This window comes from Cervus canadensis, chromosome 6 (genome assembly GCF_019320065.1).
Source record: "Cervus canadensis isolate Bull #8, Minnesota chromosome 6, ASM1932006v1, whole genome shotgun sequence".
NCBI classification, from domain to species: domain Eukaryota; kingdom Metazoa; phylum Chordata; class Mammalia; order Artiodactyla; family Cervidae; genus Cervus; species Cervus canadensis.
The window spans coordinates 54,200,053-54,488,410 of record NC_057391.1 but is presented as its reverse complement, the minus strand read 5'-3'; the positions used below and the strand labels follow the sequence as shown (position 1 = coordinate 54,488,410).

At 39.8% G+C, this 288,358-nt stretch overlaps 6 protein-coding genes across 10 annotated transcripts in view; 4 read left to right on the top strand and 2 right to left on the bottom strand.

Annotated features, from left to right (window-relative positions):
* TMOD2 (tropomodulin 2) overlaps nt 1-35,999 on the top strand; it is a 51,262-nt gene extending 15,263 nt beyond the window's left edge. For both annotated transcript variants that reach the window (XM_043471975.1, XM_043471976.1), the window contains 9 exons: nt 134-328; nt 1,786-1,942; nt 7,686-7,808; nt 10,215-10,301; nt 16,472-16,602; nt 18,586-18,693; nt 25,507-25,650; nt 31,904-32,048; nt 34,311-35,999. In XM_043471975.1, coding sequence (XP_043327910.1) covers nt 203-328; nt 1,786-1,942; nt 7,686-7,808; nt 10,215-10,301; nt 16,472-16,602; nt 18,586-18,693; nt 25,507-25,650; nt 31,904-32,048; nt 34,311-34,345 — 1,056 coding nt within the window. In that variant the 5' untranslated portion in view covers nt 134-202 and the 3' untranslated portion in view covers nt 34,346-35,999. The remainder of the gene's footprint in view (nt 1-133; nt 329-1,785; nt 1,943-7,685; nt 7,809-10,214; nt 10,302-16,471; nt 16,603-18,585; nt 18,694-25,506; nt 25,651-31,903; nt 32,049-34,310) is intronic.
* Nucleotides 36,000-49,351: 13,352 nt separating this feature from the next.
* On the top strand, nt 49,352-138,283 carry TMOD3 (tropomodulin 3). 2 transcript variants are annotated; one of them, XM_043471971.1, is made up of 10 exons: nt 49,352-49,506; nt 89,763-89,959; nt 95,086-95,242; nt 117,932-118,054; nt 119,256-119,345; nt 121,572-121,702; nt 123,456-123,563; nt 126,269-126,412; nt 127,972-128,116; nt 133,270-138,283. In XM_043471971.1, the coding sequence occupies exons 2-10, from the start codon at nt 89,834-89,836 to the stop codon at nt 133,302-133,304; spliced, it is 1,059 nt and encodes a 352-aa protein (XP_043327906.1). In that variant the 5' UTR covers nt 49,352-49,506; nt 89,763-89,833; the 3' UTR covers nt 133,305-138,283. The 2 variants fall into 2 exon arrangements, with proteins under 2 accessions (XP_043327906.1, XP_043327907.1); XM_043471972.1 differs by lacking the exon at nt 49,352-49,506 and having other exon boundaries at nt 89,761-89,959; nt 95,086-95,241; nt 117,930-118,054.
* On the top strand, nt 82,361-83,446 carry LOC122443598 (small ubiquitin-related modifier 1). The gene has a single exon (XM_043471974.1). The coding sequence runs from the start codon at nt 82,374-82,376 to the stop codon at nt 82,677-82,679; it is 306 nt and encodes a 101-aa protein (XP_043327909.1). The 5' UTR covers nt 82,361-82,373; the 3' UTR covers nt 82,680-83,446.
* Nucleotides 138,284-138,503: 220 nt separating the features above from the next.
* On the bottom strand, nt 138,504-149,417 carry LOC122443597 (RNA polymerase-associated protein LEO1-like). The gene is made up of 10 exons (XM_043471973.1): nt 148,276-149,417; nt 147,524-147,669; nt 146,686-146,770; nt 145,126-145,220; nt 143,979-144,113; nt 143,725-143,811; nt 143,367-143,502; nt 142,422-142,575; nt 141,765-141,862; nt 138,504-140,763 (listed from the first exon to the last, which is right to left on the bottom strand). Coding segments are annotated over exons 1-7 (633 nt in total). The 5' UTR covers nt 148,360-149,417; the 3' UTR covers nt 138,504-140,763; nt 141,765-141,862; nt 142,422-142,575; nt 143,367-143,501.
* A 2,853-nt stretch (nt 149,418-152,270) lies between these two features.
* Nucleotides 152,271-184,742, bottom strand: LEO1 (LEO1 homolog, Paf1/RNA polymerase II complex component). Its single transcript, XM_043471970.1, has 12 exons — nt 184,600-184,742; nt 175,711-176,472; nt 173,677-173,781; nt 171,003-171,097; nt 169,864-170,009; nt 169,028-169,112; nt 165,231-165,325; nt 164,333-164,467; nt 163,009-163,144; nt 161,639-161,825; nt 158,810-158,907; nt 152,271-152,511 (listed from the first exon to the last, which is right to left on the bottom strand). Exons 1-12 carry the CDS (start codon nt 184,655-184,657, stop codon nt 152,407-152,409), a joined length of 2,007 nt encoding a protein of 668 aa, XP_043327905.1. The 5' UTR covers nt 184,658-184,742; the 3' UTR covers nt 152,271-152,406.
* A 35,800-nt stretch (nt 184,743-220,542) lies between these two features.
* MAPK6 (mitogen-activated protein kinase 6) lies at nt 220,543-252,450 on the top strand. 3 transcript variants are annotated; one of them, XM_043471967.1, is made up of 6 exons: nt 220,543-220,706; nt 239,590-240,777; nt 242,179-242,323; nt 244,871-245,035; nt 248,882-249,083; nt 250,089-252,450. In XM_043471967.1, the coding sequence occupies exons 2-6, from the start codon at nt 240,223-240,225 to the stop codon at nt 251,188-251,190; spliced, it is 2,169 nt and encodes a 722-aa protein (XP_043327902.1). In that variant the 5' UTR covers nt 220,543-220,706; nt 239,590-240,222; the 3' UTR covers nt 251,191-252,450. The 3 variants fall into 3 exon arrangements, with proteins under 3 accessions (XP_043327902.1, XP_043327903.1, XP_043327904.1); XM_043471968.1 differs by lacking the exon at nt 220,543-220,706 and adding an exon at nt 221,219-221,373; XM_043471969.1 differs by lacking the exon at nt 220,543-220,706 and adding an exon at nt 222,791-222,928.
* Nucleotides 252,451-288,358: the final 35,908 nt, after the last annotated feature.

The window sequence follows — 288,358 nt, the reverse complement described above, 5'->3', positions numbered from 1 at the left end:
AAGATAATATTACTTATTTTGTTGACTATTTCATCCAGTGGAAAGACTCCATGGGCAGATAGCATAGCTCTGTCTCCTGCTAATAAGTCCTATTTATCAAAAGGAGGTAACAGTCTTTCTTTCTTCTTATTAGTATTCTGAAGTCTCAGGAAGCTGGCACAGTTAAATGTTCATGGCCCATGAGAAAGTCATATAAGAAACCATGGCACTCCCTTTTCAAAAAGAGCTGGAGAAATACAAGAACATTGATGAAGATGAGCTTCTTGGCAAACTCTCAGAAGAGGAACTGAAACAGTTGGAAAATGTTCTTGATGACCTAGATCCCGAGGTTAGTGACCTGGAACTGAAGCAGGTGGTTAGTGATAAGGTGGGATGAATGATATAGCACGTCCTTAAACAATAATATAGGAATCCCTGAGCTCCAAATGCAGATTCTGTGTTCTTCCCTAATTGGTTCTGAGCTACTTACTTTTTTATAAACCATGGAGAACCTCAGTAGCCACATATTTGATATGGCAATTACATTTCTCAAAAACCAGTTTAATATAAATGTCAGAAAATATTTTCCATTGACTCCAAGAAGGACTAGACTGACTTATGGAAAAAGAAAGGAAAAAGAAAGAGGAAACAAACATGACCAAGTTTCTTCTGAGTCATGTATTCTGCTGGGCCCAGAAGTCCTTGATTTAAATTATATTATCCCCATTTCATAAATAAGGGCACAGACCAAGAAAAGTAATTTACGTAAGATCCCATAGTGGTAATCTGGTAAATGTTAGAGATGGTATTTAAACCAAATCTTTAACCCCAAAAGCAGATATTTTTAATATCTCATTTCTTTAACATATATAAACAAGTTAAAATCTTGGTGATCTCACTATAATGGATAGATTAGAATAACTGTAACGGTATTATCAAATAAATTTAAATGGAGCATCTCATGTTTTTATGAGCTCTTAAAAAGGTAAATAGCTTGTTATAATGTTTGTTTAGCAAGCACTTTCTTCAGCCCTGCTATATTGTCACAAACTTAGAGGCAGAGACATGTAAAATAGTGATTTTACTATAAATAAAAACATCCACTAAAATTTTTATATGATATTCTATGATGCCAGATAATTTGGATATTGTTTTTACTTAAAAAAATGCAAGTATCTTTTTTTACTTTTTAAACTTAAAAGAAATACCTCTACGTTTAATCAAGCAGATATCAATAGCTATCATAATAATCACTTACCAGCTTGGATGTTTCCCAGGAGAGATTAGAAATGAGTGTGGGGACTTCCCTGGTGGTCCAGTGGTTAAGAATCCACCTTCCAATGCAAGGGAGATGAGTTCGATCCCTGGATGGGAAACTTAAGATCCCACATGACTCAGAAGAACTAAGCCCTAGTGCCACACCTAGAGAAGCCCACGAGACAATGAAGACCCAACACAGCCAAAAAAAAGCTTTTTAAAATAAAAAAAAGCACTGGGAGCACTGCTGGACGGACCTAAGTGGAATCTATAAGGAAAGAGGCTGTAAAGAGTGGCTGGCCTTTTGCTACCTAGAGGGCAGCTGCAGCAGTCTGAGGCTGTTTCAGCCACCGGAGTTCTGCCTGAGCTCTTTGGAAACACCCCCGTCAACACAGAATGTTAGAGTGAATAGGGCCTCAAGGATATGCCAGAGCTCCAGCCCTCATCTCTGCCAGGTGTGCTCTGCCCAAGCTCCCCCTGCACGGCAGGGGTCAGGAAGGGAAACCACATCAGACACCCCCTTTCCTGCTCATTCCTCTGTCTCATCAGAGTGCACTGCTGCCAGCTGGATTTCGACAGAAAGACCAGACGCAGAAAGCAGCCACGGGCCCGTTTGACCGCGAGCACCTCCTTATGTACCTGGAGAAGGAGGCTTTGGAGCAGAAAGACAGGGAAGACTTTGTGCCCTTCACCGGAGAAAAGAAAGGTAAGGACCTCAGGTGGAGTCTGATAACATAAGTACCCCATGTATTGCTGTGGCGGGTCAGGTGAGGGAACTGGCCTGAGAGTGGGAACTAAGCCTGAACTGGATTCAGTAGGGTTAGAAAGCATCGTGGCTGGTGGACATATGTGTGTGTACACATGTCCAGACCACAGACCGTACACCACCAAGGGTGAGCCCTCCATGTCTCTACAAATGACCCAATTTTGTTCCTTTTTGTGGCTGAGTAATATTCCATTGTATATAGTCCACATCTTCTTTATCTATTCATCTGCTAATGGATATTTAGGTGGAGTGAAGTAAGTCAGAAATAGAAAAACAAGTATCATATATTAATAGATATATAGAAAACTGGTACAAATGAACCTGTTTGCAGGGCAGGAATAGAGACAGACATAGAAAATGGACTTGTGGGCATGGACCGGGAGGGAGGTGGGATGAATTGGGATGTTGGGATTGACTATGTGCACTGCCATGCGTAAAGAGGTAGCCAGTGGGAACCTGCCGCATAGTAGAGGGAGCTTAGCTCGGTGCTCTGTGGTGACTTAGGTGAGTAGGATGAGGGGCAGGTTGGAGGAAGGGCAAAGAGGAAGAAGACATATATATGTACACGCATAGCTAATTCACTTTGTTGTACAATGTTGTAAAGCGACTATACCCCAATTTTTTAAAAAAGAGTGAACACTAATATAAACTGTAGATTTTGGGTGACAATGATGTCAGTGTAGGTTCAGCAGTTGTAACAAGTATACACTGTAATGTGGGCTGTCATTAGAGGGGAGGTTGTGAATTAGGGACAGGCCAGACATGGGAACTGTCTGTACTTCCCAATGCTAGCTGCTCCAAAAAATAAAGTCTACTAATTAAAAAAAAAAAAAGAACCATGGCAGAAGATGTAGGCTACAAATAGAGAACAGACTACTGGTTACCAGAAGGGAAAGCAAGGAAAGGAAGGGTGAGAGAGAGGTATGGGATTAAGAAACACAAACTGCTGTGTATAAAGTAAGTAACAAGGATGTATTGTACAGCACAGGAAAATATAAACATTCTTTTGTGATAACTTTAAATATAATTAAATTATGAAATATTGAATCACTCTGTTGTATACCTAAAACTGATATAGTATTGTAAATTGATTATACTTCAATAAAATTTAAAAAAAATACAGACTAATGTGCAGAGAAATTAAAGATCTGAACAGCAAGAACAACAGAAGAAGCTGCCAGTTCAAAAGAAAGAATATTGTCATATAAAAGTGTGAATCTGGCTTCTGAAACCCACACAGGTAACCATAATTTATTTAAAAAAAAAAAAAAGTCTGCTTAGCCAAGAAAAGTAATAACCTGCTTGAGTGAGCGGGCAGAAAAAGGAACCCGTAGGCTAATTAACTGAATGGGCTGTGCTGTGCTAAATTGCTCCAGTTGTGTCCGACTCTTTGCAGCCCTGTAGACAGTAGCCCTGTCTATAGGGTCTGTAGGCCTGTCTGTATGGACAGGCTCCTCTGTCCATAGAACTCTCCAAGCAAGGATACTGGAGTGGGCTGCCATGTCCTCCTCCAGAGGAATCTTCCCCACCCAGGGATCGAACCCGCATTCCTTAAGTCTCCTGCATTGGCAGGTGAGTTCTTTACCACTAGCACCACCAGGGAAGCCCAAAATGAACTGAATACTTAGAGTGTAATGGCATTCAAATTTGTTTCATTAAAAAAAAAAAAAATTAAGCCCCAAAGAAGCAGCATTGGAAGTGTAAAGTAGCATCAAGCACTGGCGTGTTCCTTTTAACTGAGGACTGTCCCAGTCGCAGGTGTCTCCCCCAGGTCTGCCTCTGTTGTGTTAGATGCTTCCACTAGAGGCCAGTGCAGTTAATCATCAGTTCATCTAGCATCTACCAGCCACCTCCTGCCTTCAGAGCCCTGTGCCAAGTGCTGGGACCACAGGGCAGACCCTGCCCTGCCCTCAGGGAGCGTGTGGTCTAGTGAGAAACATTCTGATAGACCTGGAAGAGGCCTGAGGGGTAAGAGGATGTTCCTTCAGCAGGGAGTGAGCTCTGAACTAAGACAGGAAAATCCTCCTTCCTAGCTCCCCATCCTGAGCTCCCCTTTGGAGGAAAAGTGGCTACCAATCCCCTATCCAGGTTCCTCAGCTGTAAACAGTGACTTGGCCCCCAAAATACGGCTGGAATCACTGATAACGTCGTGGCATCCATTTTCTTTTTAAAACACAGATCTGACCATGTCATTCCCTGCTTAATGTCTCAAACCTTTGCCATGGTGCTCAGAGTCATAGAGAGCTCACCTGGCCCACCTCGCTGACTGTATCTCTCTTCCCCTCACTAAGCTCAGCTCCACTGTCCTCACTCCGTTCCCCAAACCTGCCAAATTCTTTTCCCATCCCGAGGTCGTCTTCTCTCTGACCTGCCTCCCCATTTTTTACCTCCTGAGAGTCCCAGCTTAAATGTCAGGGCCTTCAGCTTTTCCTGACCTCTCTGTCTAAAACACACTCCTTCTATCACAACATCCATCTATTGCTCTCATAGCACTGTGACAGCATTCATCCCATTGTTTACTTACTTCCAGTTTTGTGTGTTTGTCACATGAATCTGAGACCCACAGTGGGACTGTGTCTCTCTTGCATCCTGGCACAGAAAATGGCATGGGGCAGGCACTGGACAACACTGATTAGAATGAATGCCATCTCTGAGCTTCTGTGCTGTGGCCACGGGGGCGGGAGTACCAGTTCCTTGGCTGCTGCCTTCCCTATGCAGCATCGTGGCTGCTCTGAACCATCTGGTCAAAGCCAGTGCTTTGACCACTGGCTCGTGAACCACTGATGATGTCATTAAGAAAGTAAGGTTGGGCAGTGACAAATTGGGCTAATAACCAAGGTTTGCAGTAGAAACATGGAACTGTTTCTATGGCAGCCTGGTTGTGATTAGACTAATTGTGAAGGAAAAAATAAATTGTAATGTCAACTCTTCAATAAAAGCCAATTAACTTGCAGTATTAGGGTAGTGAGAGAATAACAAGAGGAAAGCTGTCGTCTTCTGTTCTTGGAGCAGAGGTCTTAGAAGCAGCTATGGTGAATTAGCTCCTGATCCAGATTAATCTGCAGATGGTTCTTAGGGGGTTGGGCGTCCAGCAGCAGTCAGAGTAATAAATAGGGGTCCAGAGGGGGTAGACAGCTGCACAGGGGAGCTTAGGAGAAGCCACATGATTGGGTTAAAGGAGCAGAGAGCAAAGTTTTCCAGAAAGAGTGGAAGGATCAGAGTGAGGTGTGCACAGGGCCCCAGGAAGACCACCAGTGACCCAGGAGCAGTGGGAGACTGTCGTGAGTGTTCCAGGAGAAGAGCCAGCCAGCCTCAGTGCAGAATGCCGGATACCCTGGGCCCTCAACTTCCTGGGCTACATTATTCATTTAGAACTTGTCTTCCAGTTGGACCCCAGGAATGGATGTGCAGGAGTAGTTATCCTGAATACTGATAGTTGGGCCACCTGCACACCTAGTGTTCAGAGTAATCCTGAACGGTACCAGGAATTAGGAACTCATAAATCCTGTTTTGATTCTGGATCCAAGATCATGACATCAGAAAGAAAATGCTTCAGGCTGCAGACACTATGTAAGAGTCTGGGAAGAGCCTCAGTGTCCGAGATGTTATTAATTGATTGAGTGATTGATTTTGTTTGTTTGTTTCCTCTTCTGTTCTCTGGTCATTCTCCAATTTTGTGTCCCAGTGAGTTTCTCTTTTTTCCTGGGAAACATGGCAGCTTATGTGATGGTCAGTGGTAGAGCCCTTGTGGCCAGGGTATTCCAGAGTGACCACAGCAGTGGTACATCTTTGGAGTCCCCAGCTCCGCCTGGCACCTGTTTATGTATCCTGCCATTTGAAGGTCTGGTAAACCAGCAGGAAGTATGCAGCCCTGTAACCAGGGCAGTCTCCTGGAGAGTTTTCATGAGGGAGTCCCTGATGTGGGTTTTGACCCTTTCCTTTCCCATGAGGAGCTCAGAGGTGGGCCCCTGCCACCATTGGCAATCCATGTTGTCTCAGATTAATAACAATTAATAACAAGGAGATGTGGAAAGAGCTTGGGTCCCAGTTGGCTGAAACTGGAGCCAGCTGTCTGTTCTAAGGTGAAGAAAAGGCAAAGCAATAGTGGGGTGAGTCTTTGGAAAACTCCAACAATCAAAATGGAGAAGGCCAATTTCAAAGATCATGCCTAGAGACTTCCCGGGTGGTCCAGTAGCTAAGATTCCATGCTTCCAATGCAGGGGGTACAGGTTTGATCCCTGATCAAGGAACTAAGAACTCACATGCTATATGGCAAAAAAAAAAAAAAAAATGCCAAGGGGTGGAGCAACTCCAACCAAGAGAGAAACCAAGAGTCAAAGTCAGAAGGAATTGAAAAAGAGTGTGAGTAGTCCTGGAGTATCAGATGGTGGCTCTGCAGTAGCCTGGATTTATCTCTATGAGCCATCACACATGTGGGATATGGATGTATTGGCCTGCCTGGAAATTAGGAGCAGGTCACTTGTCATCCTCCCAGCTCTCTGATCATCAGTCTAGAGGTTTGGGCTGGGCAGGCAATGGGGTGCTATAGATTTCAGTATATTCAGAAGTGAATAGGAGACAAAGTAAGTGGAATCATACTGACTGGATAAAGTGGAAGATGGTTGCAGAGAATCATACGTGGGAAGCACAGAGCCTTGCTGATCAGAACTCTGCATCTCTAAATATGACAACTCTGATTTTTCCTTTTAAGTCAGGCTGACTTTGATGTGCTCTAGAAAGACAGTGTGTCCCCAGGTCACTATATCAAGCAACCCCTAGATATAGCATCCTGGTTGCCTACAATTGCAGTTGGTAGAAGGAGAGCTCAATGAGGGAGATTACCAGTTTGTTCCCCAGGAACCCCTAGGGCTGTTTGGATGTATCTGCCTGCCATATGCAGGATCCAAGGCAAGAACACAAAGAGAAGTCCATGTCCCATTTTTATAAATATTAAATGCTAACAAACTGTTAAAATATGTGCTATCTTCCTATCTAGGCCAATATTCTTAGACTTCCAAGAGTTCCACAGAGGGTTATGGGTCCATCTTGCACTGCCAAGGCCTCAAGCACCATGGCTGACACTCCAGCCTACCTATCCAAGCTTCATCCATACTCACTCACAGACAGCCTCCCTTTGGCCTGGGGTACACACCCCAGCAGTGTGACCTGCCTTCAGAAAGATGGACATGAGGAAGGACTCATGCAGGCGGGTTCAGGGCTGTTTGGCAGGGAATCTCAGGGGCAGATGCCTGGGGAATAGTCTAGCAGGTGGCCTGTATTCTGTCCCTGTGGCCCTTCCATCAGCGGGGTGCAGGCAGTGGGGAGGGGCATGCAGCCAGAAGAGAGCAGAGTTGGGCCCTCTAGAGCGCAGGGCCCACAGCAGGGCCCTTCTTGCCCAGGGCTCAGGGCAGAGCTACCGTGATAGGGATCAGAAGCTACTGTCTCCCTCTCCACCTCCTCAGGTCTCTGTTGCAGAATGCAGGATTCCTCCTCTGCCTCCCTTCCCTCTAATAGTGGATTAGTGACATTAGCATCATCTCAGAAAGTAAGGAATCCTGATTAGACCTGCATTGGTTTAATGCTTCAGCTCTTAATGACCAGAGCGGCACATTCTCTGGTTAGTTCACTTCCCCTATAACAAGGCAGCACTACACAATGTTTTTGGTTTTCTTCTGATTTAAAGGGAGAGTCTTTATCCCCAAAGAAAAGCCCATAGAAACTCGTAAAGAAGAAAAGGTGACCCTGGACCCAGAACTGGAAGAAGCTTTGGCCAGCGCCTCCGACACTGAACTCTATGATCTTGCAGGTTAGTCCTCAGCTCTGGGAAGCTTTCCTGTCCAGCTCTGTGACCTCCAGACATGCACTGACCCCCTGGAAGCAGCCTCTGAGCACCTGTGTCACTGTTGATTGTTACTGTGATACCAGGTTGACTTCAACCAATAGGCAGCTGAGAGGCTGGATGCAGGTCACCTAAGCTCTCTGAGCAAACATTTCACCATATCTCAGCTATAAAATGTAAAATCATATTTCAGTTGTAAAGTACCCACAGTAATGCCTATCCTACAAAATCCAAGAGTTACTGTGAGAAATCAAAGAGAAGAAATATGAGGAGTGTTGAGAATTTAAACAATAAAATAACAGCCCTTATGCCTTCAAAAGAGCTTCACATTTGGCATTTTATCATCACAAAATTTCCATTTCCATCACAAAATTTCTTGTTCTTTCCCACAGTCACTGTTTTTGATTCCCACTTAGAGTTCTGTTAACCTAACCATGGAGCAGAACCCATTTTACTGTTATATTTCCCCAGTAAAGTAGATCCATATTCAGTCCAGTCTGCTCATTTTTTCTAGTTTTCTTAACAATAGCAACCGTATAATAATAATTATTATTATATGTGAATTGTGAATTGGTTATACATACAGATAGAAAAAACTCAGGGAAGGGATAGTTAGGGAATTTGGGATCAAATGTACACATTGCTATCTTTAGAATGGATAATCAACAAGGACCTACTGTGTAGCACAGGGAACTCAGTGTTATGTGGCAGTCTGAATGGGAGAGGAGTTTGAGGGGAGAATGGATATATGTATATGTGTGGCTAAGTCACTCTGCTGTGCATTGCACCTGAAACTATCACAACATTGTTAATTGGCTATACTCCAATATAAAGTAAAAAATAAACAAGGAAAAACCTCCAAAGTACAAAATAATATGTTATGAATTATATAAGCTCCCTCCCGTTTCTTGTATTTCCTTTGAAAAAGATTCCATGCATATATCAGCATATTTGTATACTAATTGGATGGAAATTTGCATTATTAGGGTCATTAGGTCCCCACAGGATAGAGGTGTTTTGAAAAACAGTCCACAGCTTTGGCAAGAATTTTCACATTGTTATTCCATTGGAAGACATGAGTAATAATAATCTCCTTCCTCCCAGGAGAACCAACTCTGCCTTATTCTAAAATTAAAACTTGACAAAGGGAGTGAAGTTATAATCATAAGTTGCTTAGTGAATATGGGGCCAAAGCAAGATATGCTTGTTGAATGGTCTCAGTGTCCTGTGTTTATTCTCCCTAGACAATGCCAAAAACACAGTGACAAATTCTTATTTACTTAACAAGAATTTGTAAAGCACTTAGAACAGAGTGTCACACATAGGAAGTCACTTAACCCTTGTGATAGGTAAAGTGTCATGATTATCCCTGTTTTACAGATGGGGAAATTGAGGCTCAGTGGCGTTTAACAACTTCTCAAGCCATACAGATAGTACGTGACAGAGTCAGGATTTAAGCTCAGGCTGACTGCTCCTGACTGCCACTCTCAACCCCCATACCCTCTGGCTCTGAACATTTACCCCTTGTTGGCTATACGGGCTGTCCTTCTAGAGTATAGTTTACAGCAGATGAGGAGCTCAGAGGTGGGCCCCTGCCGCCATTGGCAAATTATTCTGGGATCCTTCCCCAGTAGGCCTCCTGGAATTTCTCACCTGGAGTTTCATTAAGGAAGGGAAAGCCGGGTGGGCAGTGGCAGTTAGTGCCTGCTCCGTGTTGTTATGGCCAGTGCTGTCTCCTGCGTACTATACTGCCCTCTGGTGCAACTTCTGTGTAGTACAGGAGACTCAAAATCAGCCTGCTTACCCGACCTTTTATTGCTGACATCTCTTATTTCCCACCCTGGGATGCTCTAGAAGGGAAAAGAACCACTCTTTTCAGTACTGAGAGATGAAAGCAATGGGGAGGCTTACACTGAAAGAGGACCATGATCCTTCAGCCCTTTGTCTCCAGAAAAACTACATACTATAGTCTATATAATGTTAGAGCTTAAAATATCATTAGACTCAGTCCCACGTTCAAATTTTACAGATGAGAAAACATAAGGGATGAATCTACTTAACTAGGAGATCTAAGCAGATTTTCAATTTGGAGACAACTAGACCATTGTCCCTCAGATCCTACACAATTCCACATATATAGATGTAGAAAGATGTGAGGAATGCTAGTGATCTTAGGAGGAGGGATTTAAACAAACAAAAAAAAAGCTTATTTAATACTATACATGTGTCACACACTTTGCAAGGCAAGTGAGGTCAAGAGACTTATCTTTATGGTATGAAGAATTGTTCTGCAAAGGGAAAATTAATAATGTGGACATCTTAACAAGCTTTCTCAAACTTAAGTTTTATTCACAGGTTATTTTTGCTTTTCAGCTGTTCTTGGAGTACACAATTTGCTCAACAATCCCAAGTTTGATGAAGAAACGACCAACACGAAAGGCGGCAAAGGGCCTGTGAGAAGTAAGTTGACGTGAAATCTGTGGTTTTATGAAACCTGGGAGCCTCCGGGTGTTGCTGGTAGGAGAAAGGCTTGTTGACTGGGCCGCTGGGAAGTCTGGAATTCTTTTAGGCTTTGAAGGTGGATTTTGTCAGTTCACCTAGGATCACTGGGCTGTGAGCAATCAGATCAGAACAGAGTGGCCAGCACTGGGAGCTCTGTCTGGTAGTGTGACTAGTACCGATCAGTGTGTGCTGCCCAGAACACACTCCTGGTGAAAGTGAAAGTCACTCAGTCCTGTCCGGCTCTTTGCAACCCCATGGACTATACAGTCCCTGGAATTCTCAAGGCCAGAATACTGGAGTGGGTAGCCTGTCCCTTCTCCAGGGGATCTTCCCAACCCAGGGTTCGAACCCAGGTCTTCCATGTTGCAGGCAGATTCTTTACCAGCTGAGCCACAAGGGAAGCCCAAGAATACTGGAGTGGGTAGCCTATCCCTTCAGCAGTGGATCTTCCCAACCCAGGAATCGAACCAGGGTCTCCTGCATTGCAGGCGAATTCTCTCCTGATAGGTTCAGTCAAAGGAGGAAATGACAGATAAAAAAGTTTGCTTAGTCAGCACAGAAAGGAGAGTTTTATGTCATAACGACGCTTTAATTAGCTACAGTATCTTAGCTAAATTTTACTTCTCTATTCGAGAAGCATCTTTTTGTCTTAATTATGGATGTTTGTGATTGTTTCTGTTGTTTAGTCACCAAGTCGCGTCTGACTCTTTGAGACTCCATGGACTGCAGCATGCCAGGCTTCCCTGTCTTCCAGAGTTTGCTCAAACTCATGTCCATTGAGTCGGCAATGCCATCCAATCATTTCATTCTCTGTTGCCCTCTTTTCTTCTTGCCCTCAATCTTTCCCTGCATCAGGTTCTTTTCCAATGAGTCAGCTCTTCGTATCAAGTGGTCAAAGTATTGGAGCTTCAGCTTCAGCATCAGTCCTTCCAAAGAATATTCAGGGTTGATTTTCTGTAGTATTTTAGATAAATTTCCTTCTCTATTTGAGTGCCTTTTTGTCTCAATAATGGATGTTTGTCCTACATCCATTTGAATTTGAGTACCTACTTCCCCCAGAGAGCATGAAAGACACACTGGTGTGGATTTGCCACAGAACATTCCCGACCACTCTCTTCTTTGTCACCATTTTCTAGAGAAGTGTATCCTTCATTAGCCTCTCTCACTTACTCATTCATCAGTCATTTACTAAATATTTACTGTGTCAGGAACATTCTAGGCTTAGGTACAAAGGTAAAAAAGATGGTGCCTGACCAAAGGAACTTATCTATGTGTGGGAAGGACAGATCAATAACCAAATAATTTCAATATAGTGTGATCCAGCTGTTATGAAAACTCACAGAAGATCACAGCTTTTCTTAATAAAATTACATTTTATTCTCTCTGATGGTGACTTTGGCAATGCTTTCTAGTGTCAGCAATGTATATATCAACCACCATTTATACTGGGTAATTTACCCAGACAGTGAGCAACATTCCTTTTGTTTTCCTTCTGGTTTCTTATGCATACAAATGAAAAATACTCATCCTTTTAATCTCAGTACCAAAATGTAAGATTCTGACAACACGTTTGTTATGAAAAAAAAAGTTTGGTGCATAGCCTACTGGGCTTTTATACATACACATACACACATATCATTAACTTTTTAAAATACTATTTTTAGAGTAGTTTTGTGTTCACTGCAAAATTGAGAGAAAGGTACAGAGATATTCTGTTCCATACCCACAGCCTCTCCGCTTAGCTATATTTGCACAGAGGGGTGCGTTTGTTACAATTAATGAACCTACACTGACACATCATTGTCACTCTGAGCCCAAAGTTTACAACAGGGCTCACTCCTGGGTTTGTACATTCTGTGGGCTTGCACAAATGTATAATGACATGTTTCCACCACTACAGTTTCAGGCAGAGTGGATTCACTGTCCGCAACTTCTCTGTGCTCTGTCTGTTCATCTCTCCTTCCCCACTAACCTCTGGCAACCGCTGATCTTTTAACTGTATCCATCATTATGTCTTTTCCAGAATGTCATATAGTTGGAATCATACAGTATGTAGCCTATTCAGACTGGTTTCTTTCACTTAGTAATATGCATTTAAGGTTCCTCTGTGTCTTTTCAAGATTTGATAGAGCTTTTCATTTTTTTATTGAGAGTAACATTTGATGTACAATATTTTATAAGTTATAGGTATACAGCATAGTGATTCACAGTTTTTAAAGGTTATACTCCATTAATAGTTATTATATATTATTATGGAGTTGGCTATATTCCCTATGTTATATAATATATCCTTATAGTTTATTTTATTCATAAGAATTGGTACTTCTTAATTCTCTATTAAGAGAATTCTTAATTCTCTGTCTTGCTCCTCCCTCTTTTCCTCTCCCCACTGGTAACCACCAGTTTGTTCCCTGTATCTGTGAGTTTATTTCCTTTTTGCTATGTTCACTATTTGTTTTTTTAAGATTCACATATAAGTGACATCTTAAAGTAGTTGTCGTTCTCTGTCTGACTTATTTCACTTAGCATACTACCTTCCAAGTTAACCCATGTTGTTGTAAATGGTAAAATTTCATTCTTTATCATGGTTGAGTAGTAGCCCATATTTGTTTGTATGGGTGTATGGGTGTATATTATCCATTCATCTGTTGATATATGTTTAGGCTGCTTCCATATCTTGGCAATTGTAAAAAATACTTCTGTGAACATGGGGATGCATGTGACTTTTCAAATTAGTGTTTTTGCTTATTTTAGACATATGCCCAGGAGTGGAACTGCTAAATCATGTGGCAGTGATAGATCATTTCTTTTTAACACTGAATAATGTTCCATTATTTGGGTATACCACAGTTTATCAGATCACCTACTGAAGGACATCTTAGTTGCTTCCAAATTTTGGAAATTAAGAATAAAGCTGCTACAAATATCCATGTTCAGATTTTGGACATAAATTTTAAATTCCTTTGGGTAAACATCAAGGAGCATAAGTGCTGAATCTTATGGTAAGATGTCTGGTTTTGAATTCCATGAGCAATGAATGAGAATTTCTGTTGCTCCACATCCTCACCAACAGTTGGTTTTGTCAGTGTTCCAGATTTTGGTCATTCTAATAGGTGTGTAGTGGTGTGTCACTATTTTAATTTGCATTTCCCTGATAACATATGATGTGGAGCATCTTTTCATATGCTTATTTTTCATTTGTATATCTTCTTTGGTGAGATATCTCTTAACTTTTTTGGCTTATTTTTAAAATCATGTCATTTCCTTATCATTGAGTTTTAAGAGTTCTTTGTATATATTGGATAAGTGCTTTATCATATGTGTCTTTTTTCTGATTTTTTTAACGAATCAAAGATTTTGAAAATTATATAATGCTTTACAAATTGCAAAAGTTTCACACAGTTCAGTTCAGTCACTCAGTCATGTCCAACTCTTTGCAAGCCCATGCCAGGCTTTCCTGTCCATCACCAACTCCCAGAGTTTACTCAAACTCATGTCCATTGAGTTAGTGATGCCATCCAACCATCTCATCCTCTGTCGTCCCCTTCTCCTTCTGTCTTCAATCTTTCCCAGCATCAGGGTCTTTCCCAATGAGTAACTTCTTTGCATCAGGTGGTTAAAGTATTGGAACTTCAGCTTCAGCATCAGTCCTTCCAATGAATATTCAGGATTGATTTCTTTTAGGATTGACTGGTTTGATCTCCTTGCAGCCCAAGGGACTCTCAAGAGTCTTCTCCAACACCACAGTTCAAAAGCATCAATTCTTCGGCTTCTTTATAGTCCAACTCTCACATCCATACACGACTACTGGAAAAACCATAGCTTTGACTAGATGGACCTTTGTTGGCAAAATAATGTCTCTGCTTTTTAGTATGCTGTCTAGGTTGGTCATAGCTTTTCTTCCGAAGAGCAAGCATCTTTTAATTTCATGGCTTCAGTCACCATCTGCAGTGATTTTGGAGCCCAAAAAATAAAGTCTGTCACTGTTTCCATTGTTCCCTCATCTATTTCCCATGAAGTGATGGAACCAGATGCCATGATCTTAGTTTTCTGAATGTTGTGCTTTAAGCCAGCTTTTCCACTTTCCTCTTTCACTTTCATCAAGAGGCTCTTTAGTTCCTCTTCGCTTTCTGCCATAAGGGTGGTATCATCTGCATATCTGAGGTTATTGATGTTTCTGCTGGCAATCTTGATTCCAGCTTGTGCTTCATCCAGCCGGCATTCCACATGATGTACTCTGCATATAAGTTAAATAAACAGGGAGACAATATACAGCCTTGATGTACTTACACACATGATTTCAAATAATCTCATAACAACCCTTTTTTTCACTATACCCATATATTGTCTCTCCCTCCTCCTTCTCCCCACTGGTAACCACTAGTTTTTTCTCTATATCTGTGAGTCTATCAGATGTGTCTTTTGCAAATATTTTCTCCCAGTCTGTGCTTTATCTCCCCATTGCTCTTGAGAGTATTTTCTGTAGAGTATAAAAGTTTAATTTTAATGCAGGTCAGTTTATCAATTCTTCCTTTTAAGGATTATGCCTTTAGGACTGTATCTAAAACTTCATCTTCAAACCCAAGGTCATCTAGATTTTATCCTCTGTTATCTCCTAGGAGTTCTATAGTTTTGCATTTAAATTTAGGTCTGTGATCTGTTTTGAGTTAATTTTTGTGAAGAGTGTAAGGTCTGTGTGTGCGTACTAAGTCACTTCAGTCGTGTTCAACTCATTGCAACCTTATGGAAGGTAGCCTGCCAAGCTTCTCTGTTCATGCAATTCTCCAGCAAGAATACTGGAGTGGGTTGCCATGCCCTCCTCCAGGGGATCTTCCCAACCCATGGATTGAACCAGCTCTTACATCTGCATTGGCAGGTGGGTTCTTTACCACTAGCACCACCTGGGAAGCCCATAAGGTCTGTATCTAGATTCTTTTATTTTTTCTTTCATGTAGATGTCCAGTTGTTCCAGCACCATTTGTTGAAAAGACTACTTTTTTCTCCACTATATTACCTTTGCTGCTTTGTCAAAGATCAACTGATTGTATTTATGTGGGTCTGTTTGTGGACTCTGTATTCTGTTCCACTGATCTATTTGTATATTTTTACCAATATCACTATCTTCCTTCCTATAGCTTTAAGTCTTCTTGAAGTTGAATTGCTGGATTTGTTTTTCTCTTTAAATATTGTTTTGGCTATTCTGTGTATTTTTCCTCTTTATATAAACTTTATAATCATTTTTTAATATCTGCAAAATAAATTTCTGAGATTTTGATTGGGATTGCATTGCATTTGGGAAGAACTGACATCTTGACAACACTGAATATTTCTGTACGTGGAATATCTCTCCTTCCTAACAATATATGAAGATGCCTTTTCCTCCACATTGTTGCTGACTCTGAATATTATCTTTTTACATTTTTTGGCAAATCAAATGGTATCTCATTTTTAAATTTCTCAGAATTTAATTACTTTTCATATTTTTTTGGTTGACTGATAGAGAATCCTCTGATCACTAGCTGTTCATTTTCCACTGGGTTATCTTACTGCCTTGTAGAAGCTCTGTGTATATTGAGATATGAACTCTTTGTGTATTACATACATTGCAAACATTTTCTGTTAACTGCTTTTGAGAATTCTTCCACTTCTTCTTTTCTATTCCTTTCTCTTCCTATACAATCCTCAAAATTAAAGCTCCAAGATGGAAATCAGAGGATGGGCCAGAGGAGAATTGGGTTTGGGAAATAAAGGAACTCATTTTTGTGCATCTTAGTTTCTTTGGTTTGGTTATTATAGTTTGAAAGAGGTCCATATGGAGCAGCTATAACTACCTGTGGATATTCTTTTAGGAGTTTGAGTTTGCTGTAGAGCCTCCTGCACTTTTGGCTCCATGGAGCATCAACCACTGAGACTCCTCATTGCAGCTGAAAACACCAACCTGGGAGGCTGTAACTCAGAGCCACACCATTCCTCTGCTTGCTGAGTTGAGAATAAGCTTGCTGTCACTGATATTAGAATATTATTGGAATCACCCCATATGAAAAGAAGGTCATTTGGGGGGAAGTTGTCTCTGATTTTTATGGGAGAGACCTTACATTTTATTTTTTAAATTAAAACTTGTGTCTTAGATGTGGTCAAAGGTGAAAAAGTCAAGCCAGTATTTGAGGAACCACCAAATCCCACAAATGTGGAAGTAAGTCTACAGCAGATGAAAGCCAATGATCCCAGCTTGCAAGAAGTCAACCTCAACAATATTAAGGTATTTCAAATGATTGTTGTCAGTCACTTGACTTATCGTTCAGTCAGAAAACTTACTGGAGATGACTGCCTGCCTTTACACATGTTCTAAATCCTTTATAGTCAATGATTTCGAGGCAAAATATCCTATTCAGAAGGAGTGGATTTATTTGCTCAATGCTATGTGGCATCCTGGATGGGAAGGGAGTTTGGGGGAGAATAAATACATGTGTATGTATTGCTAAGTACCTTTGCTGTCCACCTAAAACTATCACAACATTGTTAACTGGCTATTCTCTAATATATAAAATAAAAAGTTAAAAAATAATAATAAAATAAAATTTTAAAATAAATTAAAGAAGTAGGTTTAAAAAAAAGAGTCATTTCTAGAATTCTTTTAAAAGAATTACAGTACTTGTGTTAAACAAGTGTTATTAGTTATCTACTACTGAGTAACAAATTACCCCGAAACTTAGAGGCTTAAAACAACAAACAGTTTATTATTTCACATAATTTCTGAGTGTCAGGAATCTGAGAGTGACTTGGCCGGGTAGTTGTGGCTCAGGGTCTCAGATGAGGCTGTGGTAAAGCTGTCAGCCAGACCTGCAGTCATCTCAAGGCTTGACCAGGGCTTGGGGCTCCATTTGCAAGATGGCGCACTCATGTGACTGTTGGCAGGAGGCCTCAGTTTCCTCAGCACATGGACCTCTCAATAGGGCCGCCAATATATCTTCACGTCATGACAACTTGCTTCCCCCAGAGCAAATGACCCAAGAGAAAAAGAGAGCCACAATGTCTTTTATGGCCTAGTCTCTGAAGTCACTTCTGCTTTGACAATGTCTTAGCACTCTCAAAGGGAGGAGAAATTGTGTGTGTGAGAGAGAGAAAGAATGAGAGAAAGAGAAAACACTACCTGACACCTTTTTTGTTCCTTCTTATTAGGCCAATTTCCAGCATTTAATAGTATCAACTGATTTTTATTGAGTACTAGCTATGTGCCATATACTTTGCTAAATACTTGAAATTCATTATCTCATTTAATCCTTAATGGGACTTTAAAAGATTCAGCTGTCCACAGTCACAGAGCTGGCCTGTAGTGTTCCATGAACTCATGTTAGCCTCTAGCTGTGCCCCGTATTGTCTGCCTCTCCGGTGCTCAGTACTGTGCTAAGTGCTATGGAAGGGGGAGTAAGGTTCATTCAGTCTCGATTCTGAAGAACTCAAACTAGGAGAAAAACACTAAGCAGATAATTATAACGTGATGTGGTAAGCCCCCAAATTCTGTGGAATTGCAGGTAAGGGAAATTGATCCTGCCTAGGAGATCCAATAAACAGAGGAGGTGATATTTCCGCTGGGTCTTGAAAAATGAGTAGGAATTAGAGCTAGTTTAATTCTAGTCTGGCTAAAATATAGAGAATGAAAGAGAAAAAGAGGGAAGGGTGGTGTGTGCATAATTCGGAGGGTAAACAGAAGTGATGCGAGTGTCACATTGTGTTAGATTCCCTTATTGGACACTAAGTGGGGCTATTGGCTCTGGATAGGTTAGTTGCTAGAGATGGCTGATGAATGTCTTTCAGAGAGGATAAAATCAAAGGTTCATCTAAGTCACCAAAATACGAACCTTCAAATTGTGAACTTTCAAAGATGCAAGCATACGTGCCAGCCCCTGTATACCAGCTGTTGTACTGTACTATTGTACTTTTCAAGGTACTATACTGTAATATTAAAAATGTTTGTTTTTTGTGTTTCTTTTTTATACATGTATTATTTGTGTGAAAAGTATTATACACCTGTTACAGTACAGTATCATCTAGCTGATTTTGTGTTAGTTGGGTACCTAGGCTAACTTTGTTGGAGTTATGTACACATTGGACCTAGGAATGTGCTCTCAGAACGAAACTCATGCATAGGTCGGGGACCTGCTGTATGTAAAAGCTGTGGGTCCTGAGCTTAGGGTGAAGGTGCTATAGAAGGATTCATCAACAATCTGTGTCTTTCTCATAGAACATTCCAATTCCAACCCTGAAGGAATTTGCAAAGGCTCTGGAGACCAACACTCACGTGAAAAAGTTCAGTCTGGCCGCAACCCGCAGCAATGACCCTGTGGCAATTGTGAGTAAAATCCTTAGAAATATAGCCCTCAGATATTTAATTCAGTAGAAGCTATTTTTAATTTGTTTTATCAATTAACAATGTTCAGATCTGGTCAATTTATTTTCTGTATAATTAATAAACAAAATTAGTTATAATGAGACGGTAAAACAAGAACCCACAAGTCAGGCACTTTGAATTCACTAGAATTTTGTTAACACTACACTTTTAGGAGAAAGATATAAGATTAGATTAGGCATCTAGCTAAATAAATATTTAGATTTTGTTTTATTCTTAGTATAAATTTTCTGAAACATTTGCACCTGCAGTAGCATTCCATCACAATAAATGGATATGAGACCCCTCCCCCATGAGAGCCTATAGGAACTCAGCACATAGAAAAAAATGTTAACATATTTTTCATTTTAATCTTTTAAGTGGATTCATATGTCTCAAAAATATTTTAAACAACCAAATCTTAAAACATTTTTTGTTTGATATTGTTAACTAGATGAAAGAAGAAAAAGGTCTATTCCTCCTATGCACCTTAGTTGATTCGAGTAAATAAGGAAACCCCTGAGCCCAAGTAAATACTACTACCATTGCCATCATCAGTGTTATTCCTCCTATTAGTAGCTCACATTTCTTGAGCAGCTCTGACCCCTGTCCTTTGCTAGGTCATCTCACTGAATCCTCAGTACACACAATGAGGTGTGTACTATTATTAGTTCCCACTCTAACAAATGAGCAGTGTGAGGCTCAGAAAGGTTAAGTAACTTTTCCAAAGTAACCCAGTCAGCAGAGGACAGAGCCAGGATTCACCACCAGGCCCTGGTTGCACAATCAAAATGCCTAACCACCCAGCTATGCTATATTTAAATACATTACCTCACTGTTGTATGTTTGCTAAATTGTGCCAGTTGTCAGAAGCCTGAGCATTAGGCCACATCAATGGTTCTACAGGATCTGATGCTCAGCACTTGAAAAATAAAAGTTTCTTGACTTGATGATGTGCTTTAAAGTAACATGTCTTTTGGAAGATTTAAAAGAACATTAAAAAGGGACAGCAAGAAAGTAATGCTACCCACCACAGTGCTGGTGTTGAGTAGATGTTGAAAAACAAGTATTGAAAAATACTTGTTAAATGAATAAATGGATGTGCCCTCTAACCTCTGAGCAATAGGTAGTATTTCCATGATGACGACAGCAAATGTGAAGTAAGCACTCATGTAAGAGAGGGGCTAAGCTACAGAACTGATGTTTTCACCAGCAGTTATTACATGTCTAAATTTGTAGGTTGAAAGCAGTTTTTAATTTGAAGCCTATCATTGAAATAGAAAAAGAACATAACTAGATTATTGGTGAGGTAAAGTTAGCAATTTAGAGGTTCTTATCTGTGTATGATTTTGTGTATAATCTCTGCCCTTTACTAGATTTGTTTTCAGTTAAGCAAAAATATTCACAGTGCATTTTGTATGTAAATAACTAAAGGGATAAATAAATAAATGATTTGTAATTTCTGTTTAATATAATATCTACAGTAAAATGGCAGGGATGCAACTAGTTTATAGTTTACTGTCAGCACTACTAGTAAATAATCTAACTTCTACTCTACAGCAAATAGATAACCTGCTGAATGGACTAATATAATATATATATCCATTACACAGCCCAATATGTTAATAATATACACTAACACACATTATATCTATAATGTATTTATATTATATATTATTATATAAAACATAATATAGCCCCCAATGTGTTAATAATATATTAAGGTATATATTGTTATATCAAATATAATAATCTGCTTGATATAGTTTTCTGTCCAACAACTAGGTATTGAATGTATGCCTTGTGACAAGTGCACCATACAACTGCAAGGAATAACTGTTATCCTTTAGAGTGAAAAGAAAAGCCTCTTCCAGCCTTATGCCTGGATGGCTTCACATGGTCCAGCCCTCACCTGGCTGACCCCAGATGGTTCCCCTTTCAGCTATGCTATCGTCAGAAAAGAACTTTTCTATAGGTTGAAGATTGATTGATTATCCCACAGGCAGCAGAGATATTCAGACTATGTTTGTGGGTGAACAACTCACTGTTGAGAATTACAGATCAGCATTAAAGCAAGAGCTTGGAGACTCTTTTCTATGTAAGGTTCACAAATAGACTCTACAAAATACTTGTGGGATTATAGTGAATATAGACAAGCTATGTGGATGTGAGATGACATTATTCCTGTTTTACAGATGTGGCAACTGAGGCTCAGAGTATGAGTACCTTAACTAAGATTACCCAGCTTGTGACCAAGCCAGGAAGCAAATTTAAGTGATCTGTAATCAAATTCAGTTTACCATGCTCCAAGTACTTCCATATAATCACCCCTATAGCAGGGAGTGTTAATGAAACTTGCCACACTAATAAATGCCAATATAGAGAAAAGGCCCAAATATGTTTTTTAAAAATGCTGTTATTAATAGGAATGCCACATAAAAATCAGAAGTTTAGGACAGCACTATCAAATAAAAATAAAATGAGAACTACACATGGACCTTTAAATTTTCCAGTAACCACATCAAAAAAAATGGGTGGAATTAAATTTAAGGATATATTTTATTTAAACCACCATATCCAAAATGCCATCATTTCAAAATGTATATGTAATGAGGTCTTTTGCAGTATTTTTCCATACTACATCTTTGAAATCCAATGCATGTTTTATATTTATAGCACATCTCAGTTCATAAGAGGCACTTTTCAAGGCCTCCATAGCCACGTGAGTCCTGTGGCTACCCCTGCGAGGATACAGGTTTGGACAGTGCAGGAAACAGCAATTTCCACATAACGCTGTGAAGTACAGAAAGCAAAACCTTCTCTTTAAAAATGTATTTCTACACTATTTATATAACCTTTAAGAAATCTAGTCTTGGTTTCACTAACGTTATTATCCCCAGCACATGTAATAGATGCTCAAATATTTGCTGAACTGCAGTGAACCTGGGCCTGGAGCCCAGGGTTGTGTTTGGCTGGGTCTCTCTTCCCTGTTTTGTTCGGTATAAGAAAAGTGTTTTCTCCAGTTTAAAAGAAATTGGCAAGATCGTGGCTACTTGCCAGTAGGTCCTGCAAGTTTTTTATAAAGGCCTAATTGCTCTGACATTTTGTTATTCTAATAGCAGAAGTAAATCCCAAAGCTTGGAGAATCCATAAGGAAAGGCCTGATGCATTCCCTTTTGGGGCTCTAATTAAAATGTGTACATTTAATTCTAATTAAAGACCTAGCACTGAATAAATACACTTTAATTTACATGGTGTACAATAACATCAGTGCAAACTCTTGAGCTTTCCTTGTAGTTCAAGCAAGTGCTTGACTAATACACAGAATTGTTCTTCTAGTCCAGTGGTTCTCAACTCAGGGTGATTCTGCCCTCCAGGGAACATTTAGCAGTGTCTCCAGATATTTTTTGGTTGTCATGACTGGGAGGGTACTGTTGACATTTTGTGGGTCTCAGAGGCTGCTAAACCTCCCACAAGACGCAGGATACCTCCCACAACAAAGAATTCTCCAGCCTCAGATGTCGATGGTCTTGAGGTTGGAAAACCTGTTCTTGTCTCAAGTTGAATTCCTTCTCCTCTTCCTTCTTTTTGTCCTTTCTGCCATTAAAACAAAAGAGTTCAGAAGTTCCTTGTTCTACTCCCAAGAGCAATCACTGTTAGCAGCTTGTTTTTCATTCCTTTCGTTGTTGTCTATATGATTTCAATTAAAGTGATTTTGAATCCTGGCTGAACACTAGTCACTGAAGAGCTTTTCAAAAATGCAGTCATAAATCAACTATACTTCAATACTAAAAAAAAAACAAACAAAGCAGCTGTCCAGGCCACAGCCTGAGATTCTGATTTAATTCATCTGGGGTGGGGCCCAAGCATTGGTGTATTTTTTAAAGCATCCAGGTCTTTCTAGTGTGCAACCAGGTAGAAATGCACTAATACATATGCATTTTTTTTTATTTATTTTTATTAGTCGGAGGCTAACCACCCTACAACATTGCAGTGGCCCTTGTCATACATTGACACGAATTAGCCATGGGTTTACATGTATTCCCCATCCCGATCCCCCCTCCCACCTCCCTCTCCACCCGATCCCTCTGGGTCTTCCCAGTGCACCAGGCCCGAGCACTTGTCTCATGCATCCAACCTGGGCTGGTGATCTGCCTCACCCTAGATAATATACATGTTTCGATGCTGTTCTCTCGAAACATCCCAACCTCGCCTTCTCCCACAGAGTCCAAAAGTCTGTTCTGTACATCTGTGTCTCTTTTTCTGTTTTGCATATAGGGTTATCATTACCATCTTTCTAAATTCCATATAACATATGCACTTTTATTTTTGATGTATTATCTCAGATAGTTTTTGATTCTCCATTAGAAAAGATTGGGCAACTCTGTACTCTCTCTTCTTTCTACTTCATCTTCCTTTTCTAGCTCTAAATTGTAGTTATTCTACTATTTCACACATTTGAGCTTTATACATTTTATCTCATTATATTCAGTTAGGTGTATAGATTGACACCAAAAAAATTAGAATTTATCACCAGCATTTACAATTATCTGGCTGTATAAATATATTAAAGCCTCAGTTCTATTGGCTATAAAGTCTAGCGACTAATGGCAGTCTGATTATTGCTTCTCTGTGAGTAGATTACAGTGTTTTTTCTTTCTCTATTTTCTTTCTTTCTTTTTTGGAAGTGGGGCAAGGTGGAGACAGTTGGTAACATTTAGAAATTTTACATATTTCTGTTCTCTGAATATTCTGTGTTCCCTGCATAGCATGCTGGCCTGTTTTGTGAACTCAACTTTTCTCTCCTGATGTTGGTTTTCCTATTAGGTCTAGCAGTCACTGTTTGCCTGTTCATAGTTCCAAATAGAGAACAAAATTGATTTGTGTAAACCGGGACTATTTCCTCTGCAGTTATGTAGATCTGGTTCGCCAAAAGATCTATCCCTTAAAAGGGAAGCCCCTTTATATTTCTCCATTTGTTACCATCTGGCAGGCCACACATTTTATTTAGTCATTATTGCCTCTGCCTCTGCTGCTGAACCATAAGCTCCCTAAACAGGGGTTTTTGTTTTCCCTACAGCTAGCACGAAGCAGAAGCCTGACACATAATCTTTGCTAAGTGAATGAGTGAATAAATGAATGAATGAGCGAGTGCTTTTGTCAGCAGGCAGATGAGTTGATGAGCAGCCTTCTCTGTAGTGTGCGTATGAGAATCTAGCAGGCAACCGGAGAGTCCTCGGCAACTGCTTAAGTTGGGAGGGCTTCCCTCTGGGAGGGACACGGTTCAGCGTATTTCCGTCCTGGGCGTTGCCGCCTCTCCTGTCCCGTCTCCCACTCTGTATCTGGTGGAAGACCTGGGAGTGCCTCTGTTTCTGCACTGCTTCACTCTCGGGACCTGGCACCCTCACCAAGCCTCTTCCTGGGAGATTTCTCACTGATGGCTGTGCAGGCAGTTGCCCCTTTTCAGGGAAGCCTCAGGAATAGCTGTTGTGCTCTCCGCCTGCTCTCACTGATCCACCTGTTCCTAAGGCAGCTTTGTAGTGAGACGCCCTAACTGGGGCTTCCCAGGTGGCAATAGTGGCAAAGAAGGCATTTGCCAGTGCAGGAGACTTAAGAGGCGTGGGTTCGATCCCTGAATCGGGAAGATCCCCTGGAGGTGGGCACGGCAGCTCTCTCCAGTATTCTTGCCTGGAGAATTCCATGGACAGAGGCATTTGGAGGGCTACAGTCCATAGGGTTGCAAGGAGTCAGACACGACTGAGACTACGTAGCACACATGCACACCGCTGCGACTCACCTCGGGCATCTCAGGCGATTGTGTGGTTGTTTCTCCACCAATCTTTCTGTTTTCTGTATTTTAGCAACTCTTCAGGATAATGGCCCTCTGTTTTTGTTTTCTTGCATTGGAGGAGTTCCAGCCACTTAAAAAGTATACCTTTTCTTTATGACAGCGGGAAACTGTGGGGATGAAGGGAACACACAGGTGCATGTGTGCCATCCACTGTCCATCTGGGCGTCGCCAGTGGTTCTGCCACTCTGGGTAGTGATTTTGTTCCAAAAGTTATCTTTGAAAAATCCTGATTTACAGATGACCTGAAATAATACAACTAAATTAGTAGTGCCCAAATGCTAGTCAATGATAAAAATCTTTATCCATTCATAGTAAAAGGAGAAAAATGAAATAATTCTGAGATTAATCCTTTCTACATTTTTTCCCTAATGTTAAAATGCCTTTTCTCAAAAAAATTGACAATGATAACAGATGGTTGTAGGTTTTTTAATGTCCTTACTTAATAAAACAAAGTTGTTAATTCTATGTCAGTGTCTTTTTAGGGGGGCTTCCTTAGTGACTCAGTGGTAAAGAACCCACCTGCCAATGCAGGAGACTCACGTTCGATCCCTGGGTTGGGAAGCTCCCCTGGAGAAGGAAATCTCAACCCAGTCCAGTATTCTTGCCTGGAAAATCCCATGGACAGAGGAACCTGGAGGGCTATAGTGTATGGGGTCGAAAATAGTTAGACACAACTTAGCAACTAAACAACAACAATCTTTGTTTTTTTTTAATTTTGCAAGTATGTGGAATTTATTAGTCTGAGCTGCTGAACTGAACTATTTTTATTGCATTTTTAAATTATTATCTTTGTTACTTGAAGGTGAAGGTATGATTTAACTAAGGTTTTCTTTAAGTACTGTAAAAAAATATTTAATGTGGTGGTGAGAAGTTTGGTAAATAAATCTTTAGAAACCCTAATGGTTATTTCTTTTTCACATCATAAGGCCTTTGCAGATATGCTAAAAGTAAACAAGACCTTGAAAAGTCTAAACATAGAATCCAATTTCATCACTGGTGCTGGGATCCTGGCCCTTGTAGAGGCACTAAAGGAAAATGACACCTTGATCGAGATCAAGATCGACAACCAGGTGAGCTAACTCACAGGGTACGTGTGAAAGGGAGGAGTACCATGATGGAGGGAGTTAAGAGACAAAGTTCTGTGAAAAAGTTTAATTTGGTATTCTGGCTTCCTGGTAATTAGGACAGCTTCTGGCCTGTGGAGGGTGGGTGGGAGAACATTTTAATAATTAAACAATGTCTAGTGGGGCAAGCTCCAGTGTTCTTGCCTGGAGAATCCCAGGGACGGAGGAGCCTGGTGGGCTGCTGTCTATGGGGTCAGACACGACCGAAGTGACTTAGCAGCAGCAGCAACAGTGGGGCAGCCTGAGACAGGACAAGCCAGCCCTCCCTCAGCCCTGGGCTGGTCAGGCACCAGAGGAAAAAGAGAGGAGACCAGCAGAGGTGTTGACAGCAGCTTTGTTCGGCCTTCATCATCCTTGCCTGTTAGTAGGAACCTTGGCGCAGTCCTTCCCCAGTCTTGCTGTTGCCTCTTACTGGGACTTTGGAAAAAAAGCAGAGTGGCCACACCCAGAAACAGCCTCCCTGCCCTGGGTTGGAGGCTATCAGAGCCAGGCAGCAATCCCAGGCTCCTACTGTCTGGTGCTGACCATAGAGCCTATTTAAAGGAGTTGGGATTCTAGAAGACTGTCTGGTTTAGAGTGACAGGCCACACCCACAGTGTGATCACAATCTCAGCTCTGCTGCAGCACTTCTTGGGGTCCCAGCAGTCAAAGCAAGCTGCTTTCCCCTGGAGACACCCCCTCCTGTACACTGAAGACCTCTTTTCCCAGCCTCAGCCTACAGAGTCTCTGGAGTTGCTCTACTGGCTTCACCTGGCTCCTGCCTGCAAGCAACAACTCTCCATTCTCAGCCCTGTCCCTTTGGCTGCAGAGACGTGTCTGCCATGGGATTCAGGAAATCTGAGAGGTCTAGACACAGTATAGTTGAAATAAAGAACCCTGGAATGGACCAGAAAGAGCAAACAAGGAGACCAGTGCTGCAAGCATCCCCTCTGTGGGGTGATGGGAAGGGCAGTGGCGGGAGTGTCCCATGCAAGTCTGGGAAAATCCCTGGTTTAGACCCCACCCAAAACTATCACCTGAGCCTGGAAAGCCACAGCAGACCCATGAATAGCTCTCCTTTCCTTTATTTGGCTCTAGGACACGTGTGCTGTTTCAGTGCCGTATGAGTACATCCCAAGTTTTCTTGAAACATACTTGTACTAAAAATTATTCATTGTCCAGTTGAAATTTAAATTTAATTTGAATTAATTAGAGGTAGGTTAATCTATTCCTAGACTCCTCCTGAGGCTTGTTGCCAGGGGAGCAGGGGAGCCCCACCAGGAGACAGGCACCCTTTCTGTCTCACCCTCCCCAGAGGGCTGCATCGTCAAAACAGCTTTCCTGTGCAGAGATGTGGAGTGAGTCCTCAGGAATGTGCACATGTGGCCATACACGCTCAGGAAGCTCACTCCTTGTATCCTGATATGTGTCCAGCTGCTAGGCAATTAAGAGGGAAGCATGGAGTGGAGAGTAGGAAAACAAGCTAGAGGGAAATAGGAAGGGAGTAAAAAAGAGTGATGGTTCAGGGATGTATATCAAATAGACTAGTATCAGGAAGAAGTTAAGAGGACTGGGGGTAAATGTTTCCAGGAGAGCTAAGACAGAAGTGGATACCTTGTTCCAAAGTAGGTTTAACTTTCTGTGTTGGTTTAGGCCATTGTGAAACCCCTCATCTGAGATAATGTCCCAGATACTCTGTTTCTAGTTCCTCTTAAGATATTTAATACTACTTAGTTAGGGTTGCCAGATAAAATATAGTTAAATTGGAATTTCAGGTAAACAATGAAGAGTTTTTAATGCAAGTGTGTCCCATGAAATATTTGGGATGTACTCATACTGAAAAATTGTTATTTTATGAAATTGAAATTTAACCACGTGTCCTGTGTTTTTATTTGCTAAATCTAGAAACTTTATACCTAGTACATGAGCTGAAATCCTGAAAATTTAGAATAGAGTATCTTTTAAGAATGCATGTGGGGGCTTCCCTGGTGGCTCAGTGGTAAAGAATCCGCCTGACGATGCAGGAGACACGGGTTCGATCCCTAGTCCAAGAAGAGCCCGCTTGCCATGGTAAAACTAAGCCCGTGTGCCACAGCTACTGACCCTGTGCTCTGGAGCCCGCGAGCCACAACTACGAGGCCATGTGCCACAGCTACTGAAGCCTGCATACTCTAGAGCCTGTGCTCCACAAGAGAAGCCTCTGCAATGAGAAGCCCGCACACCACAATTAGAGAGTAGCCCCTCTCTACTCACCACAGCTAGAGAAAAGCCCACATCAACAAAGACCCAGCACAGCCAAGAATAAATAAATAAATAAAAGTTTGGCTTTTTTAATGCGTGTGAAGAAGACCCTGAAATACAATGTCTAGACTTACACTGAAGCATCAACCTCCTTCCCCTCCTTAGCTCAGAAGGGATTTGTGTCCTTTTTCAACTTTCCTTCCCTAATTTGCCTCTGAAATGGCTTCTCTTCACTTGTGACAGGAGGATTAAGTTCTAGAGCAACTGGAAAAATTATTTGCTTTATTCCGAGAAGGAGGAAATTCAGAGTCAAAACCTGTCTTCCATCCAAATTTTGTTTGTTGACTCATAGACTGTTAGAAGCAGACCTCAGTTTCCTTAGCTGTATAATGAAGAGTCTGAAATAAAATAATCTCTAAGACAGTGTCTCAGCAGGAGCAGCAGCTGAGACCAATTTAGCACCATTGCAGCAGGCAGCTGCACCAAAGCCAAGGCCTGCAGAGAATCCTGCACTGGGGTGGCTGCCGTGGCTAGGCTCCAGGTAAACAAGCTGTGATCGAATCAGGTGCCGCTGTGAGAAGAACAATCAGTGATGCGTATTAGTGAAACAGATGGGTAGCTGCTGAATAAATCTGAGGAGAGAAAAGTGGTCACTTCAAAAAAGGTGATCTGAAGAACCATATGCTTAAATTTTGTTTCTTTTTCTTTGTATTTAGTGACTTAAAAAAAGAGAAGTATATCCAAATTATAAGAAATTTTGGTGCCCATTTATTGCCCTAGGTTTATATAACACAAAACATCTCAAAAGAGAAAAAAAAAAAAAAAAGACTCAGGCTAAGAAAGATATTCTATGCTGTATTACTTCCTCCCCTTCTTTTATATGCCCTCTTCCCAATATAATTGTCTTCAGATCTTATGTCCTTTATATCCACCATCGAATGCCCAGCCTGTGTGTTACCCAAATCTAGGACTCCAGATGCCTAAGCTTTGTGAAAGGAAATAGAGGGACTTTATGTCACCCACCTCGGTCAGCTATCTCCACCCTTAGAGAGCACCTGTGGCGCACCCCAGGGACATGAGTCGTAACTACGGCAGCCCTGACCTTTGCTCAGGTCTCAACTCCTAGTCCAGTCCTGCTTTTCCAAAGTGTGGGTTTCCCTGGTGGCTCAGATGGTAAATAATCCACCTGTATAATGTGGGAGACCTGGGTCTTCGATCCCTGGGTTGGGAAGATCCCCGGAGGAGGGCATGGCCACCGGCTCCAGTATTCTTACCCAGAGAATCCCATGGACAGAGGAGCCTGGTGGGCTACAGTTCATGGGGCCGTGTCATGAGCTAAAGTTGCTCATGAAGCGTTGAGGTCAGTATCTCTAACATTTTTGCTGCCTCTCCCTACCATAACCTTACATTGCTGATTGCTGAGCACACTAATCTCTATGCTGTGGATATCTAAAATTGTTATTGTCTGACTGGAAATATCACATTTTGTTCTTTTCTTGAGGAAAGACTCGTTTGACAGGTTACTGGATGAAAAGAAAGAAGAGGAACAGAGTTAAGCCTTAGAACTTGCCTAGGACACAAAAATTCCTTCACTAACTTTTCTTCCTCATGTACTCACTACTTAAATTTTCCAAATTTAAAAGGTATATATATTAAAATACGTATTTCAATATATTTATTATATTTAAAAGGTATTATAATAATATATAATTTAATATATTTAACTGATATGTAATTTAATATACTTAATCAAAATTGCATGAGTCAGGCACAGACATAGACTTGGCAGAACTACAGGGTCCAGGAACACAGCCTAGTACACCTGAGAATTTTGCAGCAACGTAGCATTTATACTCAGTGGGGGAACAAATTAAGTAAAAGATGGTGGGACTACTCACTAGCATTTAAAAAAAATTTTTTATTGGAGTATAGTTGATTTACAACATGACTCTCCAGCATTTTGGAACAAAATGACATTGGGGCTATATCTTAATTTTTCTGCTAAAATTCATTCCAGGTAAAATGAAGATTTAAATATTAAAATATATGAAATCATAAAACAAATGAAAGAAACCAAAAGTGGAGAGGTTTCCTCAGCAGGACATAGAATCCAAGAAGCACAAATTTGACCATATGAAAATGAAATATGATCTTGTACCGTAATCAAAAGGAAAGTCAAAAGACAAACTGAGCAAAATTTTTTCATCATTTTTGACAAAAAGCTAATTTCCTAATGTATAAATTTTAAAAACAGGAACCACAAGCTGGTAGAAAAACATACAAATGACAGGTTGGTAGTTTCCAAAGAAATACAAATGCATAAGAAAATTAATTGTTCTTAGTCATAATTTGAGAAGTGCAAATTAAAGCAATTAAATATAACTGAAATACATTTTTACCCCTTGGATTGAAAAAGATGAAAAAGATTCATAATATCCCATGTTGGCTATAGTAGGGAAAACTAACTTTCTGACCCTATTAGCAGGAGTACAAATTGTCATAACCTTTGAGGGTAAGTCAATCATTTATCAAAATTCGAAAAATGCTTCCTCTTGGAGCCAACTATCAAGTACCCTACAGGCACACTGGCAGAAATGCCCCAGGACATATTGATACTTTGTGTGGGTGGGAAGTTCACCACAGCCTTGTTTGAAATTGTGGGAATAGAATGCAGTGTAACAGTCAGTAGGATGTAGCTAAATCAAATATTATCACTAACTACAGTGGAATGCTATGCAGTTGTTCACAAGGATGAAGGAAACATATATTTACCTATGTGAAATGATGTTCTTAATGTTAAATGAAAAATAAAAACCCTAGAATAATATGCTGAAAGTGAAAGTCGCTCAGTCGAGTTGGATTCTTTGTGGGTCACCTGCCAGGTTCTTCTGTCCGTGGAATTCTCTAGGCCAGAATACTGGAGTGGGTAGCTATTCCTTTCTCCAGGGGATCTTCCCAACCCAGGGACTGAACCCAGGTCTCCACATTGAAGACGGATTCTTTACCATCTGAGCCACCAGGGAAACTCAGAATAATATTCTAGTGTAATCCATTTATGTGAAGAAAACATAGACATTACATGTGATTACATGTACATGAATGCACAGAAAATGTTTCAAAGACTACATGCCAAACTGACTTTCTTCATGGGAAATGGGAGTCTGAAAGAAGGGAGCTTTTTATTTTATATACTTTTTTGTCTTTTCTTTGTAATTTTTAAAAAAAATCAATGAGTAGAGGATGGAAAAAATGTAGTATGTTCCTTAAATTTATCTGTGGATTCCTATATTTACATGCCTCCATTTTTAACCCTACTTTTAAAATTATTGTTCTATTTCTCAAAAAACAAGAAAAAAAGCAAAAATACTCTTTCCACCACTTAAAAAAACAGGGAATTTTCTATAGCCCAATAACCTATGTAGTGTTTGATAATTCACCTGGCCATGGTTCAAACCACATTAATAAAACCTCTTGAGGATCTCCTAGTGAGACTCTGTTCTGAGAGAATGACTGCCCTTCTAGTTGATGATTTTCAGGTATCTTTGGATATGGATCCCAGAATAGAAGATTTTGCAACTGGATTGATTGCTATAAGACTGTGTCACTATAAAAAAAAAAAAAATCCTTTGTTTAAACAACAGATACTGGGGTAAAGTGGAAACACCACGTGTTAGTTTTGCTTTAATTTTATGTATGGAATTGTCATTTCCTTCGTAAATAATTTGCCTAGTCTTTTCAGTTTAACATGCCAGCAGATTCAGCTGCCTCTTGGATTTTGCTTTTTTTTTTTTTTGGATTTTGCTTTTAAACAAGGAACAGGTGTATGAGAGAAAATATCTCAAGTGACTTTGTTTCAAATTGAGACTTTTGCCTTTTTGTCCAACAAATAGCTGTACATCTTTCCATGCATAGTTAATGTGAGTAACTGTTTCCTCTTCTTTCTTGGCCATCCTCTGTTTGTGTCCACATCTGCAATCAGAGACAGCAGTTGGGAACAGCCGTGGAGATGGAAATTGCCCAGATGCTGGAGGAGAATTCCAGGATCCTCAAGTTTGGATATCAGTTTACCAAGCAAGGACCACGAACAAGAGTGGCAGCTGCCATCACAAAGAATAATGACCTGGGTAATGCGGGCATAATATGTGCTGTTAGTAATTACAAGAGCAGGACGACCATTCATTTCTCCACTTCAGATATAACATCTCACAGATAACCATTCCACTGGCCTTTGGTGTCAGCCCTTCATCAGAAGTATATTATTACATGGTCATAGGAATCCACATCATCTTTACAGTGTTTAAGTGTTATCGTGGCATTCTTTCAAGAGGAAGCTTTTTCCCCAAGCAGCCTTTGATTTTTGCTTGGTTTCCTTTGTGTGTTTAATTCTTCTTTACTTACTTCTTATGCGTAATCACCCTCTGTTTTTAATCTACACCGGAAAGTGGACACAGTGACATGGAAATTCCCAGTTCACTTATGTTTGACTCCTAACTGTGCTTTTGTACTTGGGTTTAAGTATGGTTATGTCTGATACCTTGGTGATTTACATGTGAAATGACCTAAGAGAGCTATGTTTTTTAATGGTTAAACTCAGAAGTAGCTTTTTCAGTTAGTCCCTCTTTAATCTTTCCTGCTACCCACTCTTTTGTGACTTAGGTTAGAATGAAGTGGGGCATGTCCTGGTCAACTACAGTGAAGAAGAATGGCACCATTTGGGAGGGCTTGATCTGGGGACATCCTAGCCACCTGAAACAGTGTGGAAAAAGACCATCCAGGTACCAACAGTCCACTTGGCAAGTAGCCTGCCTATAACAGGCTTCAGTCCTCAATAGAGGTACGGGGATAGAATGCCAGACCTTAGAGAAACTGGACAAGGTGTCCCACCAAGTACATTGCTGACCTCGGGGCGGGTGCAGATGGTAGACAAAATGGAAGCTAAAGGTTAGAACTGTAAGAAGGCAGCTGAATGTTAGTGTGCAGTTCCCTGCCCACACGTGCTTACCCACAACCCTGAAGCCCAGCCAAGGTGCAGTGAATGGCACCCAGAGGCTGGCCGGGCATATGGCAGTGCGAAGGGTGAGGCGCAGTGGGCAGCAAACGGGAATGATTAGAGCTGCAGTCAGAAGATACCTGGGAAAACATGTAGGTCCTCATCTGAACAAAGAAAAATAGGCAAAACTGGAGGTTTGGAGTAAATGGAGAGGCGATCCTGAGCCCGAGAGCAGCAGTCATGGGAATAGCTTTTGCCAGATTTTCTGCATCTGAGGCAGGAGCAGTCTGGGTTATGTAAAGTGAGGAGATGAGATAGGGCCACAGGCCAGGGCACTTTTTTTTTTTTTTGCCAAATCCAGAAAGATTAGAGCAGTCCTCTTCCTGTCCACCAGAGGAGCCTGCAGGTAGGGATGTGAAAGGGGGAAGAAGGTTGTAGAAGTTGGGAAAGGCAGTCAGGCTAGCTCCTTTGATACTAAGTTCCAGATTATAGGGGGCTTCCCAGGTGGCTCAGTGGGTAAAGAATCTGCCTGTGACTCAGGAGATGTGGGTTGGATCCCTAGATTGAAAAGATCCCCTGGAGGAAGGCATGGCAATCCACTCCAATATTCTTGCCTGGAGAATCCTATGGACGGAGGAGACTGGAGGAACCTGGCGGGCTACAGTCCATGGAGTCGCAAAGAGGCTGAAGCGACTTGAGCACTCACGCACTCACACCGAATTAAATGAACCTTAATCTCTGAGTTTGCTAGACACCTGAATAATACCTTCCTTCTTGTTGTTGTTTAGTCGCTCAGTTGTATCCGACTCTTTGCGACCCCACGGACTGTAGCCTGCCAGGCTCCTCTGTCCATGGAATTCTCCAGGCAAGAATATTGGAGTGGGTGGCCATTCCCTTCTTCAGCACACTTTCCTTGGAGGTTGCTATTTTGAAGTTTCCCTTTAAAACAGGTTTAGAAACTTTCAACTTCTGTTTGCAGCTCTTCGTGGTCTTCAGTTCAAAATCAGAATTGTAAATATATCGTCCTAGGGAATTAGTTTTAGCCAGTTGGTGACTGAGTTACACAGAAGCTAAGAAGATGTGCTGTGAATAAGTAAACATGAGATGTTCACTGTCTCATGGGTTTGTTCCAGACTTTTACTCCGTTGAAATTGGAAAGCTCTAAGATTCAAGTTCCCAACTATCAGACATAGCTTTATTTAAATGTAAATCCACAAAGCACTGGGCTCTTCTATCATTTCCGTGTGTTGCCATGGATAATTATTGAAACTTTTGATAACTGTCTCAAGCGTGTGGGATTGCTATTCTGTGTGATTATTGTTGTTTGTCTGAAATTTAAGGAATATTCCCTCTCCTTCATTTTGTCTTTTCAAACCTTTTTCTGTTTCTCATCTAGTTCGTAAAAAGCGAGTTGAAGGTGACCGAAGGTAAACTTCCACAAAAAGAGGTGAAGTTTCCCCACGGCAGCACTTTAAAAACAGAAGTTCTTCTCCTTCTTCATTGGGACCATTTTATCAAAGGTTGTTCATTTCCATTAACCAAGCAACTAGTAATTTAATTGTTATTCTTTTTTAGTACTACATATTTGTCTTGGATTTTTTAACATATGCAACATATGTTTTATTTGCCCCTGGACATCTCTGGCGACTTGCACTAATGGATTTATGCAGATCTTAGTCAGTGACAGCAATCAAAAATGATTTAACCATTTTCATACTGGGTTGTCTTGCTTTCTTATGTGAACTTTTTTTTTAACCATTGAAGGGAACTTAATATATGAATGTGTTTGTAACTGTGATTAAGATAGAGGCCTACCTCTGTTTACATGCATAGCTTTGAGTTAGGCTAAATACATCAGAAGTGTTCCTCTGACCACATAAGATAAGTTAGTATTGCCAATCTTTCACTGAGTGAGAAAATGTGACCAGGTTAGCACAAATTCTCCCTTAGTTCCAGAAAAGTCACTAAATGCAAATGCCCTGCTGGTTGAAGATCAGTGGTGTCATCCTCGTAAAAAGAAGACAGCGTTATGATACATAAACACAGCTTTAGCAAATAAGTATGAAATATTTATTCACCCACAAATATAGCTTTAAGCCAGACTCACGGGTAGCAAAATGAATTAGCTACTTTTACTGATTATTCCACATACATTCAATCTTTAACATCACTCTATGGATAACATTTTACAAAACTGTTTTAAAGTTTTCCAGCCATGATGGGAAATTTTTAAATTTTAGTCAGAGGAAAGCTTTTCAAATAGTACATTCCTAAATAAAACAGTAATAATCGCACCTTAAGGTTATCTACTACACACGATTACATTATTTTGGCAGATTTTAGAAGCATTTATTGCTTTGTCTTTAGGGCAACAAGATCACAGGATGAAATATAAATGTTTGTGTAGATTTTGTCCACATGGCAAGATCCATCCAGATATTTGCAAACATCAGGGAAAAAATGTGAATTATTATTTATCCAGAGTTTGTTATCTCAAGGACAAAGCCTGTGAAAGTACAACTGAGATGACTGCCTGATAGATGTTTCATCCAGCAGCCAATAGTGTGATGTTAAGCTAAGGAAATATGTGACTGCAGCCTTTGGCACCCGCTCTTTGATAACTGTCAGTGCCTGAGGCTAGAATTAATGGCCCTCTGATACTGCCTTAGGCTCCTCTCCCTCCTCTTCCCCCTCCTTTCCTTCCAATTCATTCTCTTTTTTCTCTGTAATTCTGAGCCTTGTAAAGGTGATGTCCTTTGTCTTGATGACACCTGGGGCTAAAGGAGTTGCTGAGTCAGGCAGAACATGGGCCCAATGAAGAATTCACTAAGTAATTGAGTGTTCCTGAGTTGCTTGATAGCAATAAAACAAATAAATGGGAAAACAACTCATACATTATTCTAGTTAGTTTATAAAACACACAGAAACTGGAGAGAAAGTCCTTTCAGTAGCCACAAAATTCTGTTGGGTTTTTCCATAATATCTTTTCTACCAACTTTTTTGACCTTTGAACAAACTTTTTGACCAACCCAATAAAATTAGATATTTACTTGTAAGTGCCCACATCTCTAGCTCTAAAATCTTTTGAAAAAAGAAAACAAAAGAAGAAGAAAACAAAATAAAATCTTTTAAGATGTAAGAATATTTTATTATACTTTTTGAGGGAATAATGAGCAGAACATATTGAATTTTGGAAATCACAAAGATTCTTTAGTTTTCTGCTAGATTTCCCTATGTATTAAAAAAAAGTAGTTACTACTATTTGATTTTTTTATTTCCCTTTTATTCATTTTGGTGTGGTATGTTGGAGCCAACTCATACAGGTTTCACCATTATTAAATTATCAAGAATCTTGCAAACTGGTTTTGCTAAGCACAACCATTATTAAAAATTAAATGGCATGCACTTACAATTAAATAATTATATCAAAAAAACAAAAGTAATACTCAAAAATGCATTTTGCCATTTTCGTACGCTTGAGATTATTTGCACCGTGTTTTTGGCACAAATTTTTTTGGCAGAACTACTATATCGTGGTATGCTATTATACATCTCTCCCCAACTCACTAGTTCTTCCCAACTAAGAAGTTCCATACTTCTTGTTGGTAGTTTGAAATTGATCATAGCATGGAAATTGATAAATGTTATAAATCAAGACTTTCCCCTATCTCACCTATACCAGGTTGCTGGTTCATGCATCTACCATCACCATAGCACTGGGTAAAATGTATACAGTTTTTCTTCTTTTTCTTTTTTTTTTTGGTATACATGTTTTGTTTACCGTGTTGCCAAAGGGAAGAACACTTCTGTTTCTTAGTTGTCTTTCTCCTCTCCCTTTAGATTTGTTGCAAATATATTCAAGTGCAGAGTCCCTGACATGCCCCACTAAGTAAGGCTTTTTCCTTTCTGTTCTCATTTACTCTTTTTCTTGCCTTCTCCCCTAAGAAATCTTGGATCCTACAGAGTGTTCCCTGCAGCCCCAAGATACTGTGGACCCGGGGCTAAAGCAGTTCTTGGCAAACCCTGGCAGGAAGAAGGAAAAAGGCCAGGACTTGATAGTGACTGTGCTGCAGTTGTTGATAGTATTAAAGGAAACTAATGGGATATTGTCAAAATTTAGCACTGTTTTTAGCTTATAAAATAGGTCAAATGTATATAGAATCTATTGAATCAAATATTTATTATTAATCAACTTATCATTACCTGTGTTTTTGAAGTAGCTTTAAAGGTGGCATTTCCATGAGTATTCACGTAACTATTAGAAGATAAATTTGGAGGGCCTACATATCATTTTGGAGAAGGAAATGGCAACCCACTCCAGTATTCTTGCCTGGAGAATCACATGGACAGGGGAGCCTGGTGGGCTGCTGTCCATGGGGTTGCACAGAGTCAGACATGACTGAAGCAACTTAGCATATATCATTTAATTAACCTAGGATTTCATTTCCCTGTCTCCACAGTGTATGTAAGTAGAAGTTCCTTCGTGATCCTGAGCATGGTTAATCCCTTACCATCCATCATGGTGGGGCATAATGTATATACAATATCTTTACACATAGGCATTTTGTCAAATATTATGTCAATATATTTGGCAGCATCTGGACAATTGATTGAAGGGAGGTCATCTTTCCCCAGACCACCTCCTTTCCCCTGTTAGACTTGTACAGGCCCATCCTAAGTGTAAAATCTTTCACCTGGACTTGCAGGCTCCTGTCACCAACACCCATTCCAGCATATGTGGAAGATAACTTTTAGGAGATACATTCTGGAAGTCTAGAGCGATCGTGTCATTAGTCCAGCACAACATCTCCCCATCTGCCGGAAGTATGTGATGAAAGCTGCTTTATCCTCGTCAGCACGATTAAATCCCTGCCTTTCATCTTAGTAGGGCATAATGTAAATAAATGTCATGTGAGTGTGTGTGTGTTGCCAAATATCTACCTGGGTATTTGGCTGCATCTGGACCACTGATTGAAGGGAGATACTCTCTCCCCAGCCCCATTTCCCTTGTTCTTTTTAGAGCTGCTTTAGGCGTAGGTTAAATGTGAAATCCCTCCCTAGAAATTGGTGGTCACCAACCACCAAATTTCACAGCACTATGGAAGATAACTTTTAGGGAAGCCTGGAAATCATTTCATTGTCCCAGCACCAAATCTCTCCATATGCCTAAAGTGTATGAGTGAAAGTGCTTTCATCTCCATCAATGTGCTTAGGCCCGTTCCTTCCATCTTTGTAGGATATATTGTATATAGATACTTTGTACATTAAAGATTGCCAAATACTATAAAGGCGGTATTTGGCCAAAGCTGGACTCCTGATTGAAGGGAGATGCAGTCTCCCAGTCCCTCTCCCCTCTCCTCTCTCAGAGCTGATGCGGGCCTAGGTTAGGTAGAGAACCACTAACCTGGAGGGGCTCGTGCAGCTCACCCATCTTAAAGCACTCAGTTCATCTTACAATACAAGCCCATCTCCATTTAAAAACTCACAAAGCATCCCAATGCCTATACTCCTCAAAACAATTTCCCTAAGGGAAGCCTGGCACATCAAATCAAAGAACGGCTGCTTCCCTTCCAGACAGAAATGTGGCCCCTGGCAGGGCACCAGCATTAAGGAAACCAGTGTGTTCTGAATAACTGCCATGAGAACATTTCAGTCAAACCTGAAACCGGTTTAAGCATCAACATGCTGTAAATGTAAGATAGCCCTTTAAAAGTTCCAAGAGTTTGAGGATATTTTCCTTTTTTGTGGTCATGATATACTTAGCCCTCTTCTAGGCATTGTGAAGGAGACAGGAAGTGTAAGATTATTATAATTTGACCTGTGCTTCTGGGTTTTGGGGTAGAGTGCCCTTTTGGAAAGTGGATACCATTTTTTAGCTCAAGTATTGATTGCACATGCAAAAACTAGCAGGGAGCTGTGAACACTGGGTTCTGTGCTGTGTTACCTATCCCCAGGAGAACTGTTTCTGGAGTTGGGTTTGAAGTCTTGATTCTGTAGCTTCCTTCTTCTCTTCCATTAATGAAGCATGATAGCTATATTCATTGTAATGAACAGAGAACTAAGAAATATTTTAGCTTTGCATAACAGTAACAGTTTCCCCTTATTTAAAATATCCCTGTCACTCACTGTGCCATCCTCAATACTCAAGGATGGAGACACACGCAAAGGAAAGGTGTGAGAATGCTTGGGAGCATCAGGCATGCCCTCTGGATGAAAATCACATGATCAGGACCTGGTAACAAGCTGGAGAGAGAAAAGTAACCAAAACTTCAAGGATGTAGTCACTGTTCTTGCTCCCAACTCTAGGTCAGATCAAATTTTGTTTTGTGGTTCAGGAGTTTAGTAGTGTGGAGGGGCTAGGTGCTGTGGAGAAGGAAGATGGAAATTAATGTTTTTCATTTGCTTAAGGGTAGAAGTAAGCTCTGCTCAGCTTACCTCTTTCTCCTCTGCCCATAACAGCTATGATTAAACATTCAGAAGATGGATGGAGGAGTGGCAAGGTTTGAATTTATAACCTGCCTGTTCTAGGAAGGTTGTACACATATCAGAGGTTATCCCAGTTCTGTGATGCATCGTTGATTTGGAGGAGGGTGAAGGAGACTAGACTTTTCTCTGACATCTTCCATGGTAGTCATTCTGAGCACATTGGCTCTGCTAGTTGGTATGGTGGCAGGGCACCATACTAACAGATTTGGAGACTGACTCCTAATCCCATCACCAACACTTAGCAGGTATATGATCATGGGCAATTCATTCAATTGCCTGACAATTATAGACTATATAGGGGGAAGAGCACTGGATTTGGAGTCAAGACACTTGGACACTTGGCTCCATACTTTCTTAGCTGGGAGACTATGGGCCAAGCCACTCAGTCTCTCAAACCTAAGGTTCTTCAGTTATACTATAATGGGAATAATCTTCACTAACTACCTCACAGAGTTGTGGTGAGAATATAATCAGCTATTGGGATGAAAACACTATACTGGAAAGGGCTATACAAAAGTGGGAGATCATTTTTTTATTATCTATTCACTACTGTTTTCCACTGCCTCTTGAATCTGTTTTCTTTTCTTCGAAGCAACAATTACATCTTTCATGTCTTTTTGAATATGGGGAATTGAAGCATGGGTATGATGTCGGGGACTGGAGTTATTTTACTTTCAACATAGAGGTAGAAGTGGTTGATAGGTGCTGTGGGTGTTAGACATACCAGTGAAGTGGTGGGGGGCGGCATTTTCCTGGGGCACTTTGACAGCACCCTGGGATGTTGTCAGGACCCTTGCAGAGAGCTTAAGGCTGGACGCAGGGGGGAATGAACAGTAATTAAGAATTGAGGGGAGGGTCTGAGCACTGCTGCTGTCCAGTCAGCTCTGTCACTACTCAGGGGGTGGGTTTGGCTAAGGCTTGAGGTGTGATTGGAGGCCTAGGAAAGAAGACTGTTCATTAGGGCCCCAGCAGCTGTGTAACAGGCTTGAGCCCTGATAACAAAGGGGAGGAAGTATCACTTGTGAGGTCACCTCTCCCAGGCATCAGCTGCTTTGTTATCACCAGCAACCTTAGCCCTGATCAGTATTATTTTCTGCTAAGAAAGATATTGAAACACAGCCTCAAGGAACTTTCATAAGCACTGGGAGGCAGGGACTGTCTCATGAATCTTTGCATCTTCAGTAGCATCTAGTAAGGTGCCTTGTACATAATAGGTGCTTAATAAATGTTGCTTGAATTGAAATGTCCTCCAGCCCCGCAAGAATCATGCTCCATTTGCCACCATGGGATACTTTTGGAAAATAATACTGATTTCAACGTCAGCTCTGTCTGGCTTCCCTAACGGCTCAGGCGGTAAAGAAACTGCCTGCAAAGCAGGAGACCAGGGTTTGATCCCTGGGGCGGGAAGATCCCCTGAGAAGGGAATGGCTGCCCATTCCATTATTCTTGCCTGGAGAATTCCATGGACAGAGGAGCCTGGTGGGCTATAGTCCATGGGGTCACAAAGAGTGAGACAACTGAGCAACTCACACTCTCACTTTTTTCACTATGTGTGACTTTGGGCAGGTCTTTGATCTAATCTTCATTTCCTTTTTAAAATGAGTGAGTGGATTAGATGCTCTCCACGGTCCCTTCCAGCTCCCAGATGCTACAATCCTGTGATTCTGAGTGTTTCCGTCACCTGTGAATGTGGGTGCTCTACGCCTTCCCTGTTGCTCCTTCCCTCCCCCAGGCTTTGTTCAGAGGAAGGGGTCTGAACATTCCACAGAGCTATTTGTTCCTCTTCAGCGGATTTTACTGTCTTCAGAATCGTTCTAGAGGAGCAGCTTTTTCAAAAAGGACATTTTAAAATATATTTTCTCCTCAAAATTAGTAGAGAAAGAAAGAAGGAAATGTAAAAAAAAAAAAAAAAGAAAGAAAGAAGGAAATGTAAAGAAACTGAGCACAGTAAACATGGCATGTTTTTCATAGATTTTTATTTAAAGACGGAGAGAGTCTGAGCACATGTTGACTGGATAATAGAAGCCAATCGCACAGGACACTGTGTGCCTGAGAGAAGCTTGTCCAGGATTAAAACTTTCCCGTGATGATCTAAATGTGGATAAGTAAGAATTGGCCATATGATGAGATGGATAGAAGGTGTATTTTTTAAGGACATTTTGTTTTAGTACCAAATTTTGCCAATGACAATCTTTAGTTAAGAAAGAAATTCTTCGGAACTAAAATTCTCATCCCTGCCGCTTTGCTTTTTAAAAATCCCCATTATATTCATGGAATAATACTTATATTTTAATTAAAACTTTATCTTAATTCTGTTTCATCTATTTAAGGAAAACAAGAGAATTTTTCATTGCATTTAAAAATGTAAAATACTTGCATGCCACCAGTGTGTAATACTTTACCAGTTCAGATGCTTGTAATGTGTGACTTTATGTGTCCCTGTATTATTTTGAAGAGAACAAAGGAAATAATACTTTGTAAGCTGTTTAAACTTACAATGGCAATATTTATTTGGCTAAGCGGTTATTGGAAAATGCACATAATTTCGTTTTTCACTTTGAAACTTTCCAATCAAAGGTAGATATTGATTATATTCATTAGGGAATTGAAGACTAATTTGCCTTTAAATGTGAAATTGAACATTTTGTGGGAAATGTGTGAAAAAGCAAAATGTATGAAGTGTGAAATACTTTTCCCATGATAATTAAAAAGGATCCCAGGTGGCATAAATAGATGCAGTGTTTGACTCTTTGGAATTTGCCAGCCTGATCTAACGCTAAGGTAAATGTACACTATTTTAATTAATCAATATCTTTCTGCTTTTAAAGATAATAATGTATTCATTTGTGTCTGGAATGAAATTTCCAAGTGAAAATGTACAGAACACTAGGAATTAATAAACTTTTCTTTTTAAAAATGAAAGCAAGGACTGATTTAATCTGGATAATTTTAAGACATCTGGCCTTTTTAAAATAAATGGTTGACACTGTGTTCTCATATTAGAAAACTACATTTGCTAGAAGGGACCTTAGAGTGTCCCTATTATGAAGAAGATAAGAAGTAGACAGACAACCAGAAGTAGCCAGAGGAGAAAGGAGACCTTATTATCAAAATGAAAATACACACACACACAACATTCAGCTAAACAGTTCACATTTGTTACAATAAATGGGAACAAGAACACAGGTAACTCAAAGAGGTTAAGTGTTTTACCTTGAGTTTTTTATATTAACTTTGGAATTGCTTTCTTTGTAAAGTATGCTGGAATTCAAAACAGGGAACACTAAAAATAATAAAGTTACATTGTAAAGGCTTGTCCTGGAAAAACAGGAAAACCTATTCTTTCTGCTGCCCTGTTGAACTGTGCTCAAACTCTTTGTCGCTTGGACTGAGGACAAAGTCCAAGAAGAAGCACAGAAGGCCTATGTCGAGTTTCTGTATTTGCTGTCTCACACCTTTTCATGGTCAAGGAGGTATAGTATTTATTTGAAGGATTCTCTTTCAGTCTATGAGGCTGTAATGAATAGGCGTTATAGGTGTGCACTTTGGGATCAGAATCTGACTTCTGTTAGTTGTGTGAGTTTCTGCAAATAACCCAGCCTCAGTTTCTTCACTTCTAAAATAGGAATCACAACCTGGCTTCCCATTAGGGCTATCATGAGGATGCACATGTAAAGATTTAGAGCAGTCCCTGGCATATAGAAGGCACTTAGATATTAGAAAAATTCTAACCTAAATAAGTATCCATGGATATTAACAACAACAAAGTTCTTCATTTTATGCTGACAGTGTTAGGAATTTAAGGACTGAATCTTACTAGTTTTTGTGTTTTCATCATCCATCCCCTTTCTGTCAGATAGGCCCTCCCCCATCATTCCATGAATCAAATATGAGTAAGATAGAGCTGACTCAGGAGTTATTCCTGACCCACCCCCTCATTTAGCTTTTTGTGACTCCCCTGACCTTTCACCTTGCTTGCATTTGCCCTGCTTTCTAGGTGCCCTCCTTTGGATTTGGCAGTTTGGCCTCAGGAGTGACTACTTGATTTTGGGTCAGTTGTATGTTATGCTTGATTTTGTTATGGACCACCTTCTCTTGGTTTGATCACACAACCTTTCTCTGGGGCTGTAGGAAGTGGTGCCCCACACCCTCTCTGCCCTGCTTCCAACTAACTTCTCAGTCCTACCAGTCAGGGAACATAATCAGATGCCCACAGTGTCCTGCAAGTGTCCCACATATCACAGGGCCTTCATAGCAACTAGGTGAATGTGTGCTTTAGTGAGGCGGGCTACACTTTGGGCCCAACCAACCTAAGAAATGAGATGCTGTAGGAAAATCAATGCATGACTCAAAGGGTGTGGTGGTGGAGGTGGAAGCTGGGCAGAGATGGGAGAGTTCTCCAAATTGTAGACCACTGAACTTACCGGTCCTAAGCAACATTTTAGAAAAGTGTATTATCCACTTTAGTGGTTTATAAGCACTTAGAATTGAAGCAGTGATCTCTAAGAGGCAGCATAGGTTCACATAGAAGAAATGGTAGGAAGTCATGAGAATACCGTCCAAAGAACATACAGTGTTTAGATTTCATTGAGACATTTGAGAAAGTCTCACATATCCTTGAAAAATATGGGCTGCACAACAATTCATCGAAGTAATTAAATGGCTGGTTTAAACAGTCTTTTTAATTCATGATCATAAGTAAAGGCTGATGAATGGAAGAATTTCAACCAGAAGGGCTTAGCCACTCTACAGCTATTTCCTTGGTGAGTTTTATTTAGCAATTCATCCACAATTTGGATGTGATACTCATAGACTATAGATTGAATCTTTAGCTCATGGACTCCAGGATAGACAAGGAATACTTTGACAGGTTCAAAACTATCTGGACAGGCCAAAGTCTATGCCTGTATCTAAGCAGATAAAGTTGAATAGAAACAACAGTACAGTTTTCTACTCTTAATCCAAAAACCAACTACAAAAGATAGAATGGAAAAAATGTGACTTAATTACCATCTGTGTGGATAAAAACTTCAGTGTTGACTAAAATCTTAACTGTGAGCAAGAAGTAGAATGTGCCTGCCTAAAAGTTAACTCTAGCTTAAGTGACTAGACATGGAGTCCTGATATTTGGCCAAGAATCTGCTATTTGTCCTGGGCTTTGGGCCTCAGCTTTTAGAATGCCTACTTCACTATTATTTCCATCATCCTTGAACTTTGTCATGATTTGTGTTTATATGTTTTTAAAGGTTATTCTTATATCTAATCAGTCAACAGTGTCACTGATAAGAACAAAGTATGTCATTTAGATTTGCTATTTTATGAATGTTCATTTTTAGATACAAGCAGGTATTCTAGATTTAATTTAGTGAAAAATCTCTTATTTGTTGCAATTCTATCAATTGCAATATTGTTGCAATATTAAATAATATTGCAGATTGGCTAAGCAAAATCTGTGGTAATTCCTTCATTTTGTGTTCAACATCAATTAAAAAGAGATCAACTCAAAAATTACTAAGAACTTTCAAGCAGTTAAGTAGAGAAATAGGTTGACAGGTACTACAAATATGGACTGCATTAGCTAGATACCTTAGGAATAACAGTATATCTTTTTTATTTTTAAATAAATTTTTATAGAATTTATAAAATAAATTTGTTTTTAAAACTTTAATAAAAAAAAAACTTTAATAATACAAGGAAGGATAAGAAGAGATTATATCATAACTCTATTCTTTGTGGAAATCTTTGGTGTACCTAGAATATATAATTTAAAACCAGAATTTAATTCTTACTTAGTTACATTTAGAACATGGCTCTTGTTCATCCACTCACCTCAGCTGAAATATGACTCTCCAGTGACTGTAGGAGAGTCTTACAGCTCACAGAGCTTGGAAATTATTATTCCTATGCTATGGTAAGCTTTACTATTTAAGCACTAATACTTTAAATAATATTAAAACAGTAAGTTAGATTTTGGCATCAGTTTTTAGGTTTATTTGTGTATCCTAGAAATTTGTTTTTTGATAGTGACATCTGTGAGCAGCTTTGGCTTTGGCTGAAAATTTGAATTAGCCCTTTGTCATCTGGCTGAAAGGTGGGTATATTTAGTGCACCTCCAGTGGAGGCACAATAGGATATGAGAATGTGAGGAATGGCAAAATCAATTCCAGCTGATGGCATTAGGGGAAGTTTGAGTGAGAAACAGGCATTTGAAATGGACAGTGAAACATGAGGAAGCTTCTAACAAGCAGACACGGGGGTGCGAAGGAAGGATATTTCAAGCTAAAGGCGTTTGCTTAAATCCTTCCTTTAAAATCATACACCCCAGCTATGGTGTCCATCTTCTCTGATTCCTACCTCCCACTGCTTTAACCAACTCCAAGCTCCCAGGAATGAAATCTTTACCATTTTTTTTTTACAACTTGATGTCTTCAGCTTAAGTTTTCTCTGCTGGCCTATAAAATACATTTAAAAAAAAAAGGTATATCAAGGAAACTACTTCCTAAAGGAAACTTTTGATAACAAGAAAATTGCTGCTGGCATTAATTTGCAAATGATAATTCAGTGCAACAGGTATTATGAGTTACTCTGGCTGGAAATTTAAAGATAACACTAATTAGGCTTGTAATACATTAAGTAAAGTTACTGTGTCACTTTATCAATCACTTTCACTCTCGCTAAACCCTGAAAACAGGAAGTGTACTCTGTTCCTTTCTCAAATATTTTACCTAACAGCCTCAGATTTGTTCTCTTCTGTATGTTAAACTTAATGAAAGTTACTTCAATTACTTGAAGTGGTGTTAAATGCATGGGAGAGGAGTGCCATACCACTTCTATTTCAGAGGCTCGCCTTTCATGGAATGGGCATTGCAGTAGTCAGCTTTGCTAGGTCAGTCTATAGTAACAAACAAACCTAACTCTCAGTTTACTTCTTGCTCGCGTTACGTGTCAACACCTGCTTTTGGCCAAAGCTCTGATTCCATGTGACCTATTCTAAAATCCAGGCAGAAGGACAAGACTCGATCTGGGACATGCCATTCTCCTGGTAGAAGGAAAGAGTAAGCACACGGGTGGAAATAGCACTCTTAAAGCCTCCACCCAAAAATGTCTTATCGTCACATCCACTCATTTTACTAGCCAAAGCAAATTCATGTTTATAAGTTTTGCAATGATGATATGACAACATTTGTGTGAAGAAAGATGGAAAAGAAACCTGAAAATATTTACAGGGACCCACTCCAAATCATATAACAGTGGGTAAAGCAGTCTTTATAGGAGAGCAAATAATTGGGAACAATATTGAAATCTGCCATTTAGTCAGATTAACCTTTTAGTTAGATTACCCTTTCTGCTTAATTATGTAAATATAATTTTCAGGTTTTGCCTTTTTTCCCCCTCTTCCACAAGGGTGCTTTTCTAACTGTAAGCTAGTAATGGCAACTCATAAAGCATAGTCCTTTAAAAAGAGAGCTCTGTCTCCATTTCAGGATGAGTTTCACTGGATCTTGCCTGTGGAGCCAAATCCTCTCACAGCTGGTGTTTATGGCTGCATCAGAACCTTGACTGGTCTTGACCATGAACCCTGTGGTCCTGTGTCCCACTCATGTGCAGGAGGAGGAGGGAAGGTTATTTATTTCACGTATTTATTGAATACCTACTACATGTCAGGCATTGTTGCAGATGCTAGGGAGAGAGGGGTAAATGATGTGAACTCCTGGAGCTTACATTAGTTTATCAAGCAAGATGTTAGGTAGCAACAGGGTGCTAAGAAGACAAAGTAAAATGGAGAAAGGGTAAGATGATCAGAGAAGACATTTCAGAGATGACATTTGAACAGAACCTTCATGAAAATGAGGGTATGAGCCAGGAGTATTTGGGAGGAATGCATTCTCCAGGATAGTGGAAAGAACTTGAAGTGACTGGAGCGGAGAGAGAGAGGGTGTGTGTGGTAGGAAATAAAATAATCACGTAAGGACTGGTGAAGGTGGTAACTTTGGATTGTATTGGAAATATTTTGGGAAGCCCTAAGTGGTTTGGAGCAGGGGGTGACATGATCTGATTTGTTTTAAAAAGACCCATTCTGGCACTTGTATAGAGAATTAGATTATAGTTAGAGAGAGAAAGCAGTGAGGAAGATCTGGGTTTTGTTTTGCTTTTACAGTTTTATCCAATACTCAAACGTTATTCTTAATACCTCTGACCCCATTTGTGATATTTAATGTATGTGGGTTTAGGAGATTCATATTTGTCAGCCTTGTCGTTATAATATGATAACACTTGTCTGAAGAAAGGAAAAGAATCCATCACCAAATCACTTTATTTTCAAAAGATGAAGACATTTGTTAGGGACAAGTTAAAGAGCTAAAAAAGAGAATATATTTAGTGTATGCCTAACACCCCATATTGGAAGGTCAGGGAGGAAATGTGTCATATTTAAATCTGTCAGATACTGAATTAAAAGCCCTCTCTGCCTAAACAGTAAAGCAGAAGGAGCTGTGTTACTGCAAAGTCCTTAAAATAAACCATACCTGGGTAACTCTGCTTCTTTGCTATTTCAGACACTCCGGTTTGTCACTTTCCCCTGAGATGTAGCATGAACTCTAAAGAGATTTTCTGGTTAGCCACAATACCTATATATTAACTTATAATGAAATATAGAACTATCAAATGAATCCCGATGTTCAGCTCATCCATTAAAAGCACCATCTTCCTGGACTGTATTAGAAAATTGTTTAATGTGCCTTAGATGTGGTCACTGCAAGGAGATCCAGCCAGTCCATCCTAAAGGAGATCAGCCCTGGGTGTTCACTGGAAGGACTGATGTTGAAGCTGAAACTCCAATACTTTGGCCACTTGATTCAAAGAGCTGACTCATTTGAAAAGATCCCGATGCTGGGAAAGACTTGAAGGCAGGAGGAGAAGGGGATGACAGAGGATGAGATGGTTGGATGGCATCGGCATCACCGACTCAATGGACATGAGTTTGAGTAAACTCCGGGAGTTGGTGATGGACAGGGAGGCCTGGAGTGCTGCAGTCCATGGGGTCGCAAAGAGTCGGACACGACTGAGCGACCGAACTGAACTGATACTGGGTGTAGCTGGAATGTATCTCAAGCAGGCACTTCAGTCCTCTATCTGGATGATTTTTTTTTTTTTTTTAAGAAGGCGTATCAAAGTGGAGCTTGCTCCCAGGAATGGTTTATTCCTGAAGGGCAGACCGGGAAAATTACCGGCGACTGATTAATGAATGCAAGGTCTTGGCTGTTTCCTCTCCTCAGAGCACAGGAAAAAAGGCAGCCATTTCACAGGCCAGCGTAGAGCTGTCTTCTAAAGTATTCCTGCTCTTTTCCTATTCGCCTCCAGAGTGTCCACCTGCCCCAGCTCCCCGCTAAGCAGCTCTTCTATTTTTTGTCCCACTTATATCAGTTCAGTTCCGCTGCCTGTGTACAGCTTGTAGCTAAAATGCGAGGTTGGGATGGGGCTGAAACTGATCTCTGCAACATCATCCCTGCCTAAGGAACTCACTAGGGTCACAATGCCCTTGAGGTGACATCTCCTTATTTATGTCTCTCTCGTGCCTTGTCCTTTCCTTTTCTATCAGTTTTTCACGAAAAATTTAGAGGACTCAAAGTCATGTCCTCACATTAGCAACCAAGCATACATGTCCTGCCGTGAGTCCCTCTTGACTCAAAGTCAAAGTAAAAAAAGGAAATATATACTAAGGAGCCTTTAACTTCTGTTTATAGCTCCCAAAGGGTCCAAGGTAGATAATTCCACGAGCAGAGGACTTTTCCTCGGACTGCTCTTAAGTCTTTGGATTCGCAGCCTCTTTCAACGTCCACCAAAGAGAAAATACGAAGGTTTCGCCGAGTCGCGCCCTCCTCGCTGGGACTACAACTCCCAGGATGCCTCCTCGACCTGGGAGTGCGCACGCGCGTCTGGGGGCGGAGTGGGAACCAGCGCCGCCGAGTCGGGGGAACGCCGGCGGGTGGATCCGACCACTCCCTGGGAGGCGGACGCAGGAGGACGGGCGGGTACTGGAAACCGAGCGGCAGGCAGTCCTCGCAGGTTTGTGAAGGAGGTCGGTGGCCGCAGAGGACGCCAGTCAGGTAAGCCCAGCCCGGTGCTTTCCAGGAAGTCCGTCTGCGGACGCGGGCTGGGAGTCGCACCGGCCATGGTGGCTGAGGCGGGAGAGGTTACTGCTTTCCAGCCGCTCGGCTTGAGATCTCCTTCCCTACCAATCCCACTCGGGGAGCGAGGGGACGCTGGGGGCTGCTTCAGAGCTGACGGGCCGGGGTAGCAGCCGTGGGACGTGCCGGGGCGTCGCCCGCGGTGGAGGCGCGCGAACCCCGAGTTGCTGATGAATCACTCGGGGGCCCGGCCTCGCGGGGTTCGGGACCGGTCCCTTCCCCTCCGGGCTGGAGCTCGCGCGGGCCGCTGTCGTGAGAACTTGAGGTGCCTGCCCCTTCCCCTTCGCCGGGGTGTAGCTCGGGGGACTAGCGTCTAAAGGTTTTTTTCACCAAGACTCCTTCAAAGATTTCTGCTTGGTGAAAGTTGGAAAGAAAAAAAAAAAAGCAGGTCACACCCTTTCCTTTTTGATTGAAATCTGGCTTGTCTTGCGTTCCCCGTTTTGATCTATTTGCTCTTAGAATAAGTTCCTGGCTCCCATGCAGCACAGCTGGATCCGGCTGTGAAGTTTGTATGTTGGTTTGTTTTGAGGACGTGACTGGGTCGTTATATTTTTGCTTACAGAAATTGGGGTGTTACCTCTGCAAGCCTGCATTCAGATTACAAACAAATGAGAACATAGAGGTTTTTTTTGTTTGTTTTGGTTTGGGTTTTTTTTTTATGTTTAGTTAAGAATCGCATTTCCAACTTGCCCTTGGCTTCTCTTAAAACCAAAAGTCATCTGGTGTTGAACATTGCAGTAAAACGTAATCCCAGGAGGTCATACTTGAACAGGAAATAAGCCTGTGGAGATTTAAGCTAGTTATGTGCGGTCTCCCTTGGTTTGTAACATTTTCATGCACCTCGTGTTTCTTTTTTCTGAGAATTCCTTCAGATTAATTTTCAGATTAAATTGATTAATTGGCCTGTCCAAAAATATATTAGGCTTAGAAAAATAATTTTCCTCAACTTCATTTACCTTTGCTAGTCTCTCCTTCCTAGTCCCAGGCACCTTTTAAAATGTTTATTTATTTGGTTGTTCTGGATCTTCATTGCCTCAGGCAGGCTTCTCTAGTTGTGGCAACACGGGGGTGGGGGTATTCTTCCTTGGGTGCCAGGACTTCTCATTTCCATGACACAGGTTAAAAAAGGCCAAGCGACTTTAGTAGTTGGAGCACACAGACTCAGTATTTGTGGCTCTCAGGCTTAGTTGCACACCGCCTGTGGAATCTTACCCTATCAGGGATCAAACCCATGTCCCCTACCTTGGGAGACAGACTCTCATTCACTGTATCACCAGGAAAGTCCTTTGGCACTTTTTTTTTTTTTTAACCCTCTCATTTCTTTAAGAGCCAGAGTTATTTTATTAGAATACTTAGAATCACTTAACACATTTCTAAGGAAGGAAGAAAAAGGGAAGATGTCAGATGCAGTATATTTTGGCTTGTTTAGCTTGCTTGCTTTCAAAGCTCTCAGGATTTCTAGTTTGCTCATCTTTAAACTGAGGTTGTTCGGCCTGATGACCCCAAGATTATCAGCCCTAAATACCTGACTTTAAAAATTCATTTTATTCATTCAGGAAACATTGGCCACACCTGTCATTCCACGCCCTTGTACTAGGCAACAAAATATTTTTGAAGGAACAAAAATGGTTCTTTAGGATGTCACTAACCTAATGCTCAATTTGTGTGTGTGTTGTTATGACTGATTCCAAAGTTTTGTGGTATATCTTCCAGGTCAAATTACTCTGCAATAAATAACTTTACCTAAAGTTAAGTACTTATAGGTCAAATCCAGCTACAGTGCTCAGGTTCCTCTAATCAGATTTTTCAACTTTCAGCTGCTGGTTTATTTAAATGAAACACAGATTCATCACAACCGAAAGGACTTGAATGGGGTAGAGTGGTGCTTCTCACCATAAATTACCCAGTGTCTGGTAGATTTGAAGTGGGGCCTTTGTATCTTCTGGTCAAATAGGGATTATTGTAGCTGCATTGGGAGATGACACTTTGAATATGAAGGGCTGAGAGATGTTTCAGGGTGTTTATAATGACAGTTTAAAGACCAGTGCTGGTAGCTGTGATATGAGATGCATAGCAATGGCGTTTTCCAGTTCTCTTTCATTATTAAAAAAATAATAATCCTTCTCACTAACAAAAATAATTGCCTTCACAAGTTTTCTCCCTTTCTTTTTTCTCTTTTGCTCCTTCCCTTCTCCTTTCTCTTTGTCGTTTTCTGTTTTTTTCATCTCTTCCTCTTTCACCCTCACATGTTTTCACTCGCATTAAGTCAGTAATTCACTGATTCAACATGTGTTTTGCCCCCGCCTGTACAAGACCCTGCCGTAGGCTCCTGGTGAATACAGACATGGAAGACATTTTTTTTTTTTTTTTGTCTGAGAGTCTGCTGCCTCTGAGATTAGGCATGTGTACTTGTTTATAGTTCAGAGCACTGTAAGCTTGTCTGTAGGGAATAAAAACATGCTGTAGGAGTTCAGAGGGAGAGATCTTCAACAGTCATGGGAGCAGGTACCAAATGAGGTCATCTTTTTCCCACTAAGTGATCATCTGCATTCCCCTAGGCTATACTCTCTATACTGTTTGAGTGTATTTATGATATATCTACATAGAATAGAGTGCAACTTCATAAGTTTATTTATTTGGAACCTGGAGTGAGGTGGCTTTATGCAAATCAGATCTGAGCAGTGTCCTATGGAGGCTAAGAGGTGGTGAAGGTGAAAACAGACCTGGATAGAGGCACGGAGGAGGACTCAGTGATAACAGTAGAAAAGGTCTCTGAGTTTTAGGTGTCTGTGTGATGTACACTGCTGTTGTTATTTAGGATATGTTATCTTTTAAAGATCAAATTACCTGGCAAATTATTCTTCATGCTTTTCAGTTGCCCTTAAATTTAAACATACATGACTCTGTCTTGATTGAAGTAGTTGAGAGCCTTATTCTTTGGGTTGTAATGGTCACCAAAGTACTATCTTCCGTCCTTGCTGACGTCCAGTTTAGCTGCCTTTTCCTTTCTCAGTTTTATTTCAGACCCTCTAAAATGACAACTATAAAATCATATTAGAAAACAAAAATTTACTGAACTTCTCACAGTCCATTAGGTATGTATTGAAATTTGTGAATAGTCAAAAGTTGATTTGACGTTAATGAAACCTGAACATGAACACATATACTTTTGATCTGTATACCTATAGGCATCTGTAATCCATTAGGTGGTTTACAATAACAAAGGAATAGAGAGTTGAATAGCAAGTAATTGAACATGTGTGTGGTATTCTAAAATTTCATTTGAAACAAAATCATTAACTGCTATCATGAAGCTGAGCACTACATTGTATTTTTTTTCCCCCACTGAGGTATAATTCACATTCGGTTGTAAGGCACACATCTTCAATGTCCAGTTCAAGGAGTTCTGTCCACTTTATACACTGTAACTTCTACTAACGAGATGAAACATATTCTTACCACCATAGAAAGTACCCACATGCCCCTTTACACCGTTCCCTTTACACAGCCTCCAAAGGCCACCACTTTCCTACTCCCTGCTTCTGACATCATAGCTTTGTTTTGCCTAGCCTTGGACTTGACATAAATGGAGTCACACAGTAGGATCTTTTTTTTTTTTTTGCTTTTTTTTGCATCCACTTCTTTTCTGTAATGTAATGTTTCTGAGATTTGTCAGTGTTGTGTGTATCAGTGGTATGTTGTATCAGTGGTTTTCTCTTTTACTGATGGATAGTATTCCGTTGTATGAATATACCCCAATTTGTGTATCTCATTTCCTCTTGATGGATATTTGGGCTATTTCTAGATTTGAGTTGTTAGGAATAAAGTTGTTTTTTTATGAGTCCTGTGTGGATAAGTGTTTTATTTCTCTTTATAAGTACCTACGAGTGGATTTACTGAGTCATAGGGTAAGATGTATGTTTAATTTTTTTTTAAAAGTTGCCAAGCAGGTCTCCAAAGTGGTTTTATTTGAGTTCTAGTTGCCAAATTTTAATTTTAAATGTTGCCAAATTTTAGTGCCATCAGCCGTTTTTGTTTTAGTCGCAGTAAAGGATTTAAAATGGTACCTCATTATGGTTTTAATTTGCTTTTTTTTTATGATTAAGGATGTTGCGTGCTTTGCATGCTCAGTGGGTCTGATTCTTTGCCACCCCCTGGACTTCGCCCACCAGGCTCCTCCATCCATGGGATTTCCCAGGCAAGAATACTGGAGTGGGTTGCCGTTTCCTCCTCCAGGGGATCTTCCTGACCCAGAGATCGAACCCGGGTTTCTCGCATTGCAGGCAGACGCTTTACCCTCTGAGCCACCAGGGAAGCCCCAAGGCTGCTTAGTATTGTATTAATATAGAAAGCATTCAGTGGGATCAAGGAATAGTCCTGAGGCCTGCCATCTTTTCAGGGTGAGGAAAGCCAATTTAGTCTTTATAAAGTTAGAGGATCTTCATGTACACATAATTGGTTTTGATACTCTTACCAGCAAGTTCCCCTGTTTAAGTTACATGGTTGGTCTGTTAATTTCTATACTCCCTTCTGTGGAAGCAAGCAGGAAGACACCTGCCTTTGTTCAGCGCATGCACACACACACATACACATAAGGCTTTCCTGTTGACTCAGATGGTAAAGAATCTGCCTGCAATGCAGGAGACCCAGGTTCAATCCCTCGATCAGGAAGATCCCCTGGAGAAAGGAATGGCAACCCACTCCATTATTCTTGCCTGGAAATTCCCATGGATAGAGGAGCCTAGTGGGCTACAGTCCACGGGGTCGCTAAGAGTCAGACACAACTGAGTGACTGACACATATATATACACATACACACATATATATAAAACTCATGCATTTTAGTTTTCATCTTTCTGCTACACTACTTCAGTCCAATCCTTTTTGACACACAGTTCCTGAATTTGTCTTGAAACAATTTCTAAGTTTGGTTCTTTTTTCTTGGTTATCAGATTATCAGATTTTATTGACTGATAACACAGTACAGTAACATTTTTAAAAGAATATCACTGTAACCATATTACTCTAATATAACTATTTTGTTTTTTCTCATTTCCTTCCAGGCTTTGTTCATCCACATACATATTTTTGTATGGTTGAAATCATAGTGTACATGTCCTTTTATGTGGTAACCAGTGGACACCGTGTTCTGTATGTGGGTCACCCTTGTTAGTAAAGACAAATAAAGCTGGAGATGGAGATGAGACCACTAGGGGACTTAGCAGTGGGAAATCTTGAAACTAAAGTTTGATTGAAATTGAAGTAGAAGACAATTGAAATTTTCAAATATAGGGTTACCCTTCCATGGAAATGCAGGACAACTTTGGTTTCCTTATTCTCTTTCTTTTTAATGTATAACAGCTTTATTGAAATATAATTCACGTATACAGTTCACCTGATGCAAAGAGCCGACTTACTGGAAAAGAACCTGAAAATAGGAAAGATTGAAGGCAGACGGAGAAGGGGATGACAGAGAATGAGATGGTTGGATGGCATCACTAATTCAATGGACATGAATTTGGGCAAACTCCGGGAGATAGTGAAGGACAGGGAAGCCTGGTGTGCTGCAGTCCATGAGGTCGAAAAGAGTTGGACACAACTGAACAACCACAGCATACAGTTCACTCATTTAAAGTGTAAAAGACAGTGGATTTCAGTATATTCATAGAGTTGAGTAACCATCACCACAATTCATTTTAGAACATTCTCATCACATCAAAAAAGTAACCCCTTGCCCATTAGTAGTCACTACCCACTTCCTCCCAACCCCCCCAGCCATAGGTAACTGTTGTACTTTCTGCCTGTTCTTAACATTTCATATAAATGGTATTATACAATACATCGTCTTTTGTGATGGACCTCTTTTGCCCTTATTGTCTTTTTTTTCTTCTTTTTGCTTGTTTTCTATTTTTTATTTCACCCTTTTAATAATTCACTTTGAGAATTATATCACAAGCTAGGTTCCTCCACAGACATGCTCCCTTTTTGACCTGTAGAAAGGGACACTCCCTCCGGTATGTGTGGTCAAACACTTACACCTACTCTCTGAGGGAGGAACACAAACACACCAAGACAAACTTAAAATCTTAAGTTAATTGATACATGGAGATTACTCTTTAACAGTTTCATATCTGGGCACATCTAAGCACTAATATCACTGCAAACACGCACATGTGAACATACTCCTGAAGCGCAAGTGAGAAAATGGGTGAAAATATGGTAAGCTGGGAGGAAATGAGGCATGAGTGAGCAAGAGTGAATGAGAACTAATGGCAAGTTGAGTTTATTTCAGGTATATTCTCTTGGTGTTAAAACACTTCCTAAAACTTTTAATCTGTTAAATCAGCAATTTTCTGATGTTTGTATTATTTAATATGTACCAATATATAGACTTGTAGGTAAGATTGTGGTAGTTAGCTTAGATTTGATATAACACCAGGATTTATTTTTGTTCATGGTGGGTGATTATTAAGCCAAGTTAGTATTCTTAAAGAACTGTTCTTTCCCACCTGCCCCCCACCCCCCTGCCTTTGTCATAATGGCCTCTGAGCTACTTTGCTTGGCTTGAAGGTGGGATTGGAGGGGTGGTTGGGATGGGGAAGTGGGGAGGTAGGGAAGAAAGATTATTATGATTAGGAAAAATCAGTAAAGGATTATTTAAAAGTCAACCCCCTCCATTTTTTTGTCCCAAAGAACTACAGTATCTTAGAGAAGATCATAGAGCCATACACAGAAATGCACCTTGGCAGATTTACACATTTTTATCTCTGCCAAGCCCTCTGCAGCTATACCTGCTTTTGCTTTGCCACTTTTGAGCCCCTGTTAGTCCTCCTTGTCAAAGAGTCTCACTTCCTATTCTCCTCTAAGACATCATTTGCTCTCCACCAGAGTACAGTTCTCGTCACTGCATTCAGCTTCTTAGTTAGCCTTCCCATCTGCCATTTCCTCTTGTCTGTCTTTTCCCACTGCCAAACAGGAGTCCTGGCTTATAACTCCTTTTGAGTCAGATACTAGGGGAGCCTCTTCAAAGAAATGTTTGAACCAGTCCCTGAAAGAACGGATTTCAACATGAGCAGAAGGTGAAAGGACATTTCAGGTGTAATGCGCAGTGTTATCTGAGGGCTGGAGGCTGGAGCAGGGAACCATGTTTACTTCGTTGCTGTAATACAGAGTATGTGAGGATTACGCCTTCCCCTTTAAGTTTTTTCCTCTCCTTTCCCTGGCTCCCTTCTCATCCTCCTCCCATCCCTTTTTAACATGTACTTTGATCTTCTAGCTTCAAATATAGCTCCTCCTTGCTATCTGGCTAGGAGATCCTTCCCTGATCACCCACAGTGATCTCTGAACTTCCGTAGCACTAATTGCTGGTACCATTCTTTTGTCAGTTATTTATATATTGCCTTGATTTAAAAAACAAAACACACACACACAAAAGCCTGATGTGCGTGTTTCATTTTCCCAAAATAGAGTTTATTAATCAGGGTTCTTAGGTCACAGAACACTACCCGCTTAAGCTAGCTTACTCGAAGGTATGGCAGAAGGGCTGGGAGTTGTAGTGGGTGTTACCCAGTTAAGGCACCTGAGCTCCTTGCACCCGACTACAGCTGGAACCCAGAGCAGGCACTTGGAAAGCCCCTGTCCTTCCTCCCTCTGAACAGTTTTCATGGGCTCTCTTCAGCTTCTTTCTGTGCCTCCACTCCATTCCAGAACAGTGATTTGGATTTTTAAAAATATTTTCTGTCTTTGTAACTGAGTTTCTTGGTGCCCTCTTAAAGCTTACACCTGTGGCAAATGTCCCAGCCCTGCCCCATCCTCTCCTGACTTTCTCTGTTTTCCTTTGGCTTTTGCTTCCCCCTCAGCTTCAGCTTAATTTGTGACTTTGGCTTGCTATGAGGCTGCCTCCAGACTAGACTGGATGATATATGATCTCTCAACTTGGGTTTTGTTTCTCAGCTTTTCAGTTTCCTGAAGATGGATTTGGTCTGTCTTTCTTAGCCTGGGGGTACTCGGTGTACTGAACATCTGTGAGGAAAGAGGCGTTGTTACGGCTGTGTGCTTCGTAAGGCCTGGGTTAAGGGTGGTCTCAGACAAGGGGGTTTAGGGTTGGTCGTCCCCAGCCATGCTTACTTTGGTACCAGAGGTCATTGTGTTTTTGTATCTACACTGCATCTGGCAGATTGACAGCTAAAAAGTAGGTGTATCTCTTTAGTATCAGTTTATTGCTATGACTTCTGGCCTGGAAAATCCCATGGATGGAGGAACCTGGTAGGCTACAGTCCATGGGGCTGCAAAGAGTCAGACACGACTGAGCAACTTCACTTTCCACTTTCTGGCCATTAGAATTAACTTTGGGGCATAACAGGCAAATCAGAGCAATATTTTTAATATTAAAAATAAATTACCAAAGTTTGTTTTATCATCTCTTGAAAGATTTCTCATTTTAGAGCAGATTAACTATTTTTAAAACATTTTTGAAGTGTATTTCCTAGTTCAGAAGGAATAGAGGAGTAGAATATTGATAATAATTAAATAAAAAGCACTAATAACTTTTTACTGACTGTGCCCCCAGTCCTGTTAGGACTGGTAAAATCAGGTACTCCCATCATTGATCTCAAATCTTACTGAGTCCCGTTCCCTTCTAATTTTGTTATACACTTAGTTTCTGCTATGCTGCAAGCTCTGTACTGAGCTGATAATATAAAAAAAAGTGCCTGCCCTTAAAAGACTCTTGGCTTATGAAGAGAATAGATATTAAGCAACTGATTATGAGATGAATGTTGATAGAAGTGTAGGCAGAGTGGTGACTTACCATCTCTCTTGTACTGCTTTCTTTGTACATTTGTCATCTCTCACTTTTTTATAATCTTTGTTTAGTCTTCATTGCTCTCACCCAGAATTTTCAATTAATTACTTGGATTGTATGGATCTCAGTATGATATCTCATTTACTTAGCATGAACTAATGAAGGTATTCCTTTAAAATGAACTTTGAAGATAATGACTTTATTAGCCAAAATTTATCGAACATTTGCTCTGTGTCAGGAACTGTTTTGATTTCTATGTATTCATTTGATAAATTAATATATCAGCTGCCTGAGATAGGTACTATTATTATTCTCATTTTACAGATGAGAAAACAGAGACAAAAGGTCGCTCACTAGCTTGCCTAAGTTTGCAAAGTGTAAGAAGACTAAAGACTGTAAGAAGACTAAGATCTTTTTAAAAATCTATTTTAAATGTCATTTTTAGTAAAATGCATTAGAAAGCTCTTCCTGTTCTTAAATTCTTTTAAGATGATTTGGAGGATATAGAATTCAGAGTTCATTGTGTTCAGCTGAACATGCATACACTTGTGCATCAGATATTATTCTGTGCTACTGATATGCCTTCTGAGGATGTTGGCACTTTTGGGGTAGTTATATTAAATTGTCCCACACTTTTGTGTTTTTTTATGATTTTTCCTTCTCTTTGCCTCCAGCTGTGGCTTCTTGTTGCCAATTACTGCCATTTCAGCAACTTGCTTCTGTTATTTATGTGGTGTGTAGTAACATAAAAGTAAAAACATGGTAGAAAGTATTTTATAGAGGCAGCATGATAGAGTGTAAAAAACATGGATTTTAGGGTCACGTTCAAATCTCACATCCATTGTTGAGAAGGAAGTTATGTATCCTCGGGCAGGCTTTTTATCGTGAGCCTCAGTTTCATCATCTATGAAATGGGGATAGCAATATTTTAAATATTTTGCTATGAGGAGATGTATTTGCTAAAGTAGCTGACACATAACAGGTATGCAAATAAAAATCATTCCTTTATTTTTTTCTTCATTATGTTGGAGTATGACATATGGCCTCTTTGTTAATCTGAGAACTCAGATTAATGAAAGAAATTTGTTTCTAGGATGTAAGAAAGATATAGACAGTCTTATTCTCACACTTAAAAATTTTAGTTTATAGTTGGCATCATAAGTGTCCATTTGAATATTATCCTAAACTCCTGTTTTGGGTCTTATACTAAGCTCTTAGTAACCTCCTCCCCTTGTCTGCATTAGATTAAGTTGCCTTTACTTCTTTCTGTGTGGCTTTCTTGATTTCCTTTGTTTGCTGTTAAAGGAAAAATGTTCCTTAGCCCTTTCTAAAAGAACGTATGCCAAGGCAGACATTATGACCTTGGGGATAGTAAACCAAGCTTCTTGACCAATAGCAATGATTTCTAAGATTTCCTTTCTTTCATCACTTCTGCTTTTTTCCAACCATCACCAGTCTTAAATATTAGTTTTTCTTTCCACCCCACCGCTTCCATTTCTCCTTTTTCCGAAACTATCCCCACTAGCTGAACAGTTCTATTTCATTAGTTTTATATGGTTTGGTTTTTATTGTGTGTATATGTATTTCTCAAAGACTATATTTTGATAATTTTTATTATTTACTGGAAGATCTACTATCATAATATGATGACAGTTTTCAGCTTTTGCACCAGAGGTTTTGTGCCTCCTGTCTTGAAATTCCAATAAAAACCTGTGGTACCCTTTCCTTACGGGACTGTTAGATGCTTCACCACATGCAAGTACTCCAGCTCAAGTCACCCCAAAGTTTTTTAAACAGTTTTGCTGAAGCATAATTTATGTATCATAAAATTTATCCGCTTTAAGTGTACAATTCAGTAACAGCAAATAACTTTCTCTTTCAAAAATTATTGAGTGCTGTCTTTAGTCTAAAGGAGGATAGTCATCTTGGCCTTCTCCCTTTTTGTTCCTGAGATCACTTGTGGTGGGCTGTGTGATCTTGCTTCTGGTTGCCAAGTGGTTACTTACACGTCTCCATCTGTGGTCATTGCTTCAGTTATTCACTTGGGATACCATAGTATCTCATTAACAGTGACATTCTCTATACTTGGGACACAAATTCGAAGTGTTGGGAGAGTGCTGTTTTCTTGAAGAATGGCTCCTTTTTGGCATTAAGAGAGGGAACTCATTCTTTCCTGATAGGTATTCTTCACCTGATAAGAATTACACCCTAATTCCTACCCCTTGAGACATCAAGACATGTTATGTAAATTGTAGGCATGTGCCTCTCCAAACATAACTACTTCTCCATGTTAGTCTGAAAATTAATGACTATGGCAAAGCTTGGTGTGTCCCTGGTCGCCTGAAATTGATTAGGGTAAAATGACTGGTATCCCTAGAAGTCACACATGTGCTATTTCTCCAACGTTATGTATGAAATACTTCACCATGTAGGAGTAAGGCACAGTCTAAGGGGAGCATGCATTCATAGCAGGCAGGGCGCCAGACACCTGAATTAATGAAAGTGCTGGGGCTAAATGGTGTGGTGCATCTTGAGCATCGTTAAAGTGTTAACCTTCAGAGTGAAAAAGAGGCCAAGTAGGCTGGGAGGAGCTAGGAAAGGCTTTGAGGAAGATGGACTTGAGCTAATCTTTGAAGGGTATGCAAATTTGGATAGGAAGGAGAAGTGAAATTTGGCACTGGGGCAGGGAGGATTGTTGAGAAGTGCAGTCCATTTGGGGCAACAAATGAGGCACAGATGTAAAGGTGAACTTTAGGATATTTGTGTGACCTTGAGCCAGCTTGATTAGAGCTGAAAATTCCTAATAATCCTTAGTTAAAAAGTAGGAAGGTGGAGTTTTAGCAAAATCATCCAAGAAACGTCAAAATACAAACCGTTAACAAATAAAAATGAATTCTAAGCAAACAAATGTAATGTAGAAGCAGTTTCAGGAAGCGTAGTTGGGTGACTGGAGCAGGAAAGCAGAAGCTTAGTCAGGCAAGGAATTCATTTGTCCCTAGGAAAGAGGGCTTGGTAAAGCATTGTTTTCACTTCCTCTCTTTATGAGACTCCAGAAATTTTCCTAGGTACTGGAACCATTCCTGGGAAGAGGCAGAGTCCAGAAACAGAAGTCTTTAAAGGCCTGCACAGAACTTTGGAAAAGCTAAAGTGATTTTTCTTGATGTTTCCTTAGAGAAACACACCCCAAAACCGGCCCCTTCCCAGTTTGAGTTTTAATTATATAGGGCCGTTGGTCCCAAGCTTCTGGAGCTTTGGAGAATTGATAATTATATATCTCTTTAAATGATTTTTACTATTGGTCTCATAAATTGTTAGGGTTTCCCCTTAATGTTCTGAAATTCTTTTAATAGTAAAAAGCAGCGACCAACAAAGGTCCGTCTAGTCAAGGCTATGGTTTTTCCAGTGGTCATGTATGGACGTGAGAGTTGGACTGTGAAGAAAACTGAACACCAAAGAATTGATGCTTTTGAACTGTGGTGTTGGAGAAGACTCTTGAGAGTCCCTTGGACTGCAAGGAGATCCAACCAGGCCATCCTAAAGGAGATTGGAAGGACTGATGCTGAAGCTGAAACTCCAGTACTTTGGCCACCTCATGCGAAGAGTTGACTCATTGGCAAAGACCCTGATGCTGGGAGGGATTGGGGGCAGGAGGAGAAGGGGATGACAGAGGATGAGATGGTTAGATGGCATCACCGACTCGATGGACATGAGTTTGAGTAAACTCCAGGAGTTGGTGATGGACAGGGAGACCTGGCGTGCTGCGATTCATGGGGTCGCAAAGAGTCGGACACGACTGAGCGACTGAACTGAACTGAGTGAAACTTTTTGTTATGGCATGCATAAACTCAGAGGCAATATTTGTCGCTGTTTTTCATGCACAACTGCAAAATATAATGAATGATTTTTTTGTTATTTAAATTTAAAATTAAATGTGCGTGATAGAGAACTCAAAAGGGACTGCTGGAGATCTAGTGCACACTCTCCCTATTTCTTTATTTCTCTAATTTGTCTCTGGTTCTTATGAGCCCTTCCAGAGTTGGTCCCAAGGCCCTTATTTTTAAAACTTGAGTGATCCTAGACTTTTAGAAAGACCATAGGGATCATTTGTTTACCATTAGTATTTTTTGTGGTAATAGAGAAAAGTGCCACATTTGAGGAATGGACATGGATGAATTAATGGCGTTGAATGACTCCTCTGAAATTTCTTAGACAATCACCTTCTGAAACTAAAGCATTTATGAAGCTTGTTTCCCAGACGCCTCTTTCCTAGATTCTAAATCTGTTTTCCCAGTCTATTTTCCTTGTTCTAAAGTCTTTTCCCTAATATCTTCTAGTACTGTTCTATTTTTGAGTGTCTTGGTTTTAAAATTTACTTGAAATAGAGACAGAAGTTACTTGTAAATTTACTTTAAAAAGAAAAAATGAAATAACAAGGCAGAAGTGCATGTGCAGCTTTGTACTTCAGCATTTTTAATATGTTAATAAAATTTGTATTTAATTCTGATTAAAATTCTTTTGCATTCATTCTTATAATTTATGATGTATTGGGAATTCACGTTTTCATAGAAACATTTCTAATTTTATTATGGGAAAATAGGAAATGATCTGTAGAAATTTGCTTTATTTGGCAACTTTCCAAGAAAGCATTTATTAATGTGGTCATTCTACTTTAACTTCTTCTCTAGTGCATAACAACATAAGCCCATGTTTGACTTCTTTATTTACTTTTTCATTGTTTAATCTGTTCTTGTTTTCCAAGTCACTTTCCTAAAGTGTTTCACTTTATGGTTTTTGAGCTTACCTAGCATGATTCAGTGCTCATATTTTCCCTTTCTACTTATACATTGTTCATCTTGACAGCGATATGGGCAAGTTACTATTTTTTCCCCCAAGTTTGGGTTAATGTTTCTTTAAGATCTCAGACATTGGAGCTAGAAGAGACCTGAGGACATTGGAGTCGGGAATGAAGTGAATAGGCTTCATCCTTTGCCACTTCTCATCTGTTGGTAGTGGCTGCCTAAAGATTGAGGCAGAGTTTACGCTGACTGGGAGAAGGCCGTTTGATTTGCTTTGTCTGGTCCTGGAGTCGTCTTTTGTCAGAACTAAGACATATCTTGGTTATTCCTCATCTAGCCTGCAAAACCGAGAAGGGAAGTAACCTGCTCAAAGTCACAGAGCCCTTAAGTCCATGGTTCTACTGACCCCCAGTGTTTGGACCTAAATGGTAGGCTTTTTTCGCCCCAAGAATTTTGGATTTCTTTCTGTATTTTTTGGTTTGTGTTTGCTTTTTCTCCTTGAGGGATAACTGAATTCTATTAAGTATTGGGTTGGCCAGAAAGTTCGCTTATTTTTTTCCATACCATGGCTCTAGTTGTGCTCAGTTGTCTTTAACTTCATTCAAGACAGTTTCGTTAGATTGTATTGTGACCGCTGTTATATCAGTGTGGCATTTAAAAAAACAAAATAGGTCAGTTTTTATGTAGCCATTTTAATACTGAAGATGGAAGGAAAAAAGCAGCATTTTCAGCATATTATGCTATATTATTTCAAGAAAGGTAAAAACACAATTGAAATGCAAAAAAAGATTCGTGCAGCGTATGGAGAAAGTACTGTGATTGAACATGTCAAAAATGGTTTGCGAAGTTTCATGGTGGAAATTTCTCACTGAACAGTGCTCCAGTCAGGTAGACCATTGACGTTGATAGTGATCAAATAGAACAGTCAGCGTTATACCATGTGGGAGATAGCCAACATACTCAAATCATCCAAATCAAGCATTGAGAATCATTTGCACCAGCTTGGTTATGTTTATCGGTGGTTATGCTAATGGTTTTCACATAAGTTAAGTGAAAAACCTTGATTGTATTTCTGCATGTGATTCTCTAAAACATAATGAGAATGTTCTGTTTTTAAAACAAATTGTGATGGCGATGAAAACTGGATACTGTACAATAATATGGAACAGACAGATCGTGGGGAAGTGCAGTGAACCATCACCAACCACACCAACGGCTGGTCTTCATCTAAAGAAGTTGATACTGTGTACATGGTGGAATTGGAAGGGAGTCCTCTATTATGAGCTCCTTCTGAAAAACCAAACAATTCATTCCAACAGGTACTGCTCCCAGTTAGACCGACTGAAAGCAGCACTCTATGGGAAGTGTCCAGAATTAGTCAACAGAAAACCCCAAATCTTCTGTCAAGATGACGCAAGATTGCATGTTTCTTTGATGACTAGGCAAACACTGTTACAGCTTGGCTGGGAAGTTCTGATTCATTTGTTCTATTCACCAGACATTGTACCTTCAGATTCCATTTATTTTTTTTCTTTACCATGTTCTCTAAATGGAAAAAATTTCAATTCTCTGGAAGACTGTAAAAAGTACCTGGAACGGTTCTTTGCTCAAAAAGATAAAATGTTTTGGAAAGATGGAATTATGAAGTTGCTTGAAAAATGACAGAAGGTAGTAAAACAAAATGGTGAATATATTGTTCAATGAGGTTCTTGGTGAAAATGAAAAATGTATCTTTTATTTTTACTTAAAAACCCAAGGAACTTTTTTGCTAACCCAGTACTTCAATTTGTCATAGTCTGTTGTATCTTTAGGAAAGACTCAGAAGTTTTCATCAGGCAGTTGAGAAATAAAATTTTCCTCATTCTAGGAAAGAAAGGGGACTTGAGTTATAGTCTAGCTAAAACTGAGAACTTTCTTTTCACTTATTTTTGAGACAGAAAAGTTTTCCTATTAAACTTTTAAAACTTGCTATCTTATCCTCATTACAATCCAACCAGACCTACCCTCCAAAAAAGGCAGGGGAAAGTAGAATTTTATTAGAAAGAATGAATTTTATTAGAGATTGTTGGTTCAAAACAAAGTCTGGTCTGGAAGGATTAAAACACTAGCAGATTTATCACCTGTACTAGTTGACATTTTGGGCAAGATTGTGCATTATTTTGTAATTACAGATACAAGTATCACAGTACACAGCACAAGTAATAATAGTAGCTATATTCTGTGTGTATGTTATGGGTATGGGCTTATTTTGATGGTTTAGATTAGTTCTAATAATTCCTTGGAGCATTTGTCCCATGTTTTACCAAAACCTTCACTTTTTTAAGTCTCACAAATGCTGGGACAGCTTTCACACCAAGTATTTTGATGCCTTATTAAAAATGTTAATCAGCAGGTCTGCAAGTATTGCTAGCAACACTTATGTATATCTTCATGTAGTCACATTTTGTTGAGAATAGTGGATTTCTCCCAGGATAGTTTGCTCATTTGGAAGTATATTTTTCTATAGAAACACATTTTCAGTTGAACAGTAAATGATGCACTTCTTAATCCTTTTCTGTGGCACAATTATTGATTCATTACATAGCATTGCTGTAGGATAGGGTTGTACATACACGTGAATGTTAAAAGGGAGTGGAGAAGGAGAAGTGAAGAGACATCACAGTGATGGGTTCATTCTAATGTACTACCTGGGCTGTACTCTTATGATGGAAGGTGGCAAGAGAGGGTCTGAGGGAGAATCAGATTTACTTTCACTGTGTGCCCCACTTGCTGGTCACCTCATTGGCATATTGAGAGAGCTCAGCAGTGTATCTGAAGAAAACTTTACAGTGTTCGGTTTGAGTCTGCATTTATCATTAAATCTACAGTTGAATATTATGGTCTCTGTGCCCTATTTTTGCCATGTATTTGATTCTTATGATCTTTAGATTTCAGTTTGACAAATGTTATATATTAACACATATACATGGAATCTAGAAAAATGGTACAGATGAACCTATTTGCAGGGCAGGAATGGAGACTCAGAGGTGAAGAAAAGACATGTGGACACAGCAGGGGAAGGAGAGGGTAGGGCAGATTGGGAGTTAGCATTGACATATATACACTACCACGTGTAAAATAGCTAGCTAGTGGGAAGATGCTATATAGCACAGGGAGCTCAACTCGGTGCTCTATGATGACCTAGCAAGGTGGGATGTGGGGTGGGGCGGGAGAGAGGCTCAAGAGGGAGGAGATATATATACATATCGCTGATTCACTTTGCTGTACAGCAAAAAACTGACACTACATTGTAAAGCAATTATACTCCAATAATACAATTTTTTAAAAATCCAGTTTGATATACAAGCAGCTCATGCAGCTCAATATCATGAAAATAAATGACCCAATCAAAAAATGGGCCAAAGAACTAAATAGACATTTCTCCAAAGAAGACATACAGATAGCTAACAAACACATGAAAAGATGCTCAACATCACTCATCAGAGAAATGCAAATCAAAACCACAGTGAGGTACCATCTCACACCAGTCAGAATGGCTGCTGTCAAAAAGTCTACAAACAATAAATGCTGGAGAGGGTGTGGAGAAAAGGGAACCCTCTTACACTGTTGATGGGAATGTAAACTAGTACAGCCACTATGGAGAACAGTGTGGAGATTCCTTAAAAAACTGGAAATAGAACTGCCATATGACCCAGCAGTCCTACTGCTGGGCATACAAACCAAGGAAACCAGAATTGAAAGAAACATGTGTACCCCAATGTTCATTGCAGCACTGTTTACAATAGCTAGGACGTGGAAGCAACCTAGATGTCCATCAGCAGATGAGTGGATAAGAAAGCTTTGGCACATATATAGAATGGAATATTACTCAATTATTAAGAAGAACGCATTTGAATCAGTTCTAGTGAGGTGGATGAAACTGGAGCCTAGTACACAGAGTGAAGTAATAAGTCAGAAAGAGAAACACCAATATAGTATATTAACGCATATATATGTAATTTAGAAAGATGGTAATGAAGACCCTGTATGTGAGATAGCAAAAGAGACACAGAGGTAAAGAACAAACTTTTGGACTGTGTGGGAGAAGGCGAGGGTGGGATGATTTGAGAATAGTATTCAAACATGTATATTACCATACATGAAATAGGTGACCAGTCCAAGTTCGATGCATGAAACAGGCCACTCAAAGCTGGTGCACTGGGACAACCCAGAGGGATGGGATGGGAAGGGAGGTGGGAGGGGGGTTCGGGATGGGGGACACATGTACACCCATGACTGATTCATGTCAATATATGGCAAAACCACCACAATACTGTAAAGTAATTAGCCTCCAATTAAAATAAATAAATTAAGTTTTTAAAATTCCAGTTTGAGAAACATAAAATGGGGAGAGAGAATAGCAGTCTGTTTATGGAATTATCTGAAATTCTTTTCCTTTCATTCTCATGGTCCTTTTCCTCTCCCTATATCCTACCCCGTTATGTCCAGTGTCTCCCTTTGGCCGGACAGCACATTAAATGTAATTGGCACTTAATAAATGCATACAAATACATTTACTGATTTGAAGATGGGGAAATTGGTAAGGCTGAAAAGGAGTTTTTCAGAATGAAGGAAAAAATCTGGTCTGAAGCCCAGGAAATTCAAAAGGGTAAGACTGAGGAAAGATGTTGCTGTTCACCTTTTGCTCACTGCATAAAACTCAATTTGATCTCAGCATGATTTCTTTTAGATCTAGTCTTGTTTATTTTAGGATTTTATATCTAGTTCATTGCTTACTAACTCAGTGTATTAAGAAAATTCTTGCAAGAGGAAGAATGAGTCATAGCAATACTTCCCTTGGGAGAGAGAGAAAACTCTTAGTCTCTCCATTGTATACTTGGAGTGGATGCAGCATTTTGATTGATGGCTGAGCACTGATAAGCTTTTCCTGCAAGTCACCTCACATTTGGTTTTGTCCACAATGTGACTGGTAGAAGGATCTTTTAGGTTAACCAACAGAGATAAGAGCTCTGTAACCTTAATACCCTGAGAGACTTGTTTATGATGTCATTTCTATTTTAAGGTTTTTTTTTTTTGAGTTTGCAGTAACTTTTAGAAAAGCTTACACATTTCCTCCTTTACCCAGTCTATTAAACAAACCAAAAAGAAGACTGAAAACATTTGGTACTTAAAAACTGGGTTTGCTAAGGGTGTGGTTGATGTGGCATTCATCCAAATAGAGTGGGTTCCTCTCTGACCTTGCCCTGAATCTCTGATGCTGCAACTACAGCAAGAATAAATAGAGAGGAGGTGGGCTCCAACTGGGAGCTGGCTTGGCTACTTTGAACCAGAAAAGGAAGTGGGGGTGCTCCCATGGGAGCCACAAGGTCTCTCAGCAGAGTCTTGTTGAAAGATTGTTTTTGAAGTGGTGTGAATAACCTATGAAATATTTCTCCTAAAAGTCACAGAAATGACCTGGTTGCTTTTGCCCTTAAGGTCACACTGGGTAACCTGCTTCCAGTTAAATCTCTTTTTTGTTCTGGCCCTAACAAGTTTTTCTGGACTGCCCTCAGTCTCCAGACTTTAATATTCTTTCCTTGTGCTTTTGGGGTGGGTCTACAGATCTCATTTTTTAAAAAAAAAAAGAAATCAAGATAACATCAGTTACAATGGCAAGAAAGACAGAGCTGCTTAACTAATCTCATACTTAGTGAAGGTTGGTAAGTTTCCATGGAACTTTTACACAGAATAATCAACTACCATTTTCTCAAACTTCTGTGTGCTGAGCAACTTCCTCACTCAGATGTACCCACATCTGGGTCAACTGTAGCATCCTACGAATGCCACAAAAATTATTATTTAACACCCTGCCTTTTATGCTTCATGGTATGGAAGAGGCAGTGAACAGAACAGAAAGATTTAACATCCAATTATTTCCTTTAAAAAATGTCTTATTTACTACAAAAGTAATATATATTATATACACCTAAAATAAAATGGTTTCTCTTTTTGGAAGGTAAATATGGTGTGCATAGTATTTTGGACACAGTGGTGTCCAAAGTACATTTTTTGGTTATACTGTGTTATCTAGAATCATAAGCTCATAAAAAGGAAATGACCTATAAGACTTTTAAACTCTTGTGGTTGAGGAATCTGCTGCACAGTATTCCTGACAGATATTCCTGCGCTTTAGCAAATGCCAGGAATAGAGGACTTTCTTTACTCCAGCCTTCTCCATCAAAGGGAATGTTCCTCAAACCAGCAGAGTTGAAACTCAGGGCTGACACTAAATAGGACAACATTTAGATGCTTTAAATGTTAGAGATAGCTTATTTTAAAATTGTTTCCAGGTTATTTCTGAAGCCAGGCCCAAACAAGAAAGAAAAAGGAATGTTGATTTGAATTTCTTTAACCAAAACATATTGAATCAGATACTTAACAAGTTTTGGATGTTGAACCATATTCAGTTCAAAAGACTAATAGATATGTATCCAGAGAGAATATTTTGATCCTAAGTACTGTTATCTAATATGTATCAACATTGAAATACTTTTATTGGTTAAAAAGAAATGTGTAGTCATTAAATTTTCTTTAGCGTAAAAGGATAAGACTACCAGCCAATAGTCGATACCTGAAACAAAAAGACAGACTTGAATTTAATACCTACTGTAATTAGAGAGAGAGCTGTGCTAGCTAAACACAGTGTCTCTGAGCAGAGACGACCAATTTCTTATATATGGTCTTTGTAAAGAGTGGAATTATGGGACTGGCAATTGCTACACCATTGTGGTATGAGTATTCTAAACTGGTTGACTCAGTTTGCATTCTTTTAGCAATTTATGCATATCAGTTGCTCCACATCCTTGCCAATATTTGATATTGTCATTTTTAACAGTACTTGGTATTGTCATTCTTTTTTGCTTTAGCTATGCTTGGAGGTATTTGTATTTTTATTTTTAAAAAGGCAAATTTTGAAGGAAAAAAAGCTAAAAATACAGAGTTAGCTCAATAAAGTGTTAATTTTCAGCATAATTTATTTGCTTCTTAGTAAATAAGCCTTGATTTATTTCTTAAACAACTTCTTAACTTATATTTGATCTAGGAAGAAACATCCTAAACAAAGCTACTGTCATTTAAAGGTAAGAGGTTAGTGTTTCAGTAATCCTGAATGACTCCAGGTTGGCTTAAGTTGATTTTCATAAGTTTACCATTAGTCTTAAGATTAGATATGTTTGCTGTTTTTTAGTTTTGGCCTGTGCCGTGAGGTATTCTCTGATGATGTAGCACTAAACAAAGCAGAGTCCTTGATGGAATATAGTTTAGGTTTTAGTGACAAGATATAGATAATACATAGCATGTTAGGTAATAATATAGAGAGAAATATAGGGTAAGAAAGTAGAGAATGCCTAATACAGTAGTGGAGGAGCCTGTGGGAGTTGTTATTTTATATGTAGTAGACAGAGAACTCCTCTCAAATCAGTTGATTTTTAAGCAGAGATTTTTTTTCTTAATATATTTATTTTATTGAAGTATAGTTGACTTACAGTGTTTCAGGTACACAGCAAGGTGATTCAGTTATACATATACACATATATTATTTTTCAGATTATTTTCCATTATAGGTTATTACAAGATATTGACGATAGTTCCCTGTGCAATACAGTAAACTTTTGTTGCTTGTTAAGCAGAGATCTTAAAGAAGTGAAACAACAGGTCATTTAGCCGTTTTAAGGAAGATTTTTCCAGGTAGAAGGAACATCAAGTGGAAAAGCCCTCAGACAGGAGTACGCCTGGTTTGTTGGAGGAAGAACAAGAAGATAAATGTTGCTGAAGTGCTGTGAACAAAGTGAAGAATGGTTGGAGCTGTGTTGGGGGAGCTGGGACGTTGTACAGCCATGTGGACCATTGGAAAGCCATTTGGTTTTTATTCTCATTGAGATAAGATGACATTAGAAGATGTGAGCAGCAGAGTTAATGGGATCCGGCCAATTCACAAAAGAACCTATGCCCAAATGTTCATAGATACTTTATTTGTAATAGTCAAGAACTGTCTTTCAACATCTGTATAGTTAAACTGCAGAAAATACATACCATGGAATATAACTTTTAAAGTGAACTATTGATACAGAGTATCTTGGATGAATCTTTAGGAATTTATGCTTAATGATAAAAGCCAGATCCCTAAGGTTGCATATTGTGTGATTCTATGTATATAACCTTTTTTTAAATGACTTAATTTTAGAAATAGAGGGCATTTCTTAATTTTAGAAATGGAGGGCATCAAATGTTGTTTGATAGGGTTAGAGAAGGAGATGGGTGTGGTTATAAAAGGACAACATGGGGAATCTTTGTGATGTTGAAGCTATTCAGTATCTTGACTGTAGTGGTGGGCACACAAACCTAAAAGATAATAAAATTGTATGGAACATACCATACACATATACACAAATATGAGTATAAGTAAAACTGGGAAACCAGACTAAGATCAGTGGACTATGTCAATGTAAGTATGTTCATTGTGATGTACTATAGTTTTGCAAAATGTTCAGTTCTGTTCAGTTGCTCAGTCATGTCCGACTCTGCGACCCCATGAACCGCAGCACGCCAGGCCTCCCTGTCCATCACCAACTCTTGGAGTTTACTCAAACCCATGTCCATTGAGTCTGTGATGCCATCCAACCATCTCATCCTCTGTCCTCCCCTTCTCCTCCTGCCTTCAGTCTTTCCCAGCATCAGGGTCTTTTCAAATGAGTCAGCTCTTCACATCAGGTGGCCAAAGTATTGGAGTTTCAGCTTCAACATCAGTCCTTCCAATGAACACCCAGGACTGATCTCCTTTAGGATGGACTGGTTGGATCTCCTTGCAGTCCAAGGGACTCTCAAGAGTCTTCTCCAACACCACAGTTCAAAAGCATCAATTCTTCAGTGCTCAGCTTTCTTTATAGTCCAACTCTCACATCCATACATGACCACTGGAAAAACCACATCCTTGACTAGATGGACCTTTGTTGACAAAGTAATGTCTCTGCTTTTTAATATGCTGTCTAGGTTGGTCATAACTTTCCTTCCAAGGAATAAGCATCTTTTGATTTCATGGCTGCAATCACCATCTGCAGTGATTTTGGAGCCCAGAAAAATAAAGTCAGCCACTGTTTCCATTATTTCCCCATCTGTTTGCCATGAAGTGATGAGACCATATACCATGATCTTAGTTTCCTGAATGTTGAGTTTTAAGCCAGCTCTTTCACTCTCCTCTTTCACTTTCATCAAGAGGCTCTTTAGTTCTTTTTCACTTTCTGCCATAAGGATAGTGTCATCTGCATATCTGAGGTTATTGATATTTTCCCCAGGAATCTTGATTCCATCTCGTGCTTCCTCCAGCCCAACGTTTCCCATGATGTACTCTACATATAAGTTAAATGTTACTGTCAGAGAAAACTGGACAACATGTTCAAGGGATCCCTCTGTGTCACTTCTTGCAACAGCATGTGAATCTATAAATATCTCAATAAAAACTTCAATTAAAAAGAATAAGGTACCTCTGGTACCTTTGCTGAAAATAGACTACAGGCTATATGGGCCTACAGGAGCCCCAGTTAGGAGGGGATTGCAATAGCCCAGAAAACAGATGATGATGACTTTGACCAAAGTGGAAGCAGTGGAGATGGTAAGTCCACGATGTTTTAAAGATAGAGCCAAATGTTTGATGGATCAGATGCAGAGTGTGAGAGAAGTCCAAGTTAACTCCAAGATTTGTGGACTGAGCAACTAAAAGAATGGAGTTGCTGTTTATTAAATGGTAAAAACATGGTGGGAGTAGTAGGTCTGGGGGGAAAAAATTAGAATCTGTTTGTATATTTGTGTTTGAGATATCTGTAAACCATCCAAGTAGAAATGTTACATAGGTAGAAATTTTTAAGTGTGGAGATTGGGAGAGAAGTCCAAATTGAAATTATAAATCCAGGAGTTGAAATGAAAAGAAAAAAAATTCAGGAGCTGTCAGTATATGAAGTCACCTGGGGAGTAAGTATAGAAGAGAGGCTATCCAAGGAATTTAAGTCCTAGGGATGCTTCCTTGTTTAAAGGTAGGGAAGACGAGGAGGAACTAGCAAAGGAGAATGAGATACGAGGAGACCAAGAGAAAATAATGGCTCCATAGCCAAGTGAGAAAAGTGTCTTGGGATGAAAAACGTGATGTCTTATCAGATGCTGCTTCTAGAATTGACAGTTTGATTTGGCACCATGCAGGTCATTGCTGACAAGATCAATTTGGGTGGAGTAAGTGCTAGGAATGAACACCAGATTGAAGAAGGTAGAATAAGAGGGAGGGAACTTGGGGTACCAAAACCAAATAGTTCTTTTGAGGAATTTTGCTATAAAGAGTCAAGAAATAGTTGAGAGGGAGATGTGAAGTGTCTGGAGGGGGATATAAAGTCAAAGGAATGCTTGTTTTTAATTGGGAAGATATGTTCCTATCTGTGTGCTGATGGGCAAGATCCTGTCGAGAAAGGGCCAACTTATTGGAGTAATAACGTATATATGGGCATGAATGGGATCTTGTCACGGACTATGGGATTGGCCTTAAATAAGTCTGAACAGCTTATGAAAACAAGAAGGAAAATAGACTTACGGGTACACATTCAGGTCAGTTGGTAGACATAGCAGTGGGAACTTACATATCCTTTTATGATTGCTTCGATATTCTTAGTGAAATATTAAGATGGAATCTTCATTTGAGAGTGATAGGTAAGAAATATTAAAGGTTTGAGGGAAAATAAGAAGGTAAAGAAAATAAGAAGTAAAATAGTCATATTAGATTGTGAGAGAGTGACTGGACCAGGGAAATACAATGGGATTACCCACTAGTTTGATGTTAGTGGGGTGATAAATATTAAATATGGCTAGTCAGTTTGTGTGTTTTTTTCATGCTTTATCTTCCAGTCTGGTACAGCTGAGGGGTAGGAAGAGCTTTTTAACCAGGACTGGGGTTTTGCTAAAAGAGTTCCTGAGAGAGAGAGAAGATCAAAGAAATTGAGTTATGGAGGGATATAATTATTGGTAATAATTAGCCTTAGGTTACAGCCATGGGGCTGTAGAGCTAATACAGGGCAGAGGACCAGACCCTCAGAACAAAGTCAAGGAACTCAGAGACTGGGTGTTGGAAGTGTCAGGTGTGTGGATCATGAAATCACAGTGATTGCTATGTGGCAAATTCATGATCACCTCTTCCTCAGCAGTTTCACAATAATTGCCAAAAATATTGGAGAGAAAATAAGTTAGGAACAGTAGTTATGTAGTATTTTTTTTTTTTAAATCATGGCAGATATTTGCTTGTTTCACTTTTTAGACTGAGCTCTTTGCAAAAGATGATGCCAAAAATGGTATTAACAAAGTCATGCCCTTTTGCAGGGGAGGGCGGGTATGGAGGAGCCATGCCGCACAGCTCGCAGGATCTCATTTTCTGGACCAGGGATTGAACCTGGGCCACAGCAGGGAAAGCCTGGGATCCTAATCACTAGGCCACCAAGCCATAGCCAGCAGTTTTATTTAGTAATTTTTAATTGGTTTATTTTGGTTAGTTAGTTGGTTATTATTATTAGTTTGTTGAAAATTTATTAAAACAATTTACATAACAAGTAGTGCTGGGAAAACTGGTCAACCACTTGTAAAAGAATGAAACTAGAACACTTTCTAACACCATACACAAAAATAAACTCAAAATGGATTAAAGATCTAAATGTCAGACCAGAAACTATAAAACTCCTAGAGGAGAACCTAGGCAAAACACTCTCCGACATAAATCACAGCAAGATCCTCTATGACCCACCTCCCAGAATATTGGAAATAAAAGCAAAACTAAACAAATGGGACCTAATGAAACTTAAAAGGTTTTGCACTACAAAGGAAACTATAAGTAAGGTGAAAAGACAGCCCTCAGATTGGGAGAAAATAATAGCAAATGAAGAAACAGACAAAGGATTAATCTCAAAAATATACAAGCAACTCCTGCAGCTCAATTCCAGAAAAATAAATGACCCAATCAAAAAATGGGCAAAGAACTAAACAGACATTTCTCCAAAGAAGACATACAGATGGCTAACAAACACATGAAAAGATGCTCAACATCACTCATTATTAGAGAAATGCAAATCAAAACCACAATGAGGTACCATTACACACCAGTCAGGATGGCTGCTATCCAAAAGTCTACAAGCAATAAATGCTGGAGAGGGTGTGGAGAAAAGGGAACCCTCTTACACTGTTGGTGGGAATGCCAACTAGTACAGCCGCTATGGAGAACAGTGTGGAGATTTCTTAAAAAACTGGAAATAGAACTGCCATATGACCCAGCAATCCCACTTCTGGGCATACACACTGAGGAAACCAGATCTGAAAGAGACACGTGCACCCCAATGTTCATCGCAGCACTGTTCATAATAGCCAGGACATGGAAGCAACCTAGATGCCCATCAGCAGATGAGTGGATAAGGAAGCTGTGGTACATATACACAATGGAATATTACTCAGCCATTAAAAAGAATACATTTGAATCAGTTCTAATGAGATGGATGAAACTGGAGCCCATTATACAGAGTGAAGTAAGCCAGAAAGATAAAGACCAATACAGTATACTAACGCATATATATGGAATTTAGAAAGATGGTAACGATAACCCTATATGCACAACAGAAAAAGAGACACAGATGTACAGAACAGATTTTTGGACTCTGTGGGAGAAGGCGAGGGTGGGATGTTTCGAGAGAACAGCATCGAAACATGTATATTATCTAGGGTAAAAGAGATCACCAGCCCAGGTGGGATGCATGAGACAAGTGCTCGGGCCTAGTGCACTGGGAAGACCCAGAGGAATCGGGTGGAGAGGGAGGTGGGAGGGGGGATCGGGATGGGGAACACATGTAAATCCATGGCTGATTCATGTCAATGTATGGCAAAAACCACTATAATATTGTAAAGTAATTAGCCTCCAACTAATAAATGAAAAAAAAAAAAAACTTGACATTTAAAAAACAAAGATCGTAGCATCTGGTCCCATCACTTCATGGCAAATAGATGGAGTAAAAATCAAAGCAGTGACAGATTTTCTTTCTTGGGCTCCAAAATCACTGCAGACAGTGACTCAGCCGTGAAATTAAATGTGCCTGCTCCTTGGAAGAACAGCAGTTTAAAAGGCAGAGATAACACTTTGCTGACAGAGGTTCATACAGTCAAAACTATGGTTTTTACAGTAGTCATGTATGGATGTGAGAGTTGGACCATAAAGAAAGCTGAGTGCCAAAGAATTGATGCTTTTGAGTTATGGTGCTAGAGAAGACTCTTGAGAGTCTCTTGGACTACAGAGAGATCAAACCAATTGATCTCAGTCCTGAATATTCATTGGAAGGACTGAGGTTGAACCTCCAACACTTTGGCCACCTGATGGGAAGAGCCAACTCACTGGAAAAGACCCAGATGCTGGGAATGATTGAAGGCAAAAGGAGAAAAGGGCAGCGGAGGATGAGATGGTTAGATAGTATTACCAACTCAATGGACATGAATTTGAACAAACTCCGGGAGATAGTGAAGGGCAGGGAAGCCTGGTGTGCTGCAGCCCATGGGGTTGCAAAGAGTTCGACACGACATAGTGACTGAATGACAACAAAGAGGATACTTAAATAGCCTCAGATTATCTCCCCATAGGGCCTTATTAATTTCAAGATAAAAAAACAATTACTTTATAGAAAAGAAAGCTAGAAGTCACCACCTTAACCAAGTGATAAAAGCTGAAAACATGAGTAATGGGACAAACTGATATCAGGTGTTCCTGATATGTGGTTTATATGTATATGTAAAACAAAAGCTCAACAATAGTTGGAGCAATTATTCAAAGCATTTACACCAACAAAATATTTGGGTGGGGATTTACTTTTGCTTCTGGTTTTAAGTAAATTCTGATTTTACCCGAAAAAAAAAACCCCAAAAAACAATTTACAATGTGGAGCTCAAAACAAACCATTATGAAGCTATTAACCAAAAACCTTTTTTTTTTTTCCAGACCTAGAAATATAGGTAGCATAGGCCCATGGTCAGCCCCTCAGGAAAAATAGGTATAGAACAACAAAAAATTTATTAAATACAAACTGAAATTAGCACAGGGGTCAGCCCTTCAGGCATCTCTTGTCCTTATCTCCTTACAGCCAGTCTGTGAACAAGTTCTTTTAACTTTGCTTCTGAAATACATGTTTTTTTCTACTTCTGTCTTCACAGCTATAAATTCAAGCAAAGCCATCACTCCTTTTCACCTAGATTACTACTGTTAGAAGAGTCCTAGGTTGAGAAATTTTTGCAAGAGACTTTTAGATCTTGGCTGAAAAGTCACCTTTCAGAACAGCCATCAGAACCACTTAAAGTAACTTTCCTGACTCTTACGTCACCTATAGCATTGTCCTAGGTTTTTCTTATCATATGTGTTATTATTACCTTGGGTCTTCTATTCATTGTTTCTTTCTTTCTGACGCCTTTAAACTAAACTGGAGCAGGGAACTTGGCTGTTTTGTATACTACTCCTGCCTATTGCCTGGAACAAGTCAATATCTGGTGCAGGAGATGTTCAAAAATATTTGTTGAATGAACAGTAAGTATATTGGAAAGCAAATAATCACCTGGGAATCTTGAGACAGAAAAAAAAGTTTCTAATCTGGTGGGCCAGGTTAGTTCAGTACCAGTGGGTCCTAGGAGAAGCCAGTGAGGAAAAGACACACAGTCTTAAGCCCAGCACATCTGAAGAGTGAGGCTTGGTAGTCTGCAAGGAGGAAATTCATTTCTTTACTCAAAAGAAAATCAACTCTTCATCAGGGCATGTGTTTCATTTCAGAGGTCTGGTGACTGATAGTCAGATGTTTTTTCTTTTAACTGGGGAAGATTAGACAACAGAGAATTCTGAATGGTTTGATACTAAAGGAAGAAAAGATGACTAATGTAGAGGCTGTAAAGAATTAGCAGAAGTGTGGAAAGATTGATTGTTGTTCATTAGCTAAGCCGTGTCCAACTCTTTGCGACCCCACGAGTTGCAGTATGCTAGGCTCCTCTGTCTTCCACTATCTCCTGGAATTTGCTCAGATTCATGTCCATTGAGTCAGTAATGCTATCTCACCATCTCATTCTCTGTTGCCTCCTTCTCCTTCTGCCTTCAATCTTCCCCAGCATCAGGGTCTTTTCCAATGAGTCAGCTCTTCTCATCAAGTCACCAAAGTATTGGAACGTCAGCTTCAGCTTTAGTCCTTCCAATTAATATTCAGGGTTGATATCCTTAGGAAATGAAATTGACTGGTTTGATCTCCATGCAGTCCAAGGGACTCTGAAGAGTCTTCTCCAGCACCACAGTTCAAAAAGCATCAATTCTACTCAGCCTTCTTTATGGTCCATTTCTCATATCCGTACATGACTAATGGAAAAACCGTAGCTTTAACTATAGTGGACCTTTGTTGGCTAAGTGATGTCTTTGCTTTTTAACACTGTCTAGGTTTATCGTAGCTTTCCTGCCAAGAAGCAGTTGTCTTTTAATTTCATGACTGCAGTCACCGTCCACAGTGTTTTTGGAGCCCAATAAAATAAAATCTGTCACTGCTTCCACATATTTCCATGAAGTGATGGGACTGGATGCCATGTTCTTAGTTTTTTAAATATTGAGTTTCAAGCCAGCTTTTTCACTTTCCTCTTCCACCCTCATCAAGAGGCTCTTTACTTTCTGCCATTAGCATGGTATCATCTGCGTAGTCTGAGGTGGTTGATATTTCTCCCGGCAATCTTGATTGCAGCTTGTGATTCATCCAGCCTGGCATTTCACGTGATGTACTCTACATATAAGTTAAACAAGCAGGGTGACAATATACAGCCTTGTTGTACTCCTTTCCCAATTTGGGAACAAGGAGATTGTAGATATCTGGGACAGGTAGTTGTTAGTTGTTGTTCAGTCACTAAACTGTGTCTGACTCTTTGGGATCCCATGGACTGCAGTACGCCAGGTTTCCCTGTCTTTTACTATCTCCCAGAGTTTGCTCAAGCTCATGTCCATTGATTTGGTGGTGCCATCCAACCATCTCATTCTCTGTCGCCCCCTTCTCCTGCCTTCAATCTTTCCCAGCATCAAAGTCTTTTCCAATATGTTGACTCATCAGGTAACTAAACAAAATGATCACATGGATCACAGCCTTGTGTAACTCAGTGAAGCTATGAACCATGCCGTGCAGGGCCACCTCCTAAGACAGATGGGTCATGGGAGAGTTCTGACAGCATGTGGTCCATTGGAGAAGGGAACCACAAACTAGTTCAGTATTCCTGCCTCGAGAACCCCATGAACAGTACGGAAAGGGGCAGGTAGAGGGACTTAAAAAAGGAAAGGGGAAGTGATACGTGATCCAGTTAAATCAAAATTGTCTTACCTATGAATAACCAAGTATTGTGCCTCTTGATGGCATCCCAGTAAGAAATGAGCTCTGGGAGAGAATCTCTTCTGCGAGGGACTCACAGTGTCCAGCAAGACAGACAGACAATGACTGAATACACTGTCATTGTTGCTTTGACTTGAGATAGAGGGTGTCTTTATAAGTAGTTGACCAGCCAACCCTGGAATAGAATTTCATGTGGTGGTCCTCAGCTTTGTTTTTGCAGAGACCTGATTTCAATCCATCAGTTGGTGCCTGATTTCTTAAAAAATGGCCCATACTAACCATGCTCATGAAAGATTGGTACTTCAGTGAAAACATCATTTAATATTAATTTACAGTGAGGAAAGCTATGTGAATAGCCAAGTTTTAATTAGATTACTTGGTGAGCACGGAGAAGAAAAAGGGGAACTGAGTAAATGTTGAATGACATTACACATTGGCCATCTGAGCTGCTTCGTACAAGGCATAGAACTGCAATGGGAACTAGCCAATCATATCTGCTGACCAGGATACCGAGCTTCCCTTGTGCTGAATGAACACAGCCAAATCTTGCTTAATGAACCCCATTTTCTTATATCTGCATGGCAACCCCTTCTTTCTGTGGTTATGTTACTACCATTCTAGAATCATCTGTTCTGCTTTTTTTGGGAAACATTCTCTTTTCATCCTCATATGTTGATCTTATCAGTTGAAGATACTGATCTTTCCTGGGGGTGGGAATGGAGAGCAGAGAAAATGTCCAGGATGATTTGTATGACGTTTACTTAGGCCTTAAAGAATATGTAAGGATTTGAGGACATAGGAAGATGAGAAAGAGTGCATTCATTGTGGAGAGAGGGAAATAAGCAAAGGCATAGAGACCTAAAACTTTAGGGTCTGTTTGGCATATAGGCTATGTGATGGTCAGCAGCCAGAGATGATGTTGGAAAGCTAGCTGGGATCCATTTGTAAACTTCATATCTCATATTGAGGAGTTTGGATTTTATCTGGTAGGTCAGGAGTTGGCAAATGTTTTCTTTGAAGGACCAGATGGTAAATACTTCAGGTTTGACACACCATATGGGTCTCTGTTGCATTTACTCAACTTTGCCATTGTAGCACAAGAGCAACCACAGACAATACATATGAGAGTGACTGTGAGTATGTTCCAATAAAACGTTATTTACAAAAATAGGCAGCAGGCCAAATGACACTGTACTTTACCTTATCCCATTGAAGATACTGTGAGACTTAGAAATTTGAACCAGAGCACATGACCACATGTGTGCATTAAAGAGAGAAAAGATAAGAGGCTGAACCCAGAGCCTGCCCTATTGGAATAGTGATGAAATGAGGGTTAACTCCTCATATATTGAAAGAATGTAACTCTGAATCATGTAATTCCAGGTGTGGGGGTTTTTTTTTGTCTTTTTTTTTTTTTACTGGAAGAATTTTTTGATTGTTTTTTAATTGAAGGATAATTAATTTACAGAATTTTGTTGGTTTCTGCTAAACATCAACATGAATCAGCCATAGGTATACATATATCCCCTCCCTCTTGAACCTCCTTTCTGTGGAGGGATCCCCTCCCCATCCCACCTCTCTAGGTTGTTACAGAGCCCCTGTTTGAGTTCTCTGAGTCACATAGCAAATTCCCATTGGCTATCTATTTTACTTAGATAGCCTCTCCTTCCTCCCCTCCCCCCACCACATCCACAGGTCTGTTCTCTATGTCAGTGTCTCCATTAGGTCAGTTCAGTCACTCAGTCTCGTCCAACTCTTTGCAACCCCATGAACCGCAGCACGCCAGGCCTCCCTGTCCATCACCAACTCCCGGAGTTTACTCAAACTCATGTCCATCGAGTCGGTGATGCCATCCAACCATCTCATCCTCTGTCCTCCCCTTCTCCTTCTGCCCTCAATCTTTCCCAGCATCAGTGTCTTGTCCAGTGAGTCAGTTCTTCACATCAGGTGGCCAGAGTATTGAAGTTTCAGCTCTAGCATCAGTCCTTCCAATGAATATTCAGGACTGATCTCCTTTAGGATGGACTGGTTGGATCTCCCTGCAGTCCAAGGGACTCTCAAGAGTCTTCTCCAACACCACATTCAAAAGCATCAGTTCTTCGGCGCTCAGCTTTATTTATAGTCAAACTCTCACATCCATACATAGCTACAGGAAAAACCATAGCTTTGAGTAGACGGACCTTTGTTGGCAAAGTAATGTCTCTGCATTTTAATATGCTCTCTAGGATGGTCATAACTTTCTTCCAAGGAGCAAGCATCTTTTAATTTCATGGCTGCAGTCACCATCTGCAGTGATTTTGGAGCCCAGTAAAGTCAGCCACTGTTTCCATTGTTTCCCCATCTATTTGCCATGAAGTGATGGGACCAGATGCCATGATCTTAGTTTTCTGAATGTTGAGCTTTAAGCCAACTTTTTCACTGTCCTCTTTCACTTTCATCAAGAGGCTCTTTAGTTCTTCTTTGCTTTCTGCTCTAAGTGTGTGGTGTTATCTGCATATCTGAGGTTATTGATATTTCTCCCAGCAATCTTGATTCCAGCTTGTATTTCTCATGATGTACTCTGAATATAAGTTAAATAAGCAGGGTGACAGTATACAGTCTTGACATACTCCTTTCCCAATTTGGAACCAATCTGTTGTTCCATGTCCAGTTCTAACTGTTGCTTCTTGACCTGCATACAGATTTCTCAGGAGTCAGGTCAGGTGGTCTGGTTTTCCCATCTCTTTAAGAATTTTACACAAGGGGGAAGCCACCGTCACCATGTCTGACCAGGAAGCAAAACCTTCAACCGAGGACTTGGGGGATAAGAAGGAAGGAGAATATATTAAACTCAAAGTCATTGGACAGGATAGCAGTGAGATTCACTTCAAAGTGAAAATGACGACACATCTCAAGAAACTCAAAGAATCATACTGTCAAAGACAGGGAGTTCCTATGAATTCACTCAGGTTTCTCTTTGAAGGTCAGAGAATTGCTGATAATCACACTCCAAAAGAACTGGGAATGGAGGAAGAAGATGTGATTGAAGTTTATCAGGAACAAACAGGGGGTCATTCAACGGTTTAGATATTCTTTTTATTTTTTTTTCTTTCCCCTTAATCCTTTTTTATTTTTAAAAATAGTTCTTTTGTAATGTGGTGTTCAAAACAGAATTGAAAACTGGCACCCCATCTCTTTAAAACATCTGGTAATTTGAATTCTAGTGCCCATTATTCATTATTGTTTCTTTTCATTGTGCTGATTTGGTGAGCAAACCTCAGCCCCCTTCATATCACTCTCTCCTTTTTAAAAATTACATGTGTGCATAGAGAGCCCGCCTTTTCCAGGACTGTGCATTTGCAGGCTTGTGATAAATAAGATCAACTAGTACAAGTGTTCCTAATGACTTTCCAATTGGCCCTGAAGTTCTAGCATGTGATTGCTTCACTCCTGGACTATGACTTTCAGTGGGAGATGGAAGTTTTTTGGAAAACAGAACTGTGGAAAAATGACCTTTCCTTAACTTGAAGCTACTTTTAAAATCTGAGGGTCTGGACCAAAAGAAGAGGAATATCCAGTTGGAGTCAAAATGACAGAGAATAATGACTAACTCCAAAGATGGCTTCACTGAAGAGAAAGCATTTTAAGATGAAAGAAAAATCTTGTCAGAAGATCCCAGAAAAGATCTAATTTTCATTAGCAGTTAAAGTTATTCATGCAGAAGTGTATACAACAGAACACTGCTCTTTTTGACTTTATTTGTACTTTTTGGCCTGGGATATGGGTTTTAAATGGACAGTGTCTGTACCAGCTTCATTAAAATAAACAAAATATTTGTAAAAACTGTAAAAAAAGAATTTTACACAAGAACAATTAAAGCAGTTCTGCCTGGTGCTGATGCAATGATAAATATAAATGTAAATATGGCATCTGGAATCTCACAGTAGTGCTTCATTTAAAGTGATCCCAAAGATCTAGAATATAGCTATTTAAAAAATCTAAATAGAAAGCTAAAATTTAAAACATCTGTCAAATGAGATGGCTGACAATCCATCATGAAGTCATGTGTGAAAAAGGAGGATTCTAGAGACAGGTAATAACTGAAAAGAAGTCGGTTAATGATATGAAGGCTTTTGGCCCAGAATATTTCAGGAGTTTCCTTATGTTCCTTGGTATTGCTTCCACTACCTGAAATCCAGTGGAGCAGTGGCAGAGTGAAAAGGAAACCGTATCCTGGCAGCAGTTCCTCTAGACTTTGGGGACTATTTTAACAAAGTTCTTTAGCCTGTGAGTAGTACAAGATAGACTGCCAGGAGGAGAGAGATCTGGCTGTCAGAGTTTATACAATTGGCTCCCCTAGAGTAGAGCAGGACTCTCAAAGCCTGGTTCCAGACCGACTGTATCAGCACCTCCTGGCAGCTTGTTAAAAATGCAGCTTTTCAGCCCTACCCCTGAGCCTACTCAGTCAGGAAACATGGGGTGGGGCCTCAGGGTGACGTTCTAACAAGCCCTCCAGGGGGTTCTGAGTCACTCTAAAACTTGAAGACTGCTGCTTTGCTCCAAAAAATGAGTCAAGGATAGAGAACTAAAGAGTTTGATCATACCAGAATTTCAAGTTTAAACATTTTTCTACTTCTGCCTAAAAGTTTTCTTAATTGGCAAAACTAACTTTTGCTTATATACAACCTTTTTTTAAAAAAATGACTATGAGACTATTATGTTTAAAAAAATCTGTTCCTGTACTGTTGAAATTATGAAGTGTGTTTTTAGGAAATGGATTTTACATTAGGTTGGTGATTAAAAGAAGTTCCTGTAGACTCAGGGTAGATTTAAGATACTTCTCTAGGACACTGGTTGAAACCATTTAGCATTTGTTCTCCTTCCAATGTCAAAGGGCAAACAAGAGAACACATGTTATCCATGGACAGAAAGCAGAGCTAAGCACAGATTCCAGAGCTTCCCTTCCTAAGAAGTTCAAAGCTTCTCTTGCTAATGCTTGGCATATTGTCACTACACAGCTAATCCTCAGTGAAGGATGAGAAGTACAATCAAGTTAGGAATCTGAACCCTTTTGGTGAGTTTAGAGCAATGTTAGGTAGGATGAACTACCTGGAAGTTCTTGCCTCTTGGCAAAATTTCATAGTCTGAACTTAAAGGAAATGCCTTTGCATTGCTTTGAAAAGGGAAAAACAAGCCGAGGAAGTAAATTCCTTAGATAATTGAAAAACACTTTGATATGTTTCCCCCAAGAAATACCTTAATAAATTAGTAAGAGTTAAAATGGGAGAAGAAATTTGAAATGTATAACTGACAAAGCTTAGTATCCAGAATATGGTAAAGAGCATCTATCCTGTTTTTTAAAGATAACACAGTATAAAAATGGGCAGGGGTTCTTCATAGACTAAGGAACACCACTGTGTCTAAGTGACGAAGGCCAAGAACATAAAAAGATGCACAGCCTCATTATAGCTCAGCAAAATGCAAATTAAAACCACAATGAAATATCATTTCATATCTACCAGAGTGGGTAAAAATACCCCACCTCTGATAATATCAGCAGTTAGCAAGGATGAGCAACATGAATTGTCATGCACTGAATCTTCCACGAATCTAAATTGGTACAACTACTTTAAAAATAGTTTATTTTAACATTACCTAGTAAAGTTGGTAATACCATACCCTTGTCCCAGCAATTCCATTCCTAGCTTTGGACAACTTGGAGAAACTCTTGCACATGTATACCAGGAAAAGAGGCAACAAGCAGCCTATTTCACAGAAGAAAAATAGAGCCGGAAAGACTACAGGTCTTCAGATGTTCATTTATACAGTGGAATATTATATAGAAATGAAAATGAAAGAATTTCAGCTCTAAATATGAACTCAAAGCAACATTGAGTATAAAAAGCTTGTGTTGTGTGTCCTACTTGTGGACACGATGTGGGGAGGGAGAGTGAGATGAGCATCAACATATATACACTATCAGGTGTAGGATGGATAGCTAGTGAGAAGTTGCCGTGTAGCACAGGGAGCCCAGTCTTGTGCTCTGTGATGACCTGGAGGGATGGGATGTGGGGGAGGGGAGGGAGGGAATGTTTGTATTATGATGGCTGATTTGCATTGTTGTATGGCAGAAACCAACACAGCATTGTAAGAAATTTTTAAATTAAATAAATATATCAGGAAAAAGATAGGATACATAATGTACAAGTCCACATATGTATATGTACCCAAAATAGCAAAACTAAAACTGTTTAAAGATATGTACATTTGAGGTAAAACTGTAAAGAAAGTAAGAGAATGATTAATTCAAAATTCAGTACTTCTGCTGGTTACTACTTCTAGAGGAAGAGATGGGAAGGGGAACGTGAGAGTACTAGTAATGTTCTCTTTCTGAGGCTGGGTTGTATGTTTTCATGGTGTTCATTTTATTAATCTTTAAGCAATACTATTCAGTGCTTTGTGTGACAGATTTTCACTTTGGGATAAGAAGCCATCTCTTGGAGTAATCTGTTCAGTCACTTTAAGGGATGTCATGTTCCAAACCTATAGATCCTGAGTGGCATGTAACGTTGCCTTTGCCCCTAATGCCTCATTCCTATCATATTGCCCATTATGGTACCTTATTAGTAAGATTGAAATGGAGCAGGACCCTATGGATATTGTCCTTCATGTCCTCTACCTGTTTTTTTCCTGTGGAAACTATTTAGCTAAAGAATAAGTTTAATCAGAGAAGTGAGAACGTGCAGAAACAAAGGAAAACAGTCACAGGAGGCCAAATAACACTAGTTTAGTCATTAAGCAAAGTCAAGGACTTTCAGTTTCTCCTCAAGGGCTGTATGTATGTGTTAGTCACTCAGTTGTGTCTGACTCTTTACTACCCCATGGACTGTAGCCCACCAGGTTCTTCTGTCCCTGGGATTCTCCAGGCAAGAATACTGGAGTGGGTAGTCATTCCCTTCTCCAGGGATCTTCCCGACCCAGAGATTGAACCCAGGTCTCCTGCACTGCAGGCAGATTCTTTACCTTAAGCTACAGTAAATTCCAGGAACAGAGGGGCCTGGCAAGCTAGAATCCATGGGATTGCCAAGGGTCAGACATGACTGACTGACACAAATACAAGGGCTGTGGATAATGTTTTGAGCCTTGTCCTGTGAGCTGTCATAGATACTGAAACCCCACCAGGTGGAGAAGTTAATTACATGATGATCAGATTGTTAGCCATGACTTAAGTTGACACAATTCCAAGAGCTGACCTCAAGAAATGGAAACCAACCAGCCCTGGAACTAAGGGTGAACTGTAGTTAAAACATATCAAGATGATGCTGGTCAGATCACCAATGACCAATTTCAGATGCCCGTCAGAGGTGACTGTGCTGTTTCTGTGTGTAGCCCCCTCCCTTGGCCTATAAAAGCTCTAGCCCACTGATTATTGGCCGGGAGAGTGGGGGTTGGCCTTTGGACAGCCCCCCACCCCCAGCTGCTGGCATCCAAAATAAAGCAAAGTGTCCTTTTCACCAGCCTTGCCTCTTTATTGGCTTTTGAGCAGTGAGCAGCTGAACTCCACTTTTACAGGATGACCGTTTATTTTATGGCCCAAGCTGGAACACTTGAGAGTAAGGTGAGGGGATGCTCAAAATAATTAATACTTATTTCTTTAAAATATTTATTGAGCAAGATGTTGACTTTATTGTATGCTATAAACCTCATGGCAAATAGATGGGGAAACAGTTGACAGTGAGACACTTTTATTTTGGGGGGCTACAAAATCACTGCAGATGGTGACTGCAGCCATAAAGTTAAAAGATGCTTGCTCCTTGGAATAAAAGCTATGACCAACCTAGACAGAATATTAAAAAGCAGAGACATTACTTTGCCAACAAAGGTCCATCTAGTCAAAGCTATGGTTTTTCCAGTAGTCATGTATGGATGTGAGAGTTTGACTATAAAGAAAGCTGAGCGCCGAAGAATTGATGCTTTTGAACTGTGGTGTTGGAGAAGACTCTTGAGAGTCCCTTGGACTGCAAGGAGATCCAACCAGTCCATCCTAAAGGAGACCAGTCCTGAGTATTCATTGGAAGGACTGATGCTGAAGCTGAAACTTCAATACTTTGGCCACCTGATGTGAAGAACTGACTCACTGGACAAGACACTGATGCTGAGAAAGATTGAAGGCGGGAGGAGAAGGGGAGGACAGAGGATGAGATGGTTGGATGGCATCACCGACTCGATGGACATGAGTTTGAGTAAACTCTGGGAATTGGTGATGGACAGGGAATCCTGGCATGCTGCAGTCCATGGGGTCGCAGAGAGTCAGATATGACCGAGCAACTGAATTGAACTGATAAACCTCAAAAATATGTTAAACTATATTAAAGACTTTTTGAATTGATCAAACATTTAAAAATAGCGAAAGCTGATTACTGTTAGTACATATTCATGTACTTTTATCATTTTCTTACCCTTATCTGTCTCAAATACCATATCACTGATACTTTAATGAAGGAAGTAATTTTTCAAAAATTTTCTATTTTTTCCCCTGTAATTACCTGCCACCTTCTTTAAATTGCATTTTATGGTTAATATATTTGAAAGTGCTGATACCTTCTATTGAATAGTCTCCACAAACTTTATTGTTTTTAATTGAGAAGATACACTCCCTGGTTTTAAAGTTGGAAGTACAGAGGAGGTTTACCAAGCTTAGTAATGACAATAATGATAATAATTATGTGCTCAAAAAAGCGAAAAATAATCCAGGGTTGCTGCTAAACCAGATGAGGTGCCAGCAGAACAGGTGTAAGCCAGACCCATCTAGGGCTGTTATACAAAATGCCTCTAATTTAACATCTGCGTAAGTACGGCTCCATTTATTTGCTTGTTATTGGACCCAGATGTTTGCTAGCTGACAGACCCATGTAGTAAACCTTCCTTTCTTCGTAGGAGATGAAAACACATAAAAGGATCCATAAAGTGTTACTAGTTTGAGGAGGAAAATATATTAGTAAAAATATTAAGTTAGGAAAAATTGGGAGAAGGGAGTAGGAAGTGTATCCCAGCTTTGAAGTACTGGGCGTTTTACAGCCGAGAAAAGTTTAGCCACATCGCTAAGTCTCAGGATTGTTAATCACACAGAGACATTTATGAGACAAATTATCCACATGTGTGGCTAGAACTTATAGAAATACTTCATTTTTATTTCACACTTTTTGCGGTACATATTTTAAGTATTGTTTTCCTGTGGTACAGTCCTATTGTGTCTGGAAAGATGCTGCTTTTTGAGCCACTTCAGAGCTGTTCGGGAGGGATGGACATGGTCAGGAAGTGGTGAAGATCCTTTCCTATCACCAGACCCACCTGACCAATCTTTCCAGTCAGTGGATGACATATTGCAACATAGTATTGAGTGTTTTACTAGAGCATTTTCAGAATGCTATGTTTTTTTTTTTTCTTTAAAGATGCCTTTTCCTAATAAGAATGTTAGTATGTATTGTTTAGAATATATATAATATTTCACATTTAAAAAATAATCAGTACACTTTCTTCAGAATTTTATTTCAACTTGAAACCTAGGTTACTTTGCCAAATAAATGTATTATTTTCATAATGCAGCAAAATATAAATTAGAAGGAAAAAAATGCCTTATCAAAAATATTTTTTAAATTCACCTTCTCATTTTTTCCCAATGGCCACTTCTCCTGTGGAGAATATATTAATAGCCCCTCTACATTGAGTCAGAAAATAATGTTCTTCTAAGCAGTTTACAGCAAAACAAGCATACCTCAAACATACTGTGCTTAAACAAAGTACTCTGATAGCAATCATTTGAAAACCATTGATGGAAAAAATTATATTTTGATACATAAGTTCTTCCCCCCTAAAACTCAGTTATCAGGAAATCTTAAGTACTATCAAGAAGCTGTTGTAATGGATTTGAATTTTATTCGCGCCTTCACCTCTTTCTTCCTAGTTGTGGCTTTCTGTTTCAATTTGGTTGCTTTTTGTCAACAAAAGGCAAAAGGTAAAGGCATTTAATGATTCATAGAGGAGGGTAGTGCGTGATATATGGTCAAAGAATTTATGACACATGGAAATTAGATTTCATTTAACCTAGAATAGATCGAAGTAAGGTGGACATGACATAACATTTTAAATGTTTTTGTTTTCTTTCCATAGTTTTGAGAAAAAAAAATCACTTCTCACTGTACTGGATAGCAAAAATTAAGTGACTTCCTCTACTGCAAACCATGGCACTGTCGTTCCGGAAGGACTTAGAAAAATACAAGGACCTGGATGAAGACGAACTCCTTGGGAATCTATCAGAAATAGAACTGAAACAACTGGAAACTGTTCTGGATGATCTTGACCCTGAGGTAGGTGCTAGGTCATAAAGAGAAATGAAATAATTTTTCAAACCCTTTGATACTAAGTAGCTGCCTTCGAGCACTTATCTTTTTCATGACTTTTCCCTGACACTTCTCTCCCACTCCTCCTCTTTATCCAAATGAACTTTTTGCCTCCTTCTCAGTTCCCCCACTTTTGCCTTGTATCTCTAATAACATAACTAGTCTAAGCATTTTTCCAATGTTTTTATTTTCAAACATATCCCGAAATCTTCTCCCTTTTTAGAAATCTTTTCTCTCTGGGCAGGGAATAATGTTTTGGGTAAAATACAGCATATGCCAGCCTTTGTGCCTCTTCAGGGCTTCTATATCAGGATGGTTGCTGTGTAGAAAGTGTCTCTAGAAGGTTCTTCATGACCTTAAGTCTAATTCTTACCTTTCTGAAAGATGCTGAACAAACTGGATCAAAGCTTCCAGTCGTTGGTAGAATAGATCTAAGTAGACTCTGGGCAGTACTGCAATCCTTGTAAAGCAGACCTGAATATTTGTCTTGTTTTGCAAAATGGATGTTGTTTATCTTATACATCACTTAAGGCTAAGGTAGAGACCCTTGATCCTTGAATTATTAATCCCTGGTGTGTTTTGGGGGGCAGCAACAGTTGGGGGGTGAAGGTAAGTGGCAGTGAGGGGAGAACACTGGAACATTAGGGAGTTTATGGCTCCCTAATCTGAAGGTAATGACTGTTTGCTGGGCTTCTTTTCTTTACCATGTTATATTATACCAAGACATTGATTTTTAGTGCCTTTTATGGATTGTGGTAGAGTTTATTTTATGAAAGTGTTCTTGTCACTACCACACATTTATTTCCTGCTAAAATATTTTTTAATTTTTATTGAGCATTACACTCCTATTCTCAGCATTACTTCAGCACTTGGTTAATGTGTCTGTACTACAGATCAAATCCCCTCACCATAATTGTTATTGTAAAGAAGATTTTTTAGTGCACCTAAGTCTGTGGGATAACTCAGAATTACAGTGCTCTTTTGCGTGTCACAGCAGAATCTTCCCCAGGCAGTTCAACCTGTCAGACCTATTTGAATCAAACAGTAGAAACATAAGCTTTCATCTAGTCCAGAGTTTCTCAACCTTGACACTATTGACATTTGGGGCTGGGTAATTCTTTGCTGTGGGCTGTCTGATGCATTATAGGATGTTTAGCAGCATCCTAGACCTCTGCTCACTACATACTAATAGCACACCCTTCTGTTTTAAAATGTACCTGGGATTTTGTTTTAATCAGGTCTGGTAAGATGACATGTAAAAATAACTTCCTTGAAAGAAGAGTTTATTACTTACAGTTCCCAACAGCAGGAGGCACCCCAAACCACACAGGGCCGCCAGGGGAAGCAGTGGTTTGGCCAGGAGGCAGAAGGAATGAGGAGCAAGTATGGCCTAGAACTTTTATTGTGCTTTCCAAGGGAAAAAATAGGTGAGACAGAGTAAGCCAGTATGAGCAAGCTTAGGATTGGACAGTTTGAATAATTTCAGTGTCTCTGGGCTACAGGAGTGGCCTCTAGTTATCTGGTATCTGGTCCTGGGCCGATTTAGGGCAGAGCAAGTACTGGCTTTGTGTGTGAGAGGTAAAAGAGGTGGTTGGGGATATAGTTTCTGGTTTTCGTATGAAAGGCACAGATGACAGACAGAGTTGTTTGCTATCCCTAGGAACTAGTTAGCCCTGCGAGGGGCAGTCTTTCCAGGATTAGCAAGGCCCCCACAATGTCAAAGCATCATAAAATACAGAAAATTCAAAATGTGGTTAACATGCTCTCCCGCCAGTTGTGACAATCAAAAATACTTCCAGATATTGCCAGTCATCCCCTGGGGAACAAAAACACCCTTAGTTGAGAAAAATTGATGTAGCTCTTGTCCTCTGTTTCACAGATAGAAAACAAAAAGTTAGGTGACTTGCCTCAGTTTTACAATTATGGAAAGACCTGAGACTAGATCCTTCACTACCTGATTGATGCCTGGTAGAGTCTAGTGGTCTTTCTATTAAATGACAGTGAGTCCCCTTTAATTTGTGCCTTATGCTGTAGGTCTAAAAGCTGATGGCTTTTATTTTCTTATTTGGAAATCCATGGCCTGCTTCTTGTATGGAGAGACTTGAGTTCTAACTTTTGGATGTATTTTGTGAACACCCCAATCACCAGAGGTGAACACTCCCCCACCTCTGGTACTATTAGTTGAGACTAGAAGAACAGTGATGTTTATTGACAGCGTGATGCAGTGTGAAGATGATATCTCATTTTAAATATTTTGGAGGGCTATTTTACTTTCCTTATACTACATTCAGTTTACCTATTTGCCAACTTAACTGTTTTTTTGAAAAAAGACAGCCAATCAGTCTAGGCAAAAGCTGTTTTTTCAATTCTAAACTGAGAATTAATTATTACAACAGCATTTCACTGTAAGGGAGAGGCATGTAATTTTAATGAGATTTCTATCTATTTATTAATAGATAAAATAGGTTTTTATCTATTAAGTAATTATGATCTATTAACTTACTTGATTAAGGTGTACTTCTAATAAAGCTTAGCTTTTGGCCTCCAAAGTCAGATAGTGCTCATTTATTTTGTGGTCAAAGACTGTATTTAAGGAGTCAGGATTCCAGCTAATGTATCATTTAAAACCTGTATGTTTAATATGGGCTTGAATAGGCAGGTGGAACACTGCAACTCTGTTGCTACCGCCATGAAATAGCAGTATATGTATAAAGGTCCTATTAATGGTGAAGGGAAGTAGCTTGTATTAATTTGCCTTAATGAGCATTTTTATTTAAAAATGTCCTCAGGACTTTCCTAGTGAACCAGTGGTTAAGACTGCACCTTCCGATGCAGGAGGTGTGAGTTTGACCCCTCGTCCAGTAGGTAAGATTCCACATGCTTTGAGGCCAAAAGAATCAGAATATAAAACAGAAGCAGTGCTGTAACACATTCAGTAAAGACTTTAAAATGGTCAACATCAAAACAATCTTTTCTTAAAAAATATTCTCAAATCCTTATTCAGGGACTTCCCTGATGGGATAGTGGCTAGGACTCCATGCTCTCAATGCAAGGGGCACAGGTTCAATCCCTGGTCAGGAAACTAGGTCCCACATGTGGCAGCTAAATATCCCACATGCCACAACTAAAGATCCCATGTGCCACAACAAAGGTCAGAGATGCTGAGGGTTGTAAAGTCTTTATTCAGTAATTATTGGGGGTGGGAAACAACCTATATATCTCAGGTACTATGCTAGGCTTAGGGATGCAAGAGAGATCTAAACAAACGTGGTCTTTGCCCTCATGAGACAGGCTGGTAGGAGTAGGGGGAGTTAGACATTAATCAAATAATCATGCTGTATAAGAGCATATAACAGGTTAGGAAAAGCTTTCCGTGGAGGGATGAATCTGCATTCTGAAAAACAAATAACAAAAAAGGATGCGCAGAGCATCCCAGGGAAGGAAGTATATGGCAGGTAAAAGGGAGGAACAAGGGCTGATGTAGCTTGAATGGAGAGAGTGTGTGAGGTGAAGCTGGGATAACCTCTAGGGTGGGGTGAAGGTTGAAAAGTATTTGGCAACTGATCCAGGGAGACCAGTTGAGAGGCCTATGCAATATTCCATCCCAGCTTGGATCATAGTGTAGACCAGAGTAATTGTGTTAGAGATGGAGGAAAGTTAGACAGTTCTTTAGGAAGTCAAAATGGTAGGATGGTTGGTTGGGAATGGATTCCTCATGTGAAGCTCTTGCCTTGATTTCAAAGCCAGAGGGTAGAAATCTCGTGGGGGTTTTTTGTTGTTGTTGTTCTTATAGACAGTTTTGTGTTGTAGAAACATTTTGGTGCATGGTTAGGAACAAATCTCTTTTGTATTTCATCTTGAAAGATGAACTTTCTGTGTAATACATGTAACATTACATGAGGAAAACACAAAAGATGAATTTTATGAAAATTATTGTGGATTTCAGCAAATGGCCAGAGTTGAAGTGCCATACCATATTTTTAGTTATACAATGAAAATTTCTTTTTATCATTATCCATATAAGATTACCCCAATGAAAAATGATCTTATAACAGCCAGGAGATTCAACATCCTCACGGATATTGGGAGGTACTTTAGAACAGAGTTGGCCCTTTTATGTGACTTTTTGTCCGCCTCCCATTTTCAAAGCAAAGAATACTTAAGAACTGTGAGACAAGGTAATATCACCTCTTTGGTTTTTGACAAAGCAAAAGGATGACCCTCACATTGTCTAGTCACTGCTTGTTATTCTTGGGCTTAGTGAAAATACAGAGTAGGACCTAAAAGAGGCAACTTTAGTCCATTGCCTGCCCCTCTCCCCCTGCTGTCAGTTGCTCTGTGCACTCAAAAAGGCTGTACCCATGTGGAAACCTAGGGATATAACTCTTGCCATAAGAATCTCTGAGTGTCTTAGTGCATGAGTAGCCAATGACAGTGGTTGCTCCAAATACATCCTAGTGCCAATGTATACATACATACGTACACATAGAAGTTGAACACATTGCGTTTAAACACAAACAAGTAAGCGTTAATTGCCTGATATCCTATATAGATACACTGTGTATACATATTTTTCTTATGAAAAAAATCTTTATGATGAAATAGCAAACATTATGAAGGACTATGGGAGGCCTGGCGTGCTGCGATTCATGGGGTTGCAAAGAGTCGGACACGACTGAGCAACTGAACTGAACTGAACTGATGATGTATATAGTCATTTAGCATTCTTTTGCAATGGATGTTACAATATTTTCTGTATATACATGTATGTTGAGCTGTTATTAAGCATCACAAACTATTTTTTATTACTGTCCCAGGACACTTAAAAAATAAAGGGTGATTACTGCTAGTAGAATATTCTCTGAAGAAGAGGCAAATGTGCCTATTTAAATAATAGTGTAAGTTAATTCTACCTAATTTTAAAAAACTTCATTTGGAATACTTTTATGTTGCTGCCCTCGAACCCTGTAATGAAGTCTTTAATGCCTACATCTCATTTTAGTCTATAATTCTTTCTTAGATGGGTAACATCTGGATGCATACAGCATTAGTGTTCTTGCTGGTCATAATGGCTGATTCATTCTCTTTGGCAGAACGCCCTTCTGCCTGCAGGGTTCCGGCAGAAGAACCAGACATCAAAGTCTGCCACAGGGCCATTTGATCGAGAACACCTCCTTTCATATCTGGAGAAGGAAGCTTTGGAGCATAAGGACAGGGAAGACTATGTGCCCTACACTGGAGAAAAAAAAGGTCAGTACAAAACTTTGAAGCATAAAACATGATTCAGTAGCACTTGATTTTTTTCTTATAGGTAGAAGTGGAGAAAATATTTTTAAAGCTGCGTCATGGATAGACTCAAAGATATAATACTGTTGACTTTAAAAATTATTAGGTAATTTGGGCATTTCTTTTACATTCAGTAACTTGGCCCATAAGTTCCTTGTTAATGATTTGTTAGTGAGGTTTTATTGCATAGTGATTTTTAGTTCCCTAAGGAACTCTTTAGTTCTCAACTGTGGTGGTGGTGGTTTAGTCACTAAGTTGTGTTCAATTCTTGCAACCCCATGGACTAGAGTCTGCCAGGCTCCTCTGTCCCCAGGATTCTCCAGGCAAGAATTACTGGAGTGGGTTGCCAGTTCCTTCTCCAGGGGATCTTCCCGACTAAGGAATTGAACACAGGTCTCCTGTATGGTAGGCAGATTCTTAACCACCTGAGCTACAAGGGAAGCCCTGTCAACTGTAACAAATACTAAAAGTTAACTGAGGTAAAATTTTGAATGCAATACTAAATTACAAAATGCAGTGATGTCAAAGTGCCACTCAATCCTAACTCTTATGTTTAAAGTGGAATGCCATTAAAAAAATTCAGGTCATATTTTCAAAGACTCCTTTTTAAGACCCTACAGCCTTCTTTATTAATTCAATGATTCATAACCATTATAATTTTAATTATCATTGCTTCATAATTATTACTTTTGGGAAATTCTTCGAGACCAGGTCCTTCCCACTGAAGATTTTGACCTTACCTAGCCTCAGTGGAGAACGAGTACAGCTATATTTTTTAAAGCTCTCTATATAATAATATTTAACATGAAATAGGTAAAGTTTCTCAGCTTTCAATACAGGTTGGCCTGAGAAGCCAGATTCTGCTTGTTCTTCTGTTGAGAATACTGTGCATGGAACACTGGGGAATGGTTGCAGCAGTAGAGCTGATCTTCAGTTCTTCCAGGCACTGCTTGTACATCTGAATCCTTAGTAGACCAGGCAGGGAGAACGGTTAGAGCATGGTGCTTTCTCCTAGTGAGGCTTTAGCTTTTTATTCAGGAAGGAAGCCATTCTCAAGAATATAGCCACAACTCTGTCACAGGGTTACCCCTTAGCTGCAGGCAAAGGTAGAAAATTCATTTTAGCATTTTCATCTCTGTAATAGACAAAGGTTGTGAATGGCTTTTGAATCAGTATTCACAAAGTCTGCTTCAGGCCTTTTCAAAATTACCTATTATCCCCAACCCCTCTGCTCTTTTTATCAACCCTGCATCTCCCTCATCTCTAGTTGAGAATCAGTGCCTTACTTAGATACTTATATGTCAGTGTTCTACAGAGAAAGAGAACCAAAAGGGTGTGTGTGTCTGTGTGTAGAGACAGATTTATTTATTCATTTGTTCATTCATTCCTTTTTGTGAAAATTGAGATATAGTTGATGTACAAAATATGTTTCAAATATACAACACAGTGATTCACATTTTTAAAGGTGATACTTCATTTGGTTATTAAAAATATTAGCTATATTCCCTGTGCTGTACAATATATCCTTCTAGCCTGTTTATTTTATACATAATGTGTGTGTCTGTGTGTTCATTTGTGTCTGCCTCTTTGAAACCCCATGGACTGTAGCACACCAGGATCCTCTGTCTATGAAATTTTTCAGGCAAGAATACTGAAATGGGTTCCCATTTCCTACTCCAGGGAATCTTCCTGACCCAGGAATCAAACCCACGTCTCTTGAGTCTCCTGCATTGGCAGGCAGATTCTTTACCGCTGTGCCACCTGGGAAGCTCACACGTAGTAGTTTATGCCTATCAGTACCCTGTCCCTATTTTTCCCCTTCCCCTGTCTTCTCCTGCTGGTAACCACTAGTTTGTCTTCCATATCTGTGAGTTTGCTTCTTTTTTGTTACACTCACTAATGTATCCTCTATTTTTTAGATTCTACATGTAAGTGATAACATACAGTATTTGTCTTTGACTGTCTGACTTATTTCACTAAGCATAATACCATCCAAGTTCATCCCTTTTGTTTCAGATGGCAAGATTTCATTCTTTTTTTAATAGCTGAGTAGTATTCCGTTGTGCATACATACCACTTCTTTATCTGTTCATTTGTTGATGAACACTTAGGTTGCTTCCATATCTTAGCTGTTGTGTTATAAATAATGCTGCTGTGAATACTGAGTGCATGTATCTTTTTGGATTAGCATTTTTACTTTTTTCAGATATATACCCAGGAGTGGAATTGCTGGATCATATGGTAGTTCTGTTTGCAGTTTTTTGCGGAACCTCCATACTACTTTCCACAGTGGCTACCCCAGTTTACATTCTCACCAAGGGTTCCCTTTTCTCTACATCCTCACCAGCTTTTGTTATTTGTATTCTTTTTGATGATAGTCATTCTGACAAGTGTGATGTGATATCTCATTATGATTTTAATTTGCATTTCTCCGATGATTAATGATGTTGAGAGTGCCTGTTGGCCATCTGTTTGTCTTTGGAAAAATGTCTCTTTAGGCCTTTTGTCCATTTTTAATTTTTTTTTTTGATGTTTTGTTTTATGAGCTATTTATTTTTTTTGGGTAGTAACCCTTTATCAGTCGTATCATTTGCAGATATTTTTTTCCCATTCAGTAGATTGTCTTTTCGTCTAGTTGGTGATTTCCTTTGCTGTGCAAAAAGCGTTTATGTTTAATTACATCCTTTTGTTTATTTTTGCTTTTCCTTTGCCTTAGGGGACAGATCCAAAGAAGGACTGCTAGGATTTATATCAAAGAGTGTTCTGTGTATGTTTTCTTCTGGGTATTTTATGGTTTCCAGTCATACATTTAGGTCTTTAATCCATTTTGAGTTTATTTTTGTATATGGTATTGGAGAATGTTGTAATTACATTATTTTACAGGTAACTGTCTAGTTTCCCCAGCACCACTTACTGAAGAGACTATCTTTCCTCTGTTGCATATTCTTGCCTCTTTTATCACAGAAGAGTTGACCATACGTGTGTGTGTTTATTTATGGGCTCTCTATTCTTTTCATTTGATCTATGTTTCTCTTTTTGTGCCAACACCATACAGTTTTGATGCCTGTGACTTTGTAGTATAGTCTGAAGTCAAGGGAGCCTGATTCCTCCAGCTTCATTTTTCTTTCTCAAGATTGTTTTAGCTATTAGGGGGTCTTTTGTGTTTCCATATAAACTTTAAAATTACTTGGTGTAATTCTGTAAAAAAAAAGAAAAGCCTTTGATATTTTGATAGGGATTGCATTGAATCTGTAGATAGCCTTGGGGAGTATGATCATTTTAACAATATTAATTATTTGAATTCATGAACATAGTATGTCTTTCCATCTGTGTTGTCTTCAGTATCTTTCCTCATTGTCTTAAAGTTTTCTGAGTACAGGTCTTTTACCTCCTTAGGCAGGTTTGTTCCTAAGTATTTTATTCTTTGATGCAGTTGTATATAGGAGGTTGTCTCCTCAGTGAAAATAGATTTATTATAAGGAATTGGCTCATGTGATTATGGAGGCTTAGTAAGTGTAAAATCAACCAAATAGGCTGGCAGGCTGGAGACCCAGGGAAGAGTTACAGTTCTAGCCCAAAGGCAGTCTTCTGTCAAAATTCCTTCTTGCTCTCAGAGAAGATCAGCCTTTGTTCTGTTAAGGCCGTCAACTGATAGTAAGATCCACCACATTATTGCTTTCTCAAAGACCACTGGTTTCAATATTAATCTCATCCAAAAAATGCTTTCACAGAAACTTCTACAATAATGTTTGACCAAATAAAGAAGTGAAACTCTGTTTGCAGATGACATGATCCTCTACATAGAAAACCCTTAAGACTCTACCAGAAAATTACTAGAGCTAATCAATGAATATAGTAAAGTTGCAGGATATAAAATTAACACACAGAAATCCCTTACATTTCTATACACTAACAATGAGAAAACAGAAAGAGAAATTAAGGAAACAATACCATTCACCATTGCAACAAAGAGAATAAAATACTTAGGAGTATATCTACCTAAAGAAACAAAAGACCTATACATAGAAAACTATAAAACACTGATGAAAGAAATCAAAGAGGACACAAATAGATGGAGAAATATACCATGTTCATGGATTGGAAGAATCAGTATTGTGAAAATGACTATACTACCCAAAGCAATCTATAGATTCAGTGCAATCCCTATCAAGCTACCAATGGTATTCTTCACAGAACTAGAACAAATAATTTCACAATTTGTATGGAAATACAAAAAACCTCGAATAGCCAAAGCAATCTTGAGAAAGAAGAATGGAACTGGAGGAATCAACCTGCCTGACTTCAGGCTCTACTACAAAACCACAGTCATCAAGACAGTATGGTACTGGCACAAAGACAGAAATATAGATCAATGGAACAGAATAGAAAGCCCAGAGATAAATCCACGTACCTATGGACACCTTATCTTCAAAAAGGAGGCAAGGATATACAATGGAAAAAAGACAACCTCTTGAAGAAGTGGTGCTGGGAAAGCTGGTCAACCCCTTGTAAAAGAATGAAACTAGAACACTTTCTAACACCATACACAAAAATAAACTCAAAATGGATTAAAGATCTAAATGTAAGACCAGAAACTATAAAACTCCTGAGGAGAACATAGGCAAAACACTCTGCAACATAAATCACAGCAAGATCCTCTGTGACCCACCTCCCAGAATATTGGAAATAAAAGCAGAAATAAACAATGGGACCAGCTTTTGCACAACAAAGGAAGCTATAAGCAAGGTGAAAAGACAGCCCTCAGAATGGGAGAAAATAATAGCAAACAAAGCAACAGACAAAGGATTAATCTCAAAAATATACAAGCAACTCCTGCAGCTCAATTCCAGAAAAATAAATGACCCAATCAAAAAATGGGCCAAAGAACTAAACAGACATTTCTCCAAAGAAGACATACAGATGGCTAACAAACACATCAAAAGATGCTCAACATCACTCATTATCAGAGAAATGCAAATCAAAACCACAATGAGGTACCATTACACACCAGTCAGGATGGCTGCTATCCAAAAGTCTACAAGCAATAAATGCTGGAGAGGGTGTGGAGAAAAGGGAACCCTCTTACACTGTTGGTGGGAATGCAAACTAGTACAGCCACTATGGAGAACAGTGTGGAGATTTCTTAAAAAACTGGAAATAGAACTGCCATATGACCCAGCAATCCCACTTCTGGGCATACACACTGAGGAAACCAGATCTGAAAGAGACACGTGCACCCCAATGTTCATCGCAGCACTGTTTATAATAGCCAGGACATGGAAGCAACCTAGATGCCCATCAGCAGACAAATGGATAAGGAAGCTGTGGTACATACACACCATGGAATATTACTCAGCCATTAAAAATAATTCATTTGAATCAGTTCTAATGAGATGGATGAAACTGGAGCCCATTATACAGAGTGAAGTAAGCCAGAAAGATAAAGACCAATACAGTATACTAATGCATATATATGGAATTTTAAAAGATGGTAACGATAACCCTATATGCAAAACAGAAAGAGACACAGATGTACAGAACAGACTTCTGGACTCTGTGGGAGAAGGCAAGGGTGGGATGTTCTGAGAGAATAGCATTGAAACAAGTATACTATCAAGGGTGAAACAGATCACCAGCCCAGGTTGGATGCATGAGACAAGTGCTCAGGGCTGGTGCACTGGGAAGACCCAGAGGGATGGGATGGGGAGGGAGGCGGGAGGGGGGATCAGAATGGGGAACACATGTAAGTCCATGACTGATTCATGTCAATGTATGGCAAAAACCACTATAATATTGTAAGGTAATTAGCCTCCAACTAATAATAATAAATCGAAAAAAAAAATTTTTGACCAAATAGCTCAGCACCATGCTCAGCCAAATTGGCATATAAAATTAACCATCACACTGCTGTTAGTGCTGGGTATGTCATGTTCCTCTGGTGTTTGGGGGCCAGAAAAGGCATTGAAAACCAATGCCTAGTTTTGAAGTGTGGAAAATCACAAAGACAGAAAAAGCATCAATTTCTTTGCATTTGTCCAAGAAAAGACTGCTGGCTATATTTTCATATGTACAGCCATACCTATAATACTATTTAAAGCTTCAGTCCTGTTTATATAGAGGAACATAATTTTACAAGACTTCTTTTTACAATTATGTACATTTCACATGGAATCAGGGTGTATAATGAGGAAGAACAGATGTAAGAAACAAAAGGAGAGATGTGAGAAAGATATGGTGGGAAAAATATGGAATCTGAGGACAAGAAGAGAAAATAAGAGATGTGAAAGAGCTGCGTTTGTCCTCAGCTTACCCAGGAAGCTCCCCAGTACGCTCTTGTTTCATCATCTCCAGTTATCTCTAAAAAGATCTTGGAGGGTTAGAGGAGATAGGAAAGAGGGGGGAGAATTGTGGAAAATAAGAAAATATCAAAAGGGAGAAATGATAGAGTTGGGGAATACAGTGACGATAGAAAAAATATATTATATCCTTAACTATAATAGTTTTTGTTTCCTTTTATATATAATATTTTTTCTTATTTTTTACTTTGCATTTTAAATGGGTATGAAATAAATGGAACTGGCTGAATTAAAAAGTAATTTTGCATTCACAATTAGTGGTTTTCATTTTACAATACATTCAGTATTTTTACTGCCTCTTTCACCATATATGTCCATTCAGTACTATTTATAGGCAACTATGATGCAGTGATTAGCACCACATCATTTTAAAAAATAATAAACTTTTTATTGAAGTGTAACATGCTTACAGAATATGCCCAAATAAGGAGGATACAAACCAATGAACTATATAGTGAGCACACCCATGTAATCAGCAGCCAGGTCAAGACATCAGCATCTCCAGAAGGTCCCTTCATGCTTCCTCCCAGTCACTTGTCTTTCTTCTTCCCAAAGTAACCACCATAGTTCTGCTTGTTTTGACATTTGTGTAGATGGAATCATATGGCCTGCATATCTGCACTGCCTACTTCATGTCGTTTTTGAGAGGATCAAATTTGTTCATGAATATAGTGAAATCAGTGTTAAAAATCTTTTATAGTGTAATCATTGTACAGGATCATATGGTGTTGTTACCAAATAAGAGATTTCCATTCTCTGTCATGGAGGAGTGGTTCAGAACCACAAACATAAGTGTCTGTGTGTATGTTTTTAGAGATTTATTGATTTATTTTATATTTTGACTGTGGTGGATCTTCATTGCTGATGTGGGCTTTCTCTGATGGCAGCAAATGAGGGCTCCTCTCTAGTTGAGGTGAGTGGACTTCTCATTGCAGTGACTTCTTTTGTTGCAGAGCATAAGCTCTGAGGCACGTGGGCTCAGTAGTTGCAGCTTGTGGGCTCTAGAGCTTGGGCTCAGTAGTTTTGAGTGCATGGGCTTAATTGCTCCACAGTATGTGGGATCTTCCCAAACCAGGAATCGAACTGGTGTCCCATGCATTGTAAGGTGGATTCTTAACCATTGGACCATCAGGGAAACCCAGAGATAAGCTTTTGAGTTTCAACATTCTGTCTGATGGAAGAAAACGCTACCACCCACACTTGATGGAGCCAGGCCTTAAAAGCCATGTTACAGGTGTCATAGACCTAAGGAAGGACAAGTTTATCTTCATCAGTTGGTGAACTTTGGTTACAGAGGTCTGTTTTGAAATACAGCTAAAAGATGACTCTAGGCTTTTTAAAGCCACCCTGGATCTCATCCCTAAATTAGTTGGCCTTGGTTATCCGTAGTCACTACTCTGCCTTCCCTTCTTTGGGTCTCATCCCCAAGATCTTGATCACATTCAGAATAAATTATCTACATTGCATTAGCATACCTTCCAGTCAAGCTAAATGTGAATCCCCTCCTTAGCTCTGAAAATTCAGAAGTTTGTTTTTTTAAGCTGCCTCTCCAGTGACCTGTTACCTGAACACCTGGGTTGAGTCCCAGGTTTCTTAATGCCTTATTTCACAGGAGATAGACTTTCAGATGAAGGATGTCTTCCTAGACAGAAGAGGTTCTCCTGGTTCTTCCTAAAAAAATTTTGCAAACCTATTAAGAAATAAAAACATTTTACTTTTCTGCTGTGCGCAGACTAGATAAGAATCCATACAATGTGCCATTAGTCTCTAAAATAAATCATTTTTCTTACTAAGATAACTGGTCTCAGAGTTCAGTCCCCACTGGCAGAGTTAGCTTTCTGTGCCAGGGAATGTTTTAGCAATTTACTCAGTTTCTTGAGCTCCTTCCAGCTCTTTCAAAAATCTCAGAGGAATCTTTCATTGTAAGTTATTTTAAAAGATCAATCAGGTGACTCAATTCTTTTTTAAAGAAAAAAATTGGAAACTGCTAAAAGGAATAGTTATCCAACTATTTTCTCATATTCTGAGACTAGATGATGATTAATTATACTTGTTACTATTGTACTTAAAGGCACACTGTCTTTCTGGAGCTAAAATTGTACGGAACTAGTGTGATGAAAGGGAATCCCCATAAAATTAAAAATTAGACATTTCATGATTTTTCTTTCTGACCATGAACAATAACTGTGTACTCATGCCAAATTTCATCTTTCTAGATCATCTCAAAATGCCTTGAAAAGACCTACAGAGTAAGAATACTTAAAGGTTGTTATATAGAAATAAAAGTAATTTCAATTTGTGATTTATGAAATAATTGTAGTTGTACATTTTATGGAATTAAAAGCATAGGTCAAAATCTGAGAAGGAGGAGTTAATCCTAATTAGGTGAATTTTAAGGCATTATATCTTTGATGCATTTGAGGAATGTTTTGTCCTACATTAATAAATGTTCTGCTTTTAATAATTGTAGTTTTTTGACAGCAAGAAGAAGGTATTAGGCAGCTAATAAGGCACAGCTGTCAAAAGATATATTAAAGATTGTTTTTAAGTGCATTGTTTACAGTAGAATCCACAATACACATCTATTAAGGTCATCTAAATCTAACCATCTTGTGCTGATCCTGGAATGTGAAGTCAAATGGGCCTTAGGAAGCATCACTGCAAACAAAGTGAAGGTGATGGAATTCCAGTTGAGCTATTTCAAATCCTAAAAGATGATGCTGTGATAGTGCTGCACTCAATATGCTAGCAAATTTGGAAAAACTCAGCAGTGGCCACAGGACTGGAAAAAGGTAAGTTTTCATTCCAATCCCAAAGAAAGGCAATGCCAAAGAATGTTCAAACTACCACACAATTGTACGCATCTTACATGGTAGCAAAGTAATGCTCAATATTCTCCAAGCTAAGCTTCAATGGTACATGAACCGAGAGTTTCCAGATTTCAAGCTGGATTTAGGAAAGGCAGAGGACCAGAAATCAAATTGCCAATATCTGCTGAATCATCGAAAAAGCAAGCAAGTTCCAGAAAAGCATCTACTTCTGCTTTATTGACTTATGCCAAAGCCTTTGACTGTGTGGATCACAACAAACTGTAGAAAATTCTTCAAGAGATGGGAATACCAGACCACCTGACTTGCCTCCTGAGAAATCTGTATGCAGGTCAAGAAGCAACAGTTAGAACCAGACATGGAACAAAAGACTGGTTCCAAATTGGGAAAGGAATATGTCAAGGCTGTATACTGTCACCCTGCTTATTTAACTTATGCAGAGTACATCATGCAAAATGCCAAGCTGGATGAAGCACAAGCTGGAATCAAGATTCCTGGGAGAAATATCAATAACCTCAGATATGCAGATGACACCAACCTTATGGCAGAAAGCGAAGAACTAGAGAGCCTCTTCATGAAAGTGAAAGAGGAGAGTGAAAAAGTTGGCTTAAAACTCAGCATTCAGAAAACTAAGATCATGGCATCTGGTCCCACCACTTCATGGCAAATAGATGGGGAAACAGTGACAGACTTTATCTTTGGGGGCTCCAAAATCACTGCAGATGGTGACTGCAGCCATGAAATTAAAGGACGCTTAAAAAAATAAAATAAAAAAAAAAAAGACGCTTGCTCCTTGGAAGAAAAGCAACCTACACAGCATATTAAAAAGCAGAGACATTACTTTTCCAACAAAGGTCCATCTAGTCAAGGCTGTGGTTTTTCCAGTAGTCATGTATTGGTGTAAGAGTTGGACTATAAAGAAAGCTGAGCACTGAAGAATTGATGCTTTTGCACTGTGGTGTTGGAGAAGACTCTGGAGTGTCCTTTGGACTGCAAGGAGATCCAACCAGTCCATCCTAAAGGAAATCAGACCTGAATATTCATTGGAAGGACTGATGCTGAAACTCCAGTACTTTGGCCACCTGATGCGAGGAACTGACTCATTGGAAAAGACCCTAATGCTGGGAGAGATTGGAGGCAGGAGGAGAAGGGGATAACAGAGGATGAGATGGTTATATGGCATCACCAACTCAATGGACATGAGTTTGAGCAAGCTCCAGGAGTTGATGATGGACAGAGAAGTCTGATATGCTGCAGTCCATGGGATCGGACACTACTCAGCGACTGAACTGACTAACTAAAATCTAACCAGCTCAAAATAGGAATGGTGTCATGGTATCAAGTAATCTTGGTAAAGATTAATGGAAATATCTTTCTTATGAGCCTACTATGTTCAGAATGTTGAGAAACTAAATATTTAAGAACATTAGAACAGCATAATTGTAATATAATACTCCTTTTACTTGAAGATACATGTTAAAATGTTGGGAACCTTTTTACCTCTTTTTCTTGAAATGTCACAAATGACACTTGAAATGACAGTTGAAAAGTGTCGCTGAGGCATAGACCAAGGGTGAAGGACAGTATTCATCCAGCTCTTTCTCAGTCTTGAGAATGTTGGAACACATTTTGACTGGTGATTATTTCTCATCTTCTTTTTATACACATTGAGTATTCTGTCTCCAGGATAGATAAGGCTTAGAGCCTGGCCATGGATTTGACACTTAGAGGACTATTTGACACTTAGAGGTCCACTTATTTGGACCCAGTTTTCCATATTTCTTACTGACTCTCACTTTACTTTGCTTTACTAGGAGTCTTCCTCCCCACTTCTAATATCACACTTCCCCCTTGCCTAGCCTAGCCTAAGACTCCCCCCCCCCTCATTTTCTCTTATTTCATAGATTGGAGTCTATTGTACCTTCTACACTCACTCCAGTGCACCATCAAAGAATTCCTCCATTCGAGCCACTGATGCCCACAGTTTGGGTTCCTCCTCTCCTTGAAGAGCACACCTGTACTCTCAGTTGGCCCTTAGGGTGGACATCTCTTCTTTCTGGTGGTTTCCCTTCCTCACCCTTGGGTTTTCTTCTCAAGAATCTCCTATGCCCTGCTCTGCTTAACTTACCAAAGGTGAATTTAACTGATTGCCTTAAACTAAGGGTTTCTCACAAACTTCCCAGCTTCTTTATTCACAGTTACCTTAGCCTTCCAGAAAACTTACTATAGTCACTCTTTTCTGAAAGATGCTTCTCTCATCTTGCTGAGTACATGATTTCCTTGTGGAGAAAAGGCAGATCTGATTCCTTAGTTAAACCAGAAAGATCATAATTATAAACTGCCTAAATCAATCAGCAGGATTATGTAACTGGCAGTAGGCAGTTGTTTTCCACTAACTTCAGAATAAAGACTCTCTTTTTATGCTCAAATTTCGTGAGTTGTAAATGTCATTTATAGACCTCTAGAAAGTGGTCTTCTCAGCCCAGTAGACTGGGCTACTTAAATTAGTCATGCAGATGCAGGCATCCCCTTTGCAGACTGGTCACTGTATCTCTTGAATGATTTCACTCACTACTCCTTTGGAGTGAGGAGTTAGCTCGATGGACTGTTCATCGTTCATGTTTTATAGAAAACTTTCCCTGAATAAACATACCTGCTCTGAATATTCTTTTCCCTCCAATGTGTCTGTATATAATTTACATACCACAGAATTTTGATTTTTGTTGTTCCAGAATCTTGCACTGTGAGGCTCTAATATTAGGTTTTTCATTTTAATTGATTTAAGCTTGTTATATCCTCTTGAATTGCCTGTTTTGTCATTATTAAGTGACCTTCTTTATCCCTGGTAATGTTCTTGCTCTGAAATCTACTTTATCTGATATTAATATAACCAATATTGCTTTCTTTTGATTAGTTTTAGCATAGTATATCCTTTTCTATTTGTCCTGTCAGTTCTTTGTTCCTTTTCCTCTTTTTTTTGTTTCATATCTTCTGTGACTCTGCTGCTTAGTCACTTCAGCCGTGTCCGACTCTGTGCGACCCCATCCCTGGGATTCTCCAGGCAAGAACACTGGAGTGGGTTGCCATTTCCTTCTCCAATGCATAAAAGTGAAAAGTGAAAGTGAAGTCGCTCGGTCATGTCTGACTCCTCGAGACCCCATGGACTGCAGCCTACCAGACTCCTCCGTCCATGGGATTTTCCAGGCAAGAGTACTGGAGTGGGGTGCCATTGCCTTCTCCTCTACATAACCTTTAGAACATATGAAACATACGAACGTATGCAATATAGTAACTATTTTAATACCCTTACCTGCTAATTTTATCATTTGTCATTGCCAAGGCAGTTCTAATACATTGATTTTTTTTCCTCTTCCTTATGGATTGAATTCCCCTACTTTGCATGCTGGTAATTTTTATTGAATGCCAGACATTATGAATTTTAAATTTTTGACTGCAGGATATTTGACCTACAAATAGTTCTTGAGTTTCATTCTGAAACATGATTAAGTTACTTGGAAACAATTTGATCCTTTGGGGTCTTGCTTTTTAAGATTTGTTAGGTGGGACTAGAGCTGTGTTCAGCTTAAGGCTCATTGTTTCTCCACTGCTGAGGCAAGGGAGATCCTTCTGAGTTCCCTACCCAGTGCACCGAAGAAATAATGCTTTTGAACTGTGATGTTGGAGAAGACTTGAGAGTCCCTTGGACTGCAAGGAAATCCAACCAGTCCATCCTAAAGGAAATCAGTCCTGAATATTCATTGGAAGGACTCATGCTGAAGCTGAAACTCCAGTACTTTGGCCATCTGATGCGAAGAACTAACTCATTTGAAAAGACCCTGATGGGAAAGATTGAAGGCAGGAGGAGAAGGGGACGACAGAGGATGAGATGGTTGGATGGCATCACCGACTCAATGGACGTGAGTTTGAGTAAACTCCGGGAGCTGGTGATGGACAGGGAGGCCTGGCATGCTGCAGTCCATGGGGTTGCAAAGCGTCGGACATGACTGAGCAACTGAACTGAACCCAGTGCCCTGTGAATTATGAGGTTTTCCAGTCTGGTCAGTGGGAGAACATTCTATGCCCAGCCCTGCGTGAGCCTGTGCACTGTTATTTCTAATCTTTTCAGTGTTTTTTTGCCTTGGCCCAAGGTAGTTTCACCACTCACATGTGCTCATCCGTACTCTGCTGAATGTTAAAAGGCAGCCCTCTGCAGATCTCCAGAATGTGTTCTCTGCGTAAGTCTTCCCTCTCTGACGCTCTGTCCTGTGAACACTGGCTGCCCTCGTCCTTCTGGGCCTCGGCTGCATCTCCTCGGTTCAGAGTGCCCCGTGCTCTGCCTGGTTACCCCTGTGCCGCAGCCTGGGCTCTCTTCTCCGGGCGGTAACCTGGGCAGTCATGGCGCTCACTCTGTTTCTCAGCTCTCAGGAATCACTGTTCTTTTTTGCCTGATGATCAGTGTCTGCAAAACTTCCTCCTTATATTTTGCCCATTTTGGCATTCAGTCATGGGTAAATCCTGACCCTATTCCTCCATGTTGGCCAGAAACAGAAGACTCCAGAATCACATACTATAGATACATGATTTCCTCAACTAGAGTATAAGCTCCTCAAAGTAAAGAATCTCTTATTTTTCCTTATGCTGTCTTTCTGGCTCACTGTCTAGTCTATACAAGCTCACTAAGCATTTGTTGAATAAAGAGGCATTTATTGGGACTTCCCTGGTGATCCAGTGGTGGGAAATCTGCCTGCCAGTGCAGGGGACATGAGTTTGATCCCTGGTCCAGGCAGATCCCTCATGCTGCGGAGCAGCTAAACCTGTACACCACAACTACTGATCCCTCACGCCCTAGAGCGTGTACACTGCAAGAAGAGAAGCTACCACAATGAGAAGTCTGTGCACTAGACCCAGTACAGCCAGAAATTAAATAAATAAATAAAAATTTTAAAAAATGACCAAAGATCCCTGAAGAAGGGAATGGCAACCCACTCCAGTATTCTTGCCTGGGAATTCCCATGGGCAGAGGAGCCTGGCAGGCTACAGTCCATGGGGTCAACATGACTGAAGCAACTAAGCATATTCACTTTTTACATTTCCGTATTTCTTGAAGTTCTTTTTTCTACCAAGTATTTGCTACCTATGTAATTTAAAATCAAAATAAAATATTCTGCTTCTATTAAAAAAAAAATGACCAAAGAAAGAGGCATTTATTGGTGATCATATTGTAATATTGAGCAGGTGTCATGGGTGCTACTGGGTCAAAACAAAAATTCCTCTCCAGAATCTGTCCCCTGGTCCTTTGATTTGTTTGATTTCAGGTTTGTACACTTCCTGTCAAAAAGCTGTCCCCAAATCCCCTATGGACATTATAGTGGCCGAGTCCCCTTAAATCTTTTCTGGAACAGTGTAGCTTATAAACATACATGTAGTAAAATTAGCTAGGGCCTTTCTCAATAGAAATGAAACAACTAAGAGATGACTCTGTTTCTGTTTATTGTACTTTTTGTATACTGAGCAAGGATGGGACCATGACAAAGAATACTTAACATTCTGGTAGTTGTAACTTGATATCAGAGAAGAAGAGATGAGGACTTTTGAAGAACGGTCCTGGCAATAAAATTGTTAATATGGTTCGTAGTATTTTACTGATTTTTTTGGAACAATAACAAGGGTCTTGGCAAAATATTCCTTTTTTTCTTTTCTCCTCTTGGCACAAACACAGTCTGGATAAATGCCTACATTTAAGCTACTATTATATAAATTCTTATCTTGGTTTCTTCTATTTCCTTAGCTGACATTTTGTAGTTGCAAAAACCTTACTGAGCTATTTTAACATTCTTAGCAACCAAGAGTCATAGCCCTGCTTTTGTTTTATTGCATTTGGGAGTGGCGAGAGATTTTTTATGATCTTATCATTCCTTATTTTCATATTTTGCTACAATGTAAAGAACTCTAATTTCAGTTTTTAAAAAACCTAGTTTTAGACATTGCTTTGTTAAATAAGGAAATTAAAGTCGCTAGATAGAATGCTATGTACTGAAGAACAGAAGTAAAGAGCCATTTTTTTAGACATTGTATTATCTCAAATAAATTCAGATATTAAAAGTTAGAAGTCAGGGCTTTCTGACCATACTTCAAGGAGAGAAAAAGTAAAATTAGTACAGATTACTCATCCTAATCTTTTCAGGGCTGTAATCATACAGATTACCACTTTATCAACATGAGAAGTTAAAAAGGAGAACCATATAGGGAGCATTTTCAAAAATATCCATGCCTAGCCAATCTTCATTTTCTGAATTAAAGAATCATGGATATAGACACTTGGGACTTCATGGTTTTCAGTACTCCATGATTATATTTGGAAAGTGCTCTCTATCTCTCTCACATAGACATGCAAGAAATTCCCGAGAAAATAAGAATAAAGAATTAACATGGGTCTATTGTGTTTACTGTATACCAGTTGCTTTATATGTGTTAAACCATTTTATCAGAATGAGATTGAGAATCCATGATTTGAAAAAACACATCAGAAGGAAGATGATCATAATAAAATCGTATATTAATGAAGTTTGTTAACAGATGGTTTTGGATAAAAGTAGTATCAAATTTTTGCATTTCCCTACCCACTGCAAACACACACACACACACATACACACACACACACACACCCCTCTACACCCCTACATAATAAGTGTACATCGAATAAAAGCTGAGCATTTCACTCATCCTGTAAGATGTTGAGGGCACATATCACATTAATTGTTATAATGGAGATCTATTTATCAGCATCTCTTAGTAATTAAGATTTGTAACTTAAAATCTCATTTATATGAGACTAAATTAACACCCTTGTTTAGAAAGGCATTTTCTGTTAACATGGAATTAAGCAGTTTGTTAACTATGTATTTCTCAGAAAACAGCTGTTTTGACACACTGTCTGGCTGAATGTGTCTCAGAAAATTACCTGTTTTTTTTAAAATCTTTATAGTTTAGGGGGCCAAATATAAATTTACTCAAAAAAAAAAAAAGCCCTTATTTAATACATCAGCCCCTTCAGTTCAGTTCAGTCGCTCAGTCGTGTCCAACTCTTTGTGACCCCATAAACTGCAGCACGCCAGGCCTCCCTGTCCATCACCAGCTCTCTGAGTCCACCCAAACCCATGTCCATTGAGTCAGTGATGCCATCTAACCATCTCCTCCTCTGTCATCCCCTTCTCCTGCCCTCAATCTTTCCCAGCATCAGGGTCTTTTCCAATGAGTCAGTTCTTCGCATCAGGTGGCCAAAGTATTGGAGTTTCAGCTTCAACATCAGTCCGTCCAATGAACACCAAGGACTGATCTCCTTTAGGATGGACTGGTTGGATCTCCTTGCAGTCCCTTAGTGTTTTTTTAAAAAACATCTTTATTAAGATGCAACCCATATCATAAAATTTACCCATGTAAACTATACAACTCGATGGTTTTTAGTACATTCACAGAGTTGTGCCACAATCAGCACAGTCTTAAGTTGAGAACGTTTTTATTATTCCTGAATGAAACCTTAAACCATGAGCAGCCAGTCTCTACTCCTCACTGAAACGCTCCAGCCCTAGGAGACCACTCATCAACTTTTTCTCTAAATTTGCCTGTTCTGGACATTTCAAATAAATGGAATCATACAATATGTGTTTGTGACTGATTTCCTTCACTTAGCCTCATGTTTGGGTTGGGAGTTTCATCTGTGTTTTAGCATGTATCAGTGCTTCATTCCTTTTTATATGGACCAATAATATTTCATTGTGTGGAAACACATGCTTTGTTTATCCGTTCTTCAGTTGATGAACGTTTGGATTGTTTCAACTTTTTAGCTCTTACTAATAGTGCTGCTGTGAACATTTATGATTCCCAGGTGGCTCAGTGGTAAAGAATCCACCTGCCAATTCTGTGGGTTCCATCCCTGGGTCGAGAAGATCCCCTGGAAGAGGAAGTGGCAATCGACTCCAGTATTCTTGCTGAGAAAACCGTGCAGTCACAGAGTCGGACATGACCGAGCGACTGAGCACACAACCTGCTTTCCGTTTTCCTGTGTACAAGTTGCTGTTTATACCTACTAGTGAAATTGCTGGGTCATAGGGTGACTGCTTTTTTTAATAATTTGAAGAACTGCCAAATTGTTTTCTAAAGTGGCTGCACCATTTTACATTCCCACCACCAGTATTAGGGTTCTGATTTCTCTGCATCCTAGTCAACTCTTGTCTTTTTGATTATAGCCATCTTTGTAGCTATAAAGTGGTAACACTCATTGTGGTTTTGATTTGCATTATCCTAATGACTAATGATCGAAGAAGACAATGGCAACCCACTCCAGTACTCTTGCCTGGAAAATCCCATGGACAGAGGAGCCTGGTGGGCTGCAGTCCATGGGGCCTCGAAGAGTTGGGCACGACTGAGCGACTTCAGTTTCAATTTTCACTTTCATGCATTGGAGAAGGAAATGGCAACCCACTCCAGTGTTCTTACCTGGAGAATCCCAGGGATGGCAGAGCCTAGTGGGCTACCGTCTATGGGATTGCACAGAGTCAGACACGGCTGATGTGACTTAACAACAACAATAGCAATGACTAATGGTATTGAGCATTTTTTCATGTGCTCTTAGACATCTGATATCTTCTTTAGATAAATGTTTCTTCAAATCCTTTACCTATTTTTAAATTGATGTCTTTTTACTCCTGATTTTTGTCAGTCAATAAATATTTGATTTATTACTGATAAATATTCTTTGTATATTCTAGATTTTTTACCAAATATGTGATTTGAAATTGGTTTCTCTCATTCCAGAGCTTGTCTTTTCACTTTCTTGGTGGTGTCAATTGCCCCACAGAAGTTTTAGATTTTTATATAGTCCAATTTATTTTTCCTTTTGTTGCTTGTACTTTTGTCTTATATCTAAAAAATCACTAATTCAAGGTCATGGAGATTTACTCTTTTTTTTTTTTTTTTAGTGTTACGGTTTTAGCTCTGATATTTAGATCTGTAGTTCATTTTGAATTATTGTTTTTGTATGATATAAGATATAAGGGTCCAACTTTGTTCTTTTTCTATTGTCCCAACACCATTTGTTGAAAAGGCAACTCTTGCTCAATTGAATTGTCTTGATATCCTTGTATTGATAGAAATTCAGCTGACCACAAAGAGTTCTGAACTCTGTTTCATTGATGTAAATGTCTTTCCTTGTACATCAAAACGCTATCTAATTATAATAACTCTGTATTAAGTTTTTCAATTGGGAAGTGTGAATCCTTCAGCTTTGTTCTTCTTTTTCAAGATTATTTGGCTATTCTGGGTTCCTTAGATTTCCATATGAATTTTAGTGTCACATTGTCCGTTTCTGCAAATAGCTGAGATTTGTTCAAGGGATTGTTTAAGTCCAAATCAATTTGGGGAGGACCCCTTAGGTTTTGTATTCATAATACTAAACTTAAGTTCTACGTGTTTTATCCTTCCTTAGAAATATTTTCTTTTAGTTTTCTATAAGATTTTACACATACTCATTAAAGTATAATTCTTACAGTGTATCCATGTTAAACTAATCGTGAAGAAATATGAAGTGATTATTTTTTGTATTGTTAAAAGCACAGAACTGTATAAACTAAATACTGCTACAGCAAAAAATCTCTACATACAGAGGAGTTATGTAGAGGAGTATCAGAGGAGGCATCAAATTATTTCACAGCTGTGTAAATTAAGCAAAATTCTGTCACAGAATTTCCCTAAGTCCTTGGAAATTTTGTTTTGCTTTGTTGTTTTTTCTGATGAGATTCATTTTGTATTTGTAAGTATTAGCAAAGGTTTTGGGGGGGAAAATAGATATGAATAATGCCTTTATGGCCTGTAGGTAAGGATTACAAAAATAAACATTTTATAGTTTTGTAACGCTTTAGATTCCATTGGTCCCTAGAATAAGATGTGGGCAGCTTTTATGTAGTTTTGTTTACCAAGTGAATACCATAATCCAGTGGTTCTTGACATTGGCTGCTATGCATTAGAATTCCTAGAGAGCTTTTGAAAATCCAGATGTCCCATATAGCACATCAGACCAATTAAATCAGAATCTCAGTGGGTGGGGCAGGGTGTTGGGACTTGGACGTCAGAATTTATCAAAATTGTCCAGGTAAGTCATTTGAAAGTCCCAATAAGATTTTGATCAGGAAAATACAGTTATCCTAAAGCGACAATTAAGGCATGCCATCTGAATTAAATGCCACTTTGTTACATCAGCCACTGTGAAAAGTGTTATGGAATTATCAGGATGTTATGATTTGGATTTGCCTTTGCCTGTGAACTAATGATAAAAGATTATCTAATAATCACCAGAATTCCAAAATTTGATCCTAAGAAGATTAATTATGTTCTACCATATAGATAGGGGTTTGAGTTGAAATGTACATTGCTAAAGGGTTAAGTTTGATAAACCACCAGTTTATTGGAAAAATTACCGGGTTGAGAGTTTGGGAACCCGTGTTCTTGTGCTCACTCTGCTGTGTAACTTTGAACCCAGGGTATTTAGGTTATAGTTTATACAATGAGGTAATTGAGCTGGAGGCGATCACCGAATTATTTATTCAGAAAATTGAATTGCCTGTTGTGAGCAAGGCAAGAATGTGGGGATGGAACAGAACATTGCAAAGCTCAGAGAGGACAGACGAACATGCCAAATGTGTAAGTGTAGCCATAGTGAAACGTTCAGGGAACTCGGGGAGCACAGTGCTTCCTCTGGTTCAGTATTGGGACAAATGTGATAGTTTTCTGTTTAACAACCATTCCCAAATCCTTTCTTCCTTGCTGGCAGAATCCATCTCTGAAATAGACTGAAAAGGCCAGATGTTTCTTTTTTAGCTACCCTTGCAGGGGAGCATGGCCCCAGTGCTGGTCAGTGAGACCAGCGGAGGAATCTGTCAGTTTTCCTTAACAAAAGTTAGCAGTTGAGAAAATTCCCTTCCTTCCTGTCATGACCTTGCTGCATGAGGATGTGATATGTAGTGATACAAAGATCATCTTAAGACTAATGGCCTGAGAATAAAGGCCTCCATGCTGGTTATAGTCAAAGAGAAAATACAGCCTGAATTTTTTATGTCAACACTGAGCTACTAAACTAAACCTTCAGCCACCTCCCTGTGGAGTTATTAAATGAGATAAAAATACTTAGTGTTTGAACCCTTGGTGCTTTGAGCGTGATCTGTAGATCATTAGTCATCTGGGAGGCTGATTAGAAATACAGATTCTTAGTGATTGCGTCAGACCTACTGCATGAGTCTGAACTTTAATAAGATCACTAGATGGATGACGTGCACGTTAAAGCTTGCGAAGCACCAGTTTAAACCACTTTGAATTGGGTATTCTGTTATATGCAGTTGAAAGCTTCCTTACTAATATAAGTACATTATAGTTTGCTGAAAAGACTTCTGATTTAGATGTAGGAAGTTGCAAGAGACTTCTTATTCTCACTAAAACAAGCAATATAAACTACGTAATACAAGATCAAAGATCTTAAGACACATGTGGCCCATAATCAAGAAGACAGTCAATAGAAGAACCAGAGATGATCCAGATATTGGTGTTATGAGTGAGAAACTTTGTGACAGAAATACCAGATCTGGTGGACAAGGTGCACCACATGTATTAACAGATGAGGAATTTTGGCAGAAACGTGGAAACTTTTTTTTTTTTTAAATAAGAAACGGAAATACTAAAAAATAAGAAATATAATATCAGAAATTAAGATAGTTTAGATGGGCTCAGCTGAAAATACCTGACAAGCTTTGGCCAGATTCCTGGGAGCAGTGTGCATGGGAGGCTTCCTTATGAGTTTACATAAGTAAACATGTGAGTTTCCTTATGAGTTCCTTATGATTGCTGTTTACCTTGAACAAGAATTATACAACACTCACTGCCCTGATTATTAAGCCCACAAATATTTCTTTTGATAGAACACTGCATAGATTTTCCAGGCCACTTGGCCTCACATATTTTCCTGGTAATTTTCTAATAGAAAAGAAAATAATTGAACTTCTGTGAAGACACGCCTATGAAGGCCTTCCTAGATTACTTAGTTACAATTTTTACCTCTCTCAGGAAGTAAATGAGAGGCAGTCTTGGTAACTTGGTCCTACTGTGTGTAAGTATATCTTATTTGGTCAGCTTGTGCTGCAGTTAAATCATTATTATTTTCCATTCCCTTCCCATTTTCAATTTTTCATTGAACATATGGTAATAAAATATCAAATTTTCACATACCAAGTACTATGGGTTTCTAGAAGAACTATTTTCTTTTTTTTTTTTTTTTTTTCGAAGAACTATTTTCTTAAGTAACCTTGTTACTACCCTTCAAGGCTTAGAACAGTGCCAGAAGGTTTCAGGTGATCACTCAGTACATACAGAAATCTCTTTTCAATTAGAACTTAAATTTTTGGAAGTTGTTTAAAATGTTTTATTTTATTTTTGGCTGCATTGGATCTTCATTCCTGTGCAAGGGCTTCCTCTGGTTGGGGCAAGTGGGGCTACTCTTCCTTGTGGTGCACAGGCTTCTCATTGCAGTGGCTTCTCTTTTTTTTTTTTTTCCTTCATTTATTTTTATTAGTTGGAGGCTAATTACTTTACAATATTGTAGTGGTTTTTGCCATACAGTGACATGAATCAGCCATGGATTTACATGTGTTCCCCATCCCGATCCCTCCTCCCGCCTCCCTCCCCATGCCATCCCTCTGGGTCTTCCTTGTTGCAGAGCCCAGGCGCTAGGGCTCAAGGGCTTCAGTAGTTGTGGTGTACAGGCTTAGCTGCTCTGTGCCATGTGGCATCTTCCCCAACACTGAACACGTGTTCCCTGCATTGGCAGGCAGATTCTTAACCACTGCACCACCGGGGGAGTCCAAATTTTTGGAAGTTAAATTGCCTCAGCCATCCCCCAAGGGACTCTAGCAGTTCTTTGCTTAAGAATAAGAAAGTGAATTGTTTTATTTCCTTAATCTGTTTATAGATTTTTTATGATTTAGTTTTTTCTTTAAATATTTGTAGAGTAGCTCATTATTACTCCAAAAAGAGCCTATTTTACTTTCACAAATGGGAAAATTTCTCAGTTCTTTTTTTTTTTTAAATTCTGACTCATGGCCAGAATATTGCATTGGAAACATAAGTACATACTGAAGATGAAACAGAATTATTGTAGATGTTAATTTTTTTTGCTTTCCTTATTTATCTTTTAAGAGTTGTTAATAATGAATTGTATTTATTTTGGGGGGTATCACCAATTAAAAATGCTGTGATGGCTTCAGGTGAACAGCAAAGGGACTCAGCCATACATACATATGTTGTAGATGTTAATCTTGACTTTTTATTTCAGCTTCAGTTGTACATACTTCTAATAATTTCTTTTAGAACAAAATGGTAATGAGTTACTAGCAGTAATAGTGAAATTAACAAACTGCTTTGTTTTGCAGGGAAAATATTTATCCCCAAACAGAAACCTGTACAGACTTTTACAGAAGAAAAAGTATCTCTTGATCCAGAACTAGAAGAAGCTTTGACAAGTGCTTCTGATACAGAATTGTGTGACCTCGCAGGTATCTCCTAAAATAAATTAATTTGTGAGTGAGAATAAAGGGGGAAAATGCCAACACATACCTGTATTCACTATACAAATGCTGGCTTTTCCTAGCGAAGTGGTCCTGAATATGTAACCATGTATTTGGCTTTGTTTTTAACACTATAAATCTGACATATAGGATTTTGTTTCTTTAAATTCTCTTAACGATGAAATTTTAATGTTAATGGAATTTATTGATTATTGGATGTCTTTTTTCCCCGTTCTTGCCATCTTTGAAAGTCTTTGTAAAAGACTTTCATCAGCCGGTGCTCAGCTAAAAGCTGTCTCCAAGGTCAACTAGTATCCCATTTTATCAGAAGACCCGGAAATGGGTAACTGGAAATTAGATAAAATAGTCGGTCCTGAGCTATAATCCCACTTTCCTAACTTTTCTGAAATTAGATGGAACTCCAAACCTCCCTTCATTACCCGTTTCTTATCTGGACCAGTGTCTAGCCCCAGCTACCTCCACCCACACCCATTTTCCTAGATAGAAAAATATGCAAGGGAAGATCTTAGTACCAAATAACCCCAAGAATTAACCAGAGAAGGACAGTCAGGGTGTGGTACCACACCTGGAGCCAGGTATCTTATTGCCTGGGGGGCTGAGGACTAATGCATTTGTAAATAGTACATTCATCAGAATGGAATGGGCCAGTACAGTTGTAGCTTCTGCCTCATTTGTGCAAACGGGCCGCAAAAACAAAACCAAATTTATTTCTAGTCCTAAAGAGATGTGATTTTAATCTTAAATGTGAGAATTCAACTGTACTTTTTAGTAATCTGCTCTCAGCTGAAGTACAAATGTAAGTTAATATTAAGAGTCAAGGTTAAGTTGAAAAATCTTTTTTATCGCATTCTGTTTGGAGAAACTTGGTGAGAAGGGTAGATGGATAGCAGTAGATCATTTCCATTTTCTTTCTTGGCCACCAGATGGAGCTAAGCACAGGTTTACATTTAGGGTCAAGCTGGCTCCAGCTGTGTCTAAATTCAGAAGTGGGGAGAAAGTACAAGGGTATTGATAAGAAAGAGATTGTAGGGGATTTTTTTAATCATGTTGTCTCCTTTTTTGGGCTACAAAATGTGTGTTTAATTGAATGTGAAAATGTCCAGAGAATATTAAAATCATTGATAGAAATTTGGGGGTATAAAATAATGTTCTTTTTCTATATTTATAGCTATTCTTGGGATGCACAATTTGATAACGAATACACAGTTCTGCAACATAGTGGGAAGTAGTAATGGTGTCGACCAAGAACATTTTTCAAGTAAGAACTTATAACGCTTTGTGAATTCTAATCTTTTGTTAATTATGTTTTGTTTCCTCCATGTAATAACTTCAGTATTTGCATGCCAAATGTTACGTATGTGTACTGGAATCCTGAGATTCCAGTTATATGGTATTGACAATAGAAAATCATTGAAAATAGAATATTAAATATTGTATGCTTACTGTGTCAGCAGACATAATAGGAACCACTCTCACCTTACTAAATAATGCTAATGGTAAATGCTATAAAAACCAGTCAAACTTGGCTTTAATTGACATTTTGTTTTCAGTGTTCCTGATTTTCAGGAAATCTACAACAGTGCTGACAAAGAAACTATATTATAAAATCAGGTTCAGGAGAAGGCAAAGAATTCTTCAGACCCTAAACCTTTTTGTCTGACGCAATGTTAGACAGAGTAAAGCAAAGCTTTTTAAAAAAATTTATGTATAAGACATTTTAAAACTACCGAAATAATGCATATTGTGTAGTAAATTCTAAGTAAGTGTCTCTATTCACAGCCATCCTGCCTTCTACTTCCTACACCACCACCCCATCCTTAGCCATGACTATTAACTATTTGGAATGTATCCTTCCCGACTTTGTGTTATGCTTATATAAATTTACATATGTACACATGTTATAAATGATCTTTTCTTTTCTTTTACAAAAATGGGATCATACAAGAGGCATTTCTTGTTACTTAAGTTTTCAGTAATAATTCTGCTGGCTAATTTTTTTTTTTAATGCTTATCATGGACCATGTTCCTCTGTGCACAGCTCTTGAATGTAAATTGTTCTCAATTCTCACAACAGTTCTACGAACTATTATCTCTAATTTGCCTGTGAAGGAGCTGGTTTTATTTATTTATTTATTTTATATCATTTATTTCTATCAATTCTGCTTCCCATGTCCTAAGCAGGTAAGTCAAGTTCTCCAAACATGTTACCATCGTGAGTGAGATTTCTACCTTTAACAATCTAATAAATCATATTTTCATCTACGAGTATCACCCTCCAGATATGGTGACTCAGGGTCAAGATATGGAGACACACTTGCAGTTTAGCAGATGAATTTCTAGCCAATCATTATCTGAGTCTGGAAAGTCTTTTCTTTTTTTTTTCCACTTATTTTTATTTGTTGGAGGCTAATTACTTTACAGGAGCTGAAGTTTTAGAATGATGAAACTAGGTTTAATATCCCACGAACTTGGTGGTGAGGATTTTAATCTATGCTATGTAATATATCGCTTAGCAACATATCACATTTCCTAGTGAGTGCATATAGATTTACCTTATTCAAACATCTTTATAACATTCTATTTTATGAATGTTCTATAATTGGCCATTCTCCTATTTTGTTTTTTTTTTTTTTGCTCTTTATTATAGAAATGTTCAAGCACATATAATAGAAGAGGGAATAACATATCCATTATCCAGCTTCAACTGTTTTTCACATCTTGGCAGCTCTGTTTTGTCCACCTACTGCCTCCCTCCTATCCGTTCTACTTTGTTCCCTGAAATATTTTAAAGCGAATCCTGTTTGTTTGTATTACTTCACACATTTCCATATGTGTCTCTCACAAAAGCTCTTCTTGTAATGTAACCACAATGCCATTATCAAACTTAGATTCTTTCATGTTGTCTAATAACCAGTCCATGTTCAGGTTTTACATATTCTCTCAAAAATGTCATTGCACAGCTGGTTTGTTCAAATCAGGATCCAGAAGGGTCACATATTGCATTTGGTTGTCATTTTTTTTTTTCAGTTCCTCTTAATTTCTTAACAGTTGTTAATATTTTGTCATATTAGAACTTTGAGTTATGAGATTTTATCATATTATAACTTTATCTTGAACATTGCTGAAAGTAAATGGGATCACCATTTGTGTCAGCTTGTATCAGCAAATGTATTTTTGTGATAAAGGTATCTTGTAATACACCAGGAGGCAAGAGGCAGTGAAAATACTCATTTTTGAAGGTTAATACATTGCAAACAAATTAAATGTTGAATTATGTTTGGTACTTATAGTCAGTAAAATTTTATTTCAGTGCTTTGTGTGTCAGCACATAAATGATCTTTTAGAAATTTGGGGAAAGAAACTTATAAATTAGTTCTACTGAATATGTGTGTGTGTTTGTGCTATGTGTTTCCAAGTTAATATATGCTCTCACTATAATAGTGTCAATCAGTGACATGCTTGCTCTTTCCATTTGTTACTGCAGATGTGGTAAAAGGGGAAAAGATTCTTCCAGTATTTGATGAGCCCCCAAATCCAACCAATGTTGAAGAAAGTTTAAAGAGGATCAAAGAAAATGATGCTTGTCTTGTTGAAGTTAATTTGAATAATATAAAGGTAGGTGTGATAAGCAGGCAGAAAGCTGTTTTGAGTTGCTTTGACTCAGTTGGATCCAGGCTGAGAGCTGGGTAGTTTTGTTATAGGCTAATCCCTTCTACTTAATGGTAAAGTTTTTACTTTTAGTAGTATGCTAACAGAGATTTCTTCGAATTTAGAAGTTAAGGTATAACAGTATTTTCTGATTTACTTTTTAAAGGCTATCATATATTAATAGAGTCACTATATCTCTTGGGCTTCCAAAGTACTGCCCTCTTCTAAGAGCATTTTAGTCTTTCAGTTTTTGTCTTTTTAATCAGGTCCCTTGATATATAATGTAGATGCCGTGAAATTCTCCCTGTCTAGTGTGCACTTCAGTGAGTTAAAGCAAGTGCATACAATTGCACCATGACCACCACCACCACCACTGGCCGATGTAGAACATGTCACACCCCTGTGTCATCATTCCCTGCCACCAGCTCCAGCCCCTGACAACCGTGAATCTGTTTTCTTTCCATTATCGTTTTGCTTTCTCCAGCGTTTCATATAAATGGAATCATATAGTGTGTAGCTGTTGAGTCTGGTTTCTTCACTTAGCATGACACTTGTGAGAGTCATCCGTGCTGGTGCGTGTCTCCTCACTGGTTTGCTGTTTCGTGTTGCTGAGCAGTATTTCTTTGGATGTGCCGCGGTCTGTGTGTCCATTCACCAGCTGATAGGCTTAAGAGACTTAAGAGTTGCTTCCAGTTTGGGATAATTATAAGTAAAGCCACTATACACATTCACATATAGGTTTTTGTGTGAATTTATATTTTCATTTCTCTTGATTACACACCTAGAAGTGGGCTTTATGGGATCTTACTGGAATTTTTTTAAATGCAACTCTTCCGTGAAGTAAAGAAAGAAGAAATGAGTAGGGAGAGCATAGGGATAATTAATTACCAAAGAGTAAACTCAAAAGATCTCTTAGGTATTATTAGCCATTGTATAATAGCCTTGTTACAGATTCCTCATTTTAAATGTTAATTTATCTGAAGTGAAGGCAGAGAGAACATCTGGAAATTACAGGAACCTAGGGAATAAGACCTCTGTGCTCTTTCTGTGGGTGTTCCTTCCTATGAGTGGAGGCAGGACAGCCTTGGAAAAAGCTAATGTGCCTAGTTGATCACTTACTTTTTTTTTTTTTTTTAAATTTAGTTCTCTGTATCTTGGTCTCTAAATTAACAGTAATGATCTGAAAATAACCAGGCTACAGGAAGTTGAAGTCTTGATACTAAGAGGAAAAACAGATGTCTCCTCAAACTGTCTCTTTCCTCATTTCAAGTTAATCTCTCTTAACACCTTATAGCTTGTGACTGAGAACAGTATGTCATCTGCCTCAGAAATCACTATAAGTAGATTCCCACATCTTTCTCTTTGTAGAAAAATGAAACCATTTTAAATACTCATAATACAAATAATTAAAAAGAGAATAGTGAGATTTTCTTTAACCTCGTGCTAGAAAAGCAGCGATGTATGCTTTGCTCTATGCCAACAGTTTGTGCAGATGTACCGTACTAGAAAAGTCAGAGATAAAGTGGCTGAGTTGTTAGTTTTCGTTTGTAGGCCAGTGGTTATATGTACATAATTTCTGAGTACATTTTAAGCAAAAGAGAAAGTAGAGATGTCTTTGATTATTGTACTGAATTTACTGAAAACTAAAATGTAATAATGTTTCACATTTTTTCTTTTCTTTTTTTTTTTTTTTAAATGTTTCACATTTTTGTCTTTCAAGAATATCCCAATACCAACCCTAAAAGATTTTGCAAAGGCTTTGGAAACCAACACACATGTGAAATATTTCAGTCTTGCAGCCACCCGAAGCAATGACCCTGTTGCTACTGTAAGTAAGCTGTGACTAATAATATTGAAATTATGACTGTAATACCAGGGTATGTTACAAAGGTGACTAAACTGGTTTTATGAAAAGATTTGCTTTTTTTAATTCACTATACTTCAATAAAAAATAAATTTAAAAATAAATAATTTTAGTGTAGTTTAAAAAATTATGTGTTCTAAGAGCTAGTTAGTAACCATGATGTTCAGCAGTCAATAAAAGCAAGTATCAGTTTAAAAAAATTTTTTTACTCTTTTTTCAATTTCTGATTACTCACTGTTAGGCAATACATTATTTACTATCCTCTTATATTTATTTTTTCCATGTATTTCCCTTCTTTGAAAATTTTAAAACATGAATGGAGTCATTCTGTGTAAGCTGTTCTGCAACTAAAATTTTCACTTTAATATATCTTAGAGGTCTTTTCATATCAGCATATGAGGTTCTAAATCATTCTTTTAAACCTGTAGAGGGTTTCATTTATGGATCTACAGTGTTGGGTTTTTATTGATGCTTTTTATGTGTCTGTTGAAGTGATCATGTGGTTTTTGTCCTTTATTCAGTTAATATATATTACATTGCTTAATTTTTGTATGTTAAATCAATTTTGCATTTCTGGGTGAAGTCCCACTTGACCATGATATAAACCTTTTCTTCTTGATTTTGAGGGTATTAATCCATTTCATTCTCCTTCTACCTGCTTGGACATTCTTCCTCTGGTCCCTAAACTGGTTCCTTCTCATCTCCCCAGCATCTGAACCTCTAAACAGCTCAGAGCTTGGCCCCAGTCCCTGTTCATTTCTTCGTCTACACTCACTTTCCGGGTGATCTCATTCTGTTTCATTGCTATATATTATCCATATATGCCAGTGACTCCCAACATTATTATCTCCAGTTCATATCTCTCCCCTGAACTCCAAACCCATGTTCAGCTTCTCTTTAACAGCTTTACTTTACTTCTCCTTAACAGACGTCTCAGACCGAAATCCCAAACCAGACTCCTGACTTCCATCCCATACTGGCCTCTCTCACACTCTTCCCTCTCTCACTAAATGGAAACATCATTCTTTCATTTGCTCAAGTCAAGATAATAATAATGGAGTGACTTCCCTTTCTCACAACCTTAAATGTACATCCCACTCTGTCTTCAGATATTTCCTTTATATCCAGCCACTTCTCACCACCTTTACGCCCCCAACCCTGGTCCAAGCCACTGTCTTCTCTCATCTGGATTATTGCAGTGGCCTCCTAATTTGACTGCATGCTTCCACCTTACCCACCCCAGAGCCAGCTCTTTATACAGCATCACAAGTGACTCTTAAAACTTAAATGATTTCATTCCTATACTCAGAAGGCTCCAGCAGATCCCTGTCTCACTAAGTAAAAAGCAGATTCTTTCAGTGGCCTAGTAAGGCCTTAGCTGAGGAGACTCACCTCCTTTCTTGCTGTCTCTTTCATTTTACTCCAGCTGTACAGCCTCCTTGCTCCTGTCTCCCTAAAGATGCTCCACATAGTTTCACTTCATCACCTAAGTTATTTGAGTCCTTGCTCAGATGTCACCTTCCAGGGGAGGCCTTTCCTGAGTCCTGTATATAAGATAGCAAGCCAGCTTTTCCCCCAGCACTCCCCATCTACCCTACTTTGCCTTTTTTTCCTCCTCTATAGCCCTTTTTACCATTTGACATTATGTTTTGCTTTCTTATTTATTATCTGGGCCCCCCACTAAAATGTCAGTTCCATGAGACAGAGACTTGTGTGTTTCACTTCAGAGTCTATAGAGCAGTGCCTGTCAAAAATAGGCCATTGGTAACATTTTAATAAATGTGGGTATGGATGGATGGATAAGGAATTTACCTCAGGTCATATGGCCAGGTGTTGCTAATAGGAAGTGCAAGAGTGTAGATACCTGCCCCAAGTTCTTTATAGTGTGGCTGCCCCTGTTGCCTTTAACTTGACTTTAATTTTAAGTTTGATCTTATCCCATGTTCTCTGGAGTTTGGCCTTTCTTTTGACCCCTCTGTAGGGCTGTATTAATAAACTCACATTCATATTCTTCTGTTACCCCCCACCCCAGCCCTTCTCTTTCCCCTTTGCTCACTTACAGGCTTTGCTAATTAATCAATATAGCGTTTATTAAACACTGGGTCAAATGCCTAGCACTGCCATATCCTGTGGGAAGTTGTAATGCAGACAGATGGAAGACACTGTTCTCTGAGGTGGTGAATATTTAGTTGGGCCCTTCTTTTCCATGGTTCTTGTGCTCTAGCAGTTCCAGTTATTTGTGTCCTTTCGGTTCTTGCTTTAGAAATTAGTTCATAATTTCCCCTTATTTGCGCTTCACTGTAACCTAGCTGCAGCAGGACCCAAGTAATAAAACTTGTTCCAGAGAGACATTGGTGAAGTTATTCCTGCACAGACAGAGAAAGTCGGAGAAACATGGGAGAAAGAAGCAAGAAGCAGAAGCATGAATGAATAGCAGTAGAGAGTGTTACCAATAGAGAATTACACATGACAACAAATTTAAAGTTTGAGACCAAGTACATGTGAAAAGTAAATACATGTGAGATCTCTGAGATGGCCTGTCAAGCTTAAACAATCTAATAAGAAACATTAAGGCAGCTGTATTGATTTGTGTATTTCTTCAGGCTTGTTCAGTGTTTATTTACCAGGTGCTGTCAAACTAATCTCCAACTATTTTCTGTAATTTCCAGGCTTTTGCAGATATGCTAAGAGTGAACAAAAATTTGAAGAGCTTAAATATGGAATCCAACTTTATTACAGGAATTGGGATTCGAGCACTGATTGATGCTTTGAAAGAGAATGAAACCCTGATGGAGCTGAAAATCGACAACCAGGTCGGTGTTCTGCAGCAGCAGCTTTGGAGAAGCTGCAGCCCACACTCTGGGCAGGGCTTGGGGACTCAGGAGGCAGGCAGAAGGAAGGCTTTCCAGGGAGCCCTGGGAAGGCAGAGGCCTGAAAAGGGATGAGAACTTTTGGGGCATCCAGAATCTTAATGTATAGAAAGGTATACAAGCAGCTCTCCCTGGTTGGTCTGTAGAGGATTGAGATGTCTAGTGGTTTTGAACTAGAAGGATTCTTAAAGGTGACAGTCCAGCCTCAAAGTTTTCAGTTCTTAGGTAGCAAGAGCCACATAATAACCTTTTTGTGGCTATAACATATCAGTCCCAGACATGAGGTGAACAGAATAGTTCCTGAAAAACAGAACAGCTTCCGTCCAGCCACATTGGGTGCTGACCCCCTAAGATATCGCTGGATCACTCAGCGCCAGATGCACTTTTCTTTAGAGAAATAGAGAAACACATGTTAGAAATTATTCCATCCAGAGTGTAGTTAACTAAAAATAAAACAACGTATACATTTGACTGAAATACTTCAGTTTATTTTATTTGAAAAGTGACTTCAGTTATTTTTTTAAAATACGTGGTAAATGACTCCCTCAATTCTTCAGTGTAAATAAATTTTGTAGATTATGAAGACAGAATTATATCTTAAAATTTAACCAGAATGCTATTTAATCAATGTTTCTAATCTTTTATTGAGATTTAATTCACATACCATAAAATTTACTTGTTTAAAGTATACAATGGAACGGTTTTTAGTACATTCATAGAGTTATATAACCATCACCACTGCCTAACTCCAGAACACTTCCATCACCCCAAAAAGAGATTCAAACCCACTGGCAGTCAATTCCTATTCACCTCTCCCACCAGCCTCTGGCAGCCATGGATTTACTTTCTGTCTCTATGCATTTGCCTATTTTGGACAGTTCATTTGAGTGGAGTTATGTAATATGCGATCTATTGTGTCTGCCTTCTTTCACTTAGCAAAATGTTCTGGAGGTTTATTCATGTGGTAGTATGTTATCAGTATCTGTTCTTTTTTTATGGTTGAAGAATCTATTATACTTGGATAGTTTCCACTTTTTGGATTGTAGAAATATGTTTCTATGAACATTCAGGTGCAAATTCTTATGAATATGTTTTCATTTCTCATGGGTATATAGCTAGGAGTGTAATTGCTAGGTTACATGATAACCCTGCACTTAACTTTTTGAGGAATAGCTGAATTGTTTTTCATAATAGCTGCACCATTTTACATTCCTGCCAGCCTGTCTGAAGCTCCTAATTTTTCCATATATCTTGCCAATACTTATTATTGTCCATCTTTTTTATTATGATCATCCTAGTGAGTATGAAATGGTATCTCATTGTAATAATCCACATTTTTTTTATGTCTATATGATTATATACTAAACTTATTTTTTTTCTTTTATATGTTGTAAGAATTGGGAAAATATTTTTAAAGAATCATCATGAACATGAATGTCTTAGATTTGACCTATATTTTGAACTAGCTTATTAATACTATTCTTTATTTCTAATTATTCCAGAGGCAGCAGCTGGGGACAGCTGTAGAATTGGAAATGGCCAACATGCTTGAGGAAAATACCAATATCCTTAAATTTGGATATCAGTTTACTCAGCAAGGACCCCGAACCAGGGCAGCTAATGCAATAACAAAAAACAATGACTTAGGTAAGACATACTTAGCATGAAATCAAAATTCTGAACTGTAATATTAAGCTAATGTATTGGAGAAACTTTGTTTTAATAAGTTTTTACACAGGAATATTACTTGGCCTTTGTTTCTGAAATTTGCAGTTCTTTTAATACTGACTGAATTAGAGTTCAGTTAAATGAAGTTGTAGTGATTATTAGGTTAGTGGGTGAGAACCTACTTTGTAGCTTTTAGTGAAATATGAAATAGTTTTCTACAACAGATATTAAGTTACCTCTTGGAGCTATTAAAACAAAGATTTCAACATTATAGGAAAATTTTGCACTTTTGATCAAACAAGAAAGTTTCACCCTTTTAGAAATTCAGTTTCACACGGTAATATATAAAATAGTTGTAGTTTTTTAATTTTAAGTTTGGTGTTTCTTATTGAAGGGGCTTCCGTGGTAGCTCAGACCGTAAAGAATCTCCCTGCAACATGGGAGACCCGGGTTCGATCCCTAGGCTGGGAAGATCCCCTGGAGAAGGGAATGGCTACCCACTCCAGTATTCTTACCTGGAGAATTCCATAGACAGAGGAGCCTTGCAGGCTACAGCTCATGGAGTTGCAAAGAATCAGACACGACTAAGCGAGTAACACTTCTCATTGAAATATTTTTTTAAATGCATGCAGAGAATTAAAATACTTTTTTAAAATTAATTTATTTATTTTAATTGGAGGCTAATCACTTTACAGTATTGTAGTGGTTTTTGCCATACAGTCACATGAATCAGCCATGAGTGTACATGTGTCCCCATCCTGAACCCCACTCCCACTTCCCTCCCTCCCCATCCCATCCCTCAGGGCTGTCCCAGTGCACCAGCCCTGAGCGCCCTGTCTCGTGCATCGAACCTGACTGGCAATCTATTTAAAAGGAGTCACATTCCACTGTGATACAGTTCTTCTGGCTTTAGCCATATTTGAATTTGCATTTTTAAAGATTTCTGGAGCAGAAAAACCTTTAATCCAGATCACTGTGAAAAATATTAGTTCAGACTTTCTGTCCTTTGATGACTCCAGTTTCTCATAGCAGATTTTAGCCTCTTTTTTTTTTAAAAGGGAAATTTGATGTGTGTTGTTTATTTTAGATGTAGTTTGGAAAGTATGCTGATTATTTAGTATTTCTTCATTAGTTAGGTTCTGTTTTTTACACTTCAGGAATTTAATTTTGCCTTTTACAGCAGTGTTTCTCAAGTCTAACTGAACTTCACAGTTAGAAAACCTTAAGGACATATACCTTATTGGCTCTAAAAAGTTAGTTTTTTACTTACTAGGTTATACTTCATTCTAATAATCTATTTTATTTTCTAAGACTTTAAACTTTTGAAGGTCGGGGGCCATGTGTATCTTTTGAATCCACAGCTGTCTTTAAAACCACATCTGACAATAGCAGGTACTTAATAAAGATTTATTAAGTAAAAAAGAAAGTAGTAAAATTTGAATCCTGCTCAAAGTTGAATTTTCTTGTAACTAAGCAGCTTTCCTGGGACACTTTCCCAGAATGGGAGATAGCAGAGACCTCTGAAACCGCCTTAGCTCTCCCGGGATCCCACCAGCATCCCTTTGCCCCAGCCGTCTGTCTCCTGTGTCCCTCCGAGAGGAGGCCCAGCAGCCGTCTGGCAGGAGCGGCACTGTGAGAGCCCGTGGGTGTACAGCCTGCACGTGGAGGGGCGCCCGCCTCTCCAGGCTCAGCGGCTGTGCGCTTCTGCATGCATGTTGTGGCAGGTGCTTTGTCCAGATCTCCCTCAGAAAGGCAGGCCTGATATCAGAGCCAGAGAGACTTTTGGCAGGTGGAAGATGCAGGGCACAGATGAAAACAATTTCCTGAGCTGCCTTCTGTCAACACTGAGAAGTTAACGAGTTGTGCATAGGCGTGTGTAAGGGGATGAAGAGCCCATGTGGTCAGACACAAAGCTGAGGCAAATGGCTTTGTGCTGGTAGCTCTCTAGGAAACCGCCTGCCCTCCCCACGCTGTTTCATTCTGGTCCAAACCAGAGCTTCAGACATGGGTCTCAGGCATGAAATGAGAATAAGGACATTCCTGGAGTGAGGAATTGCATGGCTAGAACCTCAGCTTTGGGACTAAGCAAGTTATTTATATGCTGAAGACAGCCTGCAGATTTTGAGGATTGACTCTCATAACAGGATGCAGGATCCAGAATAAACTTTGCACAAGTACTTGCTATTTGAAGCTAACAAAATGAAAATAAAATGCTGCCAGTGGATTAAGAGGGAATACTGATAGAAAGCACTAAAGTTACATGGTCAGGAACTTAGATTTCTTTGGGATTTATGTGGAGGTATTTGAGAGCCATTATAGGCCACTCACTGAGTGCGTGATTAAAATGATGCTTCAAAAACACGATTCTTACTACTCTTCTAGAGATGGAGAAGAAATGAGATCAGTTAGGATTTATTGGCAATTGACTAATCATGAAGTATGGAGAACTTATGTGAGTGGAGTGGGTTTTGGAAAGAAATTGCTAAAGAGTTGTGAATAGGGCCAAATTTATTAGTCTTTCATCCACAGGCTGAACTGAGGAATTGCTGAGGTAACACGTGGGCACCAGTGAGGAACAGGGGTCAGGAGTGGCTCTCTGCCTATCTTCCTCTGCTGTCTTGTGCTCACAGCAACAGCAGCCTACCTTCCATCCACCCTCAGCTGGTTTTACTTTTTACCCTGCACTTTGATCTCTGCCTGTAGATCAAGATGGCAAGCCTAAAGACTGTTTTCTTACAAGCATTCTAGTATATGGTAACTGGACAGCGATACCAGAGAACAAGACTTAACAACTTGTACAGCATCTCTGGGGCATGTAATTTTCCTTCACCATGTAAATGGGGCTGTATCCTAGCTTTAGTGTCCCGATTTTGATAATGTCTCCCTCTCTCATTGTTTTCTTAGTCTCAACTTTTCATTGAAATAATCCTACCTACTCGCCATCTCTCCAGCTAAGAAGTATCACGGCTATAACAGCAAAGAGGTTATATGGTGTATGTGCAACATTCGATTGAACTCTGTCTTATGTTCCTATCTTGACACTCACTAACTACGTAATCAGTTTTCTATACTTTGTTCTATCTGTCCTATCAATCTTGTTTTTAATGTGCATTTTTAAAATAACATGGATTTTAACATCTGAAATGGTCTGCCAATAACATCCAAACACTACTGCAATTCAAAATTTTCTTGGAAATGTTCTACTTTAAAGAATGATATGATTTGCCTTTCAGATATATCCATGTGGTTCAGATATCTATATACATCAGTTAAGTTTGTATTTGCAGACTCGGTTCTCCATTTGATTTCTTCCCCTAATATTTCAGTAAACTTGTTCTTTGTTAACATGGGCTAAAATTAGAGTTGAGGTGCACATAGTTAAATTATGTATATAAATGTTCATGGGGACCTGAAACTGCAGCCCTCCTGGTTTTTATTTTCTAGCCAGCACCCAGCCAATAGCTGGACAGGCTTTTATGCACATCACTTGATTTTCCAGTATCATCTCTTAAAGGCCAGTGAACAGAAGCCAGCAGTCAGAACAACATGAGAGCAAGACCCGTAGCCTAGCCAGGAGGCCTGTGCACCTGTTGGCTTTTCATTCCTCTGTTAAAACAGCCAGTTCAGGTTGAACAAAGGCAGGTGCCTTCCTGGTTGCTTCCACAGAAGAGAGTATAGAAATTAACAGACCAACCATGTAACTTAAACAGAGGAACTTACTGGTGAGAGTATCAAAACCAATTATGTGCACATGCAGATCCTCTAACTTTATAAAGGCTAAATTGGCTTTCCTGACCCTGAAAAGATGACTGGCCTCAATGGCAACCCACTCCAGTACCCTTGCCTGGAAAATACCATGGACGGAGGAGCCTGGTAGGCTGTAGGCTGAATGCTTTCTATATTAACACAATACTAAGCAGCCTTGGGGCTTCCCTCGTGGCTCAGAGGGTAAAGCATCTGCCTGCCATGCGGGATACCTGGGTTCGATCCCTGGGTTAGGAAGATCCCCTAGAGAAGGAAATGGCAACCCACTCCGGTACTCTTGCCTGGAAAATCCCATGGATGGAGAAGCCTGGTAGGCTACACCCCATGGGGTCGCAGAGTCAGACATGACTGAGCGATTTCACTTTCAAGCAGCCTTGAACTGCACAGCCATGAGTTTCAGGTGTCACTATTCTCCTGTTACAGAGGATGAGTTGAGGCTCAGAGAGGTTGCCTTACTTGCCAAAGAGCACACTACAAAAAGCAGCAGGTTCCCACTCTGTTGCTAACTCGATAGTCAGCAATAGGAGCTGGCCCGATGCTGAGGAGCCCTGAGCTGCCGGCTCTCAGCAAATGTTCTCTGGTGGCTGACAGGTGAGAGAGAAGGTAGCAAGATCCTGACTGAAGACCTCGTCCTGCTGCCAACGAGCACGGCCTCGCAGCCGAGGGTCTCCAGCCCGTGCATAGGCTGGGCACCCTCAGACGTGCACCTTTGTTTACTCTGCTAACTGTGGGTCAACCACTTTGACCTCCCGAGTTTATGGTAGCCAGAGGTGACATCACCATATTACTAGGGTCTAAGATCTTCATTACTTTGCATTTGTTGTATTCTCAGAACCCCAAACTGGCTCATTTTGTAGGAGATAAGAGAAGGAAAATTTGGAGAGCAGTAGTAGCAAGTCACTTAACTTTTGAAACTTTCAGAAGTATTTTTGGTATGTTCTTTCACAAACTAAGGAAATAACCAGAAGGGCATGCAAATTACCTTTAATACTTTCTAATCCCATCTGCCTGTGTGTTACTTCAAAATTTAACATGGTAAGTTACCATTTTTAATGAAGGTATAAAATTTTTTAATACACGGATGAGACAGGCACAGTGAGTTGAAGGTGACTGCTGACCATTCTACTGTAGATTTCTAATATTGCCGTTGTATATGCAGAGGGGAGCTTAGCTCCTCAGTTCTCAGCAGGTAAGTGAACGTAGTAAAGGATATGAGTTTTTTATTTTAATGGCTGTGTGAACTGCAGACGGACAATCGACATTTTTTTTTGTAACTCTAACTGGATTGCACAGAAACTTGTTTGTCACAAGCAAATCAACATTGTACAAACTAACAGGGATTTCTAACATTCTTTATTTTCTCATAGTTCGCAAGAGACGAGTTGAAGGAGACCACCAGTAAGTCTGCAAACCTGTCATATTTGGAAGACATTGAAAGATCACCGAGGGTTCTTGTCATATCAGATGTAAAATTTTCCTGGGTAGAAGGGAAAAGACTGGAAATCTTTTTTTTTTTTTTTAATTACATGTATCTTTTTTTTCTAGTTTAAGGTTGTTGCCAGTTTCAAACTGTAAAATCAATAGTAGGTGATATTTTGTATACTAAAGCATTATTTCTGCTAAAATTGATTTTAATTTAGCTTAATTAAATGTTTTGTGATGAGTTGGGTTGAAAAAAAATACAGTTGTAAAAAAGTTTAGGAAGTCATTTATGTAGAATAATATGAACATTTTAAGGACCAATATTTTTTAAGTCAAAAAGGGACATTGCTGATGTCAGAACTGCTGTCGTACTCTTAGGTACAAGGCACTTCAAAGCTTTCCTCATTCCATGGCATGGAGACTTTTCCATGTTTTCTAGAACACACACACTTCTTTCTTGAAAAAAAGCAAAATGCCAACATCTTAAAACAGATTACTTAAAACTTGGTCATCTGTCTTAAGAGTCAAAGCAGGTCTCTAGGCGAGAGGAAGCGGTCTCCAGTGCCTCCCGCACACGGCACCTGTCTGGGGTGTCTCAGCACCTACAGTTTTTTTAAACAAAGTCATCAGCTTGGCTAGGTTACACACTTTGTTTAAAAAGTAGTTATGTCAAAAAATAAAAAGTAGTTATGTCTAAATTCATTACAGGCTTTCATTTTAATAATGTGGGCATTATTAAATTTTTGTGAAAGTTCACAGTTAAAAAAAAACCTGAGTAGGAAAGCTATTTTCTTCCCTGTAAAAGGCATCCAGCTCACTCTGTTATTTAGGGTAAAAGGAAAAAGAGCTGTTGTTAAACACATGAAATCAGACTTATTAAATGGTGGAGATTAAGTCTTAGGAGCATGCAGAACGGTCCTTTAAATTGATGGTTACTCTAAATTAGAAGCTGACCTGCGTATAAATTAAGAGTTTACACAGGATAGTAAGATGTTCCTATATGCAGTGCAGAGTTGTCTGGATGGTATACAATCACCCCTTACTACAGATTTTCCAACCAATAAGGAAAATGACTATTCTTGATAAATCTAATTTTTATTAACTGTTTCCTCTCATCTTGAACTTTTTGGTCCATACTGTATAAAAGTAGTTTCTCAGAACAAGATGTCTTCCTATCACTCAAAGTATTAAAGTGAGTGGTTGAACAGTGAGGTGTGGTGGGCAGGCCACTCCAGATCCAGTAGTGTGATAGTCAGTGTGGACCTGTATTCATGCCAGGTTCCAGGGCGGTCCCGGGAGCAGGAGATAGCAGAGGCCGTGCATCTACAGAGGACAGGGCACAGTTGTTCAGGCTGTGAACAATTCAGGCCTGGCTGTGTCACTTACAGGGAGATTTTTCTAAAGGGAGGAATCTCTTTCCAGAATAGGGGAGAGATGCGTTCTTAATTTTTTTTTTTTTTAAACTTCTTGAAACCAAATTATAAAAGTCTGCTCCTTTGTCTTGGGCTAGACAGTTTGTCTCGAGTTAGATGGCTCCCTGTATGCTATAGAAATAAGCCTTCTTGAAAGGTGAAAGCTTTCCTCATAAGGACTGAGTGTGAGTTTCTTTGGAATCAGTATCCAGTGTTTGAAAGGGGCCAAAGATTGACTTTGCACTGTTCCACTATTCCCTTTTGGTTATAGGGTGCTGGAGATTTTTTTTTTTCCCCAAGTTAGCAAGTCAAGCTCACTCTCACTGGCTCTTTCCCTCTCTCCTTTTTCATAAATGACTTTGGGAATGTACTTGATTTTTAGAGACTGCACAGTTCCAACAGAGCAGGGAGTTGGCCTGGAGCAGGAGTACAGAGCTGTCAGTAGACTTTTAGCAAGGCTTCCTTTTTTGCCCTGCCCTGTAACTCAATAAATTGATAAGTATGTTACCCTGTCTTCCCAAAAGTCTTTTTTTTTTTTTTAATATAGGTAGGTAGGGCCCCACCTAGAATTCTGTATTATACTTATGGGTAATATCTTTTTAGTTATTATTTATCAAAGTATGAAGAAGTTGAGTGCTTGCTTATACCATTCCAGTTCTGAGCTACAACATATATAATGGAAGAAAAGATTTGTTAATAAATAACTAAAGGTGAACATTCATCTATCCGAATACAGAAAATCTTTCACAAATTGTAACACAAGGGAGAAAACGGATGTTTACTTTGATCTTTAAAAATCTGGCACCTCTCAAAAAAAAAAAATCTAGCACCTCTTATCCTTTTAGTAACTTTGAATATTTCTATATTGTGCTAAAATTTTATAATAGAATTGTGAAGTAGTCTTGATTTTTAAACCAAAGATCTTCTAAGACATTTAAGTTTTTGTAGTGTAACCAGTATAGACTTATCTCATTATCCAAGCAAAGACTGTTCTTTGCGTTTTTAAATTGCTGTTTTTTAAAAACCTTTTAATTTCACATTTTTTTAAATTTTATATTCATATTTGTCAGAAGTTCTAATTTTTCCAGTTTGTCTACATGAAATTATTATGTATTAAAATCAATATTAATGATATTATTAAAATGGATTTTGGTGCTATATACTTGTAGCTAAAAGTAGAAGTCTAAAGAATAGGTGGAATACATTCTCTAAGGGTGCCTGTCATTTAAAAGACCAAATAAACATTTTGTGTTTAAAAAAATTAGACTGTTAGAAATTCTAAGGAGAATTACCTTGGTTGTTAAATTGCAGATTCTCATGATTTGAATGAAATAACCCACATACTTGCTTTGTGCAGTAGGTACTCCCTCAAAAAGTTAACAGGTATAGAGCTTTGTAAATTCTTTTTCCATTGACAGTATCTGATGTTTTTTCATTTAAAAAGCGGAATCCATGGTATAAAGAAAATTATAAAAGAAAACATTTTTGATGGAAAGTTCTGTCCTATTGTACTTTATTTTAACCCTTGCTGCCATTAAAATAAGATTAAACAATTCATGAGATTTCATAAAATTGTAAAATTTTGGCTCTGTGGTCCTAGAACTTCTTACTTTTTCCTTATAGAATCAGGAATCACTATTATCTCCTCGCAGAAAAAAGGATCATTGTTTTTCTGGAATCTATAGCAGTTTCCATTCTCTGTAAGTTCAGTAGTGTCTCGTTTTCCTCCATTACAATGTCACGTCACTTAAAAATTTTTTTTCTAGTTTTATTGAGATAGTTAACATATAACATATTTTAAGGTACAAAACATAATGATTTGATATATGCACATACTTACAAAATGGTTACTACAGTAAATTTAGTTAACATCTGTCACTTCACATAGTTTTTAAAAATGTTTTTTCTTGTGATGAGAACTTTTAAGTAACTTTCAAATATGTAATAATACAGTATTATTAACTGTCATCACTATGCTGACATTACATTCCTAGGACTTATTTTTCTTATAACTGGAAGTTTGTACCATTTAACCACCTTCGTCCATTTCATTCCCTCTCCACACCCCAACTCTGGCAACCCCCAGTCTGTTCGCTGTATCAATGGATTTAGTTTTTTTAGGTTCTAATACATGAGATCATATAGTATTTGTCTTCCTTTCAGATTTGTTTCACTTAACATAATGCCCTCAAGGCCACTCCACTTTCAAATAGTATTAACTGAAGACACAGCACCCACAAGACCCAAACACATTGGATGTGTCAGAGCAACTCCTATCAAGGGGTGTGAGTTCTTCAGTCTAAACATCCACAGAACCCTCTTTTCCATCACTTCTCACTGAACATTCATGTTTCTAGCTACTTCTCACTCAAAGGAACTCTTCACCAAGTTTTAAATTGAGAAAATTGTATTTACAATCAGCAAAGAATTTATATTCTTATGTCATTTTAATTTGGTCATTCTTATGTCATATTTCTTGTGTGTTATAATTTAGTTCTATATGTCTTTCCCTACAAAAACTGAACACATTGGAAATTTTTTATAATAAAACATTTACAAGTTGTTAATGCTAAACTCTAACATGCAGCCTGATCATTCAGAGAAGCCAATCTTTAAACCCTTACCAAGCATTTTAGACAGCCTTCACTGATATATAAGGACTTTTACTTAGGCTATCTGCTCTGGTAGCTAGATAATAGATTGTAACACTGTGAAACACCACCAGCCATGTTTTGTATTTAGCACTATTGTTCAAGTTCGTACACTTTTAAGATAATCAAACTCTGTTAGAGTAGACATATGTGAGTGAGGCTTAACTTCCTTTTCTACAGACTATCAGTATGTTTTAAATGTTGCAAAGCAATTAATAGGTCTAAATTTTTTTTTGTCAGATATTGTAGTTCATCAGACAGTAAGATTTAAAAACAAATTCTGAAAAAAATAAAAAATAAAAATAAAAACAAATTCTGGGTGCTTGTTGGTGGGTATGTAAAGCAGATTTTTAGAAGTTTAAATTTCACCTTAAGTCGAAAGGAAAACAATTTGATTCAGCTGTTTAAACTTTTTAGATTTGTCTGCTTAAGAATTGTAAGAAAGATAAATTGTAAAGAAAATTGTGCGTGCATACATGTGCATACACACACGCAGAGTATATGAAAACCATTGTAATTTTGAGAAAGTGCCCACTTTTTTTTTTAGTCTTTTGGATGAATTATATTTGGTTTCAGTCCAGTTTAGTCGCTCAGTCGTGTCCGACTCTTTGCGACCCCATGAAGGAGGACAGGTACGCCAGGCCTCCCTGTCCATCACCAACTCCCGGAGTTTACTCAAACTCATGTCCATCGAGTTGGTGATGCCATCCAGCCATCTCATCCTCTGTTGTCCCCTTCTCCTCCTGCCCCCAATCCCTCCCAGCATAAAGGTCTTTTCCAATGAGTATTTGGTTTCAGGTATGTTTAAAAGCTTGAAAATTACTTTTGTAACAGTGCATTCTTTGTCACATGAAATTGGGCATTTAAATACATTTTTTAATGCTAAAATATAAAAATGCTGTAAATGCTTTTTCCATTTTTATAAAAAACTATTAGAAAATATTCATATTAATAATACTGGTTCATAATAGCACAGTGACTCTTCTTTTGAAGAATATGGACTGCAGGCATTTAGAATTTACCATTTCATATTGGAACAAATAATTTCAATAAAGTCTATCAAATATACTGTAGACTTAGACTGTTTGGAAAATCCCTTTAATTCCTGTGCTCTAAAGTTCACTGCATACATACCTTTTAAGAACAAGTTTATTAATTTCCCTGAGTTATTCTGAAACTGTCAAAACTTGACCATTTATACCCATAAAGTAGTAAGTTCATATGGTTCAGTCTCATCCCCATCAGTACTCAGTCTGGTCTGTCTATAAAGTCAAATTGATTTTTTTTTTTTTAAACTGAGTTGACAAATAGAAACAGGGACCTATGATACAGTGTGTTCTGGGCCTGAGGGGAGCCAATCCTGCTATTAGAGATTATTTCTAAGGTAAACCAAAGATATCGCTTATCAGTCACCTAAATCCACCAACCAAAAGAGAAAATCAGTGAAACGTGTAATGGGTTGAGGAAACTTTTAGGGATAAATATCAAATAATTCAACTTTGAAACTTAAGGAATAAAGAAATTTCTCTTGAATCTTTAGTATTGGCTGGCTTTCCAAGAATGGCTGTTGGGCTTACGTTCACATGTGGGAAGGCTTGATGCCTGTCCCCTTTGGTGAGTCAGAGGCTTGGGTGCTTCAGTTGTCAGGTAACTTCAGCTCCTCCTCTGAGTTGCTGTGGAGACAGGAGCTGTGGCCATGGGGAGAGTGCCTTCTTGCTCAGCCAGTGGCACCTCAGTTCTTTAGGTACCAAATATTAAGCTTTCCAGCAAGTCTGCAAGGGTTGGCCTCTAGTCTCAGCCCAGCTTTAGCCCCAGTCCTGTTGCTAAAGTAGCAGAGACTCAAGGCCACCTCTATAAAGAATAGCCAATCTAACCCATAGATCTAATGTGATCCCCATCAAATTAACATATTTCATTTTTCACAGAACTAAGACAAATAATCCTAATATTTATATAGAACTATAAAAGACCCAGAATTGTCAAAGCAGTCTTGAGGGAAAAGAACAAAGCAGGAGGCATAACCCTCCCAGACTTGAGATAGTACTGCAGTAAGGCCATTCTGACCAAAACAGTGTGGTACTGACACAAAAACAGACATCCTATTATATACAGGATGGATGAACAACAAGGTCCTACTGTATGTAACACAGGGGACTATATCCTGTGACAAACTATAATGGAAAAGTATGAAAAAATATGAAAAAACATGCTTATGTGTGTATAACTGAGTCACTTTGTTATACCAAAGAAATTAGCACAACACTGTAAATCAACTATACTTCAATAAAATTGTAAAGAATAGTCAGCCTTATGACTGAACTGTGGTAGTACCTCTCAGCATTTTGAATGAGTCTCTAAATGGCTTTTCTGAAGCTGGTGCTAATTATGGCTGTGTTTACTGCACAGCTATGAAATTACACTTTAAATATATAAAAAGGAGGGAATTATAATGTACACCCAGGTTTTTTGCATGTTAAGTGGGCCATTTTTCTTTGACCTTTTCTATTTAACAATAAGACTCTAAAAAAAAAATGAACATATCTAATTTTTCACTTCTCAGAAGTAGAGGAATATAAACATTAAATCATGAAAGATTCACAGTGGTCAAGTCCAAACCCCAGCAAGTTGAGCAAACTGACTTCAGAGAAGTTAACTTGCCCAAGGTAACATCATTGGTTTGTATATTCAACAAAAAAACCTTTATGTACCTATTATGTTCAAGCTATTGCACTAGTCAAAAAGCTAGAAGTCAAATCTAGTATTTTGTTTCCCAGTACTCTTGTTTTCTCTAATTTCTGGTGACCATTTCTCTCCAGTATTTGGGATGTCTTTCTCCCAAGGTCAGTTAACACACCTGCTCAGCAGTGTGATGGCTGTGCAAATAAATTCCTGATCCTTGTCTCAAAAATGCTTTTTTTTTTAAACTTGAGAAGAAAAAGCTTTGGACAGAAGTCTTAAGTTCTAACTTAGCTTCTACATCTGTAATATGAGAAAAACAGCACCTGCCCTTTGATTTGTTCTGAGGATTAGAACTGGTAAGGCCCATACAGCACGTAACAAAGCATTGAGTCTCCATGAGCTCTCTTGCGCTGTGCCTGCTCTGACAAAAAAAACCCAAGACACAGCGCAAACTGTTACCAAAATGGTCTCACCTGGGAACAATGGATTTTCTAAAGTCACAGATTTGCTTCCAAACATTTTAAAACCACAACTAGGATTATGCAAAAGGAACTCAGTTCCTCACTTCAATTCCAAGTCATTTTATCATTGTTTTGAAGCCAGCAGTTGAAAACCATATTTATAGTGAGTACATGTTTTATGCTTCAGTCATCCTCTTCCTCTTCACCCCCTGCTTTCCTCTTTCTGGAGGGTTCATCTGAACAGACAACAAGAGGGAAGGTGTAAAATTCAATACTAATGTTTCTGGAAATTCTGTCTAAAGTAGTTCTGAGCTGATGGGGGAGCCATCAAGTTAGAACTCGACCCCCCAGCGATGACCTTGTCCACAGACACTGTCTCTACAGGTCAGGCAAGGGGAGCCCCGACTTCCAGTGGTCAGGGCCAAGGGACACATCACTATTTTGGTGTGGATTTCCCTCATTACTACTTGAAATACGTTCCTCAGCTTCCTCAGTACTTCACTTTCTCTATCTAAAATTCACTATTTTAAAGCCTGTTGATTTTTTTTTAAAGGACTGCTTGTATTTTATGTGCTTTTTTCAGTATGGTTTCCAAGTTTTAAATAGGTTTTTTTGCATGAAAAATGAGTGCTTCTCTTACATAGTAAGAGCCATTTCTGTTACTGAGATGTTTTCTCTGACCTGTAACTCAAGACCCATAGTGGAGTGTGTTATGGGTTCAGAAAACACTGGATAAATTAATATGGTACAATGGCAACAACAGAGTGATTCACTTGTGTAATTAAGACTTAAAATTTCTTGTGATCTTTAAGTGGAAAAGGAAATAAAGTAGATAATTTTAATAACATAAAAATGAAATAACCCTGCACTGTTATTATGCTCATGGTGATGGTGAGAGGCCCCTTGATCTATTTCACTGAACTTCTAGTTCTCTAGTTGGGCCCTGGTGTCTCAGCCACATGGCTTTTCTCACAGGCCTTTCTGTCCACTGGCACACCCACCCTAACACTTCCTTCAACACCCAACGAGAGGGTGACTGTTCTGGACTGCCTCCCACTGCACACAGGTGGCAGGCATTCCTCTGGGCCACGCCTAGGCTTGTTACTGCATGCATCTCGCTGAGTTGTAGGGAGATGTGTAGACACCTGTCTGTGCTCCTGGGCTGTGAGCTCCTTATTCTGGGAGTCGGCTTGTGGCTACAGGGAAACCACTTCGGATTGAATAAACTTGGTTTTACCTCATCAGTGGTGAGTTTCTTTGCTGTCAGTGATCTCTGAGCCCCATCTTCATCTGGTCCCTCATCACTCTCTGGAGAATATATTCTGGCCCCTTCCTCTGAAAGCAAATTTGGGGACTTTAGGTATGGGACTGACCTTCAAAGATGAAGACCCATTTATTCCTGAAAAAATTTTTTACTGTTGAATGTTGTTACTTCCCACTGTATATTTCCCTTTGTTGAGACGCTAACCATTTTTTTAAGTTTTCATGAAGAGATACATACAGCTTTCAAACATGCTTAAATGACTTATATTGGAGAGGTTTTTTTCCCTCAGAGAGATTGATCACTTTTAAATACCTGAAGGGCTGCACACACACATTTTTTAAAACTACAAAGTTTAACACTGGGTTCTTAATTATACAATCAGGCAAACTGCCTATTATGCATTTTTTACCATAAGGACATAAATTATTTAGTTGATTTTCTTAATTATGGGGGTGCCTTATTTTCCCAGCCAACTTTTCACGTGAGAAAGTGGTCCTAACAAAAACAAAAGAAAAGGCCTTTGTATTGTCCTCAGTGAATAACAGCAGGACAGACACTCAGTGGTCACCAGAGCATAAGTGGCCCCACGGCCCTGAGGTGATGGAAACGCGACCTCCTCACCAGACTCACCTCCGCGTTCCCCTTGGTCGTGGTTTTTGACGGCTTCACCCTCCTCGTCACTGTTGGGGTCCTGGTAGGGGGCACTTGGCCCCGCCTGGTTCTGCAGACGGATTGTCTCCTGGTGAGCAGAAGCCCTCAAACGTGCTGCTTCTTTCTGTAAAGACTTAAAAAAAGATGAATTCACTTAGTGCCTGCTTGAAACTAAAGAACATGAAAATGCCTTGCCCAGGATAACACCAGTTCCTATGTCCTCACTGTGAGTTCTCTCCATTTCACATCTCTGTTACCACACATGGTATCATCATGTTCAATTCTAAGGTGTGAAGACAACACGGGGTGAAGAGGCAGGAGGCTCCCTCACACCAACCGCCCCATCACAATTGGCATGGACACGGCCTTGGGAGCTGCAGTGTCCCCTCTGCTGCCAGGAACAGTCCAGAGGGCACGACCAGCCTGAGGAACCTCATCCATGCCCAGTGGATGCCTGAAGGAGGCAGGTTCTCTTCATCCTGAGACACACACCTGAGTTGTCAGGCTCCACCAAACTACCATGGCGCCCAGATATTCCTGCCTGGGGCCCTCAACCCAGGGCCAGTGTTGACGGAGTCAGGAATGTCCTTCTGACCTTCCAACATCACCTCCCCTCTGGCTAACACAGTCTAATGCTATGTGTCAAAGGTAACATTTGTTAAAAAAAAAACAAAACTGTCAGTTTCCCTCAGAGCTCATAGATTGGAAAGAGAACACCTGAGGGTCTGGATTGCTGTGTCTCACCACTGGCCCATTGACTATGACCATTCCTATGGTTAACCACACACTTGGAAGCTTAAGCTGGCTCCCTGATAACTACAAGAAATAAAATGACTGTGACAATAAGAAATGATGATTTAATATTCTGAAAAGCACAGCTCTTAATGCCCCAAACAATCCTAGGATAAAGCTCAGCCAACATACCTTAATCAACTCTACACGCTGGCATTCAGGATCAGGACCTGCCACTGGTAAGATTCTAATTGTCTGCATCCTTGAGCATCTACTAGCAAGTGGCAGGGTCACCTTTTTATGTGTGGCATAGTCTGTAGCATGAGGTCTGCGGGAAACAGACAAAAATGACTCACTGTTTACTAAGAACATTTGCAGGCAATCACACCAACAGCAAACAGCGGCGGACAGTAGCATCAGCACCCGCAGCCCTTTGGCGCATGCGCACACCAAGAGCATGCTCACAATCAGCCGGCTTCCCAGGAAAACGTCCCTGAAGAGAAGGGACACGCTGACCAGCAGAGTGGCACAGACAGTTTAGGCCTCTTACCAGGTGTGCTGATCAATGTGAATTAATAACTGGTCTTCTGGTTTAGACAGCAGTCTCGTGTTGGTTTCCAGACCGTGAACTGGCTCCCTGAGAGACAGGAACTTGTTGCAAAGGTGAAAAATGGCATGGGAACCAGACCAAGGGCCTTGGGGAGCTGCGCCTCAACATCACATCAGTCAGGCTCTTTGCACATCCAGCCTCTCTCACCTGTTGCTCAAACTGCCAAGCAGCAATAGGTCACTATGAATAGTTACCTGAAGGTGAGTCTGGATTTAAAGACAGCTTGTCCCTGCAGACCAGTGTCTTCCCTGATGAACAGGTGGTTGTGATTGGCCTGCATCGGGGCCTTGTAGACATCAAACACCTCGTTGCCTAAATGTAGGGACAGGCTGGAAACAGAAATAGTTCCGTTATTAGGATGGATAGTTAACAAATCCTATAGCTTCCATTCTGTCATGTTGTTTAGTCGCTAAGTTGTGTTCGACTCTTTGCAACCCCACAGGCTGTAGCCCGCCAGTCTCCTTTGTCCATGGGATTCTCCAGGCAAGAATACTGGAGTGTGTTGCTATTTCCTTCTACAGGGGATCTTCCCAACCCAGGGATCAAGCCTGCATCTCCTGCATTGGCAGGCAGGTTCTTTATCATGAGCTACCAGGGAAGTCTCCTCTAGCCTGTTAGCAATTCTTAAAATGCTGTGGAACTGCAGGATCCTGTCCCCATACTGAAGATTTAAGACAGACAAAAGATACTAGAAACAACTAACCTACCTCCTTTCAAAGTAAAAGGTGGTAAAATCCATCTTCTTTTCAACTTGAAATCTAATTGTTTTATCATTTCCCAATCTCTACAACCTCATTAGTAAAATAGAAGTCGTTTTTTCAAACATACCAATCTATAATGTCTAATGGTTACATATGGGTGCTGACATTAGGTTTTCAACTCAATAAGGTAGATACTGTGAATTTGATCACATCTTGGGTCTATGTCTAGAGTCGCCCAGCACAGCACTGTGATCTCAACCCTGCTTCAGCATCAGTCCTTCCAGTGAATATTCAGGACTGATCTCCTTTAGGATGGACTGGTTGGATCTCCTTGCTGTCCAGGGGACTCTCAAGAGTCTTCTCCAATACCACAGTTCAAAAGCATCAATTCTTGGGCATTCAGCTTTCTTTATAGTCCAACTCTCACATCCATATATGACTACTGGAAAAACCAAAGCTTTGACTAGATGGACTTTTGTTGGCAAAGTAGTGTCTCTGCTTTTTAATATGTGGTCTAAGAGGCCTAGATTTTGTTAATTCTGTAATAAAAAAAGATCCCCAAATATGGTCCTACACAGAAAACTTCATTCATCCTGGGCCTCCCTCTGGGTGTTTCCATACTCCTCAGGTCTGTGCTCACCTTCCATCCGACCACTTGACTATCCGAGCATTGCTTTCTTTAATTTTATTTCCGTCTTTATCCCGGCGTATCCTCCATCGTATAGTATTTTCTATCTGATTTAAAACACAAAGGCATACAAAACCAGTTGGTAAAGAATCTGCCTGCAGTGCAGGAAACCTGGATTCGATCCTTGGGTTGGGAAGATGCCCTGGAGGAGGGTGTGGCAACCCATTCCAGTATTCTTGCCTGGAGAATCCCATGAACAGAGGAGCCTGATGGGTTACAGTTCATGGGATCGCAAAGAGACATGATGGATCGACTAACACTTTCACATACAAAACCAGTGTTACTGACTGCATGTTCTTTTCTTCTCAAGTGATTTATAATCACATGCCAAGAATTCATAGGTGGTGAGAAAATAAGCTCACTGAAAAATAGATGATTAGGCAACATGGAAACCCTCCTACTACAGATACCTAGAGACACTGGTTAAACTCACCAGTCATTCTGTTTTAATCTTTCCTGAGTTCCACCATACGGCAGCGGAAGCAAACCCTTAGGGTCCATATGAGGTAGGAGGTTATAACTGAGATTTCTATTGCAGCCCCACTTGAAGGGTTATGAACCCAATGAAAGAAGGACTAAAGAAGGGCCCAGTAGGTAAGAAAACTCTGAGCGTTAATTAAAAAAAAAAAAGTAATTAAGTAATAAACAATAAATTAAAACCTAAGACTTTTGCTTTACTCTACCCATATGGTGAGGAACTCCAAATTACAAAAGTAGTAGAAGAATTGTTCCTGCCACTGTGTTCCTGCCACTGTGGCCTCTGGGAGACGCTCATTCCACACCCGGTTAAAGACAATGCCATTCCTATGAGAGCAATGGTAGGGTTTTGCTTTCCAGGTCTTCTCAAGGGGAACCCCCTAATGACAAGACCTCTTCTCTGTGCATAAGCTGAATTTCCATAAAGAGTTTGAGATATTTTTACCATGGGAAGCAGCTCAGATCTATCCATGATAAAATATGGAGGGGCAGTTCTGTATATCTAGCTATATTATTATTTATCCTGAAGGAAGTGAAAGTGAAGCCGCTCAGTCATGTCCAACTCTTTGCGACCCCATGGACTGTATAGTCTACCAGGCTCTTCAGTCCATGGAATTTTCCAGGCAAGAGTACTGGAGTGGGTTGCCATTTCCTTCCCCAGGGGATCTTCCCAACCCAGGGATCAAACCCAGGTCTCCCGCACTGCAGGCAGACACTTTACCGTCTGAGCCACCAGAGAAGCCCAAGCTAACAATTTTCAAGAATTCTTATCTTGACTGCTGTCAAAAAATTACAACTGCCAAAGAAAGGTTAGGAAAGGGATAATTCTACAACAATTTTTAAAAAAGGATATGTACCTTCTCTCCTAAAAATATTCTGAAAAGACATTTAATTCCTCATTCTAAACAGTTATTGATTAAAAAGTAAACATAAAGATCATTTTGTAAGTTCATTTCAAACTGTTATTCCTGTGTTTTACTTTATAAAAAGCTTTAAAAAAAAAAAAAAAAACAGGAATAAAGTGTGGAATGGTACCTTTAATTTTAACCTGGTTCTCTCTTCTTCATCAAGCATTTTCTTATTTTCAAATTCATCTTCATAATACTGAGGATCAAAAGGCCTAAAAATTGTTTTTTAATGTTGTATTAGCCATCTTTAGTATGAATATAATACTATAAAATAATAGTCTTTATAACATGTACCAATGTTAAAAAAAAATCACAGTAGACAAATAACTTCAAGTAAAACTTCAAAGAAGTATGCAAATTACTTTTTTCTTAAAATTTTATTTAAAATTTTTTTTGCCTGAAAAAAATCCAAATGTGACTAATAATTCAAAAATTTTAAACTGTTTTCTTGTTTGGGAAATAGTCCTCTAAAGTATAGGTGACACATGATCTACCTTTTCGTATTTTTTAAGAAAGGTGTCATGTTTAATTGCACAAGAGCTTGCACTTGTAAACTATCATGATACCCATCCACACTATTTTGTTTTCAAATATCATCATCTTTTCTAGATTCACAATGGCTTTTGCATTGAACTTTTGTGATTTTTCCAGCAAACTTTCTCACCTTCGTTTTCCAATTTTTCAGCTTTATGAAAATAAAAAACATCTTCATCAGCTATGATATCTGCTCATTGGTAAGAAAGTGCCAAAATGCTAAAAGAATTATTAGCAGTAAAGCTTTCTCATACCAGTAAATTCATCATTTTCTACCATAGCACACCCTAAATTTATTTTTTCAGAGTTACATGAAAAATCTCCTACCTTTGTGATTAGCCAGCACATTACTACAACAAGAATATTTACAGTCCACATACTTTTACTCAATATCTTGAAGGGAAAATAAAATTATAAGTCAGTCCTCTTACTTGGATTCTATGCTGAGAAATTTGGGTAGTTTAACAAAGTACAATTCATTTCCTAAATCAGAGTTGATATTAGGAATTTCTACTTCTATTTTGGTTTCAGAAATCGGCTCTTCCTCCCGCTGGTTCTGAGGCACTCCACATGCATCCTAAGAAAGGAATCAGAATGTGAGAGCTTGAAGTGACATCAGAAATGCTCTAGCTGTCCTTCCACAACAGGCAGAGGCAGGTTTGACAGGATGTAAATTTAGAAACCACTTCAGAGATAAAGTAGTCAGCAGCCCCTCTGGCCTCACCTCAAAATTTCATCCTCTCTCTATCCTACTCCCCAAAAACCACCGTGTAAAACAAGACCTGTCAGCCTGCATTACCAGAAAAAAATGCTGACATACCTAGTTTTCATAAGATATCTAGCAACACAAGTGTGAAATTATACAGTCCTTCAATACTAATTAAAATCAGAGAAAAATGTCAAACAATACACACTTCTCAGCAGAAGTTTGAGTAAGAAAAGGTTTTGAATCAAAGGTTTTCAAATTATGAGTCCTCACAGTCTAGCCCCTGAAGTTTGGCATCAAATTCATTCTCAGCAATTCTTTCTATGCCCTTTAATATCCAGAAATTCCCAACATAACTAAGAAAGTCACCTATTCATCAGATGTTCCAGACTCTCTCTATATGAAAGAATCAGGCCCATCAGCCTCTGAAACTTTTCTTAGCTTTGAACAATGGGCTCAGTTGAGATTTGTACTTACTGTAGCAGGCTGTCTTTGAATGGGTGGTTGATTATCCCCATCACTGTCTGAAGAAATGTCATCTATGTCTCCAAACAGATCCATTGTCCCACTATAATCTTCAATGTTGGGAAAGAATGCATAGTATTAATTTCTCTTGACTGAAGTTCTTCACATAGTTCTTGGCCCATCATTTCACTATAGTCCCAACATTCATAAATCAAATCTTTATTAAGCCATCCTGAAACTGGCTCCATGAGCCCGGGCCTCAGAAGCCTAACAAGCAAGAGTGACTACAGAGAAGGAAAATGGCAGTTAGTTGGTGGAAGTTGCTGTGATGGCCAGCTTTCAAGGTGGAGCCCAGGGATTCCTGCCTCTGGTATTCTTGCCCTTGTGCAGTCCCCTCCAACAGGCATCATGGTTGGTTTATGTGATCAACAGAATACAGCTTCACTTCTGAGGCTCAGCATATCATGGCCTTTCTGCCTCACTCTTCCTCCCTTGGGTCACTTGCTCTAGAGGAAGCCAGCTACCACGATGTGAAGACACATAAACTGCCACGGAGAGGCTCATGTGGGGAGAAACTGAGTCCCCCCGCCCAAGCGCCATGAGTGAGCCATCCTGGAAACAGATCCTTCAGCCTGAGATAACGTCCTGACTCAATGTTGGATGAGCCAACATCCTGACTAAAGCCTTGCGAGAGACCCTGGGCCAGAGCTACACCACTCCTGACCCTTAGGACTGTGAGATATATGAAATGTTTATTTTAAGCTGACCTTCTCAGGGAATGTAGTTGGGGAAGGTGAGGGGTGGTGTGCATACAAGACATGTCTACTTCGACACTCCTGTCTCCCTGTTTTTGGATTCCCTCTGCACAATGCCAGGGAAGCTTTGGTATCTCCACTTCATTAAATGTAGGCCACCACTAAGTGTTTTTAGTTAACCAACCAAGTACAGAGCCATCTCCAGAATATATAAGTGCACCCATATCAGTAAATTTGGCCCAAGGTAGTCAAGTGTTTTTCCTTCATCTCACATTCTTAGAATCCACTTTCCCACATATTCCCCAGGCTTTTGCCCATATGTATTAGCAAAACCTTGCAATTGTTTTGATGTATAAGCTATTTCTTCTTCAGCTGAAGTTTACGCTTTCTTTGCCAGTGTACAAGGGAGAGGGAAGTGGGGAGGGACATAATAGGGGTAGGGAATTAAGAGGTACAAACTACTATACATAAAATAATAGATTACAAGGATATAGTGTACAGCACATGAAACATAGCTAATATTTTATAACTTTAAATGGAGTATAATTTATAAAAATATTTTAACAACTATTTTTGTACACCTGAAACTAATAAATCAACTATATATATAAAAAAAAAAAAAACTATTAATAGTTTTCCTCGGACATAGGGAGGCAAACTTCTTCTCACAGGCAAGGGAGGATCAGAGAGACTACAAACTTTGTTTTTCACCTTCGTCTGAATCCAAACAGATATTCCCATCCTGTGACAAATCATAATGAATAAGAATATAAAAAAGAAAAAAAAAAGAATATAAAAAAGAACATATACATGTAACTGAAATACTTTGCTATACAGCAGAAATTAACATTGTAAATCAATTCTTCAATTAAAAAAAAAGCCCAACCTAAGCTTGTAAACTTTCTGTAAGTACTCCAGGGCACTCAGAAGTATGCACCCCATACCAGTCCTTATTCATCAGGACTGCCTAACAAGTGTAGCAGCCACTTGAGCCCTCAACCACAGGGGATAATCTGACTCATCATGATGCCAAGGCTTCAACATTTCCCTTTGGTGAGGAACTCAGACCTGCATTCAAACCCAAACCAACCTATGCACCTCATCTTCAAGGATTTGCTTCCTGGACTACCACTCAGGTCCAAATTGGGCCACAGAAAACATACCGGTTGCTTATACAGATACATTTTAGTATTTTTTAAAAATCGCAGTTAGGTTTAAAGCTGTTGATTTTGGTTACAAGAAATACAAAGAGAACTCCTCAGGGATGACAAAAGTAGCAAATTCAGAGAGCCACTTCCACCCCTAGAGATAAGAGAACAAAGGGAAAATGTAGAATTATTCCTAAACTTAAAAACTTATTTAAAAAAAAAAACAAACATAACAGAGACCCTTGGAGCTGAAACTCATACCTGAGGAAGAGAAGCGTCCAGCTCGTACCGATGTCTCTCAGGAGTACAATGAAGCTGGCTCTTCAAGTCTCCGTAAAACTGCAAACTGGACTGAGCAGCTGTGGAAATAAACTGCCTCAGCTGAGGTGAACAAGTCCTGGTTGGCTCCCTTCAACAGGAAGCCCCCTCAAAGTTCTATAAGCAAACAGGAAGGAGCAATCTTCTGTTTGTTATTCAGGCTCCCAGTTTTCTCCAGCGCCCCCTAACAGGGGGCAGCTGGCAAAGCCGAAATGTGCTTGCAGAGGCTTGACCCTTCACCGCCAAGCTCTGCATAGAAGGGGCAGGTTTGGAGATCAGAGACTCCAAGAGCTTAGTCATTGTCACATAAGTGTCTACTAGTAAAAAAAACAGAAACTATGTTGTCCTAAAAAGGACAGAGTCAAAAATGAAGGCTCCCAAGGGCCAGACATCAGTTTCAACTTGATAAGCCAACAGCAAAGGGGCTACAGGTTTGTGAGTTAGGAAAGTGACACCAAGGTGGGTTCGGACCTTCTTCTCTTTCAGCGTCACTTCTCTATAGCCAGGCTTCGGGGAGAGCCCCCCATAGACAGCCACCATTCCTGGATTGTATTAACAGCCCTAGTACATAATGGAAAGATTAGTCTGTGTACAAGAGCACTGGAGAAAATACAAGTATGTGTCTAATAGATTTAAAATATATCTGCTAACTCAGCCATTTCTACTATCAAAGGGAGTCAAATTTCCCTCCCTCTGAATATGGGCTCACATTAGTGATTCACTTCTAATGAACAGAATGTGGTGGATTCTGATGTGACTTTCAGTGCTAGCCATAAAAGGTACTCTCAAGAAGAGGTAAAACAGCTCTCTTGGGGTGCTCACTGTTGAAGCCTGTCACCATCTGTGAGAAAGCAGGGCCATGCCTAGGATACAACAAATGAGACACTCACTATAAGGGATGCCAAAATCTCAGTGATCAAGATAACTAATATTGCAATACATTTTAAACCACAAAAAACCCCACTGAACAAAACATCAAAATTTTAAATAGAGATGATCCATGGAGCTCTGTACTTGTATAACTCCTGTCACTTGCCTTACCCTAATCCCAGACCTGCTAGATCATCTTTATGTGAATTTTTGACATTTTGTCCATCATATTTTTGCATTAATTTTAATTTTCTAAAATGCTGTATCACAATGTTATTTAACTTGATTACTATAGTGGGCTGAATAGGGACCCTTCCAAATTCATATCCAACCAGAACCTCAGAATGTAATTTTATTTAGCAATAGGATCTTTGCTGATGTAATTATTAAGATGAGTGGACACAGGACTAGGGGTGACCCTAAACCACCAATGTGTGTCCTTAAAGGAGAGTGGGATCTGGCGACACAGAGCAGACACACAGTGAAACAACCCATGTGAAGATAGAGGTGAAATTAGAATGACACTGCTACAAGTCAAGGACACTGGAAGCCTCCAGAAGCTAAGACAATGCAGGGGAGGAGCCTTCCCTAGAGCCTTCAGAGGAAGCATGGCTCTGCTGACACCTTGATTTAGGACTTTAGGCTTCAGAACTATGAGAGGATACATTTCTATAGTTTGAAGTCTCCCAGTTTGTGGTACTTTGTTATAGCAGCCCTAGCAAATGAATACAATTATGAAAGCTTTTTGTGCCAATTTTTAAAAACTGCACTCCAGAAGAATGCCTCACTTGCTTCACTGGGCCTTGGCCAGGCTTCTTTGTAGGGTCTAGGAGGAATGTACTAAAACCTAAGATTTAGTGTAAAGCATGAACAAAATCAACCTGCTTCGGAAGAAGTCCATTTCTTGAACAGAGACTTGCTTTTTAAAATTTTTTATTACAATTAAAATTACTCAAAAGCAAATCAATTTCTTTCGATCAAAATAACTCATGTTTACATATTTATAAAACAAACTGTACAGTAAAATATATAAAGTTTTCACATTTTGTACTTCAATCATCATCTTCTTCCTCTTCATCACTGATCACGTACTTCTTGTGCTTTTTATTCGCTTTATCGTCATCTTCTGCTTTTCTTTTTCCAGAAGGCTCACCCTCCTAAACAGATAAAAATCTTTAAAGTCTAAAAGTTCATAGAGAATATTTCTAGAAAGATTTATCAAAAGTAGTTCTGAACTGAATAACCCTCGGAAAACCCAAAATAACATAACTGTTGTAATAAGAATGTTTACCAGCTGTAAAACCAGTGGTTTAGGTCATGGCAGTTTCCAAATCTACAAGTACTAGAGGTGTTCAAAATGACTCCAGAGTGTTTACAAAACTAATCCTAAAACCCAACTTCAGGACCACAAGGGTGAGCGGATAAGCAGTTGTGACCCAGTCTCACAGAGGGAAGAAGCTGTTCTACATGGAGAAGGGCTGCAGGAAAGTGGAAACGGGCTTTGCCCTGGGAAGGCTTAGCGCTCTCCCAAAGAGGTTAGCCTATGAATCACTTGTCCTGCTGAATATTTTACTTAAACTCTTTTTCTCCACTTCCTCAGACTTCACTTCTTCATTATGTAAAAAAATTTTTAAAGACTGTCAATTTAAATTAAAAAAAAAAAAAGACTGTCAATTTAAAAAAATAATTTCTTGTTTTGGATGTACTAAAAACTCATAAAGATTTTTTAAAAAAATATTTGAGGGAGTTTCTTGGTGGTCCTGTTTAGGAGTCTGCCTGGCAATGCAAGGAACGTGGGTTCGGTCCCTGGTCTGGGAATTCAGATCCCACATACGGCAGAGCAACTAAACCGGCTTGCCACAATTAGTGAGCCTGTGTGCCGCAACTACTGAGCCTGTGTGCCGCAATGAAAGATCCCACATGATGCAACGAAAAGCTGATGCAGCCAAGTATGTATTTTTTTAAATTTTTAAACAATTTTTGAAGAAATTAAAGGGCTTCATACACAAGCTTCCAAAGCTTAAAATAATGCTGCACAGTGTTCTAACAGAAACAAAAAACTCAGGAAGTTAAAACAATTGTTACAGATAGAATTCAAACAGATCAACACTGAATTAATATCAAAATGCTGATGAAAATGAAATGATACTAAATATGACACTCCACAATTACCTTAATGAGATTCTTCACCAAAAATATGACAGGGTGAACAGTTTAAGGCTGAAGCCGGGGAAGGCCAGGCCTCTTACTACCCTGTCCAAAGGACTGCTTCTGGACATAGCATCCAAGCAGGCATGGCCACTTCTTCTGATGGTCCCTATGCCTGGCCTCTGAGGAGCAAGATCGTACCCCACACTTGTCTTCTGCCTTATTATCCGAAATGCATCCCCATAGATCCGAAGTCATAGGAGAATTCAAACAGGACAGTTATAATCCACAGGAAGAGATCCAGAAGTCCCACTGCACTTACTTCCCAGCAGGTGGCAGTAAAGTTACCCTAACAGAAAGCCTGGAAGATGGATCCTGCCCAGGCTCTACTAGCCTCCTATCTACTTCCCAGCCTTGGGCAAACCCAGATACTTCTCTCCTAACCCCACACAGGCAAAAGAAGGAGGACACTGACTACCATCACTATTTTTCATTTCTTTTCAGCTGATGAATCTTATCTTAAACACTTTACACGCAAGCCTGTTTGTGGCAACCTTGCCCAAGTAAATTTCAGTGTGTATGGTCTCTTCAGCTCTAAAAATTTTTAATGGGTTTGGGTGAATAAAAGAACAGCTGGCACAGTATTTCTAAAAGGTGGGAGCACCTGTCCTGAAGGGTCATAGACAACGCCCAGCAGCTGGGGGGGAAGGAGCCAAGTCAAAGCTCTCCCAAAGGGGCCTAACCAGCACCAGTTCTAATCCTCGGTCTGGGGTAAAACGCTCTGGAATTCAGCTCTGAAAACCCTTCCAGGACTGACTGCCCTGGCAGCTACAGACAAGCACAGTGAAGTCCAGAAAAGGCATGCAGACCTACTACTCTCAGGATTTAGAAAGTTAGTGGCAGCCTTCAGGAGATCTCATTTTGAGAAATTAGGAGTGTGGGATTCTGTCTCGAACTTAGCTGGGATAAACCGCTGTGCCATGTAAATACAACACATGACAAAAATACACTGGATGAACACAAAGCTTCCTAATATAGTCATGAATGAGTTCCTGCACGCTATGTCGCTTCAGTCGTGTCCGGCTCTCTGCAACCCTATGGACTGTAGCCTGTCAGGCTCCTCTGTCCATGGGATTCTCCTGGCGAGAATACCAGAGTAGGTTGCCATGCCCTCCTCCGGGGGATCTTCCCGACCCAAGGATCGAACCCAAGCCTCTTACGTCTCCTGAATTGGCAGGTGGGTTCTTTAGCACTAGCACCACCTGGGAAGCCTCACAGTCATGAATGCGGGTCCCTAAAGACAAAGGAACAGGTAACCCACAATTATATAGGAACTGTCTTCTAACAATTTATCTTTTAGGCTGATTGTAAAACTCGCATTATAAACAGCTCTCAGAGTTTACTTAACCCAAAACATACCTCAGAATATATAGCAATTAAGGTATCTTAAAGTACAAGAAACCAACACCCAGAGAGCCAAGCCTTCCAGGGAAACAATCTGAACCTCGGCCCCGGGAAAGCCTCACACTGGAGGGGAGCGGGGGCTGCAGTTGTTCCAAGTTGCTGATGGCGCCGTAAAAACAGGGGCCTCTCACAGGAAAGGCGAAGCTGCCAAGGGGGAATGGAGGTTCCTTGAGGCAGAGCTGGGGGAGGACGGAGACACAGAGAGGAAGCAGACCGCCAGCGTCACATTCTAGGCAGTCCCCAGCAGGTCACCTATTTCACTCAAGAAAGCGGAGACCTGGACATGCCACCCTTTCTTCTCATTGTCTGCATGTTCCTTTCCATGGGGATCTTTCCCTTTTCTACAGTTTCTTCTACTACTACCAACCTTTCACTTTGGGAGTAATTTAGGTTTTCTGAAGTTGTCTCTGCTTACAAAAATCAGGAAGGATGAAAAGCTCTGTTTTTCTTTTTTGTAACTTAGACCCTATTGGGGAAGGGAAATGAGCATTCACTGTGACACCTACTTTCATAGCTGTTATTAACTAGAATACAACTTTATAAGGCAGACAGCATAAGTCCCATAGAACAGGTGAGGAAACAGACTTGGAAATGTGAGATGACTTGCTGAAGCCAATATAAGAGGTAGAGGGTAGCCCCAAGATTCAGCAATCCAGAGCCCTGTCCTTTCTCCCATATCAAGGAATGCTCCTGTGACAATGGTCATTCTCTGGTGCGGGGACTTAAGGTTTGAAAACTGGCTTTATCTCAGAGGAATACCTAGATTCAAGGCGTGTGGATGGGGTTTAGTGTGCAAATAAGGAGAGAGGCCTAGAGCACGTTCCCCTCCACTTCCCTGCCCCCCCACCCACTGTAACCCACTCCAGGACTTGAACTGGGTAGTGAGGAGGTTGGGAGGTCCAGGCAGAAGTGAAGTCTCTGTTGACAGGAAAGGAGAAATGAGGGGGACAGGAAGACTTCACAGCGCGTATTCGGCTGAGGGAGGTAGAGGGCAGCTCCTGTAACAGATAGCTAGGAGGCATTCACAAGAGATATTTTTAAGTCATGCAGTTACAGGTTTGTAATTGCCCGGCCTCAAAGGCTATCTGATGGATCACATGTAGAAATCTCATTTCTGAGAATTCTAGGAATAAACAGAAGTCCCATGGCACTTTTCAATTTTCATTCAGTTTCTGCTTGCCAATAAATAAAACAGCATCTGCTTAGATGCCAGTTGCTGTTTGCCAACAGTTCAACACACTGTAAATGCATCATTAAGACATCTCCTATCTAATTTAAAACAAATATGTTGCAAAATAATTTAACAATTTTGTCTATTTATCTTCCATAGCATACCACTTCCAAGGAAGACTGGGAAATACTAAATGTTGTGATTAACAAACAGTAACACAAGGACAAAATTCCGTTTCACATGAGAAAAGAGCTCATGCAAGTTCACAGTTCATAGAAGGCCAAAATGATCAAAGTACATTGAAATCATGATTAACAGGAACACAACAATGTTTCCACAATATGGCAGAACAGTCCTCTGAATAACCCTCTCACTGAAAATAACAATGATGAAAAACTATAAACAAACCCAAGTGATGGCAAGAAAATAAGGTATAATCACAAGCCAAAAATTAAGCAAAACCAAGAACCCACAAAGACGAGCAGAGCACTAAATCAGGCTTTCTCCTTGAAGACAGTTACCAAACTGTAGGAACACAAGCTTTGCTTTTATGCCTTGCAGGGTGCTGAGAACAGGACACTAAGGCCAAGTGCAGCAGATTAACAACAGACCCCAAAGGACTGTATCTTTACTGTTCAGGTGAACTAGAGATAAGCCCAGGCCCCTTTCTCTGAGGCAGGGGTCAGCAAATCATCCCGGTAAAGGGCCTGAGGCTAAATGTCTCGGGCTTTACAAGACATATGGTTTCTGTTGCAACTAAGCAACTCTTGTCACCACAGAAGGAAAACATCCAGAGACAATACATAAATGAATAACTATGGGTAGATTCTGAAAAAAGTTTATTTGAAAAAAAACAGGTGGCAAGCTAGATTAGTCCGCGGGATATAGTTTGCCAACCCCTGTTTCAAATGCCTGCAAGCATAATTTCCAGTCTCTAACATTTGAACTAATTAAGAGGGGATTAAGAAAAAATTTAAACATTTCTAGGAAAATTCATAACAACAAGTCAGAACCCATACTTCCAGTAAAACTAAAACGACCTGTTCCAAGAATATAATTTAAAGTAGTCCCAAGGTACCCGAAAGAAGCAAATATATATCATCTTCAGAGGAATCCATCAATATAGGCTATAAAAATGTCCACTGATCTGAGTAAATCAATCATTTAATTACAGAACACATGGAGAAATAAGTCATCATGAAACCGCTATCAGAAATAAGAAGAAGTAAAACCACATATGTAAAGACTTCAGAATTATCAGATATAAAAGACCATACTAGTAGGTTTAAAATACTTAAAGACATAAAGGAGAAACTGAAAAATACGAATTAGGAGCAGGGTTTTTTTAAATGACCAATTTGAAAAACTAAACCTTTAGAGATTGAAAACTGGAACAGTTAAAAATTGAGTAAAAGAGATCAATAATGTATTAGACAGCTAAGGAAAGAAGCAGTGAACTAGAAGAAGCTATCCAAGAATGCAAAGAGAAAAAGACATGGAAAATATGAAGGACAGCTTGAGAGTCATGGAGGATACAGTGAGAAGGAATAACATGTATCTAATCAGAGTTTCATGAAGAAAGGAAAAAGAATGGTAAGAAGTAATATCTGAAGAATTAATGGCTGAGAAATTTTCAGAACCAATGAAAGATATCAATCTATAAATTCAGAAAGTCTAACAGATCCCAATCAGAGAAATTAAAAGAAATTCAAAGTAGGATACCACAGAACAGTTCAAGAACACCAAAAATAACAATAATCTATAAAGACTTAAATAAAATAAGTAAGTCCTAGGTATGTAATGCACAGCACAGTGACTATAGTTAACAGTACTCTACTGTACAACTTAAAGTTGCTAAGAACATGGATTGTAAAAGTTCTCCTCACAAGAAAAAAACATACATAACTATTGTGGTGATGGATGTTAACTAGACTTACTGTGGTAATCACTTTGCAATATATACATATATCAATCAAATCAATATGTTGTACACCTGAAATAATATAGTTATATAAAGTTACATGTCATATATCATGTATCAAGTTACATATATCTTGAAAAAAAGACTTAAAATTTCTCAGTACCTGAACTCTCATAATTTGAAAAGGATACTGTTAAAAATATAACTTAAAATTCCTTTGAAATTTTATTATTTCAGTAACACATGGAAATTTATTTTATTGAATTACTCAATACTATTTCAAATACTAGTTCATCTACATAAAAAGAAAACAGATTTTTCTACCATAAGAATTATTTCTGTAATTTTAAAAACATACTGAAAATTTTAAAAAAAGAGCAAAAGAAAGAAGAGATACACACACTGTCTACCCACACTAAATGATTTCTATAACAGTCCTCCAGTAAAGCCTGGCTATCTCAGGGCATGTCTTCTCCCAGGCCTCTGCATCTACCTGGCGTGCCCATCCTGGCTGGTGTGCCCTGTGCTAGCATTCTTCCTTCAACACACCAAGAAGGGGTCTCCTTCTCTAAGCAGAGGTATCAGACGCTCATCTGGGCCACTCCCAGCCTGCTTCTGGATTTATCTCACTGAGCTTCAGTGGAGTGTGTAGACATATGTCTGTGCTCCTAGGCTGTGAGCTCCTCCTCATTCCAGGCATTAACCTGTGGGTACAGGGTAAACCTCTAGAATTGAATAAATTTGGTTTTACCTCATCACTGGTGAGTTTCTTCGCTTTGAGTAACCTTTGAGCCTTATCTTCTTCTGATCCCTCATCACTGTCTGATGAATAGATTCTAGCTCGTTCCTCTGAAAGCAAAGAGTAAGATTTGTGAGTGACTTTCAAAGATAATCCATTCCTGGATCTTTCTTCTGATGTATATCTTCAGTTCCTTCCACATATTGTTTACAGAGAAGCAAATAGTTAAACACTTTTAAAATTCCAGATTTCCCTGGTGGTACAGTGGATAAGAATCCACCTGCCAATGTAGGGGATACAGATCCAATCCCGAGTCCAGGAGAAATTCCACATGCCACAACTAAGCCCATGTGCCACAAGTACTGAAGCCTGCACTTCTAGAGCCCATGCTCCACAACAAGAGAAGCCACCACAATGACATCTGTGCACCACAATACAGACTAGCCCCTGCTTGCTGCAACTACAGAAAGCCTGCAAGCAATAATGAAGATCCAGCGCAGCCAAAAATAAAAACTTTTAAACTTTAAAGATAAATGTAAATTGAGATCTGTTGAAACGAAGTACTTGTCCTCTCAAATACGAGACTGATTTTAAAAAAATTTTTCTAAGGTTTGTGTGCAAGATGATTAAAGAGACAGACATCGCTATTCTTCCAAAATAGCCTGAGTCATTCTTTCATAGAAGTAACAGTTAACTCAAGCTTTGGAGATAAAACAGGAGGTGGGTTCCAAAGCCTATAAAGACCACCTATTACCAGGTAGACATTTCAAGGGAGATGGAGACGAATAAGTCTGTGCTGATGCCCCAGCTCAGGAGAAACATGGGTGAAATGAGAACAGTTGATATTAGACCAACCTCCTCACTTAATAGCCCGAAGCCCTCCCCTTCTCCCTACTCCCTGCCTACCTGACTACCGGACAGAACTTATTATTAAAACTTGCCTGTTAGGACTAATCACTGGGTAACTGAATATTATATAACTCTCTCCTAAAGACATCCTCGATTTTTTTGTGTTTTTATTTAGTTTATATGGCATGTATTTCTGCAATTAATCTTTCCTGTGGGAAATTAGCACTAACGAAAAAATAAAAGGTCTTTATACTGTAGTCCCAAAATAAATAATAGGCAGGTATGAAGGGTGTAAAAAGTCCACCAGAACAAATGCAGTTGCTGTTAAAAAAAAAAAAAAAAAAGGAGAAAGGCATCTCATGGGATAGTCAGAGAAAGGAAAATTTGGGTGTTCTTAAAATTTATCATTCTAACAGAGCAAAACCATTAACATGGTGACCCAAGGTTTTGTACAGTGATTCCCAAAGCTCTATTAAAGCTCATCTGGAGAAGACTAGGTCCTCATTTTACCGATGGGGAATGTGGTATATTCAGAGATGTGGAGTCACTCCTGAAGCTGATGAGTGGCAAGTACAATGATGATAGTATTGTGTGACATTTATTTAGTACTTGTTATATGCTGGGCACTGGATACAGTATTTAATATGCAGTATGTCAATTTTCAAAACAACCTCATGGTGTAAACACTTACTAATAAGCAGCTTTTTCGTTGATAAGGTAACAGAAAAGAGGTACTGTAACTTTCCAAAAGTCATCCAACTAGAAAGTAGCAGGGCTAAGATCAGAGCAGGCAGGATCAGGGTGTCCAGCCTGGTCTTCCACCTCGGGTTCAGTTTACTTTTCAGCACGACATCTCACTTGCTGGCTGCGGGGAAACTTCTGGAGGCAGTACTGTGGCTGAGACAGATGCCTCAGAAGTCAGGCCGCCTGAGTCTTGAACTCTGTGTGTACCAGCTGCGTCTTTGCGCAAGCCACTCAGCCTCTCAAAGTCTCAGTTTCCTCAATAAGGGTGAGACAAAAATGGATCCTGAGGCATTATACTAAGTGAAATAAGTCACACAAGGAAAGACAACTACCGTATGGTCTCACTTATGTGTGGGATGTGAAAAAAACGGAAAACAAAGAACCACGCTCATAGATACAGAAGCCAGATTAGTGGCTGCCTGAGGTGTGGTGTGGAGGGTGGGGGCGAAGGGAGTCAAAAGGTACAAAATTCCAGTTATAAGATAAATAAATCCTGGAGATATAGTGTACAGCACGGTGATTAAAGTTAATAATACTGCACTGCATATTTTAAAGTTGCTGAGAGCAGATATTAAAAGTTCCCATTACAAGAAAAAGAATTCTACAACTGTCTTTGGTGGCAGAAGTTATTAACTAACTAGACTTATTACAGCAATCATTTCACAACACATACAAATATCGAATCGTTAGACTGTAACCCTGAAACTAATGCAATTAGTTCAGTATTCAATTAATACAATTTAAAAAAAAAGAACAAGACAATAATAGTAACTGGGTCATAACATTGTTATGAGGACCAAACAGGATCCATGTTTGAGTGTCTGCCTGGAACTCAGTAGGTGCTGAATGACCGTTATAAATTACTGGTACTTATGAAAGAAAAGAATATACAATGGAGAAGTTTGAAAGAAAACACATGTATTCTCTGAAAAACTGAGCTTCCTGATTCCTAATTAGTAATTTTAAAAGTTGAGAAAAGTTCCAAGATACATAGTTGGCAGACTTTCAAACCAGAGAGCAGAAGCTCAAGAGATGCGTCTAGAAGTGACAGTACACACAGCTTCTACTCTTCTAGGCTGACCCAAGAGAATTTCACAATGACTACCTCTTGAGACCTTGAAACGTCTCACTCATTAACACCGATTCCTAAAAAATAAAATGCCCAATGACTCGGCATTCACAGTATACTGAACGCAAAGATGAATTCCAGGACCCTGAAATGACAAAATTTCATTTCTGCTCACTCACCTCGAATGCCCCCTTTGTATCGGTTTTTAATGGCAGCCAAGCTGATGGACTCCTCGCCTTCCTCCTCCTCATCGTATCGATCAGGTTCTAGATAACTAGCACTCAGTCCCCGCTGGTGCTGTTTCTCTCTCATGCGGCGCTGCTGAGACTCCCTACGAATAGAAGCCCTCAAACGTTCTTCTTCTTTCTGTAAAGAAGCAAATTAGTGAACTTTAAAAAAGATGAACTCACTTAATGCCCACTTGAAACTTCTTTACTCTAAAGAACATGTAAATGCCTTGCCCAGGATAACACCAGTTCCTATGTCCTCACGGTGAGTTCTCTCCATTCCACATCTCTGTTACCACACACAGTCATTGTCCTGTTCAATTCTAAGGTGTGAAGACAACACGGGGTGAAGAGGCAGGAGGCTCCCTCACACCAACCGCCCCATCACGGTTGCTGGGAGCTGCAGCATCCCCTCTGCTGCCAGGAACAGTCCAGAGGACACGACCAGCCTGAGGAACCTCATCCATGCCCAGTGGATGCCTGAGGGAGGCAGGTTCTCTTCACTCTGAGACACACACCTGAGTTGTCAGGCTCCACCAAACTACCATGGCACCCAGATATTCCTGCTTGGGGCCCTCAACTCAGGACACTCCCGAAAGCTAACAGCAGAATGAGGGGGTGCTGGTGGAGAGGGGCCCTGAGTCCCAAAATAGACCCTTCATTCTCTTCTATCTGCCTGGCTTCCACACCTTGAGGTTCACCAGGCAGGCCCGGCTATGAGAGGTCAGGGATGTTCTGGCATTCCCTTGATTTCTTGTTTAATTGCTTTATTACTGCATACAACTCTAATTCTGTAAAAATCACTGTCAACAGAACAGGGATTAAAACCAATCTAGCGGATTCCTTGTGCATTTCCACAGAAGTTGGGGAAGTGAAGGAGGGCTTGGGCATCTCTCAACGTGGTCCTGGAGCCTGCAGGTCCTTCAGCCCCCCTTTCTTCAGTGGAAAAGGGAGGAAACTTCTGGCCTTCTTATATTCCATCTAGACTAATTCTCAAGCATTTCCACTTATTTTTGACATGGGCGCCAAATCAGCCATGGATGACTTATTTAATCATCCTTGAAATTATCTATGAAGGTTCAGATTCTTTTAGTCAACAGGTTGCTCTCAGGACTTGGTGGGAGAGAAACCAAGCCAGGGTCTGTTTTAGGACCCTGACCACATCACCCTTATTTGCCAAATGTTTAGGAAATGGAAACCAGCTCCCTGTTCATGCCAGATGGAAGGAGGAAAGGGTAGGTCAACAAGAGATGATGAACAACATTTTGGGAAACGCTTTTCTTAATTTATCAAAATTCTGGGAAAAAGCTCAGGCAACATACCTTGATCATCTCTGTGCGCTGGCACTCAGGATCACGACCAGCCATGGGTAAGATTCTAATCTTCTGTGTCTTTGAACATCTATCTGCAAGTGACAGTGTCATCTTTCTATGTGTGGCACTGTCTGTAGAGTGAGGTCTGCAGGAAATGAACAAAAATACCTCACTGTTTAGCAAATACATCTGTAAGCCAGCCATACCAACAGCAGAGGAGGCCAGTGAGCATTTCCCATTCTCAAGAAAAAAATAGGCAGAGACACAAAACAACATACTAGATGGGGATTCTAACCTTTCTTCATTCTGCAGCTTACTAAACCATTCTAACCTCCACAAGTGAAGTAAAATATGGAAAGGTTGAGTAAAAAAGGCTTGCACAGCATGATTACCCTCTAGAAGCAGTAAACTGATGGGCTCACACGGCATTCATTAAAAAATAAAAATTAAAAGAGAAAGAAAGAAAACAAAAAAAGAAAAAACAAACAAAAACCAGAAGCATTCATTGAAAACTGAGTGCCAAGCACTGTACTCTTGTGTTTTATATATTACATGACTTCACCGTCATAGCTCCTCTATGAGATAATTATTACATTTTATATACTAGGAAACTGAGGCAAGGAAAAATTGAGACAAGTTGCACAAGGTCATGCATGTGGAAGTGAGACTTAGATACAGGTCTATTTGATTCCAAAGCCTATAATCTTGACCATTACAACTTTGAAAATGTAATTCATAACCAAGAATACTGTGCCAACTCTAAAGGTAAGCATTACCCAAGGAGGATGATCTGCTTAGAATCAAGGAAAGAAAAACATGCCTGCCTGTCCTGTCTCGACAAGGGGAATGCACTTGCCAGCTGACCCAAGTGTGCAGGACTGCTTGAAGAGGTAATGGATGCAGGGGCCTAAAGAACAGATGACCTTGGCCTTCACACCCACCAACTCACTGCCCTTCCTCTGACTGCATGCCCACTAAGAACCTCTAACTATCAGTCTCACAGGTAAATTTTACTAGAAAGAAAGACACACTGCCCAGTTAGTACTCTTAGGCCTCCTGGCAGTTATAGTAATCACTAGAATTAATACACACGTTCTGGTTTACATACCAGTCTCCTGGATCTCTGGTTAGCACGACCTGGCTCCCTGTGAAGCAGCAACTTTCAGAGCACTTGACAAAAGAGCCTCTGAACCTTCAGAGCTGAGAACCAGATCTTGGTCTTTGGGGAACTATACTGTGAGGTTATGCCAATCAGGAGTCATGCATTTTGAACAACACCTGTATTTCACTGCTTTTACTGTTTAACAAATAGTACGTTGACAAGAGTAATTACCTGAATGTGAGTTTGGTTTTAAAGACGGCTTGTCCCTGTAGACCAGTACCTTGTCTTATAAAAAGGTGGTTGTGATCGCCCTGCAGCGGAGCCTTGTAAACATCAAATACCTCATTCCCTAAGTGCAGGGACATGCTGAAAAGAAGGAACACTTCACATGTTAGTCAGAAAGCTCTCACTCTCTCCTTTTACTTCCCTTCGAATGTGAATCAATGGCTGCTTTCTCTCCTAACACAGAATTCAGAAGCAAGGGAAGAATAAAAAGGCATGATGTGAAAAAAGACTTACTAGAAGTAAAGAATGCTGTGTGTTTATGTTTAGGAAGCAAAACATGCTGTGACATTCACTCAGCCCCTACCACCTTCCCAGTGAGGGGCAGTTTTACTAAAGTGTCAACTTCTAGGGAGGAGTACGCAATGGGCAGGGGAGCTGGTCTAATTTTCCTGACTATGGTGCTATACCCAGAGGACGATTATATTTCCAGCCTACTTTTTTTTTTTTTCCATTTATTTTTATTAGTTGGAGGCTAATTACAATATTGTAGTGGGTTTTGTCATACATTGACATCAATCAGCCATGGATTTACATGTATTCCCCATCCCGATCCCCACTCCCACCTCCCTCTCTACCCGATCCCTCTGGGTCTTCCCAGTGCACCAGGCCCGAGCACTTGTCTCATGCATCCAACCTGGGTCCAGCCTACTTTTAATAAGTCTCCCACCAGCCTGTACAACCCTCAACTGCTTATTTATTTCTGAGGTTTTCTATACAATGCCAGAGACTAAATAACAGAAATCCTTTAATAAGATGTATACCCCAAATAAGGTCTTATTCCAAAACATCATCCCTCCCAGCCACATTCTGTATGTTTCCACACTCTTCAGGCATCTGTGCTCACCTCCCATCGGACCACTTGACTATTCGAGCATTGCTTTCTTTAATTTCATTTCCTTCTTCATCCCGGCGTATCCTCCACCTTATGGTATTTTCTACCTGTTTTAAAAATACAAGTGCCTTAGAACACTGTCATTTTTGCGTCTTCTCTCCTCAAGAGATATATAATCACAGAATAAGCATAGACAGATGGTGACAGAAAAAAGAACATTGAAACCCTCTTGTTTTAATCACCTAGAGACATTAGATAAAATAACAACAGGAAAGAAAATATGCCTACGTGAATTTCTACTCCCAGTGCTGGAACTACAGACAGAGCTCAGTGCCAAGGCATCTGAGCAGGTGCTAAATCTGTAGTAACCTCCAGAAGTTGTAAGACACAGGAAAAGCTAGCAGGACAAGAAATAAGGTTTGAAGCCATAATGAAATAGCAATTTAGGATTGAGACTCCTATATAAAGCAGGTTCTCTCATAGAACTAAAAACCCAATAAATGTGGGACTAAAAAACTCTGCCTACTGGCTTAGGAAGATAAGGAAACCCCCACATATAGGTAAGGAAAAAACAGTACCTTATGAAAATAAAAACCCCAAGTTTGAGCAGGTTTAGAGCCTAACTTTATCTTAACTTTATGGGGAAGGGGGAATACCGGACAGATTTGCAAAATTCAAAGGCTTCCTAAAATTAAAACCACTGTTATTGAAATTAAAAACTCAATGGGACCTCCAGGAAAATACAGCACACTAAATGCACATACTTTATCCATGCCACATCCTGGAAATGCACTAAAATGACAGCAAAGAACTGAAAAAGGTCACACTCACAAGGAGAAAGAGAATGTGAACGAAGATGGCATCAAAGAAAAGCCAGCACTTTGAAAACCGACAGGCTGAAGCCCAAGCATCCCCCTGCCTCTGCCCCTACCATCGACCCTAACTGCAGCCACTCCCACTCACGGCTAGATTTTCCAGATCGCCTCTGTTAACTGCCTCTACAACTGTGTCCTAATGACTTCTTTCCAGTTTCCCCATCCTTCTTTATTCCTCACTAAATAAACAAACTATGAAGCTGACTGATTAAGAATGCAATAGATCAGTTGGTAAAGAATTCGCCTGCAATGTAGGAGGTCCCAGTTCAATTCCTGGGTTGGGAAGATCCACTGGAGAAGGGATAGGCTACCCACTCCAGTATTCTTGGGCTTCCCTTGTGGCTCAGCTGGTAAAGAATCCACCTGCAGTGCAAGAGACCTGGGTTCGATCCCTGGGTTGGGAAGATCCCCTGGAGAAGGGGAAGGCTACCCACCCCAGTATTCTGGCCTGGACTCTATAGTTCATGGGATCACAAAGAGTCGGACACGACTGAGTGACTTTCACTTTCAATATTAAATATGATGTCATATCTGAGATTTGTTTCCAAACAGTCTGGGTAAGATGGGGTGAGGAATACAGATGAAATAAGATGTCCAACCTGACAACCACTGAAGTGAATGATGGGTACGTGAGAGTTTACTACACTGTTCTTGCTATTTCTGTTTATGTTTTAAATTTTTCTTAATAAAAGAAGCTAAACAAAATGATCTGTCATTATCCCTGCCTTCCCTCTCAAATAGAATAGGTTTGTTGCTGTTGTTCAGTTGCTAAGTTGTGTCTGACTCTTTGCAACCCCATGGACTATAGCATACCAGCCTCCTCTGTTCATGGGGTTCTCTAGGCAAGAATACTGGAGTGGGTTGCCATGCCCTTCTCCAGGGGAATCTTCCCAAACCAGGGATAGAACCCATGTCTCCTGCACTAGCAGGTAGACTCTTTACCACTGAGCCACCAGAGAAGCCCTATAAAACAGGTCGAGTGAGTGAGTGAAAATGGTTCAGTCGTGTCTGACTCTTTGCGACCCCATGGACTATACAGTCCATGGAATTCTCCAGGCCAGAATACTGGAGTGGGTAGCCATTCCCTTCTCCAGGGGAGCTTCCCAACCTAGGGATCAAACAGAGGTCTCCCATATTGCAGGCAGGCTCTTTACCAGCTGAGCCACAAGGGAAGCATAAAACAGGTTAGCCACATAGAAATATGAAAACACATGGGCCATTATTAACTGGGAAGCCACTTTGAAAAACGCTTCCTATTGTATAAGGTGATTCAAATAATAATGATGCTGTGATAGAATACTCTGCTAGGTCTTACCCTATTGGGATGAAAGACACATTAAAGTACTTCTAAAGACACAGAACCTCAGAGAGGTACATAAAATGTACCTGGTTCTTTGTTCATTAAAGAATTAATCATACCACCAACTGACTCTTTAAGAATGGTAGGCCTTGTCTCAAGAGCATCATTCAAAAATCAAGGATCCAAGGTTATTTTCCATCACCCATCAAGGTTTTAAAAAACAATAGTCTGCTATACACTGACATTTTGTAGTCTACACACTAAGGTTTCAGAGTAAAACATTTATTTTCAGACATTAATGCTGATACTAGAGTCTGGTATTACGTGACCTTAAAACATAGATACATTGACACTTGTCAATGTATCATGATAGAACATAAGGGGAAAATGTAAAAATCAGTAAAAAGTAAATAAGGAACTATCACATTAATTTATATAAATGATGAGAAATAAAAGCAACAGAGTAACTACAGAGGTACTAAAACAGTCACGAAAAATTAACAGTGCTAACCTTAAAACAATAGATATACACATGTTCCAAGGGAAACATTAAGAGATAACCTAACATGGAGACAGAGGAGGGGAAGTAAGAAAAAGAGCAAAAAAAAAAAAAAAGCCTAAGTACTATATATTAATGGTGTGACCTTGACCAAGTTAATGGTGCCTGTTTATCTCCATTTTCTCATCTGATTTACATTTCCATTAAGTGGGAGGAATAATGAAATTTCACTGAAAAGCTTTGGAAGCTCATGCCTTTTAGAGAAACCATTTTATATCAAGGTTCTTTAGGTACTTATGGATCCATTAAACTTGAAAAGATGGAATTATTCTAAAAGTTCAGCCCCTGAATTCTAAGAAGGCCGGACTCTCACTTCTTAATATTTTAATACCATGTACAATATCTACTGGAAAAAAAAAGAAAGTATTTACAGGAAATCTTCAGATTTAAGAATTTAAAATGCATAGCACCAGTTTCGGTATCATGAGTTCAACAGTTTCTTGATACTGTGCTACAACTCAGCTCTAAACCATCTACTTAAACCTACATCCTCCTTGATTAAAGGAAGATTAGAGGCCCTCCTTGAACAGAGTAACCAGACAGTACAAGGTCTCAAAGAGAAGCACTAACAGGAATTTAGCACAATAGAAATCTCTCCTAATAGTGAACAAGAACAATTAGAAAAATACAAAGACAGCCATGTGGTGAAGTGTTAGGTACCAGTAATAAATTCTTCTTTTGTATATAATTTGTTCATCCATAGATCAAAGAGCCTGAAGATAATTTCCCCTTGCAGGAAGTTGCTAGAACTTAACCCACAACAAATATGGAGGGAGCTGTTTTAAACACAAACCACAGTACAACTTATTCTGAAGAAAGTAGCTAATAATTTTTTTAAAGCACCAAAAGATGTAATATAGCAAAAAAAAGAAAAGTGATAAAAAAGTGACGCCTTTACAGAGAAAAATCTATGCTATTTTCTTTCTAAAAAATATTCTGAAAAGGTAGACAATTCATTTTTTGATGACACAGGAAACAGAGAAGATCATTTTCAAAAACTTAAGTCTCAAGTTAGTATCCCCAGGTTTTACTTTATAAAAGAAAAAAAAGAAAGGGGTAAAGCACAGAATGGTACCTTTAATTTTAACCTGGTTCGACCTTCTTCATCCAGCATTTCTTCATCTTCAAATTCATCTTCATAATACTGAGGATCAAATGGTCTACAAATTGTTTTTAAAATAAACTATTAATCATATTTTGTAAGAAATATTCCTGCTATATAAAGCAACTTTAAAAAATCATAGTAACTAAAAATCGTAATAGTCAAATATCTTCATGTTCAACTATAAGGATGTATTCAAATTACTGCACCTTCTTGAAATTTGGTATTAATACATATTGCTTGAAAAAACAATACATATTGCTTGAAATAAAGAGCAAGCAAGGCTAAATATTCAAGTACTCTTAATTCTTATTTAAGTCTCTGAACAAGTAGGCCATGTATACCCTAGCTTTCCACATTTTGCTTAGGAAAAAATTTTTAAATAGCACAAAGAGCTTGCATGTCACTTAGTGAATAATATCCATCAATGCTGTTTAACAGTCCAAACCATTAGTTTTTCTAGATCCACAATGGCTGCTATAGAGGACATCTGCAGTTTTTCTAGCAAACTTCACTACTCTCAATTTCAGTTTTTTCAGGGCTTCATTAGTCAGAAACACCCAAGACTAGTGATATCTGTTAATTCATAAGAAAGTAACAGACTGCTAAAAACAATTACAAGCATTATAAATCTCCTTTACCCACAGTCCATACTTTTTCTATCACAGGATATATTTGGTTTTTATTTTTTCAGAGATACATAACAAGTTTTCCGTTTTGTGACTAGTCAATTCATACAAAGTAAGAAAAATATCAACATTCTACATATTCCTATCCAACATTAAAAAACTATCAACTGATCCCCTTACCTGGGTTCTACGCTGAGAAAGTTGGGCAGCTTAACAAAATATAAGTCATTTCCTAAATCAGTGTTTACTTTGGGTATTTCTACTTCTATTCTGGTCTCAGGAATTGGCTCCTCCTCCTGTTGATCTTGAGGCAATCCATTTTCATCCTAGTAAAAGAGTCACAGAATTTTAGAGCTTGATGGGACTTTAGAGATGGTCCAGCTCCATTTCCACGTTTAGGCAGATAAGAAGTAAAATGAGACATGACTTCAGGGTTATTATCCATCCCTACCAACCCACCCCCCAAAACCCTCACGGATAAACAAGATTGGTTTAGAAGCATCAGAGTAAGAAAACATCTCTTTTATGATAAATCTATCTTCCACATACTCACCAACAGAAATGTGAAATTAACGGACACTTGAATATGAAATCACTTTATCAATTAAAATTAGAGAAAATTATCAACAAAACACACTTGCTGACATGAACAAGAAAAACATTCAAATAAATGTTATTCAATTCACAGGTCCATGCAGTCTAGTCTGTTAAGGTGTGGGCCCACCTCACACCGGGCAGTTCTTTCTATCTTCTTTCCCCCAGTGACAACATCTTGCAAAAACTACAGTACAATATTACAACCAGGAGACTGACCTGACCCAAGCGGATAAAGGACATTCCCATCACCACAAGGATTCACGCTGCCCTTTTACGGCCAGCATCCACTTCCCTCTTGCCCTCACCCTGCTGCTGTAATCTCCATTAATCTTGTCTCCATTTCTATAATTCTGTCATTTTAAGAATGGTTAGAGGAGTGGATTTATACAGTCTTAACCTTTTGGGACTGGCTGTTTCTCACTCAGCATAATTCCCTGGAACTTCATCCAAGTTGCTGCATATATCAGTAAATTTCATATATCAGTAAACTTCATCCAAGTTGCTGCATATATAAATCCTTTTCATTGCTGAGTAGTATTCCACAGAATGACATTTCAAGAAAGTTTTTTCTAATCCTCTTATAAGCAGGAGTTCTCTACATAAATGAGGAAGTCACACGTTCACTGTATTTCCATACTGCAATTCAGTTACTGACTTCCTCTTCCTGGCATAAAAGAGACACTTAGTTCTCTCTTCCAGTTCTCATTGGTAATTTTACTTACAACAGGCTGTCCTGGAGTGGGTGGTTTATCTTCCCCATCACTCCCTGAAGATATATCATCTGCACCTCCGAAGAGATCCATGGTTCCACTATTATCTTCAATGCAAGAGGAAAAAGGCACAGTATTTAATACCTGTAACAGTGATTCTTCAAAGCTATCACTTCAATATATTCCTAAAGTTTCTAGACCGGGCACCTGAAAACCACCCAAACACAACTCTGAGCCTCTCACTCACAGATCTAACTAGAGTGTCTGTGCAAAGGGAAGAAGGCAAAGCCAGTGAAGGGCAAAGTGCACAGGAGGCACTCCTCTTCTCCTTTATTTACTGCATCCTTGTTTTTCCACTTTCCTTTATTCCTCAGGAGCCCAAATATCCTCCTACAGTCCAGACACTCAAATTTGGGGCTTAAGCACATCACACAGGCCTATTCTCCACGTCATCCTTCCAAATTTTAAAATTACAGGTCATGTCTACCCAGGCTCCCCTCCTCTCAGGAAGAACTTCACCCAGGTACAGGCAAAACAACATCATCAACAATAATCTGTAACAAACCAAAGTGGGGTAGTAAAGGAGATGCCAGGAAGATAGGAGGGTGGTCAAAAGGTAGACTGCTTGAAAGTGAGATTATAGAAGAGTTACAATTTTGGTAATGACATGGTCTAGGGTAAAATCATAAGAGTGAGTCACTAAGACGACGTAAAGGACAGATCATTGAAAAAGAGAAGGAAACCTATTAAAATGGCCAAAATTCAGAACCCTGACAACATCAAATGCTGGCAAAAATGTGCAGTAACAGGAACTCTCATTCACTGATTCAGGTAGGAATGCAAAATGGCACACCCACTTTGGAAGACAGTCTGGCAGTTTCTTACCAAACTAAACATATTCTTAGCAGATGCCCCAGAAATTGCTGCTCCTTGGTATTTACCCAAAGGATCTACACACTTATATCCACACAAAAACCTGCACACAAATGTCTACAGCAGCTTTACTCATAATTGCTGAAATTTAGAAGCAACCAAGATGTCTTTCAGTTCGTAAATGGATAAACTGATACATCCAGACCATGGAATACAGGAATACCTTGGAGATAACTCAGGTTTGGTTCCAGACTATGCTCATATGCTCACCTGATTATTTTCTTCTTAGGTTTTATCACCATCTAACATGCTATATGTTTCATTTACTTACTGTGTTATCATTAGTCTCTCTACCCTACCCTGACCCCAACAGAATGCGGGTTCTACAGGGAGATGTGTTTGATTACTGCCACATTCCAAGTGCACAAAATAGTACTAGTACAAAGCAGATTCTCAATAAATGTGAACAAAGTAATTAATAGATGTGATTCTCACAACAACACTATAAGGGGATTAGCATCATCTCACTCTTACAAATCAGAAAGTGAAATTTCGTTAAGTAATTAATTTGACCAAAATCATACAGTTGGAAAGTAGAACCACTAAGATTCTAACTTGAGTTATCTGATTCCAAAGTCCATGTACATAACTAGGAGTTATAGACCCAAAGATCTTTAAGTAAATCCCAGAGCTTATTATTCTGTCCAGCTGTCTCCTTTTCTCTCTAGCTGACCTGCTAAATGTTTGCTTTAGTTATACTGTTACTTGTGATAATTTATATAAGCTATTTATTTTTTTTATATAAGCTATTTAACATTAATGCCTAATTATCATATAGCACAATAATGGCTGTGCAAATTATCAAAATTATGTTTACTGTAACTTTTATACTAACATCTTTATTGTATAGTAATTTGCCATTTGAAATGCAGTCACACATAGATATAAACAGGTAGATCTTGACTGTGTGTGTCTTAGTCACTCAGTCGTGTCTGACTCTTTGTGACCCAGGACTGTAGCCCTCCAGGCTTCTCTGTCCATGGAATTCTCCAAGCAAGAATACTGGAATGGATTGCCATTCCCTTCTCCAGAGGAACTTCCCAATCCAGGGATCGAACCCTGGTCTCCTGCATCACAGGCAGATTCTTTACCATTTGAGCTTCAGGGAACCCCCTCAAAGTCACTCAGTCATGTCTGACTCTTTGCAACGCCATGGACTGTAGCCACCAGGCTCTTTTGTCCATGGAATTCTCCAGGCTATTTTACTGGAGTGGGTAGCCATTCCCTTCTCCAAGGGATCTTCCCACCTCAGGGATCAAACCCAGGTCTCCCGCAATGCAGGCAGATTCTTTACCAGCTGAGCTACCAGGGAAGTCCAGGTAGATCTTGTTGCCTTACAAAAAACCTACCTTACCTATCACTGGGTTTTTATGAACTCTTCACCTAAAATAGCTTGAAGAATCAGCTTCTTCATCTACTATTAACCTATTAAGAACCTAAGAACAAGCTAACAAGCTGTCCGAGAACTGTCACTATTCAACCCGAAGAACAGAAAATGCCACCTCCTTCTCAACAGAGCCTCCGGCCCCTAACAGCAGACTCACTCAGACTACAAATGAAGCAGGTTCTTCAACTCCTTAAGTGTGAGCAGTTTCTCTTATCTGTACAACTTCCCTGGGTACACTAAATGTATGCACACTCTTTTCTGTGAGTCCTGCAGTCTGGGGTAAATGCCCAGGGTTGGGAATGTACTATAGTTAAATGCAGAGAGAGGAATGGAAATAAAGATATATAAAAGAAGTAAGTAGAGTACCTTTTGGTACCTCAGTGTCACTCTCAGCTTCTGAATCGGATGCAATTGCGTTCTTGCGTTTCATTCGTAAAACTTCGTCCTCACTATCACTGCCTCTTGCAGATTCTGTAAGAGTGGAATCAGAAGTTCTGCATAATCGCAGTCATACCATCACTTTGATTTTGTGTGTTTGAAAAGCAACACTGGAGAGAAACAAACTATGGACCACCCACACAATGGAAAACTACTCAGTAATAACTAAGAATGAACTACTGACACAAGTAATAATTTGGATGACTCTCAAATGCATTACAGTAAGTGAAAGAAAAAAGGCGCCACTACTGTCTGATTTCATTTATAAGACGACATTCTCAAAAAGACAAAACTACAGTGACAGAAGAGCAGGAGCTGTTAGGGGTCCCAGGTGGGGCAGTGTATGACTACAAAAGGGACAGTATGAGGGCGTTTTTTAGGGCTGACAGAACCATTCTGTATCATGACTGTGGTGATGGTTACAAAAATCTATACATGCATTAATGTTAAGAGGACTCCACATACACACACAAAAATCAACTTACTATGGTTAATTTTGAAATAAAATTTAAAAAAGGAACATTGGTTTTTGTAAGCAGAAAAACTTGGGAGAATGAGAAAAGCAGTTCTGAAACTTTAAATTTATATATCATTCAATACAGAAGACAAAAGAGAAGTAAATATACCGTAATGGAAGACACAAATATATTATTTCTGGATGGTACAACTGTTCACGTAATTTTAAACTTCAAAACCCAACCACTGTAGAACTAGTTAAGCAGGATGACCAGTGACAAGACTCCTACTCTTAGTTTTATGTTAGTCTGCTAGTATTTGGGAAGTAGTGCATAAGCCTTAATGATTCTGGGTATTCCCAGTACAAATAACTCTACCCAGAATTAGTTATTGAATAATTACTGTAGTCCTATAGTCTATATAGACCTATATCCATCTCTGGAAACTGTTTGACCTCCTCTCCTAAATAATGTTAAAATGTGGTCTTGAAAGCTATCCTGAGGTATGTATTCCAGGGGAAAAGACCTCCCACTCCCCATACTGCAGCTCTCTAAGAAGACAGAATCAATATATAATTATAATCAATTACTTATAAAAATGAAGCAACCCAGATATTACTACAGGAAGACTTCCAACTTAATCAAAGTGACTTTTATATAACACAAAGAAATCAGATGGTTAACTGTTTTAATATTCTATATGAAGAACGTGCTAACTTCAAGAAAACAGTGTAAGTAGTTATTATGAAAAGGGATCCAGAAGCCAAAGTTCTGCTCTATGTTTTCCTGCTGTCTTCAGGAAATAAATGTTCTGATCCAAGCACATCTCCCCAGGATGAGGCTGCATGTGTCAGGCTATCATAACTCACTGAGATCATCCAACCTGTGTTGTCATTTTCTGGATATTATGCTCCTCAGGCAACCTCCTGACTGTTACAGTTTGGTATCCAATGCAGATTTCCCCTCAAAGGATACAAGGATAGAAAAATAACTGATGCTCTTGAAACAATTTTGCAATTCAATTTTTATAACTTCCTGTGGTTAGTCTGAATAAACTCCTTGGAGCCTGATTACCTCTGGAGGATGAAATTTTGGATCTCTAATAAACTGAACTGGAAACTGGGCATTTCAATGGCACGGGGGTTTCCCCCCCCAGGCACATCTATTCTCATCTGGGGCATGCTCTTCCGGTTACCCACAGAAACGGAACTGACTCTGTTCGGTATCTAGCTACTATAGCACTATACACTTTGCTCTAAGACTTCCCTCTTTAAATTTATTTCTTCCTGATCTATCATCAACAAAATGGAAGGGGGAAAGACAGAAATAATACACGAATTAGGAAAATGTTTACAAGTAAAATGTATAGAGTTAGAAAAGGTTGAAACAGAGGAACAGAAGAGAAAAACCAGAGTACTAAAGTAATGGGACTGTAAAAAGAATCAATGAGCCACCACTGTACCTCAATGCTTCTACTAAACCACTTTGGTTCTCATAAGTGTATTACCTGATTTATGGTCCTGTTCCTCTTCATCATCTGAATGCCTGTGTTCTTCATCCGAGGGCTGTGGCCTTTCATCATCAGAATTTTGCATTTTCTCTTCATCAGATATCTGTGGCCGCTCTTCATCATCTGAGTTCTGTTTCTCATCATCATTATCAGAAGCTGCTGGCCGTTCATCATCAGAATTAGCCTTCTCCTCCTCAGACAGCTGTTGTCGCTCATCCTCTGAAAGCTGGGGCCTCTCCTCATCATCTGTGTTCTGCATTTTTTCATCATCATCAGAATTCTGCAGTTTATCTTCATCAGACCCTTGTGCCCTCTCCTCATCATCAGAATTTTGTATCTTTTCATCATCTGACTGATCGCTTTTATCTTCCCTGCCCCATTTTTCATCATCTGAGTGTGCTTTTTCAGAACCTTCTGCTTCCGAGTGATGACTCCCTCCATCTGATCTATGACCCTCATCCTCATCATCATTGTCATTTCGGGTTTCTGATCCACTGTGTTGATCTACATCTGAGGGATCGTTGTCTTCATGGTCAGAATGCTCAGAAGCTTCTGATCTATTGTCTGATCCTTCAGAGTGATTATCACTCCCACTATGATGAGAGGCTCCCTCATCCTCACTGTCATCTCCAAACAGTTCCTTATTACTTGGTTTTCCTGCATCATCTCTTTCATCTTGATCGCTTTCACTTCCAGAGGCATTACTGCCAGAAGCAACATTCTCTTGATCAGAATCCGAGCCCGATCCAGAGTCAGAATCTATGGGATCATATAAACACAGGGTGAGGTAAGCAAAAAAAAGCAGAATAAGGAACACTAAAAGTCCATCCAACATAAAAGCAAGGAAAAAACTTCTTAAAAGCTGTTAGAATCTATCTTCTCAGACTCTGGAAACTAAAAGTTGCAACAACTAGGGGAATGTTTAATGAGACCAAAAAAAAAAAAAAGCCAAATCTCAGTAAAAAAACAGAATTTTGGGAACTTCTAACATACTCTGGTCCCTACCCCACCACCCACTGCTCCCAACCCACCCCGTGGTCAACAGTGCCTTGAAGATAATACCCTGAATTTTTGGCACATGTGCCACTAACGGAGGGAGCAAACGGCACCTCATTTGCAAAGAATCATGGTTGTTAGTTCTGATCTGTCTGGTGGATCACTGAAGGGACTGGCTCAAAGGACTTGACTTTATCTCACCTAACTTGGAACTACTCAAAACATTTACAGGTAGATGTATTAGTTGTGTCTGCTTTAGACAATGAATAACAGGGCAAACAACAGACTAACTAAAAAGCTTGGTTGAAAAGGCTGAGGAATGACGTAATATGAGGAGTAAGGACTTTAAAAGTATGATAAAACTTCTAGAGGAAAACACAGGCAGCACACTCTCGCACATAAATCACAGCAAGATCTCTTTCAATCTATCTCCCAGAATAATGGAAATAAAAACAAAAATAAACAATGGGACCTATTTAAACTCAAAAGCTTTTGTACAGCAAAGGAAACAATAAGCAAAATGAAAAGACAACCCATAGATTGGGAGAAAACATTTACAAATGATATGACCAATAAGGGATTAGTCTCCAAAATTTATAAACAGCTTATGACACTTAACAGCATCAAAACAAATAACCCACTCGTAAAATGGACAGAAGACCCAAATAGACGTTTCTCCAAAGAGGACATACAGATGGCCAGCAAGCACATGAAAAGATGTGCAACATCGCTAATTATTAGAGAAATGCAAATCAAAACTACGATGAGATATCACCTCACACAGGTCAGAATGGTTATCATCAAAAAATCCGCAAACAACAAATGCTGGAGAGGGTGTGGAGAGAAGGGAAGCCTCCAACACTGTTGGTGGGAATGTAAATTGGTACAGCCACTATGGAGAACAGTATGGAGGTTCCTTATAAAACTAAAAATAGAGCTACCATATGACCCTGCAACCCCACTCCTGGGCATATGATACATGCACCCCAGTGCTCATTGCAGCACTGTTTACAATAGTCAAGACAAGGAAGCAACCTAAATGTCCATCAACAGAGGAATGGATTAAGACGTGGTACATATATACAACGGAATATTACTCGGCCATTAAAAAATAATGAAATAAGGCCATTTGCAGCAATATGGATGGACCTAGAGAGTGTCATACTGAGTGAAACAAGTCAGACAGAGAACATGGTATAACATTCCTTATGTGTAGAATCTAAAAAGGAATGATACAAATGCGCTTGCTCACAAAACAGAAAGAGACTCATAGACTTTTCTAAGTCTTATAGTTGCGGGGGGAAGAGATAGTTGGGGACTTTGGGAAGATCATGTACACGCTGCAATATTCAAAATGGATAACCAACAAAGACCTATTGTATAGCACGTGGAACTCTGCTGAACTTTATTTGGCAGCCTGGATGAGAAAGGGGTTTGGGGGAGAATGGATACATGTATATGTATGGCTGAGTCCCTTCACTGTTCTCCTGAAACAAACACAACATTGTTAATGGGCTATATCCTAATACAAAATCAAACGTTTGTTGTAGAGAAAAAAAAACCTCCCACAATAAATGAACCAACCAAACAAACAAAACCCTCCCATATATTCTTAGCAATCTGGAAAGCCATGCACTTCCCCAAGGCTGTGCACATGCTCAAGAAAGAACCAAGAGGGCCCTAAGACCTCACTTCTGGTTGACCTTCAGGCTCCATGAAAGCAAGAAATGAAAGCAAAGACAGGATGAAAACTACTTGGTGGAGTGTTGAAAGCACACCTTAACACACACAGAGAGACAACCTGTGAAGTCTGGAAGTTTTCCTGCAATTGCTGTTGTTTCTTTTTCTGCATATAAGGAAACCTCTGTCCAATCACTAGCTGACCACTAAACTAACGGAGCAGAAACTTTAGTGGTCACATACAACAAAAATTGCAGACTTTACAAAATTATTTCAAAAGAGTTAACAATAATTACAACAACAAATAGCAACAATAAATGCTGGGGGTGGGGGTGGGGAAGGGAGTGTGCTGTCCTGAGTTACTGCAGTATAATGTCAAAATGTCCAATTATCAACAAAAACTCATAATGCCTGCAAAGAAACAATGAAGTATGGCCCATACATGTGAAAGAAAGGTTATAATCTGTCCCTAAAGAAGCCCAGACAATGAAAATGATATCTTATCAAATACAGAATATCAATAAAAAGACAGATATTATTTTTCAAAAAACTGAACAGAAAATCTGGAGTTGAAAAGTATAATAACTGAAATGAAAAATTCATTAAAGAGATAAACAGCAGATATGAGTGAGAAGAAGAAAGAATCAAGAAACTTTTAAGATACATAATTGAGATTATCCAGTCTGGTGAACAAAACAAGAAAAGAATGCAGAAAATGAAGAGTCTAAAATACTTGTAAGAAAACAGCAAGTATACCAGTCTATGCATAATGTGGGTTCCAGAAGAAGAGGAAAAAGAAAAAGGGACAGAAAATACATTTGAAGACCTAACAGCCAAAAACTTCCCAAATCTGATGAAAGACATGAGCATACACATCGAAGCTGTTTAACAAATACCAAGAAGGATAAAGTTAAAGAGACAGCACCCAAGAGCATTGTTATCAAACTGCCTAAGACAAAGAAAAATCCTAAAAGCAGCAAAAAAGAAACAACTCATCCCATACAAAGAGATCATTGATAAGGATAACAGCTGATTTCTCATCAGAAACCATAAAAACCAGGAGACAATGGGATGAAATATTCAAAGTGGTGAAACAGTCAATCAAGAACTCTATATTCAGCCAAACTATTCTTCAAAAATGAAGGAATTATAAACAACAAAAGATAAAGTGGACTTCCTCAAAATGAAAAACTTTTGTGCAAGAAAGAATATTATCAAGAAAGTAAAAAAACAACCTAGCGAATGGGAGAAAATATCTGCAAACCATATATCTGACACATATGTAATGGAAAAAGTGACAGACTTTATTTTCTTAGGCTCCAAAATCACTACAGATGGTGACTGCAGCCATGGACTGAAAAGACACTTGTACCTTGGAAGAAAAGCTATGACAAATCTAGACAGCTTATTAAAAAGCAGAGACAATACTTTGCTGACAAAGGTCCATCTAGTCAAAGCTATGATTTTTCCAGTAGTCATGTACGGATGTGAAAACTGAACCATAAGAAAGCTGAGCACTGAAGAACTGATGCTTTTGAACTGTGGTGTTGGAAAAGCCTCGAGAGTCCCTTGGACTGCAAGATCAAACCAGTCCATCCTAAAGGAAATCAATCCTGAATCTTCATTGGAAGGACTGATGCTGAAGCTGAAGCTCCAATACTTTGGCCACCTGATAAGCAGAGCTGAATCATTAGAAAAGACCCTAAGGCTGGAAAAGACAGAAGACAGAAGAAGGGGACGACAGAGGATGAAATGGTTGGATGGCATCACTGACTCGATGGACATGAGTTTGAGCAAGCTCCGGGAGATGGTGAAGGACAGGGAAGCCTGGCGTGCTGCAGTCCATGGGATCGCAAAGAGTGAGACATGACTGAATGACTGAACAACAACAATCTGGAATATATAAAGAATGTTTACAACAACAACAACAAACAAACAAACAACCCATTTTAAAAATGGACACTGGACTTGAATATACATTTCTCCACAGTTACACAAACATGAAACAAGCACATGAAAAGATGCTCAACATCACGGGCCATTAGGAAATGCAAATCAAAACCACAATGAAATATCACTTGACACCAACAGTGATGGCTATATTTTAAAAAGGGGTAAAAAAAAGGTAAAATAGGTATTGGCAAAGATGTGAAGAAATAGAACCCTCAAACATTGCTGGTGCTAATGTAAAATGGTTACAAAAATGGTTTGCTGGTCCAAAAATGGTTTGGTTGCTCGTCAAAAAGTAAAACAAAGAATCATATGACTCAGCAGTTCCACCCCTATACATATATATTACACATATATATACAATTCCACCCCAAGAGAACTGAAAACAGGCACTTACACAAATACTTGTAAACAAATGTTCACAGCATCACTATTTAAATAGCCAAAGATGGAAACAACCCAATGTTCACCAGTGGCTAAATAGATAAACAAACTGGGATATATACATAGAGTGAATACCATTCAATCATTAAAAAGAAATGAAGTATTGATACATACAATAGGGATAAATTTCAAAAACATAATGGTAAGAGATAGAAATCGGACACAAAAAGCCACATGTTATATGATTCCATTTATATGAAATGTCCAGAACATAGAAAATCCATAGATGTAAAAAGCAGATTGGTGGTTGGTGGGGGCTAGTGAAAGGAGCAAATGGTAAGTAACTGCTCAATGGGTGTGGTGTTTTATTTTGAGGTGATGAAAATGTTTTAGAACTAGATAGAGGTGGTGGCTGCAGGATATTTTAAATGTACTGAGTACCACTGAATTGTTCACATAAAAATGGCATATTCAGCAACCAAACTGAAAAGAACTAAAACTGTCACTATTTGCAGATGACATATTATATATAGAAAATCCTACAGACTCCACCAGAAAACTGTTAGGACTAATAAATAAATTTATTAAAGTTGCAGAATACAAAATCAATATACAGTTGTGTTTCTATACATAAATAATAAGCTAACAAAGAAATTAAGAAAATAATCCCACTTATAACTGCAACAAAAAGAATAAAATACTTAGGAATAAATTTAACCAAAAAAGGTGAAAGACCTGTACAGTGAAAACTGTAATACACTGATGAAAGAAACTGAAGACACAAATAAATGGAAAGATCGCTCATGGATTGGAAGAATCAATATTATTAAAATATCCACACTAACCAAAGTAATCTACATTTTGAACACAATCCCTATCAAAATTCTAGTGGCATTTTTTATAGAAATAGAACAAAGAACTCTAAAATGTGTGTGAAACCACACATACACACAAACCCATACAGCCAAAGCAATCTTGAGAAAAAAAAGAATAAAGCTGGAGGCATCATGCCCTTGATTTCAAACTGTATTACAGGCACATAAATCAACGCAACAGAATAAAAAACTCAGAAATAAAGCCACACATATATGGTCAATTAGTTTACAACAAAGGAGCATGCCAAGAATACACAATGAGGAAAGAACAATAAATGGTGTTGAGAAAGCTGGATAGCAATACGTAAAAGAATGAAACTGGGCCACTATCTTATTACACCATACACAAAATTTAACTCTAAATGGATTAGACTTAAATTTCAGACCTGAAACCATAAAACTCCTAGAAGAAAACATAGGCAGTAAGCTACTTGACATTGGCCTTGGTTATCATTTTTTGGATTTGACACCAAAAGCAATGACAACTAAAGCAAAAATAAACAAGTGTGACATATCAAGCTAAAACACTTCTACACAGCAAAGGAGACCATCAACAAAATGAAAAGGTAATCTATTGAATAGGATAAAATATTCACAAATCATATATCTAAAAAAGGATTAATACCAAAAACATATAAAGAGCTCATATTAAAAAATAAAAGAGCTCATATTATATATATATATATATAAATGGACAGAAGGCCTGAATAGACATTTTTCCAAAAAAGACATACCAATAGGTACATGATAAGATGCTCAACATCACTAATCGAAAGAGAAATGAAAATCAAAACCACAGTCGGAATGACTATTATCAAAAGGATAAAAAATAACAAGTGTTGGAGAGAACGTGGAGAAAAGGAAACATTTGTACACTAATGGTCGATTGTAAACAGGTGCAGTCACTATGGAAAACAGTATGGAAATGTTTCAGAAACAGAACTACTATATGATCCAGCTAGACCAATTCTGGGTATTTATCCAAAGGACACAAAAACATTAATTTGAAAAAATATATGCCCACCTATGTTCACTGCAGCATTATCAAGATATAGAAACAACCTAAATGTGGTGCATATAAACAATATTATCCATGCCACTAAAAATATGGCATATATACAATGGAATATTATTCAACCATAAAAAAAGAAGGCAATCTTGGGAATTCCTTGGCGGTCTAGTAGTTAGGGCTCAGAGCTTTCACCGCCATGGCCCAGGTTCAATCCCTGGTTGGGGAACTAAGATCCCACAGGCCACACACGTATTGTCAGATCTCTCCATCATGACCTGACCATCCTAAGTGGCCATACATAGCATGGCTCATAGCTTCATATGTGATCATTTTGGTTAGATTTCTGTGATCCTGGTTTTCTTTCTGCAAGCTGTGGGATTATTAAATTCTTGCTTCTGTCTGCCCTCTGATGGATGAGGATAAGAGGACTGTGTAAATTTCCTGATGGGAGGGACTAGCTATGGGGAAAATAGGGTCTTGCTCTCTGGTGCAGGGCTTTGCTCAGAAAATCTTTAATCCAATTGTCTGCTGATGGGTTGGGCTGTGCTCCCTCCCTGTTAGTTGTTTGGCCTAACATCTCTCAGATGGTTAAGAATGTAGCAATGCAAGTGATGTGGGTTCAATCCCTGGGTCAGGAGGATCCCCTGGAGAAGGGAATGGCAACCCACTCCAGTATTCTTGCCTGGAGAATTCCATGGACAGAGGAGCCTGGCAGGCTACAGTTCATGGAGCCACAAACAGCTGGATACGACTGAGCGACTAACACTAACAACTGAGGTAACTCAGTCTTGGAGTCTACAGGTTCTATGTTAGGGCTACTGGAGACCTCCCAATAGGATTTGGGTCAACACCTCCCAGGGCTGCAGCTGCCAGTGCCCCTGTCCCCGCGGCCGGCCATTTCCGACCCTCACCTCTGCAGGTGACCTTCAAACACTCGCAATTGCTTCTACCTATTCAATTATTTATGTATTAAGCAATGAAGTTAACTGAGGGAGGGTGATATCTTTGCATCATTGTAACCCCTACACTTAGCAAAGTAGCTATAACATGATAGGGGATCTATAAATGATGAATGAATGAACTTCACGGGAGTGAGTGATGCGAGGGTTCACATGGCTCCGATGTCTTGAAGGGTGAATGGGATAAGGACACATACAGACGACAGGGTAATGAAAACATTAGCAAAGAAAGTGGAACAAGAGTTAGTATAAGGGCTCTATACTTCCAGACCTATCCTGACCAGAACCTTCAGGACATCCATCCTGGTACAGCCCTCACACTAGAATCCATATGGTGCTCCCCTGCACCATGAACATACATTTACTAATCCATTTCATCACCAAATCCTTCATCCCTTCTCTCCAAACACAGAGTTCATATGCTCCCCAATCTAATACCACCGACTCAAGAAATTCTAGGGTTTTTGCACAGGTTCTCGGAAGACACATTATCTCCAGTGCGTAACACCTGTATGCAGCCCTACCCCAGTAACCCTCCCAGTCTTCTCACCCAGACATTTTAAACTTTCCATCACGCCACGTTCTGGTTTCATTCAAAAGGACAATCAGAGCCCCTCTGCAAATTCGTCCAGCCCATACCCATGTTCCTGAACACGTCATTTCCATTCATTCACAATAGTCCATGTGCAAGGCAGGACAGAGCAGGACTCTAAGGTTCCTCCTCTCGCTGCGCCGGCTCACCGGCCTCCATTCCTGCCCCGCGCCCCCTTCGCTCCCCGTGCTCCTAGGCTCGGCTTGCTAGATGGACACCAGGAACCTCGAGGCACACACTCTGCATCTGTCCCTCCGTCCCCTCCCTCGGGAAAAGGCTGGCACCGCCGGGAGGGCAGGGGGCGCTGAGGCAGGCGGAGAGGAAGCGCCATCCGCCAGCGGCGCCAGAGCGTTCGCAGACCCTAAATCGGGTCGCTGTCGGGCTCCCGCCGGAGAAGGCCCGCCACGCCCGTCTCCACCGAAGCCCTGCGGACCCCACCTTTACGCTCAGGATCGCTGTCGGCGTCGCTCCCGAATAGGTCTTCCATATCCGCCATGGTAGCGCGCGTCCGCCGCAGTCTTGACCGGGAGCGGCTCCCCGACTGCGTTTACGGCACGGAACCAACGAAACGCGACAGTGTCGCAAAGATTTGCTTAAAAAGTCTCCTTTTCTACTGGAAGCTTGTTTTCGCTTGCACTTTGAACCCGCACTTGCCCACGCTCTTACGTCCAGCAACCCCGCCCTTCGTCAATATCTGTTCTTATTCGCGAGGATTCTCGGCTGGGTACATCAGGTCTGAGTGTCAGTGGAGCGGGTGGTATTTGGGGGCTCCCAGGAAGGGCCTGTGACCCTGTTAAACCTGCCTGGAGTCAGGCCTGCAGCCCTTTGTTTTATGCCGATCAGCTGTTCTCAAATTGTTGCGGACTCAAAAATGCTTTTGTTATGTGGATTATATTTACTGTAATAGTAATTAAGGCAGAAATTTTAAAAATTCGTTCTACAATAATAAACGAGTTAACATAAAATAGCATTTTAAGATTTTAAGTGACTTGTTTTCTGAAAATTGAAGAGTGGAATTATTTACAGTTTTGAAAGCGTCTTTGGTATCTGCCTCAAATGAAAACAGTTGAATTCTCATACTTGCTTCTGCATTCAATCTTGAGAAAGGTTTTGGTTGAAGCTTGTACCCAGCCGAGGAAAATCTGTCCTCATACACACATACGTGTGTGATTGGAAGAGGAAGGACCTCTCATACCCCTAAAAGGGTCATCTTCGGACCAGTCTAACCCAACTTTAGAGTAGTGTATGTCAGACATCAAAAATGTGCCATCCTAACCCGCTACACACTTTTGTATAAAATTGAAACAAATAATCACAAAACAGTACTGACTGCTAAGATGCAACCTGAGATTTCCTATTCTCTTTTATTCTGTTTAAGCTTGTTTTGTTTTATGCTGACAGGCAGTGCATCTACTAAACTGATTTCGTGATTTATTTAATGGCTTGCAGCCTGCAGCTAGAAAAACACTATTCCGATTCCATTGACTTATTTTTTCAGGAAAAAGCTTAAGCTGGGGAATGTGGCTAAACAATTGCATATTACAAAATCAAGCAGTAATAGAATTTGTTAATAGGTCAGTGCTAGATAAACCCTTTTGCTTTACAGAAGCTCAAAGAAATGAAGTGACTTGGATATGTTAAACAACTAGGCCCTTTCTAGGAATTTTGAATTTTCAGAAATGTACATCCAGTGTTAAGATAGTATCTGATTACCCCAATATGGGGGCTTTGATCTTGGACAGGCAACAGTAGATTTTTTAGTTTGGAGATTATGAGGTATATTTTTGAAGTAAATAGGAGTGCCTGACAGGGTTTAAATGGACAAGAAGTAGAACTGAGTATGTTATCCTAGAGCTATTGTTATAAAATGGATGATATAAGAGTAAGTAGATGGGATCACTTTAAAACTTTCTGGAATGCTGGAAAAACAAGTATTCCATGTGATTGTGATTCATTTTCATTTTCATTTGGAATACTATCCTTGAAAAGAGCATTGATTAAATCTCAACAAGTTGAATTACAGCAAGGCCTAGTGAATCAACCTACCCACCTTGACTAGCAGAATTAATGTGTTTATCTCATATGAATAGTGCAAAACAAATAACTTCTCGTTCCTTGATTTGTTGTTCGCTTGTTTGTTTTTGCTATACTTTGTGCTGATCATTGCTCTTCTATTCAAGTTGTCTTTCTTCAGACAGGATCTAATACATTTAATTAGATTTCAGCTTAATCAGTCACAGATAGTGCTTGCCTGAGGTTACACCCAGATCACTATCATTGATGTTTACAGTGTTCAAATAACCTTTTCATTTACTAGCAGAGCTGGACAGGTTTATCCTATTGGGTTTGTGTTTTACTAATTTAACTTTGGGTATTAAGATAGTCTCTTCTTTTGCTCTAGGGATGGAGAATTTTATGTTAGGTGAGTAACTGGATAAAACATCTCCAGGATAGCTTTATCATTTTTTTCCAGTTTTTGAGAGTTTGTCTTTTTCCCATGTTCTGCCTTCATAAGATCCTCAAAATAGTAACCAACACCCCTTAGTCAAAGAACAAAGATTAAACTAGGTTGGCTAACACAACACAAACAACATGACACAATTCATTACAAACACTTCTATAAGGTATCTATCTTTAAAATTGATGAAAACCTATGCTTGCATCAAGTTGCAAAGCAGAAATATGTGTTATAAAGTTTGTATAACATTTGAAAGACTTAGAGGAAAAACGACAGTTGGATTAAACAATACATTAACTGCGAATTCACTCCATTTATGGTAAACTGCCACCCCATGGGAGGATCATGCGGCTCATTTCTGAGTACTTTGTGGATGGAGTTAGCCTTTAGAAGGCACAGATTGATCTGAACTAAAGAGGAGAATTCCCAAAGCCTCTCCAGCAGTAAATGAACCGTGTGTGCTTGTGCTTGTGCTCAGTCATACGACCCCATGGACTGTAGCCCGCCAGCCTCCTCTGTCCGTGGAATTTTCCAGGCAAAATACTGGAGTGAATTGCCATTTCCTACTCCAGGAAATCTTCCCGACCCAGGAACCACACCCACTTCTCCTGCATTGGCAGATGGATTCTATACCACTGTGCCACCTGGGAAGCCCCGAATGAACAATGGGGCAGCTCATTTCTTGGAAAATACAGAGCATTCACTTATCATCTGTCTTTATTAGATTTCTTACTGAATTGAGTCCCTACAGTGGGTGCTGTGCAGATGTAAAAATAAGAGCGAAGATGATTTTTTCATAAATATAGAAGCTCTTTGAACTACTGTCAACTTTTAAAAAATGCACAACATGAGAGTTGCAAGTTAAGCTTTATTTGGGGCAAAATGAAGACTACAGCCCAGGAGACAGAGCCTCAGATAGCTCTGAGAAACTGCTCTGAAGAGGTAGAGGGGGAAGAACAGTATATATGTGATTTTGGTGAAGGGAGAGTACATGCAGTCAGTCAAGCACATATTTTTCCAGAAGCTTCTGCTATGCATGAAAGAGAATCACCATCATGAAGGATTTTGGTGCTTTTCTAGGTATGAAGTGATACAAGAATTGCACTCATAAATTGACTCCTGAAAATATCTTGCTATCTGAAGATATGTTTTGCCAGTTTCCCCACCCCCAGCACAGAGTGCCTCGTTTCTGCTCTCCATCCTGAGCTCCTTTCAGGGAGTGTTGAAAATCAGCAGTTGCAGCAGCACATAATTTAATTTTTGTAGAAGTAACTGGCAAGTGCCAGCTTGTTGTTCAGTTGCTGAGTCATGTCTGATTCTTTGTGACCCCACGGACTGTAGCACGCCAGGCTCCTCTGTCTTCCACATCCATATCCTGGAGGGTGCACAAATACTTGTCCATTCAGTCAGTAATGCTGTCTAACTATGTCATCCTCTGGCACCCCCTTCTCCTTTAGCCTTCGATCTTTCCAGCATTAGGGTCTTTTCCAATGAGTCGGCTCTTCCCATCAGATGGCCAAAATATTGGAGCTTCAGCTTTAGCATCAGTTCTTCCAATGACTATTCCAATTCAACTTTGAATTGATTTTTTAAAGGAAACCAATATTGATTTCCTTTATGATTGACTGATTTGTTCTCCTTGCAGTCCAAGGGACTCTCAGGAGTCTTCTCCAACACCCCAATTTGAAAGCATCAGTTCTTCAGCACTCAGTCTTATTTATGGTCCAACTGTCACATTCATACATGACTAGTGGAAAAACCATAGCTTTGACTATATGAACTTTTGTAGGCAAAGTGATGCCTCTGCTTTTTAATATCTTGTCTAGGTTTGTCAAAGCTTTCCTTCCAAGGAGTGTCTTTTAAATTCATGGCTGCAGTTACCATCTGTGGTGATTTTATGTGCTCAGTTGTTCAGTCATGTCTGACTCTGTGACCCCATGGGCCATAGCCTGTCAGGCTCATCTGTCCCCAGGATTTTCCTGGCAGGAATACTGAAGTTGGTTGCCATGCCATCCTCCAGGGGATCTTGCTGACCCAGGGATCAGATGGGTGTCTCCTGCATCTCCTGCATAGCAGGCTGATTATGTACTGCTGAGCCTCCAGGGAAGCTTTGCAGTGATTTTGGATCCCAAGAAAATAAAATCTGTCACTGTTTCCACTTTTACCTCTTCTATTTGCCATGCCGTGATGGGACTGAATGCCAGGATCTTAGTTTTTTGAATGTTGAGTTTTAAACCAGCTTTTTCACTCTCTTCTTTCACCCTTATCAAGAGGCTCTTTAGTTCCTCTTCACTTCTGCCATTAGAGTGGTATCATTTGCATATCTGAAGTTGTTGATATTTCTCCCAGCATGGGGAAACAGTGGAAACAGTGGCTGATTTTATTTTTCTGGGCTCCAGAATCACTGCAGATGGTGATTGCAGCAATGAAATTAAAAGACACTTACGCCTTGGAAGGAAAGTTATGACCAACCTAGACAGCATGTTAAAAAGCAGAGACATTACTTTGCCAACAAAGGTCTCTCCAGTCAAGGCTATGGTTTTTCCAGTAGTCATGTATGGATGTGAGAGTTGGACTATAAAGAAAGCTGAGCGCCTAAGAATTGATGCTTCTGAACTGTGGTGTTGGAGAAGACTCTTGAGAGTCCCTTGGACTGCAAGGAGATCCAACCAGTCCATCCTAAAGGAGATCAGTCCTGGGTGTTCATTGGAAGGACTGATGCTGAAGCTGAAACTCCAATACTTGGGCCACCTGATGTGAAGAGCTGACTCATTGGAAAAGACCCTGATGCTGGGAAAGATTGAGGGCAGGAGAAGAAGGGGATGACAGAGGATGAGATGGTTGGATGTCATCACTGACTAGATGGACATGGGTTTGGGTGGACTCCAGGAGTTGGTGATGGAGAGGGAGGCCTGGCGTGCTGTGGTTCATGGGGTCGCAAAGAGCCGGACACGACTGAGCGACTGAACTGAACTGAACTGAACTGAATCTTGATTCCAGCCCACCATTTTGTATGATGTACTCTGCATAGAAGTTAAATAAGTTAAATATACAGCCTTGTATTACTCCTTTCCCAATTTTGAGCCAGTCCATTGTTCCGTGCCTGATTCTAACTGTTGCTTCTTGACCCACACATATGTTTCTCAGGAGGCAGGGAAGGTGGTCTGGTATTCCCATCTCTCTAAGAATTTTCCACAGTTCATTATGATCCACACAGTCAAAGGCTTTAATGTAGTCAGTGTAGTTGACATTATTTTCAAGTGCTGAAGAATGGGGAGCCAGAAAATGATTAATATCCCTGGGAGTTTGTTGAAAAAGGTTTCTTAGTACAGTGGTCTGGATGTTTGTGTCCCCACAAAGTTCATGTTGAAATCATAGTGTTTAAGTAATGATATTAGAAGGTAGGGCCTTCAGGAGGTGATTAGGTCATTTTTAAAGGATTAGTACTCTTATTTTAAAAAGGCCCCATGGAATGGAATTCGTTAGCCCTTTCTACCATGTGAGAACACAGTGTGAAGTCTTTTGCTATGAACAATGAAGACAGCTCTCACCAGAATGCAACCATGTTGGCAATTTAACCTTGGACCTCAAAACCTCTAAAGTTGTGAGAAATAAATTTCTGTTGTTTATAAGCTACCCAGTCTGTGGTATCTTGTTATAATAATGAGAACAGATTTAAGACAGACAGGATGATTCAAGCTAGAATAAAGGAGTAATGGGAGGAAACCCAGTTATCAGGATATAAAATTGAATGGAACTTAAAATTCAATCAAACAAAACTTCAATTAGTTCATCAAATCTATTCCTTGATTTTCATGAAGTTCCAGCACACTGAGGATAAAGAGATTATTCTAAAAACTTCTAGAGAGAAAAATCAGCTGACCTTCAAAGGATCTTGGAATTAAAATAACATTAAACTGTTCAACAATTCTGAAAGTTATGAAACAATGGAGAATTGCTTGTAAAGTCCTGAAGGAAAATAATCCATTCTAGAATTTTATACTCGACAAACTATCGTTTGGTACATGGGAAGAACAGTAAGATTCAGTGGAAACCATCCTATTTATCAGCAGTCCTGAGACTGCCATGCTGTGAAGAAACCCAACTAGCCCATGAAGGGGAAATACATAGAAATGTATGGCCACCCTCAGCTTCCGTGCACCCCCTGCAGTTCCAGCTCCAGTCTGTAGGCCACCAGTGTGTAGTTGAGCCTTTCCTGCATATCTGTCTCACAGAAACCAGGAGATAATAAGTGAATGTTGTGGCATGGGGCCACAAAATATTGAAGTGGTCTGTCACACAATAATAGCAATCGCAAGAGTTACTCAAAAACTGTACAGTTGATGAATGTGGCCCACTAAAAAAGATGGACTAAACCAAGGAAGAGAAAAGCTTGAGAAGCTGGAAACTTAAGACTGCACAGAGGCAGAGATTAAAGATAGGTCTGCAGGCCTAGAGGGATGCTGGTCCAGACTGGAACAAGAGGACAGAAGGCTCTGTGATAGGACAGGATGAACAGACTGTGAAGGAAACAAAACTAATAGAATACCTGATACATTCATCCAGTAAGGATTTAAGTGCATTCTCTGTGCCAGAAACTATTCTAGACACTGGAGATACAACAGGGAACAAAATAGAACAACTGTCTGTTCTTAGAAGCTAGCATTTTGGTGGAAGATGAGACAAGAGAAGACAGAAATATACATCTCACAATACAGTTTCAGCTGTTTTCCAAAATGACAGCAAGTCCTTTGGCCAAATCTTTCTTCTCATTATCATTAATCTAACTCACTTATATAAGACAAATGTCAACTCCAAAGCACTAGTAAATAATTGTTCCCTATGCAAACGAGTTTGGACATGCAAACATAAGTTTGGAAAACATCCTGGCACACTTCCTATGAAAACTTGCACTTGTGTTGAGAAAAAAAAGACAGAAGTAAGATAATGAGTCAGTTATTTCTTCAGACTGAGCTAAGATTGTTGTTTTGAAACCTTTTCTCTTGAATCTGGGGTTAAATTTAGGGAGTAGCTTCCTTGAAGAGGTAGGATTTAGATTCTTCCTGGGAGCTTAAGGGTTACCAGGAAGCTGTGTCCTTAAAAGACCTAAGCCACAGATCAGATGAGGTCAGTGCTCTCCACACTAGAAAAGCTGGAACATCAGCTACTGGGGGAAGGAGTTAGAAGGAACAAAGAAAGGAGGATACAGAACAGAGGGTGGGGGCACCATGGGTGCAGATGTTAGTACAAGCCACAGAATAAGTCAAATGATCTGCTACAGGGATACCAAAGAAACTGAAAGTGAGGGTGAGAAACGAGAGAAAAGAAGGAAAAATATATTAATGAAACAGAGTAGAAGAAGCATCTACAAGAGAAAAGGATGAAAAAAGATTTTTAAATAATAATAAAATAGTACTAAAGTGGGGGAATATTGAAACAAAAATGAGAAAATACTCTGGCAGTATAACCAAAGAGAGGGGAAAGATTTACAGGCTCCCATGACAACCAATATTTTTACAGGTCAGAAGGAATCACTAAAACAAATTTGGCACACACAAGATACAAAAGATAACTGAACATTTCAGTTTACAGTAAAACTACATCTCTTCACTGGATTTCCTTATTCAGCTGGTTGTTTCAGCATCATGTGAGAATACAACGTAAATGCAGAGATATCATTTCACCATAGGGTGGGAACTCTGCATGCAGGCAGTTTCTGGCCCTCAGTTTATTTCATCTAATCCAGAGAAGGATTACCAGAAGATACACTGTATTTCATGCTTGCAATTGCAAAAAAAAAAAAAGAAAAACATTGCGGTGTTAAAACATTTAGCAGCAATATGGCAAAAGGCCACAAGATGGTGATGGTATACCCTGAAGAAACCCCGGGTCTTCTGCAAAATGACACACACACACCTCCATTTTCTGCAAAATGAGACACGCACACCTCCGTCTTCTGCAGAATGACATGCACACACACACCACCCACACCCACCCCCCTCATCAGTGTTTCGTTTAGCAAAAAATTGACTTGGGGAAATGGGCAGGGGGGTGTGAAGGAGAGATTTGAAAAACTAACTTTACATAGTAATCAAAACACATTAAAAATTTTAGAAATATTTTTCTACTTGTTTTCTTTATCCCAAATTTAAAAAAGCAGTACTTTTTAAGACTAGCAAACATTAAGGAAATATTTTTCAGCTGTAGGCATTCTGATTTTTATGTATCTATTGAAAAGTGATCAATTTAAATAAAGTGTTACCTTTTGGGAAAATTTAAATTTTTTCCCATATGCTTCATAAAATGAAATTTCCCTAAAGAGTCCACTGAAGATTTCATTTCATTGACTGCAATTTATTTCCTTAATCTTTAAGGAAATGACAGGTAGGGTTAATCCTATGCCTTAACTGGTGTGACTGTAGGTTAATAATGATTCATATGATATGTGGATATATTTAATTTTCCAACATGCAAACACATTTATATCTTATCTGCTACTTAACACAGAAATAAAATTTGGGTGGGGGAACAGGGTAGAATCCTGGGGCTAAAATCCCAAAGAAATATCTAAATGGAAAATAGCCTAAAGCTTATTTGAGAGCCAGAAGACTTTATTTGCAAAAACAATATTAGTCATTAGAAAAAAATTCTTTCTACTTAACATCAAGTAAATTCTTTAAAAGAATATTAAGTTCTAAAGATTGACCTGAGGCTAATAATATGTATTAAAATGTCATAAAAATGTTCTTACCTTTGACTCTCTAGTTCCATTATCAAAGAATTTTTCTTAGGAAAACAAGAGAGTCAAATGAGTACAAGGGTGCTGATTATAAGATTGTTTAAAGAAATGAGAAATGCTATAAACACCATAGTAAGAAATTGATCAAGTAAATGATCAGACACTTATAAACTGAAATACTATGCAAGCATTTAAAGTATATTCTTCAGGATATTAACATATACCAATGATGTGAGTATAAGAAACTGTTTAAAGGGCAGTTTGTTATCATCTGTCTAAATTGTAACTGGGAATATTTTTTTTGGGGGGGGGTAATATTCTTTGATTCAACCTTTCCTGTATAGAAATTTATCCCCAGAAAATGATTGAACAGATATGCAGATTGTGTTCAGTCATGTCTGACTCTTTGTGACCCAATGGACTGTAGCCCACCAGGCTCCTCTGTCCATGGGATTTCCCAGGCAAGAATACTGGAGTGGGTTGCCATTTCCTCCTCCACGGATCTTCCCCACCCAGAGTTCGAACCTGCGACTCCTGCATATTCCTTACCAGTGAGCCACCTGGGAAGAACACATGCAGATATATACGGACAAAATATTCTCTGAAACTTTGTACATGATGTCCAGAAACTGGAACCAATGAAAGCACCCATCATTGTAGACTTGTTTGAATAATGCAGGCACAGAGTAAAATGCTAAGAAGCAAGGATTAGGTTGATGAATGTATATTGAAGTACAGGGGCATAATATATTGTTGGATTGCCAAAGCCAACTACAAAAAGTGGATATTTTATACAGTGTGGAGGTGCCTCAAAAAATTTAAAATTAGACTACTATATGATCCAGCAATTCCACTTCTGGGGAAGGAAGTGAAATCACCATTTCAAAGAGATATCTGGACCCCCATATTCATTGGAACATTATTTACAATAGTCAAGGCATGGAAACAGCCTAAGTGTTCATCAGTGGATGAATGGATAAAGAAAATATGGTAAAAATACACAGTGGGATATTATCTAGCCATGAAAACAAGGGAATCCTGCTACAGACAACATGGATGAAACTTGAGGGCATTATGCAAGTGAAATCAGTCAGAGAAAGATGCACACAATTAGCTCAAAGAGCCAGTGTGAGCAGACTCCAGTACACTGTACAGAAGTCTCTATACCTCTTGGAGGTGAGATTATGAGAAGACTTTCATGTCCTACCTACATACTTCTGTGTTTGTTTCCATTTTTTTACAACTAAATTTCACCACTGTTGTAATCCACCAAAAGAATAAAAATGCCAATTGAACAAAACAAAGATTTTTAAAAGAATATTTAAATACTTGGGAGGATGCTTATGACACATTGCCAAGTAAAAATTGTATGTCTTGAAGTATCTTGTATTATCTCAGTTTCATTTATGTGCATTCCTTTGCACGGGAAAATGTCTGAGAGGAAATAGGACAAAATATACATGGTGGTTATTGCCGAGTGATGGGATTCTGGATGATTTTATTTTTGTTTTACCTTTCAATATTTTCTGAGTTTTCTACAAATGCTTTTATAATTATGTAATGCTTTCATAATCAGAAAAGACATTATTGTACATAAAATACTTAACCCTGCTGTCACTGCTTATAAAGCAATTTCTTCCCTATGGGACTGCTACTACTACAATCAGAGCATATGACTGACTTAAAATGTGGATAAATGGAATCTTTCATCTTTTTTTTCTCTCTCAAAGCTAAAAGGAGAAGTTAGTTTTTATTTATGTGGCCCTAGATCTAGAAATATATAAACATATTTCCTAACTCTTAATAGAAAAATTCCCCAATCTCTTACTTTGTCAGTTACTGCCATAGCCATTACCCTAATATTTTTGCCCAGATTTTTTTTTCCAGATTGTTTTATCAGCCATAGCTTCTCCCCTTTGTTTCCATTTCTCCCCTAAGTACAGTCTATACTGTGACTAGAACAGATGCAGGAAGTGTACATGCAAGAGATCTACATATATGTTGCCAAAAGATTACTCATCCTACAGTATGATTTTCCTTTTCATTTTGCTTGTCTTTAATGGCAGGTGGCAAACAGATATTTACACCATAATCCATTTCTGTAATAAGTATATAAGCAACTTTATATTATGTACAGAAAAAAATCTGGATGAATATATGTCAAGTTGATAGCAAAGCATTTCTCCAGGATAGTGGAATTATAGGGAAGTTTTTACATTCTGGTTTTTATATCTCTAAAATATTTTAAGCGAAGTCTAGACTATTTTCATACTGTAAAAAGAAATAACAGTGAGGATGAAATTCTTGATGAAGAATCACTGCCCAGAGGATAAAATCTTAACTCTTCCCCTTTTGTCCAAATGCCTGACTTCAAAATCTACCTATTCAATAAAACCCACCCAATTTACTCTATACCTCTCACAGACTACTCACTTTTCTGAATTTCTACAGCACTTCCTGTCTTTGGTGTTTATCTTTGCACTTTATCACATGTTGGGCCATAACATTATGTAAACTTTCTTAATTAAGGCTGGAAATACTTAAGGATGGAATTTATGTTTATCCTTTCTGTCCCCCCAGAGTTTCTAAACAATGCTAGAGGTTCAGTGAATGGTCTCCAAATGTTTCTTAAACCGTTTTGAAACCCAACATCTAAGTACTGAAAAAGATATGAAAAGTTGTTTTCTTAGGGACACCCACAGGAAAAATCTATTAGGAAAAAAAGGAAGAATAAATGGGAGTTAAAAGTATATAAATACATACATAGGCTAAAAAAAAAGTGAAGTGTTAGTCACTCAATCGTGTCCAACTCTTTGCAACCCCATGGATTATAGCCCGCTAGGCTCCTCTATCCATAGGATTCTCCAGGCAAGATTACTGGAGTGGGTAGCCCTTCCCTTCTCCAGGGAATCTTCCCCACCAGAGGCTGAACGTGGGTCTTCTGCATTGCAGGCAGATTCCTTACCATCTGAGCCACCTGAGAAGTCTAGATACATTTGAAATATAAAATACTGTATTAGTTTCCCTTGGCTGCTATAACATATTACCACACAGTTGATGGCTTAAAACAACAGAAATGTATTCTTTCACATTCCTGGAGACCAGAAGTTCATCAGCCTCACCGGGTTGAATAAAGATGTCAGCAGGGCTCTGCTCCCTCCAGAGATAGTAGAATAATCTGTTTCTTCCCTTATTTAGCTTCTAGTAGCTGTTGATACTCGGCTTGTGGCCACATCACTCCAATCTCTGTCTCTATAGTCATGTTGCCTTCTCTTCTATGTGTCAAATCTCCACTATCTTCCTATTCTAAGGATGCATGGAATTGCATTTAGGTCACAAGGACAGAAATATTATGGACCTAATATAAGCAGAAGTTATTAAGAAGAGGTGGCAAGAATACACAGAAGAACTATACAAAAAGTATCTTCATGACCCACATAGTCACGATGGTGTGATCACTCATCTAGAGCCAGACATCTTGGAATGTGAAGTCAAGTGGGCCTTCGGAAGTATCACTATGAATAAAGCTATGGAGGTGATAGAATTCCAGTTGAGCTATTTCAAATCCTAGAAGATGATGCTTTGAAAGTGCTGCACTCAATATGCCAGCAAATTTGGAATACTCAGCCGTGGCTGCAGGACTGGAAAAGGTCAGTTTTCATTCCAATCCCAAAGAAAGGCAATGCCAAAGAATGATCAAACTACCGCACAATTGCACTCATCTCACACGCTAGCAAAGTAGTACTCAAAATTCTCCAAGCCAGGCTTCAACAGTATGTGAACCATGAACTTCCACATGTTCAAGCTGAATTTAGAAAAGGCAGAGGAACCAGAGATTAAATTGACAACATCCGTTGTATTGTCAAAAAAGTGAAATAGTTCCAGAAAAACATCTACTTCTGCTTTATTGACTATGCCAGAGCCTTTGACTGTGTGGATCACAACAAACTGTGGAAAATTCTGAAAGAGATGGGAATACCAGACCACCTGACCTGCCTCCTGAGAAATCTGTATGCAGGTCAAAAAGCAACAGTTAGAACTGGACATGGAACAACAGACTGGTTCCAAATTGGGAAAGGAGTACATCAAGGCTGTATATTGTCACCCTGCTTATTTAAGTTATATGCAGAGTACATCATGAGAAATGCTGGACTGGATGAAGCACAAGCTGGAATCAAGATTGCAGGGAGAAAAATCAATAACCTCAGATATGCAGATGACACCACCCTTATGGCAAATGCGAAGAAGAACTAAAGAGCCTCTTGATGAAAGTGAAAGAGGAGAGTGAAAAAGTTGGCTTAAAGCTCAACATTCAGAAAACTAAGATCATGGCATCCAGTCCCATCACTTCATGGCTAATAGATGGTGAAACAATGGAAACAGTGACAGACTATTCTGGGGGGCTCCAAAATCACTGCAGATGGTGACTGCAGCCATGAAATTAAAAGACGCTTGCTCCTTGGAAGAAAAGCTATGACCAACCTAGACAGCATATTAAAAAGCCAAGACATTGGAGAAGGAAATGGCAACCCACTCCAGTACTCTTGCCTGGAAAATCCCATGGACCAAGGAGCCTAGTAGGCTAGAGTCCATGGGGTCGCAAAGAGTCGGACACGACTGAGCAACTTCACTTCACTTCATGGCAAAATGTCTTGTGTGAAACATGTTTTTCTTAATTTCCATGAAACAACATTCTGCAGTCTAATAAAACTTTTCTCTACTGTACATAGAAAAAAAATAAATAAAAAGCCAAGACATTACTTTGCCAACAAAGGTCTGTCTAGTCAAAGTTACAGTTTTTCCGGTAGTCATGTATGGATGTGAGAGTTGGACTGTAAAGAAAACTGAATGCTGAAGAATTGATGCCTTTGAACTGTGGTGTTGGAAAAGACTCTTAAGAGTCCCTTGGACTGCAAGGAGATCCAACCAGTCCATCCTAAAGGAAATCAGTCCTGAATATTCATTGGAAGGACTGATACTGAAGCTGAAACTCCAATACTTTGGCCACCTGATGCAAAGAACTGACTCATTTGAAAAGACATTCATGCTGGGAAAGATTGAAGGTGGGAGGAGAAGGGGACGACAGAGAATGAGATGGTTGGATGGCATCTCAATGGACATGAGATTGAATAAGTTCTGGGAGTTGGTGATGGACAGGGAGGCCTGGCGTGCTGCAGTCCATGGGGTCGCAAAGAGTTGGACAGGACTGAGCAACTGAATTGAACTGATAATCCAGAATCATCTTCCCATCTTACAATTCTGAATCACACCTGCAAAGTCTTTTTTTTCCTTTTTGCCATACAAAGTAATATCCACAGAGTCCAGGGATTAGGACATAGACATTTTTGGGGAGCCATAACAGCCTACTACAGATACCTGTCAGAAGGAATTCTGTTACTAAATGGGAAATCTCCACGGTGCCCAACTTTTCTTTCTCTACCAGTTCTTCCAGTTTCAACGCATGGCATAGAAAGAAGCTTCATGGAATTCCTGGGCGGGCCCCAGTCAGGACTCCCTGCTTCCACTGAGGGTGAGGGCTCAAGTTGAATCCCTGCAAGATCCTGCAAGCCTCGAGGCACAGCCAAAACAAACAAAAAAGATAAAATTCTTTAAACTGCTAACTCTAAAAACTTGATGCAATAGCTATCAGGCCAGTAGGGATAAATAGAGGTCCAAAAGCAGTAAAAGCCTGCAGGAGAACACTAAACGTCCTTAATTTTGGCTTCTGAACACAGCAAGTTTAGTAGTGAGAGCCCAGGGAACTGAAGTGCTCTAAGACTAATTTGGTAAAATTATTCATAGTGCATCTACAGTGTGGTATTATCACCTACAAAAGAAGGATACAAAAGACTTGGAAGACACTTCTGAGTCAGAGTTTACAACCTAATGATCGCCCTTGCAATAAACAGTTAATGGAGAAAAAACATGGCAAAGCAGCCTAGATTTCTGATAATGCCCTACTTTGGAACAGATTATGAGAATCCAGGCTGAGACCAACACAAAAGAAGCAGGTCGGTCTCCTACTGTAGTTACATAATTCCTATGGGGAGTGAGGAATTGGGGCCATCTCTCTGCAGGTGAAAATATGATTTTGTTCACTATGCAAAGTAATGCATATGTTCTAGGACAATGTCAACATTTAATAACTTCAAAAGTCAAAATGGTATGCCATTTGAGCAAGATAAAAATATAGGCTTGCATAGGCAAATATGAATTTACTTTGAGATTAGATTTTGCCTCTTGGTATACTAAGACAACCTATTGCATCAAGTTGAAAAAAGATAAATATATTCACATTCTTGTCCTTTAGATGATACAAATAAACATCTTTCTCTTCTATGAGCGAGAAAATGTAGGTCTCTCTCTTGCCAGAAAAAAAAAAAAAATACTTGGGAGTATAACTGTTTTGAAGAGTGTACTTTGCAAAAAGAAAAATTAATACAAAAGATAGAAACCTTTATTATGTGTCAATTCAGCAAATATATAGAGTCTCTGCTATGTGCAAGGCCTCCAGGGAGAAAAGAAATGGTACCTATAACCAAGGAACTAGTTTCCTGTCTCCTAGCAATGATAACGTCAGAACAGGATTTATGTCATAAGTACATACAGAGTTCTATTGAGGTTCAGAGCTGGGGATATTTGTAAAGACTTTGGTGGGAGGTAGCATGCAAAGTGTTCTTACCAGGATGTAAGGCTTTGATCTCTGGAGACTCAGTGAGAGGATAGACCAGGCAGCGGTACCAGCATGAATAAAGACACACAGAACAGCTTGGAGAAGAGTAGGGAGTAATCCATTCTTATTGGGATCTGAGGATACCTTTGAAGTATCTTGCTATGGGAAAATGTCTAGCAGAAAGTTAGAGGCAACTGAGATTCTATTTCAACTAACCTAGCAAGATTAGCAAACTTCTGATAGGAAGAGAAAAGGAAACAGAGAAAAGAAATTGGAAGTGTTGGAGCAAGATGCGCTTTTTCTCAATACGCACACTCATATCCATATTATCCTAAAAACCCTACTGAAAAGAATGGTGACAGGGGAACTTTTCAGTTGAGCAACCTGTTGTCTATTGACCTGTGTGAGCCATCCGGTTCTGATAGAGGAGGTGGTGGCCATCACAGATAAGGAATGGGCTGACAGGCAGCTTGGACTTTTTTTGGCAAAAAATAAATTTAACAGACGTGATGTCAGAAACAAATCTAGTAAAAAAACAAAAAAAAAACAAAAAACTAGATCTACCATAAAGCAAAATAGAAGTGAATCTCAGAAAAATGATTCTATTAAAAATGAACTTTAGGGAATTCCCTGGCATGGTTAGGACTCTGAAGTTTCACTGCGGGAGGCATGGGTTCAGTCCCCAGTCAGGGAATTAAAATCTCACAAGCTGTGCAGTGTGGCCAAAAAAATAAATAAATAAAAATGAATTTTAAAGAATGAATTAATGGTCTGCCACTTCTTCCTCTATCTTCCATTCTCTTCCTTTGCCTTTCTGCACAAATCAATCCAAAAGCCAATACATGGAGCCCAAGCAAGGTGGATGTCCATGGTGAGGGTGTGGAACTGTGGTGGCTGAGATGTATGAAGAGGGCATCTGGGTAAGAGGTCAGGCAGGTGCAGATGTCAAAGCCCAGGACCGGTGAGAAGAGTATCTGGTGGAAGGTGGCCTGACTGAGATGAAGAGGGTGTCTCTTCCCCTTCCCCCAAGGAGGGGATACTAGTGTAGTACCCTGAGCAGAGTGAGAATGGTGTCCTGCAGAGGGACAGCCTGTGGTTGCCAGATGTTGGAACCCAATGAAGGTAAGATCGCTATCCACATGAGGGAGGGGAGGAGAGGAGGAAAGGAGGCTGAGTATGGGTGCAGAGATCAAACTGGGTGAGGAGGCCATCCATTGAAGGAAGGCCAGCTGACACAGAGTGTCAGTCAGACCAAGGCAAGGAAGGTGACTGCAGGGCATGGTCCATCTTGGAGCACTGGAGATACAGAAGGTACATGGGCAGAGCAGCAGTCCAGTGCAGGATAGGGAGATGTCCACACGAGGTGGTGGGGAGGGTCAATCATAGGAGATTGTTTACACACAGAAAGGTTGATGAAATATGATAGTCATACTAAGGATAATGGGAGTTACATTTGTCATTGGTAGAAATGGTAATTATATATATGAATAGTGAAAAAACTAGAATGAACTAGTTGGTGTTGGATTGAAATTGGAGGTATCAGTGTGAACTCATGATTTTGAATATATACAGATATAGAAATATAGAAGTAAAATGTGGTAAACAATTGTAAATTTATATACAAAGTAAATATACACATATACACATATATATTTCATATAGTCCCTAGATCTGTCCACTGAAAGGCTTAAGAATGGTGACACCTCAAAAGCAATTAGCATGCTTAACACTGGGATCTTAGTTTCTGAATGCCATTCTCCATCAAAAGGAACCAGAGCTCCTTGGAGAAATGGCTGATTCCAGAGTTGGGGCGGGAAAAGTACAAAATAAGCTTGGACAATCATGTGCAGCAAGCAAGGGAGTGCAAAAGAATGATGGACATTTGTTAACAGGATAAAGAAGCCAACTTGAAGAGGCTTCCATTCACCAAATGTGGAACAGTCTGGGTGTTGAAATTATGACAGTAATGGATCATAGTCCCTTGAATAAAGTAGGAATTCCTTGGCCAATATGGATATAAATTTTAAAAATAATAAATAGGAAATCTGATGAATAATGGGATATCTACATAGCCTTAAACTAATTCCTGACAAAATACTTTATTACAAGGCAGATACCACCTTAATCAAGTTAGTATCACCAATGACAGGTTGAAGTCATCTGCCACCTGGTGGGATGCAGTGAGAACATGGCATCACTTCTCTGACCATTCCACCGAAGATGCATAACCTGTATTTAATCATGACAAAACCTCTCACAAACTCTGATGGAGGGACATTCTACAAAAATAAGTGGTCCATAATCTTGAAGAGTGGGCTTCCCCTGTGGCTCAGTGGTAAAGAATCCGCCTGCCAATGCAGGAGATGGAGAGGTGGGTTTGATCCCTGAGTCGGGAAGATCCCCTGGAGAAGGAAATGGCAACCCACTCCAGTATTCTTGCCTGGGAAATCCCAAGGACAGAGGAGCCTGGTGGGCTACTCCTGGCGGCATAGGAGTCCATGGAGTCAGACATGACTGAGCATGCATGACAACCAATCTTAAACAGTATCAAGGTCATGAAAATAAAGCAAAGATTAGGGAACCATTCAAGATTGAAGAAGACTGAAGAGGCAACCAAATACAATGCACAGTTTCTGGGCAGGATCCTTTTACTGTACAAGGACATTACTGGGACCACTGACAAAATTTGAATGAGGTCTGAGGATTAGATAGTAACGTATCAAAGTTAAGTTCCTGATTTTGATATTGTACTGGGGTTATCTAGATGAATATTCACTAGTAAAAAACAATGTACTAAAGTATTTGTGATGATGGGGCATTTTCACAGTTCAGACTCTGCAGGAAGAAGACTGAGTCAGAGTTTAGTGTCCAGGATGTTTATCAGGGAGTGCCTTTGGGATCAACACCTGTCGAAGGGAAGAGAAGGAAGCAGGCTTAGCTGGAAGGAAAAGCAAGCTGCATATGAGGAAAGCCCACTAGCCTGAACTAACCCCACGCGGAACTTTGGAGATGAAACAGCCCTTTAGTGTTGTCCCAAACCAGGCTGAAATGACTAAGCTTTAAAACCACGCCTTGATTACTTAATGGATGTAAAGTGAAAGTCTCTCAGTCTTGTCTGACTCTTTGCAACCTCATGGACCATACAGTGTGGGGAATTCTCCAGGCCAGAATACTGGAATGGGTAGACTATCCCTTCTCCAGGGAATCTTCCCAACCCAGGAATCATAACAGGATCTCCTGCATTGCAGGTGGATTCTTTACCAGCTCAGCCACAAGGGAAGCCCTAATTGATGTAAGTTGTCTCCAAAGGGGTGTGAGCTCTGATAAGGCAGCTCTCTGCTGCCGAAAGCCTAAAGACTATCTGCTGACAGACTAGCTGGGACAAGAAGTCCCTCTGCAAAGGGGAAATCCTGGTGGGTCATCTCCACCTTCATCACTATGGTGCTCCTGGCTCTACTTCATATGTGAGAGAAGTAGCTTCTTCAGGTTTCTGATGAGCCTATCCTGGTAGGGAAACTTCGAGGAGGAAGGACAAACAATTTGTAGGACAAACAAATGACAGCTCTCTGCTGCAGCTGGTCTTAGGGCTGACACTGAAACTTACAGCCTCCTTTCTCAACCATCCTTTCTAAATATCTCTCATTCTCAGCTAACACTTCTATTGGCCTCAGTGATGTACCTGAGAGCATAATCATTATTTACATCCCAGAGAGGTTCCTGGTCACCATATCCTTAATGCACTATGCATTTACTATTTCACCTGGGCAAGGAAAACAAGAAGCACCCAAGCAGCTTGTCTGGGTGCTGAAACATTCTTCTCTACCCTTAACTGTATAACAGACCTAAATCCTTCTGAAGATTAGGGTTAAAACCCCTATGATGGTTCCTCTACTTCCAGCCCACTCATCCCTGGATACTAGGAGCCCAAAGTGCCCAGCAGAAATTTTAGCTAGTAAGTCAAAGGGACTTCTGTTGTATCCTCTGGTGGGAAATATTCCCCTTTTAGAAATGAGGTCCTCTGACCCTGCAGAGTTCTGAATTGAAGGAACAGGAAGCACAAATTCCCCAAGGGGTCATTGGGAGTAATGATAAGCAGGTCTATTCCTACTTCCATAGTTTGCTTCTCAGACTCATGTATTCTTCATGTTGGGGACACAGAACCATATAAAGGTCTTTGATTCAATGTGTTTAATGCTTCCAGGGGATGGCTCTCACAGAGTGTTGCATTTCAGCTAATACTTCAGCTGTGCCGTCAGCATGGCCCCCCGATGCTCTGTCAGGCCAGGAGCTTCACAGTGTTTCAGTAAGCAATATGATCAGCAGACACCATTGTCATGGGTCCACTGTCACGTATTTTTTGCTGTAAATTGGGTTCCCTGCTTTGATACAAAGGTATATGAAGCTCCTGCTGGTGGATCAAACATTAAGTTCAGAGTGAGACCTGAAGGTAAGACTCAAACCTAGAATATATGTCCATTCCTGTCATAATGAAACAGTCTACCTTTCAGGGTAGAAGAGTCTCAAAGAAATCAACTTGCCACTAACTGGTTGGTTGATCTCCTTGAGGAACAGTGCCATATCAGGAGCTCAGCACTGACCTCTTTTGCTGTCAGATTGGACATTTAGCAGTGGCAATAACTAGATCAGCTCTAATAAGCGGGAACCCATACTTATGGGCCAAAATAGCCTTAATCTCTGCTACATGGCCACTTTATTCAAGTATCCATGGCGCCAGCAATGGTGTGGTCAGTGGAATCCACAGGTGGAGTTCAAAGGTGGAGTCAACTGGCTGAGTCATTTTATAGTAAAGGATTTACAATTGCCATTTTGCCTTTTCCATATGCCATGGCTTTTTAACTCCTCTATTCCTATTTTGCCATCTTTTGTGTTAAAAAATGTTTTCCAATGTAACATGTTTAATTCCCTTGTCGATATATTTATTTTCTTAGTGGTTGCCCTGGGGATTATAATTAACACCTTAATGTATAGCAAGGTTGTTCCACTTAGTACCAATTTAATTTTAATCGTATTCAAAAACTTTGCTCTGAAATAGTTCCATTCCCTACAGCAGTGTTCCCCAACATTTTTGGCACCAGGGACCAGTTTCATGGAAGACAGTTTTTCCAGGGACTGGCAGGGAGGTGTTGGTTTCAGATTGATTCAAGTGCATAGCATTTGTTGTGCACCTTATTTCTATTATTATTACATCAGCTCCATCTCAGATCATCAGGCTATTAGATCTTGGAGGTTGGGGCCCCCTGCCCTACACCCTTTTTGTTTTCTTTCACTTGTACAAACTGAGTAGTACCCTTATTGGCTACGCATCTATTTTTCAGCAAGTGACACCAAGTTTCATTAATTATCTCCATAACTCTCTGCGGGTCAAGTCCCCCTGGTTGCCACTCTGATCTTACCACTTATCATAATTGTACCCTCATGGTTTCTGACACTTGTGTGATGCCATCTGGTTCAATTATTTCCGGGTTGTATTAACTCCATTGCTAATAAGGAAGTCAGTTTTACAACAACATAGCTTACCATCAGTCCAGCCTGCAAAAGAGCCGCCACTGAACTTCATAGCCAAGCTGGTACCTTTTCACCAACACATACTTTATTGCTTTTGTAGATGGTGCATTCTCCCTGTCCTCCCATGGGACAGTCATCTAGTGAGGTTTCTGGTCTTTCATAGTATATCGATACCAGTATGCTCACTTCCCTGAGTCCCTTCCCCCCCCCCCCACCCCCGAGTCCTTTTTAAAGCACTGAGATAGCATTATACATAAAATTCACCATTTTGAAGTGTACAACTCAGTGGTTTTTAGTATGTTCACAAGGTTGGGGAACCATCACCACGATCTATTTTAGAGTAAGTTCATCACCCTAAAATGCAACCCTGTGTCAGTTAGCAGTTCACTCCTTATTCTTCCTGACAGCCCCTGGCAACCTCCTCCTTTCTGTCTCTAAGAATTTGCCTACTCTGGACATGTCCTTAAGTGGATGCATATAATATGTAGCCTTTTATGCCCTCCTTCTTTCACTCAGCTTAATGTTGTCAAGGTTCACCCATGTTGTAGCATATATCAGACTCTCATTTCTTCTTACAACTGAATAGTATTCCATTTTATGGATAGAGCAAATTTCATTTATCCAGTCATCGTTTGATGAACATTTGGGTTGTTTTCCCTTTTGGGCTATTATGAATCATGCTGCTATAAATATTTGTGTACAAATTTTTGTGTGGACATTATGTTTTCAATTCTCTTGAGAATACACGTAGAAGTGGAATTGCTGGGTCAAATGGTAATTTTATGTTTAACGTTTTTAGCAGTTGTCACACTGTTTTTCAAACTGGCTGCACCATTTTACATTCCCACCAGCAGTGTATGAGGGTTCCAATTTTCCCACCACCTCACCAACACTTCATTTTCTTATTGTTTAAATTATACTTGTATTTCTTTCTTTTTAGCTGTGCTGGTTCTTTGTTGCTGCGTGGGCTTTTCTCTGGTTTCAGCGAGCAGAAGTTATTCTCTAGTGGCAGTGTGCGGGCTTCTCATTGGGTAGGCTTTTCTTATTACGGAGCACAGGCTCTAGGGCTTGCGGGCTTCAGTAGCTGCACCTCCCAGGATCTAGAGCACAGGCTCAATAATTGTGGCACACAGGTTTAGTTGCTCTGAGGCATGCGGGATCTTCCCGGATTAGGGATCTAACCCATGTCTCCTACTATGACACGCAGATTCTTTATCACTTAGCCACCAGGGAAGCCCTCATTCTTTTTATTATAGTCATTCTATTGGTGTGAAGTGGTATCTTATTGTCATTTTGATTTACATTTCTGTAAAAATCACTGATATTGAACATATTTTCATATGCTTTTTTATCTATTTGTATATCTTTCTTGGAGAAATGTCTATTCAAATATTTGGTCTATTTTAAAATTGGGTTGTCATTAACTATTGAGTTGAATTCATATATATATATATATATATATTAGTCATCTCAGTCCTGTCGTACTCTGTGTGACCCTATGGACTGTAGCCTGCCAGGCTCCTCTATATATACATCCTGGATATTAAACTGATATCAGATATATGATTTGCAAATATTTTCTCCTATTCTGTAGGCTGTCTTTTGACTTTCTTATAGTGTTCCCTGAAGCACAAAAGATTTTAATTAAAAGAAATGATTTTAATTTTGATGATCTAAACTTTGGTTGACTCTGTTTTGTATCATGTCTAAGAAACCATTGCCTAATACAGTCACTAAAATTTATACTTTTTTCTAAGAGATTTATAGTGTTAGCTCTTACACGTAAGACTGATTCATTTTGACTTAAGTTTTGTGTATTTTGTGAGATAAGGGTCCACATTCTTTCTTTTGCATGTGGATAGCACCATTTATTAATCCACTCCAGTGCTCTTGCCTGGAGAATCCCAGGGACTGCAGAGGCTTGTGGGCTGCCATCTATGGGGTCACACAGAGTTGGACATGACTGAAGGGACTTGGCAGCAGCACCATTTATTAGAAAAAACAAAACAAAACTATTCTTTCTTCACAGAATTTTTTTTTTTTTTTTGTATTCTTGAAAATCCACTGCCCCATAAACGTGTCGGTTTATTTCTGGACTCTCAACCTTTTTTTCTTGATTTACATGTCTATCCTTATACCAGTACTACAGTACCTTTGTATAAGTTTTGAAACTGGGAATTGAATCTTTCACCTTTGTTCTTTTTCAAGAATGTTTTGGCTATTTGGGGTCCCCTACATTTCCATATGAATTTTAGGATCAGTTTGTTAAGTTCTGCAGAAGAACCAAGTGAGATTTTGACAGGGATTACATTCAACCTATGGATCAATTTGGAGCACACTATCATCTTAACAACATTATGTCTTCCGACAAATGAACATGGACTACCTTTCCATTAATTTAGGTCTTCTTTAACTTTCTTCAACAAAGTTTTGTAGTTTTCAGTGTACACATCTTGTCAAATTCACTGCAATCCATGTCAGTTAAATCTTGTTACTCCCTTGGGATATGGTTTCTTTCCTCCCTTATCAGACCTAGCATGTCCCCAGCTGAGTTATGCTGCCACTTAACCCTATGTATAGACTTTGTGGACAGGAGGGTAGAGGGGGAAGATCCTGAGGAGACACATTTTGTACTGTAGGAAGAGTCCTTGGTATTGTCTCAAGCAAGGGGAGTGGATGGCTCTTGATAGAAAAGGGTAGCTCACTTTTTCAGGCTCAGAGGATGAAAAGAAACCTGGGAATGCATGGGTCAGGGTCTCCTTCTTCCCTAACAAAAGCCCTGTCCTTGGACTAGGAGACCTAGTCTAGTTAGTAGTTTAACCTTCTTTGGAGCTTGGCCACATTGATAAGTTAGTGTAGTCTGGTCCTTATCTTTCTCTGTGCTCCCTTTGCCAGTTATTAAAGTCTCTTTGCCAAAGAGACTCTCTGGCTTCCACAGTTGGCTTTCTGCTGCCTGCTATCCACTTGCTCAGCTTTTTGTTTTCTTCTCCTAGAGCTTCAAAAGAGCTAAGCAATAACCATACAATTCCACTTTCCTTATAGTTACTTCAGTTTACTTCAGTCACTCAGTTGTGTCCGACTCTTTGCGACCCCGTGAACCACAGCACGCCAGGCCTCCCTGTCCATCACCACTCCTGGAGTCCACCCAAACCCATGTCCATCGAGTCGGTGATGCCATCCAACCATCTCATCCTCTGTCATCCCCTTCTTCTCCTGCCCTCAATCTTTCCCAGCATCAGGGTCTTTTCCAATGAGTCAGCTCTTCACATCAGGTGGCCCAAGTATTGGAGTTTCAGCTTCAGCAACAGTCCTTCCAATGAACACCCAGGACTGATCTCCTTTAGGATGGACTGGTTAGATGATCTTGCAGACCAAGGGACTCTCAAGAGTCTTCTCCAACACCACAGTTCAGAAGCTTCAATTCTTCAGCACTCAGCTTTCTTTATAGTCCAACTCTCACATCCATACATGACTACTGGAAAAACCATAGCCTTGACTGGAGAGACCTTTGTTGGCAAAGTAATGTCTCTGCTTTTTAATATGCTATCTAGGTTGGTCATAACACTCCTTCCAAAGAGTAAGCATCTTTTAATTTCATGGCTGTAATCACCATCTGCAGTGATTTTGGAGCCCAGAAAAATAAAATCAGCCACTGTTTCCACGGTTTCCCCATCTATTTGCCATAAAGTGATGGGACCAGATGCCTTGATCTTAGTTTTCTGAATGTTGAGCTTTAAGCCAATTTTTTCACTCTCCTCTTTCACTTTCATCGAGAGACTCTTTAGTTCTTCTTCACTTTCTGCCATAAGGGTGGTGTCATCTGCATATCTGAGGTTATTGACATTTCTCCCAGCAATCTTGATTCCAGCTTGTGCTTCCTCCAGCCCGGCATTTCTCATGATGTGCTCTGCATATAAGTTAAATAAGCAGGGTGACAATATACAGCCTTGATATACTCCTTTTCCTATTTGGAACCACTCTGTTGTCCATATATTGCACCAACTAATTAATACATTCTGTTTCACCAGTGTGCTATTCCATTTCACCACTGGCGGAAGTGTAAGTAACTAGACTGCTACCTTATGCCAGGGGCTATCTGTGCTCCATTCATCACCAGCGATTCGGTCCTCCTCCGAGTCAGGTGGTGAACCAACTCCAAAATCCCATCTTATCATCTGCTTTCTCAAGTCTCTCCTTGCTCCAACTGTGCCAGTTTGGGTTTTCCAGGAAGCAGACTAAGACAGGCTTTAGTGTTCAGGATGATTATGAAGAAGGGCTCTTGGGATCAATATCTATGAATTGGAAGGGAAGGAAACAAGACAGGGCAGACAGAGATACTGATCTGAGATGCAAACCGGGTAAGCTCAACTAACCCCACTGGGAGCTCTTTAGCAGAAATGGCCCATTGCAGTTGTCCTGCACAGGGCCAATATAGCCAGGCTTCTCTATCCTCCCCTTGATCACTCCTTGGATTTGGGCCACTTGGGAAAGGGGCATCTCCTTGGGCAAGGTGGCTCTTTGCAGGTGAGGCCAAACCTGAAGGAAATGATAACTGACAGATGCGTGTCAACCACAGTCCTCATGACTGGGCAAAAGATCCTTCCTTGACGGGCATCTGGTCAATGCATCTCAATGTCCACCACAGGTGTCATGCCAGCAACATACTCTCGAACTAGTCAGGTAAAACAAAGTTAATTATGGTATGTGTGCAACTTTTTTGTAAGCTTGAATACTTTCAATTCAAAACAAAAACTATGAACATGCTAACATAAATTAAATGTGACTAAGGAAACACCTAGAAAAGAGCCTTCTGTTGCCGGTACAAAGAAAGGGGAATGGTGTCGAAAGATGAAAACTCATTTAAATGAGTAAAATATGGATCACCAGAAAAGTCAGTGGGAGGTAAGACTGAAAAGGCAAGTTGAGGCTTCGTCCTTGCTGATACAACATACTTCAGAATAGGGTAATAACAGAAAGTGCCTATTTCATCACAGCTAGACCTGCCTTTAATTTCACCTCACCTCTTCTGAGTAGGTGAAATCTTCTTCAGATTATTGTCAATAGCTACTGTTTCTTATCTCTTTCTTTTGTTCCTTTCCTCTCCAAGTCCATCACGGAACTTGAAATGTTGAAGATGCAAGTCTTTGCTCTGCTTCCCATACCGGGATGAAGATTATTTTTAAAATTAATCTCTGAGTCACAGAGCGAGGAGGGAAAGAATCATTTTAATCTCTTCTTTTTCCCCTCTTCATAATCTGCTGTACAGCTAAATCATTTTAAAAAATCTGTCTTCTTCCCTCTTCCCCAAGAATCATTTGCCTTTTATTTTTCCTTTGGAAACAGTATTTATAAACCCTCAGAAGCTTCTAAAGCTGGAAGAAAATTTCCTTTGCTGAATAGACCACCAGCTAAATTAAAGGCTTCTGTCAGCTGCTTTCATGTAAGTAAATTTTTCTGATAATTCTGACTGTTGGGGCCTGTAGCGATTGTACACAGTTTCTCTTCATCCCCTTCTCACTGTGTCATCAGCTGTACCTGTCTGAACTTTCCTTTGTATCTCATGGGCTGCAGAGAAGACACTCCTGTTTTCTGTGGGAGATGCAGGCAGAGTCTTCTGGCCTTCTATCTTTGCAGCATGCTCCAGCATGCCTCATGCTTCACTATTTGATCACAGTTCTTCAAGGGATAAATAAGCATGGAAGCAGTGAAAGCTACATGCTTCAAAACTTTTTTTTTTAAACCAATTTACACACTAAACATTGAAGAAAAGCCCTACCCAGCTAAGTTACTCAAAAAATAAGGAGAAAGTTCTACCTGGGGTAAAGCAGGCACTTAAAGGAATATCTGTGAAATGAATTGAGTGAAAGAAGAGAGAGAGCTGGCTTAACTTCAGGAAAGCATGGTTTAAACAGGCAAGCTTCTGGGTGGAGATATTAATAGCACCCCTTATTTATACAGTCGTTTAGCATTTTTGGAGTGCTTTCACACACATTATCTCCTGAGATCCTTGGAACAAGCCTGCAAGGGAGTGAGACATTTTAACGATAAGATTAAATGACTTGCCTGGACTCTAACAACTAGTAAGTGGCAGAACTGGGGCCAGTATCAAGGTCTGCTGACTACTGTTGGTGCCAGAATACTGGATGGATTTTTCTGATTTCAGGGTGGAATCCTCAAGGATTACTAGGGGACTAACTTAAAAAATTTCATAGACTGTTTGAAAGTGGGCTCATACAAAAAAATTCACTAGACTGAGATGTCCTTAAGCTCTCCAGAGTAGTAAACACCAAGCAGACCAATCTAAATTGAAGTAAAGATAAATTGCACAAAGCTACGTGAGTGGACAGAAGTATGGCAAATGAATTTCATTCTGTACTGATTTTTGATAATACTTTTAGGTGGTTAGTATGAAAGACACTTGAAAGAAGATGAGCTTGGAATTATGTTTTATTTCAAGAAAGAGAACCATGAGTTATGGCTGTTTCCTAAAGTCATATAACAATAATTTCCATGTTCTTAGCCTCTTTGCTAAGAACGTGGAAAACAAAACTGAGACCACTGTTTTGTTCTACATTTGACAAAATGGTAATGAGGCTAAACCTAGTGTAAAGCATATAATTCTGCCTCAAAACCTTAAAAAAGAGCCTAGCCTATATACCAGGTCAGAGAAGAGAACAACTAAAATAATCAACGATTTCCTAAGAAGATAGTTGCTTTAAAAATAGGAGTAAATAAGTGGATATTTGGAGTATTCTTATTTACCTTTTGAAGTTAATGTCATAGGAGCAATTGTGATATTCAAAAACATTTCATTTTCAACAAACATTTTAGTGGGAGGACACTATATTCAGATACTATGCCCCAGACTAGAGTTTAGAGTGAATAAAATGTAGACGTTCACAATCATTGTCAGAGAATAACAGGCTGGATGAATCTTTAGTCCAACCCAGCATAGCTTTTCTTGTGTTCTTTATGAATTGGCATCGAGTTTACAGTGAAGTCTCTTGGGTTTGGTTGGTATGTGTTGGTTGCAGTCAACCGTGGTGAATTTGCACACAAGTTCTTCAAGCAGCAAGTCTGAAGGACTGGACTCTTCATACCATGTGGAGGATACAGTGAAGTTATTACAATTAATAACCTTTCTCATTAATGTTTAGTTGTTTATCTGGGTCTTACACACACCATCCTTCTCTAAGTTCTCAGCATTTCTTCTGAGTTAGCAAAATACAGATAATCCCTGAATGAGAGTTATGTTCCCAAACTTTGATTTCTAATTTAGTATTTGAAACTGAAAATGCATTTTTTTCCCAGAGAATGTGACAAATACTGGTTAGGTTCTCAAGCCAACTCTTAGAAGCCCATTTAGCCCACAAGCAGCTGGACTACAAGAGGATGAGAACTGTGACCTACAACATTGTTTCCATGGGAAAATGTGCTCTACAGCGGAACAAGGACTTCCTTCCGCTCCCACTTCCCACCTCCATGAGTAGAAGCCACTGTGTTTACTACAGGACATGCAGCTCCTGCCAGTGGGCAGCTGGGTGCTGCAGCAGCCTTGGAGCCTGATCCACAGGGCACAGGTATTCTCTCAGCTCTCCTGCCCTAACCCTGTCATCAGTGAACAGGATGCAAGCAGGTGTAGTGTCTTTTCCAGACCCACTTTCTCCAGAGTAAGGCTATTGGGTCTCTTTTGTGGGCTGGGGGGGTTCAAAGTTGGCTACATAATTTCTGAGGCCTCTTATTCAAAGAGTAGGAAAAAAAGAAAGGTACTAAAATACAAAGCTTTTTCCCTTTCTTTCTGGTCTCTCTTGACTTAACAGTGTTTAGTCAATAATTATAACTAATATTCTAAGTAAGGAAAAATTAAAAACAAGTTGTCAGCATAAATTTTATACTTTTTAATTGTAAGATGCAAATATAGTTTGAAATACAAATATGAGTGTTTACCTCCTATGTGAAATCACTAAAATGATCCATTTCTATGTTGTAGCTCTTATGAGCATGTGTTTTGATCTCACCAGAGCAGTGGAAAACAACTAACCATTAGCAGCAGAAAACTAACTTAACCATTATTTTTTCACTTCTTGATACACACATTCAACCAACACTGTCTACCTTTGACTTACTGAAGTATAAGAAAGGGCTGAAAAGAAAAAGAAATATTTTTGGCCTGGAAGGAAATGGCAAGCCACTCCAGTATTCTTGCCTGGATAATCCCATGGACAGAGGGGCCTGGCGAGCTACAGTCAATGAGGTTGCAGAGTCGGACACGGCTGAAGCAACTTAGCATGCATGCAGGTGGTTGACTAATAAGGGGAGGTAACACAAGAAAGGACATGATAGGGTTCCTTGATCTTTTGTGTTTCCTAGAATGCCTTCTTTCTGCGTTTGAAGCAAGTTCTGGTTCCAATGGAAACATGGCCTCTCAGAGCTGTCAGCACCCGCACTTATTCAGTTGTAAATGTATCACACCTCGTACTTCCTTGCTTTGTCTCACTGAACTCCAGTGCATTGTGAGTCCACCAGAATTCTGTCCTTATGGGGCACTGAGAAAATTATATGTGAATGGGGTGGCAAGGAACAGTGGATACGCATTGCGTCTACCTCCTGCTCACATGAATGCTCCATTGTCCCATCCAACTGCCCTACAAAACATGAGTTCAAAGATAAACTTCCTAGGGATTTCAAGATGGTGAGAGGAGAGTATTAAACCAAACACAGGGTCTTTTTGAACTTGGGTCCTGTGTAACGCCCTGGATATGGGGCAAGGGTCCCATAAGGGTCCCATCCCAAAGATGGGGAGAGAGCCTGGGGTGAGAATTCACAGGATAGAGCTTCCCAGGATGGGCAGATGGATCACTTAAGCCTCCTAAGGGTCTGGCCATTTCCTTTCAGAATACCACTCTTAGGGTACTCTTCATTGGAAACAGTGAAGGCTTCAGTCAGGTCTCAGAGATGGGTACTGGCCTCTGGGGATGACATCTTCAGGGAAGGTTGTTCCAATGGTGGTAACTGACAGCTGGCAAAATATGTCAAGTAGGAGATGGGACTGTGGCAGGTATACCCAATAAACAATATTATATACCAGTTGATAACGTGAGCACTCAGAATGACCAATGTAAACAACATCTTCAGCATGTTTACTTAGAGTTACACACAGTGATTATCTTCTTCCCCAAATGGCAGATAGCTCGACAATTTGGAGTGCAAAAAGGAGGGGAATGACCTTGTGTACTGAAAGCTGCTTTGACCCTACAATTCAAAATATTTATCACTCGGTGGATGGGCTAAGGAACAGTTTGTCAAATCTTACTTTAATTTGCATTGATCATGTGCTGGAGGCCCAGATTGTTCTCAAAAAACTGAGGATAGCCATAGATGACTCTGTGGTCTCAAGAGTTAATTTCAAAAATGTGGACTATCTCCAGAACTCAGGAGCATCTCTTCTCCTCAGGCTAACAGGGCTCTCAAGATAGGAAGAGAATGGACAGAGCGTAAACAAGAAAACCCTCAGACCAGATTTCTCTAAAGCCGAGAGTGTCACCATAGCTCTGCTCCCTCTGAAAAAGTGTGGGTGTATCTATGCTGCCACAGGAGCTACACTCTTGTATTAGTCATTTAATTCTACCATTTCTGCAAATGTATCCCACTTCCAGAAAATACTGACTGCCAAGGCAAATAAATTACAGGGAGGATCCTTTGATTATTTGTTGTTCTTGTAAAATTATCTGAATAGGTATTTCCCAGTATATTTAAGTGGTTACTTACATAACCATTATTCCAAAAGTAAGTGTACAGATTGAGATTTTGTTGCAAAGAAAGCTAGGTTTTGTCTAAAAAACATAAGTAGCTTATGGCATTGCAGCTTTTCTCCAAAATTCTATTTATCATAGCCAAGAGAATGAAATAATGTTTATGAAGTGTTTATCTGAAAGGGGTTACTTGATAAAGGCTATTACCAGGAAACTAACAATAAATAATAATAAATAAATAATAAATAAAGGAAACTAATCCTGTATTTCCCTTAAAAGCAATGGTTCAGCAGTCACTAGTTCAGCGTTCAAAGCAACCTTACAGAACATAACTACCACAAAGAACAAGAATCAGCTGGACTTGGCAATGAATTTCTTCAGTGGAAAGTTGTTTTATTTACAAAGAAAATTACATATTCTTTTAGAAACCATGTCTAGAAAAGCAATCATCTTAAATTAATAGTATAAATACTGACACATGGAAGCTTCCAATTAAAGACCTTGGGTGTTATCACTTCTCTATAGGCCCCTCCTCCCCCCACCCCGAAATTCCTTTTATAGCATCCCTGACAGGTGCCCATTGTTTTCTGATTGAATGCTTCCAGTGATGTAGAACTCACTTCACCAGGAGGTCCTGACCACGTGGCTCAATTCCAGTATCCAAAACTGTCCTTTGTTATGCTGAGCCAAAATCTTCCTCTCCATAATAGCCCTCCTGATGGTCTTATATCTGAACTCCAGTGCAATATGGAATAAATCTACTCTCTGCATAACAACCCTTTAGCAGATTGCTTTTCTGCAGGTTAAGCAGACCCAATTCCCTCATCTTTTCTTTAAATAAAAAATGGCTTCCATACTCTACCTGAATGTCTCCTTCTAAAGAATTCTGATTTGTTATGCAAGGAGTTCTTTTAATGTTGTATCTGTATTTAAACACATAAGTTCAGAAATTCTGAACTGAATAGCATAGGTCTAGTGCCCCTGTGACTTGAACACTGTTTTGCATTAACACAGTCTACATTTTGTTAGTTTTTTTTGGTGGCAGCTCACACTGTATGCATATCTCTAACTTATAGTCACACTATCAGGTCAAGTCTCCCAAATCCTGGCCCCTTTCAAATGATTTCTTGAACAAAGATACTATGCCTTGTATTTATTGCAACCAGATGTCATCTTTTTTAAAAAAATGATTTTGAGTAACTATTCTGTCATCATATTCTGATCTGAGTTCTGTATCTTCCTCAAATCTTAACTCAAAACATTGATAAAAATATTGCCCAAGTCTTGACAAAGGAGGACAAATCTGTATCGCTTTTCTTGAGACTAGAAGCCTCAAGAGTAATGTCTCTCCAGTAATTAGCACTCTGAATCAAACTTTTTCTACAATTATCTAAACCCATATTTCTCAATCTTATCCACAAAAGTGCTTTGACTTTTTTGAGATGACCAAGACTACACTACCCGATGTTTAGTAATGTAATAATCCTATCAAGAAAGGAAGTGGTATTTCTTTTGTCATTATTTACTTGAAAAGAATCTATGATGACTCTTATGAACTGTTACATTACCCCTAACATATGTTTAATGATTTACATTAGAAAATTTCCAGGAATTGGCATCAAGTTTAGTGGTCTATATTTCTAAAATCTGCCTTACCCTCCATCTTTAAAATCAAGATACTGACAGTTTATTTTCACAGGAAGATAGTAAGTGAATTGGAAAAAGATCAAACAAGTAGCCTAATGAGGGAATCTAAACTCAAACAGGAAAAATGGGACCCACCTGGGTGACTCACGACTTTCCCTTCATCAAGGCTAGTTGATTTGGCTTCAAGTATCACTTGTATTAACATCCCCTTTCTATGCCCAGTAGAAACACATTTCCTCTCTCTTCCATCCCCGCCCTCCTTCTCTCATGCTTAAAACACAATTTGAATTGGGTTTTCTGTCACTGTAACAAAAAGAATTCTGACTTATGCAGAAAGAATGGCTCCTTAAAGGACATCAGAGTATTGTCACCAGAGTAAGACAGACTGGATGCACGGCAGAAAACAATGTAGATGAATCCTTCTGCCTTCTTCCTGTTGCCAACTTCTTGTTCACCTAATCTACCCTTTCCATTCATTCCAGAATTACCATTCTTAAATACTAGTTGAATTATCTAAATTCCTCTTCTTCTGCCTTTAGCATAAATCCAAAAGTTCTGGCATCCAGTCAAGGCCTTCTCAATTGGGTACTAACTTGCCTTCATTTCCCCAGTCCTGTCAGACTTTTTTCCAAAGTGTGTCCAGCACATTCATGCTTTTGTACATTCTGCCCTCCCATCTTGAAATGTCTTTTTTCCTCATACTTTCCTGATGGAATCAAGCCCAGCTCAAATGCTCTGTCTTTGGGTTGAAAGCTTTCTGGTATCTCCAGACCTTATCACTTGTTCCTTCTAATAAGAGCAGGTACTTTGCATTTCTGCTCAGGAAGCCCTCATTTCAAGCTGCCTTATGGTGGACTTACCTGCTTCTTTCCTACATTCTTCCACTACAACGGTGGCTTTCAAACTCGTAGCAATAACACAGCTCAAAGCAATAGTAAGCAATAAGTAGCACTAAATGTAATTCACTCAGTCGTGTCTGATTCTTTGGGACCCCATGGACTATACAGTCCATGGAATTCTCCAGGCCAGAATACTGGATGGAGTGGGTAGCCCTTCCCTTCTCCAGGCGATCTTCCCAACCTAAGGATCGAACCTGGGTCTCCTGCGTTGCAGGTAGATTCTTTACCAGCTGAACCATCAGGGAAGTGCTACTGTGATCCAATTAGCATTTTTATAGATGCCCTACAATTAGTTCATCAATTCTAAGAAGTACTTCCTCTATTTTAATATCTCTGAGATTAGGATATAGCAATAGAGTATCATTATTTGGATGGTTTTTGCTTTCTTAATACTACATAAAATATTGGTGTCATATTGATGACATTTTAGATTTGTTGGAATAAGATACATAACTAAAACACAAGTTTCACAAAACAATGTTTTCACCCTTTGTTACAGGCTATGCTCTCTAGCTTTTTCTATTTCATTAAGAAAAAAATGCAGATCTTAATCCACCGAAATCCACTATGTATGGCAGTTTGAAAAACTACTGAGAACTTAAACTCTTTACAGCCACACAATAAAGAACTAAAACTGACTACATTAATAATGCTACAACCCCAACATGTGCTTAAACATGATTTTAATTTCAAGAAATTTCTGCCCAAAAAGATGAAGTTGCAAATAACTAATGCAGTTTCAAGACCTTCCTCAAAGTCCATTTAACCGAACAACAAAGAGACCTAGCCTTCATCAAGGTAAACAGCCCCTCCTCCATAAGATTACTCTTGGGTTTATCAAATAACTTGACTTTTTAAGGTTTGCTTCAAAACTCTTCCCTATGTCTACTAATCCAAAGATTTGTTGTTTGTTGTTCAGTCACTCAGTCGTGTCTGACTCTTTGCAACCCCACGGGCTGCAGCATGCCAGATTTCCCTGTCCTTCACCATCTCCAGGAGTTTGCTCAAACTCATGTCCACTGAGTTGGTGATGCCATCCAACCATCTCATCCTCTGTCATCCCTTTCTCCTCCTGCCTTCAATGTTTCCCAGCATCAGGGTCTTTTCTAATGAGTCAGTTCTTCGAATCAGGTGACCAAAGTATTGGAGTTTCAGCTTTAGCATTAGTCCTTCCAATGAATATTCAGAGTTGATTTCCTTTAGGATTAACTGGTTTGATCTCCTTGTAGTTCAAATATTATATCATAAAATGTAGTCCTATCTCAAACATGCTTTCATTGAAAGATCTGTTTTTAACCCTAATTCTCTGAAGCTATCCTATCCTTGACCTCCTTCTCTAAGATGCTACTAAAACTCTGTCAACAAATTTGGCTTTGCTTGATCAACAGGTTATTTCGGTGGTCTTTGACACATTATAAGATCCCTAAGGGAAAGCACAGTGCTTCTTATTTATTCTCAACCCTCTCCTCCTGGTGTTCAAACACTGATGGATGCGGGAGGAAAGGTGTCTTATGAATTTCAGGGGAGCTCGAGAAGGCAGAGCAGGGATGTATAGTGGTCAAAGAGAAGGAGCTCTTGTTGCAGAAAAGCGGCATTCACAAATAAGAAATCCTGTGGTTAGGACAACCCTTCCCTTTTTCTTAGTTTTATCTACTCACTGTGTCCTCTTCACACCTGCTATTCAGATGGTATTATTTTAAATATAAAAAAATATAAACCATTCAAACTCGATCCCACTCAACTTAACTTCAAGCTAGTATGTGAGCTTTGAAGTGGTGTTTGCCTCCAGCTTGAAGCTTGAGGATGTGCATAATAATGGATAAAGGGTTGCCAAACGTTTGGTTCTCACCAGGAATGGTGATTCGGTCACTGAAAAAAATATGTTGACCTGCGTCTCTAATTTAATAAATACCTACTACATTTCACATAAATACTGGAAGGCTTCCTGGATTCAATCAGCCATACTAAAATAAATAAATAATAAATAAGCTTGCTTTTTGTCCTAGTGGGCCCAAGAAGGTACCAATCTACATTTCCCACTTATCTCACTGGACACTCTCGTCCAAATTCTACGCTTCCCTCAGACTGGCTTAGTCCCAGTTCCTGCAACAAGCCAGGTGCTCCCCTCCTCCATGTCTTTGCTCATTCTGTTCCCTCCGCAGGAACAGCCACCCCCGCCCCCCACCTCCTCTGGTTTCACAGGCTCCTTATTTAGCTGAAAGGTCAGCGGTGGCAACCCCATTTAGAAGCCTGCCTTAGCACTTAACCTTTAACGCGTTTGCCTTGTTCCTTGGCTGTTGCCTTCTAGCCAATCCATCTTCGGTCCAGCTTCCCAATTCCCAGGGGATGGGGAAGTCCTGTTCCTCTAGGTCGTCCAAGTCCCATGCACGTAGTAGGTGCGCAGTAAACGCTCACAGTTTGGTCACTATGTGCTCTAACGCTGGGGCAAGTAGCAGAGCGAAGAATGGCTGTCTGTTCACCTCCTCGCCAGCTCCCTAGCCCAGCCCAGCGCATCCAACCGGAGGCGGAGGACAAGCCCGCGTGCCTCTCTTGCCGCCCCCGCGTCGCGCGGAGCCCAGTCACGGGCGTTGGAAATTCCGGCGCGTGCCGGCGCGCTGGGCCGGGCGGGGGCGGGGGAACCCGTGGAGTGAGCCTGTGACGTACAGGGGCGTGGCTCCGGAGCCCCGCCCCCTCTTCCTCGCCCTCTCTCGCGGGTCGGGGTTACATGGCGGCGACTGCGGCAAAGCGAGAGCCTCGGAGACGCCGCTGCCGCCAGCACAGCCGGAGACCTGAGCCGACACTGGCGGCTGTTCGTGGGCCCCGCACTCCCTCGATGAGTCGGAGAAGTCCGGTGGGTATATGTGTGTGCGTGTGCGGGGCGCGCCGGCGGGGCGGCTCAGGAGGGCGCCGCGGCGGGCCCGGCGGCTGAGCCGGCTCTCTCCTCCATTGTGTGTGACCCTCCGGCGGCCGTCGCTCAACAAAGGCGCTTTTGTTCGGTCTCCCGCCCGCCCTCGGCCCGCCCGCCGGCTCGCTCTCTCGGGCCTGGCCGGCGCGTCCTCACGCGGGCCGCCGGCGGCGGGCCGGGGTCCCCGCGTGGGGCCGGCAGAGCGGCCGGCGCGCCCCTCCCACCCGGCACGCCCCTCGCGGGCCGGGGTGCCGGGCCCGGCAGTGCCCGCCGGCCTCGAGCCCGGCTTGCCGGCTGCCTCCCGGTCGCCTACGTCTGGCTCCGCAGGTTCGAAACCCGGCCCGGCCGGCGGCTGACTGACGCGGGGCGGCGGCCGGGAGGGGCGGCCCGCCCCAGCAGCGTGAGGTGGCGCGGAGTCTAGCCTTCCTGGCACGCCGCCTTTCGAAATGCTCCCGCGTCTCCTCCCCCATCCCACTCCGGTGACTCGGCCTCAGCTGACTCCGGCCGGGCAAAGTCTCCCAGTGCACTCGGCACATTGCGTAGCGCGCCGCTCTCTAGACTCGGCGCGGAGCCCCGAAGTCCTCTGCCCGAGTTGAATCTGGCCGCTAAGGAGGTACAGAAAAACTCCTCCAAATCGGAATTCCTAATTTCTTCCCCCTCTGTCTGCTACAGCCTTGTCTGAGCTGCGTCCGGGACGCGCAGCGGTGGTGGTCCGTGAAAGTCCCCAGATGAAAACTTGTTTTGTCGGTTCACTGAAAAAGGGCTTCCTCGCTTCTCGGTGCATTTTTCTCTGACTTGGTGAGGTTCGTTGAAAAGTAAGGATTTTTTTAGCCGCTTTTTGTTCCTTGATAGGTAAGACTGGTTCAGGTGTTAGGTGGGAGCGCTCCGAAGCAGGATCTTATCGATTCCTTTCCTTTTTATTTCTACCTTTGCTCGCTCATTGGGAAAGGTCCACTAACGTGAGGACATTTGTGTGCTGCATTTGCAGCACAATTCGTGTTCTTTTCCTTCATCGCTAAAAATGCCCTCCAAAGTCAGTTTGAGTATTAACTTTTTTTTTTTTTTTACAGATAGAAGATGATTTATCAAGGGAAAGAAAAATTAACAGGGGACAAAATAGAGCAATAACAGCTTCAGAGTACTTTTCCGATTGTTTGAGTCGTCTAGCCTTGTTATTTTTTTAAAGCTCTGATTGGACACATCCTCTCTCTTGAACGTTGGGGAACTGAAATGGAAAGAGTAGTCTAATTAGAAGATTGAAGGGATCAAACAGGACTGGGCCTTGAAAGGAAATTGCCTCTAGAGTTTCTTCTTAGAATGTCAGATATTTATGTTTGAAATATACTTGCTAATCGGTGGCAGAGACTTCACATTTCTTGAATGGGTAGTTGTTCAGACATGTTTAGGAAGGGCTTGCTATGTGCCAAAGAGCAGAGTCCTTTCACATATATGTGCTACATCACTGAGTAAGAATTCCCTTGTGAAACTTGTAAAATTGCTTATTGGTGTCCTAAATTGAAGAATCACAGTCGTCTAGGAAATATACCAGATTTGAGCAGGACGTGTTTTAATCACCTAAGAATTACTGTTAGAAAAAGGGCTCTGGGAAATGGAGGATTATTTATAAAAACCTTTATCTATGACCATATTTTGTAATTCAGTTATTTGCAAAAGAGGATTAAAAATGTTTGCTATTTTCTGTGACTAAGAAAGAATCCAGAGAAGATTGATTTGAAGATCAGTTAATTTTGCGATAGAAAAAGTACATGTTCTAATGACAAATGTTAGTACTAAAAGTGTTACAGCATTTTGCATAAGTTCGTTTAAACATCGTGAGAATTCATAACTGAGAAAATAGTAAGGTTTGCTGACTCAGGGTACATTGCTGAAGGGGATGGGGTCTGGTAGGAGGAAGCTTCTAAGTGCTGCAAGTTTTGAGTTGGGTGATGACTCATCCTGCCCACGGACTGCTACGTGGCCTTTTTTTTTTTATACACTGTATTTTTTTTTTTTAATGATAGGCTAAAATGCTCCTGTCTACATTATAATTCTCTCTCACACAGAGGAGCTACAGATTCTCTAGAAAAGTAATGGCTTCTGAAATTGCATTTTAAAGGGATATCATATATCCTGCAGGTGGAATTTGTTAACATTTGTTGAAAAGAAAGGTAAAGTTAATTGCTAGTCAGTTGGGGCAATGAAATATTTGATCCTATGGGTTGGCCAAAAAGTACGTTTGGGTTTTCCTGTAAAATGTTAGGTGAAAAACTGGAGCGAACTTTTTGGCCAATCCCACAGCAGTTCCTTGGCTATTGATGAGAGAGGTTTCTTATGGATTTTTTACAGATAGTACTTTTATGGTATAGATAGAAATTAACCTCTTTGTTTTCATTGGTAATGTAAAAGTTAACTTTATACTATCTAGAAATTAGTTTGTGTTGTAAAAGTACAGTGGTGTTTAATCAGATACAGCTCTGAACATGAGCATTTCACTCTGGTGGAATATATATAGTGCTTTCTCCTTTTTTCTAATCTTTATTAATTTAATAGACTATAATATATAATTAATTTAAAAGTTAAAATAGATATTGTTACAGGCACTATTTTTTCATCAGTCCTTTTCTTAGATAAGCTGATTGTACAGTTCCAAATTTAGGATTTACATTGAAATTTGGTAATAAAATATTTTGACTGATTGTAGAAAGCCATTGTTTAGCAGGTTGACCTAAAATAAGATTGAGGAGAAAAAGGGATTGAGAATAACAATGTGTTAAAAGTGAGAAGAAAAACTCGCCACTCTCATATTTTTCTTTGTATGTACTATTTATCTTCTCAGTGATTTATTTGAATGGTTTTGTGGGCAGTAAAGTGTATTAATGTGAATTAAATCTTTGGAGAGATTTTGGAAGAACATTGCATGATTTATATAGGGGAACTTTAGTAAAGTTTAATTTAAACTTTAAAATATACTTCCTACTAAAGGAAATAGAAAAGTACAAGTATGAAAGTATTAAAGACTTTCAAAGCCTTTTTAGAGGTTGAACGTGTATTTCCAGTGTGTGTGTGTGTTTTAAGAATGTAGGTAATTACCTGTCATGCTTAATTCAGAATTTATAAACAAACTGGTTGTGTTAGTCTGTCTCCCTTCTATGAGGTATTGACTTATGAAATGATGATGAGCCTCCCTGTTGCTATCCAGTTCTGTGTTTGCATTGCCCACTTGAATTCTGTGTTACTTTAGGGCCCCTGTTAAAATAGAAGATGCCTCAATAGTAAATTCTTTGTAGCATTGTTGGCTTCCCACTGTCAGCTCCTTCAGCCTATTTTGTGGGCTGTTAACATTACTCTATAGTCTGCTAGAGATAAGGAGATTTTGGTTGGTTTTATTGCTAAGAATCCTGATTGAGACTTTACAAAAACAAAAATGTTATTGTAGTTACTTTTTTTTAACCCCCCTTGGGAGTTGCTTTTCTTGTGGAACTGATGCCTTTAAAGTAATAGTGGCATGGGCAGAGTCCACCAGTGTTTTTTTTCTTCTGAACTGAATATTTGGAAAGTGTAGTGTATCCCCTTTGATACTTTTTAAAAGGTTTATCTTACATAACATGTCCACCTTTTAAATCTATATCTGAAAAGGTATACAGAGATTGTAGCAAATAACATTTTCCCATTGATTTTCATTTAAATTTGATGTCTTTTTTATAGGGGAAAAAAATTCATTTCAGGAAAAAGACTGTCTCTTCAGAATGTGAGAAATCTATGTGCATTTAATTCTGTACAACCATAAAACTATAAAATGTTAGTTTTTACGGAGGGGTCATGGACATTTTATCTTTTTGACTGCTCAAGAAACTGAGGCCCAGAGTGATCTAAACTCTTGGTACAGGGTGATTTCTGGACCAGTAGTATTAGCATCATTTGGGAGTTAAATGCAGAATCCTGACCCCCATCTCAAGACTTATTTAGAAGCTACAGTTTAACTAGATTCTCAAGTGATTCAAACGTATGTTCATTTCTGGAAACACTGCTAAGTGATGCATACATAAGTTGCTCTGCTGGTTAGTGACTGATTTGGAAAACTCAGGTCTTCTGAGTTGCTCTTTCCATTGATTCTCCTAAAAAACGTCAAAAGGAAGATTGAGAATCTAATCACTGTCCAGTGGAACTTTCTGTGATGATAGAAGTATTAGTATTTTACTCTGTGCTGTCCATGAGATAATCACCAGCCACATGACAGTTGAGCATTTGACAGGTGGCTAGTGTACCCAAGGAACTGAATTTTTAATTATATGTATTTCTAATTAATTTATTCTTGGCTGCCTGAAGTTAGTGGCTACTGTATTGGACAGCACCTATTTAGATGATCTTTGCCCAGATTAAGTTTAAAATTATTTAAGCTGTAATTTAATAACTGACTAGGCTTAATTTGGGATTCCCTGATGGCTCAGACGGTCAAGAGTCTGCCTGCAATGTGGAAGACCTGGGTTCGATACCTGGGTTGGAAAGATCCCCTGGAGAAGGAAATGGCAACCCACTCCAGTATTCTTGCCTGGAAAATTCCATGGATGGATGAGCCTTGGAGGCAACAGTCCATGAGGTTGCAACAAAGTCGGACAGGACTGAGCAACTTCACTTCACTTAGGCTTAATATAATAATTTCCTCTTAATTTACAAATTGGAGTGATGGTAGGTTCCTAACTACCTACATCCCTAAAATGCCTAGGTATTAGTTTAGTCTAAATGCCTAGGTATTAATTTAGCAATGCCAATTTTCTGATATACTCCTGTGTTCAATAGTGTAGATAATCTAAGCTGCAAGAATATCTATTTCCCCATTTGTCTCAATCACTTGGATTTAAAAATATTAAAAATAACCTGTTAGGGACTTCCCTGGTGGTCTAGTGGCTGAGATTCCACACTCCCAATGCAGGGGCCTGGGTTCAATCCCTAGTCACGGATGAGATCCCACATATCCCAACTAAGAGTATGCATGCCACAACTGAAAATCCCAAAGGCTATAACCAAGACCAACTTACTTGGTTTGGCCAAGTAAGTAAATATTTAAAATAAATAACCTGTTAAGTAAATGTTCCTTAATTATCTTATGGATAGCATTGAGGGGACAGTTTTCACCTCTAGTGTAGTATCTCCAGGTTTTTTGGCATTTGTCGATAGCTGCCAGATTGATCTGCCTTTTGTTGTGTTATTTCCAGGTGTAGAAACATTGAGTGGTTCTTAACCTTCCCTCTTATGCAGTGGGAAGATTCTAACCCTAGAGTAAGTCAGAGTGACCTGTGTCCAAATCTTGACACTGACTATATGCATGATTTCGGTGAACTTGTTTTATCTCTTGGAGCAAAGTGCTCTTGTTTGTAAAATGAGACTTAAAAGGTGGTGGTTCTGAGTAACAGAAATAGTTTTCTACTTAGAAAATATGTGTGTGTACTCAGTCATGTCCGATTCTTTGTGAACCCATAGACTGGTAGCCCTCCATTCTCCTCTGTTCATGGAATTTTCCGGTCAAGAATACTGGAGTGAGTTGCCATTTCCTTCTCCAGCGGAGCTTCCTGACCCAGAGATCAAACCCACATCTCCCACTTCTCTTGCTTTGTAGGTGATTCTTTACTGCTGAGCCACCAAGGAATCCCCCACTTAGAAAATGCCTGGCACTTAATGGACACTTGGTAAATTTGAATTACCTTCCCTTTCCCTTGTTCTCAGCTTCTTACAACCTGTATTTAGTTTTATGTTTAAGATTCTGATTCTAAGTCTTGTTGGTTCCCCCCAATTATATCACTTCATGCCTTGCTTCATTCATGTATATCCTTAGTACATTCCTCCACCTGTGCTCTGAATTCCTTCTCTTGATCTTTTTTGTAAGATTTTTTTTATGTGAACCATTTTTACAGTCTTTATTGAACTTGCTACAATATTGCTTCTGTTTCACATTTTGGTTTTCTGGCCAAGAGGTATGTGGGATCATAGCTCCCTGACCAGGGATCGAACCATCACCCCTGCATTAGAAAGTGAAGTCTTAACCACTGGACCACCAGGGGAGTCCCATTCTCTTGACTTCTTAAGGACTCGTCTCTTGCCTGCCTCATGAATTTTGCCCCTTGTATTGGACTGTCTTTGAAAAAGTGAAAAGTAAAAGTGCTAGTCCAACTCTTTGCAACCCCATGGACTGTAGCTCTCTAGGCTCCTCTGTTCTTGGAATTATCTAGGCAAGAATACTGCAGTGGGTAGCCATTCCTTTCTCCGGGGGATCTTCTTGACCTAGGGATTGAACCCCGGTATCTGTACTGATATACAAATGTGCTATAGAGCTATACTATATAGTAGCCACTAGTCACATTTGACTATTTAAACAGAAATTATCAGTTCCTTAGTCATGCTAATTGTATTTTACTTGCTTGGTGTCCATGTCTAGCTATTGGCTTCTGTACTGGGCAGTGTAGATATAGAGTAGAAATCTCTTACAAACCCTCTCCTGATTCCACATTTTTCTCTTATTTTGCCTTATTTCTTATTTCTCTTATATTGCCTCATTTCTCTAGTCCATTTTCAAGCATGTTTTGAAGAACTGTCTTTGTGTTCTCGCTCCACTTTGCTTTGTTCTTCAACTCCAGACTTCTGTCACCATCTCACCACTGAAAGTACTCTAGTCAAGGTTACCAGCGATAGCATTTACCAAATCCATCCTAAAGGATCTTATAGCAGCATTCAGTGTTGTTAACAGTTTCCTGCCTATTCACCTGCTTCTCTTAGTTTATGGGACTCATATTTTTGTTTTCCTCCTGCCTCACACCTTGTCGTACTTTTTTACAGCCTTCCCTCTCCTCTCCTGCCTCTAAAGAATGGCATATCCCAGAGGTTGGCCCGGGCTTCCCTGGTAGATCAGCTGGTAAAGAATCCACCTGCAGTGTAGGAAACCCAAGTTCGATTCCTGGGTTGGGAAGATCCCCTGGAGGAGGGCATGGCAAACCACTCCAGTATTCTTGTCTGGAGAAACCCCATGGACAGAGAAGCCAGGTGGGCTACAGTCTGTGGGGTCGCAAAGAGTTGGACGTGACTGAGCGACTAAGCACATAGGTTGGTCCTGGACTGTCTTCCCCTTCTCTTAGTTCTTTCCATAGATGGTCTCATTCAATTTAGTTTTTAAAATACTACCTACATGTGAATAATTATCAAATATATGTTTCTGGTTTAAATATCTCACCTGAAGAGACTTAATGTGTCCAAAATAGAACTCCTTCTTTTATAGTGTTATCCCAGTTGCCCCCATCTCAGTAATTGGCACCTAGGAGTAATGCTTAAAACTTACGTTTTCCTTTATCCACTATACCTGATCCATCACCAGGTTTTCTTGGTCTCCAAAATATTTGGGTTGTCCTCTTTTTCGTCCTCATTTCTACCAGCCTGGTCTCAGTCACCATTATCTCATGTGGCCTGCTGAAATAGCTTTTAACTGGTCTCTGATTTCACTTAACCATCTTCTTCAGTGCATTCCCCTCCCAGTAGCTGGAATTATCTTTGAAACATGGAAGTGCAACCATGCCAGTTGTCTGCCTAAAATTCTTCAATAGCTTTCTTAGTTATAAAATTCAGAATCATGCTTCATGTTCACATCAGTCCCTGCTTCCTTTACTAAGGACGCCATCAGTACACTGGCTTCTTTTCCTCCAAAATTCCAAGTTACATCCTGATCTAGATTGTATTTGCTTTCTCCTCTGTTTGGGACCCTCTTTTTCCATCTCTCAGGAGTGCTGCTTCCGTCTTACTATTCGGGTTTCAGCATCTTAGATGGCCATTTCCGAGCCACTCCATCAGAGCACTTGGCCAAACCTGAAGTTATACTTACTTGTTATTCTTTCCTTATTAGAGTGTAAACTGTTTGGAAGCAGAAGAACCTTAATTGTGTTATTCTCCACTGTGCCATAGAACAGTGCTTGACACATGCCAAGTGCTCAGTAAATTTTTGTGCACCTATAAAATGTTTGGCTCCCTTAAATTTCTGAAGGGAAAAAGTATGTTAAAGACTGCATTGTAGTCATTGTAACGTGATTCTGAACTGAGTTTTTTAGCTCTCTGAACATTATTGCTGCAGTTGCAAAAACTTAAGTGGGATCTGAGTATTAGATAGTAATACTGTGCCAGTATCAATTTTCTGATTTTGACGATTGTATTCTGGTTATATGGAAGAATGTCCTGTCTATAGGAAACATACTAGGGTTGGGAAGGAAGGTGTAGTGTACTTGTCAATAAATTACATTACTATTAGAAAGAAGATCATGGGCTTTGGACTGAAACCTGAGGTTCAAATTCTGGCTCTCAGTGTGTGTGTGATTTTTAATGCATTAAATTCTCTAAAAATCTCAGGACCCATTTTGCAGTGTTGTTAGGAGGATTTAGTGTAAGAATAGTATGCTTCACACATAATACATTCTTATGCTTGCTGTTCTATATTTTAAAAAAAATCTATTCTCATGTTCAGTGCTGTGACTTCCTTTATAATACAAATTTTTTCATTAATTGCTTTTATAAAAGCTGATAAAGTAAGATAGATATGTACCAGATAATGTTCTTTAAACAACTCAAGTTAGAACTTTTTGAACTGTATTCCATAAGGTAGTTTTTAAATTCTTAAAAACTGTCTACTTTTAAGTTATAAAGTAGAGCCTCTCAAAATTATTTCAGTTAAAATATGTGGGAAAAAATAATAAAATATGTGTCTTTGTCTTGAGTAACATGGTAAATTTTTATCTTATTTGAAAGTGTCAGTGAATCTGTGGTGAGGTGAAGTGAAGTGAAGTCGCTCAGTCGTGTCCGACTCGTTGTGACCCCATGGACTCTAGCCTACTAGGCTCCTCTGTCCATGGGATTTTCCAGGCAAGAGTACTGGAGTGCGTTGCCATTTGAATCTGTGGTATTTAAATGCTAATGTACTAGTTTGTATTATTATTGATGTAAAAATACACAAAAACTGCCTAGCAAAATGAATCATTACTTATAATTGGTGATTATTATTTAGTTTTTTCTTATTCTTTCCCTTCACTCCCCTTGATGGGATGTTATTAAGTAAACGACCAAAAAGGAACTTCCCAGGTGGCTAAGTGGTGAAGAATACACCTGCCAATGCAGGAGGTGTGGATTTGATCCCTCGGTCAGGAAGGTCCCCTGCCGAAGGAAGTGGCAGCCCACTCCAGTATTCTTGCCTGGAAAACTCCATGGACAGAGGAGCCTGGCAGGCCACACTCCATGGGGTCACAAAGGAGTCAAACACGACTTTGACTAAAACAACGCATACAGCAACGACAGATGACCAAAAAGGGAGAAAGCGTTTAAGGATGACCCCTGAACCTTTTTATTTTTTTCAGTCTATTTTTCACAGTTTATTTTCACAGTCTGTTTTGAATAATATAAACTACTTCACTAACACTGCAAACCTTAAGACTGCATGATTCAGGTTACCCTCTTGTAACACACTTTGCTCTTATGTTTTACTTCTACATATGCTGTAACCCCAATACATTATTATTTTTGCTTTAAACAATCAACAGTCTCTTAAAGACATTTAAACATGTGGATTGGTTTTTTTTTTTTTTAGGCTTTGTTTTTTCCAATTATTTATGCTTTCTGCAGGTCTTCCATTTGGTTCATCTTCATGATAACAAACTTCTTTTAGCATTTCGTGTAATGGGAATCTGTTGGAGACAAATTCTTTTCACTTTTTTCTCTTTGAGAATGTTTTAATTTCATCCTTTTTGAAGTATGTTTCCCTTGATGTCAATTTCTGGACTGGTAGTTTCTTTTGACACTTGAGAGATGATGTTCTGTTGTCTTTAGCTTTTGTGCTTGTCAGCCTTTGTTCCTATTGTTTTTCCCTAGTATATACTTTTTTCTCTTTCATAGTTGCTTTTAAGAGTTGCTCTTTACCTTCCCACTCCCTAACTTTCAACAGTTTATGATGTGCCTAGATATGAGTTTCCTTGTATTTATCTTGCTTGTGGTTCATTGACCTTCCAGGTCTGTGAGTTGATGTCTTTATCAGTTTGGGGAAGTTTTTGCCCATTGTCACATCACATACTTCTCTGCCATGTCAGCTTTCTGAACTACTTTTCAGCCTTGCTGCTGGCTCTTTGGATTACTTGGATATTTTCTTTGATTTCCAGTACCACCTCAGGTTTTTACATCAGGTTTTTGCCCATTTTCTTAGGAAGAATATTTGCCTTATACTCAAGAGTGCCTTTGAGGGATTTATCTCATACTTACTGTCTTGACCTCCACCTTGAGAGGGCATCTGTCTTGGACAAAATGGATGCCCATATGCTTCATGAGTTTTTCTCTCCGCTTTCTTGACTTGGCTTCAGACTTGTACTTTTAGTGAAGACCCATAGGGAAGGATTGGCAGGTAGGGCTTGTAACTGGGCTTTCTCTGAATTCTAATCTGTTACCTGAATCTTTATGCGGCCAATATCATTGTTTATAAATTTGACTGGTTTCTTCTTCGTCCTGTTAGTGAAAAATATCTTGTTCTCTTGCAGCTTTATGAGAAATGAGAATAGCCATGTTCTCTTGTGTTAGGAAGGGCTTGACATTTTCTAGAGCTTAGAGTTCTTTGCATCCTTAGCTTTCTGATGTATTTCTTAATTACAGTTCTGTAGCTTATTTAGTTTATCATGGTTTATCGGGAGAGAGTAATGGTGTCTTGCAGCTTTCTGCATTTTAATCAGAAGTGGAAATCTTGAGTCTTTCACTAAACTTAAAATATTTTGGAGCTGGAAGAGATTGTAGAAATCATGTAGTTTAGCTACATCATTTTCCTGATGAGGAACTGAGACATAGTAATATGAGGCTTTGATTACAAAGCTAGTTTAGCCACAGATCCTTGACTAAACTTCAGATCACTTTAGTTCATGTTTCTTTTTTTTTTTAATATGGGGTTGGTGACATCAGATGAGAAGTTTTCAACAGTATCAAACTGTCATGTGACTCTGATAAGAGACTTATGCTATTTTTTTTTTTTTTTTAATTTGGCTGCATCAGGTCTTAGTTGCATCACATAGGGTCTTCGTTGTAGCTCACAGGCTCTAGAACTTACGCTCAATAGTTATGATGCCTGGGTTTCATTGCTCCATAGCATGTGGAATCTTCTGGGACCAGGGATTAAGCCTGCGTCCCCTGCATTGGAAGGTGGATTCTTAACCACTCAACCATCAGGGAAGTCCCTACTTATACTATTTTCTGTCTTACAAGCTTTCTTGTTTAGGTTTGGAGAAAATGAGAAACAAAGGAGAAAAGATATTCCAGAAAAACTATTTGCCATTCTGAATCACTTTTTAAGAAATTGGGCGCACTCTAAGTAAGCACGTGGTTGTCTCCATTTGATGGGGGTCCAGACATGTTTTATGTGGCCTTGCGCAATGGGACCTTCATACCCTCACCAGAGTTAGCCCAGAAATGATAGCTGTTGTATTTGATGCCAGTCTGAAAAGGTGTGGTGCTTTTAGATTTCTCCTATCATGGGATAAAGAACAGTACAATCAGAGAGTAGTGGAATGATCTTGTTTATCTTCACAGTACCTACCTGCTAGGCTAGGAGGACTTTTTACAGAGTCCTGCTCATCTGGTTATATAGGGCACTGCTTCAGTGGTGCAGTCCCTCTCCACTACCTCAGCAAAACAAACTAGGAGCTATAACAGAGCTAACGTTTTTCTGTTTCTTCAGTCCAACTGGGTTGAAATCAATTGCTTTCTTCGTGTGTTGGCAGACCTATATGTTCACCATAGGGTAAGGCTCCTGGGCTAATGCCTGGAAAGGAAAGTACCATATCTAGAGTCATCACTGATGTTCCTACATGGTAGGTCAGAATGTGATCAGATTCTGAAAAAATTGAGGGTAGAGCTTGTGTTCTCCAAAGCTTTCTACTACCAAGTAGAATATGTTATTTACATTAATTCTTTCAATAGTGTTTAAGGTGCCTACCATCAGGAACTAGGCTCAGAAAGTATCAGTAAAGGTACTTAGTCCCAAACCTTTAAAAATAGAACTGCAGCAAGGGGGAAGGGAGTGGTGCCCTAGAAATTGAAGATTAGAGGATTTGAAGATCAGAGGGTAGATTAAATGAGATTGGGGATGGATGGCAAAAGACGAAGGAAAATGCTATAGAAAAGAGAAAGCAAGCCTAATGGGACAGAGAGAAGTCTACTACAATGGAATCTACTGCGGTGGAATGCAATGCTCTAGGAGTACATGCTCCATGAGGCTTTTTTTCCCTTTTTTTTTAGACTATTTTGATCCCTTCTATACCTTAATGCCTAAGACAGTGCCTGGCATTTGATAAGCACTCAAGGTTTTGTTGAATAAAAATGCAGTGGATGGATGGAAGAATTGAAACAAACAGTGAAAGCTCTTAAAAACTAGGTTCTCTCTGCTTCTGGGCCATTTTGGGATTGCATTTCCCTACTGCATTGAAGTTGGTGCCACCATGTGACCTGCTTTGGTCAGTAAAATATGAGTAGAAGTGAAGGGTATGATTTTTTCGATGAAGGTTTATGAATCAGTGGGGCTGCCCAGGTGGATCAGTGGTAAAGATCCTGCCTCCCAGCGCAGGAAATGCGGGTTCCATCCCTGGGTCAGGAAGATCCCCTGGAGGACATGGCAACCCACTCCAGTATTCTTGCCAAGATAATTCTCAAGACAGAAGAGCCTGGTGGGCTACAGTCCATGGAGTTGTGAACAGTTGGACATAACTGAACACGCACGACGTTACATATCAGTGAGATATTCTCATTTCTTTCCCTCTGGCACATTGAGTGGCTGTGATAGAGGGTGGTATAGCTCCTTCAGGAGTTTGGATAACAGCTATGTTGCACTTGTTGCATGAGCTGGACTTAAGAAGTCTTTTTACTCACTGAGGTTTGGGGTTATTTGTTACTGTAACACTGTATAACCTGTCTCTCAACTACTATAGAAATTTATACTCATTTTTGTTTGGTTGGAATCATCAGATTTCCAAAGGTACTTGAAGAAGGCTGCCCAAGTGTCTTCTGCTTATATATTTGCCCCAGTGTTTCCTTGCCGTTGGTTAGGAGAAGAGTCTTAGAAATGATGGCTCTGGCAGGAGGAAGATAGGAAGGGGTTGAAGGATTATTATAATTATTTTAAATTTTCCAGCCGTAAATTTGTAAATGGGATTGTGTTTGTTTAATGTTTTATAGCAACTTCAATCACATTTCCACCTTTCTGGGCATCCTACTGTATTAAATGGGAGCAAAAACTAGTCAAGTTGGAAGACCTGTACTGTGCTTTCATAGGTCATAGACTTTTAGAGTTGGAAGGGTCTTTAGAGATTGAGTAGTTTATCTGGTCTGTAAAGTTCTGCTATTCCAGTGTGAGTACCTAGATTAAATAGCAACTAGATATGAGCATCAAAATAAACATATAACGTTTATCTTATAATGGCCTCTTAAATGGTTGAAGTCCCTAATGTTAAAATGCATTTAGGCAAAGGTTCAGACAATTTAAGAACAGGAGTTAGGACTAGAAGAGAAGTTTTTAAAAAACTGGTTACTTTGTTAGAAGCTATGTAAGCATCCATCTTTGAAAGTTTGTCTCTGTAGCTAATGGTAGTTACTGACAGCAGGCCAAAGCCCCTTAGGCTTTGATGCTTAAGTGTTAAGGTCCTCCCTCCCACACCAAGTTCCTGAGATGATTCACTGACACTGGTTTGCACTTCGACCTCCTTAAGGCCCACATCCTGAGAGGGGTCCCTGATAACTGAGGGCTACCCTGCATTAGGAGTAAGAGCTTTGTCAGGAATGCATATGAGCAAGCAGTTAAGCTGTAGTCTTTGGCCTTCTCTGCCCTAGAAGCTTAGTAGCTTTGATGAGAGCTTGAGAACATGATCTTAGGGAAGGGTGAATTTGCTATAACAACACCTCTCTATGCCGGGGTTAGGAAACAGTCCTAGGTGAACGTAAGAAGAGCTCAACCTTTCCCTTCTCTCCAAAAGTAACTGAGCTTTGGCTGAGATGTGAGGGTGGCTAAATGCCAGTTAACTCAGATTACTCAGTTGACCCTGGAGAAGAGCTAAATAGGCAAGAGCTGATGAGGGGTGGGGGTAAGTGAGTGAGTGAGTGTCATCAGGCCAGATGACCCAAGTCAGCATTTAACCTGAGAAGCAGCAGAATAGAAGATGGAAGGGAGTATCAGGCAAGTAACCTTTATATTTAAGGCCCTCACCTCAAACTTTGTACTTGCTGACACTGACCAAGTTGTTCCTGGATAAGAAAGGAAAGAAAATCAGATTTCTGTAGAATGTAGAAATGGAGCAGAGTGAAGTTATTCTGTCTTTTTTCTTTCTTTCTTTTGCATTTTATGACTTCATACACTTTGGCCTGACTCAGAGTACCTGCATTTCTCTTGGTGATGAAGTGAGAGCTAAGTGACAGAAAGCAGGAGGCAATTTAGGCAAGAAAGAGCTTGAGGCAACATTTGTGGCTAATGTAGTTTCAGGAAACTATCTTGTAAGTGTTGGAAGCTGGTACTCAGCCTGGCTAGCTACACAGAGAACTTTTACTTCCATGTTATGGTGAATTACTAAAAGAAGACCAAAGAGCCAACTTCATTCTTATAAATCATTCTCTGCTCTTCATTTTTATTTACCAAATTGTTAAAGCCACATCAACTTAGCTAATTAAAACTTAACCAATGATCTCTTTCCAAGCAACACCGTATCAGCACTCAGGTTAGTAGGAATGGGAAACATTTGGAGACATAGAAATTAAAAAGGTGGTGGGAAGGGTCATTTTAAAGTTACTGTCCTGTCTTGGTTTTCCCTTTCCTCCCTTGAAGTATGTAGAAAGTGCAAAAGGAAGGAGAACTGCAGATCTTGAGTCTGAGCCTTGAGCTTTGCTTTTATGAAGTTAAATGTGATAGATGGTGGAGAAGATGGTATAAATAAGACACTTCTAGAGGTCATTGATGTGGATGGAGGATGCACTGACCAGTAATCTGCTGATTCAGTTTAGTTGCAGTTGCGTGCCCAATGACTGCCTGGTGGATGTGAAAGATGGAGGTGATTGAACCAGATCAGGATTTGAAATGTAACTCCTATAAGGGTCATCGTGATAAGGAAGAAACTGTGTACATGGTCACTAAGGAGGAGCATGGGAGGCCTTTGGCTTTTTATGGCTTCCAGAGGCACATATCCTGACTGCTCTAATTAGGTCAGATCACCCAGTGTCTAGGCTCTCACAGCATCCTGTACTGCTTTTTCCCTTCTGCATACCCTTTTTTCACATTGTTATTATTGTTTGTTTCTAACTGTACTATAAACTCCATGAGGGCAGGGGTCAAGCCTATTTTTACCTACCATTTTATCTGCAGTGCTTGGTATGCTGACAAGTACATAACATAGTTAGCAAATACTTGCTGAATGGAGGGGACTGAATTGGAAGTATTTACTAGATCCACTTTATCATACAGAGGTATGGCATTACCTCCAACTTACTGATTAAGCTTGAAAAGCTTACTTTTCAAGCTCCTGGATGAAAAGGTGCTAAAAAGCTTTTGGTCTAACAGATATTGAAGGACTTGGAAGAATACTACTCACAGAGCAGTGCGGCAACTACACAGGCAAGCACTGTTGTAAATAATGGGATAGCCTCCCCAACCCTTCCTCCGCCACTCCCCCATCCCAGTTTTTTTTATTGGTACAGTCCTCACTGTCTGGTGGAATTACAGTTTAGTTGACAAATATTACATTCTTTCTTTAGATTGTGGTCTCATATTTTTGTAAAGTTTGCTCAAGGCTTTCAGTATAGGCATCATCTGAGTCCGTAATGAGAACTCTGAAGCTCTCGGCCTAGTCACAAGCTCTTACCTTCCCGGAAATGAATTTTTACCCACTCTTTACCCCTGTAAGTGGTGATCAGTGTCTGAGATTTCCGAAAGGGCATTCTCGTCCTTAGATTTGTTTCTGGTCTGTAATGCTTCTTGGTCTCACTAAGATTGAAAGGGGGCCGATGTGGATGGAGGTCTTGAGTTTTCAACTCATCCTCTGAATGGAGTTTCTACTGTGGTACTTTTCTTGTGGATGAGAGTGGTGGTGTTTTAGTGAAGCGTTATTTTTGCTTGTCTCTGATTGCTGTGTTAGTGAACCAAAAGCTTATGAGAGTACTTAGAGGTGTTAGTATTCTTATGTCAAGTCTGTTAAACAGACATAAAAATGTACGTTTATCAAAAACTTAAAACTTGACTGAGCTTTAAGGAATTGTCTACATTAGGGCAAGAGGGATCATTTACCTACTTAGTTTCTGAGTTATTCGTATTATCAGTTTCTCTTTCACACAGTATTTTTCATATTTCTGGATCTCTCAGAATTGAAGATTTGCTCAGATGGAAGCATATGCTGTGACCTTATTTTATTTTTCAGGATCATACATTCCCACATGTGACGTATGTAGAAATATGAATGAGGCAGACAGGGAAACAAGGTAGATTCCTCTGTTGTACAGAAGTTTCACCACTGTGCAGTAGCTGATGTGTTTGGTCCTAGCAGTTCTTAAGCCACACCTGAAGGTGACTGGAAGTTGCCGTGTCTTCAGGTTTAGAATGGACAGCTTTATTTCATTCACTGATAAAGTTTCTCCTGCCTTTAAATAATTAGCTCTTTGAACCAAGGATTATTGCAGCTGTCCTGTGTCCAGTCCTTTTAGACTCATTGATGAAATAGCATTGTATATGCACCTATACTAGCTTTAAGGTCAAAAGTCAGCAACAGAAAGCCTTTCCGTATAAGGGTTTAGGCTGTATTACATACTTATAGGCATGTATTAATACGTTTAAATGAGCTACTACATTGGTCTCCTAGTTGCTTCTGGAACATGAAACAAATGCTCATCTTAGTGTATTTATTTATGCCTAATAGCTTTTTCATGTTTTTACTTTTTTCCCAATATTTTATGATAAATTTATTTTATTTTGATTTTTAAAAACTTTTTATTTTATATTTGAGCCCCTCTGTCTACAGTTACTTCCACATAGCATCCTTAAGGCCCACCCACCTCCTTACTTCCTCCCTTAAAGCTTTGCTCCAGTAACACCTTATCAGAGAGGCATTTCCTCACTACCCTCTTTGTCTCTTTTCTCTGTTTTATTTTTCCATACCACTTATTGCCATCTAATATGTGTTTCGCTTTTTTGTCTGCCTGCATTTCCCCCTATAATATGAACTCTTCACTTACATACTGCCTAACTCTATAACATTCTAATAATTTGTCATACTTCAGTTGTTTTTTAAAAAATAACACATTAAAGATTGGTTGAAGCATGCTGTGTAATCCCCCTGCCCCGTTCTTGTTCCTTCCTTCATTCCTAAGGTGATTATTATCTTTAATTTGTTATTTATCAATCTTATGTTTTTATACTTTTGCTACATCTGAATGTACCTTAAAATAGCTTTATTTTGCATGTTTATCCACCTGCTATAACTAGTTGCAGCATGCACATTTCTGTATGCAGTCTGCTTTTTAAATTTAGTGTATATCTGATGATTTCTGCCATCTTCATTTTTACTGTTATATAGTAGTTCACTGTATGACTATAACTCATTTATTCTTATTGTTGAAAGTTTAGGCTGTTTTTGTTATTTTGCTATTACAAAAAAAAAATGAACATCTGTATGTCCATTTGCAAGCACTTCTCTAGGGAATTTTCCTTGAAGAAAAATTGCCAAGTCATAGGTATGATATTTATTTATTTACTTGTGTATTTACTTATGCCAAATTGTTTTTTGATGTTCTTACTCTTTCCCAATATTTTATGATAACTTTATTTTGTTTTAATTTTTTAACTTTTTATTTTAAATTGGAGTATGGCTGATTGATAATGATGTGATAGTTTAAGGTGGACAGCAGAGGGACTCAGCCATACATGCACATGTATCCACTCTCCTCTCCTATCCTGGCTGCCACATAATGTTGAGCAGAGTTCTCTGTGCTGTACAGTAGGCCCTTGTTGGTTATCCATTTTAATTATAACATTTTGTGTACATGTCAATCCCAAACTCCCTGTCTCTTGTAAACTCTCACCATTTTTGTAGGAAAGTTCCTGTTTTTCCACATCCCTCTCCAGACTTGATATTTGCAGTTGAGACACTTCATTGAAACCATTTTTCCAATCTGAAATATCATCTTCCTGAAGTAATTTGATATTTTTGATAATCAGTGAAGTTAAACATTTCATAGGCTTTATTCATAGGTTTATTCACTGTTTAAGTTCACCCCTTTGTAAGTGAACTTACGAAGTTCACTTTTTAAGTTTAAGAGCATGTTTGGCAATTTCTTATTTGTACTGCTACATTTTTGTTCATTAGGTATTGCCAGGCATTAAACTCTGTCAGACAGAGTTAATAAATAAACATGCTGTTTAATGAACTAACACTTTTTAAGTTATTATATATTTATTTTTAGAAAAATGTTGCAAATGCTTTACTGAAAAACTCTGAAGAATTCTGTAAAAATATTATGAACTTTTCCTTTGCTTATTGGCATTTAAGAAATTATACAACCTAATGACTTAGATAATACAAAGAATCTAGTATGGTGAGATCTGGAGTCTGAGTCAGCACATGTGAATTGCTTACAACATAGGTAGCTATTTTTGATTGAGGGTAATCTTTCCATTTAGTGACGTATGTAAGTTTAATACCCCACCCAGTGGTAGCTTATAGCTAAATGCCTAGTTTGTGTCATTTTATAAAGTTGATTAAAAGAGCATTTCCTGCAGTGGTGACTCTTTTCCTTCTTTTTTCTCATCCTCCAGGTTGTATCAGAGTAAGATGGACGGTAGCTTTGATTGTGATTGTGGTGAGCTGGAGCCACCTGATCACTAACAAAAGACATCTTCTGTTAACCAACAGCCGCCAGGGCTTCCTGTTGAAATATACAGCAACAGAGGAAGAAAAGAAGCAAAACGGAAATAGCGCTTACCAGCACCTTAGAATGATGCTGCTCAGGACCAGTCCAACACTGAATGTATCTGCACTGTGAGGAGAATGTTCATAGAAGCCTGTTGTGTGCATATTTATTCACATTTTTGTTAAATGTTAAACCCTTCAGCACAGTAAATCTGAGTGCATAGTATGTCATTTCATTCCGTTTGAGTTTCTTGAGTGTTTTCTTTAAATGTCTGCAGAGTTGCTGTCCCTTTCTTGAACTATGAGTACTGCAATCTTTTCAATTCTCAGTATGAATAGAGCTTTTTGAGCTTTAAATCTAAGGGGAACTCACAGGCCTGGTTGGCATATGCAATGAGCATCAAGAAACCATCTTGCTGTGGACGAAGAATTATTTTTTTCTCCCTTTTTAAAAGATCTTTCCTTTTGATGCCAGTTTTCTTGCTTGTTCACACAAGTTCAACCATTTGAAAGGAAAAGCCAATAGTAAGGGTTTCAAAATGGCAGAGAAATTTGAAAGTCTCATGAACATTCATGGTTTTGATCTGGGCTCTAGGTATATGGACTTAAAACCATTGGGTTGTGGAGGCAATGGCTTGGTTTTTTCTGCTGTAGACAATGACTGTGACAAAAGAGTAGCCATCAAGAAAATTGTCCTTACTGATCCCCAGAGTGTCAAACATGCTCTACGTGAAATCAAAATTATTAGAAGACTTGACCACGATAACATTGTGAAGGTGTTTGAAATTCTTGGTCCTAGTGGAAGCCAGTTAACGGATGATGTGGGCTCTCTTACCGAACTGAACAGTGTTTACATTGTTCAGGAGTACATGGAGACAGACTTGGCTAATGTGCTGGAGCAGGGCCCTTTACTGGAAGAGCATGCCAGGCTTTTCATGTATCAGCTGCTACGTGGGCTCAAATACATTCACTCAGCAAACGTACTGCACAGAGATCTCAAACCAGCTAATCTTTTCATTAATACTGAAGACTTGGTGCTGAAGATAGGTGACTTTGGTCTTGCACGGATCATGGATCCCCATTATTCCCATAAGGTATGTGGAAAGTCAGCTGAGGCAGAGCTCTGAATTGATACACATCATCAGAAACAGGTGCTTGTATTTCCTTTGTGTGTTGTGGCAGAATTTTTAGTTAATTGTATTAAACTTTACGTAGTACCTTTTTTCCATTCACAATCTCCCTGTGTTTGAAATGAAGGTGGAACGGGATCCTAGTTAAGTACAAATTCTGGTTATTTGTAATTACTGAAATTCTCTCTTACTTAAAAGTAGGATATATCATGTGTTTAGGGCAGAAGGTTGCTGTTTCAACTTTTACTTTTTTTTTTGTTTGTTTGGATATACTCTTCTGTTATGCCTTGTTTAGCAAACTTAGTTTGAAATCTAAATTTGCACAAACATAAAGTAGGCAATAAGAATAGGCAGAAGAATTCATAGTAACTTTGCCTTAAAGAAAATTTGCTTTTGTACAGGAAATTAGTGATATTTTTTGAGCTGAACTCTTTAGTTTTAGTTTTTTAGTTTTCAAATGAAATCATACGTGGGACTCTGATGTTTAAAATGTAAAAATGGAGCTGTTTTGGTATAAACCATCCCTGGGAAGTCTGCTTGCTTGGCTTCTCATAGCACACATCTAAGACACATCTTGGCATTTGCATGTATCATCTCACATTGAGTACAACTTACCTTAAAAAAAAAACTTCAGCATCGAAATTAAGTACCAAAATGAAGTGGATGACCACATCTTTATGGATAACAGTGAAGTATTGTGGATAGGACACTGAACTAGGAGTTAGACTATCTAAAATTGAGTTCCATTTCTACATCCAGCTAAACTGTATGACCTTAAGCAGACTCCTTAACCTGAGTGTTAATATCTACCTTCATATTTTCTCAGCGTTATTTTTAGAATGAAACAAGGCAACATATGTTTAACTGTTTTTGTCAAATTCTTCATAAATATAAAGTAGTGAATTTGATTAGGAATGGCGTGTGCTACGTATAGCCAGGTCCCCTGGGTTGTCAGTAAGGTTGGCATTGCTTTATAAATAGCTCACCTTTGGTACTCTTTCTTGTCTTTTCTCTCATTGATTTAAAGCATACCTGCTTCATTGTTGACTTGAAGTGATAAATAGCTTCTCTTCTCAAACATGTTGTAAATATGTGCCCTAGAAGTTAACACTAAATTCTTATAGTATTCTTTGGTCAGAGTACTTCATGAGAATATCATGTTATAAATAGTATGTTACATAGGGAGTTTAATCTCCATACAGCCTCAGAAGTGCAAGAGCCTTGAAAATAGGCATAGAAATCAACAGTACTGTTTAAGGATTTTACAATTACAGTTTGTTTTTAGATTAAGGGCTCTTTAATGAATCATGTTTTACATACTGTTATTCAGCTAAAGTAAAAAGTATATTTTTGTTTCTTTTTCAGGGTCATCTTTCTGAAGGATTGGTTACTAAATGGTACAGATCTCCACGTCTTTTACTTTCTCCTAATAATTATACTAAAGCCATTGACATGTGGGCTGCAGGCTGCATCTTTGCTGAAATGCTGACTGGCAAAACCCTCTTTGCAGGTTAGAAATTTTAAAATAAATGGGAAAATTATCCCAAGGAGAAATAATTTCATATATTTCTGTGAATCCAGATTTATGTAAGATTTAAACCAATTTACTATAGTCTAAACTATTAAAATGAAAAGATAAAATGGTATTTTATTTATTTTTTTTTTTAATGGTATTTTAAAGATGGAGAACACTTACATATTTACTGGATTGTTCAGTAAAGTTAGCCTGAATTCTAGTGTTTCTTTTGTATATATCTTTATTTCTTAAACATAATTTCCTATTTTATAGATCAATATTTGTTGGTTGTTTTTGTTAAATGATACCTGTGTTACCTGATTCTGTCAGTGTTTGTCACTTCCTGGTGAAATTTTTTTAGCTATTTAGCTATTTTTTAGCTAAATTCAGTAATTCTTTCTTTGTTTCCTGTTAACCCTGTTGCTTGAACTGCCATATCCTGTTGACCTAACTGATGTGATATTTCAGACACAACCAATTTTATAATGATTTTGGTGCTATGAGGGAATCTAAAAAAGTGCATGAGAAAGTTTTTGAGTTAAGGTGGATTAAAACAAAAACCTCTAAATAAAACAATTTTTTATCTTAAACCTTTGTACACTTTAAATATTTAATTAAACAGAATTGTTTATGAAATGATTTGAAAGACTCAGTTGTATGGAGAAGGAAATGGCAACCCACTCCAGTATTCTTGCCTGGAAAAGTCCATGGACAGAGGAGCCTGGCGGGCTGCAGTCCATGGGGTCACATGGCTGAGCATGTGTGCACGAGGGTGGAGGGAGATGGGTTGGTAGCAATAAAGTGGTAGAACTAAAAAAAAAAAAGACTCAGTTGTAGTTCCCTTCTAAAAACCTTTTCAGTAGGTTTGTGAACCATTCAGTAAAAGCGGCATGAGGGAAATCTATTGGTTAGGATAGGCCTTATATTAACAGCAATAAAAGGCAAGGCCTAAGCATTCATTGGAAATCCGTGTATTTTTAACCTATAGTAAGTGCCCTAGCCTTATTTTTTGGTCTTACTCAGTATCTCAACTTAGATGTTTAATGGCATCTCAAATTTAACCTATCCAAAACTGACCTCCTGATATCTCTCCCTCATGCTTCCTCTTTCTGCTGTCCTCCTCATCTTAGTAAACCAGACCCACTTCTTATTTGCTCAGGCCAAAATCTTGGCATCGTCCTTCACTTTTCTCCTTACAGGTCTTATGGGCTGTTTCTTTAAAGTATATCTTGAATCTTATTGCTAGTATCTCTTTCACTACTCTCATCCTCCCAGTCCAGTAAACCATTCTGCCTTTCCTGGTCTAACACATGATCTCCTAACCGGCTTTCCTGCTTTAAGTTTTCTTGTCTGTGGTCTAGTTACCACATAGCAACACAGTAGTTCTCTGAAAACATAGCTCATGTCATTTCTTTGTTCAAAACTCTGTAATGGTTTCTTATCAAATTCAGAATCACATAAACTCTCAGTGTTCTGTTACCACTGGGCTCATCTCCTGTCATTTTCCTGAGTCACTGTACTTCAGCTACACTTGCCTAATTGTTGTTTCTTGGACACACCAAGCCCACTTTCTCCTCTAGGCCTTTGGGCCCTTTCTCATCTTCCTGGAACTCCCTTCCTCTTTATGAATGTATGGGGTATTACCTAACTTCCTTGTCAGCTTCTCAGTGAGGCCTTGCTTGGTCATAAGGATGATAAGGTCATAACAACCAAGGGGTTGTTAATATAAATTAACCCTACTCCTAACAGTGCTCTCTGTCCCCCTTAGCTTACTCTTATTTTTCTTCATTTGTCACTGTTTGATGTAAATGTTTACAGAAGTTGTTATCTGTCTTCCTCCATTATACTGTGAGCTCCATGAAGGCAGGAATTTGGTCAGTTTTGTTTAACAGGTGTATTCTAAAGTGCCTTGCTCATGGTAGGCACTCAGAAATTTTGATTGTTTAATGAGTTTCTAGAAATGAGTGGAAAAACAAATGACTGTTTTGTTTTTTAAATATTAACTGCCCATTTAGCCTGAAGTTTCCCTTTTTATTTCTTTAATAGTGGTTCTGAAATGTTAACTGAGCCTAATCTATAACTATAAAACTTTCTTTTTCACAAATCTAGTCTAAGGCTCTATTTTATTGATAGTGAAATTAAGTCATCACCATGTTAAGTATTCTCAGAGTTATAGTGAGTTAATTAGTATGTATGGTTGAGACTAGAATCTCATCTTTAAAACTCAGTTTATTGCTTTTTTCACTACTTTGTGATACCTTAATATGAGGCCAGACTTCAAGTCAACTTCTTACGGAAACAAAGCAGCTAAAACTGAACATATCAATGAGCAGAATTTGAAAAAGATAAGCTTTTTGAGCAGATTGATGATGATATTCAAAGCATTGAAATCTGCTGGTTAATGATGCAGTTAAAACCATTTTCCCCTTCGATGGTCATTACGATTCTGTTAGTTTCCTGTAGCCAGTTTATTGCCAGTAGGTTAAACATTAAGAAATGTATTTATTAATGTTATATTTGGTATTTTTTAATCTCGTCTAGGTGCACATGAACTTGAACAGATGCAGCTGATTTTAGAATCTATTCCTGTTGTCCATGAGGAAGATCGTCAGGAGCTTCTCAGCGTAATTCCAGTTTACATTAGAAATGACATGACTGAGCCACACAAACCTTTAACTCAGCTGCTTCCAGGAATTAGTCGAGAAGGTACTGTAACTGAAGAGTAACCATCATGTAATGGTGTGCTTATGTGGGAGCAGGGTGTGTGTAGGGAGGCTTTAGCTTTTTATCGTTATAGATCTGGCATTCTCCCAAATAGTCTTTAGACACTCAAGGTGCACCTAAAACTTGAGCTCTCGCTTTCCTTTTTATAGCCAGGCACTTAGGCTGGGAATCTTTTCTTTGCTGTGAGTAATTTTCCAGATTCCAGTATACCCCTCTTTCCTGGTTCTGACTCCACGTGCTTGTCCGGCGTTTACTCCTGATCGTCTCTGCTAGGTGAACATGTTTGTCACTGACTCTCACTGAGCTGGAATGGGATTCTCTGAGGGTTATATGATAAGTAAGTGTGGGTACAAATATGAATGTGATTTAGATATGAAAGAGGGAGTTGAGTTGAAGGAAAGCAAGGGTTTTAGAGCAAGGAAGAGATGGAGGAAAGATCAAAACTACATATGAGCAAACTTGTTACATAAAAGATTGCAGATTGGTGTTAGTAATACTGGGTGCTAAATGTGACAGTTTGTGCAGACTTGAAAGTAATAGGAACATGGAGAGAATCAAGACTTCACTGACCACTAAAGCAGTAAATTTCATACATCAGAATGGAGAGATGTATCTTTAGGGTTTGTTGATACAAATAAGATACAGAAGTCTAAATGCTGTAATAGTTGTCTGTAATAAGATAACATTTTTTAAAAAAAAGAGCATTAGAAATGAAAAATATCTTCCTTAAAAGTTGGTTGTATCAAACCTTTAAGGATTATTGTACTGTATTTAGCTGTGTCCATGCCAGAATTGTGATAGTTCTTTTCTGAATCATAAAGTTAGGAAGATACAGTTTCCTAAACATCTTAAACTTTCTAATTATACATTTATTGTTCATATCACCCACTCTGATCATTATGTAGTTAAGGTTAATGTGTATCAAAGTGCTTTAACTTAGCAAGTGTTTTGAGAAATAGGCACTGGATGGCAAAACTGATGACATTGTCTTTTGTCCCCTCAGCTGTGCTTGGAACTCATTAGTAAATGCCTGAATGAAAAGGAAGCAACTGTATTTAATTTCAACAGGTTTCATAAGCTTCCTTTTCAGGAATGCTACATTTTTAACCCGTCTTGTCGAGTATCTTCACAGTCAGTAATACGTTGCTGACTTTCTGACTCCTGATCTTGTTGCCACTGTCATGATGGCATCCTTGTTCATAACTGAATAGCAGTCACGTAGCACTTGACTATGCCTCAGAGTTGTCTGTTGGAATTCTTTAAAAAGTGCAGAATGTTAAATCAGAATCCAGAGTTGGGGTGGCAGGCAGGACATGTGTCTGCTCTGCAGGTTTGACCCTGCTCAGCCAGGTTGAGAGAGAGTGCTCAGGGATTGCCTTGGAGTCCTTGTTGCCATTGCTGAGTCTTACCAAAAGAGGCAAGCTAGTAATACAGAGGCATTTGTTGAGGCATTTGTAACCTAATTAAATTTCAATCTTCTTTTCCCTTGCCCTCAGTCAGTTCTGAACCAACCTGAATATTTAGTTGGTGCCTGGGATTTATTCATAATGTGTTGAACGAATGTCTTTGATAATAGATTGATTAAAGTAACCATTGGACAAATATTCTTGATTTTCATAAGTGATAGAACTCTGTGTGTGTCTGGGTGCATGCACGCACGTACTCAGTCATGTCCAGCTCTTTGCGACCCCATGGACTCTAGCCCATCAGGCTCCTCTGTCCACAGGTTTTCCAGGCAAGAATACTGCAGTGGGTTGACATTTTCTACTCCAGGGGATCTTCTCACCCAGGGATCAAACCTATGTCTCTTGCGTCTTCTGCATTGACAGGCGGATTCTTTACCACTAGTGCCACCTGTACTCACATACAAATGCAGTGCAGTGTGTTTCAAGTTCCTGAAGCTAAAGACTTGTTACATAGATATGCTCTGCAAGTTTCTCCTTCATTAACACTGGAATTTTGTTTTGGGGCAGAGTACCTTCTGAGCAATGGGAAACTCTTACAGTAGTATATGTTCCTTTCTCACATTCTATGCATGATCTTCAGAGGGAAAAAGCAAACAAGATTAAGTACATGTGAATTGACACATTAAGACTACTGGAACCCTGTACTGGTTAGTGTCTGTAAATGGGTACCCAATCTTTTAAATTTTCCTTCATGGTTACCTTTTATCCTCCCTTTCTCTATAGTTTACCACTTATTTCTTTATCTTAGCATACCATAGTAGTAAATAGACTGATTTCCTCTAGAGCAGGGCTATCCAATAGAATTTTCACAATGATGGAAATGTTTTTTATTTGCATACATTTGGAAGTTCAACCTGACTAGTTTGTTAGCCCTGCCTTTTCTCCCTGCTATCAGTTTTAGGGATTCTAGAGTATATTCCTCTCATGTAGTTGGATATGTTTCACTCTAAGAATGGCAGTTATGTTGAGTCAACCATCCATAATTGTGCCTTAGATTGTCTCTTGCCTTGAGACACGTGGGGCAGTGACTTGCAGAAGAACCAAGAACAGCTTGATGTATCATGAAATCACTTCCTAGGTTAAGGTAATATAATAGAGGTGGGTGGGGAAAAGGTTGAGCACAGGCAGGAACCTCAGCCCTGGGCCACTGAAGGGTATGAATAACAAGGAGCCTTACCTTTCTTCTCTTCAATGCTTCATTGGACTGATCTGAGGATTGAATGAGATAATGTAGTGAAGCACTTTGTGGGATATAAATGGCTGTATAAATGTCAGCTACTTTTAATGTTAATGAGAGATTGAGAGTTGAGAATAAGGCCCTTTCTAGAGTGCAGCTTAGTTTTAGAGAAGTGCTAACTAGTTTTTCCTTTGAGATAGAAGGCAAGGATCAGTAGATGTGTGACAGACCAGAGTGAAGAAGTAGGGATTGAGATAAATGTGAAGAAAGTTTATCTGCTAAGAATAATGAGAATATTGAGAGCATAAAGAAATGGTGAGGAACATTGCTGAGCCATTTCAAAGGCCAGTTGAAAATTCCACAGTATGTGTGAATCTGTAGAGAGCTTAGATATATATATACACATGTGATTTTGCATCCAGCTTTTATCAGTACTGTATAACTAGGAAATGGAAAGGTGGAAGGTGGGAATGGTTCAGAGTTGAAGATGGTGTCACTCATAAGGCATCCAAGTGTGTGGTGGTGGTGGAGGGGTGGTGACAGAGTGGTACAGTCTGAGTTAGTGAAAAGAACTGGGTTTGTGGTAGCTATGCTGTAGCCCTAAAGTGATCAGATGCATTGTGTGATCTGCATTAGTATGATTGGTGTGAAACAGAAGTCAACAAATTAGTACAACAGCTGGTCAGTGAGGTACGAGTAGCAAAGGGCTTTGTATTGAGCACTAAACACTATACATTTCATTTTTATACCTTACACCTATCTCTCTATCCATTCTACACATGAAGAAATGGAAGTTTAGCAAGTTTAACCTCTCCAGTTCCACATAGCTAGTAATCCAGCTAACCTAGTGAGTTGTAGAGCTGAAATTAGGACCTATGTATCAGGTTATGCCATATGAAATTGCTGTTGTTTGACTGCTTTTGACTGACAAAAATGAAAATTTCATATGGTTCAACTTCATATATTCCTTTTCCTTTATAATTGGCCATAATATGAGATTGGGATATATTTCAAATACTTACTTTGTTTCTTGGACACATGTCTTTTTAATCAGTGAATCAGGTAAGTTGTTTTGTTTCTCTGACAGAACTTAAATTAACTTACCTTTTAATTGTGTAATCCCTTTTTTTCTTTATGGGTTGGTGGACCTCCAGTACAGTTAAGGTTTTTGTCTTCCTCTTGTAGCACTGGATTTCCTGGAACAAATTTTGACATTCAGCCCCATGGATCGGTTGACAGCAGAAGAAGCGCTTTCCCATCCTTACATGAGCATTTATTCTTTTCCAATGGATGAGCCAATCTCAAGTCATCCTTTTCATATTGAAGATGAAGTTGATGATATTTTGCTTATGGATGAAACTCATAGTCACATTTATAACTGGGAAAGGTAAAACTGACCCTAAATTAGGAAAAGCTTTTGTTTTCAGTAAAGCATAATTTAGTGAGCTTTATTTTAAATTGTATATGATAAGACAATGTAAAAATCTTAAAAATTTAGAAATGGTCTTTTTGGATTTCTGCTAAACTTATTGCTGTCTTTGAATAGCCTTTATGTAATTTCAGTATTTAATAGTTATTGCTTAGTATATACATAATGGGAAAAGTTAAATGCTACTTTGGAACAAGAAGTAGTTAATGTTGAAATTAGTTTGTTTACTTGCTGCATTTTTTAACTCCTAAAATGTTGAAGTATTTATGATCAAATATATCTGCCAGCCATCTACATGAACATTTCTACTATCTACATATAGTAGTTTTCTCACATACCCAGATGTCTTCCAATCCCTACATTTTCTACCATACTTATTAGTTAGGTCATCTAATCTCTTTTCTATTCTCTCCTCTTCAACCGCCACTGTTTTCACTTGTGTCTTAGTCTGCCTCTACTTGGTTGTGGTGTGGTCACCTTGCGGTAATGTATCAGTAAGAGGATACCACATTCAGTAACACATTTACATGGAGACTTGTTCTGCTCATGGCGATGAGTTCCAACAAGCCTTGTTCTAGTCTGCTTTATTACCATAGAGTGAAAATCTGTATGGCACCTGATTGAAATGAGAGATTTACATTTTGTGGCCATAAAGGTTTTTTTCCCCTTGTGTGTGAAATTATGTTTGTAGAAATTGTGAAATTGAAATTGAACTGTAGACCAGCCAGCCACTCAGATGTTTATGTGCAGTTTATATAATTATATGCTCCATTGCATCATATCGCTTTATATAGTAACAGGGCTTACCTATCCATTAAGACTGTAAATTCTTATATGACTTAATGCTCTTATTATTCCCCTCATAGACCTAGCAAGCACAGTGCTTTGATCCAAAAGGCATGCAGTAAATTTGAAAGTGAAATCGTATATCTGGAGTAACACTAATGTATTAATTTTTTTCAGGTACCATGATTGTCAATTTTCAGAGCATGATTGGCCTATACATAACAACTTTGATATTGAGGAAGTTCAACTAGACCCGAGAGCTCTGTCTGATGTCACTGATGAAGAAGAAGTACAAGTTGATCCTCGAAAATATTTGGATGGAGATCGTGAAAAGTATTTGGAGGATCCTGCTTTTGACACCAGTTACTCTACTGAGCCTTGTTGGCAGTACCCAGATCATCATGAAAACAAATACTGTGATCTGGAGTGTAGCCATACTTGTAACTACAAAACGAGGTCATCATCATATTTAGATAACTTAGTTTGGAGAGAGAGTGAAGTTAATCATTATTATGAACCCAAGCTTATTATAGATCTTTCTAATTGGAAAGAACAAAGCAAAGAAAAATCTGATAAGAAGGGCAAGTCAAAATGTGAAAGGAATGGATTGGTTAAAGCCCAGATAGCTTTAGAGGAAGCATCACAGCAACTGGCTGAAAAAGAAAGGGAAAAGAATCAGGGATTTGACTTTGATTCCTTTATTGCAGGAACTATTCAACTTAGTTCACAACATGAGGCTACTGATGTTGTTGACAAATTAAATGACTTGAATAGCTCAGTGTCCCAACTAGAATTGAAAAGTTTGATATCAAAGTCAGTAAGCCGAGAAAAACAGGAAAAAGGAATGGCAAATTTGGCTCAATTAGAAGCCTTATACCAATCTTCTTGGGATAGCCAGTTTGTGGGTGGTGGGGAGGACTGTTTTCTAATAAATCAGTTTTGTTGTGAGGTAAGGAAGGATGAGCAAATTGAAAAGGAAAACACTTATACCAGTTACCTGGACAAGTTCTTTAGCAGGAAAGAAGATACTGAAATGCTAGAAACTGAGCCGGTAGAGGATGGGAAGCTTGGGGAGAGAGGAAATGAGGAAGGATTTCTGAACAGCAGTGGGGAGTTCCTCTTCAACAAGCAGCTTGAATCCATAGGCATCCCACAGTTTAACAGTCCAGTTGGGTCACCACTTAAGTCAATACAGGCCACATTAACACCTTCTGCTATGAAATCTTCCCCTCAGATTCCTCATAAGACATACAGCAGCATTCTGAAACATCTGAACTAAAACACTCAGCAGACATTTCTCTTTGTATTCTTCATGAAATGTGTTTTGTCTTTTTTATTACTAGTGTTTTAAGTCTTTTTTTTTTACTTGAATCAGATGGTGTCATTTAGAAAGGATTTTTTTCTTGGTTTTTAAAATCCAGACTTTTTTTCTACATGTGAGATGGTTTTCATTTTAACTGGCATGTCGTTTGCACACAAAAATAAAGAATAGAGCAAAATAATGCAATGCAGGAGGAGACAAAAGAAATGCACTAAGACAAGTAAAAAACATTCTCTTATAGAACAATGATGTGTTTTACAGGAAACAAAAATCTTGCCTTGAAATTTACACAGTGAGACTGTACATAATTGCATGAAAATATCTATTTTTTTCCTAAAACATTTTTCATTCATGAGTATTTTCAAGTTTTTCATACTGTACACATTTCTTAAAAACACATGATACCAGCAGCAACTGAAAATGAATGCCGAATTTGGTACACATGTGTTATCTACCTCAAGGTAACAAGAGTATGTGGCAAAACATATACCACCCATAGTGCTTCACAATATGCACTTCTATTTAGCCAGCGTTTATTGTAGTAAACTCTCCTTAATGAGATTCACTCACTGTTTATAAATGTTCTGGTATGCATTCTTTATAGTGAAGTGTTACATCACATCTTATTTATTTTAGCAAATCAGTATATTTTCTGTATTTAATTATAAAAAGTTAACTTAGTTTTTGAAATTTATTTGCAAATACACTTTTTTCCATTTGGCACTATGGTTTGTTGCCTACTTAGCTGAATATATAATGTCAGCTTATCCTAAGGCTGTCCACGTACTTAATTTACTTAAGTATTCATTTTAAGTAAAGCGCTCACTGTGTATAGGAATTTGTATTTTGGAGGTGCTTGATCTATCTACAAAGAAAAATTAGGAATTACTTTATTATAAAATGCTCCTAGAAGTCTTAATTGTGTTTATTTTTTAAAAAACTGTAATGTTAGACTTGTGTGCATGGAAGTAATTAAGGTACATCATTATTGTAGTTTAAAAGTTGTACATGATAAGACATATTTTGTTTTTACTGTATGTTTTTACTGAATGATCTATTCCCCATCCCAAAGCAAGCATGAATAAAATTAGGTTAAATGTAGCATGTGGCATCGCAGTCTCTTAGAATTTGTCTCATCTATTTTACTTTATTGAATACTGTCTGTATCTTTGGTTATCCTGTTTGAAGAAAAAGGACAAATAAAACATGGCCAGCAAATGTGGCTCCTGTTTAACTCCTTGGCTTCCCTGGTAGCTCAACTACCAGTAAAGAATCCGCCTTCAGTGCAGGAGACCCTGGTTCGATTCCTGGGTCGGGAAGATCCTCTGGAGAAGGGATAGGCTACCCACTCCAGTATTCTTGGGTTTCCCTGGTGGCTCAGCTGGTAAAGAATCCACCTGCAATGTGGGACACCTGGGTTCAATCCCTGGGTCGGAAAAATCACCTGGAGAAGGGAACAGCTACCCACTCCAGTATTCTGGCCTGGAAAATTCCATGGGGTTGCAAAGAGTTGGACACGACTGAGCGACTTTCACTCTTTAGGTAATGATTACCTAGCTAGAATGAAAATCACTAGCAGAATCCTCTCTAGTTCCCCTTTTCAGCATCTTTGAATTGTGGCTACAGTTTAAACTATGTTAGGCTAAAAGACTTAGGGAAAAAAGACTCTCTGTCTCCACACAGAAATCTCTTGTTGACTTAACCTCATATTAAAATGGTAAGGCTTTATAGATTTCAAAACTATTATGTAAGATGTGTGTGGAGGCTTTGAACTGTGCAGCTGGAGGATGTATTTGTATTTTAATTGTATTAAATGTATTTGTTCTGCATCATCTTTCCTTTGCTCAAGAACATACCTATTTACCTATCCAAATATGACCATTGTTTTTTTAACGTCACTTTTCCTGTTTGTCTTCCATTCTTGCTTTGTACGTTCTCTTAATAACTGGATTTCTGCCTTCCCACTGACCTATTTATTGATTTCATGTGGATTCACAAAGAGTTTAAAGATACATATATTTTTAATGAGTGCAGTGGTTTCAGTGAATATCACTGTTGTGAATTTATATACTCAAATTACCTTAAAAAGTTAAGGTGTTAGAGGAAAAGCTTTCAGTTTTTCACATTTGGATATGATGTTACTTGTGGATTTTCATATATAGCCTTTTAAGTAATTTTCTTCTGTTCCTATTTTGAGTTTGTTTTAATCATGAGAAGATGTTGAATTTTGTAAAATGCTTTTTTTCTCTTGAGATTATCAGGATAAATGTCAAAACCCACATGATTAATGTGCTGTATTACATTGATTTTTTTCATATGTTGAACCAGTCTTATATTCCAGGAATTGCACCTGTCCATAATATATAATTCTTTTAAGATGCTACTGGGTTTAGTTGGCTTGTTTTGGGGTGTTTTTTTTGGGGGGGGGATTTTTGTATCTATTCATCAGGCATATTATGGTCTGTAGTTTTATTTTCTTATATGTTTGTCTGATTTTGCTATCAGGATAATGCTGGCCTCATAGAATGAGTTTGGCAGTATTCCCTGTTTAGTTTTTTGGAAGAGTTTCAAAAGGATTGGTATTAATTCTTTAAATGTTAGATAGACTTCTCTAGTGAAGCTATCTGGTCCTGGGCTTTCTTTGTTGGGAGGCTTTTGATGATTGATTTAATCCCCACTTCCTCACAATTCACTCTTGTAGGTTGCATATTTCTAAAATTGTATCCATTTCTTCTAGGTTATCCAATTTGTTGGCATACAGTTGTTCATTATAGTCTCCTATGATCCCATTTTAATTTCTCTTTCATTTCTGATTTATGTTGACTCTTATTCTAGCTAAGCATTTATTAAATTTGTTTATCTTTTCTATATTTCCATTTATTTGTATTCCAGTTTTTATTTTCTTCCTTCTGATAACTGGGTTTAGTTCTTTTTTTGTTTTTTTTTTTTCCCTTGTTCCTTTAAGTGTAAGTTTAGATTGTTGATTTGAAGCCTTTTTTTTTCTTTTTTTAATGGACTTTATTTTTAGGGGAATTTCAGATTCTCAGCAAATGTATGCATAAGGTACAAAGATTCTGACATATCTATTGTCTGCATACATGTATAATCTTCCCCATTATCACCATCCCCCACCAGAGCGGTACATTTGTTAGAATTGATGAACATAACACTGACACATCAGAATCAGCCCAAGCCCATAGTTCACCTTAATTAGGGTTAACTCCTGCTATTGTACATGCTGTGGGTTTGCACAACTGTGTAATGGCATGTGTCTACCATTGTGTCATAGAGTTACTTGTCAGATGATTCACAGATCTCCATTTCTTTTTGGTCAGTTTATGGAGATTCATTTTGTTTCTTTTGGCCTTGTTTCCCTGTTTCTTCGTGTGTCTTGTTATTTTTTTTATTCTGATTTCTGCATTTGAAAAAACAGGTACCTTTGCCTGCTTTACAGGCTGGCTTTTACTGGGAAATATCTTCACCAGTCTTCCCAGCTCCAATATTTTGGCCACCTGATGCAAAGAGCTGACTCATTTGAAAAGACCCTGATGTTGGGAAAGATTGAAGGCAGGAGGAGAAGGAGACGACAGAGGATGAGATGGTTAGATGGCATCACTGACTCAATGGACATGAGTTTGGGTAAACTCGGAGTTGGTGATGGACAGGGAGGCCTGGCATGCTGCGGTTCATGGGATCGCAAAGAGTCGGACATGACTGAGCAGCTGAACTGAACTGAACTTCCCAGCTAGAGAGTCTCAAACCTTTTATAAGATTGTGTAATCTCTGTACTGTATGTGTAAACTCCTCCCCGCCCCCCGCCCCCAACTCTTCATCCCCCAACCAGGTTTCTTTTCCAAGGAGTTATAATCTCTTGCTTTGTCTAGTGTCTGTCCGAGGTTCTCTGATACTGCAACAATTCCTTGAGCTCTTTTGTTCTCATTGGCCCCCAGGCATTCAAGAATGGTGCTTTGAGTCAGGTCAAACTGAAATCAAGTCTCTTGGGCAGCCCCCCAAAACCTGGGACAGTGGGGGATTGTTCTGGTCTTCCTTTTCCCTCCCAAAGGAGGAGCTACAGGGTGGGCTTTCCCTCCCAAGCAGGAGCTATGCTGGCTTGAGGAGGGGGCTGACATGGTTGAAATAAAACTGCTTTTCAAATTATTCATTTCAGTGTATCTGTTCTTGGCTTGTCAGGGGGATTCTGTGACATCTTAACTGGTATCTGGAGTTCTCATGAAGGCTTTTTGGACCATATGTTGTTAAGTCAGTTTTTCTCTGAGGTAGTGAGGTCTAGGGTTTTCTATTCTGCCATCTTGTCTATGTCCAAAAATAATTTTTAAATGACTGGTTATGACTTAGAAGAATGTCCCAGCTGTGGTGCAGCTTTCAGACTTTCAGGATGCTCTGTGTCATGAGATGAGTCACATCTCTGAACTAATGGCTTGGCATCACGATTTTTAGAGCTGCTTCTGAATCTTAGATATTAGGTTTAATTTGGAAATAGCAACACCTTCCCTCCCACACTTCTTTGGTGGTTCTTTAAGTTTTCAAGCATGTAGAAAAAGTGTAGAATTTTTAAAAAAACATTCCACTTGTTTTATCAGTTTATCTAATGTCAGTTTGTGTCAGATAAACACCTACAGGTAAAATTGAATCCCTCTCAGCCCTCCCACATCTTATTTCCTTGCCTCTCTCCTCAGAGGTAGAGTCTTTCCTGAATTTGGTTTATCATTCTCATGCACAGTTTTATACTTGTACTAATTTTGTAAGTATGTAATGTTGCATATTAAAATCGTGGCATATTTTTTCAACTTTCATTCAACATGTCTCTAAAGTTTATATTGATGTATGTAGGCCTAATTCCATTTTAATTGCTATTTTGCAGTGTATCCATTTTTGAAATGACACTTGTTTTTAAAATTTTGCTGCTACAAACACATTTGCAGTGAGAATTCTTGTAAATACATATAAGAGTGTCTTTTGGGTAATATATAGTATAATTGCTAGATCACAGAGAAAACATATCTTCAAGCCTGTGAGATGCTCCTTCTTCACTTCAGTCACTCAGTCGTGTCCGACTCTTTGTGACCCCATGGACTGCAATACGCCAGGTCTCCCTGTCCATCACAAACCCCCAGAGTTTACTCAAACTAATGTCCGTTGAGTCGGTGATGCCATCCGACCATCTCATCCTCTGTTGTCTCCTTCTCCTTCTGCCTTCAATCTTTCCCAGCATCAGGGTCTTTTCCAGTGAGTCAGTTCTTCTCATCAGGTGGCCAAAGTATTGGAGTTTCAGCTTCATCATCGATCCTTCCAATGAATATTAAGGACTGATTTCCTTTAGGATGGACTGGTTGGATCCCCTTGCAGTCCAAGGGACTCTCAAGAGTTTTTTCCAACACCACAGTTCAAAAGCATCAATTCTTCGGCACTCAGCTTTCTTTATAGTCCAACTCTCACATCCATACATGACTACTGGAAAAACCATAGCCTTGACTAGACAGACCTTTGTTGGTGAAGTAATGTCTCTGCTTTTTAATATGCTGTCTCAGTTTAGTTCAGTCGCTCAGTCATGTCCGACTCTGCAACCCCATGAACCGCAGCATGGCAGGCCCCCCTGTCTTGGGAGTTGTAGAAATCGAAATTTCTAATTCCAAACAACTTCACAGCAAAGTTATGACTACACCTTAGGGATTTTTGTGCAGTTGCTTCAGTGATGATGAGATAGTCTTGTTTCTTATTTCTTACTGCAGTTGCTGCAGCTTGGGAACAGGTGAGTCAATTTTATAAATTTATACTTGGGCCTACATCTAGGGAGTAAACCAAACTTTTAAAATTCAATATGGTATCACCTTTACTTCTAGGTTAAAATAATGTATTTTATTAGGTTCTGCATAATATTATTCCTTTCAAAATTATTTAGAAGTACTGTTTTCTGTAGCATATTTAGTGGGCTGGTTTTGTTCTTTGAATTGCTCACCTCCTAATCCTGGCCTTTTCAGTTTCCGTTTACTGCTGAATTCAAAACAAGTAAAGACTCTACCCTAAGTGGGGTTATCATGTATCTACTATTAATAAATATTAATAATTGTAGCTTGCCTCTTAATATTAGAGTTGCTTACTATTTAATATGTTGAAATCTGGCTCGAGAGGAAAAAGGACAAATTGGGAGATCCAAGTTTTGGATCCACTTTCACCATTAACTTACCTTCTCACTGGGTGGCACTTATCTCTTTGGACCTAGTGTGTGAAGTCATTCAGTCATGTCCAACTCTTTGCGACCCCATGGACTGTAGCCCATCAGGCTCCTCTGTCCATTGGATTCTCCAGGCAAGAATACTGGAGTGGGTTGCCATTTCCTTCTCCAGGGGATCTTCCCAACCCAGGGATCGAACCCAGGTCTCCCGCATTGCAGGCAGACGATTTATCCCTCTGAGCCACCAGGGAAGCCAAGGTCCTTGTTAATTTAGGTGATGCAGATTATTTGAGCCTGATAATACAGCCTACCTGGGACAACTCTGAATGGGACACCTTTTGAATTCTAACCCACTATAATAGCCATGATGTTTAACCTTTACCAGTATATATTCCTTCTAGATCTTATTTCTGTAATAGCTGCACTGGACTGAGTGCATTAATGTGCCTTTGAAGCAGAATAAGAATGAAACTTTGTGTTCAGTGCAGCCTTGCCAGAAACAAAAGTATTCAAAGTCCAGAGTTGTTTACCTTTGGAAGAGCATTGTGAACTCACTAAGCTCTTTCTTCATAGTGCCTGGGGCATGCTCCTTAAATAAACCAGGTGAAGAGAAGGATCTTTACAAGCTCTTCCAAGGCTTAGTGTGTACTAAGTATCTTACAGAAAAGATGGATGTTTGATTACCCATGTTGGAACACTTATCTCTGTTCCAATGCAGAGATCTAACAAATTCCACTCGATTTTTATGCTAACCCTTGCTGCCTTGATATAGAACAGTGATAGTGTTGCAAGTCTAGCTAAACAGGATACTTACCTTGCAGTATAACCGTCTGCATGTACAATGCCTTGCTTATAGCTCGGTGTTGCTGCAGTAGGATGACTGGTGCTTTGCCGGATCCTGGGCTCCTGATTTCAAACTCCAGCCCAAGCCTGTTTCTTCACGTCCAGCTTAAACCACAAACTTGGATGCAAATTTGTCTGTGTACTTGGACTCTGCTTCCACTTGAGCTTACCACTCCCACACCCAGATAACTTGAGATGACTTCAGCTGCCTACTGAGACATTGAAACTTGCAGTATTGCGCAGTCTTTAAGCACACAAGCTTCAGAGTCAGATCCAAACCAAGCTCAATACTGTGTTTTACTGCCTACCAGCCATGTGTGGGTTATTCATCCTCTTGCTTTTCCTCATCTGTAAGATAAAGCTAACGACGCCTAGTTCCGCCTAGTTCGTGGGGTTTGGTAAGGATTAGATGAAATATCCTCAAACCTTTTTGGCAGAATGTGTCATATATCGTAAACTATCCCTGCTCTTGTCCCGTTTCATTGTTGCCTTTCCCTCCCAAATTGGACTGAAACTCTGAACTCTGACCTTGACTTTGCTTTCAGTATCTCATCCCCTTATCTAAGTATCATGACTTCTGGCCTTGACATACAGATGGCATTTGTTCTAGGCATACTGCTCATCAGCTCTGCTCAACTCCTGCCTCCAGGTTTTGATCCTTCCTCAGCCCAAACCCTGGCCTGAACTACTTCAGCACAGGCAGCTCTCAGATCTATAAAGACTAAACAGTTCATGTCCTCTTTCTGTGTTTGCTGTAAGTAGTCTGTGTTGTTTTCTGTCTCCCTGGAGAACAAGTGTCTTCATTTGAAAGTCAGAAGTCTAGGAGTCATTCGCTGTTCCTTCCTCTGAAAACCCACAACCAGTCCCTCAGTGAGCCTATGGCAATATCCAGAATTCTGACCACTTCTCACCATCTCCATCGCTGCTATGTGATCTAACCCACCATCTGTCTGCTGGACTATGGCCATAGTCTCCTTTCTGGTCTCCCTGGATCCCCTACAGTTTATTCTCTGTACAGCAGCCAGAATGATCCTTTTAAATCATAAATCAGATCATGTCTCTCCAATTACTCAAAATCTCAATGACTGCCTTCCTCAGAATAAATGTGAAGGTTTTTGACTGAGGCCTACAAGGCACCCATCCACGACTCCTTGCCAAATTCATGAGCCATTTTGACGCAGGAGAGGGAAAGTGAGAGAGGGATGGACAGCCGCCTCGGCTCCCGGCAGCTCCCACCTTAGGCTGTGTACTAGCTCTTCCCTCGGCCTAGAAAGCTCGGCCCAGAGCACGGCATCCCTTTCTCCCTCTCTCCTTAGAAGTCTCTGTTCCAGCATCAACTTATCACAGAGGCTGTCCCTGACCAGTGCGTGTGAGGTAACACACATCTATTACTCCTCTACACCTGTGCTGCCTGATTTTTTCCCAGCACATACAAGAACATGTTATATCCCCATTTTATAGTGTCTGTCTCCCTCCACTTAAACCATAAGTTCCTTGAGACAAGGACCTGATCAGTTTTTTTCACAGCTGTATCCCCAACCCCTAACACAGTACTTGGCACATAGTAGGCACTCAATATTTGTTGAATGAAGGCATGAAGGAAATGAATGATGACTGCTGTTTTCCAAATTTCCTTTTGGATTGACGGGGTCCAGGGCTAGTGAGGCTGTATTGACATTTCTCTTTGCTAAATAGTTTTGAGGTTAAATTATAGTGTTGATGGTTCTCCAGCTTTTCTATGATTTGCAGTGGGGAAGGAGTAACTTTGGGGTTCCTTAGGTGTGACTCTCCATAACTAAGAAGCTCTAAGTTGTAGTCTCAAGAGCAGTTAGAAATTCTCAAAAAAATGTCATCTGGTCCAGCAGGTTCATTTTCCTGAATTGCATTTCCAAAAGTGGGTGCAGTTTAGGTTAATGACAGTCTTTGCTCCTGATTCAGCTGCTTGCCTATTTTCCTGTTCTCTTTGTTGGAATGACTGTACCTGTCACAGGGTTGCACAATATGTTCATGACCCAGTTAAGCCAGGACAAGGTGGTTTATTTTTTAACCGCCACTGTGCTATTCCTGTTAATCGTAACCCTGCCAAATGAGCCAGGCCTAGACTGTATGTTTAGTTCAGGAACTCTGGCAACAGACACCATGCTAACCTTTGAAAATTTATCAGGATTCAACAGGGGACTCATGGAGCCCAAGAACTGGGCCTCAAGAAGAACCTGAACCAGGCTGGAGGGCACCAGCTGCACAAGGAGGGCTGTTTCTCAACTCTGCCTCATTCTTTCTAGATCAGCCGGGCTTCTTGGCCCAGAGATGACTGCTCACAGTTCCAACTTCAAGTGTAACTTCCGGATGTACAGAACGCTTCTGTCGGGCTGTCCATCTCTCTGTTTCCCTCTCTTAAGTCAAAGCTTCTCTGGAAAAAACTCATATTGGCCCACCTGTGTTTAACTATTACCAGTGGCTGGTTTGTGTTGAGGAAACACTGCTGCTGGAAGTCAGCCCTTTTCATGGAGAGTGGAAGGCAGGTAGAGGGGTTGTTTTTAGATGGCTGTCCACAGTGTGCCTGTGACACATGGTGATAAACTCTCTTTCCTCGGTCATTTTGAAGGACAAATCTTTGGCAACTGGACCCGATGGGGTCCTCCTGGCGTTGATTCCACTGGCTTGTCTCTTTTTGGGTTTATCAGAACAATCTATAGCTTTATCAGTCACAATTCTTTGATTTGTATATAGTGTTTGATGATTTTTTTTTTTGTCTGCACTGGATCTTCACTGTGGTGGCAGGCGCTTTGGTGCTGTGAGCCAGCTTGGTTGTTCTGTGGCGTGTGGGATCTTACTTCTTCAAACAAGGATGGAACCCACATCCCCCACATTGGAAGGCAGATTCTTAACCACTGGACCACCAGGGGAGTCCCTGTTTAATGATGTTTAGAGCGTACTTATATACCTCATGTGAGTTTCACAATAACCCTATGAAGTCAAGTAGACCATATATTATTATCCCCAACTGCAAGTTTAAGGATACAGATAGAGAAATAAGTAACTACCCCCAGTTTGGGCAGTGGTGGAATCAGGACTAGAATTCAGGCCACCTAATTCTTATGTGCTTTTTCAGGTTTTTTTATTAGAATAAAAATTTCCTTTATTGTCTGCTAAGTGACTCATTTGAAAAGACCCTGATGCTGGGAAACATTGAGGGCGGGAGGAGAAGGGGATGACAGAGGATGAGATGGTTGGATGGCATCACTGACTCAATGGACATGAGTTTGGGTAAACTCTGGGAATTGGTGATGGACAGGGAGGCCTGGCATGCTGCGGTTCGTGGGGTTGCAGAGTCAGACATAACTGAGCGACTGAACTGAACTGAAAGTGTCACACCAGTATATTTCTATGTTAATGGTATTAAATAACAAATTACTGATAAAGCAATTTTTTCTTTTTAATTTAAAATATGTGTATATATTCTTTTAATTTGTATGCATCTATCACTTAATTACCATTAATTATAATTCTTAAAAATTATATTTATTCATTGTGAGATGGTAGAAATATATTGGTCCTTGTCCCTGGTTCCTGGCACAGAGTTTTTTAAATCCTTGTAATTTCTTAAGTGATAAGACCACTAGAAGCATCTTATGTTCTAATATTTGGTCTTTGACTCTAGTTCTGACATGGAATTCCTAAATCCCTTGGAATTTCCCAGGTGTTAGCAGTGTCTTTTGTTCCAAAGAAATGACCCCTGGTGGGCTCCTAGATGGGTACTGGTGACCAGAAAGACCAACTATGATTAGAAGCTTGATGTTTTCAGCTCCCCCTCCATTCTCCAGAGATGGAAGAGGGACTGGAAATGGAGTTTATGATCAATCCTATTAATGTGATGAAGCCATCATAAAAATCCTAAATGTATGGAAATTAGAGTTTCCAGGTTGATGAAAACATGTGTATACTGGGAAGGTGATTCACCCAACTACAAGGGGAAGAAACTCTTGTGGTCAGGATCCTCCCAGGTTTCACCTTCTGTATCTCTTCATTTGACTGTTTATCTGCATCCTTCATCACATCCTTTATTACACAGCAATAAACTTTTAAGCATAAGTAGACCTTTTCCTGAGTTCTATAAGCTGTTCCAGCAAAGAATCAAATCCAAAGGGGAAGAGGCTGTGGGAACCCCCAATTTGTAGCCAAGTTAAAAGTTGCAGGTAACCTGGGACTGACTGCTTGTGATTGGCATCTGAAGTGGGGGCAGCCTCAGATCCCCTTAATATGTGGGATCTGATGCTATCTCCTGAAAGACAGTGTCAGAATTGAGTTAATTTGTGGGAGACCCAGCTGGTCTCCCAGTTGCAGACCCAACTGTAGAACTGGAAAACACCCCCAACATGTAGTGTCAGAATGTTGTGAGTATGGTCGTAGTGTTAGGGCAAAGACAGGAGAAGTGTAGGTTTCCTACTCATTCATTGAATATTTTGTCTTATTTTCTTACATATCACCACAGTTATGTAGGTTATGATTTACTAACATGTTATGTCTAAAGTTTATTATCTTCTGGAATGTAAGCTTCTTGAGGGTAGAGATCTTTGTTAGAGTTGTTCACTGATGTACCCACCTCAACACCTAGAAAAGGGCCTGCCTATAGTAAATCCTTAAATATTTGTTGAATCTATTTTTTATTTAACACAAATACATAAAGGTAATTTCATACATTTTTAGTGCATTTTATTCTCTTTGCTTGTTTCTCCCCAGTTGTCTACTCCCTCTCAGAAAGCCCCACCATATATGTCTGGTAATCATACGTATCCTAACATAGCATAGTATATATATGTGGATAGATAGATATACACACCATATTCACACATATGCAAATATGCTGTTAAAGTTTAAAAAATGATTGGTTTTCAAAAATGTCATATTGTTGGAATAAACTTCCTTGTCCATCTTGCTTTAAGATAGGGAATCTACCTGACTCGATTATTTACCTACCAATTGGAGAAAAGACAAAAGGAGTTCTAAGACTTCTAACAAGTTAAAATGTTACCTTATTTACCATCTGGACTCACACATGTCACTTGGGAACTGTAGTCCATAATGATCAATTAGCATAAGAGAACTTTCAAGGTTCAAGTTCATGTTGCACCACAAATACATTAAAATTTTGAAGTTCTAATGCCTCAGAGAGACATTTTCATGATTACTAAGGATGTGACTGAGGATTTCATTCTTTTTTTTTTCTGTACTGTGCCAGGTGGCATGTGGGATCTTAGTTTCCCCACCAGGGATCGAACCCATGCCCCTTGCTTTGTGAGCATGGAATCTTCACTACTGGACCACCGGGGAAGCACCAGGATTTCATTTCTATGTGTGTTTCCAGCACCATTTCTCTTAACATTCTCTTCTAAATGGTTTCATTGTTTGGAAACTATCTCCTTTTGTACCCATGTCACCAAGTCTTTCCTTATCTGTTCAACTGGTGAGCAGAAAGGCTTTAGGACGTTGTTTTATTTCTAACTATTTTTTCAACAACTAATAAAAACTCATTGAAAAATTAGAAAATGCAGATAGGCAAATGGGAAAAATTCCCCAAAACTCCATCACCTAGGTAAAAATCAATGTTAATTACTATTCCTATATTGTACCTTCCCTCTCACCTTCTCTGCTTCCTTCCTGGTTTTCTCCTAAGGTAATTGCTTTATTTTTCCATATTTAGCAAAATGTAAAAATGATTCAAAGGTACACACAAAAAAATTTCCTTCCCCCCCACCATACTTTTTCTCTTCCAAATATCCAGTCCTCACAGGTAACTGCTGCTATAGTTCATGGTGCACTTATCCAGAAATTTTTCTATGCTTATGCAAACATCTATACCATTATTTTTTCAAAACTGGGATCACATTAGACATACTGTTCTGTAACTTATTTTTCTTCTCTAACAATGCATTTCAAGCATCTTTCTATGTCATCAATAATTGAGTTTTTTTTTAATGGCCATTTAGTGTCTAACGGTGAGGATTCATCATTTGTAGCCAGTTTCCTATGAATGGACATTAATTGTTTACTACTACAGACATAGCTGTAGTAAATATTCCTTGGGTGCCTTTGAAACATTTCTGAGGATACAATTCTAGAAGTAGAAACGCTGAGTCAAAATTCTCCTTACACTGAACATTTCAAAGATCCCCCAGGGCTTTCAGCCTGCTGCCTCAGCGTGGAAGGCTGGCTATTCTCAGCTTCTCACTCAGACATGAAAATGTATTGCAGGTCCCATGTGGCGCAATGGTAAAGAATCTGCCTGTCAATGCAGGAGACATGGGTTCAATCCCTGGGTTGGACTGGTGGCAACCCACTCCAGTATTCTTGCCTGGGAAATCCCATGGACAGAGGAGCCTGGTGGGCTTCAGTCCATGGGGTCTCAAAAGAGTTGGACATGATTTAGCTACTAAACAACGAAGTGTGTATATACCAGTTGTGACCTCCCAATCCATCCCACTCCCTCTTCTCCCCTTGATAGCTATAAGTTTGTTCTCTATGTCTGTTCATTTTGATTTTGATTTCCATTTCCCTAATGACTAATGATGCTGAGTTATTTTCATGTATTTACTGGGTATTTGTATATCTTCACTGGAGAAATATCTACCTGGATCTTTGCCCATTTTTAAATTGGGTTGTCTTTTTATTACTGAGTTGTGAGAGTTCTTTATATATTCCATGTACAAATCCCTAGTCAGATATATGATTTGCAAATATTTTCTCCCATGCAGTGGGTTGTCTTTTCAAAGAATGAATTAGAAAATATTCTTTCTTCTATTTTGGGGGAGAGTTTGTGAAAAAGTAGTGTTAGTTCTTCTTTGAATGTTTGGTAAAATTCATCAATGAAATCATTGGAACCTAGGCTTTTCTTTCTGGGAAGTTTTAAAATTAATTACTAATTATTAGATTTATTTTTGTTCTTGATTTTAAGGTAAGACTCTAACTTAATTTTTTCTAAATAGATAGTCAATTGTTCTAACATCATTTACTGAATAATCTGCCTTTTCCTGCTGATTGTAAATGCCACAAAAATTTCTTTAGACCATGTTTGGATCTTGTTTGCAGCCTTACTCCTAATGAAGCACCAAAGGAACTTGCTTTATCAGTGGCTAAATTCTTTGTCCTGGGGCATGTAAGGTTGGAAACCATAAGGGACCAGGAATGGCTCATGATTTCCCTGTCTCACCATGAATGTGTCAGTGTGGTCTGGACTGCACACAGAATCCACCAACACCCCCAAGCCTTTGTCCTCGTCTGGGAGCACATCCTTGGATGCCTGCCTGCCTGCCCACACCACAGCAGAAGTTCAAGCCAGGCCAGGGCCACCAGTCTGCTGGCCTTGCTCTTGTGGTCTGGATCCCTGCCTTGGGTGATTTTCTGGACTTTGGAGTCAGATGGGCCTACGCGTCTTTCCTGAACCTCTCTGCAATCACATTTTTCTGTGACCTCGGACTTGGTCTTTTAATGTGCATCAGTGTCCACCACTCCCTCCATGCTTGGGAACAGTGAGTTGTGTTCTCTGCTTTCTTTCTGATCCAGGACACTAACTGTACTAATCTGCAACTCTCCTCTTCCCTGCCCACCCCCCCCCCCCCCCCCCCCCCGCCATTGCATGCCTCTACTAATCTCTGAACTACTAATTCTGACCCTTTCCACCCTGACTCATCCCACAATTGTTCATGGTTCAGTATGAACATGCAGACTCAGCCATGACTACTGGAGACAGGACCCTATGCTTGATTTGACTTGATTCTGAGTCCTCTCCTTTCCCCTAATTCTATTATGTATAATAGATGCATGTGAAGCCATGGGAATAAATGAGTTGGTTGAGAGCAAGAGTGAACGGTGAGAAGGTGCCAAGACACACCCTGTTGAATACGAATATTCAGAGCCCAGTGAGAGAAGGAGCAGTCAAAGTAGAAGCTGAGAAGAGTGACCAGGGAGGTAGACAGAAAACCAGGAGAATGTGGTGACTGAGAAGTCAAGACTTGAGAATGCTCTCGGATGGAGGGAGAGGGCAATGGGACCAAACGCTACCTTGAGAATTCACGTTAGATGCAGACTGAAAAGTACAGAATGGATTCAGCAACGCAAGGGTCACTGGTGACTTTAGCAAACTTCCATATCAATCATCAGCTAACTCCATTGTTTAAAACCCTCAAAGCTTCCTGTTGCCCTCCAGAGGAGGTGGCCTCCACTCCAGCATTGCCCCTTACCTTGCCCATGCACCCAATGTCAGGCTCCAGCCAGGCTGAGGTTACTGCATGAAGAGATGCCCCATTCCCTTTCCTGTGCTGCTACCTCTGCCTGGAACCTTCTTCTCCTCTCAGACTCCCACATGCTCTTCTCAACCAATTCAAGTACTGTCTCCTCCAGGAAGCCTTCCCTGACCCCCAGGTTGGGGTAGCTGGTCTTCTCTTTTCCCAGCACATCATGTATTAGGATGAGAAAGATACATTTTCCCCCAGGAACATGTCTAGTCCCCCTTCATTCTCTCATCCTCTGGCCAGGACCTGCCCCACCATGTTTCTGATCATGCAGGGAAGCAAGCCTCGGTGATGAAAGTGGGATTGTACCCAGCTTCCCTCTGACCAAGTAAGTAAACACTTGAGAGTCAAGTTGGTTGGCAGCGATGGGATGGCTGCGTCAGCATCACGAGCCACAAGTGTTTCTTTGCTCTTTGGTTTCATGTGGGTCAGGTTTGCTAAGAGACCCGTGGCCAGGAGTGCAATTCCTGATGACCCCTTCCCCGGGGTCATTAGGTTGCAAAATCTCCAGTATCAGTTCAGGTCACAGGCTTTTCACAGCACTACCTGTGCCTCCAGTATGGACTTGCTGGCCTCTGCCTCTTTCTGCTTCTCCACCAGCGCTCCTCCCTTGGAGCCCTTCCCTCCTCTATGTACCCATCTTTCAAGCATCTGATAACATCCTGCTGATTCACATTTGCTTCTGCATTGATGAATCTCTGCCAAATCTTCCCTTGTCCCACAGGTCTCTTTCTTTCCCAGTGGAAGGATAATCTCTGGTTGAGTTAACTCCCTAAGGTCAAGGAGCATGCTCTTCCTTCTTATATTTGCTGAGTCCAAGCCTTGCTAAACTGTACTTGCTAATTGATTTCAAGGAAAATGGACTTTAAAAAAGTTTAGTTTATTTATTTTAATTGGAGGATAATTACTTTACAATACTGTGGTGGTTTTTGCCATACATCGACATGGATCAGCCATGGGTGCACATGTTCCCCCCATCCTGCATCCACCTCCCTCAAACCCATCACTCTGGATTGTCTCAGAGCACCAGCTTTGAATGTCCTGCTTCATGCATCGAACTTGCACTGGTCATCTATTTTACATACGGTAATACACATGTTTCAATACTATTCTCTCAAATCATCCCACTCTCGTCTTCTCCCACATAGTCCAAAAGGCTGTTCTTTATATCTGTGTCTCTTTCGCTGTCTTGCATGTAGGGTCATCATTACTGTCTTCCTAAATTCCATGTATATGCGTTAATATACTGTGTTGGTGTTTCTGTTTCTGACTTACTTCACTCTGTAATAGGCTCCAGTTTCATCCACCTCATTAGAACTGACTCAAATGCGTTCTTTTTTCTTTATATAGCTGAGTAATATTCCATTGTGTATATGTACCACAACTTCCTTATCCATTCGTCTTCTGATGGACATCTAGGTTGATTCCATGTCCTAGCTATTGTAAACAGTGCTTCAGTGAACACTGGGGTGCATGTATCTCTTTCAATTCTGGATTCCTCAGTGTGTATGCCCAGCAGTGGTATTGCTGGGTCATATGGCAGTTCTATTTCTAGTGTTTTAAGGAATCTCCACACTGTTCTCCATAGTGGCTGTACCAGTTTGCATTCCCACCAACAATGTAAGAAGGTTCCCTTTTCTCCACATCCTTTCCAGCATTTATCGTTTGTAGACTTTTTGATGGTGGCCATTCAGAGCAGCATGAAATGATACTTCGTTTGGGATTTTGATTTTCATTTCTCTAACAATGAGTGATGTTGAGCATCTCTTCATGTGTTTATTAGCCATCTATATGTCTTCTTTGTAGAAATGTCACTTTAGTTCTTTGGCCCATTTTTTGATTGTGTTGTTCGTTTTTCTGGTATCGAGCTACATGAGCTGCTTGTATAGTTTGGAAATTAATTCTTTGTCAGTTGTTTCATTTGCTATTATTTTCTCCCATTCTGAAGGTTGCCTTTTCACCTTGCTCATAGTTTCCTTCCTTGTGCAAAATCTTGTAAGTTTAATTAGGTCCCATTTATTTTTTGTTTTTATTTCCAAAAATGGATTTTTGTATTAATTCCTGACCAGGGAGGCAGGTGTTAGAGTGTCAGAAGCATTCGAGTCACTCTGAGCGTGGTTCTCTAGGTGTAGAGGTGGAATTTTGAGAAATTTACCCTTTACACATGGCTCCCTTGAAATCCAACTCCTGACTCATGACTCAGCTGCCTCCTTATTTAAAGGTAAAGCTCCCCTTTGGGGAAGAATACAGTCTCCTCAGAAAGGTCAGACCCCTTACTGCTGTCAAACCACACTTTTTTGCCCCTTTAAGAACACCTTTCCTGGGGTTGAAAGGTAAAATAGTTCTGCTTTTTTAAACATGTAATGTTACATATTGTTTTACTTCTGATAATAAACTAGAACTATTTGATGTTATAAAACACAGCAAATACAGTAAGCTATAAAAAAAATTAAATTAAAAAATCACCACATTCTTCCACAGATAGCCACTGTAGATATTTTGGAGTACTTTTTTTCTATGAAAATATGAGATATGTAAAGAAACCACATGGATATATATGTAGTATCGGTGTTAAAGTATAAATTTAACAGGTTAGGTCATAGATGTACTTTTGTATATAGGTGTACTTCTCTTGATAGTCGTGTGGACTAAGCCCTTTGTCTTGGAGCCTTTGTGTCCCTGTTTAGCCCTGCAGCCAACCCTTGCCCCACTACTCAGCATTCCAGCTCCCCATCCTGCTCTACTTTTGTTTTCTTAACACTTATCATCTCTTACTTATTAAGCAATTTTCTTATTTCTTATGCTAATCGCTTGTTGTGTGTCTCCCTCATCCACTCAATGTAAGCTCCAAGAAGGCAGAACCTTGTCAGTTTTGTTCAATAATGTATTCCAAATGCCTAAAGCAATGCCAACCATATAGTAGGTACTAAATAACTCCTTGTGGACAGATGACTCAACACTATATGTCTTCCATTTTTCATTACTAAAAGTTATAAGCATATGTATTAATAGTAAAGGAAAAAAAAAGTGTACTGTAACTAAACTCAGGTTCAGCTGTTTGCCACGCAAAAGCCAATACACAAGAGTGAGTGTTGATTAGAAAAGAAAAGTTGTTTTATTCAGGAGGTTGGCAACTTGGGGAGAAGGTGAACTCATGTCCAGAAACCAGCTCTGAAGATTCTGCTGGGGCCATGACAGTTTTTGAAGGGGGAAACCCCTGGGGGGCAGGGGTCAGAGTCTTTGTTGTCTTCCACTGTCTGCAGACTTTCTCCTGATTGGTTGGTGGTGAGGTAACAGGGTGGGGTTCCAGAAATCTTGTGCTCAGCCTGAAGTTAACATCCTCGGGCTGGTTGGAGCTTCAGGTCTCACAGAAGAACTCAACGGTGTTTTGTTAGGTATATTCTCTGAGAAGGAAGCAGAATCCTGCCCCACACTGCACTGTTGTTTCTTGACTGCCTCTCATTTGTTTCTGCTTGGTGTAGGGAAAAACCTCCACACATCTGGGGATCAGGTCAGAAGTGAAGTGTTTTGTGTGAGTAGTCAAGAATGCACAGTAGGGAAACACTGGGGTTTTCCTGGCTCAGGTGGAAAATCTTTTCCTTTGTCATCTATTTCTACTTTGATCTAGCTCTGACTGCTGAAAAGGCTTCTATTTGCATAGGGCTGAAAAAAAATCATTTCTCATTTTCTGTGAAGTTTACATTTTATAGTTCTCTTCTGAAAATCTGACGAAGGTAGAATGTCAGCAACGTTACTAGGCAACACTGTTTATGGTAAAAATGACCTGCTGTATCTGGGCAGTGAAGACAGTGAATGAATTAGAAAGACATTTTGGAAAGCTGTGGCTTTGAAGTTTCCTGAGAAGTATGACTCTTGGAATTGGACATATCCCTTGAGAGAACAAGGAAGCAAGCTAGTCCCATAAAAATATTGTTAATATTAGAATATTAGTTTCTAATTGGCATATGAGGGTTATATTCATTGTTTATCTGAAATTCATGTGTAACTAAGCATCCTGTACTTTATCTGGTAATTTATAGGGGGAGGTGGTGTCAGTTTGCAAACTGGCTCCTGTACAGGGAAGAGAGACTGAAGAAAGAGGCAGACCACTCAAGGTTGGTAGGTGGGAGGCTTTAACAAACAAAGCAACTCACATACAAGGCTTGTCCTAGGATGCAGAAAGATGAATGGATTTCTGGCACCCTCCAGCACCTGTCTGCTAGAAGCTTAATTAAAAGTTCAAACAGTCATCTTCCCTTGGTATCCTCAGGGGATTGGTTTCAGGACCCCCATGGATACTAAAATCCATGGATGCTCAAGCCCCCACATAAAATGGCATAGTATTTGCATATAATATATATGCACATTTTCTCTATGCTTTAAATCATCTTTAGATTACACAAAATACCTAATACAATGTAAACGCTGTGTAAGTAGTTATAAATACAATGTAAATGCCATGTGGTTACTGGTCCACTGGTAAAGTCAACTTTTGCTTTTCAGAAGCCACTGGAATTTTTTTCTGACCCTTTTCCATCTGAGGTTGGTTGAATTCAAGGCTATGGAACCTGTGGATACAGAGGGTTGATTGCCTTAACTGGGTTCAGCCATGTATACTGTCCAGATGGTCTCAACAAAACCTTACTCAAGGCTGCATCCTTGGAACAGCTCCCACTGTGGGAACACAGGGCAGAACATGCATTCCAAGGAGTGGGTAGTGGATGAGGAACCTCTGACTGCCTGGGTCCAGCTCATGGATAAACCGGCAGTCACATCCTTTTGATGACCTCCTCCAAGGGGTAGGGAATGGGGGTACCTAGACAAAGGCCTGCGACTCCCCTGTTGGTGGGCTGTTTCCTGTCCTGTATCCTTATTCTAAGTGAAGTCAATGCCAAGTGTGGCCTATTGTAGTGATGTGAGTCCAAATGTTTACTAGAGCCTGAAAAGAATGCCCAAGTGGGCCCTGTATCCTAGAAACGGTGATCAGCTGATGCACAGCACCCTGAGAACCCAGACTGTGTTCTCAAAATACTGTTTCTTATTTAAGGAAATGGCTAATTCCACTGGAACAGCAAAAGTACAGGATGAACCTGGAACATCTTGTCATACCAGAAAGCAGGACCACTTGAGGACCACTATGTGCAGGTCAAAGAACTCAGAAGCTTGCCTGGAGTGGTTTGGATTTGCTTTTTGAAGTGATAGGTTGTAAGGAAGGATATAAAAGACGAAAAATGTTGGTTGTGAGTTGATAACAGTTTAAGGTGGATTTGTAGAACGTGAGGATTCACTATGTCATTTCCTCTAAATTTGTATTTTTGAAATTGTCCATAATAGAAGTTTTTTTTTTCTTTTTTTAAAAAAGGTGTCTGTGCTACATAAAAAGGACCAAGTTATAAAAAAAATTGCAGAGATTTAATTGTTCCTAAAGTTGAATAAGGGCTTCCCAGGTAGCTCAGTGGTAAAGAATCCACCTGCAAATGCAGGAGATTCAGGAGATACAGGTTGGATCCCTGGGTCGGGAAGATCCCCTTGAGGAGGAAATGGCAATCCACTCCAGTATTCTTGCCTGGGAAATTCCATGGACAGAGAAGCCTGGCAGGGCTGCAGTCCATGGGGTCTTAAAGAGTCGGACATAACCGAGCACACATGCACACACACACACACAATTGAATAAATAAGTTAAAAATCTAGATTCAGGGAATTCCCTGGTGGTGCAGTGGTTAAGACTCTCAGCTTTTGCTACTGAGGACTCAGGTTTGATCCCTGGCCAGGGAACTAGGATCCCACAAGCTCCATGGCACCACCATAAAACAAACAAAAAACTAGCTTCAATAGGTAAAGAACTAAGGTTGAGAGAGAATTTCAATTCTCCTCAAAAGAAGTTGAACGAATCACACTGGCAATTCTGGTATGCATGTACCTCTGTGCTCATTTATTCTCCCCTCTGGAGCCGAAAAGAGGCAAACCAAGCACCTCGGGACCCTAGAAGACCCAAGCCTTCCCCACAAGCCTAGAGGGGAGTGTGACCTTCCTGCCTGGGCACAGCCAGGGCCTGCACCCCTCCACCTCACTGGTGGCCAGGGGACCCTCTGAAACCTCCAATAAAGAGAAGAGCCAGGATTACTAAGAATTACTGTTCAAGAGCCTCTCCTCATCTCTTCAGTGACCATGAACATGGTCGTGTTGGGAGACCAGCAGAGAGTAGAGCTGTATCTGAGTGCCCCCCTCAGGCAGCCTAGATGCCAGCTCGCCCAGGGGCTCAGTCAGCACGAGGGCACCCGCTGCCCTTAGCCCACCAGGTGCCCTTCCCTCGCCTCACTGCAATGCCACTAGCTATTTCTGGGCCCCTTGTTTTATCCAGTCCTCACATCCCTTCCCCTTCTCCCCTCCCCCTACCTCCTCATGGAGCAGGCCCTGGTCACCACCCTCCTAGGACAGTTGCCAACTCGAGGGCTGCTCACAGTTACTGGAAAGCAGTTTTAAAAATATAAATAGCTGCAGTAAAGACTGGTCAGAGCTGTCAAACCACAGAAAACCCAACTTCTCTTTCCTGAAAATTGATTTCTGAGAAAAAGACTTCTCCCTTTGAATAGCTACCCTGGTCGCTAGCTGTGGGGGCAACTCCTGTTCCCAAAGGTATACAAGATCCTTGCGGTCGACCATGATGCTAAGTCCCCTTTATCTGACCTTGCCTGACTTTTTAGCAGGAAGTCAGTTTCATAGCCAAACTGAGCCTTTTCTGGATGTGCAATTTGTGCTTAATACATGTCTTTTAAACAAAATTTACTCTTGCTGTAGTTGCTTGATTTTTTAGTGTGGTGGAAACATACAATTACAATCATGCTGAAATGCGTTTTTTTCTGGAAAGTTTCAGTGTCTGGTTTTTAGGATGACATGAGTTTTATTTCTTAAGCCATTCTTTTGCTCCTTGTTAAAACTCTGATTCTGGAATGGTCTACCTTGGGAACACAGATTGTGTGCTGTGCTAAGTCACTCTAGTCACGTCCGACTCTTTGCGACCCTACAGACCGTAGCCTGCCAGGCTCCTCTGTCCATGGGATTCTCCAGGCAAGAATACTGGAGTGGGTTGTCATTTCCTTCTCCAGTGGATCTTCCTGACCCAGGGATCGAGACTGTGTCTCTTATGTCTCCTGCATTGGCAGGTAAATTCTTTACCACTAGTGCCACTGGGAAGCCCAGGAACACAGATTACAGTGTAATTATTATTTGGGTTCAATATATATTATAGGTAAGAAGCATCAATTTTTGATAAAACCAAGCATTCCCCTGCCCGACCTTTTAGGTCTTTTCCCCCTCTTGCTAATTTAAGAAATGCCACCCCTTACTCTCCAAATACTATAGTTCTCTAAGCTTGTGAAATGTGTGCAGTGGGGTTTTAAATGCTCTCTCATAGCCGTGACACTGATCTCTTCTTACTTCCCCAAGCACCTTTGGTATCTTTGAGTACCTTGATCAAGTTCCTCTTTTATGCAGAGGTTTTTTAAAGACACCAAGAAAGACCTGGATACATTTTTTTTTTAAATTATATATTTATGGCCATGCTAAACAGCATGTGGAATCTTAGTTTCCCAATCAGGGATCGAACCTGTGCCCCCTGTGTTGGAAGTGCAGAGTCTGGATTGCCAGGGACATCCCAACCTGGGCACTTTTCTTTCTCAGTTTTCTCCCTTAGAGAAGACACAATTTCATGTAAGACATCTATGAGCTCAAATCTTTCATCCTCTCTATAGCATTCAGCCAAATAAATGTTTATCAACTGTCTACAGTCAGCTGGAATCTATCAGGAATAATTGGCGGCAAGTAACAGAAAAACCAACCTACAGAGGTTGTTTTTTTTTTTTAAATAGAGGTTCATTTTTCTCATGTAAAAATTCAGGAGACACTCAGCTTCTGATACTGGATCAGTGGCAAAAATCATCAGGGATGACATCTGTGATTATTTTGCCTATCTCTCGTGGATTCAAGTTAACTGTTACAGCTCCATTTTTATCCATATGAATCCATTTTCAAGGGAAGGAGAAAGAAGAGGCCATACTAGCACTGTCTGTGTCTCAATATTAGGGAAGCAAAAGACTTCCCAGAACCTCCTGACAGACTTTTGCTAACACCTCCTCGGCCAGACCACGTCACATGGATACTTCTAGCTGCAAAGGCAACTGGGAAACAACTTCCACAACTGAAGGACACAAGTTTTCAGGTTGTAAGAGCCTACCTAAGTGCCCAGAACAATGGATGAAAACATACCCATATATCATTGTGAAATTTCAGAACTCTAGGGTCATAGAGAAGATCCTAAAGGCTTCTGGAGAGAAAAAAATGAGCCACCAAAAAATGATCAGGAATCAACACTGCAAGCTAAAAAAACATGGAAGATTGCCTTTAACACTGTGAGCTAGAAGGAAATGAAGAAATGGATCTAAAATTCTGAAGGAAAATGATTTACAATCTAGAATTTGATACTCAAAGTATTACTCAACTGTGAAGGTGGAACTAAGACATTTTCTGACACGCAAGGGCTTCAGTTTTTTTTTGCCTTCCACATACTCTTTTTCAAGAAGTTAGTGGAGGATGTATTTCAGCAAAACAATGTAGTAAACCAAGAAAGAGAAAAGACTGGGGTACTGAAACAGGAGGTCTGGGACTGCCTTTGTGGTTCAGTCGTTAAGAATCTGCCTTCCAATGCAGGGGAGGTGGGTTCAATCCCCGGTAGGGGAACTAAAATCCCTCATGCCAGGGGGCAACTAAGCCCAGCATGTTTGAACTACTGAGTCCTCAAACTCTGGACCCTGCGTGGCACAACTAGAGAGAAGCCCATGTGCTGCAACAAAGATCTGACACAGCTAAAAAGAAAAATAAACATGAAAAGTTTTAGAAAAAAGAAACAGGAGATCTTACAGGCAATAAAAGCTAAGGCAATCCCAGGATGATGATACTGAATGAATGTTGCAGGATAATAATTGTGTATCAGGTACAGATGGCAACCAGCACAGATTTGAGCAGGTCAGAAAGCTCTGAGAGACAGTTCTTCAGGAAGATGATATTTATGAACTACCTGGTATTAACTAACTTCCTTGAGTTAATACCTGCCTTAATTTTCACTTGATTAGGTTTTAAAATGAATATTTTTATTTTTAATTATTTTTTTGCTGCACCCAAAGGCTTGTTGGATCTTAGAACTTCAAAAATGTCTTGAGAAGAGATTTAAACAACTGTTGGAGAATTTAAGGATGGATTACTGAAAAGTTCATAGAAAACTAATAAAAAAAACTAATCAAGTGGGGAATTCTCCTCAGGTCCTGTGGTTAGGACTCTGAGTTCTCATTGCCAAAGGCTCAGGTACAATCCCTGGTTGGAGTTTTAATATCCCACAAGCCTCCAGGTGCAGCAAAAAAATAAATTAATTAAAAATAAAAATATTCACTTAAAAAAAACCTAATCAAGTGAAAATTAAGGCAGATATTAAGTCAAGGAAATAAGAGAAATGTACTTGAAAGGAGAAGTAATCATAGTTTGTTACATGGCTCAGCTCTGATTGGTGTACAAAATCATAATAATTAATGTAAAAAATTAATATTTATTTAAGCAAAATCCTGATGTAAATATATTGGGTGGGAGTAGAGGGACAGAAATCTGTGTGGCAGGAGTTGAGGGGATGAAAAAGATAAATCTTCACTATCATCGTGTGAAGACAATAGATAACATCCCACACTGAAAATCAAGGAATAATAATCCAAGAATTCTGTTTAAAGATATAGAGGCAAATACCAAAAGAATCAGTTAAAAGAGTTAAAAAGAAAGAAAAAAAAAAAGAGTTAAAAGGAGTTGTCTCTGGGGCTGGAAAATGGCAAGAGGGGGTCTAAGAACTGTTGTTTTTCCAACAGATCTTACTGAACTGTTAGACTCTTTAAATTATGACTACATATTACTTCAAAAAAAGTAAAAAAGAAAACAAGAAATTTGACACTGATTTAAGTGGAAATCTTTAAGTATCTCAAGATTTAACTGAAATCTTTACTGGATCAATTAGCTTGATTGGGCTCAAGAGGAATTGTATTATCATGAAAGGTTAACTATCAGGTAATCATTTAATGAGGTGGTTCGCAACTCTGGCTGTGCAACTCTGTTTGCATCATAGAATCACCTGGGGACTCTTCTGGAACCTGTTCAAGCTGTGCCCCACACAAGTCAATCAAATTGAGATTCCAGAGCTGGCAAAGGCATCCATAGTTTTAAAAGTACTTGAGGTGATTCTGACGTATATCAAGACTGAGACCCACAGGTCTAACAACAAACTGAGGAACATATTTTAAAATTTACCTGCTTCCCTTTATTTTATTTTTAAAAACAATTTACTCATTTATTTTATTTTTGTTTGCACTGGATCTTTGTTTCTGTGCAAGGGCTTTGTCTAGTAGTGACGAGCCAGGGCTACTCTTCGTTGTGGTATGCTGGCCTCTCCTTGCGGTGGCTTCTCTTGTCGTGGAGCACAGGCTCTAACGTGCATGGGCTTTCATAGTTGCGGTTCGTGGGCTCATTAGTTTTAGCTCCTGGGTTCAATAACTCCACAGCATGTGAAATCTTCCTGGATCAGGGATTGAATCCATGTCCGCTGCATTGGCAGGCAGATTCTCATCCACTGTACCACTATGGAAGTCCTACCCTAATTCCTTTAAATAAAGCTCATAGGATGCTTAAATAGTGACACAGAAAATAATGAAGAGTTTGACCCCGTTCCCAGAAGAATAGGTGATGTGAAGATATAAATGAAGGCTGACATGCGGACCCAGCATGGAGGCAGCTTTGGACCAGGGTATCTAGGCTGTATGGAGAAGTCAAGGTCAGTGTCACTACAATCCTAACGTCAGAAGAGCAGTGGCCTCCATGGTTTCAACAGAGGATAAGGGTGCAGGGTTCAGATCACAGATTTCCTAACTTTATCCTTTCTTTTTTCACTTTCAGCTCCTGAAAGCCAGATGCTCAGAGGTCTTACATTTTGTTAACCGATACGTGCAAACCGATGATCTCTTTATGATCCTGTACCTCCCTTTGGGCTACCAGACTGTCTTTTATTAGTCTTGAGGCAAGATGACTTCATGATTCATCAGGTCTGCATCTTATTTTCAAAAATATGTTTTATGGATAAGCATTAGATGAGCAAAAATGTCTTCCTCACTTGGCATTCTTCATAAATTGAATGCAGAAAACACCTGGAGGCAAGACTGTGCCAGGAGATCCAGGATTCTATCAAGAAATCAAAAGTCACCATCATTATAATCCAAGTCGAGAGTAATGGGCTCACTGTGTCTTAGCTCTTAGGATATAATTTCGGCAGTTATGGGGTCCCTTTACCTGAGGCCTAGGGCGGAAACTGGCTTGTAAGCAAAATGGGGAGTCCCACTCCCTGAAACATGACCTCTCCCCCATCTCTGCCCTTGTCTCTAGGCTTTGCTAGATCTCTCTGAGGCTGGCTCTGGGATCAGGAATTCAGTTATAACAGCAGTGGGTTTTTTTTTTTTTTTTTTGGCTTTGCCCCTTGGCATGTGGGACCTTAGGTCCCTGACCAGGAATGGAACCTGAACCCCTTGCAGTGGAAGCCCAGAGTCTTAACCATTGGACTGCCAGGGAGGTCCTATAATAGAAGTGTTCTAAGTGCTTTGTGCATATAATCATCACTGAAGTGTTTAAGAGTTTTGTTGTTGTTTAGCTGCTAAGTCGTGTATGACTCTTTTGTGACCTCATAGACTGTAGCCCACCAGGCTCCTCTGTCCATGGGATTTCCCAGGCAAGAATACTGGAGTGGGTTGCCATTTCCTCCTACAGGGGATCTTCCCGACCCAGGGATTGAACCCCCATCTCCTGCATTGCAGGTGGATTCTTCACCGCTGAGCCACCAGGGAAGGATTTAAGGTAATTTACAGAGTCAAAATTCAAGGTGGAAGGCTCAAGTTTGGGACAGGGCTAAGTTAAATATCCACAGGGCAAAAGGGACTCCAGAGAAGAAGCCAGGAGGGCTTCTGCAAGGCAGCAGAAGGTGGAGGTGATGCTGGTACCAAGTGGCACCCCCATTCATGGCTTCTCTTTCCGCTTTCATTCAACCCTCCCATCCCAGCTCATCTCTGCTGCTCAGCCCATCATCCTCTTCCTGGGAAAAACACGGGGGCTAGGGAGGGCCTGCAGCACTTCAGCGTTGGCACACACCTCTGACCTGACACTTATGGCTGTCTCAGGGGGCAGTGGGAAGCACCAGGCATTGCTCCAGTGCTGAGGTCCACAGGCAGCCAACTAGGAAGACGAGCGCACCTGGGTCGTGGGCAAAGCGCTTGTGTGAAGAGGTGTGCTGTCAGCCGTGGCTTTGCAGAGCCTCGGGTCTCCGTTCAGTTCAGTCGCTCAGTCATGTCTGACTCATGGCGACCCTATGGACTGCAGCATGCCAGGCCTCCCTGTCCATCACCAACTCCCGGAGCCTACTCAAACTCATGTCCATTGGGTCAGTGATGCCATCCAACCATCTCATCCTCTGTCGTCCCCTTTTCCTCCCACCTTCAATCTTTCCCAGCATCAGGGCGTTTTCCAATGAGTCAGTTCTTCTCAACAGGTGACCAAAGTATTGGAGTTTCAGCTCCAGCATCAGTCCTTCCAATGAATATTCAGGACTGATTTCCTTTAGGGTGGACTGGTTGGATCTCCTTGCAGTCCAGGGGACTCTCAAGAGTCTTCTCCAACACCACAGTTCAAAAGCATCAATTCTTCAGCGCTCAGCTTTCTTTATAGTCCAATTCTCACATCTGTGCATGACTACTGGAGAAACCATAGCTTTGACTATGTTAGATAGTTAGAATAGGAAACAGGAGTCCAGAATGGTGGTGGCTACAGACAAGGAAGGGAAAAACCTGAGAAAATAGAACAAAAGAAGGTCCAAGGACCAGAGTGAGGACCTGAGGTAGAACAAACAGCACTCCTGGCTAGCCCAATTTACAGAGGGCAGGCCCGGGGGGAGAAAAAAAAACATATAAAAAGAGGAGCCAAAGGGCTGGGGCTCCCCTCTCTTCTCTTCACGTCTTTGGGTTGGCATGCCCTCACGCCTTGAGGATGTATTTTCCTGCTATTTTCCAAATAAAATTGAGCTGTAACATGAAGCTGTAACACTGATCTAAGAGCTATAACATGGTCTGTTTGAGACCTGAGAGTTATAGCACAGTCTGTCCAAGAGCTATGACACGCTGAGGGCTCTAATGTCCATCACTTCAAGTTTTTGTTGAGACAAGACAGAACCGAGGAGAATACACTCGCCTGACAACTAGATGTACCTTTTTTTGGCAAAGTAATGTCTCTGCTTTTTAATATGCTGTCTAGGTTGGTCATAGCTTTTCTTCCAAGGAGCAAATGTCTTTTAATTTCATGGCTGCAGTCACCAACTGCACTAATTTTGGAGCCCCAAAAATAAAGTCTCTCACTGTTTCTATTGTTTCCCCATCTATTTGCCAATGAAGTGATGGGACCGGATGCCATGATCTTAGTTTTCTGAATGTTGAGTTTTTTGTTTTTTGAATGTTGAGTTTTAAGCCAACTTTTTCACTCTCCTCTTTCACTTTCATCAAGAGACTCTTTAGTTGTTCTTCACTTTCTGTCATAAGGGTGGTGTCATCTGCATATCTGAGGGTGTCATCTGCATATCTGAGGTTAAGGCAAAATGGTTGTCTGAGGAGGCCTTACAAATAGGTGAGAAAAGAAGAGAAGCTAAAGGCAAAGGAGAAAAGGAAAGATATACCCATTTGAATGCAGAGTTTCAAAGAATAGCAAGGAGAGATAAGAAAGCCTTTCTCAGTGATCAAAGCAAAGAAATAGAGGAAAACATAGAATGGGAAAGACTAGAGATCTCTTCAAGAAAATTAGAGATACCAAGGGAACATTTCATGCAAAGATGGGCACAATAAAGGACAGAAATGGTACGGACCTAACAGAAGAAGATGATATTAAGAAGAGGTGGCAAGAACACACAGAAGAACTATACAAAAAAGATCTTCATGACCCAGATAACCACGATGGTATGATCACTCACCTAGAGCCAGACACCCTGGAATGTGAAGTCAAGTGGGCCTTAGGAAGCATCACTATGAACAAAGCTAGCGGAGGTGATAGAATTCCAGTTGAGCTATTTCAAATCCTAAAAGGTGATGGGAATACCAGACCACCTGACCTGCCTCTTGAGAAATCAAGTCAGGAAACAACAGGTAGAACTGGACATGGAACAACAGACTGGCTCCAAATAGGGAAAGGAGTACGTCAAGGCTGTATGTTGTCACCCTGCTTATTTAACTTATATGCAGAGCACATCATGAGAAACACTAGGCTGGATGAAGCACAAACTGGAAGCAAGATTGCCAGGAGAAATATCAATAACCTCAGATATGCAGATGACACCACCCTTATGGCAGAAAGTGAAGAACAACTAAAGAGCCTCTTGATGAAAGTGAAAGAGGAGAGTGAAAAAGTTGGCTTAAAGCTCAACATTCAGAAAACTAAGATCATGGCATCTGGTCCCATCACTTCATGGCAAATATATGGGGGAAACATGGCAACAGTGGCTTGACTTTATTTTTGGGGCTCCAAAATCACTGCAGATGGTGATTGCAGCCATGAAATTAAAAGATACTCACTCCTTGGAAGGAAAGTTATGACCAACCTAGACAGCATATTAAAAAGTGGAGACATTACTTTGTCAACAAAGGTCCGTCTAGTCAAGCTATGGTTTTTCCAGTAGTCATGTATGGATGTGAGAGTTGGACTATAGAGAAAGCTGGGCGCTGAAGAATTGACGCTTTTGAACTGTGGTGTTGGAGAAGACTCTTGAGAGTCCCTTGGACTGCAAGGAGATCCAACCAGTCCATCCTAAAGGAAATCAGTCCTGAATATTCATTGGAAGGACTGTTGCTGAAGCTGAAACTCCAATACTTTGGCCACCTGATGCAAAGAACTGACTCATTGGAAAAGACCCTCAGCTGGGAATGACTGAAGGCAGGAGGAGAAGAGGATGACAGAGGATGAGATGGTTGGATGGCATTATTGACTCAATGGACATGAGTTTGAGTAAACTCCGGGAGTTGGTGATGGACAGGGAGGCCTGGCGTGCTGCGATTCACGGGATCGCAAAGAGTCGGACATGACTGAACGACTGAACTGAACTGAAAAGATGATGCTGTGAAAGTGCTGCACTCAATATGCCAGCAAATTTGGAAAACTCATCAGTGGCCACAGGACTGGAAAAGGTCAGTTTTCATTCCAATCCCAAAGAAAGGCAATGCCAAAGAATCTTCAAACTACTGCACAGTTGAACTCATCTCACAGGCTGGCAAAGTAATGCTCAAAATTCTCCAAGCCAGGCTTCAACAGTACATGAACTGGGCCTCCATAGGGGCTCAGAAAATGCGTGAGCCTTCCAGAGGTAGAAGCTATCTGGATCCGTGTGTTCAAATTCAGGGCCCTTCATTAAACTGGTGACCAGAATTGGAGAGCTGTAGCCAGTAAGTCATAAACCTGTCCCCAAGAGTGTGCCTAATGAAGGGGCACAGCACTGCCTCGTCTCAGGGTTTTTATTGTGTTCACCTGAGTTTTCAATTCCTTTGAATTTTAAATGATATTACAAGAGGTTTGGCTGAGAAATGTAAAATGACACACTTCGTTAGCTTCTTGAGCAGAACTTGTAAGGGCAGCTGAGTGGCAGACAAAGCAGTTTGGAGGCCATGGGGCAGAAGTGGCCAGTGTTGTGGGGGAAGCACCTTTGACTTTGTGCGGGGCAGAGAGAGGAGTCAGTGGCTGATCTCCTAGCTTGTCTAGGAGAGGTGCCCTGTCCATCGGTCAGTTGTGGGGCTGGCACGTCAGGATGGGTGGCCAATGTGGCACTGGAAACGTGAAGGGGTAGGGGGCACAGGTCATGAGTCCTCTCTGCATTTTAAAGGCACAAGATGTATTTTCTTCAGGTTGTGCCCAGGCAGCTCTTTCCTTTCCCCCTTTGAAACCCTGAGGTTGGAAAGTTGAGGAAGCTGAAACTTTCCTGTGTTGCTGATGGGAATGTTAAATAGAACGATTGCTCTAGTTTGGCATTTCCCTAGGATGTTAAACCTAAAACTACCTTATAACCCAGTAATTGGACGCCAAGGAATATACCTTGAAAATATATGTCCACACAAACACCTTGCAAAAGAATGTTCATAGGAGCATTATTCATAATATCCAAGAATAGCAAACAGCCTAGATGTCCATCAACAAATGAATGGATAAACGTAGTGTGTGATACAGCTATACAATGAAGTATTACTCAGCCGTAAATAGGAATGAAATACTGACATATGCTAGAACATGGATAGACCTTGAAAATATAATTCTGAATGCAAGAAGTCAGACTCTAAAGGCCACTTGTTGTATAATTCCATTTATATGAAATGACCAGCCAGAATAGGCAAAGCCAGAGATGGAAAGTACATTACTGGTGGTGAGGGGTTGAGGGAGGGAGAATTGGGAGGGACTGCCTAATGAGTTTCCTTTATAGGAGCTGGAAATGTCTGGAATTAGATAATGGAAATGGTTGCATAACATTGTAAATACACTAAATCGTACAATTTACAATGGTTAAAATGGTGAATTTTATGTAAAAATTGAAAAAATTAGTGGAAGGCCCAGCAAATTTATCTCAGTAATGTTTCTCATTTCCAAGAACTTTATCCCAGGAAGATTTTTAAAAGGCTTTCAAATCTGAGGCACTGATGTTGTATTCTAGTTTCTTCTTTGCTTCTGCTCCCTTGGAAATTTTCTTTCTGCCATGTTGTTGCTTCTGCTGTGCTGTTGGAGTTCTTTTTTGTGAACCTTGGGGGTTAATGGTTACTGATGAGGGTCTAAATCTCATCTAATTCTTCCTACTGATTAGAATCACTTGGGGATGCTGCAGTTGGTATATAGACCAACTACATCAGAATTTTCAGGGGAGGTAGGAGGGTCCCTGGGCATTGGTGTCAAGATCCCCCCAGAGATTCTCTATGCACTTGGAGTTGAGACTTTCTAATCTAGATTAACTGATGTGCTGGCTCTGTCCAATTCTGAGCCCTGTTCCCTGGTAGAAACTTACTTTAGGTGATACTGATAGTGTGGGCCCAAGAAACTCTACCTCAGGTGGTCGTGGGGGCATGACAACTCTCAGCATAGGTTATATGGGCCCAGGAATCCCTCATTTAGGTGACTGTAGGGGGCTGGTAATCTCAGGTAACTCTAGATAGGTGCTGTGAGGGCCCAGGAAACTCTCTTTTAGGTGATTGCTGCTGCTGCTGCTGCTGCTAAGTCGCTTCAGTCGTGTCCGACTCTGTGCGACCCCATAGACGGCAGCCCACCAGGCTCCTCCGTCCCTGGGATTTTCCAGGCAAGAACACTGGAATGGGTTGCCATTTCCTTCTCCAATGCATGAAAGTGAAAAGTGAAAGTGGGAAGTGAAAGTGAAGTTGCTCAGTCGTGTCCGACTCTTCATGACTCCATGGACTGCAGCCTACCAGGCTCCTCCTTCGATGGGATTTTCCAGGTAAGAGTACTGGAGTGGGGTGCCATTGCCTTCTCCAATTATGGTCCCAGAAAAACTCTGCCTTATCTACTTGTGCTTTAGGTGACTGTGGGTGCCTGGAGAAACCAGCCATAAGTGATTGTGGGGGCCCAGGAATCTCAGCCGTAGGTGATTGTGGGGCTCTAGGGCAGTGGTCCCCATTTTGGCACCAGTTACCGATTTCATGGAATACAATTTTTCCGTGGACCAGGGCTCAGGGGATAGTTTTGGGATGATTCAAATGCATTACATTTATTGTCCATTTTCTTTCTTTTTCATTAAATTGATTTTTTAAAAATTTTGTTTATTTTTGGGTATGCTGAGTCTTTGTTGCTGCATGGGTTTTTCTCTGGTTGCAGTGTGTGGCATTCTCATTGCAGGGGCTTCTCTTGTGGTGGAGCAAGGACTCTAGAGCGTGTGGGCTCAGTAGTTCGGCTCCTGGGCACTAAGGCACAGGCTCAATAGTTGTGGTGTGTGGACTTAGTTGGCTGCATGGCATGTGGGATCTTCCCGGATCAGGGACAAAACCTTTGTCGTCTGCATTGGCAGGCAGTTTCTTTTACCCCTCAGCCGCCAGGGAAGCCCAGTGCACTTTCTTTCTGATCTAATGCTGCCACCGATCTGACAGGAGGTACCAGTCCATGGCCCGGACATTGGGGACCTCTGCTCTAGGGGACTGTACCTTAAATGACTGTGGGTGCCTGGGAAAATCTACTTATTACTTTGTGGGGACCAATCATTCTATTTTACTGATTGTAGGGGTCCAGGAAAATTCTGCCTTGGGTTATTGCAGGGGCCCAGGTAACCCTAAAGTATGTGTTTGTGGCCCACACTTTACCTAGATGAATGTGGTGGGCTATGGCCTCTACTCTAGGTGATTGTTGAGGCCCAGGAAGTTGTAGAGAGAGGGTGATTGTGGGGGTTCATGAAACTCAACCTTAAGTGACTGTGGGCCTTAGGTGATTTGAGGTCTGTGATCTCTACCTTGGGGCTTCCCAGGTGGTGCAGTGGTAAAGAAACCACCTGCCATTGCAGGAGACACAAGAGATGAGGGTTCGACCTTGGATCATGAAGATCCCTGGAGTAGGAAATGGCAACCTGCTCCAGTATTCTTGCCTGGAGAATTCCATGGTCAGAGGAAGCAGGCTACAATGCACAGGGTCACAAAGAGTTGGACACAACTGACCACACATGACCTCTACCTTAGGTGATTGTGATACTCAGGACACCTTCCTTAGAGTATTTTGGGAGACCAGGAAAGTCTATTGACGGGGATTGTGGGAGGCCTGGAATCTCTAGCTCAGGTGGTACCTGGGGTCCAGGAAATTGTACCTTAGGCAATCGTAGGGGGACAGGAAACTGCAGCTGTAATTATGTTATTATGGAGGCCAGGAAAATCTACCTTAGGTCATTTAATTCTAGGAAACTCTATCTTGGGTGATTGTGTAACCAGAAAACAGGAGATTGTGGGTACCCAGGAATCAACCTTAGATCCTTGTTGGGGAGAAGGTACTAAACCTTAGCGACTGGGGGCCCTGGAAATTCTATCTTAGGTGAAATTGATGACCCTGGTAACATTACGTTAGGTGATTTTTTGACTCAGGAATCTTAGAAAATTTATGGAACCCAAGAAACTCTAACTTAAGGAATTTGAGGGTTCAGGAAACTATAGCTTAGTTCATTATAGGGGCCAGAAAATAATATGTTAGTGATTTGGGGCACAAAGGCAAGTGTCTTACAAGATTTTGGAGGCAAAGGAACTCTAAACCTTGATCGATTTGGGTGGGGGTACAAGAAATTCTACCCAGGAAACCCTACAGGAGGTGACCTTGGCCCCAAATTCTATACTATGTGATTGTAGTGGGCCATAGATCTCTACCTTAGGTGATTTTATGTCTAGAAAACCCTGCCTTAGGTGATGTGCGGTCTTAAAATCTCAGCCTTAGGAGACTGGAGACACCCAGTAAACTATCTTCGGTTATTGTGGGTCCAGATTGCTCGAGCTTAGGTGATTATAGGAACAGGACATCCTACCTTTGTTCACTGTTGGGGCCATGAAAATATAGCAGTGACTTTGGTGCCCCAGGAAATCTTATGTTAGGTGATTTAGGAGGTCCCAAAACTAGCTTATGTAATTCTTGCAGGCTCGTGATACCCTATATTAGGTGATTATAGCGGGCCAGCAATTCTACCTCACGTGATTGTGGGGATTTGGGGAAACCCTAGCTTAGGTGATTGTGAGACCCTAGAAATTCTAGCTTAGGTGGTTGTGGGAGGCCCAGGGGACTCTGGCTTAGGTAACTGTAGGTAAACTGCCTGGAACATCTACCTTAGTGATTGTTTGGACTAGATAGTTACCTTTGATTTGGGCCCAGGAAAATCTACTTAAGGTGATCATGAGGGACCAGAAATCTTTATTTCAGGTGATTTGGGGATGCCAGGAACCTTTGTCTTCGTTGCTTTTGGTCTCAGGAAACTTTGGTGTTTTGCAGGAGCAAAGGTACTAGCTTATGTGATTGTGGGGGATGAGGAACTTCTACCATAGGTGGTTATGGGGGTCCAGAAGTCTCGCCCTTAGGTAATTATGGGAGCCAAAAACAATTACTTAGGTGATTCTGGGGCTCCTGGGGCCTGTACTTTAGGTGAGTGTAGTTCAAGCAAAGTTTACTATAATTGATGGTGGGGGCCTAGGAAGGTCTGCCTAAGGTGATTTTGAGGAGTCGGAAAAGTCTAACTTAGGTGATGCAGTGGCCCAGGAACTCTCCCTTGGTTGGAAGGTGGGTGTAGGCTAAGGGAGTTAGAGAAGGCGAGGTTCAGAAAAAGGAGGAGACTGGCACTTCACAGGAACAGATCACCTTTAATAAGGTGAGAAGGGTGAGCAGTCAGATTAGTGAGCTGCTGCACTAACCCAAGAAAAGAGTAAGTATATACAGGCATGCATGTGGAAAGCTACTGTCTTAAGGGGGGCTGTTCTTCTCCAAGGTTTTTCGGAGTAGTTATCTCTTTTTTTTTTTTTTTTTTCTTTTTTTTTTTTTTAATTTTTTATTAGTTGGAGGCTAATTACTTCACAACATTTCAGTGGGTTTTGTCATACATTGATATGAATCAGCCATAGATTTACACTTATTCCCCATCCCGATCCCCCCTCCCACCTCCCTCTCCACCCGATTCCTCTGGGTCTTCCCAGTGCACCAGGCCCGAGCACTTGTCTCATGCATCCCACCTGGGCTGGTGATCTGTTTCACCATAGATAGTATACATGCTGTTCTTTTGAAACATCCCACCCTCACCTTCTCCCACAGAGTTCAAAAGTCTGTTCTGTATTTCTGTGTCTCTTTTTCTGTTTTGCATATAGGGTTATCGTTACCATCTTTCTAAATTCCATATATATGTGTTAGTATGCTGTAATGTTTCTTATCTTTCTGGCTTACTTCACTCTGTATAATGGGCTCCAGTTTCATCCATCTCATTAGAACTGATTCAAATGAATTCTTTTTAATGGCTGAGTAATATTCCATGGTGTATATGTACCACAGCTTCCTTATCCATTCATCTGCTGATGGGCATCTAGGTTGCTTCCATGTCCTGGCTATTATAAACAGTGCTGCGATGAACATTGGGGTGCATGTGTCTCTTTCAGATCTGGTTTCCTCAGTGTGTATGCCCAGAAGTGGTATTGCTGGGTCATATGGCAGTTCTATTTCCAGTTTTTTAAGAAATCTCCACACTGTTTTCCACAGTGGCTGTACTAGTTTGCATTCCCACCAACAGTGTAAGAGGGTTCCCTTTTCTCCACAGCCTCTCCAGCATTTATTGCTTGTAGACTTTTGGATAGCAGCCATCCTGACTGGTGTGTAATGGTACCTCATTGTGGTTTTGATTTGCATTTCTCTAATAATGAGTGATGTTGAGCACCTTTTCATGTGTTTGTTAGCCATCTGTATCGGAGTAGTTATCTCTTAAATGGCTGGGGCAAGGAATTCTGGAGATCAGCCAGAGGCTGGACCCGCTGGGAGCAGGGCATAATCAACCTTAATTTTTTTTTTTTTTTTGGTGAGAGAGTTCTTTGTTTTGCATAGAATGGTGGGGAGGACGTGGAGGGGAGTTTTAACTCCAGGCTATTTTGAGCATGTAACTTTCCTTCATTCCAGACCCTAAGGAATATATACAAAAAGAGAAAGAGGGGGGGTGGGACGTTAA

Excerpts from the sequence above, each read along its gene's own strand:
- TMOD3 (XM_043471971.1), top strand. The coding sequence starts at position 89,834 with ATGGCACTGTCGTTCCGGAAGGACTTAGAAAAATACAAGGACCTGGAT. Across the intron at positions 95,243-117,931 it reads CTACACTGGAGAAAAAAAAG|GGAAAATATTTATCCCCAAA; the intron begins GTCAGTACAAAA and ends TTTGTTTTGCAG. Across the intron at positions 123,564-126,268 it reads GCAATGACCCTGTTGCTACT|GCTTTTGCAGATATGCTAAG; the intron begins GTAAGTAAGCTG and ends TGTAATTTCCAG.
- MAPK6 (XM_043471967.1), top strand. The coding sequence starts at position 240,223 with ATGGCAGAGAAATTTGAAAGTCTCATGAACATTCATGGTTTTGATCTG. Across the intron at positions 240,778-242,178 it reads ATCCCCATTATTCCCATAAG|GGTCATCTTTCTGAAGGATT; the intron begins GTATGTGGAAAG and ends TTTCTTTTTCAG. Across the intron at positions 242,324-244,870 it reads TGGCAAAACCCTCTTTGCAG|GTGCACATGAACTTGAACAG; the intron begins GTTAGAAATTTT and ends AATCTCGTCTAG.
- LOC122443597 (XM_043471973.1), bottom strand. The coding sequence starts at position 148,359 with ATGGATCTGTTTGGAGACATAGATGACATTTCTTCAGACAGTGATGGG. Across the intron at positions 145,221-146,685 it reads GAACCAGGTTAAAATTAAAG|ATAGAAAATACTATACGATG; the intron begins GTACCATTCCAC and ends GTTTTAAATCAG. Across the intron at positions 144,114-145,125 it reads GTCAAGTGGTCGGATGGAAG|CCTGTCCCTACATTTAGGCA; the intron begins GTGAGCACAGAC and ends TTCTGTTTCCAG.
- LOC122443598 (XM_043471974.1), top strand. The coding sequence starts at position 82,374 with ATGTCTGACCAGGAAGCAAAACCTTCAACCGAGGACTTGGGGGATAAG.
- LEO1 (XM_043471970.1), bottom strand. The coding sequence starts at position 184,657 with ATGGCGGATATGGAAGACCTATTCGGGAGCGACGCCGACAGCGATCCT. Across the intron at positions 176,473-184,599 it reads CAGCGATCCTGAGCGTAAAG|ATTCTGACTCTGGATCGGGC; the intron begins GTGGGGTCCGCA and ends ATGATCCCATAG. Across the intron at positions 152,512-158,809 it reads AGAAACTCACCAGTGATGAG|GAGGGTGAGCCTTCTGGAAA; the intron begins GTAAAACCAAAT and ends TTATCTGTTTAG.